General features: G+C 39.8%; 1 protein-coding gene across 1 annotated transcript; it reads left to right on the top strand.

Annotated features, from left to right (window-relative positions):
* Positions 1–96,254: 96,254 nt before the first annotated feature.
* MEF2A (myocyte enhancer factor 2A) lies at positions 96,255–283,180 on the top strand. Its single transcript, XM_068991072.1, has 12 exons — positions 96,255–96,370; positions 129,483–129,568; positions 187,635–187,826; positions 209,141–209,344; positions 232,022–232,153; positions 232,219–232,356; positions 234,460–234,679; positions 235,425–235,484; positions 252,952–253,139; positions 273,756–273,882; positions 277,703–277,829; positions 279,094–283,180. The coding sequence occupies exons 3-12, from the start codon at positions 187,773–187,775 to the stop codon at positions 279,458–279,460; spliced, it is 1,617 nt and encodes a 538-aa protein (XP_068847173.1). The 5' UTR covers positions 96,255–96,370; positions 129,483–129,568; positions 187,635–187,772; the 3' UTR covers positions 279,461–283,180.
* Positions 283,181–288,358: the final 5,178 nt, after the last annotated feature.

Here is a 288,358-nt window from a genome sequence, read left to right as displayed (position 1 = left end):
TGTGAGGGTTAATAATGTACCTAGTTCCTAGGACAGCAGTCCCCAACATTGTTGGCACCAGGGACCAGTTTTGTGGAAGATAATTTTTCCCAGGATGGGGGTGGGGGGGTTTTCAGGATGATTCTCATAAGGAGGATGTAGCCTTGATCCCTCAATGCCCAGTTCACAGTAGGGCCTGTGCTCCTCTGAGGATCTAATGCCGCTGCTGATCCCCAAGATAGTAAGTAGGTGGAGTTCAGGCAGGAATGGGAGTGATGGGGGGCAGCTGTAAACACAGATGAAGCTTTGCAGGCTCACCTGCTACTCACCTCCTGCCGTGAGGCCTGGTTCCTAACAGGCCACAGACCCTAACAGGCCACAGAACATTACCAGTCTGTGGCCTGGAGGCTGGGGACCCCTGACCTAGGCCATTTACCACCTGGGCCAGGATGAGGGAAAATGGGGGGATTTAAAGAGTGGGGGTCCTGTAGGAACAGGAACTAAACATTTGTTCATTCCATATAGTGTCTAACTAGTCAGAGAAAACTCAGCATCAGTTCAGTTCAGTTCACTTGCTCAGTCATGATGGACTTTTTGCAACCCAATGGACTGCAGGACACCAGGCCTCCCTGTCCATCACCAATTCCTGGAGCTTGCTCAAACTCACATTCAGAGTCAGTGATGCCATCCAACCATCTCATCCTCTGTCATTCCCTTCTCCTCCTGCCTTCAACCTTTCCCAGCATCAGGGTCTTTTCCAATGAGTCAGCTCTTCACATCATGTGGCCAAAATATTGGAACTTCAGTTTCAGCATCAGTCCTTCTAATGAATAATCAGGTTTGATTTCTTTTAGAATTGACTGGTTTGATCTCCTTGCAGTCCAAGGGACTCTCAAGAGTCTTCTCCAACACCACAGTTCAAAAGCATTAACTCTTTAGTGCTCAGCTTTCTTTAAGGCCCAACTCTTACATCATTACACGCTGCTGCTGCTGCTAAGTCACTTCAGTCATGTCCGACTCTACATGACCCCATAGACAGCAGCCCACCAGGCTCCTCTGTCCCTGGAATTTTCCAGGCAAGTACTGGGGTGGGTTGCCATTTCCTTCTCCAATCCATACATGACTACTGGAAAATATGCTGATGACACCACCCTAATGGCAGAAAGCGAAGAGGAACTAAAGAGCCTCTTGATGAAAGTGAAAGAAGAGAGTAAAAAAGCTGACTTAAAACTCAACATTCAAAAAAACTAAGATCATGGTATCTGGTCCCATCACCTCATGGCAAATAGATGGGGAAACAATGGAAACAGTGACAGACTTTATTTTCCTGGGCTCCAAAATCACTGCAGATGGTGACTGCAGCCATGAAGTTAAAAGACACTTGCTCCTTGGAAGAAAGGCTATGACCAACCTAGACAGCATATTAAAAAACAGAGACATTTGAGACATTACTTTGCTGAAACGTCTCTTTTTAAATATGCTGTCTAGGTTGGTCATAGCCTTTCTTCCAAGGAGCAAGTGTCTAGCTTAACTATCATTGTTAAGCCTTTGAAGTTTCTGTAAACACTGGAGAGCCTGTCTCTAAGTCCTGAGGAAATGAGCTACAGAAGGGCCAGACGGTGTCCCCCGACATGGGAGCACACAGGGTCATTACTGGGGGCAGGTCTCTGACCCCACCCCAGAGCTTGGAAGCAGCTTTCTGAATCTACAGTGCTCAGGACACTCACGGTCTGGGGCACGTATTTGAGCTCAGGAAAAGGAAAGAAACCACTTGTTATTTGACCTCAGTGTTTCAAGGGTGGGCCTGGAGGGCGCTCCTGTCTGGGAAGAATTACAAGATGAAGCTAATTAGAGTAGAAATGTTGGCTGGAATGCACACCCAGAGCCAGTGAGAGGGGGCCCTGGCTGTTCTAATGACATACTTTAATGGGGTGGAGATTCAAAAATACAGACAGACAAACAAAAGCAAAAATAAACACGCAAACAAAAGCAGCACTGAGGCAAGCCTGAGAGGCAGATGTCAGCCACCTCTTACTTCTGAACCTGGGAGGTGCTCTTAACCCCAACGCCCAGTCTGTCCACCCTCCCTTCTGTCCCACACCCCCTGGCCTGGGAACATCCCGCTGCAGCTCCTGGGGAAGCAGAGCATCCACTTGGCCTCTGTGGACACAGGAGCACATGGTGAGGATGTGCGGGGGGCGGCGGGGGGTGGACCTGCACTGTGGTGGGGGGAGGCCTGCATGGTGCACGGTGGGGTGAGTGCCAGCTGGGGGCACATACAGGGTGTGCAGGAAAAGGGGTGTTTTGGTTGAGGAAGTTCATCCCCCCTCCCTGGGGACACTGAGCCCAGATGCTTTTGAACTGCATCCCTTGTTTTCCTCTTTGAGAGATAAAAAGGCCATTGGTTCTGCCTGAAATTGATCCAAATGGGTGCCTGAATGCCTGTCGGGCCTCTCGTTTCTCCAGCTTTGCCAGCGGTTGCTTTGGGTGTGTTGCGGGTGAGAGAAGGTAGATTTAGATACACCTGCGCTGGAGGAGGGGGGAGACTCTTCTCAAGGAAAGACACAGGGGATGGGGAGGCCTCAGAATAACCCAGGAACTCACAGCTGGTGGAGGTGAGAGACATGGAGAGAGAACAGGCATGTTAGCTCCTCCAAAGCTCAGTCCCTGGAAGCACCCAGCCACCCTCTGCCAACGTGCTCTGTGGGCTAGTGCCCCAGTCTGGCCATGCACGCAGCCCACGTTCCCTAACCCTGACCACAGGAATGAACTGCTCTGAGGGTCCTATCGACCTCACCTTCCTCCTCTTTGCTCCTCTGTGTGTAATTCATGGCAGGGGAGACATGCCCTGTCCAAATATTTTTTCTGGAGCAGATTAAAGCAGGGTGAGGGGACGGGGGAGGGGTGGGCATTTGCAAGTGGGCTGGCCAGTCTGGGAAGCAAGCGGCTCGCCAGTGCAGCGTGCACCGCTGTGGTAGTGCTTGCAGCCTGAGTGTGTGGCACTCTGCCCAAGGGGGAGACCTGAACCAGCTTTCTCTGTGGAGCCCCTGCTCCTGCGGGCGGCCCCACCCAGCTCCAAGCCAGACAGCAGGGAAGCCAAGAGACATGCACTAACCTTGACCCACCTCAGCAAGAGGACGCAATCCCTTGGACCAGAGTTTTCATTCAGTTCAGTTCAGTCACTCAGTCATGTCCAACACTTTGTGACCCCATGTATCGCAGCTCGCCAGGCCTCCCTGTCCATCACCAACTCCCGGAGTTCACTCAAACTCATGTCCATCAAGTCAGTGATGCCATCCAGCCACCTCATCCTCTGTCGTCCCCTTTTCCTCCTGCCCCCAACCCCTCCCAGCATCAGAGTCTTTTCCAATGAGTCAGCTCTTTGCATGAGGTGGCCAAAGGACTGGAGTTTCAGTTTTAGCATCATTCCTTCCAAAGAATACCCACAGCTGATCTCCTTTAGAATGGACTGGTTGAATCTCCTTGCAGTCCAAGGGACTCTCAAGAGTCTTCCCCAACACCACAGTCCAAAAGCATCCATTCTTCAGTGAGTTTTTGTAGTGGGTGTAAAATTTAGGACTCATGTGCAAGAAATAACTTTCCTTACTTTCTACAGTAGAACTCAGTTTATTGAAGAGCTCCATTTCACCTCATGCCTTCAGGAGAGCATGGTCATAGTTTGTTAATACAATTCAGTCCAGTGAACTCAGGCTCTTTGGAGAGATGCTTAGTGTTTCCCAGTGGCACAGGGAGTGTGGGGATGCTCATGTACAATCTTGTCAAAGGGGGCTGGGCCCTCTGGTTGGCTTGGTACCCTCCTTCGGGTGGTGGGAAGCATGGAAGCTCCCTCACTCCTGTGATTCCTGCTGAGGGTTCCTGTGGTTCACTCCAGAAATGGAGGGGTGCAGAGACCACACACCCAAGCCTCAGCTCTCTTCCTCTCTCTCTCTTTCCAGACTCTTCCTCCAGCCCAAGAAAATGGGACACACTGCATTCCGGCACAGCAGAAAAATTTCCCATATGTTACATCCTGCTCCTTTCCCATTTCACAGCTTAAAAGCAGAACTCTTCCTTAATTTGAGGCTCCTAGAGGAGTCAGATTCACAGCGGTGGAAAGTAGGACGGTGGATGCCAGAGGGAGAGAGAATGACGCAGAGTTGCTTCATTGCTTTAGAGTTTCAGTTCTGGAAGATGAAGTTCTGGAGCTGGAGCTGGTGATGGCTGCACAACAATGTGCGTGTACTTACTGTTACTGACCTGAAAACAGCTAGGATGGTAAAAATGGGTAAGATGGTATATATTTTACCACAAGAAAAACTCCATGTTTAGTATGGAGATTCCTTAAAAAGTAAGAATAAATCTACCATATGACCCAGCCACCCCACTACTAGGCATATACCATGAGGGAACTATAATTGAAAAAGACAAATGTACCAAATGTTCCCCCAGTGTTCATTGCAGCACTCTTTATAATAGCTAGGACATGGAAGCAACCGAGCTGTCCATCAGCAGATGAATGGATGAAGAGGCTGTGGGGCATACACATAGTGGAATATTACTCAGCCATAAAAAAGAGCACACGTGAGTCGGTTCTAATGAGGTGGATAAACCTAGAGCCTATTATATAGAGTAAAGTAAGTCAGAAAGAGAAAAACAAAGATCGCATATATATGGAATCTAGAAAGCGGGTACGGATGAATCTATTTGTAGGGCAACAGTGGAAACACAGAGAGGACAGACTTGTGGACACAGGGAGTGGAACAAATGGAGAGAGCAGCGTGGACACATATATATCAGCGTGTGTAAAACAGATAGCCAGCGGGAATTTGCTGTATGACTCAGGAGGTCACACCAGTGCTGTGACGACCTAGAGGGATGGGTTGGGAGGTGGGAGGCAGGCTCAAGAGGCAGGGGACATACGTATACCCATGGATGATCCCTGTTGATGTGTGGCAGAAACCAACACAGGGATGTAAGGCAATTGTCCTTCAGTGAAAAATTAGTAAAAATTGTAAAGCTCCATGTTTAGTCTTTCTGGATTTAACTCTTCATATATAAGATGCTTTGGGAATTTAGAACAGTTTTTCTCTTTTTTTCTCTCAAGACCTATCTCTGATCACTGAAAGACTAAGTAAGAAATGGGATTCAAGAATCCATCCAAGATGTCAAACAGGGGCATAGTTTCTTTCTCTTTTTAATCCAACTATGAATAATCTTAATCCTCCCCTTGCTGTACCAGGAGACATTGTTAAGGAAGTATAAAAAGTTTTTAAATTCCTTAATTAATTCTACATATTATCTCCATTTTCATTAACTCTGTGTTAGATATACTGGTCCCCTTCATAGATCACAGGCTTGTCCTGGCAGAGGGGCTTGCATAATTCAATGAAGCTATGAGCCATGCTGTGCAGGCCCATCCAAGACAGACGGGGTCAAACCAAAAAGACCCTCAGTTGTGGATGTGTCTGGGGGTGAAAGTAAAGTCTGATGCTGTAAAGAACAATATTGCATTTGCGTAGGAACCTGGAATGTTAGGTCCGTGAATCAAGGTAAATTGGATGTGGTCAAGCAGGAGATGTCAGTGTTGACATCTAAGTCCAACATCAGTGGACTAAAATGGATGGGAATGGGCTAATTTAATTCATGACCATTATATATGCTACTGTGAGCAAGAATCTCTTAGAAGAAGTGGAGTAGCCATCATAGTCAATGAAAGGGTCCCAGATGCTGTACTTGGGTGCATTCTGCGCAAAAACGACAGAATGACTTTGGTTTGTTTCTGAGACAAACCACTCAGCATCATAGTAATTCAAGTCTATGCCCAACCACTAATGCAGAAGAAGTTGACTGATACTATGAAGACCTCAAGACCTTCTAGAACTAACACCAAAAAAAGAGATGTCCTTTTTATCATAGGAGACTGAAATGCAAAAGTAGGAAGCCAAAGGATACCTGGAAAGGCAGGCAAGTTTGACCTTGGAATACAAAATGAAGCAGGGCAAAGGCTAACAAAGTTTCGTCAAGAAACACATGGTCATAGCAAACATCTTCCAACAACATGAGAGATGACTCTACACATGGACATCACCATCTGGTCAATACCAAAATCAGATTGATTATATTCTTTGCAGCCAAAGATGGAGAAGCTCTATACAGTCAACAAAAACAAGACCTAGAGCTGACTGTGGCTCAGAGCATGAGCTCCTTGTTGCAAAATTCAGGCTTAATTGAAGAAAGCAGGGAAAACCATGGGGCTTCCCAGATGGCTCAGTAGTGAAGAATTTGCCTGCTGATGTAAGAGATGCAGGTCCAATTCCTGGGTTGGGAAGATCCCCTGGAGTAGGAAATGGCAACCCATTCCAATATTCTTGCCTGGAAAACTCCATAGACAGAGGAGCCTGGCAAGTACCAGTCCATGGGGTCATAAAGAGTCAAACATGACTGAGTACACACACACACACACACAGAGGAAAAACTATTGGGCCATTCAGGTATGACCTAAATCAAATCCCTTATGATTATACAGTGGAAGTGACTAATAGATTTAAAGGATTAGATCTGGTAGAAAAAGTTCCAGAAGAACTATGGATGGAGGTTCGTAACATTGTACGGGAAGTGGTGACCAACATCATCCCAAAGAAAAAGAAAGGCAAAAAGGCGAGGTGATTGTCTGAGGAGGACTTACAAATAGCTGAGAAAAGAACAGAAGTGAAAGGCAAGGGAGAAAGGGAACGATATATCCAAGTGAAAGAGGAATTCCAGAGAATAGCAAGGAGAGATAAGAAAGCCTTCTTAAGTGAACAATGCAAAGAAATAGAGGAAAAAATAGAATGGGAAAGACAGAGATCTCTTCAAGAGAACTGGAGATGTCCAGGGAACATTTTATAAAAGGATGGGCATGATAAAGGACAGAAACCATAGGGACCGGACAGAAGCAGAAGGATTAAGAGGAGGTGGCAAGAATACACAGAAAACTAAACAAAAAAAGTCTTAATGACCTGGATAACCATGACGATGTGGTCACTTACCTAGAGCTGGACATCCTGGAGTGTGAAGTCAAGTGGGCCTTGCGAAGCATTACTACAAACAAAGCTAGTGGGAATAATGGAATTCCAGCTGAAGTTATTTAAAATTCTAAAAGATGATGCTGTTAAAGCACTGCACTCAATATGTCAACAAATTTGGAAAACACACCAGTGGTCACAGGACTGGAAAAGGTCAGTTTTCATTTTCATCTCAAATAAGGGCAATGCCAAAGAATGTTCCAACTACTGTACAGCTGTGCTCATTTCAGGTGCTAGGAATGTTTTACTCAAAACCCTACAAGCTAGGCTTCAGCAGTATGTGAACCACGAACTTCTAGATGTACAAGCTGAGTTTAGAAAAGGCAGAGGAAGCAGGGACCAAATTGCCAATATTTGTTGGGTACTAGAGAACGCAAGAGAATTCCAGAAAAACATCTACTTCTGCTTCCTTGACTATACTAAAGCCTTTGACTTCATGGATTAAAACAAACTATAGCAAATGTTTAAAAATATGGGAATACCAGACCACCTTACCTATTTCCTGAGAAATCTGCATGCCTGTCAAGAATCAACAGTTAGACGTGAAACACCAGACTGGTTCAAAATTGGGAGAGGAGTACAATTGGGAGAGGAAACAAGGCTGTAAATTGTCACCCTGCTTATTTAACGTCTGTGCAGTGCACATCATGGGAAATGCCTGGCTGGATGAATCACAAGCTGGAATCAAGGTTTCTGAAAGAAATATCAACCACCTCAGACAAGCAGATGATACCAATCTAACAGCAGAAAGTGAAGAGGAACTAAGGAGCCTCTTGAGGAGGCTGAAAGAGGAGAGTGAAAAAGCTGACTTGAAACTCAACATTAAAAAAGCTAAGATCATGGCATCTAGTCCCATCATTTTATGGCAAACAGAAGGTGGAAAAATAGAAGCAGTGTCAGATTTCATTTTCCTGGGCTCCAAAATCACTGCAGATGGTGACTGCTGCCATGAAAAATCACTTGCTCCTTGGAAGAAAAGCTATATAAATATATATAATCATAAATAGACAAATATAGATAGCATGGTAAAAAGCAAGGACATCACTTTGCTGACGAAAGTCCATATAGTCAAAACTATGGTTTTTCCAGTATTCATGTAAGGGTGTGAGAGTTGGACCATAATGAAGACTGAACACCAAAGAATGGATGCTTTCAAATTGTGGTGCTGGAGAAGACCCTTGAGAGTCCCTTGAACTGCAAAAAGATCAAACCAGTCAATCCCAAAGGAAATCAACCCTGATCACTCTTTGGTAGGACTATTGCTGAAGCTGAAGCTTTAATACATTGGCGACCTGATGAGAAAAGCCAAATTGCTAGAAAAAGACCCCGAGGCTGGGAAAGATTGAGAGCAGGAGGAGAAGCGGGTAGCAGAGGATGAAATGGTTGAGAAGTATCACCAACTCAATGGACATGAATTTAAGCCGGCTCCAGGAGATGGTGAAGGCCAGGGAAGGCTGGCGTGCTGCAGTCCATGGGGTTACAAAGAAATGGACACAACTTAGTGACCGAACAACAAAAAGATGTACTGCACTGGTCAAGAGATTTGAATATAGTGTGTCTCTAAGGTGGGTTGAGGCATCAGAGAGTCTCACTGTGACGAGCTGAGGGTATCCCTGAGCTTTCAGAATGCAGAGCGAGGCAGAGGGTCTGATAGCCAAAGTGGCAGCTGATTTCTTTCTTTAGGTATCTAGAGCACCTCGCCCTTCTTTCATTCAGCACTCAGAAGATGCCATTCCACAGTCTACTGATTTCTACAATGTATTAGCTTCCTGTCCCTACTGTGACAAATTACTGCAAATTTGGTGGCTGAAAAGAGTACAAACGTATTATCTTACAGTTCTGGAGGTCAGAAGTCTGAAATGGGTCTCAAGAAGCTAAAATTAAGGTGTTGGTAGGGCTGTGTTCCTTCTGGAGACTCCAGATCTGTTTTCTTGCTTTTTCCACCTTTTCAAGGCTGCTCACATTCCTCAGCCTCAGCTCACATCACATCGCTGTGACCTCTGCCCCATCATCATATCTCCTTCTCTGACTTCCCGCCTCCATCTTTTAAGGACATTAGTGATTACATGGGGCTCACCTAGGTAATCCAGGCTGCTCATCTCAAAATGCTTAACTTAGTCACATCTGGGCTGTGCCTTTAGCCAAGTAAGGTAATGTACGCACTGATTTCAGGGATTAAAGCTTGGATGTGTTTTGGAGGCCATTATTCTGTCTGCCTCAATAGTTTCTCTTGAAAAGCCAGCTGTAATACAACTTATATTTACTCCCTTGCAGGTAATGACCCTTCTGCTAATAATTGCTTCCAAGATTTTATCTTTGTTTTTGGCTTTCAACAGTTTGACTGACATGACTAAGAGTGAGTTCCTTTGTATTTATCCTGCTTGGGTTTTGTTGAGACTTTTTTTTTTAAAGAGAGGGTTGTCGTGTGTTTTTTTTTTAACTGGTTTTGGAAAATTCTCAGACATTAGCTCCTCAAATACTGCTTCTGCCCACTGTTTCTCCTCTCCCTCCGGGCTTTTAACGCTGGCGTGTGAGGTGCCCTCAGGGCCCATGTATCTCACACTGGCCTGCTTCTCCCCTTCTCTCCTCTCTGTACTTTATTCCCTTCTTGGCCTCTCTTCGAGTTCATGCACTGAGCTTCCTATGTCTGAGTTTCCTATCAATACCAAGAGGTATTGATTTCGGATACCCTCTTTTCCAATTCTAGGATGTCCATTTAATTATTTTATAGAATCCAGTCTTCTGTTAGTCTCTTTTTATCCATTCTGTCCATCTCTCCCTCCACCTTATTTAATGTAATTACATTAAAGTCTTTAACTTCTACTCCAAAGTCCTTGGCCGCTTCTACGGCCTGTTTCTTACTTTTGGTCAACATTTCCTGGCACTCGAGTTTTTAACATGTGCTGGACGTTGTGTATAAAAAAAGGATGCAGAATACTCAACCCTTCCCTCCACTCAGTTGCTGGAGCTGACTACTAACTCCAGGAGGGACTGAGATGGGTTGGGGCCGGCCTGCAGATTTCACTAAGCTCCTTGTACAGCTGATTTAGTCCTGTTCCTCAGGTGAGACTCTCCCAGACATTTTCCTGAAAGCCTAGCAGGTCTGTGCCCATAGACTGGAAGAGGCCTTCCTTCTCTCGTATTCTAGGTTATTTGGTCTTCGTTGCACACAGCTCTTCAAGGTCTTTTCAAATATGATGGTGGCAATTTATTTGTTTTTTTCCTTTATTTGTTGCAACAGCAGTTTTGCCTGCTACTATCTACTCCATCTTTCCAGGAAGTGAAACTCCCTCTACGCTTCAAAACAGCAACAGGTGAAAATGCCTGGGGAATAATAAGATAATGAAGAAGACAAGTGAGGAAATGGATAGTGGTCTCTCCAGAGAATTCGAGGGGCTTCTATTTTGGGGTCATTGAGAGGATCCAATAAATACCACCCTTTTCGCCAACCCATGTTCTGAAATATTAAGCTGGGAAGATGGTTCCTCTGTGATGAGTCTGGAAGAATTGGAGAGATGATGTAGGTATGACAGAAGGACAGACATAAAGGAAAGAGGACAGGAGGACGGGGTGGGAAAGAGACGTGCAGCCTGGAGGAGCCCTTGGAGCGGAAGGCGGGGGTCCCAGGACCGTCAGCCCCTGGATGCAGCAGGAAGGGAGCTGGGAAGGCAGCCTTGGTGCTGGGAAAATAGGTCCAGAGTTTTCATTCCCACAGTCCTGATCCCCCATGGCTACAACCTCAGGAGATTCTTTGAAACTTAGATGTGACCAAGTCCAGTCAACAACCTTGGGCATTTCTTCATTATCTTCAAGGAGAAAGATAATCTCTTTGGCGTGCCTTTCCAGGCTAATCCAACTGGCTTTTCCAGCTTCATCCTCGTCACGCTCACCTTGTCCCCATTCCACATTTGGCCTCACAACAGGGCTCTCCTCCGAAACCCGATCCCAGGGCAGGGCAGGGTGGGGCAGACCAAGGCCGGCAGCTCTGGAAAGGCCGGGCCTGCCAAGGGAACCAGCAGGGGACGGTCCTGAGGGCCCGCCGGGCCATAGTCCAAGAACTATTCAGAAAGGAGGGTCAAGCTTTGAGCCCAGAGACCAAGATGGGGGGAGGGCCAAAGAGCATGGAAAGAGCAGGGTAAGGAGGGGCTGGGCGGGGACCCAGCTCCGGAAGGACTGCTGCAGAAGCCGGGTGCCAGCCACAGCACCCCTTCCAGCCGAGGCTGACCCAGCCAGCCCCGGACCGCAGCTGGGACACCCAGGGGCCTCCCGGCCCTCTGAGGTCACTGCCCTTGCACTCTGCCTGGGCCTCTCCTTCTCAGTGAGCTGGCTCATCCTTGCAGGCCCTGCTGGCCCCTGTTACCCCCACAGCACCTGTGGGTGCCTCCCAGGTGCCCTCCAGGTGAGTATGCTCTCCACTCTCTCAGAGAGCGTGCAAAGCAGACCTGCCGTCCCCTAGTCTGCGCCCGGGATGCTGAGAAATGGAATGATTTTATTAGACAGTGGAAAACACAGATGCACAGGGTGGACTGTAATAAGTTGTTTGCTACGTCAGATCATTAGCGTCTCCCGAACTCTCACGATCCCCCGGGCTTGTGGCCCGACCTGACCCCGCTGGCCCAGGTTGCCTCATCCTGCAGGTGGCCCACGATATCCTGCGTGGAGAGGTCCTCGGCTCCCAGGGGAGTCCTTTGTCTTCATCCCAGAGCTGCTGTGGGCCCTGCAGGGCCTCCCCATGCGCTGCGGGGTTGCTCCTCTTCAGTCCCTAGGTCGACGGCCTCAGGACCGCAGGCTGTGCCATCATGGGGGCTGACAGTCAGCACAGGCTGACTCCTTGGGAGCCTCTCTGCAGGTCAGCGGCCTGAACCAGCCCCGTGCAGGCGCTGGGCCCCTGGCCTGCTTCAGCCACGGCCAGGAAGGCCAGCTTCTTCTCAGGAGTGGGGCTTGCTGCCGCCGTCAGCAGAGAGGATTAGGGCAGGGGGCAGGCCCCTAACCAAGCACCCGGGATGCTCAGTGAGCAGCAGAAAGGCAAGACATTCTAAGGAGATGGGCTGGACCCCACACAGCCTCCACTCCCAGGAGGGGAGAGCCTGGCATGGAACCCAGCAAGAAGGGTGGCAAGACCTGGCCTCCAGGCTCATGGAGGCCCCAGGGGAGCTGGGCGGTGGGGACGGGGACGGGGATGGCCTGGGGATAAGGCCTGGCTCTGTGGACTTCCATCTGCCAGCCGGGGTGGGGAGTAACCTTTGAGTCTGACTGGCGCTGGGTCAGAACGTGAGCATCAGAAATGTCTAAAGTCAGATCTCTGAACCACGGAGACTTGGTTCCAACACTGATGTTGGAGACCTTTGTCCACGGGGGCTGGGGACACGCGTGCACTGATTCTGTGGAAAGGGCCACTGCCCTGGAGCCCGGGTACACAAGGAAACCTCCTTACGGACCCACAGGCCAAAGGCAGCAGAGCCGCCACGGTGCTTGGGGGAAGGGGGGCAGAGGGGACTCAGCCCGCTTTTGACAAAGTGACGGAGCCCATGGCTGCCTCCTGTGCAGAGAGGGTCAGGGTCCCGGGATTGCTGCAGAACTGCAGGGACAAGGAGACCGGTCTGCTCCTTCAAAACAAGGAGACGTGCATGTTTGTAACTGAGATGAGAGGGGAGCTGCATTATTTATGAAACAACTCAGCCCAGAGTTAACAAGGAAGAAGGAGGCCTTTAGAGGGGAAAGTGGTTTCCAAAGCATCCGTATTTTGCTGAAAACACACACACACAAACTATGATTTAGGGTGTGCTGAGGTTTAGAGCCGGAGATGACTCCAGAGCAGTTAGACCACGGGAGAAGGGGTGAGTGTGTGGGCAGAGAGCCGGGGTGGGGGCGGGGGCGTGATCCTGCGGGTGGGGGAGAGGGCATGTGCAGGGGACAGTCCTGGGCGTAAAGGAGAGTGTGCACACATGGAAGCCTGTTTGTGAAGGAGTGTGTGTGTGTGCCTGGATGTGTGTGAATACACTTGGAATGGGTCAAGGGACAGAGGGAAGGTTTGCTCCCAAAGATACAGAGCCTTCTGGACTTGCCTGATGATTCTGTTTGCCTGGCTAATCTACTGTAGTAACTTGGGCCAAGACTCTGAGAAAATGATAGTTTTCATCCTTTTTAAAAATTTAAGGTATAAAGTCTTCAGTTTGACAAGGTTTGATCATTGTATGTGCCCACGTGACAAACACCATGGTTGTTACAAACAAAATATAGAACCTACCCATTACATGGAAAGTGACTTCATGCCCCTGGACACTTTTTGACTTCTATCCACACAGACAGAAATTCACATACATGAATTCCAGGAATTCGTAGAACAGAGTTGTGCAGTATATACTCTTGTGTCTGGCTTCTTTCACTCAGCATGGTTTTGAAATTCATCCATGTTATGGGTTTAGCAGTAAGCACTCCTTTTTATTGCTCAGTAATATTCCATTAAGGGCTCCCCAGGTGTCTTAGTGGTGAAGAATCTGCCTGCCAGTACTGGAGATGCAGGAGACTCAGGTTCAATCCTTAGGTGGCAAAGATCCTCTGGAGGAAGCAACCCACTCCAGTGTCCTTGCCTGGAAATTTCCAGGGGCAGAGGAGCCTGAGGGCTGCAGTCTGTGGGGCCACAAAGAGTGAGACACGACTGAGCACACACACAATATTCCATTAGATGGGTATAACCTATTTTATCTGATTGATTCTTTTTTTTTTAATTTTTTTTAAAATTTATGTTAGATGTGGTGGGTCTTTGTTGCTATGTATGGGCTTCTCATCGCGTGGCTTCTCTTATTGCTGAGCACAGGCTCGGTTCTTGCATCGCTCAGGCTTAATTGGTTTGCAGCATGTGGAATCTTCCCGGAGCAGGGATCGAACCCACGTCCCCTGTGTTGGCAGGCAGACTCTTAACCACTGCGCCACCAGGGAAGTCCTATCTGATTGATTCATATGAATATGACCACTTTATGTACAAGACTGTGCAGACATAGGTTTCATTCCTTTTGGGTTGTCGTCTAGGAGTGGAATTGCTGGGACGTATGTGGACTCGTGTTTTCCACTGTGGGAAGCTGCAGAACAGGTCTCCACACACTGGATTCATTTCCAATTGCCCCAGGTACTTCCCACTACCCACCAGATTTTATTTTATTCCATCTCATGGATATGAAATGGTATCTCATTGTAGTTTTCATTTGTGTTTCCTAATAAAGACTGATGCTGTTGAGCACTTTTTCATGCGCTTATTGGCCATTCACATCTTCTTCATTAGATGTCTGTTGAACTTCTGTGCTCATTTAGAAAATTGGGTGGTTCATCTTTTTGTTGTTGATTTATAAGCATTCTTATTATATTCTTGACCCTCCTAGGTTTTAAAAAGTAAAACAGCAGCTGCTAGTCATGTGACCTCTCTTCCTTAGGCTACGTAATGCTACCCCTCCCTCCCACTTCATATCTTTTGGGTGGTGTACTGGGTTTAAAATGCACCCGCTGTGACCCTAGGCAGAAATGCTAAAGTCTATTTAATCAAACTCAACTGCCTCCAGAGGCCCTCTTCTACTGAAAGCAGAAAAAAAATGGACAAATAAAAGCAGCTAACCTTACCTCTCCATTTAAAGATTTAATCTCTTTTGTATAAATACACAGTTCAGGATCTAAGTTTAAAGTCCCTCTCGGATTTCTCTGGGGACAGGAAGACTTTGGAGAGGAGAGACGTTTCCTCAGGGCAGCAGAGGAAGCCTTCCTGGTCCACTCCCTGGGCTCTAGGCTCAAGTCAGCCCCTGTGCAGGCCTGTGGGGTCAGCCCTGGTCTCTGGAGGTCAGCTCCTCCCCTGGGCCCGCGCCGCTTGACCAGACCGTGACCTCCGGCTGCAAGGTCTTGTCTCCTCCCAGGCGACTGCCTTCCTCTCCCTCCAGCCTTTCAGCACTGCTGTTCCCACTCCCAACCTACCCAGAATGTTCTGGATCTCACTCAAGCCACACACCAGCCCCAGGGAACCTGGCCTATGGCATAGTCAGTCTTTCCTAGTTGCCACTTCAATGTGTGTGAAGGATTAATACCCGGACTAATGCTAATGGGCTTTCTTTTCCCACTCCTTCTTTGTGATTTTCCCTTCTTTCACCATGGTTTCCATCATGTTTATGAGTGGTAGCTGGGATGCAGGAGAGAGGAGAAACTGGCATTTCAGACTCTCTTTCCACCTAAACACGCCACCCTAGCATGTCCCTTCTACTGAAGCCACCCATGTGGGTGTAGGTAACTAGTAGGGTGGAATTCTAAACCAAAGCGGAGCACAAGCTTATGGATCCTTCCTCAGACCATCTGCTATCTCCTGCCTCGACAACAGTACCATCATCTAATTCTGCTGACCAAAAATGTCTCCGATCTCTGCCTCCCACATCTCAGCCCAAGAAAGGCTGCTCCTTTTCCTGTGAGGTTGGGAACCCCTCTGCCCATTCTCCCCTATTCTATGACTTGTAGTAAAAACTCCATGTTCATCCTCCATATTTAAAAGAAATCTATCTGAACTGAAGAAAACATTTCCTCTCTCAACTGCCTGATCTTGCCATTGAAAGCCTGACTTTCAAGCCAATTGTTTCAGAGCTTGTTTGGACACCTGAAGCTGAATGTCCTCTTTTCACACCAGTTTCTCCTCTCTACTGCTAGCACTCATGAACATGATGGAAACCAGGGTGAAAGAAGGGAAAATCACAAAGAAGGGATGGAAAAAGAAAGCACATTAGTATTATTCAATGTATTAATCCTTCATACACATTTAAGTGGCAACTAGGAAGGACTTATTGCCTCCTTTGAAAAAGTCGTGTATTCCTACACTCAGCTCCAGCTTTAGCTCCCACTCAGCCCTCCTGTGCGGGACAGGCTGCTAGACATTCCAAGGCTCTGGGCTTGCAAATCCCCTTCTTGGTTCCTGTTTGTGTTAACGCTGCACCCAGCATTGCTCCATCTCATGCAAGGATTTTCTTAGCATCTGGCTCCATGAGACCCATCCCTCCTGGGCAACAAAGGAGCAGGATATAGACCCTGAAGGAAGATACTCATTCCTTAATAATGAAATTATTAAGAGAGCCTCACTTCTGAATAACGCAGGTGAACCTAACTAAATTCTGATGGGGCGCACTGCGACACCCAGCCTACTACACAGCTCTACTGCAGCCCCCTTCCCTAAAGCATCCTGGTTTGTCTGTGTGACAGATAAGGCCTAGTGATGGTATATTGTTTCTAAATCTAGGTTTTAAAACATGAGGGCTTCTGCCCATCTCATTTGGGTCACTCACTCTGGGGAAGCCAGCCGCCATGTTGTAAGGTCACAGAGGTAGCCCCATGGAAAGTTCTACATGGCAAGACATGTGAGTGAGCCCTCTTGGAAGCAGGCCCAGAATCACAGCAGCAGCCTGGTGTGGTAGACAGGGTTTCTCCCTCCAGACCACAGCTCACAGAAGAGGAGGCAGAGGCTACACCTGGCTGGATGGCCCATCGATGTCACGTGTTCGGTCAATGCCCAAGCCACGCCTTGACTCACAGCCCCTTTTTAGAGAAAAGGGTTGATTTCATTCTTCGCTCTACAGCGTCTCTCAGACTTCACAGCTAACGCTCCCTGTGTCTTGACTTCTCCACGCCACAGAGCCTGGTCATCAGGAGAGCCCAAGGCATCCTGTGGTGGGAGGCAGGGACTGGTGGGAGGGTGCTGGGCACTCTAGGTTGAGGAGACGATGTGGCTAAAGGCAAAGTGATGAGAAAATGGGCAGTATTTTTGAAGAGGAGCAAGGTGCCCACTGCAATGGAAGGCTGGTGCCACATGAGAGGGTGCCTTGAATACAGTACAAAGGACAAAATACGGTTCCTTCCTGGAGCACGCTGGGGTTGCCCAGGGCCTGCATCGAGACCCAAGCCTCGAGTTCACAGTAGGAAGGGTGTCTTCCTTGAAAGGGCTTCCCCTGTGGCTCAGCTGGTAAAGAATCCGCCTACAATGCGGGAGAGCTGGGTTCAATCCCTGAGTTGGGAAGATCCCCTGGAGAAGGGAAAGGCTACCCACTCCAATATTCTGGCCTGGAGAATTCCATGGATGGTCCATGGGGTCTTAAAGAGTCGGACATGACCAAGCAAATTTCACTTTCACTTCCTGGAAAGTGGAGGGTGCCATGCAACAGACACCCTGGGAGGAAATGTATCCTCAGCCCAAGTATGGCGGGGCCCAAGGAAAATGCTATGGAAGCAAGAAGCAGAGAGAGGCAAACTGTCCCCTCATACTTGGTCAGAGGAGACATTTCTAGAACAACATGAGGCTGGAGGAAACAGAGGAAGGCCCTGAGACGGCAACTGGGGCTCAGGGCTAGCCCTAATGACCCAAGGATGTTGATCTTTTGGAAAAACTTCCTCAGCGGGCTCTCAACAACCTCTGGGTCTGAGCTTCCAAAAACCAGAGGCTGATTCAGCAAAGACAGATGGAAATGTATCGGTTCTTTTGGTTTTCTTTCACTTCATTTTCCTTCATTGCAACATTTTTTCTTCTCAGGATGGAAGATAATTTCCTGAAGAAGGGTCCTAGACATTCTAGATGACCTGCCTTATAGGCATTACCTTTCAAGGCCAATTTCAGTCAAGTGTTTCTTTCCAACGTGTGACTGCATCAAGTTCAGAAAGCTGGGAATTCTTCAAGAGGAAGATAGAGCTGAACTGGAGGAAGGACCATTCTCTATCTATGATCTCCACCCACCTTCAGATCCTAGCATGTACCAAAGCTAGGGTAAGCCCCAGGAGGTGTGAAGGGTATATATTTTGCAGACTTGTGCAGGCAAATAACTTACTTTATTTTTCTATTACCTAACTTGACTTAGCTCCCAAGCCCTTGCTGACATTCAGTCACTATCAGATTTTTCTTAGTGCCCTTTGGATAAAAATGGAATCAGTTAGGGATTTCCCATTCCTCTTTCCCTTCCTTCTCTGCAGGTGTTAAGTGGGAGAAGGTTGCTTTATGGGTGGGAGGCACTGTGTGGCTGTGACCAAGATTCCAGTGCCTACTGGCCACAGGACCTTGGCACCCACTCTTTTATACCTGTGTTGGTGCCCCCTTCACTATCCAGTTCCAGATCCACACAGGTCTCTCTGTGTCCTCTTTATCCCACCACCAAGACTCTGCAGCTAGCGCTCAGGCGCTGCACCCCTCTCTGGCACAGAAACATCGATTTCCCCACCCTGAGGCTCCGGACACCACCTGGGCCCATCTCCCCGGGTCTCTCTGTGCTCTGGCTGCTTCTGCTCTGGTGTCACAGTGCAGATGGTCTCCTCCACGAGGCTTGCTTCCCTTCTGTCTCGTCCCCTCCCCTTCCATTTATCTGTTGAGCAAAACCAAAACCTTGGCTTTTTTGAAAAGTATTGTCACTGTTAAAAAAAAAATCCATCAGAAATTCAAATGATTTTCCCCTCTCTTTCTTTGGGTAGAGACTGCAGGCCAACAGGAAAAACAGGATAAAGAAGGGAAATCTCAGTGAGAGCAGTGATGAGGTACTTGAATGAAGGTGAAGGGAAAATGGATGCTCTTCACAACAAAGTTCTTAGTAGTAAGCAACAGAAACAACTTCTGGCTAAATTATAAGAAAGGAAGTCTCCTGGGCAGCTGACAGAATTGTGTGGAAGGCCAGAGGGCAGGTTCACAGCTGATCTTTGAAGAACAAGTCAAACCGCACAGAACTGGGCTGACGGGGAAGCCCCAGCACCACCACTGAGCTCGCTGGAGCTGCGTTGGGCTCCTGCCGCCGCTGCGGCGGCCGCCGACTCTTTCCTCCCGAGTCACTGCACAGGTGCATTTGCCTGGCAGACAGGGGGCCCCGCTCTGAGCCCGAGTTGCAAGGCAGTCTGGGAGAAGAAGTAGCTGACCATTCCACTACCTAGTGGGGAGGTGGTTTTTCAGCTTACAGACTCAGACAATTGGCAATTCTCCAAATAAAAGATGTCAGGAAACCGAAACAAATGACCAGATTCTCTTTTCACATGAAAAACTCCTGAGAGGTGGGCTGAGAAAGTTCTCTTTCTGCCCAAGGACCAAAGCCAGCTGGCAGGTGGGAGGCTGAGAGGAAAAAGACATTGGACCTCAGAAGAAGAGCAGAGGCATGGCAAAGGTCAGGAGGCTGGGAGGGGATGGTACGAGATATGAGAACCACAGTGAAACTCTGTTGAGGAGCCTATCCTCTGAGGACCAAGCATGGGCTGGAAGACATGGCTAAACGAAAGGAAGGGACCCAGGAGTACTTGACTGGCCAAGAGCAAAGCTATTTCAAAGAGGGCTGCATAGCCCCTTCCTCCCATTAGGTGTGCGTGCAACCCTGAGATGAAACCGGATTCTGCTGGAATTAGGTCGGGGCCCTGCGTCGGGAAGATCCCCGGGAGGAGGGCAGGGCAACCTACTGTAGTATTCTTACCTGGAGAATCCCCGCGGACAGAGGAGCCTGGCAGGCTACAGTCCTTGGGGTGGCAAAGAGTCAGACACACCCTAGCACACACGCACGCAAGAGGGGAGACAGGAAGACCTCACCTTTTGGATGTGAATGTGAGAAACCGCCCCCCCTCCACCCGTGGGGGACAGGGAGGGGCCGAGGGCTCCAGGGAGGGTCACAGGCAGCTCCCATTTGTCAACACGGTGACTTTATGGCTGTGGCCTCTTGTCCATATGACTGTGTTTCCACTTAAAGGTCACCTCCCCCCAGGGAAGCAATCGTGACTATTTTGCGGCCTCCTGGGAAGGTCAGAGTTTTAGCCATCAGATGGCAGCGTTTCAGGGTGCTGCTCCGGCCGTGCCTCCCTGCAGCAGCTCATGGTCGACCTGGGAGGTGGCTCCCATCCCATCGTCTGGCTCCTGCAATCCTGAGCCTTCTTTCCTGTGGATGCCGCCGGCTGCCTTCGGTTAGAAACGAAACAGCTGCATCAGTTTGGGTTGTTGTTAGGAGCTTTTTAAAGAGAGGTTGGTTGCACTTAACACACAGTTGGGGCCAAAGTTAAGGCTCAGTAAGTGCCCGGGCTATTCAGCTGGAAATTACATCCTGCTCAGGAGCATAAATGTCATGCTTCCCGGGCCCCAACACAGGCAAACCGCCTCACAGCGCCGGTTCCCCAGGACTACAAATGTTCTGACCAACAGCCCTGCATTTGCTTCAGACACAACCTGTCTCGGTGAGGAAGGCCAAGCCAACAGGAAACATGGGAGCTCTATGATTGACCTCATCTTGCAAGACCTGGCCAAGACAAAATGTACCACTCCAGGAAACTACAAAGGACCTGATCTGTGGATCCTATCAAAGGTCATCTGAATAATTCAAACCAGCGGTACAACCAGGAAAAAAAATGCTCATCTAATGTGGTTGAAAGCCCCCACATGCAGGTGCTTACTGCTGGTGAAAATGCACACTGGCACATCTCCAGAGACTTAATTCCAGAGATAGAGCAGGGCTCATCCCTCTGTAGGCAAAAAACCCTGGGTCATCTTCTACTGAATGCAACTGCTCGATGGCAAATTGAGTTAGTGAGATTATAAATGCAGACAAGAGATTTACAGACAAATGAAGATGCTTCATTTGATTGCACAAGTAAATCAAAGCCAGAAATGCAGCAATCTGAGGAAAGACTCCCAGGCCTGAGGAAGACTGAGTATGGCCATTTCTTCTGAAGTGAAAGGAACCCCACTCAGCTCGTCCTTAGTATCCTCAACCGCCCCTCGCTGAGATTTTTCACATCTCGGTGTTCCCTTGGGCATCCCCTGATCCCACAGGGGCTCAGAGTTTGTTCTCAGAATCACTCACAATCAAGTGTGAGTGACTGATCTCAACCACACTGGGAACCAGAATCAAATGTGAAAGTCAAAGGAGGAAACCTCCAAGGAGACTCCAGCAATCCTCACTGGGAGATCTGGGGGCCTGCGTGGGGAAGGAGCGCTTCGTAGTCACTTTCCACGAAGGAGCAGATGAACAGACTCACTGGGTCTGAGCGGAAGCTCCAGCTCTGCACCTTCCTTGGGGAGACCCCTTGGGGTGGTTCTGAGCCTCCTTACTGCATCAAAAGAAAGGGGACACCAGCAGACTTCCCAGGCTGCGGATGAAGGGCGGCCGTATTTGTGAGGGTGTCTGGCGCAGCAGGGTGTTCGTAAGATGAAAGAACCTGTGCGGATACACCTGTTGCCTGGACACTGACTCCTCCAGGCCAGGACCGGAGCGGACCAACTTCCAGTGGAAAGCTTTGCTTAGGTCAACGGCCGCTCAGAGGTCGATTTTCTGGGTGGAAAGACGATATCTGGCAAGCGACTCCCACGCAGCCTCCAGGAGTCACAGGTGTCTCTCGCCCCTGCGGGTCCTGACCACTAGCTCTCCTAAGGGAGCATTTACTCACTGGCCTCCTGGAGCCTGGCCCTGGAGGCCTGGCCTCAGAATGAGTCAGGTGGTATGACACCAAGCTCTTTTGTTCAGAAGTGATACAGGACACGGAGTTCCCATGGAATTAGCTCAAAATTAATTTAGCCACAATGGCTTATTATTAGATTTAATTATAAATGAAATGATTCTCCAGGGACTTTTCACTTTGTAAACAAGCACCTCGGAGTCGAAAAGGGATTTTTTTTCTATTTTCTAGTCTCTCCACAGGTTTTCACAATATTTTGGCCAAGGAAAAAAGGGATTTGGATAAAGTTTGGATGAGAGGTCACTGCTGCAAGCCACCCTTGCACATACACTTGCTTTGAGGAGGAGGGCACTGCACCCACACAGCCTGCTGAGCACACACGGGTGCTCTCTGCTGCAGGTAATGTGTGTCCTACTCTTTGTGAATCCGTGGACTATAGCCCGCCAGCTTCCTCCGTCCATGGAATTTTCCAGGCAAGAATACTGGAGCAGGTTGCCTTTTCCTACTCCAGGGGATCTTCCTGACCCACGGATTAAACCCACATCCCCTGCATTGGCAGGCAGATTTTTTACCACTGAGCCACCTGGGTCGCCAGTTAATAATACATTGTCCAAAAACCACCCTGACTTGTTCCAGAAGCCCCAAGTGCTTCTGCAGAAACTCTGACTCTGTTGAAATTAAAAGAGTCCGAAGAACAAGTTCTAGGCAGTCTGGGCTTTGGTCTCCTCCCGTACCCCTGCTACCAATGCTTCTTAGAGCGTGATGCTCTGCTCTGCCACTGATGGAACGTGAAACGATTGTAGGCACACGCTTCTTATTTTAACAGTTATGTGTTCATTTTAAGGTGTATTAAAACAAAAATCACTCCTCAAAGCTGTGAATTCATGGTAACACCCAGATCTCGAAAATTGAAAAGGTAGGTAGGTCAGTTTGAAGAAAAGTATTAGCTAAATAATAAAAAAGATGACATGTCACCAAAAAATGAATCAAGTTTGCCAAATAACATGTTGAGCCTAGCTCCTCAGAACATGATCATCAGACAGTATCATCGGCTTGTTAGGTCTGTAGGACCTCAGTCCCACGACTTCGCCAGAATCTGCATTTTAACCAAGTCCCTAGGGGTTAGCATGCACTTCAGACTTTCAGAAGCACAGCCTGAGACAACTTTGGGCAGGGTCCCCGAGGGCTGGATGGATCAGACTGGATGGATCAAACACATCTAGTCAAACCCACTCTGGCAAAATTGGGTGAAGTTTTGCCCAGCAAAGACAATTTGAACATTTGCTGCCCTTCTCTCACTCTCACAGAAGATCTTCTATGTTGCCATTGTGTGCACGGCCCAGGGCCTCCTAGGATCTGCTGTTCCTAGAGACTGACTGAGCCCAGGGTGCTCTCATCTGCAGCTGAGCAAAAGAGCTCCTGGCAGAAGACAGTCTGGAATGGCCCAGGACGTGGCCTAAAGTGAATGCCTCAAAGACCTGTGGGGAGGTTGCCAGCTGCAGGGGCCAGAAGATAAGAGTGTTAATTTAGCTTGGCTGACATCCAGGAAGCTGAGCAAAGCTAGGGCTCTGAGCTAAGGGCATAAATAAATAAATAACATAAAAATAAGTTGGCAGATGTTTATGCTTCCCTTTGTAACGCTAGCTGCATGCATTCAGCATATCCTATGGCCAGGCACTATGCCAGAAATTCCTTCCCTCACTAAAACCCCGGAAGCTCAGCATTGTCTCACCACTGGGAGCACGGGTGGTGAAGCCCGCTTGGCTGCAGAGGCGTTGTCTTGCCTGTGGCCACCTAGCCCTTTGCTCTACTGCTTTCTTGCAGAGACCAGCCCCAGGCGAGAAAAAGTCAGCTGGTTGTTTTCAGGGCTGCAGCCTGACCAGGTTTGTCTAATGGATTCACGATTGGAAGAATTCTGGGAACCTAATAAGGTTTCAGAGCAGAGAAGAGTGTCTTCATCACGCCCAGCTTTGCGAACACATCTCATCCAGCCCTTCTACACTTTGACTCAGACGCAACCCCTGTTAGCCATGGGGCAATCTCGGAGGCATCTTAAAAGAGAGCCTAAGAAGTTGCCAAGATGCTGGGCTTGTGGCGAGTGCATCTGTGACAGAGAGCCTGCGAGCCTGCCACTTGCTGGGAGGCCAGGGCGAGGGGCGGGGGTGCTTTGGGAAAATGCACGCTGTGTGCCTGGTACACAGTAGGCGCTCAGTTCACTGGTGGTGCCTTCCCTCTCTCCCACTCCCTCTGAATCTGGCTGACATTTTAGATCATATGCCCCCTCACCACACACAGAACTAAGGAGACCACGTCGACCTCTGCTCAAAGCCAGATGGATTCTGCTGCTGGTGAGACTGTTGCAGAAGGTTCCCCTTCTAATGCTGTTGCTCAAATACTTTTAATCCATGCGCTGTTTTTGTGAAACGTGTACCCTTCTTCAATATTATTTGAAATTTTAAATGAAATTCAAAGCAAATCAAATGAATTACATAATTTAATATGCAAATGGCCTCCACCCTCTGAGATCCTGCTATGATCATCAATAAGGACACTCTGGCTGGTCTCTGCTGGGTTTTGATGGCTCAGACCATTGCCAGGTCATGATGGAAAGATGTGGACAGTACAGCAGACCTGTACTCTTCTCACCTGTCCAGCAGTGGGTAAAACGCTCTGCCACTCTCCCTCATAAGGTGGCCATAAGGCCAAAGCTTGAACCTATTGTACTGCGTCCCTGTCGTGGCTGCAGGAATTGTCCCGGGAGTGGCACATGACCTAACTCTCCCAGGACATTGGAAACTGGAGGGGTGGGGAGGGAGAGCAGGCAACAGGGAGGGACTGCAGAAGGGAGAAGAGCCCGAAGCCCAGGCGCTGCATCTCCTGCCTTGTGCAGGAGAGGTCTGACAGAGAAGTCCGCTCCCAAAACGAGCGAGCGGGAGCACCGGAGAGCTAGGCTCTCATCTGGGTCTTGGCTCCACTTGCCACCTTAGCAGATGCCCACCTGCCCTTCCCAGGGTGTGGTGGGTGGAGGCAGTATATTTCTCTTATTTAACTAAAAACAATTCATTTGAAGATCTCTCTGGAACTTCCCTGGTAGCCCAGTGGTTAAGAACCTGCCTGTCATTGCAGGGGACATGGGTTCGATTCTCAGTCTGGGAAGATTCCACATGCCTTGGGGCAACTACGTCCATGCACTGCAACTACTGGGCCCGCGTGCTCCAGAGGCCGCACTCCCCAGCGGGAGAAGCCCACACACCGCAATGAGGAGTAGCCCCCACTCACAGCAGTTAAAGAAAGCCCAAGCACAACAGTGAAGACAGAGCACAGCCAAAAATACATTAATAAAAACTAAAATAAATAAAGATCTCTCTGCACCCTCAGGCAAGAGTGGCCCAACTAACCCTCTAGAAAACAGGCATAGAAGGAACCTACCTCAACATTATAAAGCCCATATATGACAAACCCACAGAAAGCATTATTCTCAATGGTGAAAAACTGAAAGCCTTTCCTTTAGGATCAGGAATAAGACAAGATTGCCCACTGTTACTACTATTGTTCAATAAACTTTTGGAAGTCCTAGCTATGGCCATCTGGAGAAGGCAATGGCACCCCACTCCAGTACTCTTGCCTGGAGAATCCCATGGACGGAGGAGCCTGGTAGGCTACATACAGTCCGTGGGGTCGCTAAGAGTCGGACATGACTGAGTGACTTCACTTTCACTTTCCACTTTCATGCATTGGAGAAGGCAATGGCAACCCACTCCAGTGTTCTTGCCTGGAGAATCCCAGGGACGGCAGAGCCTGGTGGGCTGCCGTCTATGGGGTCGCACAGAGTCGGACACAACTGAAGCAACTTAGCAGCAGTAGCAGCAGCCACGGCAATCAGAAAAAAAAGAAATAAAAGGAATCCAAATTGGAAAAAAAGAAGTAAAACTCTTACTGTTTGCAGATGACATGGTACTATACACAGAAAGCCCTAAAGATGACCCCAGAAAATTACTAGAGCTAAAAAATTAATTTACTCCTTGGAAGAAAAGCGATGATAAACCTAGACAGCATATTAAAAAGCAGAGACATCACTTTACATACAAATGTCCAAATAGTCAGAGCTATAGCTTTTTCAGTAGTCATGTAAAGATGTTAAAGTTGGACCATAAAGAAGGCTGAGTGCTGAAGAGTTGATGCTTTCGAACTGTGAGCTGGAGAAGACTGTCATGTGTAAAATAGATGGCTAGTGGGAAGCTGCCATCGATAACACAGGGAACACAGCCTGGTGCTCTGTGACAACCTAAAGGGATGGTGTGGGAGTGGGGAGGAGGCTCTAGAGGGATGGGATATAAATGTAATGACGGCTGACTCACAATGTGGTACGGCAGAAACAAACACAACATTGTAAGGCAATTATCCTCCAGCTAAAAAATACATTAAAAAAAATAGTGGCCTGATTAAAGCGAGAGGTACACGAGAGAACTCAAGAATATCTCTGGACATTGAGACAGTTGTCTCTCAATGCCAGTTAATTTGCACTAACCCTTCCCTTTATCTCCGGTGGCTCAGACTGCAAAGAATCTGCCTGCGATGTGGGAGACCTGGGTTAGATCCCTGGGTTGGGAAGATCCCCTGGAAAAGGAAATGGCAACCCACTCCAGTATTCTTGCCTGAAGAATCCCCATGGACAGAGGAGCCTGGCAGGCTACAGTCCATGGGGTCGCAAAGAGTTGGACACGACTGAGCGACTAAGCACAGCATCCCTGTACACACATGGTTTTCTTCCTCTGCCTTCCCTCGTGTGTCTCTAGATCTCACAGTCCCTCTCCCACTTTCCATCCCCATACATCCCCTAATTCTCTTCCTTTTCACTGCATACTTTAATCCACCTAGGCCTCTGACTTGTAAGTACTTTTGACTGTTGGCTCACATTTCCTATAGTGATTTTTCACCCACATGCCCCTCCTCTCGGGGCTTCGTGAGTGCCCCCCAGCCCTGCCCTGTGGCCTGCCAGCTGTGCTGGACACTGCCTGTCTGCCAGAGCACATCCTCTGGCCCTTGTGGTGTGGGGGAGGGAGGGGAGGTGGTAAAGCCACAGCAGGTTTGACAGATGCACACAGGAAGCAGCCCCATTTCCTCCGAAGCTGCCCAACTTCTGTGATTCAGTTTTAGCATCTGGCCAGCCAAGCAAGTTGGGCCTGATACACTTATAAAATCATTTGTTGGAGCAATTATATTCTAGAATCCCATCTGTGATCTCTTGTTTTCTATTTGGTGTTACACATATTTGGGAAGAAGTCAGTAAAAACCATCATAACTTAATTTTAATTCACACAAAGGCAAGAGACACCAGCAAGTGACATGATATAAACCTGTAACAGTTTAGGTAGCAAATGCACACTCATATGAATGGCTGTAATACCCAGTCTGCAGGCAGGAACCCAGTTTCAAAGCCCGTTCAGCTATGGCGGCTCAGACAAGTTCCATAACGTCTTTGAACATCACTTTCCTCATAGGCCTGTGATACAAAAGACTGCTGTGTTATTCGAGGTGAGATAGTTCTCTGATTCCATTGCTATTACGGCCCTGGACAAGCTTATACCTTGTGCATTAAGGCTGAGGGACAGATCAGTGTTACAGAAACACAGCCAGATCCCAATTTGCAAATTGAAGTGGAGCTTGTTGGATTCAAAACTATGATTACTTGGGTTAAAATCTCAGTTAACCACATTGCATTTTATTACAAAATGCTTTTTAAAGTTTTGGGGGAACTTTATTTCAGCCTTAAAACAGTCACCACATTTGAGTTAGAGAATTAGAGAACTTTCTAAACCACTAGCCATCCAAGAAGAACTTCCCATTTGTGTGGGTACTTAAAAATTATGATTTCACTTGGACTCTGCATTTAAAAGGCATGAATTCATTTGGGCTCTGCATTGCATTTGGCAGTTTTTTGCATCTTAATAAGAATGAGTTTTAAAATTTTTCAGTTGTCTAAGTAGCTGGAAATTGAAAACAATTCCTTTTCCTTTCCAAAAAGTTTCTCCTAAGATAACTAAATAGTAAGACTAAATTTTTCATTATGGAGGAAGGGAGGGAAACCCTCCTTTTACTACCTCCCCTTTGTAAATTTTCTACTCATATTTCTAAGAGGCTATTTTCAAACCTCAAGGTTAGAGTTAGTGAATATACCCATTTTTTTTAAACAAAATATAATTTTGTGGTTGAAGTGACCAAATAGCATAGAGGGAGAAAAATAAGATCTTATGAAGAAAATACTAGACTTCTAATAACTTTTCTATAAGATCCATTCATATTGCTGACTTTTTATAAGTTAGATGCTGAATTCTAACCCACCTAAGTACACTCTGACTCTATAAATACACATACATCTAACATACTTTTAAAAGAAGTAAATGTGTGCTGGGAAAATACTGGAACAATGAAGTTCCTGAGAGAAGCTTGTTACAGGAAAAAAGACACAGCGGTGTATAACGGACTTTTGGACTCAGAGAGAGAGGGAGAGGGTGGGATGATTTGGGAGAATGGCATTCTATCATGTATACTATCATGTAAGAATTGAATCGCCAGTCTATGTCTGACGCAGGATACAGCATGCTTGGGGCTGGTGCATGGGGATGACCCACAGAGATGTTATGGGGAGGGAGGTGGGAGGGGGTTTCATGTTTGGGAACACATGTAAGAATTAAAGATTTTAAAATTAAAAAAATAAAAAAAATAAAAAAATTGAAAAAAAAAAATAAAAAAAAAAAAAATAAAAATAAAAGAAGGTGGCAAGCGTTCATGAGGATATGAAAAATTTAACGTCGTCTGAAGGAAACTCTTGAATATGGTTAACGTTGCTGCCAAAAATCTCAGCTATGTTATGTCAGAATGTTCAATTGCAAGCTAAACTTTAATGAATGGAAAGATGGGGTAAGAGCAGGAAGTTTCTGCAGCAACACATAGAAACCCTGAAAACCAAGTTCCCAGTGTTGAACTCAATCACTCAAGGGCTACACCATCAGCTTACAAGATCTACCATGAAACGATCGGGGGGCCAGGTGCCTACCAGTGGGGAACAGGAGAAGTGGGAGCAACCCGCCCCTTCCCACGTCCTCCTCCGCAACACTTAGGTGGAAACAGATCTCAATCTGCCGTTTCTGAAAAAGGGGGGACCCCAAGAAACACAGCTGTAGACTCAGAAAAGGTAACATGCTACCCTGCATTCAAAGCTTCATTCCCTCCTCCATGCAGCTTGCTCGCAGGGCTGATGTTGCTATTTTTATCAGCTCTCTTCAACCCAGCTGTTGCTTCATGTTAACATGGCGGCTGGCGTGAAAATCCCAGCAGAGGCTCATGAATCCCAGAGGACCTGTCTTCTGTCATTTCTAGAACAGATAAAATGTCACGAGCTTCAGTGGGGAATGGGTCAGGTTCGTTCATCAACAGAAGCAATGAGAACATTCCTGACGTTTAAGTGGCATGGAGTCAGGGACCAAACTCCCCCCGTCATCTGCTGCAACCAAAAGCAAGCAGGATGGTAAAGATACCTATGACCAATAAGGGACCATGCATCTGCATAGAAAAATTGGAAACAGGGATCTTTCCTTTTCAGGGGCAGGCCACGGCTGTCCCGGGCGCTGAATGTTGTGAGGTTAGGACAACTGCGCAGAGTCCAGCCTGGAGGCCTCCCAGAGAACCCACTTCCTTTTTCTGACTTAGACTGTGACTTGTCATTTTAAACCCGCTCTTTGTATTTCCTCTGTCAAAATAACAACATTTTGGCGAGACTGTGTACGTGGGGAGAGAGTGCCACATAAAACTTAGACTATTTAAAAATATGACTCTAATTGCTGGTTTGTTTTCCCATGGTTTGGCAAATTAGGGGGGCAAATTGGAGGGGCAGTTGGGACTTGTCTCAGGCACAGAAAGACTGCTTGGTTCCTCATCCAACGGTGTAGTCTTGAACTCCTTCAAAACCTCTGAAAATGGGATTTTAGGAGCTTCCTTCTTGAACAGTAACAACTTTCTACATGGGGGCCTTCTGTGTCTGAGAACTGCAGTTTAGAACGTGAGCGTCAAGGACTTGCGCTTCTCTGAGTTCTTTAACATTCTGAGAGAGAAAAAATCTAGCCCCAGAAGTTTTTACAAATAATGTAGAACTCTCCTCTTGGTGTTTCTAGAGGGTGGTCTCTGAGATCTCACCCAGCATACACCACAGAGAGTTTCCCCCAGATCCTATTCAGGCCTCCCCTCTCCACCCCACTGCTGGCCTTAATCTGTTCGGTGCTCCCTTCCCACCATGCAACCCCTCCGCTCTCTCCTTTTCCGTGCTCCCCTTAGTGATCTCCCCCTCAGGAGGTACCCACAACCTGCATCATCTGCCCACCTGAACTGCAGGTGGATGGGATTCCTTGACATTATAGTCCCTGTTCCTTCCTTGCCTCCCAGTCGAGGAAGCTCAGAAAGGTCCCAAGGTTGAGAAATGGAGTTTCTCTATTATTCCAATGGGTTTTCTCATGAGAAAATTTCTGTGGAGTAATGCTCTCTACATGACCATAACTTTACACTGGAAGAAAATACATTATCAAGTCAGGTCTTTTCCAAAGTAGATGGATAGAAATCTTAAAAAGGCAAGAGTATTCATCCACTTTTTTAAAATGAAAGATAGCTTCAAGATGGTTGAGGAGAAGGACGTATGCTCATCTCCTCCTGCAACTAGCTGTTGAACAACTATCAACAGGAGGATGCTCAGTTCAGTTCAGTTCAGTCGCTCAGTCGTGTCCGACTCTTTGCGACCCCATGAATCGCAGCACGCCAGGCCTCCCTGTCCATCACCAACTCCCAGAGTTTACTCAAACTCATGTCCATTGAGTCGGTGATGCCATCCAGCCATCTCATCCTCTGTCGTCCCCTTCTCCTGCTACCCCCAATCCCTCCCAGCATCACAGTCTTTTCCAATGAGTCAACTCTTCATAAGGTGGCCAAAGGTCTGGAGTTTCAGCTTTAGCATCATTCCTTCCAAAGAACACCCATGGCTGATCTCCTTCAGAATGGACTGGTTGGATCTCCTTGCAGTCCAAAGGACTCTCGAGTCTTCTCCAACACCACAGTTCAAAAGCATCAATTCTTCGGTGCTCAGCCTTCTTCACAGTCCAACTCTCACATCCATACATGACCACTGGAAAAATCATAGCCTTGACTAGACGGACCTTTGTTGTCAAAGTAATGTCTCTGCTTTTCAATATGCTATCTAGGTTGGTCATAACTTTCCTTCCAAGGAGTAAGTGTCTTTTAATTTCATGGCTGAAGTCACCATCTGCAGTGATTTTGGAGCCCCCAAAAATAAAGTCTGACACTGCTTCCACTGTTTCCCCATCTATTTCCCATGAAGTGATGGGACCAGATGCCATGGTCTTTGTTTTCTGAATGTTGAGCTTTAAGCCAACCTTTTCACTCTCCTCTTTCACTTTCATCAAGAGGTTCTTTAGCTCCTCTTCACTTTCTGCCCTAAGGGTGGTGTTATCTGCATATCTGAGGTGACTGATATTTCTCCCGGCAATCTTGATTCCAGCTTGTGCTTCTTCAGGCCCAGCGTTTTTCATGATGTACTCTGCATAGAAGTTAAAGAGGCAGGGTGACAATATACAGTCTTGATGTACTCCTTTTCCTATTTGGAACCAGTCTGTTGTTCCATGTCCAGTTCTAACTGTTGCTTCCTGACCTGCATATAGGTTTCTCAAGAGGCAGGTCAGGTGGTCTGGTATTCCCATCTCTTTCAGAATTTTCCACAGTTTGTGGTGATCGACACAGTGAAAGGCTTTGGCATAGTCAATAAAGCAGAAATAGATGTTTTTGTGGAACTCTCTTGCTTTTTCCATGATCCAGCAGATGTTGGCAGTTTGATCTCCGGTTCCTCTGCCTTTTCTAAAACCAGCTTGAACATCTGCAAGTTCACGGTTCATGAATAGCTGAAGCCTGGCTTGGAGAATTTTGAGCATTACTTTACTAGCATGTGAGATGAATGCAATTGTGCGGTAGTTTGAGCATTCTTTGGCATTACCTTTCTTTGGCGTTGGAATGAAAACTGACCTTTTCCAGTCCTGTGGCCACTGCTGAGTTTTCCAAATTTGCTGGCATGTCGAATGCAACACTTTCACAACATCATCTTTCAGGATTTGAAATCCACTAGCTTTGTTTGTAGTGATGCTTTCTAAGGCCCACTTGACTTCACATTCCAGGATGTCTGGCTCTAGGTGAGTGATACACCATCATGATTATCTGGGTCATAAAGATCTTTTTTGCACAGTTCTTCTGTGTATTCTTGCCACCTCTTCTGAATATTTTCTGCTTCTGTTCGGTCCATACCATTTCTGTCCTTTATTGAGCCCATCTTTGCATGAAGTGTTCCCTTGGTATCTCTAATTTTCTTGAAGAGATCTGTAGCCCACCAGAAAAAGATACCCAATGTCCAAAGACAAAAGAGAAGGTACAACAAGATGGTAGGAGGGGTACAATCACAGTAAAATAAAATCCCACTGTGGGATTTTAAAATAAAAGGCCCCCTGGGTAGGCAACCCATTAACTGGAAAACAATAATGCCAAAGAAGTTCTCCCACTGTTGTGATGGTTCTGAGCTCTCTGTCAGGCTTCCAAGCCTGGGGACCCAGCAAAGGGATTAGGAGCCCCCAGGATATCTGACTTTGAAGGCCAGTGGGGTTTGATTGCAGCACTTCCACAGGACTGGGAGAAACAGAGACTCCGTTCTTGGAGGGCACAAACAAAATCTTGTATGTACCATGACCCAGGGGAAAGAAAAGTGACCCCACAGTAGACTGAACCAGATCTACCTGGTAATGTTGGAGGGTTGGCAGTGGCTTGCTGTGGGGTTGGGGGCACTTAGCAGCAGTCCTGGGAGGTGCCCCTTGGCATGAGCCCTCTTGGAGCTCATCATTAACACTAGGATGGAGCCTGTAGACTCCAAGGCTCAGTCACCTCACACCAAATGACTAACAGAGAGGGAGCATAGCCCCACCCATCAGTAGACAATTGGATTAAAGTTTTACCAGCACCCACAGAGCAAGGCTCAGTTTTTCCCACTGCTAACCTTTCTCATCAGGCAGCTTACACAAGCCTTTTAACCTCATCCACCATGGGGCACACAGAAGTAAGAAGAACTACAGTCCCACAACTGCCAGAATGAAAACCACATCGCAGAAAGTTAATCAAAATGAAAAGGCAGAGGATTATGTCCCAGTTGAAGGGACAAGATAAAACCCCAGAAAAACAACCAAATGAAGTGGAGATAGGCAAACTTTCAGAAAAAGAATTCACAATAATGACAGTGGAGATGATCCGTGATCTTGGAAAAAGAATGGAGAATATGCAAGAACTGTTCACCAAAGAACTGGAAGAACTAAAGAACAGAGATGAATAATCCCCTAGAAGGAGTCAATAGTGGACTAACTGGGCAGAAGAACATGTAAGTGACCTGGAAGACAGAATGGTGGAAATCACTGCCACTAAATAGAATATAGAAAAGAGAATGGAAAAAGCAAACAAACAAAGACAGCCTAAGAGACCTCTCTTGTTGTTGTTGTTCAGTTGCTGAGGCATGTACAACTCTTTGTGACCCTGTGGACTGCAGCACGCCAGGCTTCCCTGTCTTTCACTATCTCCTGGAGCTTGCTCAAACTCATGTCCATTGAGTCTATGATGCCATCCAACCATCTCATCCTCTGTCATCCTCTTCTCCTCCTCCCTTCAATCTTCTCCAGCATCAGGGTCTTTTCCAATGAGTTGGCTCTTTGCATCAGGTAGCCAAAGTATTGGAGCTTCAGCTTCAGCATCAGTCCTTCTGATGAATATTCATTATAGATTTCTTTTAGGATTGATTATTTTCATTACCTTACTGTCCAAGGGACTCTCAAGAGCCTTCTCCAGCACCACAGTTTGAAAGCATCAATTCTTCAGTGCTCAGCCTTCTTTATGGTCCAACTTACATCCATACCTTACTACTGGAAAAACTATAACTTTGACTATATGGACCTCTGTTGACAAAATGATGTCTCTGCTTTTTAATACACTCTAGGTTTGTCATAGCTTTCCTTCTAAGGAGGAAGCATCTTTAAATGTCATAGTTGCAGTCACCATGAGCGGTGATTTTGGAGTCCAAGAAAATAAAATCTGTCACTGTTTCCACTTTTTCCCCATCTATTTGCCATGAAGTGATGGGACCAGATGCCATGGGATGGGTCATGGTAGAGAATTCTGACAAAACGTGGTCTACTGGAGAAGGGAATGGCAAACCACTTTAACATTCTTGCCTTGAGAACCCCATGAACAGTATGAAAAGGCACAAAGAGACTTCTGGGACAAATTAAATGCACCAACATTTGCATTATAGGGGTCCCAGAAGAAGAAGAAGAGAGAGAGAGAAATGTCTCAAGAAATATTTGAAGAAATGACATGAAAACTTCATTAACGTGGGAAAGGAAATAATCAGAAAAGTCCAGGAAGCACAGAGTGTCCTAGACAGGTTAATCCCAAGAAGGAACACACTGAGACACATAGTAATAAATTGACAAAATTAAAGATGAACATAAAATATTAAAAGCAACAAGGGACAAATGACAAATAATATACAAGGGAACTCCCATAATGTTATCAGCTGATTTCTCAACAGAAACTCTATAAGCCAGAAGGGAATGGCATGATGTATTTTAAATGATGAAAAAGAAGAAACTACAACCAGGAATACTCGACCCAGCAAGACCCTTGTTCAGATTTGGTGGAGAAATCAAAATATTTACAGACAAGCAAAAGTTAAGAGACTTCAGTACCACCAAACCAGCTTTACAACAAATGCTAAAGAAACTTCTCTTGGCAGGAAACACAAGAGAAGAAAAAAGACCTGCAGAATCTAAACCCAAAATAATTTTTTTAAATGGTGGTAGGATCATATTGATAATTGATAATTAGCTTACATATTGAGAATTACCTTAAAAGTAAGTGGATTAAATGCACCAACAAAAAGACATAGACTGGCTGGGTGGATGAAAATGTGCGTATATGCACTTCCACTTACCACATCACTGCTTGACCTTCCCAAACTGTATGTAATTATTTTCTATTGTTAGGTTAATCACGTTTCCATTATGGCTTACAATTGTAATTACTTTTTATTTTTTCTTTGGCTATTGAGTGTGAAAAATGGTAAACATCTTTTACTATTGTGACTGAGTGAGTGAAAGTCACTCAGTCGTGTTCGACTCTTTGTGACTCCATGGAATATATAGTCCATGGAATTCTCCAGGCCAGAATAATGGAGTGGGTAGCCTTTCCTTTCTCCAGAGGATCTTCCTGACCCAGGAATAGAACTGGGGTCTCCTACTTTGAAGGCAGATTCCTTACCAACTGAGCTATCAGGGAAACTATTGTGATTATAGAACTATTATTTGTTTTAATACCATTGTATCACGACTGGCCAACAGAAAATAATAGAATCCATATCACTAAAACTACCATTTAATAGGCTTTGCTTATGGCTCTGTGGTAAAGAATCTGCCTGCCAATGCAGGGGATGCAAGAGACGAGGATTAGATCTCTGGGTCAGGAAGATACCATGGAGTAGGAAATGGCAACTCAGTATTCTTGCCTGGAAAATTCCATGGACAGAGGAGTCTAGTGGGCTACAGTCCATGGGGTCAAAAGGGTCAGACACGACTGAGCAACTGAGCACAAGCATGTTGCTGTTCAGTTGCTCAGTCGTGTTCAACTCTTTGTGACTGCAGCACACCAGGCTTCCCTGTCCTTCACCATCTCCTGGAGCTTGCTCACTCATGTCCATTGAGTCAGTGATGCCATCCAACCATCTCATCTTCTGTCGTCCCCTTCTCCTCCAGTATGAGCATGAGCACCATTTAGTAGAAAAACCTGTAATCACTTTTTCAAATTCAGAGTCATAGCAGCATCATCTTGGAATTTTTTGAAAAATACAAGTGCCTAGCTATTTTTTCTTCAAATCTCCAGATTTGATGCTAATGATCAGCCATGTTTAAAAACAACTGGACAGTAATCTTTTATTTTATCTAGTCTATTTCACTTTTTCTATTTCATATTCAGTGCTCCCATTTCATTATTTTGTTTTCCAGTTACTCTGTCTCTGTTTTTGTTGTTCTTTATCGAGCCTCTATCAAGTGTAGTAGAAAAACTTTTAAATATATATTATACATACTATTAGTATGCATAATATATATAGTTTAGAAAACATGAATTTTTGCTTAGCTAAAAAATTGTGACATTTTGGTTCCACTTGTTTGACTAAGTATGAATAGAATGCTGTATTTCTAAGTAATATTCACTAAAAATTTTGATATAGTTTCATCTATTCTGGCATTTAGTTTTAGTGCTAAAAGTCTAGAAAGTTTATTATTTTAGTGTTATTTTGAAAAAATTTGACTGAGGCTTGAAACTCCTAACTTTTCTGAGGATATAAAGGAATATTATTTCATTTTAACAAAAACAGGAAATTAACATGTGATACAGTAATATTAACTAAAGTAGAGATATTTTTTTCAAATTTCACAAAATTTTATGCTGCTGCTGCTGCTGCTGCTGCTAAGTCGCTTCAGTTGTGTCCGACTCTGTGTGACCCCATTGATGGTAGCCTACCAGGCTCCTCTGTCCATGTGATTTTCCAGGCAAGAGTACTGGAGTGGGGTGCCATTACCTTCTCCGAAATTTTATGCTAGTGTCCATTATTTGCTTTCATATCTTATTGAAAGCTCCACATTGTATTTAGTTGCATTGAGCAATTTCAGCTGTATGCAACAAATTCTGATAAATTCTCTTTTCATTTTTTTTTGTTACAAATATTTTCCAATTTTCGTTGTTATGGCTTCTTAGATACACCCATCATTTAACAGTGGACATTTAATTTCCAAAAACATGGCGTTTTAAAGTACCTTTGGTATTAATTTCTCATTTAAATTCTTTCTTTTCCGTAATCACCCTCTGTGTTGTCTTTTAACTTTATTGAGGCTCTCACTGGCTAAGTCAAAGATCTCTGTTAGTCAATGTCAATTTGCACTTGAAAATATCTGAGTTATTTTCAAATATCTTTTGATATTGATTTCTAACATAATTTGACAGTGATAAGAGAACAGACTCTGTGTGATTTCAATACCTTTAGATCATGAAAATTTTGCACCTTGTTTTATGTCCCTGAATATGTTCTAGTGTCTCCTGGTTTATAGTCTGTGGGAACTTGAGTAGAATTTGTGTCCTGCTGCTGTGTGAAAATTGTATAAATCTTAATTACGTTGAATTCGTTCATGATGTTTTCCAGGTCTACTATATCCTTCTATTTTTCTGTCTATTCATTCTATTAATTTTTGAGAGTTTGATATTGAAACTCCAACTAAAAATATTAATTTACATACTTAAAAATAATTGTAATATATAGTGGAACTACATGTAATTTTGTTCTGTATTTTCCAGTTCAGTTCAGTTGCTCAGTCATGTCCAACTCTTTGCGACCCCATGGACTGCAGCATGCCAAACTTCCCTGTTCATCACCAACTCACGGAGCTTGTTCAAATTCATGTCTGTCAAGGTGGTGATGCCATCCAACCATCTCATCCTCTGTTGTCCCCTTCTCCTCCTGCCTTCAATCTTTCCCAGCATCAGGGTCTTTTCCAGTGAGTCAGTTCTTTGCATCAGGTGGCTAAAGTATTGGAGTTTCAGCTTCAGCATCAGTCCTTCCAGTGACTATTCAGCACTGATTTCCTTTAGGATGGACTTGTTTGATCTCCTTGCAGTCCAAGAGACTCTCAAGTGTCTTCTCCAACACCACAGTTCAAAAGCATTAGTTCTTCAGTGCTCAGCTTTCTTTACGGTCCAACTCTCACATCCATACATGACTCCTGGAAAAACCATAACTTTGACTAGGTGGACCTTTGTCAGCAAAGTAATGTCTCTGCTTTTTAATATGCTGTCTAGGTTTGTCATAGCTTTTCTTCCAAGGAGCAAGCGTCGTTTACTTTCATGGCTGCTGTCACCATATGTGGTGATTTTGGAGCCCAAGAAAGTAAAGTCTGTCATTGTTTCCATTGTTTCCCCACCTATTTGCCATGAAGTGATGGGACCAGATGGCATGATCTTAGTTTTCTGAATGTTGAGCTTTAAGCCAACTTTTTCACTCTCCTCTTTCACTTTCATCAAGAGGCTTTTTAGTTCCTCTTAACTTTCTGCCATAAGGGTGGTGTCATCTGCATATCTGAAGTTATTGATATTTCTCCTGGCAATCTTGAGTCCAGCCTGTGCTTCATCCAGTCCAGCATTTCACATGATGAACTCTGCATATAAGTTAAATAAACAGGGTGACAATATACAGCCTTGACACACTCCTTTCCCAATTTGTTCCATATCTGGCTCTAACTATTGCTTCTTGACCTGCATACAGATTTCTCAGGAGGCAGGTAAGGTGATGTGGTGTTCCCATCTCTTGAAGAATTTTCCACAGTTTGTTGTGATCCACACAGTCAAAAGCTTTGGTGTAGTCAATAAAGCAGAAGTAGATGTTTTTCTGGAACTCTCTTTCTTTTTCTATGATCACTCACAATGTTTTAGAAGGACCTCCTGACCTGGTTTCAAGACATTTCTTTCCAAAGTAACCGCCTTGCCCACCGTGCAGTTACTTCCCCCTTTCCTGCTCTACCAGTCTGTTCTCTGTTGCTACGTACTTAACTGTTCTGGATATTTCGTACAATGGAATCATACAATAGGTGTTGTTTTGTGTCTGGGTTCCCTCACTTAGTAGATTGATTTTAAGATTCCTCCACTTTGTTGCATATTTCAAAACATCATTCCTCTTTCAGGCTGAATAATATCCCACTGTATGTATATACCTCAATTTGTTCATCTACTTGTCAACTGAGGGGTATCTGCGGGCTTTTAAACTACCTTCTGGCCATGGTGAACAGTGTTCATGGACATTTATGAAAAAAGGAATTGTTTGAGTGACTCTTTTCCATTTGAGAATTATATACCTAGGAGTGGAATTGCTGGGGAATATGGTCATCCTATGCATAACTTTTCAGGGAATCACCATACTATATTCCACCATGGCTAAACTATTTTACAGTCTCATCAGCAAAGTTTAAGAACTCCAATTTCTCTATACCCCTTCCAAGACTTATTATCATTGTGTTTTTTACTGTGGCCATTCTCATGTGAAGTGGTATCTTATTAGTATTTTAGCTTGCATTTCCCTATTGACTAACAGTGTGTAGCATCTTCTTGTACGTTTATTGGCCATTTGTATATCTGCTTTGGAGATATCACCCATCTATTTTTGATCTGTAAAGCTGATGGCCTTTGGAACTAGACAAATTTGGGTTCAAATATGTTCAACTATTTAGAAGTGGTGTGACCTTGGACTGATTACTTCTCCAGGATTCATTTTCTTCCTCCATGAAGAGCACAGAATAACTTCACATGACTGCCTCCTTGATATCTTTCAGGTCCTGGCTTAAACTGATGGCTCAGAGAGACTTTCCTGATACTCTTCTTTAAGTTGAAGTGCTTTCTCTTTCATAGTATCCAGTTCTTTCCTTCATAGCCCTTGACACAGTTTGTAATTATACATTCACGTCTAAGTTTTTGTCACCCATCTGCTCTGATAGATCATTCACTCTGTGGTCAGGAACCATTGACTGTCTTGTTCACAACTGTACATCCACAGCATGGCAAAATATCTAACAGATAAAAGGATATGTATTATTTATTGAATTTGGAAAAATATTAAATTATTAATGACATCTATAGGGAATTATGTATAGGGCCTGGTACATCAGTTGTTCATCGTGGGAAATTTTGGAAAATTTTCAGGGGAAGGGAGAAAGTTTGTGGTCACCATAATAATTGAGCTGGCATTTAGAGGGCAGGGGCCAAGAATGCCTAGACAGTGTCTGTAGGGCAACCCTGTAAGGCAAAGAATTGTCCCAGATCTCTCACAACCTTAGGATATCCTATCAAGCATTGATACAGTGGGGGCCAACAAATGTTACTGTTTAGTTGCCAAGTTGTGTCCCTCTCTCTTGTGACCCCATGGACTGTAGCCCACCAGGCTCCTCTATCCACGGGGTTTCCCAGGCAAGAATACTGGCGTGGGTTGTCATTTCCTTCTCCAGGTCAACTTTCTGACCCAGGGAATCAAACCCAAGTCTCCTCCTTGGCAGGCTGATTCTTAACCACCGAGGCACCAGGGAAGCTGTCTGCAATTATCTGCATTTCTAATACTCTGTTTTACATATAAGCAGAAAGTAATATTTGCATATTTTAAGATGCACTAAATTTTCCAGGAATTCAGCTATCACATAAATTTAGAAAAGACTGTTGCATTTTGCTTGAAACTCCACCGAGAATTGTTCACCTTTTCAGAAAATCACATCCTCATTAGCAACACAGTTTGTGGTGTTTGGACCCTCAAAATAACACTCTAGGATTAGACTGTATCTGTAAGTGTGATTCTACATATTGGTGCAAAAAACTGATTAGTTCATTATATCTTCTAGTCTAGACATGTCTGAGTATCTACATATTGAAATGTGTATTATTTTAATATAAATATTCTCTGCTTCATATTTAAAACATATAAATTATTTTGAAATAATGTATTCAGGTACGTAATCTATGGCTTTTATTGCAGGATCATAAAGAAACAAAATCTTTGTTTTAAAGGAAAGCATTGATTCTAATAGGGCTTCCCAGGTGGCTCAGTAGTAAAGAATCTGCCTGCCAATGCAGGAGAAGTAGGTTCGATCCTTCACTCAGGAAAATTCCCTGCAGGAGGAAATTGCTACCCACTCCAGTATTCTTGCCTGGAAAATTCCCTGGACAGAGGAGCCTCATGGGCTGCAGTCCATGGGGTCACAAAGAGTCAGACACGACTGAGCACGCATGCAGACAGACACAGACGGGATTGAGTCCGAGAGAGATTAGAACTCTGCTACTAAATTCTTTTTTTCTAATAATGGAAATAGTTACATATTGGAACTTTATCTAATAATGGAATTTTACTGCTTTGTCTAAGATGAATGGCAAAAGAAATAAGACCTTTCATATTTTTATCCTAAGATCTTACTTGCTTATTCTTATTGCCAAAATACTCCTTTACATATGCCAAGGGACACTTTTAATATTTTGTGCACTCAAAGTATGGGTGCCTAAAAGAAAAAGGTGCATTACAAATTTGTGAGTAAAATTTCTACACATCAATGCAAAGTGAAGTTTGGAAGCTATACTTACACAAAGTCTGGCTGGAGTTTGAAAAGCATATGGTATAGGAAAGAGTTCTGGGGCATATGTGCTCTTCAGGCCTGGGTTTAAATCCTGGCTCCACTCCTTAGTAGTTGTATTATCTCAAACTAGATGATTAACCCTCTGAACCTCAGTTTCCTTGGCTGTAAAATGGAGTCAATAACAGTTGTCTCCAGGGTTTGGGTGTCAGGAAACATGATCATGTATACACAGGGCGCTGCACAATGAAGTCACTGATGTGGCAGGTTGTTGTTTAGTTGCTCAGTTGTGTCCGACTCTTTGCAACCCCATGGACTTCAGCACCCCAGTCTTCTCTGTCCTTCACCATCTCCTGGAGTTTGCTCAAACTCATGTCCATTGAGTCGGTGATACTTTCCAATCATCTTGTCCTCTGTCATCCCCTTCTCCTCCTGCCTTCAGTATTTCCCAGCATCGAGGTCTTTTCCAATGAGTCGGCTCTCCGCATCAGGTGGTCAAAGTATTGGAGCTTCCGCCTCAGCATCAGGTCCTCCAGTGAATATTCAGGACTGATCTCCTTTAGGATGGACTGGGTTTGATCTCCTCGCAGTCCAAGGGACTCTCAAAAATCTTCTCCAACACCACAGTTCAAAGGCATCAATTTTTTGGTGCTCAGCCTTCTTTATAGTCCAACTCACATCCATTCATGACTACTGGAAAAACCATAGCTTTGACTAGACAGACCTTTGTCAACAATGTAATGTCTCTGCTTTTTAATATGCTGTCTAGGTTGGTCATAGCTTTTCTTCCAAGGAGCAAGTGTCTTTTAATTTCATGGCTGCAGTCACCACCTGCAGTGAGTTTGAAGCCCCCCAAAATAAACTCACTCAACGTTTTCATTGTTTCCCCATCTATTTCCCATGAAGTGATGGGACCAGATGCCGTGATCTTAGTTTTTGAATGTTGAGTTTTAAGCCAGCTGTTTTACTCTCCTCTTTCACTTTTATCAAGAGGCTCTTTAGTTCCTCTTCACTTTCTGCCATAAGGGTGGTGTCATCTGCATATCTGAGGTTATTGATATTTCTCCCGGCAATCTTGATTCCAGCTTGTACTTCTTCCAACCTGACATTTTGGCTCAGATGGTAAAGCATCTGCCTACAATGTGGGAGACCCGGGTTCAATCCCTGGGTCGGGAAGATCCCCTGGAGAAGGATATGGCAGGCAACCCACTCCAGTACTCTTGCCTGGAAAATCCCATGGATGGAGGAGCGTTGTAGGCTACAGTCCATGGGGTTGCAAAGAGTCGGACACGACTGAGCGACTTCACTTCACTTCACTTCGCTCTGCAAAGTTACTTAGTGTTAATTTCTTTCTCCACCTCTAATCTCCCAAATTATTTAAATAATTGCCATCTAAAGAACACAGTTTCTATATAGCATCTCAGGACTATGAACTTATAAAATGATCATGCATCACATTCGTTATGGGTCTGAATTAAAGAAGTGTATTTTCACATTACGTTCTATGAATTCTACTTAATATACAACTCAGTCCAATTCTACTAAACCTGTAGTTTGCTAATGATCATTTTTCCATGAATTCTGCAGCTTTCCTCATTCTCAAGTTGATTGCAATCTCCAAAGGTTAGATATAGCCACCTTAGAGAAAATCGATTCATCAGTTTTGAGGTAATCATCAAATAGTCAAGTTATGTTTTACTTTACAGATACTTAAGTATGAAGGGCAACTTAATGTCAGTCAACCAAGATTCCTTCACTGTCTATTTATTGTGTTACTTGAAAAAAATATTCTCTGGTTAGAGGAACTGTTGACTAAGGGAGGGTCAGTGTGCTGTTACTCAGGCACGTCCATCTGTTTGCAACCCCATGGACTGTAGCCTGTCAGGCTCCTCTGTCCATGAGATTTTTTAGGCAAGAATACTGCTATTTCCTCCTACAGGGGATCTTCCTCACCCAGGAATCAAACCCACATCTCCTATGTATCTTGCATTGCAGGCAGGGTCTTTCTACTTTGAGCCCTCAGGGAAGTGCAACTAGAAGACAAAAGCTTCAGACAACTTCAGGATACTTAGAGCTAGATGTAGTTGAGAATGAAATGTCAAAGCTGAGGCCATTCAATAAAGAGGAGAACTTTTGCAGAAGAGATGAACTTGGAGGAAATGGAACACTGGTGATATACTTGTGGTGTGGTCATCGGATATGGATCTGGAACTCTCACACGTGTGAAGAAAAGTATTACAATGACCTCTTAATTGAGTCCAGCCATATGGTGTTGTGTTGTGTTCAATTCAGTCTTACTAGTAAAAACTTTAGTTGAAGTCAACCCATTGGTCTTGATGAAAAAATGCTTGCATTCATTCAACACATATGAATTGAACTTTTAGTATGTATCAAGCACAGAATAAGAAAGTGGAGACTCTTAGGTGACCCATCTGACATAGTCCCAGCCCCCATGGAACATACATTCCAAAGGGGCAGATAGACATTATCTCACTATAAATGTACAGCTGCCTCCTTGCATACAAGAAGGAACCAGGATCTATAGACACATATACTTGCATCAAATCTAATCTGAGACACACAGAAAGAATTCCTGATGTGGTGATGGTTCAGCTTAATTTTGAGGAATAAAATGAAGCTAGCTGGGGGGAGGGGAAATGAACATTCCTAACAGAAGGAACAGCATACGTTGAGGTCATGTTTTTACATTTTAGTATTTTTAAGTAAATCTAAAAAGGAGACTCAAGATGTCTCATCCAGATAATTCTATGTGTTAAATTACTCATATCATAATTCTGCAGTCTTTTATTTTTTTAATGTTTTCAGTCAATTTAGAAAATCTCCCCCCAAGATTTTAATACTATCCCAGGACCCCCCAAAAGACAATGACCTAGAGTCCATAAAAACTGTAGGAGAAGGGGTACCTGATGAAATGATGAAGTAATTGACTGGATCTTTATCCAAGATAGAGATTCAGGTAGGAGAGAAGCAGAGCGGTTAGTCCTAAGGCAAAAAGCGCAATGTCATCAAGAGTCAGTGATGCTGGTCTGCACAAGGACAGAAGCTGCTCTGCCTTTACTGAGTTGTAACTCATCAGAGGGGACTGAGAACCATAGAATTTTAGATTCAGAAATGATCTGATGTGATGTGAAGTTGCTCAGTTGTGTCCGACTGTTTGCGACCCCATGAACTATAGCCTACCACGCTCCTCCGTCCATGGGATTTTCCAAGCAAGAGTACTGGAGTGGGTTGCCATTTCCTTCTCCAGAGGATCTTCCTGACCCAGGGATCAAACCCGGGTCTCCTGCATTGTAGGCAGACGCTTTACCATCTGAGCCACCAGGGAAGAAATGATCTTAGAAATAATTTTTTTCCACTTCTCTTTTACTCTCAAATAACCAGACATCTGCTGTACCATGCCATCTGGCTAAGAACTCTTTGTTATAACTTTTTAAAAATGAAGAAAGTAATGCATTTATTTATTTTGAAAAATTGGAAATTATGAGAAACAATAACAAATCAGAAAAGCACTCATGGTCTTATTTTATTCCATTGTGTGGTTTACAGTTATTTAAGTAACCATGTTTCAGTTTTTTGTATTATCAGATTGCTTCTTTTTCTTTTTCCTTTTCTTTCTTCCTTTATTTCCGCCCTTTTTTTTCTGTTTTCTTTCTTTCTTCTTAAATAATGCTGCAACAAACATCTTTGTTCCTAAAATTCTGTTATATATATTCTTCTTCTTTATTATTCATTTCTAGAAATGATATTTGGACTCAGAGGAATTAAATATTCTTGAAGTTCTTGATATACCCTGCACTGACTGTCAATGGTTGCTGGTGTCACTAGAAGAAATAGTGATGGGAAACTTTATAAAAGATGAATCAGGCAGAAAAAACTACATACCCTAAGTAATCTTAACATCACTGAAAATGTGACAGTCAAACACTGTGTTCAGTCTTTGATTTGAAGCAATAGAAAGTACAGAACCCCATCTATTATATATTCTGAAATTAAAAACTGAAAATAATGCAAACCTATCAACCTTCTAGGATTTAATCCCAGTTTACAGGATGTACATGGGGTAGAGAAATAAGTTAAAGAATGCCACAAGGAAACAGTCAAATACAGAATCTGGAAAAGTATACTCCTCAAACAATTCAGTTGTTTCAACAAGTGGCATAAAACGAGAGAAGGAACTTCACAAAGAGACATAACCAGATTCAATCTGTGGACTTTTCATGGATCTTGATTCAAAAAAGCAACTGTAAGAAACCATATTTAAAACAACTAGAGACATTTGATTATGGACTGGGTCTTACAAAACATAAGAGTAATTTTGTTAGGAATGAAAATGGTATTACGGATATGTAAACAGTAGTTCTTACTGGTGAAAGTTTCATACCTAAGAATATACTGGTGAAATTAGATAATATCTAGGATTTTATTTTAAATATTCCAAAAAAAATACAAGTGTGTGTATATGTGTGTTGGTGGGGGGAATTAAATTGAATATCCTTGTCAAGATGTGACTAATGGATGACACTGGATGATGCATACATGAGGCTTTCATTTGTCAATGTTTAAATTTTTTTCATAATAAAAAGTAAAAATGAGTGTGTTAACTGGATAGTACTAAGAAAGTGAATTTTATTTTGAAATTTACAAATTGGAACCTATTTTAGTTGTAAGTAGTAGCATCCTCTACAAAATCATGTGTCTTTTGAAATTGAGATATTAGGAAGGCACTTTGCAGAGGTCTAGAACTGCGGTGGAGGTGCAGTGTTGGTCACCTCATGTCATGGACATCCCACGGTGAGAACCTGAAGGAGTTCCCTCTTTTAAGAGTGCTGCTGCTGCTGCTAAGTCGCTTCAGTCATGTCCAACTCTGTGTGACCCATAGATGGCAGCCCACCAGGCTCCCCAGTCCCTGGGATTCTCCAGGCAAGAACACTGGAGTGGGTTGCCCTTTCCTTCTCCAGTGTATGAAAGTGAAAAGTGAAAGTGGAGTTGCTCAGTTGTGTCAGACTCTTCGCGACCCCATGGACTGCAGCCTACCAGGCTCCTCCACCCATGGGATTTTCCAGGCAAGAGTACTGGAGTGGGGTGCCATCGCCTTCTCCACTTTTAAGAGTAAATTCCCAATTTTCATTACAATCTACAGGCTCAACGTATTAGAAAATTAGATTCTTAGGGGAAACTAAACTATTGAGAGAATACTAAGAACAGAAATTGTTTCCTAAACCCATACTTAGCTAGTCTTATGGATGCCCAACCCCCTGAAAACTTGTTCTTTGTCCTTAAATGTTTAAATAAGAAGGTCAAATGAAGTATCTTCAAAGAGAAGGGTGGCACATATTATGAAAAAGTGTATCTAGTCAATGTATTAGATAAGGAAAGTGATGACCGTGCTACCAGATTAGACTTGAGAACTATAGGCTGAATCTGGCAAAGGATATTTGACTTGGGCATTTATAAAAACAAAAGATCATACTTGAAAGAATTATGCTAAGTGAAATAATCCAAGCACAAAAGAACAAAATATTGTACAACGGCACTGGTGTGAGGTACCCAGAATAGACACATTCACAGAAAGTACAATAGAGGTTACCAGGGGCTGGGGAGACGAGGGGATGGGGAATCAGGGTATAATGGATGCAGAATTTCAGTCTGGGATGTTGAAAATTTTCTGGAAATGGATGGTGCTGATGACGGTATGACATTATAAATGCACTTAATTTCACTAAATTGTATACTTTAAATGGATTAAAATAGTAAATTTTATGTTTTGTAATATTTTACCACAATCAAAAACAAACACACAAACACACTCACAGAGGAGAAGAGGAGAAAAGGAGTGGGCACTGGAATGGTTTCCTGCCTTGGCTCATTTGCCCTGCAAATGATGTCCTTTGTGGTTGTGCCATGAATAAAACAGTATTTCTAGCTTTTGCCTATCAAACCGCAGTCTATTTTACAGCTCAGTGCTTCACAAACTTGACCAGGCCTCACATCACCTGCCTGGTTTGTGAAAACACATAGGGTTTCACACCTAGGGTTTCTGATTCCATAGGTCTGAGCTGAGGCCTGAGAATCTGCACCTCTACTAAGTTCCCAGGAGATGCTGATGTCCGGTCTGGGAACAGCTCTTTGAGAACCGTAATTATAGTCTGATATCGTCTTTCCATTGTTTAAAAAAAGTCCTGAAATGTTTCCCTAGTTGCCTGCCTAGAAAAATTAGGAGTTTTTCAGATGCAAACAAAAAAATTCAACCCAAACACTCTAAAGTAAAAATGGTATTTAATAGTATTTAATGGCTCCAACAATGCAGAAGTCAGTGGTAGGGCAGTGTTCAGGTACTGTGTGACTAACTGACTCACCAAATCCTCAGACAAATGGCTCCATTTTTGCTATGAGTTAAATTGTGTCTCCCCCTCAAAAACCTATGTTGAAGTCCTGGCCCCCAGGACCTCATCATGTGACCTTATTTGGAAATAGTGTCTCTACAGAGGTAACCAAGTTAAATTGAGGTGGTTGGAGTGGGCCGTAATCCAGTATGGCCTGTGTCCTTGTAAGAAGGGACAATTGGACACAGAGACAGACACGCACACAGAAAGTCTATCTACAAGCCAAGGAACTCCAAAGATGGCCGCCGACCACCAGAAGCTGAGGGAGAGGCCTGGACAGTCTCCTCACAGCCCTCAGAAGCAACCAACCTGCCAACACTTAGATCTCAGACTTCTAGCCTCCAGAACCAGGAGACAAACTTCGTAGTTTCAGTTACCCAGTTTCTGGGGTCTTGCTATGACAGCCCTATGAAACCAATAAAATTTTTTAAGGATTTTCTGTCTTGCCCTCTTCTGCATTTGGTTTCCTCCCAGGCCAGCTTCCACAGTAGTAGCAATGGTTTTAGCAAATTCCAGGACTCAGACCCCCACACATTCCCTCACATCTACCAACTAGAGGAACAGTCTGTTCTCAGAGGAGAAGAATGAAGCTCTTTCCCAGAATCCCCCAGGAAATATCTCCTGACTTTCATTTGTCCAGATCAGACCATGTGCCTATCCTGGAGCCAATCACAGTGGTCAGAGGAATATAAGATGCTAATTGACCCAAGCCCGTAAGGGTCCATTCTTGAAGAAGACTGATTAGAGGAAAAGTGTGCTTCCCCTGAGGAAAACCTGGGGGCAGCTAGTGGGAGAAGGGAAGCTGTGTAACCATGATTATATTGCCTGCTAGGCACCGGACAAGGGGATTAAAGTGCGGCAGTACCATGAGCTGAAACAAATTAAATACCACTTTCCTTTCCTTATTGAAGTATAATTTACACACAGTAAAATTCAACAATTTTAAGTATACAGTTTGATGAGCTTTGTCAAATTAACCACCATCACAATCTTGATGTACAACATTTCTATCACCACTAAGAATTTTGCTTGTACCACTTTGCAGCTAATTCTTCTCATTCCACCCACAACCCCAAGAAACCTCTGATCTGCTTTCTGTAGGATAGTATCACTAGATTGTAGTGATAGTGTACATTTTCCAGAATTGTCTTCGAGCGGAATCCTACAAGTCCTGGCTTCTTTTACTTAGTCATAATGCTTCTGAAATTAACCCTTTGTTCTAGATATTAGTAGCTTGTTACATTTTGACGTTGAGTCACAGTCTGTTGAACAATATACCAAGATTTGTCTGTTCGTTCATCAGCTTATGGACGTTTGGGCTGTTTTCACTTTGGGAGCTGTTATAAATAAAATTCAGTTCAGTTCAGTTCAGTCGCTCAGTCGTCTCCAACTCTTTGCGACCCCACGGACTGCAGCATGCCAAACTTCCCTGTCTATCATCAACTCCCAGAGCTTACTCAAACTCATGCCATCGAATTGGTGATGCCATTGAGTCAATGACACCATCCAACCGTCTCATCCTCTGTCATCCCCTTCTCCTCCTGCCTTCAATCTTTCCCAGCATCAGGGTCTTTTCCAGTGAGTCAGTTCTTTGCATCAGGTGGCCAAAGTATTGGAGTTTCAGCTTTAGCATCAGTCCTTCCAGTGACTATTTAGCACTGATTTCCTTTAGGATGGACTGGTTGGATCTCCTTGCAGTCCAAGGGACTCTCAAGAGTCTTCTCCAACACCACAGTTCAAAAGCATCAATTCTTCGGTGCTCAGCTTTCTTTATAGTCCAACTCTCACATCCATACATGCCTGCTGGAAAAACAATAGCGTTAACTAAGATGGACCTTTGTCAGCAAAATAATGTCTCTGCTTTTTTAATATGCTGTCTATGTTGGTCATAGCTTTTCTTCCAAGGAGCAAGCATCTTTTAATTTCATGGCTACAGTCACCATCTGCAGTGATTTTGGAGCCCCCCAAAATAAACTCTCTCACTGTTTCCATAGTTTCCCCATCTATTTTCCATGAAGGGATGGGACCAGATGCCATGATCTTAGTTTTTTGAATGTTGAGTTTTAAGCCAACTTTTTTACTCTCTTCTTTCAATTTCATCAACAGGCTCTTTAGTTCTTCGCTTTCTGTCATAAGGGTGGTTCATTTGTGTATAGATGTTGTTGGTATTTCTCCTGACAATCTCGATTCCAGCTTGTGCTTCACCAGCCTGGCATTTCACATGATGTACTCTGCATATAAGTTAAATAAAAAGGTGACAATATACAGCCTTGACATACTCCTTTCCCAATTGGAACCAGTCTGTTTTTCCATGTTCTGTTTTGTTGCTTCTTGACTTGCATACAGTTTCTCAGGATGCAGGTCAGGTGGTCTGGTATTCCCATCTCTTTCAGAATTTTCCAGTTTATTGTGATCCACACAGTCAAAGGCTTTGGCATAGTCAATAAAGCAGAAATAGATATTTTTCTGGAACTTTCTTGCTTTTTCGATGATTCAACAGATGTTGGCAATTTGATCTCTGATTCCTCTGCCTTTTCTAAATTCAGCTTAAATATCTGGAAGTTCATAGTTCACATACTATTGAAGCCTGGCTTGGAGAATTTTGAGCATTACTTTACTAGCGTATGATATGACTGTAATTTTGCAGTAGTTTGAACATTCTTTGGCATTGCCTTTCTTTGGGATTGGAATGAAAACTGACCTTTTCCAGTCCTGTGGCCACCTCTGAGTTTTCCAAATTTGCTGGCATATTGAGTGCAGCACTTTAACAGTATTATCTTTTGGGATTTGAAAGAGCTCAACTGGAATTTCATCACCTCCACTAGCTTTGTTGGTCATGATGCTTCCTAAGGCCCACTTGACTTTGCATTCCAGAATGCCTGGCTCTAGGTGACTGATCACACCATCGTGGTTATCTGAGTCATGAAGATCTTTTTTGTATAGTTCTTCTGTGTATTCTTGCCACCTCTTAATATCTTCTGCTTCTGTTAGGTCCACACCATATCTGTGCTTTATTGTGCCCATCTTTGCATGAAATGTTCCCTTGGTATCTCTAATTTTCTTGAAGAGATCTAGTCTTTCCCATTCTATTGTTTTCCTCTATTTCTTTGCATTGATCACTGAGGGAGCCTTTCTTATTTCTCCTTGTTATTCTTTGGAACTCTGCATTCAAATGAGTGTATCTTTCCTTTTTTTCTTTGCCTTTTGCTTCTCTTCTTTTCTCAACTACTTGTAAGGCCTCCTCAGACAATCATTTTGCCTTTTTGCACTTCTTTTTCTTGGGGATGGTCTTGATCACTACCTCCTGTATAGTGTCACAAACCTCCATCCACAGTTCTTCAGGCACTCTGTCTATCAGATCCACTCCCTTGAATCTATTTGTCACGTCCACTGTATAATCGTAAGGGATTTGATTTAGGTCATACCTGAATGGTCTAGTGGTTTTCCCTACTTTCTTCAATCTAAGTCTGAATTTGGCAATAAGAAGTTCTGATCTGAGCCACAGATCTGAGCCACAGTCAGCTCCTGGTCTTGTTTTTGCCGACTGTATGGAACTTCTCCATCTTTGGTTGCAAAGAATATAATCAGTTTAATTTCAATATTGACCATCTGGTGATGTCTGTGTGTAGAGTCTTCTCTTGTTATATTGGAAGGGGGTTTTTGCTGTGGCCAGTGTGTTCTCTTGGCAAAACTCTGTTAGCCTTTGCCCTGCTTCATTCTGTACTCCAAGGCCAAACTTGCCTGTTACTCCAGGTATCTCTTGTCTTCCTACTTTTGCATTCCAGTCCCCTGTGATGAAAAGGACATCTTTTTGGGGTTTTAGTTCTAGAAAGTCTTATAGACCTTCATAGAACTGTTCAGCTTCAGCTTCTTCAGCATTACTGGTTGGGGCATAGACTTGGATTACTGTGATATTGAATGGTTTGCCTTGGAAACAAACAGAGATCATTGTGTCATTTTTGAGATTGCACCCCAGTACTGCATTTCAGACTCTTGTTGACTATGGGGGCTACTCCATTTCTTCTAAGGGATTCTTGCCCACACTACTAGATGTAATGGTCATCTGAATTAAATGTGCCTGTTTCAGTCCATTTAGGTTCACTGATTTCTAAAATGTCATTGTTCATTCTTGCCATCTCCTGTTTAACCACTTCTAATTTACCTTGATTCATGGACCTAACATTCCAGTTTCTTATACAATGTTAATAAAACTAACATGCTATGAACATTTCAGTACACATCTTTACATAATAAAATAGTTTCATTTATGTTGTTTAAATATCCAGCATTGTTAGGTTTGTGTGCTTGTATGGCAAATGTGTGTTATCAATTTTTTAAAGCTACCAAACTGTTTGTTTTCCACAATATTTATTGCCTGTTGCACTTCTGCAAGCATGTATGAGAATTCCTGTTGCTCCAACTTGACATTGTCAAGTCTTTTCATTTTAGACATCCTAGTGGGTATGGAATAGAATCTCATTGTGGCTTTAATTTGTATTCACGTGATGCTATAATATTGAGCACCTACTTATGTACTTATTTACAATTTTCATATTTTCCCATGATCTATCTGTTCAAATACTTTGAACAGCTAAAATCATTTTTAACTAAATTATTCAACTCATCATTCAGTTGTCAGTGTTGTTTGCATAGTTTGGATACACATCCTTTATTAAATTTTTCACAAAAATTTTTTTTGCATGCATGCTAAGTCGCTTTAGTCATGTCTGACTGTTTGCTACCCTATAGACTGTAACCCACCAGGATCCTCTGTCCATGGGATTCTCTAGCAAGAATACTGTAGTGGGTTGCCATGCCCTTCTCCAGGGGATCTTCCCAACCCAGGGATTGAACTCATGTCTCTTATGTCTCCTGCACTGGCCGACGGGTTCTGAACAATATCTTTGAAAAGCAAAAGATTTGTACTTTGCTGAAGTTCAGCTTATCATTTTTTTTATTTGTGTTTTATGTTTGTCTTATTTAAGAAATCTGCCTAACCTATTGGCCCAAATATGCTTACATTTCCTTCTAGAAATTTTGTAAAGTAATTTTTTTACACAATGTAAATTTTTTTACTCCTTATGATATAAGGAGTCTAGGTTTGTTTTTTTTGTATATGAATATCCAGTTGTCCCCACAGTGCTTATTGAAAAGTCAGTCCTTTCCTTATTAAATTATGTGGCACCTTTGCTGAAATTCAATTGCCCATATATCTGTTGGTCAAACAAACCTAGACTCCTTATATCATATCATATCATATATATGTATATATAAGTATGTATATATATATGTATATATAAGTGTGTGTATATGTATATATAAGTGTGTGTATATGTATATATAAATGTGTGTGTGTGTGTATATATATATATATATATATATATATCAATGGAACAGAGAGAAAATGTGTGTATATATACACATACTGAGTTTTCAGTTTAGATGGTATAAAGCCTCAAACTTTGTTCTTTCTCAAATTTGTTTTGGCTATTGTAAGTCCTTTGAATTTCCATATAAATTTTAAAACCATCTTATCAGCCTCTATGCCATCTCCCTCCCCATACCCAGAAAAAAGCTCATTGGGATTTTAATTGGTACTGCATTGAATCTAAGATTAATTTGTAAATTGTTAACATTGTAACAGTGTTCCCATCCATGAACATGGTATATCTCTTCATTTATTCACACTTTTTAAAATTTCTCTTAGCAAAGATTTAAAGTTTTCGGGGTACATCTCTCACACATATTTTGTAAATATATTTCTATTTCCAATGTTTCATATATAATATATATTTCTAATGTATTATAATTGTACTATAATTTTAACTACCAACTTATAAAATATAAATGTAATTACCATTTTCATTAATTTTATATCTCATAACCTTGACAAATTTGCCTTTTTTTTAGATCTGTTCAGATTTTCTTGTATGTAGGTCTGTCTTCCATTAATCAAGAGAGTGTACTTTTTCTGCTTCTATAACTGTTAGCATAACTAATGCTATCTTCAGTTCAGTCGGTCAGTTGTGTCTGACTCTTTGCAACCCCATGGACTGCAGCACGCCAGGATTCCCTGTCCATCACCAGTTCCCGGAGCTTACTCAAACTCATGTCCAACAAGTCAGTGATGTCAATGCTATCTTTGGACAATTTCTTCTGTCCTCCGACTCACCCTAGGATTGTACTGTGCAGTAAACCACTTCTCTGTTGTCAAGGGCTTTGTAATTAATAGATATTGTTTAGTAATCTTTAGGATCTGGTGGCCTCTATGCTCTGTTGGTCCCCAAACAATGATGAAAGCCTTAGCTGACGTATTTCCAGCACCCACAAATCTAGTTATTCATTCATAAATCTTAACTTAGAAATGCATGCCCTGTGTTCAAGCACCTACTCCTATACCCTAGGTTAACAATAAAATTGTCCCAATGGCCCCTTGGTGGTGCAGAGTGCAGCTGCAAATGCTTCTAGATCACTGTTCAGCCAATCCCAATTCCCAAACCTGTGAGTAAATAACCTTATTGCAACCTGATCTATTGACTATATGGAGCTGCCAGCCTTATTTTTGGGTTTCAATATACCTTCTCAGTTCAGTGAGCACTTCCCTCCATCCTTCAACACTGTTCAAATCTATGTAACTTCCATTTTTTTCCCTCTTGTTTTATTGTATTGACCAGGATAATCAGTAGACTTTGAAAGGAAGTGATGAGAGTAGGTATCTTTACCTTGCTTCTCATTGCAATCACAAAACAGCTATTTTGAGCTGCTGCCTATGCATTTTGCAGCATGATAATCTTGCTCATACCCAGAGTTGAGATTAAGATTCCTACCACAAGCTCCCATTTTGCTTTTCCTGGGGCATCGTTTAAAATAACTACTTATTGTTGAGCCCTTGGAATTTTAGTGACCTCTACCCCAATCACCTTGTAAGCAACAAGTGCTTTCCACCTGCTCTCTCTCCCCTGTTGGATCATGACCTGGTATTGGGGACTGCCCTTTGCCTGGTTCATTGCACACTCCCACCCCATTTCTGGGATCTAAAATACGTTTTGTGACTTTACTTCTTATGTTAATATACTGAAACTATGCCTTTAATCAGAACTACCCCAGGATTTTCGCTTCTCTAAAGCCAAAGCTTGGATGCTGAAGGAGCCACTTGCCAACACTCTGGGTGCTGTGTGCCTCCTCAGTCAGCAGGTCATATTCTGCATGCTCTTAATTTAATACACCAGTTACAAACAGGCCTCTCAACAGACTGATTTTAAGCGTAAGACTCCATCCTTGCACTACTGAATGTATTAGCTATAGGGCTTTTGTAGGTACCCTTTATCTGGTTAACACGTTTGCCTTCTAATCCTAGTTCACTGAGAAGTTGTTTTTTTTAATCATAAATAGATGTTGAATTTTTAACAAATGCTTTTTCTGTATCTTTTGAAAAGATTTGATTTGAGCCATTTTTGTTTCAATCTGTATATGAGAAGGACTTTTCATTTGAGTGGTATTTTCAGTCTATGTATGTGGGGAATGACAAGGACAGCAGTCTTGGCGCCTTTTATATTAACTCTTTTCTGCACACATGGTGTATTGTTTCCCATCATTTCATTTTTAGCATATATTTGACTTCATATTTTAAAAGACTTTCTTGTAGACTGTATATACTTGGATCTTGCTTTTTGTCTAATTTGACAGTCTCTGGCTTTTCACAGAAGTGTTCACATCATTCATGTTTAGTGTTATTATTGATAAGATTGATTTAAATCTATCTTGCTATGTCTTTGTGGCTCAGCTGGTAAGGAATCCGTCTGCAATGTGGGAGACCTGGGCTCGATCCCCGGGTGGGGAAGATCCCCTGGAGAAAGGAAAGGCTATCCACTCCAGTATTCTTCCTTGAGAATTCCATGGACTGTATAATCCATGGGGCTGCAGAGAGCTGGACGTGACCGAGCGACTTTCACTTTCACTGTTCTGTCTTTACTATTAGTTCCATTTGGTATTTCCTTTTTCCTCCTCTTTTCCTGCTTTCTTTTGGATTGAGTATTTTTATGACCTGTAATGTCTTCACTATCAGCTTATCAACTATACTGCTTGCTTTTAGTTTTTCAGCAGTTGCAGTTTACAGTATATACATAAATACAGTTGACCCTTGATCAACAGGAACATTAGGGCACCAGCCTTCTGTGTGGTTGAAAATTCGCACGTATCTTTACAGTGAGCCCTCCCTACAAGCTGTTACACGTCCATGGATTCAAGCATCCTCTGATTGTGTACTACTATAGCATATATTTACTGAAAGAAATTTTTGTATAAGTGGACCTGCTGAGTTCAAACTCATAAAAGAATCAACTGTAGGTATGTGAAATTGTATTTGAGATAAGATTATGCATTTTGTTGTTCAGTCATTCAGTTGTGTCCAACTCTCTGCGATCCCCTGGACTGCAGCATGCCAGGCTTCCCTGTCCTTCACTGTCTCCTGGAGTTTGGTCAAACTCATGTCCTTTGACTCGATGATTTAATATATATACTAAATATTTAATATAATAATTTAGCATATATTTATTATAATGCAGTAATTTAATGTATTATAATAATTAATTTGTGTATATATCATATTTATTCAATTATTTTAGTCTTATTTCAAATAATATTATATAACTTCCATAGTACAGTAATCTTAAAATAGTATAGTTCCATTTACACCCTTAAGACTTTGTGCTATGGTACGTCTATGTATGTCCCATGGTACATTATTTTTATTTTACTCCAAATAGTCAAATATTTTAAAAGAGTTTAAAAACAAGAAATATTTCTTTTTGCTATGATAATTAGCTTGATTCAAAATTCTAGAAACTAAGATATTCATGTCTGAGAATAGCAAAAACCAAAACCATAATTCAGAAACTGGTAGCTATTTCAAGTTAATCCTAAGTAAATGCTGTATCATTTAATTGAACAACATCCATGATGAAAAGTGCCTGCTTGACAGTCATTATTTAATACATAGCACAACTCTCTTTAACTTCATTCACCAAATATTACAGAGATTTGCCAAGTGTCTAGCAAATCTAAACACTGGAGTGAGGGACTACATATGTATTTGTATAGTCTTTTTTCTTTCTTTTCTCAATTGTTTTTCATACTTTTATCCACCGATCTAGCACCATCATGCCCCTCAGATATTTTTACACCAGATTTTGATCCACATAATACAAATATTCAGCAATGAAAGCAGGTCCCTCATCTTTCACTGATTTCTCTGAGAATCCTCTACTTTCCATGCAAAAACTTAAATCGCTCAACTTCTTGTTTACTAACCACAGCAGCAGCTAGATTACTATAGCTTCCTCTAAACCATGCCAATTAGCTCTTTACATTAATTGAACTATCCTTTCAACATATTCATTGGCACCCTGTTACTATATTTTTCCCCATTTAGGGAAAGGTCATCAAAATGACAGCTCGTATTTCCTTTAATTGTTTAATTCCAGCTTTTTAATTTACACAGGAAACTGAAAGTTGTAGAGGAAGCTCTTTGCCCTCAAGGAATAGATAGAACAGAAACAAGACTTCTGCTCAGCAGTTCCTCTCTGCTTATTATGACACTGTTTTGTTGCTTTCCAAATTATAAGCTCACCTCCAAGAATGCAGAGAATTTAACGTGAAATAATTATTTTCTTTGCATAAATATGTTACTAATTTGATAGTGTTCATTAGCTTATGTTCAGTTTTAATGTTTGATTTTTTTTCATTTCTTTTCAATTAAATGTTGTATTTTGAACATATGAAACATTTACATAGATCAAAATTCAAAGCTATTAAAAAAGAGAAGGACATTGTGCCAGCCACAATCTCTTTACCACACTCCTGTCTCCCCACTCTCCCATCTTCCCATCCTGCCACCATCCCGGTGCCATTTTCATTAGCTTCTATGTTTCTATTTGTGGAAATAAGCACATAGGTAATGTGTGAATGCATGCATATATATTTTCTTATTCGCCCTTCTTTGACATGAAACATCGTATACTGTATACATAGTTCTGCATTTTGCTTTCTTCAATAGTGTTTTATCTTTGAGTTTCTTCATCCGTAAAATGGGAAGAACATTGTGTGAAGTAGACAGATGGAGGCATATGAGTCACTTACCACAGGGTCAGACACAGTGCAACTATCTCACCCTGTCCTTACAACCCACTCTTATTGCTCCACACAGCAGCAGATGGCTACAGACACTCCCATGACTTCCTGCTGGCACTGTAAATTGAAGCATTCTGGGGGAAGGCAGGCACACACAGTAGCTCTTCCAGTGTGAATGATTTGTAGCTTTCTATTTGCCTACAACTGAAGTACTGCACCTTTTCAGACTTTGAGGTAAGCCCTCAGAACCTAAAGTTTGCTCTGATAACCCCCCTGGTGGCACCCAGAAATGTACCACAGAGAGTCGTGAACCCATCCAACCTTCTGCAGGGGACGAATAGACGCATGGCCAGTCTGCAGTGCAAAGACCTTTCTGTTTGCTCACTTATTTACCACTTCCACACGCGCGAGTGCCTGCTCAGTCGCTTCAGTCACGTCTGACTCTGTAACACTGTGTACTGTAGCCATTCAGGCTCCTCTGTCCATGGGGTTCTCCAGGCAAGAATACTGGAGTGTGTTGCCACGCCCTCCTCCAGGGGATCTTCCTGACCCAGGGATCAAACCTGCGTCTCTTGCAGTGTCTCCTGCATTGCAGGTGGATCTTTCCTGCTGAGCCCCTGGGAAGCTCTCACCGCTTCTGCACAGCTCTCAGTTTGTGCAGGTGCACACTTGCCTCTGGTGTCTCTTTTCCTTTTTCAGAAAGAACTTTCTTTACCTTTCCTTGTGATACAGGTCAACTGAGAATAAATTTTCTTACTTTTTGTGTTCATTGTGGGGGAACAATTCAGACTAAAGTCACAGTTAGAGTTCCTTAAGGAAAATGTTTTACATTCTTCAGCGAGCAGAGAAGTAACACAGAAGCCTGGTATTCAAAGCCACTTAACAGTTATGTGATCTTGGGGATGCAACTTCTCTGAGTTTCATTTTCCTCATCTATACAATGTGTTTAACAACATTTACTTTGAAGAGTTTTCAGTGTTCTTGCCTGGAGAATCCCAGGGACGGGGAAACCGGGTGGGCTGCCGTCTATGGGGTCGCACAGAGTCGGATACGACTGAAGCGACTTAGCAGCAGCAGCAGCAGCAGCAGAGACTATATAAATACATACGTAGTCCCTCACTCCAAGTTGGCATTAGAGAAGATTCAATAAACAGAGAATATGGAGCTATTTTAAAAAGTTTAGGCTCTTCAGAGGAATTACTTTGATTTGCTAAAATTTTGTTAAGATTTTCATATCTATGTGCGTGAGGCATTTGAATCTGTAGTTTCTTTTCTTGTCCTATCTTTGTCTGATTTTGGTATCAGGGTATAATGCTGACCTCATAGCATGAGTTGAAAATATTCCTCCTTTTCAATTTTCTGGGACAGTTTTAAAATATGATATTATTTTTTTCCCTAAATACTTTGTATAATAACCAGTAGCGCCACCTGGGTGCTTAGGGGTGTGTGTGTGTGTGTGTGTGTGTGGTGTGCTTTGAAGATATTCATCCACTATTGTCTCATTTGCATTGTTTCAGATAAGAAATGTGCTACGTTCTTCACCTTTATTCCTCAGAAGATTAAGTCTTTTTTTCTTGGTTTTAAGATTTTTTCTTTATCACTGGCTTTAAAAATTTGATTACAATGTACCTTTGTTTTTTCCAAGTTTCTTCAGAAATTTGAAGCCTGAGTTTCATTGAGCTTTTTAAATTTAGAGTGTGGGTTTAAAGTTTTTAGTAATTTGTTGGGGGTCATTATTTATTCAAATATTTTTTCTGCCTTCTCCTCCTATGGAGATTCCATTTACACATATATTAGGCCACTTAAAGCTGTCCCATAGCTCACAGATTCTCTGTTACTGTTGATTAGTCTTTTTTTTTTCCCTTGGTGTTTCATTTTGGGTAGCTCCTATTGCTTTGTCTTCATGCTTACTGAACTTTTGCTCTACAGCATCATATCAGTCCTATCTTCTTTGGTATTAATACTATCTTGTGTATTTTTTCTTCTCAGACATGGTAGTTTTCATCTTTGAATTCTGATATACATTTAAACATTGTAAGTAGATACAAGGTAGTTATATATATATATGTATGTATGTATGTATGTATGTATGTATGCATGTATATTTATGCTGCATTAAGTCTTCAGATGGTGGGTTGGAAGAACGTGCATTCATCTTCTCCAGTGAGAACACCAAAATTGCAACTAGCTGCTGAACAACCACTGACAGCAGGATGTTGAAACAAAAGACTGATTCAAATCAGGAAAGAAGTATATCAAGGCTGTATATTGTCACCCTGCTTTATTTAACTGATACACAGAGTACATAATGCAAAATTCTGGGCTGGATGAATTACAAACTGGAATCAAGATTCCCAGGAGAAATATCAACAACCTCAGATATGCAGATGATACCACTCTAATGGCAGAAAGCAAAGAGGAATCAAAGAGCTTCTTGATGAAAGCGAAAGAGGAGAGTGGAACAGCTGGCTTAAAACTCAGCATTCAGAAAACCAAGATCATGGCATCTGGTCCCATCACTTTATGGCAAATAGATGGGGAAGAAATAAAAACAGTGACAGATTTTCTTTTCTTGGGCTCCAGAATCACTGCAAATGGTTACTACAGCCATGAAATTAAAAGATGCTTGCTACTTGGGGAAAAAAGCTATAACAAACCTACACAATGTATTTAAAAGCCGAGACATCACTTTGCCAGCAAAAGTCCGTATATGGTTTTTCCAATAATCATGTATGGATGTGAGAGTTGGACCATAAAGAAGGCTGAGTGCCAAAGAATTGATGCTTCTGAACTGTGGTGTTGGAGAAGACTCTTGAGAGTCCCTTAGACAGCAAGGAGATCAAACCAGTCAATCCTGAAAGAAGTCAACCCTGAATCAACTGGAAGGACTGATGCTGAAGCAGAAGCTCCAATACTTTGGCCATCTGATACAAAGAGCTAACTCATTGGAAAAGAACTGATGCTGGGAAAGATTGAGGGCAAGAGGGGAAGGGGTGACAGAGGATGAAATAGTTCAATGGCATCACTGACTCAATAGAGTTTGAGCAAACTCTGGGAGATAGCAAAGGACAGGGAAGTCTGGCATGCTGCAGTCCACGGGGTCGCAAAGAGTCAGACACAACTTAGCAACTGAACAACAAATACTTATGTTGTGTATGTAGATTATACTGCTGCTAAGTCGCTTTAGTCATGTCTGACTCTGTGCAACCCCATGGACGGCAGCACACCAGGTTCCCCCGTCCCTGGGATTCTCCAGGCAAGAAAACTGGAGTGGGTTGCCATCTCCTTCTCCAATGCATGAAAGTGAAATGTGAAAGTGAAGTTGCTCAGTCGTGTCGGACTCTTAGCGACCCCATGGACTGCAGACTACCAGGCTCTTTCATCCATGGGATTTTCCAGGCAAGAGTACTGGAGTAGGGTGCCATTGCCTTCTCTGGCAGATTATACTAGGTTGGTGCAAAAATAATTGTGGCTTTGCATTTGTTGAACTTTGCTGTTTGATGTTGGAATACATTCTTAAATAAGTGTAGCTATGTTATACATCATTTTAATGTGAATTTCTTGCTTTATTTTTTTCATAATGACATAATTTGGACTACAGAAATGACATTAGACAAAAAGCAAATTCCAGCAGTTATCTTATCTGAGTTCAAAATAGTGTAAAGCAGCAGAGATAACTTGCAACATCACCAATGCATTTTGGTCCAAGAATTGCTAACAAACCAAATACACAGTGCAGTGGTGGTTCAAAAAGTGTTGGAAAGGAGACAAGAGCCTTGAAGATGAGGAACAGAGGGGCCAGCCATTGGAAGTTGACAATGACCAATTGAGAGGATCATCGAAACTGATCCTCTTAGAACTACAGGAGAAGTTGCTGAAGAACTCAACATTGACTATTTTACAGTCATTTGGCGTTTGAAGCAAATTGGAAAGGTGAAAAAGCTCAATAAGTGGGTGCCTCTTGAGCTGACTGAAAGTCAAAAGAATAATCGTTTGAAGTGTGGTCTTCTTTTATTCTATGCAACAACAACAAACAATTTCTCGATCAGATTGTGATGTGCAATGGAAAGTGGATTCTATATGAAAACCAGAGATGATCAGCTCAGTAGTTGGACTGAGAAGAAGCTCCAAAGCACTTCCCAAAGCCAAACTTGCAGCAGGATAGGTCACGGTCACTGGTTTGTGGTCTGCTGCTGAGCTGATTCACTACAGCTTTTGGAATCCTGGTAAAACCATTACATCTGAGAAGTATGCTCAGCAAATCGATGAGATGCACTGAAAATGCACCATCTGCAGCCAGGATTGGTCAACAGAATGGGCCTAATTCTTCTCCACACACATCACACAACCAGTGCTTCAAAAGTTGAATGAATTGGGCTATGAAGTTTTGCCTCATCCGCCATATTCACTTGACCTCTTGCCAACTGACTACCACTTCTTCAAGCATCTCAACAACTTTTTGCAGAGAAAATACTTCCACAACCAGCAAGAGACAGAAAATACTTTCCAAGAGTCATCAAATCTTGACGCACAGATTTTTACACTACAGGAAACAAACTAATTTCTCATTGGCAAAGACGTGTTGATTGTAATGGCTCCTATTTTAATTAATAAAGGTGTGTTTGAGCCTAGTTATGCTGCTGCTGCTGCTGAGTCGCTTCAGTCGTGTCTGACTCTGTGCAACCCCATAGATGGCAGCCCACCAGGCTCCACTGTCCCTGGGATTCTCCAGGCAAGAACGCTGGAGTGGGTTGCCATTTCCTTCTCCGATGCATGAAAGTGAAAAGTGAAAGTGAAGTTGCTCGGTCGTGTCAGACTCTTCACAACCCCATGGACTGCAACCCACCAGGCTCTGCTGTCCCCAGGATTCTCCAGGCAAGAGTACTGGAGTGGGTTGCCATTGCCTTCTCTGGAGCCTAGTTATAGTAGTTTAAAATTCACAATCCAAAACTGCAATTACTTTTTAACCAAACGTAATACATACATAATCTTCATACATCTTCTTGAATGCATGAAAACAGTTACAATAACTGTCTTTGCTGGGTATTTATAACATTCATGTCATTTTGGGATCAGTTGCTATTGACTTTTTCTCATTATGGTTCATATTTTCCTGCTCTTTTGCATGCCAGGTGCTTTTTTAACTTGGATACAGGTGTTGTAAATTTTACCTTGTTAGATGCTAGGTACTTTTGTATTTCTATTCCTATTAATATTCTTGAGCTTTGTTCTGAAATTCAGGTAAGTTACTTGGGACTGGTTTGAATCTTTAAGATCTTATTTTTAAGCTTTGATAGGAGGAACCAGAGTAGTGTTTTGCAGTGTTTTGTTTAGGGCTAATTTCCCTCCACTATCGAGGCAAAACTAATACCCAATATCTTATGAGGCCCCTGCTCAGTGTGAGCTCCAGGAATTGTTCCCTCAGATTCTTGTGGAGGATTCTTTGCTCAGTCGTGGGTCATCTTCTCTCATAAACACACTGATCTGTCCTCAGATGAGTATTTGAGGGCATCTCCTACAGATCTCTAGAGTCCTTTCTCCTTGTAACTTTCTTCTCTAATGCTCTGCTCTGCAAATTCCAGCCATCTCTCAAGAGTCACTGTTTTTATTGCCAATGGCCAGTGTCTTGAATTGACATTCATATTGAATGTGGGTGAAAAAGAAAGTGCATATCGTTTATTGGAGAAATATTGAACAGCTTTTACACTGTGCACCTTCTGGCCATCTTGTGAAACCTATGGCTGTTTCTCAGAATAATGTTTCCAAATATACAAAGTAAAATATAGGGCTCCAAAGTAAACAGTTATAGTGTTTATAGTTATTAACAGATTTTTCTAACTGATTTGTGCTCTGTAGTAATAGATGTACTTCTTAATTAATGCCTTTGCTAACAAGATCTAGAGGCGGGTCTAAGTTCTGTAATTTTCAAGAAGTAATGAATATAAACAATATTCTGAGACATGTGCAACAATTGCAATGTGATTTGAATGTTTCCATACTCTCTCTTGGGAGTAATGTCAAGGCATCATTAATATAACTGTGGTTTGTTGCCAACATGCATTTGGAAGGAAATACTAAATTTCAGTCTGAGGCTAGAGAAATGAACAAGCAATGGTTCTCTCTCTCTCTCTCCTAAGTTGAAGGACCCCTGAATTCTATTTGTAGACCCCCTTCTACGATTCTAGGGTAAGAACCCTTGTTTTAATCAATGGAAACCAGAGGGCCTGGAAGGAGTGGATTTTACACAATTGGCTGAGCTTACAAAATGGCAATGATTTTATTTAAATCTACCATGATCATGGTGATGTGCCAAAATGGGTCTTCCTTTCTTCCAGTTCCCAGACCAAGGAAGTTTGCCCTAGTGCTAGGAAGCCCACCTGTCAAATGACTTCTTCCCACCTTTCATCCTGAATCTCAAGTCTTCGTCTCTCATAACTGACAAATTGGGCAGGTCTGCTGTTTATTTTTGCCTCTGGTCCTTTGGCCAGGCCACAGACTCCTGGACTTGTGAATACACAGTTCTGTTCCTATCCAGCGTGTCCCAACCAGAGAGTCACTGTAATTTTTGGTTTTGTTCCCATAATGCCTCCAAATGTCATTAGTCATATCCTCCTTCCCATTTCTGCCTTGAATAGGCAGTCATTATGATGAAGCCAGGCTTGTTTCAGAATTCCATGAGAACCACAGTGTCAGGCCGTCACAACTCTGGAGCTGGAAATGGAAAAGGCCATGCTCTGGGGCTGGCTGGCACAGTCCTTGTGAGTCATTATGGAAACACTGTCCCCGGATACTGCTGAGAGGGACTGGGTTACTGGTGAGTCCATCTGTCAGATGAGATCCTGACCCCCTGACATCTTAAAACGTTTCATAATGTGTGGGATGTTGGGCCTTCTGTCTGGTATCCTGGTTACATTAAAATTTGGGTTGTTTTATTCTATTTTTGGTTCTCTTCCAGTTTCCAATGTGTTAAAAAAATACATTTTTTCAGATTACAAGAATAATACATATTCATTGTACAGAAATTGAAAGAGGCAAAAAAACATTCAGAAAGAAATTCTACCACCCAGAGATATACATTTGATTTTTTTAATATGTTGGCATTTCCTTTAGATGTCTACTGTATATAGTGCTTTTATAAGCTGTGTGTGTGTGTTTAAACTATAACAGTATAACTCACACAGTCCCCATTTTTAAGAATATAAAATTATATCATTTTTGCCCTAAAGGAGATCTTACATAAGATAAGTCATCCAACACACTCTTTCTAAAAATGAGAAAACTGAAACCCCAAGAGGGTAAGTGATTTATTTGCCCAAGGCTCCCCAGCTCATGAGCCACAGACTCAGGACAGGAACCCTGGGTTTTTGTGTCGATTTCCTACTGCCTCATGACCTCCCTGTGTCCATATTCTGTCTGTACTCATCTTCAGGCATGACCTGAAAGGGCTCTGGCCTCTCTGTCCCTCGAGGAAATACATATGAGTTCTTTAATTACTAAGTAGGAAATTTGCCCCTGACTTAGATTTGAGTTAAGGTACTACCTAACTTCTTTAAATCCATTCTTTGTAGGAAAGTTTAAAATAGGAGGGGCAAAAGAACCCCTCTTTCCCATGCAAAAATTATTTTTGGTTATCATTTGGAAATAAAAACAGTCATAACCAGCAACTTAACAACTGAACTAATGTACCTGTCTTTAAACTCAGTAATGGTTATGTAATAACACTTAGGAAACTTTATGAAGCTTCCCTGGTGGCTCACTGGTAAAGAACTTGCCTGCCAATGCAGGAGACTCAGGTTCGATCCTGGGTCAAGAGGAGCCCTTGGAGAAGGCACTGGCAACCCACTCCAGTATTCTCGCCTGGGAAATCCCATGGACAGAGGAGCTTGGTGGGCTACAGTCCATGAAGTCACAAAGAGTCAGACACCAGTTAGCAATTAAACAGCAACAACATAAAACTTTATGGTATGTATATTTTTCAGAATTGCAAATTCACCCTCAGAAAGTAAGGAGGGTGCATAGTCTAGAGTATGCTACAGAGTAGTGTGATGTGGTATATAATATAGTTAATATTGTATAGAATAGAATAAAATGAACGTGGACTTCCGAAGTCAGGTGGTCTTAGATTCAGAGTCTGTTTCTGCACCTTCCTGGTTTGTAATCTTGGGAACTGAAGCTCTTTGAGCTTTATTTCATCATCTGTGAAATAAATATAATAATAGCAGTTATCCTAAGATCTATATCTATATACAATAAATAAAACTTCATTACCATTTTCTTTATAGAAGCAAGTGGAAAAAAAAGTGAGAGACGAATTTCTGAATTGGTGAAGATAATAACTAGAATATAAGGCTGCCTACATAGAAGAAGAACCTTACCCAAAAATAAAGAAAAAAAGAATAGGAATGACGTGAATATAAAAAATAAGCATAACATAAAATAAAGACAGAACTGAGGCCAAACGTGTCTGGCATGTCAATCAATGTAAAGCAGCTTGCTGCTAAGTCGCTTCAGTCGTGTCCGACTCTGTGCGACCCCATAGATGGCAGCCCACCAGGCTCCCCCGTCCATGGGATTCTCCAGGCAAGAACACTGGAGTGGGTTGCCATTTCCTTCTCCAATGCATGAAAGTGAAAAGTGAAAGTGAAGTCGCTCAGTCATGTCTGACTCTTTGCGACCCCGTGGACTGCAGCCTACCAGGCTCCTCCGTCCATGGGATTTTCCAGCCAAGAGTACTGGATTGGAGTGCCATTGCCTTCTCTGAAAGCAGCTGAAGTCACCCATTTAAGAGATTTTCAGATTGACTTATAAAACCAAACCTAACTCTATGCTGTACAGAGAAAAGTTGAAAACTAAAAATAAAAGCAGGACTTTTGCTTCTGATTCATGATGGAGTAGCAAGAACAGATTTGATCTCCCACTACAAACAGCTAGAAAACAGCAAAATACTGTAAACAGCTGGTTTCAGACATTGAACAACAGGGAGCACGGGACTGTGATCCCTCATAGAAGGGAAATAAGTAAGGTGAGTATTGCTCCATTCCCTGCCTGGAGACAATTTCTGGACCACTGGTATGGCGGAAAGACACAGGCAGACCCAGGCAGCCTTGCCGAGTCAAGGAGATGGAGTTACAGTTCAAGGATACTGTCAGGAAAACAGCCACTCATACATTTCCAATCTGAGTGTAAATTGGTAAAAACCTTGATGGGGGTCAATTTGGCAATATCTACAAACTTCAGCCCTGGGATTTCTTTGGAAGGAATGATGCTAAAGCTGAAACTCCAGACCTTTGGCCACCTCATGAGAAGAGTTGACTCATTGGAAAAGACCCTGATGCTGGGAAGGATTGGGGGCAGGAGGAGAAGGGGATGACAGAGGATGAGATGGCTGGATGGCATCACTGACTCGATGGACGTGAGTCTGAGTGAACTCCGGGAGTTGGTGATGGACAGGGAGGCCTGGCGTGCTGTGATTCGTGGGGTCGCAAAGAGTAGGACAGGACTGAGCGACTGAACTGAACTGAACTGAACAAACTTACTGTTTGAGCTGTCAGTCTCATGTTTGGGAATTTATTTTTTAGATATTCTTATCCAGCTGAAAATGACATAGATACACGGTTGTAGCAGCACTGAAGCATTGTTGATAACTAGAACAATATTGGGAAATGCTAATGTCCATTAATAGTGAGTGGACTAAGCAAAATATAATATGTTCATACAATGGAATACTGTGTATCAACAAGAAAAAAGCTAGTCTTTTTTTCTGAATACATACAAAAATTCTAAATAAAATATTAGCACAGCAAGTCCACTAATGAATTAAAAATAGTACATTTTTCCCAACTGAAGAGTAGAATTTGTCCTAATGAGGGAGAAAAAGCAAAGATACTCTTGAGAAGTATAGAAAAAGCAGCTGACAAAATTTAATGTTTATTCTTGCCAAAACTGCTTACCAAGCTAAAACAGAAGGAAATTTTCATTACCTTGATCAAAGGTATGTGGTTGTTATCACATACTGTTATCACATACTGTTCACTGATATTTCTGGTTTTTCTTCTTTCAAGCACAGTACATGGTTCTAGAAAGACAGGCAATCCATTGTGAAAAATTTAATTGAGCTCCTGTTTTGCACTATAAAATTAATTTTGCACTATAAAATTAATTTTAAATAGATTAAAGAGCAACACAAATCTCATAAATAATTAGAAAAAAAGTATAAAATGTTTAAAACTTTTAAGATTTTCTTAAACATGATCCATATAAAAATGATTAATAATTTGGCCATGTAAAAATGTGTTCTTTCTGTACCACAAAAGAAAGCATTCGAAAGTCAAAAATAGAAGGATGGGCTAAAGGAAAAATTTTCCACACCAATACAGAAAAAGGGTTATTACGTAGACCAGCACTGTCATAGAATGTCCTGCAATGAGGGAAATGTTCACACTCTGTGTTGCCCAAAGGGACAGCCACAGGCCACATGCAGCTATGCCTGCTTCAGATGTGACCAGTTTGAGGAACTGAAGCCTTAATTAAATTATTTTCAATTTAAATAGACAAATATGGCCGATGTGACTCATATTGCAAAGTGCAGCTCTAAAAAAGAAAATACTCCAATACATGGAAGATTTAAAAAAACAAACAAGAGACACACTAGTTTAGAATATGGACAGGCAAATCACAGAAGAGGAAATAAAAATGGCCAATAAACATGTAAAAATTCTTCAATCTGCCTCAAAAAAATAAAAACCCTGCAAATTTAAATACAATAAAATATCCTTTGGGGGTAAAAATTTTTTTAATATAAATATAAAATTTTATAATTTGTTAATATCTAGGATTGGAGAAAGTGAGGGGAAATGGCTACTCTTTTCCATTGTTGGTAGGACTATACATTACTCAGGCTTTTTGTGGGCAATTTAGCAGTATCTATCAAAATTTTTAAATGTGCATAACTTTAATGTAGCAATTATTAACATTTTTATGGAGCTTGATAAATTGGAGTAGAATAGAAAGAATATTCTAGGATAAATTCACCTAGAATAGAAAGTATATATGGATAAACAAAAAAAGAAGAAAAGAGAAAAACAACACAGAAGGAAATTCTTGCCCCACCAAATCTCTCTTTCCTGGAAAAATGCTAAGTGTGAGCACATATATTAGGTATTCATTAAAAAGAAAAAAAAAAAAAAGACATGGTACTTCAGTGGCAGTCCAGTGGTTAAAGCTTTGCCTTCCAGTGTAAGGGATGCAGGTTCCATCCCTGGTCAGGGAGCGAAAGTCCCCCATGCCTCGTGGCCAATAAAACAAAATGTAAAACAGGATCAACATTGTAACAAATTCAGTAAAGACTTTAAATATATCTACATAAAACAAGTCTTTAAAATACAGACATATTTTAGCTTTAATGATATTATAGGACAACTTGAACACTGCTGGAGACCACTGTGGAAACCCAATTGAAGTGTCTACAAAAGTTGAGCATTTAAGGATCTACTCAACAGAAATGCATACGAATGTATACCAAAAGACATACACAAGAGTATTCAGCACAGCACAAGTCATAGAGCCTCAGCTGAAAACTCCATACAGGTCCATCGGTGATTTCATGAGTGGATAAATTACAGCGTATTCCTACGATGAAAAACTCTGCTGCAACGGAAATGAATGAACTACCGGTATACACAGTTATGGAAATGAATCTCATAAATAAATGTTTAGTAAAGCAAGACATAAGAATGCACCCAAGTGCATCTGTTTACATAAGTGTCACAAGCAAGCAAAGTAATCAAAGGGCATATGTATAATCCATGTATACATTCAATGGCTATCTCTAAGGGAATGGAGCATGACTGGGAGACAGCCATCCCAAGAAGTCTGTCCCTTCACAGTGTCTGGCCACTTGTCTCGTCTACAAGTGGGATTGGTTTTCCAAAGGTTCATCTCCCACCAGGGTGCTACATCAGAGATGGAAGTTTGTTTCTTCCTGGCTTACTTACTCTTGAAGCCCATGCACCGAGAAATCGAAGTCTGATCTTTACTGGCTTGATGCTTGCCTGCTTAATTTCACTTAGTGAGTCCGAGTTGGAAACCCCAGTAATAAAACCGTTATTGTGTCAAATGATCGCAACCCCGGATGGAGGTTTGTGCTAGTGTCCAAGTGAGTTAATGAGCAGCATGTTTAGAACTGTGCTGGCACATACTAAGATCATATGTTTGTTTTTACTGTAATTACTATTATGCTTTCCATATGCAAACGTGATGTTTATGTCCCTTTTCTTATCTCCAAACAAAAGAATCATACATAGAGCTTTAAGAAATCCCAATACATACCTAAGTTTCATAAAGTCTATTTCCTTTCTACAGCCCATCATTAAAAAAAACAGCATTTATTTTGATTATAAACATTTCGAAGGTACAAGAAGTGCAGAAAATGATATTATACACATCCACAGAGCCTCCACCACCTAGATTTAACAGACGTTAATATTTGGCTGCATTTGCTTCAGATCTTTGTGTGTTTTTTTAAAAGTAAAAGAAGCATATATGGAATTTAGAAAGATGGTAATGATAACCCTATATGCAAGACAGCAAAAGAGACACAGATGTATGGAATAGTATTTTGGACTCTGGGGAGAAGGCAAGGGTGGGATGATTTGAGAGAATAGCACTGAAACATGTATATTATCATGTGAAACAGATCACCAGTCCAGATTCGATGCATGAGACAGGGTGCTCACGGCTGGTGCACTGGGATGACCCAGAGGGATGGAATGGGGAGGGAGTTGGGAGGGGGTTCAGGATGGGGAACACATGTACACCCATGGCTGATTCATGTCGATGTATGGCAAAACCACTACAATATTGTAAAGTAATTAGCCTCCAATTAAAATAAATAAATTTTGAAAAAAGAAAAAAAATAAAACAGAAAAAATAAATAAATAAAAGTAAAAGACACAGCTAAGCATCCCTCCCTTCAATGACTCCTCTCCTTTCCTTTAAATCCCAGAGGGTTTTACTCTCCTAAGGTTAGTATATGCTGTCCCCACTTTTACTCTAAATGCATTTATTTACAGAGTCCCAATTTAATATTTAAACTATTAATTGAAAGCTGAAATAATATACAGTCCTGATAATGACCTTTCTCAAAATGTCTTTAATAAACAAAGAAGAGGAACTCTTGAAACAAGGCGATGTCCATTGATGGAGGATTTGGTGAGATTCAGGGACACTTTACGTGCAGGGCAGTTTCTACTTTGCACAGAAGCTGCCTTTCTGTGTAAATAATGACTGGTAAGGCACCACAGCCCATCTAAGCTGGTCTCAGAATTTTAAGCACTAGTGTCATCGACCACAGTGGCCCATAACACATGCTTCACAGAATGTCCAACAGCTGAATCAAAGTGTCAGCTTCTGGACGCAGCAGTGACGGGGGCTCCTGCCTGCCTGCAGGAGACCGGGGACAGCTGTGACCTGCAGGTGAGGTCCCTGTGGTTGCCCACGCCCCTCAGGCCCTTCAGATGGCTGGCCCTGTGCTCTTCTCATGACCTGCCCAGGAATCTGTAGCAGCTATGCTGACTGGTGTTCTAGCACTTGTTGGGCTGAGGACTCAACTGTCACATGTCACCTTACATTAAGACATGATGAGCTGTCCCAGTCTTAAAGCTTCCCCTGTGATGAGTCCCACCTCCCTGGAGGGGGGTCCTTGGATACCGCGCCTGCCCCCAGCCCCTCTAGAGTCTCCCCTGGGGCTTGTGAATGCCCTGGCCACAGCACAACATCCATTCATTATGGAATTAAATTATTCATTATATTATCATTACATAGATTTTATTATCCACCCTAGACAAGCATTTCTGTGCGCAAGCCCTGCAGTGCTTGCTGTAGGGATGACATGGACCCTGCTGTCCAGGAGGAGAGAAACAACGGGAACAGGTGTCTCGAGCGTGCCAGAATGTGGACATGCTGAAGGAATTCAGGCAAGGAAAGACATACTGTCAGAGCCCTCACAATTCACCTTGGGAAGAGTCCCCTGATGAGCTTGTTCTGTAAAGAATCCTCCTGCAATGCAGGAGATGCAGGTTCAGTCCCTGGATCAGGAAGATCCCCTGGAGGAGGAAACGGCAACCCACTCCAGTATTTCTGCCTGGAAAATTCCGTGGACAGAGGAGTCTGATGGGCTATAGTCCAAGGGTCACAAAGAGTCAGACACAACTGAGTAAGTGAGCACACCACCCCTCATCAGTCTCAGCTGCCAAGAAGATGAAATACGGCTGCCCCAACATCTCTACAGGGCCCTTTGGAAAACTCACATTCACAGCCTGGCAAGTGGGCTCTCCCTCCTCCCACCTCTGCAGCTGCATTATCTATCAGGCTGCCTGGGGTGGGGAAGGGGGTCGGTCCATCCTAGTTCTTAGCTACCTCTGGGATTCTATATGCCTGGAATTTCCTGCTTCTTCTCACTATCCCATAAAAACTTACCTTTCCTGGATGCCTTCTTATTAAGGATTTACTGTTTCCTTTATTGGTACTTTTATTGGTTAACAGAATAGTTGATACAATAAAATGTGTTACTATAAGATAAGAATCTTAGAGCTAAAAGTGCCATTTAGTTCTAGAGTTATTAATCAAATTTCTTAGTGAATAGGCTTCTGGAGGCCCAGAAATTACCCAAAACTTAATGCAATGCACCTTTTTTCAGGGGGAAAGGCCTAAAGTTTTCATCAGGTCCTTAAATAATGGTAACAATAAATCAATAAGTGTTAAGAAGCATTGATCTATTGCACTACATTCATTGATCTATACTGCATTCAACCAGTGTAAATAGAATGCATCGGGCATCCACAACAGACAGTAACAAGGCAGACATAGGCCTACCCTCGAGTCACTAAGAATCTTATACGTTGGAGCAATAAAAGAGTATACACACACAACTAATTATAGATAGTAATGAGTGCTGTGAGGGAAACAGTGAAATGCTAGAGGATAATGGGACCTGCTCAGAAGGCTGGTGGGGTTAGTCTGGTCCACTGGGGCTTAATTGGAGACCTAAAGGATATTTAGGAGCCAGCTTTAAACAGATAGGAGGAAAGCATTCTAGTCAAAGAGAATGGCAAAAAGTGTGAAGGTTTTGCAGAAGGGAAGAGACATGGAGGTTTGAGGAGAGGGGGCATAGTGATGCTGGATGGAGTTGGAGAAGGGGGAGTTATGCAATGGGTGCCATGTAAGCACTGGTAACCAGACTGAGTTTTTACAAGGTGCAATGAAAGCCACTTTAGGGGGTTGGGCAGGTGAGTGACACGATAGCGCTCAGGTTTGAGGAACGCCCCATGGCTGCCTAGAAGAATAGGGTGTAAGAGAGGCAAGGGCTGGTAGACGATTTTGCAGATGAGAGAGAATGGTTGCTTGGCCTGGAGAGGTGGAGGAGGGTAGAATTAGGATATGTTTTAGAGGCAAGCTGATGAGATTTGATGATGGGTTGTAGTGCGGGAGGGGAGGAGTCAGGAGGATGGCCACTTATCTGGGTTGAGCCACTTGCTGGATAGTCGTTTCCCAAGATGGGGAAGCCTGGATCAGGTTTGGATGGAGGGGTCAATCAAGTCCAATTTTCAACATGCTAAGTCTCGGAAGAGGTTGAGGAGAACAAGCTTATGAAAGAAATGTAGTCAGGTTGCCACAAGTGTTGGGTACCTATCTGAGGTTTAAAATCATGAACTAAATATCAGGTTGTGTCTAGCCATGTTCATCTGTTTAGGTGTACTTCTTGTTTTTCAGTCACTAAGTTGTGTCTGACTCTTTGTAACCCCGTGGACTGCAGCACATCACACCTCCTTGTACTTCACCATCTCCTGAAGTTTGCTCAAGTTCATATCCACTGAATCGGTGATGCCATCCAAGCATGTTATCCTCTGTTGCCCTCTTCTGCCTTCAATCTTTCCCAGCATCAGGGTCTTTTCCAAAGAGTCAGCTCTTCAATCAGGTGGCCAAAGTACTGGAGTTTCAGCTTCAGCATCAGTCCTTCCAATGACTATTCAGAGCTGATTTCCTTTAGGATGGACTGGTTTGATCTCCTTGCAGTCCAAGGGACTCTCAAGAGTTTTGTCCAGCACCACAGTTCAAAAGCATCAATTCTTTGGCACTCTGCCTTCTTTATAGTCCAAATCTCACATCTGTACAGGACTACTGGAAAACTATAGCTTTGACTAGATGGACCTTTGCTGGCAATGTGATGTCTCTGGTTTTTAATATGCTGTCTAGTTTTGTCATAGCTTTCCTGCCAAGAAACGATCATCTTCTAATTTCATGGCTGCAGTCACCATCTGCAGTGATTTTAAAGCCCAAGAAGAGGAAATCTGTCACTATTTCCGCCTTTTCCCCATCTGTTAGGTGCAGTGAGCAAAAAGTCAGGTGATGGGAATTCCCTGATAGTCCAGTGGTTAGGGCTCTGCACTTTCACCGCTGAGAGTGCACATTTATCCCTGGTCAAGGAACTAGGATCCTGCAAGCCTAGTGGCATGGCCCAAAGTAAATAAATAAATAAAGCAGTTATAAACATTCATGTACAGGTTGTGTGAATATAAGTTTTTCTTTTAAAAAAAGGCAGGTGATGATTTAATCATAAGTTAGGGTGTGGCCAGCTAATTGTGAAAAATGCAGAGAAGGGCTAGAGAACTGAAGCTGTTTGCAGGAAGCAGCTGTAGTGACGCAGTAGAGACTACAGTGGTTCAAGATCCATTTTCTGCTTCTTCTCGGGAACATGGTTGGGCTACATTTCCCATATTCCCCTGAAGTTAGATGTGATTATATGAATAATTCCTGCCAATGCAATGAAAAGAGAAGATCTGAAGGCCACTTCTTAGCCTGCCCATCAAAACCTTCCTTATGTGTTTTTCCATGCTCTTGTCCCCATTCAGCTGACTGTTTTGGTGACTTCTAGAGGGACCTTGGAATCTACTGTGCCTGAGACCTGTAGAAAGCAGGACATCTCCCCACCACACACATGCACAGCTTACCCTGCTCATCTGGATTGTTACCTGAGAAAGAAGGTTTCTCATATGTTGAGCCATTACACATTTGGGTATATTTGTAACTAAAATTGTGGCAGCTCTAACTAGTGCAATAATAGGTCATGTCAAAGGAAGAAGATGGGATGGGAACTAATGGATCAGAGGGCCCTATTTCTAACTGAAACCTCAATGAACTGAGAGGATATCCTGGAGGAGCTAGGCAGTGGTTCTCCACCAAGGCTGCATATTCAAATCACCTAAAGACTACTAGAATCTTCAATGTCTGGGCTGCTTCCCAGACCAATTAAAATCAGATCTGGGAGGCAAGGTGACTGGGACTTCCCTGATGGCTCAGATGATAAAGAATCTGCCTGCAATGCAGATCTGGGCTCGATTGCTGGGTCAGGAAGATCCCCTGGAGAAGGGAATGGCAACCCCGTTCAGTATTCTTGCCTGGTAAATCCCATGGACAAGAGGAGCCTGGTGGGCTACAGTCCAGGTAGGTGGTCACAAAGAGTCGGACACAACTGAGTGACTAACACTTTGTGTGCAGAGAGAAGGGAAAGGGAAGAAAGGAGGAGCCCAGTCATTTTTTAAAACTTCTCAGTTGATTCCAGTGTGCAGCCAGTATGGAGAACCATAAAACAAGGATGAAATCTCAATGATCTGATTCACGGATCTCGGTCCTATAAGGGTTTTACATGCATTTTATGACCAATAGGTCACCTGGAGGAGCCTCACAGCTGGAAGAGGGGCATCTCCATCTCAGAAGACACCAACCAGAGTGGACTGCAGGTTCTTGAGGGATGCCAGCTGGTTACGGAGAATGGCCAAGAACGAGTATCTCCTTCTCCAGTCCAGTATATGGTCAATGTCAGAGAGAGAGAGGGGGCGGAGGGGACTCCTGAAATGGATGTGATTCAATATAAGAAATAACCTGTTTTGCCTCTATTTGGTTAAAATTTACATTATCTGCTATCAGAAGGAATTAAACAAATAATTATATTTAGACTTGGATTTCATAGTTTGGGAAATGTGTGCCTGCTTGAATGCATTTTAATCATGAGCATTTTATTTCAAATCGGCCTCTGTTGTCAAATCCGTTGTCAAGGACTCAGTGCAATGAAGGTGATCTCAGGTCCCAGTCCATCTGAGAGAGACCTTGCCATTGGTCCTCAAACCAGACTGGCCCAGTTGGTGGGCCTGATTCTTACTTAGGAGCTGCCTGAGTCCCTAACCCTGGCTAGTTCCTGGGCAGACACGATACAGTATAAATTCATCACTTTCACTGGCAGGTGACTCATGGGGTATACGTCTATATCCACACCTGAACCATCTTTACCTCCTTCACAGACTTAACTACAAAGCTCCTTGCTTAGACTCAGTTCAGTTCAGTCGCTCAGTCGTGTCCAAGTCTTTGCCAACCCCATGAACTGCAGCACGCCAGCCCTCCCTGTCCATCATCAACTCCCGGAGTTCACTCAAACTCATGTCCATCGAGTCAGTAATGCCATCCAGACATCGCATCCTCTATCGTCCGCTTCTCCTCCTGCCCCCAATCCCTCCCAGCATCAGAATCTTTTCCAGTCAGTCAACTCTTTGCATGAGGTGGCCAAAGGACTGGGATTTCAGCTTTAGCATCATTCCCTCCAAAGAAATCCCAGGGCTGATCTCCTTTAGAATAGACTGGTTGGATCTCCTTGCAGTCCAAGGGACTCTCAAGAGTCTTCTCCAACACCACAGTTTAAAAGCATCAATTCTTCGGCGCTCAGCCTTCTTCATAGTCCAACTCTCACATCCATACATGACCACAGGAAAAACCATAGCCTTGACTAGACGGACCTTTATTGTCAAAGTAATGTCTCTGCTTTTCAATATGCTATCTAGCTTGGTCATAACTTTCCTTCCAAGGAGTAAGTGTGTTTTAATTTCATGGCTGCAATCACCATCTGCAGTGATTTTGGAGCCCCAAAAATAAAGTCTGACACTGTTTCCATTGTTTTCCCATCTATTTCCCATGAAGTGATGGGATCAGATGCCATGATCTTAGTTTTTTGAATGTTGAGCTTTAAGCCAACCTTTTCACTCTCCTCTTTCACTTTCATCAAGAGGCTCTTTAGCTCCTCTTCACTTTCTGCCATAAGGGTGGTGTCATCTGCATATCTGAGGTGACTGATATTTCTCCCGGCAATCTTGATTCCAGCTTGTGTTTCTTCCAGCCCAGCATTTCTCATGATGTACTCTGCATAGAAGTTAAATAAGCAGGGTGACAATATATAGCCTTGATGTACTCTTTTTCCTATTTGGAACCAGTCTGCTGTTCCCTGTCCAGTTCTAACTGTTGCTTCCTGACCTGCCTACAGGTTTTTCAAGAGGCAGGTCAAGTGGTCTGATATTCCCATCTCTTGAAGAATTTTCCACAGTTTATTGAGATCTGCACAGTCAAAGGCTTTGGCATAGTCAATAAAGCAGAAATAGATGCTTTTCTGGAACTCTCTTGCTTTTTCAATGATCCAGCGGATGTTGGCAATTTGATCTCTGGTTCCTCTGCCTTTTCTAAAACCAGCTTGAACACCAGGGAGTTCACGGTTCACATATTGCTGAAGCCTGGCTTGGAGAATTTTGAGCATTACTTTACTAGCGTGTGACATGAGTGCAATTGTGTGGTAGTTTGAGCATTCTTTCGCATTGCCTTTCTTTGGGATTGGAATCAAAGCAGACCTTTTCCAGTCCTGTGGCCACTGCTGAGTTTTCTAAATTTGCTGGCATATTGAATGAAGCACTTCCACAGCATCATCTTTCAGTATTTGAAATAGCTCAACTGGAATTCCATGTTTGTAGTGATGCTTTCGAAGGCCCACTTGACTTCACATTCCAGGATGTTTGGCTCTAGGTGAGTGATAACATCATCGTGATTATCTTGATCCTGAAGATCTTTTTTTACAGTTCTTCTGTGTATTCTTGCCACCTCTTCTTAATATCTTCTGCTTCTGTTAGGTCCATACTATTTTTGTCCTTTATCGAGGCCATCTTTGCATGAAATGTTCCCTTGGTATCTCTAATTTTCTTGAAGAGATTCTAGTCTTACCCATTCTGTTCTTTTCCTCTATTTCTTTGCATTCATTGCTGAGGAAGGCTTTCTTATCTCTTCTTGCTACTCTTTGGAACTCTGCATTCAGATGCTATATCCTTCCTTTTCTCCTTTGCTTTTCACTTCTGTTCTTTTCACAGCTATTTGTAAGGCCTCCCCAGTCAGCCATTTTGCTTTTTTGCATTTCTTTTCCATGGGGATGGTCTTGATCCCTGTCTCCTGTACAATGTCACGAACCTCCATCCATAGTTCATCAGGCACTCTGTAGATCTAGGCCCTTAAATCTATTTCTCACTTCCACTGTATAATCATAAGGGATTTAATTTAGGTCATACCTCAATGGTCTAGTGGTTTTCCCAACTTTCTTCAATTTGAGTCTGAATTTGGTAATAAGGAGTTCATGATCCGAGCCACAGTCAGCTCCTGGGCTTGTTTTTGTTGACTGTATAGAGTTTCTCCATCTTTGGCTGCAAAGAATATAATCAATCTGATTTCAGTGTTGACCATCTGGTGATGTCCATGTGTAGAGTCTTCTCTTGTGTTGTTGGAAGAGGATGTTTGCTATGACCAGTGCATTCTCTTGGCAAAACTGTATTAGTCTTTGCCCTGCTTCATTCCGTATTCCAAGGCCAAATTTGCCTATTACTCCAGGTGTTTCTTGACTTCCTACTTTTGCATTCCAGTCCCCTATGATGAAAAGGACATCTTTTGTGGGTGTTAGTTCTAAAGGTCTTGTAGGTCTTCATAGAGCCATTCAACTTCAGCTTCTTCAGCGTTACTAGTTGGGGCATAGACTTGGATTACTGTGATATTGAATGGTTTGCCTTGGAAATGAACAGAGATCATTTTGTCATTTTTGAGATTACATCCAAGTACTGCATTTTGGACTCTTTTGTTGACTATGATGGCTACTTCATTTCTTCTAAGGGATTCCTGCACACAGTAGTAGACACTCAAAAATACTAATAGACCAAGGGGTAATAGTAACCATAACAATGAAAACAACAAGATGTTTTATTCAAATTTGTTCAATAGTATCACTCATATCTAAAGGCTCATATATCATTTTACTGTACATTGCTTTGACTTTATGTAATTTTAAAGAATAATTTAAATTATCTATTTAATTTGATCATCCCTTCCCTCTTTTAAATTTTGATATTTTATAAATTTTCTTTTATAATATTTGTATGTTGTGTGTATTTTTATAAGCAAATAGGAATACTAAAAGATTTTAAATGGTCCATGCCATCTTGATAACCTCTGTTGAAAAAATTACTTAAATGTTGCATGCGCATGGTTAGAACATTTAAACAGCATCTGAGAGTATGAAATGCCAAGAGCCCGCGACTCTCTGCATTCCCCTGCCCTCCGTCCCTTTCACCAAAGAAGTCACTGTTAAGAGTGTCATATTTTCTTTCCAGAAAGCAAAATATACATATGCCAATACAGAATTTTAAACATATTCTTTTTTATAATTTATACAGAATGAAGCCTATTATATATGCTGTTCTCTAACTTGCTTTTTTTTCCAATGATGTATCTTAAAGATCATACCATATGAATATGTGAGGCTCTACTTTAGTTTTTAACAGCAGAATATTCTGTAGAATGACTTTGATATAGTTCATATAACATTTTTCTCCCAGACACTTTTCTTATTTTCAGATTCAGACTTATAAACAATGCGTTAGTGAACATACTACTTTGGCAAACTTCTTTGAGTAAACTTTTATATGCCAAACTCAAAATGATGGTTAAAACATTTTAAGAGATAATTTACGATTTGAAATATAAAAACGGCACATTAAGGCCATTAGAGAAGCAGATCCCTGAGTTGACTCATTTTACTGATACATATGGGGAAGGGAAAGAGCATTTGCCTTTCTGCACCATCAAGGTCTCAAGTCAACATGAGCAGAGGCAAGCAAAAAGGAAAGTTACACTTTACTTTCAGCGTCAACACTTCAGCGATATTTCTATCCCTGGGTGACCAGAAATGGCCCAGGAACTTGTGAATACAAAGCACTTTTTCTCAGCCTCGAGCTCACTCGGGGTATCTGTCATTTGCTCAGAGCAAAGACGAGATCTGAAGCAAAAGAGGCGGAGAAAAGGCTCCCATCATGGCCTGTTGCTTTCTGATGCCCTGCCTGAGAAAGCATGAGAATGAACATTTTCTGCTTCGTACTGAGTACATTAGATGGAGTATATACACACCTATAAAATTTCCATTGGGACAAAAGTTTACATCTAGTCTTCTAGTTTCTCTTCTCAGAGGTAGCCGCTATTATTACCTAAGGAAGCTTCAGATTGTCTAGGAGAAGGGTTTCTCATCTTCAGCACTACTGACATTTTGTGCTAATTATGGTCATCGGAGAGGAGGAGCTGTTCTGTGTACTGCAGGATGTTTAGCAGCCTCTCTGGTCTCTACCCACTAGTTGCCCTGTCCAGTTGTCTCCAGATATGATCAGTGTTATTTCTGTTGAAAAGCGCTGGCCTTGGGAAACACAGACATACAGACACAGACACAAGCACACACACAGGCTACCTGTATGTATGTATACGTATATATATAATATATATGATTCTCAGGTGGTGTTAGTGGTAAGCAACCCACGTGCCAATGCAGAGATGCAAGTTTGATCACTGGGTCTGGAAGATCCCCTGGAGAAGGAAATGGCAGCCCGTTCTAGCATTCTTGCCTGGAGAATCTCATGGACAAGGCTACTCTCCAAAGGGTCATAAAGAGTTGGACATGACTGAAGTGAGTTAGCATGCATGCATACTGAACTGAACTGAATATATGATGGCTGAATAATATTTGCTTGTGTGGTTGTACCATAAATTGTTTACCCAATCTCACCTTGAGAAACCTGTATGCAGATTAAGAAGCAACAGTTAGAACCAGACATGGAACAACAGACAGGTTCAAAATTGGGAAAGGAGTGTCAAGGCTCTATATTGTTACCCTGTTTGTTTAATTTATAAGCAGAGTGCATCATGTGAAATGCTGGGCTGGATGAAGCATAAACTGAAATCAAGATTGCTGGAAGAAATATCAATAGCCTAAGACATGCAGATGACATCACCCTTAAGGCAGAAAGAAAAGAGAAACGAAAGAGCCTCTTGATGAAAGTGAAAGAGGACAGTGAAAAAGCTGGCTTAAAACTCAACATTTAAAAAACTGAGATCATGGCATCTGGTCCCATCACTTCATCCAAATAGATGGGGAAACAATGGAAACAGTGACAGACTTTGTTCTCTTGGGCTCCAAAATCACTATGGGCAGTGACTGCAGCCATGAAATTAAAAGACGCTTACTCCTTGGAAGAAACCTAGACAAACCTAGAGAGAATATTAAAAAGCAGAGACATTACTTTGCCAACAAAGGTCCATATAGTCAAAGCTTTCGTTTTTCCAGTAGTCATATATGGATATCAGAGTTGGACCATAAGGAAGGCTGAGCGCCAAAGAATTGATGCTTTTGAACTGTGGTGTTGGAGAAGACTTTTGAGAATCCCTTGGACTGCAAGGAGATCAAACCAGTCAACCCTAAAGGAAATTAACCCTGAATATTCACTGGAGGGATTGATGCTAAAGCTGAAGGTCCAATACTTTGACCACCTGATGCGAAGAGCTGACTCATTTGAAAAGACCCTGATGCTGGGAAAGATTGAAGTCAAGAAGAGAAGGGGATGACAGAGGATGAGATGATTGGATGGCATCACTGACTCAATGGACATGAGTTTGACCAAATTCCAGGAGATGCTGAAGGACAGGGAAACTGGTATGCTGCAGTCCATGGGATCAGAAGGAGTCAGACACAACTGAGTGACTGAACAACAACACCACTTTGATAGATATTTCTTTTTTAAAAAAATTATTTTGCTGCAGTAAACAATTCTGCAAATATATATATATATATATAAAGTATATCTGTGGGGTAAATTCTTAGATGTGAAATTGCTGAGCCAAAGGTATGTGTATGTGAAATTGTGATAAATACTAACCAAATTGCCTTCCAAAGAGACTGTACCAATTTTCACTCCCACTAGAGAGGTACAAGGGTGCCAGTTTCTATACACCCTTGCCAACTCAGTGTGTTAACACATCTTTTCATCTTTTTTAATCCAAAAGGTGAAAAAAGTCTTTCTATAACCTCAGCTCTGCCACTGTGTTCAGTTCTAGAACAGGTATTCTGAAGAGAAATTGCTCAAAAATGCACCCTTTTATAGATCCAAAGACCAGGACAGAGAATTCTGGTGAAGAATTTTGATGAAGCTCTTCAGCTTTTTTTTTTTTTTGCAGGCTGAATCTAATTTATCCAGGCTCTTGGAAATTGCAAGTGATTCTCATGGAGAGGCCCCAGCCCCTTGAGACTGTGTGCTTAGCTCACACAACATGCTGAAGCATGATTTCTGGAAAGGTGTTTTGCATTCCTGTAGATACATATATGATAAATATTTTGTTATCATCTTTCTCTGGTGCTGAGAGGTGCTATCTGTCTGCTTTAATCTATGTGCTGAATTACAGATATACATGATCAAATAAAGTCAAGACAAGAATCAGGCCTCATAAAAATCTTGCCTACAGCATGTACCGAAAGACGTCAGTCGTGCCAAGGAAAGCCAAGGGTTGTGCAATTACCCAGCAGAGGTTGAAATTTTTGACAAAAACAGGGACTTCATTGAAAATAGTACAAAAATGCAGCTTCATTTAAAAAAAAGTCATTTTGATACTTCGCTAATGTGAACATTGAAAACCATGGCTTCTGACCTCCAGTATTTCCTTCCTCTGTAAAGCCCAGGATAAAATAGATTTTCCATTCTCAGATTTTCTGGGTTGGTCACTTTGGCTCCAACTTAAACCGAGTTTTCAAGCGGTTGCATCAGACCAGAATGTTCCACACTTTGCCATTGCCTGATTGAAGACAAAGATCCATTCTTTCACCCAGGGACCAGTTATCGGAAGCCTACTATGTGTCAGGTCCTCAGCTAGACTCTGGCAAAGGCTCTGATGAGTAAGATACCACGCCTGCTGGCCAGACCTCGTATGAAAGAAGATCATGTGGGAACCAGGCGAGAGAGCCTGCGGTATGAAGAAGTGTGCCTGTGTGTGTGTGGAGGTCCCCAGGACACAACAGCAGAAGCTTTCAGGGTTCATCAGAGTCCAGAGAGCTCAGATTTACCGACAAGTGCAGATGGCTCTGATTGCTCTTAGAGAAGCTACTGAAGTCTGTGATCTGATCACCTCCTATTCACCTGCTTGGAGTAGGAGGGATCGCCTAAAAAACACAAGATGGCCAAACACGTGACACCCAGCCATGGACAGATGAGACTGGTGGTAGTTTATGATTCACATGAACTCACAGCCTGAGGGAGGAAGAGACTGGACTCCACACAGCGCCACTCTGGGCTTGCTCTCAGGAGCAGACGGAGCCAGCAAGAGCAGTGGGAGAAATGCTCTGTAGTAACAGGAGGGTGAGATGCCCACTGGTTCCTGCAGGACAATGTGATTTCCTTGTTTGAATAATTGTGTGGGTTGAATGAATGAAATGAAACCTATGAGGTTTATAACTTGGTGGGGTCTGGCTAATCTGGCTGATCTGGCTGACAGGGGCTGGGTAGGGGCCATGGATGTCTGGTGAGAACAAGGAACTCATGAGTAGGACTCTGCAGCCCTGTGAGGGTCAGATGTCAAGGCAGAACATCGAAGTTCAGGCTCTACAATACAATCGGTTAGGTTTCTTACTGGTATTTTTCCTTCTGTGTCTCTTTTCCATTAGGAGCCCAGGGTTAGCTTTGAGGGTAGGAACCAACTTTCTCCACTCATTGTCTAAATACAAGCAGACAATCAACCCTTGCCACTCATTTGTTGTGATGTCTGTAACTGAGCAGGACCCTATGGGCCCTTCCCGGAACAGACCCCCTCCCAGGTTCTCTACCTGCCTTTTTTGTCCATAGAAAGACTTGAGTTAAAGAATAAATTTAATCGGAGAAGTGAAAAAAATGTATGAATATCAAGCAAAACAAAATTACGATAGCTTAGCCATTAGATCAGAGTCAGGGACATTTGTTTCCTCCTCAATGGCTATGACACTATTCTGAGCTATATCTTTTGGGCTCATTTGCAGATACTGGTAGGCTGCAGTCCATGGGGTTGCTAAGAGTCAGACACAACTGAGCAACTTCACTTTCACTTTCATGCATTGGAGAAGGAAATGGCACCCCACTCCAGTGTTCTTGCCTGGAGAATCCCAGGGACAGGGGAGCCTGGCGGGCTGCCGTCTATGGGGTCACACAGAGTCAGACACGACTGAAGCGACTTAGCAGCAGCAGCAGATACTGAAACTCCCTCCAGGTAGAAGAAGTTAACTGCATGCTGTCCATAAGCAGACCCGAGACCAGTTGAAACCATAAGGTTGATGACGCTGACTCCCGACTGCCTCACCACCAATCAGTCAGGTGAATATCGTGAGCTGCTCCCACCCCCATAACTCTTCTCCCTCACCCTGTCTTTGGAAACCTTTCCCTGAAAGTGTTTGGGGAGTTCAAGCCCGTGAGCACTAGCTGCCTGGATAGCTTGCTTAGCGTCTGCAATACATGCTGCGCTTTCCTTCACCACATCCCAGTGTCAGTACGTGTCATAAACCCAGTGTCACAGGCTTTACTGCATCTGAGCAAGTGGACCCAAAGTTAGTTTGGTAAAAATATCTATTTTCTTTTTGTCTGTCTGGCACACAGGCCCCTTTCTTTGGATGAAAGCACCTCAACTTGGGGAGAACTACTGTCCCTGCTTTCAGTCCATGAGCTCTTGAGGTTTTGATGCATTTAATTCTCCTTCCAGGATATTCCACTGGCAGATAGTGACTCAGATGTGACCCATCAGAGCATTCTATCACCTGGTCACAGTGATTGGTTCACAAAGAGACATGTTAGCCAGGCCAGGCTTAACTCTGGGACTTTGATAAACAGAAATTTAAAGAACGCTCTTTCTCAAAGTCTTCATTTGGTTGGGCTGCTATAACAGAATGCCATAGACTGGATGCCTTATAAACAACAGAAATTTATTTCTCACAGTTCTACAGACTGGGCAGTCCAGGGTCAAGGTGCTGCCAGGTTAGGCGTGCTGTGAGAGCCTGCTTCCTGGTTCACAGATGGCCTTCTTGCTTTGTCCTCTAGTGGGAAGAGAAAGGGAGCTCTCTGGGTCTTTGTCATGATGGTGCTAACCCCATCCTGAGGCCTCTGCCCTCATGACCTAATCATCTCCCAAAGGCTCCACCTCCTCATACCGAACACTGGGGGTTATGTTTCAACATAAGAATTTGAGGGCACAGAACAAAATATATGGGGTAGTGGAGACAAAAGGAGAGGGAAAGAGAGCATGTGAGTGTTTTAGCTTCCAATCCAGCAACACTGGAATTAGAAATGGCCCTGAATTTTCAGTCAAACAAGTCAATAAATTCTCCCTTTAATTTTGGTTTAAGTTTGTTTGACTTGAGTTCCTGTCATTTGCAGCTAAAAAAGTGCTAATCGACAGATGCCTCACTTGCCCCTTGTGAATGAAAGTGAGGAATGTGTACTAACATGCTGATAATTTAATCTATTGCTCTTTCATTGTTTTCCCACTTAGATAACAATGCCACAACAACCCTCCAATAGCCTGCAACCATCCTGGGTTCCCCAATCTTGCTTCAGCCATACTTGCTCTCTTTCTGTTCTTTGAACAAAATAAGCTCAGTCCCACCTCAGGACACTGTCCTTCCCTTTGCCCGAGACACTACTTTGTCACCCAGTTTAAATGTCACTGCCTCAGAGAAGCCTGCTCGGAAGCCCCAGCTAGCGTTCCCTCTCGATGGCTCTCTCACGATCCTGTGTTTTTCTTTCATTATAGCCCATCACCATCTGACATCTTCTTGTTTACATATATTTTATTGTCTGTGTATATCCATGACTACAAACTTCCTGAGAACATTGATTTTCTCTGTATTCCCCATGCTTAGAACAGTGTCTGACACACAGTAAGGGCTCAGTATAAGTTTGTGAAATCAATCAATGAACAGCCAAACATGTAGCTACTATTTATGCACTTAGATTATGTAAGCACTTTGTAGGGGCTACTCAATCCTCGAAACAATCTTCAGGAAGAATTCCTATCATCTTATAGGTAGGAAGATAGAGGTTTGGAGAAGTTGAGCAACTCTCCCAAATTTATACACCTGGGAAATGGAGAGGTGTGATTTGTACAAAGGACATTGGACTAAAAAATTTGTAGTCTTACTTATTTTGGTGACTCCCAGATTTGTTTCAGCTTTTAACATCATACAGTCCTAACAGATAAAAATCTTTGCTAGATCATAAGTAGCAATTTGGGAATGATTTATGTAACACAGCCATCACAGAGAACACTGACCCTCTCTCTCTTTATGAGATCTTAGAGACACACAGGCCCAGAATAGGTCTAAATGGAGATCCTAATTAGACAAATAGAGCCTGGTAATGGCTGTGATGCATCTGGAAAGAAATTATTGAGGAGAAACTAGGACAGTTCTAGCTTTTAGAAGACATATTTGTGACAGTAAGAGGAGAGAGATCACAATCTCATGTGCAAGGGGTAGATGTGAGTGGGATGCTGGGAGAATATGTGAAGTGCAGCCCCTCTTTGAATGGAATCCAAAAAAGCGAAAAGAAAATAAACTCAAGGTTGGGAGTTACTGTAATTGACGCGTGAATGTATTGTTGCTTGTGGAGAGCATCACAAAGTCAGAATAAACTCTGTGCAGAGGGAACAAAATAAAATATAACAAAAATGCCAACATATCATAGAAATTGAAAGACTTATTTGAGGTTCAATTGTATAAAACATCTAGCTGTCAAAGATTCGATTTCTTATATTTTTGAAGTTTATTTAATCTTCGTGCAGATTTTGACATGCAAGATTATAAACTGAGTAAAGGAAACGTCTTTTATCCTCTTCTTTGAGTACCTGAATTCATCCTTTTCATCATAAGGTATTCAAGCATAAAAGCCCATGATATACTCAAATAAGAAAAGTGGAAACATTTTTAATGCTTGAAAGAGATGTAACAGGTAGCATTAGAAGTTACACGTGAGCGTCACTATCTGGTGTTTAGAAATAGCCGTAGACATCGCAGTCATGGACTCTAGTGTCGTGTACTAGACTCTGTTTCTTCTTCCCCATTCAGAATGTTGGCCACCTCAAAACATTCATACTTGAAAATATTTTGCAATAGTTCTAATATTGCTCAATTTGAAGCTGAACTTACGACTGTAACAATGCTTTAAGTTAAACTCCACATGAGGCTTATTATTGCAGAGTTGAATAAACTAGAGATTACTAAAATATTTTGTCACTTAAAAGTTTTTTTATCTTGAAATACTTTCAGACTTACCACAAGTGACAAACATAGTGTAAAGAATTCACCCAGCTTCCCTGAATGTAATCTTACATAGTTCAGTTCAGTTCAGTTGCTCAGTCATGTCTGACTCTTTGTGACCCTATGAATCGCAGCATGCCAGGCCTCCCTGTCCGTCACCAACTCCTGGAGTTCACTCAAACTCATGTGCATGGAGTCGGTGATGCCGTCCACCCATTGCACCCCCATCATCCCTTCTCCTCCTGCCCCCAATCCCTCCCAGCATCAGAGTCTTTTCCAATGAGTCAACTCTTCGCATGAGGTGGCCAAAGGACTGGAGTTTCAGCTTTAGCATCATTCCTGCCAAAGAAATCCCAGGGCTGATCTCCTTCAGAATGGACTGGTTGGATCTCCTTGCAGTCCAAGGGACTCTCAAGAGTCTTCTCCAACACCACAGTTCAAAAGCATCAATTCTTCGGCGTTCAGCTTTCTTCACAGTCCAACTCTCACATCCATACATGACCACAGGAAAAACTATAGCCTTGACTAGATGGCCTTTGTTGGCAAAGTAGTGTCTCTGCTTCTAAATATGCTATCTAGCTTGGTCATAACTTTTCTTCCAAGGAGTAAGTGTGTTTTAATTTCATGGCTGCAGTCACCATCTGCAGTGATTTTGGAGTCTAAAATATAAAGTCTGACACTGTTTCCACTGTTTCCCCATCTATTTGCCATAAAGTGATGGGACCAGATGCCATGATCTTCGTTTTCTGAATGTTGAGCTTTAAGCCAACTTTTTCACTCTCCTCTTTCACTTTCATCAAGAGGCTTTTTAGTTCCTCTTCACTTTCTGCCATAAGGGTGGTGTCATCTGCATATCTGAAGTTATTGATATTTCTCCTGGCAATCTTGATTCCAGCTTGTGCTTCTTCCAGCCCAGCATTTCTCATGATGTACTCTGCATAGAAGTTAAAAAAGCAGGGTGACAACATACAGCCTTGACGTACTCCTTTTCCTATTTGGAACCAGTCTGTTGTTCCATGTCGAGTTCTAACTGTTGCTGCCTGACCTGCATATAGGTTTCTCAAGAGGCAGATCAGGTGGTCTGGTATTCCCATCTGTTGAAGTATTTTCCACAGTATATTGTGATCCACAGAGTCAAAGGCTTTGGCAGAGTCAATAAAGCAGAAATAGATGCTTTTCTGGAACTCTCTTGCTTTTTCCATGATCCAGTGGATGTTGGCAATTTGATCTCTGGTTCCTCTGCCTTTTCTAAAACCAGCTTGAACATCTGGAAGTTCACGATTCACGTATTGCTGAAGCCTGGCTTGGAGAATTTTGAGCATTACTTTACTAGTGTGTGAAATGAGTGCAATTGTGTGGTAGTTTGAGCATTCTTTGGCATTGTCTTTCTTTGGGACTGGAATGAAAACTGAGCTTTTCCAGTCCTGTGGCCGCTGCTGAGTTTTCCAAATTTGCTGGCATATTGAATGCAGCACTTTCACAGCATCATCTTCCAGGATTTGAAATATCTTAACTGGAATTCCATCACCTCAACTAGCTTTGTTCATAGTGATGCTTTTTAAGGCCCACTTGACTTCACATTCCAAGATGTCTGGCTCTAGGTGAGTGATCCTACCATCGTGATTATCTTGGTCATGAAGATCTTTTTTTGTACAGTTCTTCTGTGTATTCTTGCCACCTCTTCTTAATATCTTCTGCTTCGTTTAGGTCCATACCATTTTGTCCTTTATTGAGCCCATCTTTGCATGAAATGTTCCCTTGGTATCTCTAATTTTCTTGAAGAGATCTCTAGTCTTTCCCATTTTTTTCCCATTCTGTTTCTAATAGAGGAAATTAGAGATTTCCTCTATTTCTTTGCATTGACTGCTGAGGAAGGCTTTCTTATCTCTTCTTGCTATTTGGAACTCTGCATTCAGATGCTTATATCCTTCCTTTTCTCCTTTGCTTTTCACTTCTCTTCTTTTCATAGCTATTTGTAAGGCCTCCCCAGACAGCCATTTTGCTTTTTTGCATGTCTTTTCCATGGAGATGGTCTTGATTCCTGTCTCCTGTGCCATGTCACGAACCTCCGTCCATAGTTCATCAAGCACTCTATCTATCAGATCTAGGTCCTTAAATCTACTTTTCACTTCCACTGTATAATCATAAGGGATTTGATTTAGGTCATACCTCAATGGTCTAGTGGTTTTCCCTACTTTCTTCAATTTAAGTCTGAATTTGGCAATAAGGAGTTCATGATCTGAGCCACAGTCAGCTCCTGGGCTTGTTTTTGCTGACTGTATAGAGCTTCTCCATCTTTGGTTGCAAAGAATACAATCAATCTGATTTTGGTGTTGACCATCTGGTGATGTCCATGTGTAGAGTCTTCTCTTGTGTTATTGGAAGAAGATGTTTGCTATGACCAGTGCGTTTCTTGGCAAAACTCTATTCGCCTTTGCCCTGCTTCATTCTGTATTCCAAGGCCAAATTTTGCCTGTTACTCCAGGTGTTTCTTGACTTCCTACTTTTACATTCCAGTCCCCTATCATGAAAAGGATATATTTTGGGGGAGTTAGTTCTAAAAGGTCTTGTAGGTCTTCATAGAGCCATTCAACTTCAGCTTCTTCAGCGTTACTGGTTGGGGCATAGACTTGGATTACTGTGATATTGAATGGTTTGCTTTGGAAATGAACAGAGATCATTCTGTCGTTTTTAAGATTGCATCCAAGTACTGCATTTTGGACTCTTTTGTTGACGATGATGGCTACTTCATTTCTTCTAAGGGATTCCTGCCTGCATAGCAGATATAATGGTCATCTGAGTTAAATTCACCCATTCCAGTCCATTTTAGTTCGCTGATTCCTAGAATGTCAATGTTCAATCTTGCCATCTCCTGTTTGAGCACTTCCAATTTGCCTTGATTCATGGACCTGACATTACAGGTTCCTATGCAATATTGCTCTTTACAGCATTGGACCTTGCTTCTATCACCAGTCACATCCACAACTGGGAATTGTTTTTGCTTTAGCCCCATCCCTTCATTTTTGCTGGAGTTATTTCTCCACTGATCTCCAGCAGCATATTGGGCACCTACTGACCTGGGGAGTTCCTCTTTCATTATCCTATCATTTTGCCTTTTCATACTGTTCATGGGGTTCTCAAGGCAAGTCTTTTGAGAAGTGGTTTGCCATTCCCTTCTCCAGTGGACCACAATCTGTCTGACCTCTCCACCATGACCTGCCCATCTTGGGTGGCCCCACAGGCATGGCTTATTTTCATTGAGTTAGACAAGGCTGTGGTCCTAGTGTGATCAGATTGACTAGTTTTCTGTGATTATGGTTTCAGTGTGCCTGCACTCTGATGCCATCTTGCAACACCTACCATCTTACTTGGCGTTCTCTTACCTTGGACGAGGGGTACCTCCTCACTGCCGCTCCTCCTGATCTTGAACTTGGAGCTCGCACAACCACCATTCCTTGGACGTGGGCTTGCTCCTCCTGGCCGCCGCCCCTGGCCTCGGACGTGAGGTAGCTCTTCTTGGCCGCCGCCCCTGACCTTGGACGTGGGGTAGCTCCTGGATACTATAATTATCAAAACCAGGAAACTAACCCTGACATAACAGTATTAGCTAAACTACAGATTTTACTTGAATTTCACCAATTTTCTCACTGACGTCCCTTTTCTGAACCAGGGTCCAACCCAGGATCCCATTTTGCATTGAGTTGTCAAGTCTCCTTGATCTGCAGTCTTTGACAGTTCCTCTGTGTTTGTCTTTCATGATCTGGACACTTTCGATGCACGTTGGCCAGCCGTCTGGGAGAATGTGCCTAGGTATGTATTTATCCGAGGTTCTCTATTAGATTCAGATCAGACATTTTGGGCAGGAATATGAGAGAAGGGACATGCCCTTCTCATCGCCTCACACAGACAGGTGCATACTGTGAATGGACTTTGTTGCTGGTGATTAGGATTTTGTTCACTCGGCTCAGGTGGTGTCTGCTGGGTTTCCCTATCATAAAGTTACTATTTTTCTCTCCATAGTTAGCAAATATCTTGCAGGCAACTACTTTGAGAATATATAAATGTCATGTTCTCATAATTCTTTTCCCCACTATTTTTTGCACCTACTGAACATTCTTTCTACAGACTGTTATTAATTGTGGTGTTTGCCTAATGGTGGTTTTCATTCTCATTCTTTCTACATTTTTTAAAAATGGGAATTCTTCTGTAAGTAAAATCTATACTTTCTGTCCTGTTTATTTACTCAGTCAGTTATGTATTCATATCAGTATGGTCTCATTTTATTCTATAGGTTGTGCTCTAATACCAGCATTAATTACATTGCTGCTCCAATTGGTCCAGCTTTGGCCATTGGCAGCTCTTTCAGATTGGCTCCTATGTCCCATTAACCTGCCCTATGGCTTTTTTTTTTTTTTTAAAGAAACTCCTTGCTTTCTGGCACCATAGGTTTATCTAGTTTTTTCTTTTTTTCCTTCTCCTGAAATCAGCCACTTCCCTAAGAATCCCTGGTTCCTTTTAGTGGAAAATGGCATTTAGATCTGGGTGTTGAGCACGTAACTAGCAATAGAAGAGGAATGCACAAAAGGTCTCTTTCTTTCACACATACATTCAAGATTTCAATGCTAAAGAACCTGAGGTGTACACTTTAGTACAAACTGGATTATGTCTTTTGCTTTAGGCTTAAAATGTGGCATTTTGATTTTTTGAAATATTTACAAGTCATTAGATCTTATGTTAGATTTATAAGTAAAATTTACTAGTAGAACTTTATAAGCAAGATGTTTCTCTTAAATGTGATATATCTCAACAAGACAGACATCCTTACACAAAGTTAAATTTGCTAATATGAAACACATTTAAAACCTTCAAGACATCATGAAAAATATTTATTAAGACACTTTTCCTGGTTCACCCAATAATTAATAAATATCAACTTTGTGTAAGAGTGGAGGACACAAGATTGAATATGGCATGGCCCCTATCTTCAAGTAGCTCACAAGTTGAAATCCTTTGGGGGCTCTTTGTATTTTCCCTGTTTCAAATAAATTTGCTTTTTCCTCCCTATAAATCTTTTTTGTTCTGTTTTTCACTATCCATTTCTCTTATTGTTATTCTTCTGATCCACAGTTATGTCTCTTTTTTCCTCCAGCCCATATACCTCAGTTTCAAAACTCTGCTTAAGTTTCTCCTCCTCCAGGAAGCCCTCCCTATATTGTCCTATCTCATCTAGCTGAATCTTTTTCCAGCCCCACAAGGCTAAGGATAATTTGTCCCACAGGCATGTCAATTCAACATGAGGAGACTGGAACTCATCATACTCCCCTCATCCAGCCCCCTCAACCTCACCTTCCTCGAGTGTCTTCCACTTAAACGATGCTGCAGTTATCCACTCAGGAGCCTAAGCCAGAAACCTGGAGGCAGCTGAGTCTCCTCTGCTTTCCCTGATCCCAGATTCAGTGGTCAACAAGCAGTCAATTCTCCTTCTAGCTCCACGTTTTGCTTCTGCCCTCTCCTTACCATCAGGCAACCGACTTCAGACAGGTCCTCTTTCTTTCTTATCTCATTTCCGATTTGTCTTCAATGGGTCTTTTGAAAAGTAGATCCCAAACCAAGAATTTTGGTGCATGTGGTTTATTTGGGAGGTGATGCCGGGAAGGGCTGTGGGGGAGCTGGAAAATGAGATGTGGGAAGTGAGGGGAGACATTAAAAAGTGTGCTAATGAGTGGATCACTATTGAGGACAACTGGGGCCCAATCCACTGGGACCCCTGAGAGAAACTTTGAGGTATATGCCTCAAAATTGTCTTCACAAGGTACGAGGAAGCTGGTGTGTATATCTACTGGCCCAAGCAAGCCCTCTCCTGGGGCTAGAGCCTCAGCAGAGAAACAGGAAGCCATTAGCATGTGTGGGGACAGTCTGTGGAGATATCTGGGGTTGGAAGGACAGAGGTTCTGACAGCATTGGCTAAACCACCAGGGCCTCCTAACTGGTTGTCCTGCCTCCAGTCTTGCTCCCTCCCATCCAACCCCACTACTGCCCTCAGCAAACCTTCTAAAACGCCAAATAGATCTTGCTATTCACCTGCTTGAAATCTGTCAGGGCTTCCCTTTGCTTTCAGAAAGAAATCCAAATGGCCTGACTTGATGGGCTAAGGCTCTGCCCTGTCTCACTCCTGACTGCTCTTCCAGGTTTGTCTCTCACCACTCCTCAGGGCTTGATCAGACCCCAGGCTCCAGGCACATTGCTCTAGCTGTGATTTCTCTCGAGCCAAACTCACAGGGTCCTTGAACACAGCACTTCCCTTGCCTATAGGCTGCTCATAAATATTTAACAAACATTTGACTGTCTACTACATGCCAGGCACTGTGCTAGATACAACAGGTCAATTAAGGAATAAATCACATTTCTTGTTTTCACGGGGCTTACTCATCAGAAGGAAGGAAACATACATACAGAAATATTTACACTTCAACTAGGCACGGTATTAGAGAAGGGCTGTTAGAGAAAATGATGCCTAATGGAGACCTGATGGATGAAAAGGGGTTGACCTTGGAGACACAGGAAATAGCCTGGTGTGTGATTCATATTTCTGAATAGGGATGGTGAGGTATGTGGCAGGAAAGGCTGAGGGTAAGGCTGACCAGTGGTCTGAGATCTCTCCCTCCTGGGGAGCTTGGGCTTTATTCTTCAGATCAAGACATAATGAGAGGACCCCTTTTCATCCTTCTTGGAGGCTTTTCGATTCACTTTGGGGTTGTCTCCTCTAGACCTCCCTAATTCTCTTTCCCTTTTAGATATTCATCTTCCGTGCTCTTCTAGTCTCCTTGGAAACCCGCCTCTCTGGTGGTTATCAAGCTGGCTTGTGTTTTAAGGTGTACCTCCCCCATGGCCTGCCAGCCTCTTTAAAGGAAGGGCTGCTCCTTCTCACCTCTGTATCACACTGCCTCACACAATGTATCACACTGCCTCACACAATGTATCACACAATGTGGAGCCCCTTCAGTTGAGACACATTTGGACACCTAAGTGCTTTAAGGACAGAAAAAGTTGGAGGACTAAGAGGTGCTGCTCTTCGGAAGTTCCTCTGAAGCCACGGGCACATGGTCTATGCCCAGCTGAGTGCAGCAAATTGTTGGAGACACTGGACTTCAGACACATGTTTCTGAGACCATAAAGGCTGTGATAATTTCCTAAGATTGGTTACTTTAGTTACAAATAAGTGATTATGGTTTGCTAATGGATTTTACAATAGCTGTGCTCTAGAATTCTTAAACTTTTCCCCCTCCTTCCTTCAATTTTTAGGCCTGGGCTTTGATTTGCAAGGTTGGGGGGGGGGCAGTTAGGGAAAGAGGTGCTCTTATGCAACACAAACACTTTTCATTTCTGCTTTGGCTAGACTCAAAGCCAAGTTCTCTACCTGACTTTCTGGAATGACCAATAGCACTAAATGGGTAGGAGGTAGGCAGTCTGAACTGAGTCTTCTGTACCTCCAAGAAGGTCAGCTTCTGCCAAGGGTGGTAGATGGGAAGGAACAATGAGAGTATGAAAAACTCTTTCAGAAAAATTTGTTCTCATTGTCCCTCTTCTCTTTCCAGGATGAAGAGTAGGTGAATGGGGAAGCCATTGCTTGTGGGCCCTCCACTGCACCATTTTCTGAAGGAAAACTGTTCAACTCTTCTGTTTTCTTGCAGCAGAGAAGACAAATCCAGCTGGGTCTGCAGCTTCTGGCAGGTTAAAAAGTGTGCATTTCCACATGGTTTGCAGGGTCACACCAAATTCTAACACTTTTTTTTTCTTTAAACCTTCCTGCTGCTGATTCCTCTGAACACATTGTGGAACTCTGAACAGAACTCCAGGTTAGTCTGCCTGTGTCTGGCGTTTGTGTGTCACTTTTGTGTTGGGCTCTCCCCAGTAGGTTGCCTTGTCCTTGAGGGAGGAAGCCTGCTAGTCTCCAGCTTCCTTTGAAACTTCCCAGTTCCTCTACCTATAGCCTCTGCGAATCTGCTCACTCACCCCAACCACTTTGTTTTCAAGTGCCTGGGGAATGAATTTTTCATCTTCAAACGAATATAATTATTTGGCTCTGTGTCCACTGCATAGGTGCAGAGATAGGCAGCGTGGCTGTAGAAACGCCAGGCGAACAGCCTTCACGATGCAAAGACCACAACGGCTCACCTCCTAATGACCACCCTCGACAAAAACCAACAGCTCCCTAAACACATCTCCTTCGCACCTCTCTCAGAAAAGGCAGTACGCAGGGTGGTCAGGAGTTCAAGTGCCCAGTGCCCTCCTCTTCAGCTGTAACCTCAGAAGGTCACTTCAGCACTCGAGCTTCCTTTTCTTCCTATGTAAAATGGGAATAGAAACTGAATCTACGTCATAGGGATGTTGTAAGGATGACGAGCTATCAAATGCAAACTATTCACACCGTTCAGCACTCAAGGTATACCAGCTGCGCCTACTAGCAACTATTACTAGTAAAGGCTAGTAGGTTGAGTCTCTCTTGGGACGCAGGGAGCCTGGCTGACCACCCAGAAAGGCGTCGCCCACCTTCCACGCCCCTTCAAGTCCCGCCGTCTGGGGGGGGGTCGGGGCCCGACCTGCCTCGGCGTGCCAGGGGCCTGGGTCCCACCGCACTCGCTCAGGGCAGGTGGGCTGGCGGCAGCCCCGGCAAAACCACAGGTGCGGTACAGGCCGCACCGAGGCCGTGGGCGGGGCGAGCGGAGGTCGGGGGGCGCCGAGTGCGCCCCGCGGGGGGGTCCGGTGGCGGCTCCAGAAGTCCGGCGGGCGAGATCCGGGCCCTCCGGAGCGACGCCGCCTGGCACCGGACTCGCGGCCACGCCGGGCGCGCGCCCCGCCCCCGGGAGCCCCGCCCCTCGGCACCCCGGGCTGGCCGGAGCGAGCGGCCGCGCTAGGCGACCCGCCACGCGCCTCGTCACTGGAGCTGCTCCCGGCTGGGCCTCGGCGGCTGGTCGGGGAGGCCGCCGCGGGGGAGGCGGGGGCTGCGGGGCGCGACGCCGCCGGGCCGCCCCGCCCTGGGAGGCGCCCGAGTCCTCATCAAGTGACCAATATCCCTTCCAGGAGAACACGGTCCTTCTGAGGGAAGCGGGCTCCGGCGCGCTGCCCCGGCGCCAAACCGCCGTCATCTCCTTCCTGTGCCGGGTGATTCGTCTCCTCACCCACCCGAAAAAACATAGTCCGGCCCGCGCGCCTTTGTGGGGCAGTGCTCTTCCTCACACGGTGTGGCTCTCCCGGCCCGTAACCTTTGTCTTTCCCACTCTAAGTGCTCTGGGCCCCATCAGGAGGATAACTCAGCCCTGAGAGAGAACCTGAAGGGAGACGCTAAACAGGGAGCAAGGGGAAGGCAGGGAGAGGCGAGCCTGGCGGAGGAACACAGAGTGCCGTGAGGGGCAGTGCGCACGCGCGCCGACTGAACGAGTTCCGGTCTGGCCGGGGCCTGGCTCCTAAAAATAGCCCCGGTGTGGGGATCCGTGCGCGGATGTCCCGGCGAGTCCGGGGCTGAAGGAGGCGGCTCCGGGCGGCGCGGAGCGCGGGTGGCGGGCCCTGTCTGCGGCGTGTGCGCGCCCGCCCGCATTCGCCGGAGACCGGGTGAGGGTCGCGGGCGACAGGGCTCGGTTGGTGGGGTCGGTGGGGCCCGAGGGGGCTGCGTCTCGGCGAGAGGACCGGGTGAGGGCTGGGGGGCGCCGGGGCGGGGGGCGGCGCCGCTCGGGAGGGGCGCCCGCGGGGCCCCCGGGACGGCGGCGCGGCGCCGCGTCCCGCTGGCAGGGGCCGGGGCGGAGGCGCGCTGCGGCGGGTCGGGTGGGGTGCGGGGAGGCGGCGAGCAGTGGTCGCGTCGGGGTCGGCGCCTCCTGTGGAGGTGGGGGCGGGGTGCCCCGAGGGCGGGCCCGCGGGCTGAGGGGCGTCGCGGGCCGGCTGCGGGAGGCGCGGCGGCGCGGGCTGGGCGCTCGGAGCCTCCCGGGGCGCACGTCGCGTCTGGGGCTGGGGGGCGGTGGCGGACGTCGCCTCCTTGAAAGTTGAGGGAGTTCCCTGGGGGTCCGAAGGCTCTCTGAGGGGAAACGCCCGAGGGCCCTTTGCTTAACCTTGCCGTGCGAGGCAGGGGTCTCCCCGAAGCGACTGACCCCTGCTGAGGAGGCGTTTTGCGCTCTTGTTGGAAGAAGTTCCTCACTTCTGTTTTGGAAGAAGGTTGGTCTAACGGAGCGGAACTCTCGGGGTGTGTGTGTGTGTGTCACTGGCCGGTTCGGTACTTGGGGCCAGAAGGTGGCCTGGGCCGGGGGCACCTGCGGGTGCGGACTCCCGACGGTGCGGGGAGACGTCGCGGGGGAGAAGGGGCTGCGTAGGGAACCGCTCGCTGCCCCCCGGACGTCCATCCAAAATAGATCCCGGCTCGCAGGGAAGGTTTTCTGTGATGGAAACTTTGTCCTTCAGTTCGATCCCGTCTGTCTTTGATCCATGAGGATCCCTTAGTAGGTGAGATAGTGTAACAAGTTGGGAAATGGTGAGCGTTTCTACATTAGAAAAAACAAGTTGTTGTGTTCTCCTCCCCCCCCCCCCCCCCTTAAAGTGTCACTGTAAAAATGTCCTCAGACCTGATGACTTGATTCCTGAGATAAGAAGCGAGCATCCTGTCAGGATCCGGTAGGGATCCATGTGCGGATTGAAGAGTCATAGCACAATGTTAACCTGCATTTTAGTTTATAGTGAGATTGTGATTCTAATAAGTGTGCTTTTAAAAAGGCCTGCTGTGGTGTGTTAAGTTACGTGTATTTTTTAAAAAAATATTGTCTGAAAATTGTCAAGTTTTAGTGCAGTATGTTTTCCATGTGTATTTTTTTTTTTAGTAAATAGAGAGAAGGTTCCCTAAAGCTGTAATTAGGTGTACATTACACAAGAGCACTTTTCCTTTAAGAATCCAGCTGTGTTGTTTTGGCAACTGCCAAGTACTCCAGTTGTCAGTTTTAAAATCTGTGTTACCTTGGCAGTACTTGTACAGTCTGTGGCAAAGGTAAACAAAATAGCTTAAAGATTTTTTTCCTGCAAACACAGAAATGGCATTTATTTTAGCATGAATTTAAGAAATGAGGATAAAGTAACCCTTGTTTATTATGACTTTTGTATGTACATCTTTTGGTTTGGTTCATTTTTGAAGTTATAAGTCTTTACTCATGTCTTTTCCTGTGAATGGCAGCTTTTGTTTTAGGAAAAAAGTCAAAAATGTCTTCACTAAAGTGGATGACAAATTTAGTTAGACTTTATATCAAACAATGAACACATGTTATGTGTCTAGTTCTATATGATGATGCACTAACCGATTCTGAAATCATTTTTAATTCTCACTGAGCAGTGTAGTAAAGTGTAAAAAGTTGTGGTAATGGTGTTGCAGTGAAAATACCGAAGAATTAAAACTAGTGATTTAAGTACTTTGTAGACACAGTCTTTAATAATTCTGTTGAAAGAGTGCCTCCAGTGAAAGTTTATTTACTAAAGCCATTGTGAGGTAGTAGTGATCTCTCTAAACACAATTATTTAATTCACATTATTGTTATATATAATGGTTTTATTCATCTTGGAGAAAGGATGATAAAATTATGTTTAACTCCTTAAATTACTTCCCAGGAAGTTTTTTTTTTCTCCCCCCTAAATTGTTTAGAGTAATGAGTGATTGAGTGGTGGAGGGTGTTCAGTAGAAGGAAAGTAGCTTTTTGGGGTTTAGAAGTAATAATTGTTAATATCACTGTTGAATTAAAGCTTGAGAATGATCTATATTGTTAAGAGTTTTTAATGCTTCCCTAATGGGAGTACTTGTGACAAAGACCTTTGCTTTGGTAAATGGAACTAGAAATAATCTTTTCAAGATGAGTTATTTTGAATGGTGAGGCTTTATTTTTCAGGGCAGTTGCATTATTGCTTTGCATTTTACTTTTAGGATGCATAGCAGTTTAATTTTATTAATATTCAAGCAGCAGTGTCATCACTCATTGGTTATCAAGAGAGAAATATAGAAGTGTATTCTGAGAGTAGTTAAGTAATTATGAAAATATTTATTAGAATATGATTTTGAAGTTGAAATATTTCAATGAAAATTTATTTTAATAGATGTGTTTTCTGATCTAGGAGGGAGAAACCATAAATTTGTTACTGGGAAATAGCATGCTTATCAGTCAGGTTTTGGAAAGCCATCTTTTTTTCTCTCCTTTTGCTGCTTTTATAAAGTCTAGCGAGAGGGATTTGTTGTAACATACAATGATGATGGTCCTCGATTTTCTGTGGGCATTTTAAATTTTATATATTCTGTCTTGTAATCAGACCATGCATGTATCTTTTTGCTTTGAAAGATATACACTTGGCACATATGAATGTTAAAAAGTCTAGCTGAAATTTTTCTTGTATTAGTGATGGAGCAATGAAAAACAATGTTTTGTGGATTGAACATGTTTAGCATTGCCTGTTTTTCTAGATTAGAAAGAAAATTTCTGAATATTCTTACTAAATTGAGGAGTAATAAGACAACTATAAATATGGAAACTAAAGTCTATATTCTAGTTAGATAACTTCCTGCAAAAAACACTTTAACACATTGTGCTGATTTGCAAGTAAAGGAAGGCTGCTTGAGTTTGTCGTCAGATCTTGGTTCTGATCCCAGCTCTACCACTGACAAAGTTATGAGACATCTTCTGTAAAATGGGAAGGAATTTTACCACCTGCCCCATAGAATTGTTAAAATTAAGTGAAACAATGGTGTAATAGGTCCTAAGGGTTGCTTGAAGCTTAATGTACAAAATGTGTACAAAATGTGTATTGCCTCATCTCCCTTCATCCCTTCCTTCCTATGATGATTGTATAGGTGATCTGCCTCTTACATGTATCTTTGTGTTTGTTAACAAAAAGGAGTTCATATAATGCATAAATACAGGAGAATGCTCATATATTTGTTTGGGATAAAATATCCCAACATCTTAAATTCATTGTCATATTATACATTAAATGTTTATTTGGCTTATCTGGAGTCATTGTTGGATTCTAACTTCCATGATCTCTCTGCATATTAGAAAAAATAAAAGTCAAATGTGAGTATATTTCCTAACTTTCAATGAAACATATCTCTTAGTGATTATTTGTGAGAGGCATCTTTAAAATACGGTATTTAAAATTTGAAATTAGAAAAAATATTTTTATAACATACCTGGTTTAGTCACTAAGTCACATCCGACTCTTGCATCCTATGGGCTATATGTAGCCCATCAGGCTCCTCTGTCTGTAGGATTTTCCAGGCAAGAATACTGGAGTGGGGTGCCATTTGCTTCTCCAGGGGATCTTTCCCATCTAGGGATCGAACCTGGGTCTCCTGCCTTGCAGGAAGATTCTTTACTGACTGAGCCACTAGGGAAGCCTGGTGTATATATATCTGAAAAATAGCTTTTCTCTAGTGGGTAACTATAATTTTTTATTCATTTTATTTGTTTGGTGGAACTAAATTATTTTTGTATGCTTTATCTGTGTACTCTATGATAAATGGATGACTCCAGTTTATTATAATTGAGAGTGTAAGCCCATTTGTTAATAAGTCTCATGCATGGCACAGGATATGTGTTAACACATAATTAATAAATACTACATTATATAGATGTTTGTCATTTGCTGATTTTAATAATTATTATTGGAATTGATACTTACTGAAGTTAGTAGTTTATTTAACATTGAATCATCTTAGTAATCACTCGAAATCATAAAAAAAATTAGCTGGTTTATGAGGCTAATGGTGTTATTTGAACAGTGGTGTAGGACAGCAGATAATTTACTACTTCATCAGTTTAATGATTGATGATGTTGAAAGCTAGAGGAATTGTTAACAAGGGTGCAAAAACATACTAGCTGATCTGATTTCTAATAACTATCAACCGAGGCATATCTTTTTATGGTTGTCTTGAATCCCTACTCATTTTATTTTCCTCAGAAACTTTAATTTATGAACTTAAATTCAGCAATCAATAAAGTTACATTGTTACATGTTTTGAGAAATGTTTTGGTAGTGGGTGGTAAATTTATACTGCATGAGCTGGACCTTTTTCAGCAGCTTATTTTTGTTGCCAGCAGCATGTATGTGGAGGTTGACTTGGATTACTTTGAGGTATGATTTGTCAACCTTGGAACAAAAGGATACTCTTCATGTAACCTAGTAAGATAACTAATAACTGTTGGCTTATTAAAACAAGGTCTTTTGCATTGACTAATACTGTGTTTACTTGTCTTATTTTTTATCCCCACCCCTAGCAATCTTTTATATAAAGACTAGAATTATACTTCTAAAATTCAGATCTAAATGTTATACTTCTTTTAAGAAAAACTTAAAAGGCATATAAAATCAGTAAAGAGTTAGTAATGTAAGAGATAAGAGGTTGATCTCTAAAATCTGACTGCCTAAGTTTTAGAATACCCACTCTAGCACTTTTTGTTCTTTGGCAAGTTCTCAATCTTCTTGAAGCTCAGTGTATAAAACAGTGATTATAATATTATCTACTTTGCAGAGTTGTTGAGAGGATTGAATGAGATGTATATTATCAGGCTTTTAGCACAGTGCTTGGTACCTTAAAATGTAGTTTTTTTTTTTTCTCTTACTGTTACTATCATTACTACTACTGCTGTTGCCATTATTAGTCATGGTTCACTTCATAATATATTCCATCCTATCTTTTCAGGCTCATTGTCAGCAACAACCCTTCAGTTTCTATGACCTAGTTAAGGCCAGCTGTTTGCTTTTCCCTGAAAAGGCTATTATTTTTATGCTGATGTCTCCCACTTTTATTTTTCTAGCCCAGAATTTTCCTGATTTTGATACCCACTTGGAAATCTAGTTGGGATTTCAAACATAATGTTAGCTACATGACTAAAATATAGCTATTTATTCCTCTCTGCTAACCTTCTTCCTCCCTCTTATGTTCAAACCCTGATGTCTCTGCTGGCCTTCCCAATCTTAGTAAGTGGCAGTACTCAAGCCAGAAACCTAAGATAACATTTTGGATTCCTTTCTTTTCTCTCAGATGCAGTCCATCCACACGTTCTGTTGTACCTTCGGAGTTTATCTTGTGCCAATCCACTGGTCTTAGCCGTCATTGTGAAGTGAAAGTCACTCAGTTGTGTCCGACTCTTTGCAATCCCATGGACTATGCAGTCCATGGAATTCTCCAGGCCAGAATACTGGAGTAGATAGGCGTTCCCTTCTCCAGGGGATCTTCCCAACCCAGGAGTCGAACCCAGGTCTCCCACATTGCAGGTGAATTCTTTACCAGCTGAGCCACCAGGGAAGCCCTTCATTGCTGCCTGTTTATTTCACGGCATCATGATCTCTTACATGAATTATTGCAGTGGCCTCCTGACTGGGCATCTTGTTTCTTTTCCTGTTCCTCACAAGTTCTTTATTCACACCGCAATCCTAGGGACCATTTTAAGAGCCTCAATCTTGTCATTTTTCCTTAAACTCTTCCAGTGACTTCCCATTCTGATCTTTCTTGTTCTCATTGTCTTTTTCTTCATTGGAGGCCAGCTACTTGGACCTCTCAAGAGTTTTTTAAACTCTTTACTTCCATTTTAGGGTCTTCTGCACTTTTTGTACCACCTCCTTGAGATGTTTTTCATAAGGCTGACCTGACCAGACTCTTTGGAACTTGGCCCAAATCTCACTTCTTTACTCAGACCATCCTGTTTAATGTTGCAGTCCAGTAGTTACTCTAACCCATATTTTATTTCCTTTAAGAATACTTAGTATATTTGTACGTATCTTGTTTGATTATTGCATAAGTATGGTCTTTATCTCTGTTATCTGAATGTAGTATTTCTGTAGCTTATTTATGTTTTTGCCAGGGATTGGAATGCTCCATTGTTCATATACCTACTGAAAGTTATCCTTTAAGTTATACCCCAAATGTTATCTTGATACTGATTTTAATCTTTTTAGACAAAGTTTACCTCCCTTGCTCTCAATGCAAACAATATTTGTAGAGTAAAATGTGTTATTGAACATTTCAGTTCAGTTCAGTTCAGTTGCTCAGTCATGTCCAGCTCTTTGCGACCCCATGGACTGCAGCATGCCAGGCCTCCCTGTCCATCGCCAACTCCCAGAGTTTACTCAAACTCATATCCATTGAGTCAGTGATACCATCCAACCATCTCATCATCTGTTGTCCCCTTCTCTTCTGCCTTCAATCTTTCCCAGCATCAGGGTCTTTTCCAATGAGTCAGTTCTTCACCTCAGGTGGCCAAAGTATTGGAGTTTCAGCATCAGCATCAGTCCTTCCAATGAATATTCAGGACTGATTTCCTTCAGGATGGACTGATTGGATCTTCTTGCAGTCCAAAGGACTCTCAAGAGTCTTTTCCAACACAATAGTTCAAAAGCATCAATTCTTCAGTGCTCAGCTTTCTCTATAGTACAACTCTCACATCCATACATGACTACTGGAAAAACCGTAGCCTTGACTAGACAGACCTTTGTTGACAAAGTAATGTCTCTGCTTTTTAATATGCTATCTAGGTTGGTCATAACTTTTCTTCCAAGGAGCAAGTGTCTTAATTTCATAGCTGTGGTCACCATCTGCAGTGATTTTGGAGCTCAGAAAAATAAAGTCTGTCACTGTTTCCCCATCTATTTGCCATGAAATGATGGGACCAGATGCCATGATCTTAGTTTTCTGAATGTTGAGTTTTAAGCCAACTTTTTAACTGTCCTCTTTCACTTTCATTGAACATTTAAAGTATTGTAATTGACGTCAGTCTCTTCTGCTAGGCTGAGTTCCTATGTCAGAGATACTGCCTTGGTCTTTTAGTATGCTCAATACAAACCTGTCTTGCCACATAGTGAATGCTCAGTAAATGTTGAATTGAGTGAAAGTTGTCTGAACAACTGAGATGACCAACCCAAATCAAGTTTTCCAAATGAGACTTTAAAAATGATAAAAGTGCTTTCCAGATTATAAAATACTAGTTTGTGCATTTTTTGTACATATTGACATGCATTCTGGGTCAAGGTTGGAATCCCAGACTATTGAGCATATCCTGAGATTCTATCTTGTGAGAGTTTTTGTGGCCAGCATTAGGAACCGAATCACTGTTTGTAATGGTGAAGATCATTCTACATTCTAAACATCTGACTTACAAATGAGATTTTGAAATGTGACTTATTTGCATGTTGGGGACTACTTTGTCAAATGTTTATTTTGGTGATGAAAACTTTTAATAGAGTTAAGGTGACATGGATCATGAAGAAAAAGGAGAAAAGAATCTGGGAATCAAAAGATTTTATTTTTCAGAAATGACTCAGTTTACCCAAAGTAATGTTTTGGTGTTGGCAGAAGGTTGTTGTTGTTTTAATGTTTTGTTTTGGGAAAACTTTAGATATAAGACTAATACAGTGAGCTCATATAATTGTCACCTAGATTCATCAATTGTTAATATTTAGCATATTTGCCTTATGGTTCTCTGTATTTGCAGAGTGATTTCAAAGTCTGGAAACTGATATTATTTTATCTATAATTTGAAGCTCCTTGATTACATCTATAGAGGATACCAAAGATTCAAGTATTTTCAGTTAAAGTCAGAGGCATATCTTTTAAGGCAGAACATTACAGACGCATACAAGGGATAGAAATGCTGCATTCATGTACATTGCTGACAAGGAAACCACATATTAAACATACAACATACCATATATTACAGTGTAATAGCAGAAATCCACTCTCTAGATCTTCTTTTTCCTACTCTACCCTCCTCCTCTTCCTGTCATAATATTGTTATTGTTGAGCCATTTGAGAGTGGGTCTCATACATCGTGATCCTTTACCCCTAAATGCTTCAGCAATATTGCCTAAGAACAAAGAGATATTCTTACATAACCACAGTATGATGGATTCAAGAAATTTAATATTGATACAGTAGTTTATTATACAGTTCATGTTGGAGTCTCTTCAGTAGTGCCAGTAAGATTCTTTAATAGTTTTTTTTTAATTCCTTTTTAATTTTATTTTAGTTGTCATATATCCTTTAACCTGAGACAGTCCTTGAACCTTTTTCCCCATGAAATCGTTAGTTTTAGGAGTACAGTCCTTTGTTTTGTAGGATGTCCATTACTTTGGGTTTGTTGTGTTGCTTCTTCGCTGGTAGATTCAAGTTCTGCGTTTTTGGCAGGAATACCACATAAGCTTTGATATGTCTTTCCTTCAGTGCATCACTGTCAGGAGGCAATATCATGTCTGTTTTTGATCCCTTGTTGTTGATGTTTACTTGTATCACTAGTTAAGGTTTGCCTACCAATTTTTTCTCCATATAAAAATTTTCATTTTCCTCCTTCTTGTTATGGAATAATCTTTGGGAAGCTGCTTTGAGGCTGTGTTTTTGTTTTCCCTAAAATGTTCACATAATGGTTTTAACATTCATTAATGATTTTTGCCTGAATCAGTTATTGTACAGTGGTTCCGAAGTGGTGTTTTTTTTTTTTTTTTTTTTTTTACTGTTTCTTCTACATTTGCTAGTTGGCTTTCTATTAAGTTGTAAATTACAACTTTTCCTTCTCATTTGTTTATTTAATATCAATAGAAATTCAGAGATTCTTTTTTTTAAATTAAGTAGGTTATTCTCTCATTACTTGTCAGTATTCACTTTGATGTTCCAAATAAACTCAGATTTGGTCAGTGGGAGCTCCTTCAAGTTAACTCATTGATTGACACATTCCTATCATTTTTGGAGCACTTCATTCCTTTTGAGACAAAAGATACTTCAGGTTCATTGTCTGCTTTTTCTGCTGTCCTAGAATCAGCCATTTCTTCAAGGAGTCCTGGTTTCTTTCATTGGGTCATAGTATTTAGAAATCAAGAACTGGACAGCAGGTAAGGTTGTTGACACTGGAATATCATTGTTTTGAGCCCTTTCAGCTGACTAAGCTAAGAAATTTTGAGTTTATGCTGATTGCTCAGGCAGTGGATTGTAATTTTTCTTACATTCCTGAAACATCTTGCAACAGAATCACTTCTTTTGAAACTGTTAACCATTTAAGTGACTAATTTGTCCTGTAATTTTTCTGTTTAATTTTGTAATGGTTGGGTCTCATTTTCCAAAACTTACTTTAAACTTTGTGGAGATAGGAATTCTGTTTTGTGTCTTTGTTTGCTCAGTGAGTATGTTTCACAGTGCCTTGAGCATGATTGGTACCCATGTGTTGTTTATATTATAAATATAATAATGACTCAGTATTATTTTTATTAGTGTTATACCATAGTTAAATAATCTTGTGTTTTGTTAAAAGTTTTATGGAAACTTCTAAGTGAATTCATGATTCATTTGTTTTGTTAATAGTTCTGCTAACCTTGAAGTAAAAAGTTTTTCAGCTTTAAAATTTTAAAAACCTTATTCCTGAGACTAAAGTATGTAATTAAAGAACATCAAAATGACTAATCCTGGCATTGCTGTTTTGTACTGTTTTTTAGCCCTTTCTGGGCTTCACTTTAATTATAAAATGAGATGATATCTAGATCCTTTTTAACTCTAGGTTATATGCTTTATATCTAATTAACATTGATTTGTTTATGAAAATAAAATTAAGTGCTGCAAAGTATAATGGAAAGAATATTGTGTTCCTGAGCCAGAAGTCATTGGGTTCTAATTCTTTGTAAGCATTGTGTTACTTTGGTAATTTATTTCACGGTTTGGTTTTCATTATCTTATTCAATCCATAGGGCTAGGTGATGAGGAGTAAGAATGAACACTTGCTGTGTGCTTGATGTGTGGAGTGCTGCAGGAGCACATAGAAGGCACAGTTCACCCAGTTTCAGGGAGATCCAACCAGTCCATCCTAAAGGAAGTCAGTCCTGAATATTCATTGGAAGGACTGTTGCTGAAGCTGAAGCGCCAATACTTTGGCCACCTGATGCAAAGAACTGACTCATTTGAAAAGACCCTGATGCTGGGAAAGATTGAGGGCAGGAGGAGAAAGGGACCACAGAGGATGAGATGGTTGGATGGCATCACCGACTGGATGGATATGAGTTTGAGCAAACTCCAGGAGTTGGTGATGACCAGGGAGGCCTGGCATGCTGCAGTCCATGAGGTCACAAAGCATTAGACACAACTGAGCAACTAAACTGAGGAAAATTTATTCCAGTGACTTCTTCAACTTAGGTTGAAGTCTAAAGGGTGAATAGGACTTAGCTTTGTGAAGAGAACGGGTAGAGTGTACCAGATCTGTAATAAAGACAAGAGATATGCTTAGGGAGCTTAGATTGCTTGGAGAAACTCAAAGAGTACCTATGGATGAATCAGGCAGTGCCAGAGAGATGACACTGGAGAGGTAAGTAGGGACCAGATTTGAAGAGCCCTTTAAGCTATGTTAAGGAATTTGTGGGGCTTTCCTGGTAGCTCAGACGGTAAAGCATCTACCTAAAATGCGGGAGACCCGGGTTCGATCCCTGGGTCGGAAAGATCCCCTAGAGAAGGAAATGGCAACCCACTCCAGTATTCTTGCCTGGAAAATCCCATGGATCGAGGAGCCTGGTAGTCTACAGTCCATGGGGTCACAGAGAGTCGGACACAACTAAGCGAATTTGTATTGTGTTTTAGGGAAAATCTCAGCATCTTAAGCCTGGCAGGAAATTAAAAGGTAATACTGATTGGTCTGTGTCAGCTTCTTTAGAGAGAGTTAAAATTGGTAGGTAGGGAGAGTAATTGAGGAGGATATTACAAAAAACTAGTTAAGGGCTAAGGTGGCTGGACTATGGTAGTGGAATGAGGATTGGAGAAATAGTTGAATTTGAGAAGATACATAGTGGGGGCTTGTGGAAGGAGAAAGAGAAAGAGTTTAGGGTGATGATTAGATTTATGGCTTGGGCAGTTGACAGAATGAATGAGTTTACTGAAATAGGAAACACAGGGGAGGATTAGGCTCTGGAGGAAGATGATGAATTTACTTGTGATAGACTGCTTAGGTGGATTAAGAGGGTATAGTCAGAGAGTGGGATGAATAATGTACTTTTAGAAGTGGAACAGTTCCTGTAATGACAATGTCTAAGGAGTTGGCCATGGAATGGGTATTTGAAGAGGAGTGGAAGTGAAGATATGTAATGGGCAGGGAAAGAGGAGGAATTGTCTATTTAAAAAAGCCTGTGTGTGTGCTTGCCCTAAGGCAGAGTAACTCTGTTTTGATTATCTCAAGATTTTCAGTGTTTGACCTTGGAAAATAAAAGTGAAATCTTTCAAATACTGTGTTCTCAATTGATGTTGTTTGTCAGTTGTGTCCAACTCTTTTTGACCCCATGGACTGCAGCACGCGAGCTTTCCTGTCCTTCACCGTCTCCCTGAGTTTGCTCAAACTCATGTCCATTGTGGAGAAGGCAGTGGCAACCCACTTCAGTACTCTTGCCTGGCAAATCCCATGGACGGAGGAGCGTGGTAGGCTGCGGTTCTTGGGGTCATGAAGAGTCGGACAAGACTGAGCGACTTCACTTTCACTTTTCACTTTCATGCATTGGAGAAGGAAATGGCAACCCACTCCAGTGTTCTTGCCTGGAGAATCTCAGGGACGGCAGAGCCTGGTGGGCTGCCATCTATGGGGTTTCACAGAGTCGGACACGACTGACTCAACTTAGCAGCAGCAGCAGCATATCCATTGAGCCAGTGATGCCATCCAGCCATCTCATCTTCTATCTCCCCCTTCTTCTCCTGCCCTCAGTCTTTCCTAGCATCGGGGTCTTTCCCAGTGAGTCGACTGTGCATCAGGTGGCCAAAGTATTGGAGCTTTCAGCTTCCTCATCAGTCCTTCCAGTGAATATTCAGGGTTGATTTGTTTTAGAATTGACTGGTTTGATTTCCTTGGTGTTCAAGGGACTCTCGAGCCTTCTCCAGCACCACAATTCAAAAGCATCAGTTCTTTGGCATGCAGCCTTCTTTATGGTTCAGCTCTCACATCTGTACATGGCTACTGCAAAGACCATAGCTTTGACTATATGAACTTCTGTTGACAAAAGTGATGTCTCTGCTTTTTAGTACACTGTCTTGGTTTGTCATAGCTTTTCTTCCAAGGAGCAAGCGTCTTTTAATTTCGTGGTTGCAGTTAAGATTTTCTTAAGTTAAGCAAAAAAAAGAAAAAAAACTCACAACAAATAAACACATTTTTCTTAACAAAGCAGGAGGCTGTTTAATTGCTCCAGGCTCATCTTGTATTTTACCTTTTCCAGTCCTGGAATCACCCTCTTTTCTGAAGAGCCTTGGCTCCTTTTATTGGAAGATGGCATTTAGAAACCAAGATCTGGGTGCTAGGTGTGCTAATTGCCCCTGAGGTATCATTGTTTCTATGCCTTCTCAGCAGAGCTAAGAAATATGTGTATACTAACCCATACATTCACATCTACAGTTGGTTCCACTAAAACGTAGCGTGTGTGTTCCTAAAAATCACTGTGCTGTGCAGAGTTGTGTAGTAAAGATCATGGGGTTTGGGGCATCCGTGGATCTAGGAGAATATACTCAGACTTTGTCAGTGACACATTAAAGGCTTCCCCTGTGGCTCAGTGGTAAAGAATCTGCCTGCAGTGCAGGAGGTGTGGGTTCAATCCCTGGTTTGTGAAGATCCCTTGAAGGAGGAAATGGCAACCCGCTCTAGTATTCTTGCCTGGAAAATCCCATGGACAGAGGAGCCTGGCAGTCTACAGTCCTTGGGATCTCAAAGAGTCAGACATACTAAAGCAACTGAAGACACACACACAGGAACCTAATAAACCTATTTAATAGCAGCCATGATTTTAACTGTGGTTAAGTACAGTTTTAACTGTATTAAATGGTTTAAGTAATCATAAAGAGTAAATATGCCTTTCTAGTATGGGAAACACATGAAGTTTGCTAATGTAGATGAATTTTGGAAGGGTTGTGGCTTGTGAATTATTATGAAGTCGTAGATAGTTAACCTGAAATCAGATGAAACAACACTAGATGTGGATGGATGTGGCTCATAACAGATGCTGTTATATTACGGACTGTGGTAGATCATTTTCATTTGAGAGAATTCTTCCTTGGGTGCCTTGCAATTTATTCTTCATTTCTGTAAATTTTTTTCTAATTTTTTAAATTCAGTTACTTTTAACTTTCTTGTTTTTGTTTTTAGTTTGATTGCTGAGTCAAAGTGGTTTTCATATCCTCAAATGCTTGTTTGAATATATTAATCCAATTATTAATATAATAATAGTTCTTAATTACTAGGGATACTATATTAATAGAATATATTTAATTCTGTTTGGAATACTGACTTACAGATTTTTTTCCTGCTTTGAGGTTATTTTTGGTAGGGTTTTCCCCTCACATGATATGTCAAATTCTGTTCCCTGATTTTCTGGATTGCACTTTTCTTTTGTTCATTTTTATGGTAGTGGGTTTTTTTACGGTATTCCTAGTTTAATGGTGCCCTCTTCTGTCAGTATAGAATAGTCCTGTTACTTCAGTAGTTTTTATTTGTCTGTTTTAATGATTGAAGAGATGGATTGTGAGTCTTCATTTCTATGATTCTTTTTGATCTAGCAAGTCCTTAAAATTTTCCCTTTTTCTTTTTCCTTTTACCATCCAGTTGCCGAAGGACACTCCTCCTTTTTTTCTGTCTTCTCCCAGAGCGTTGTGCTTCAAGGTTGTACCACTTTACATGGTGGATCACGCTTTAAATGATACCTTAAATCACCAGAAGTTTGAACTTCCTTGCCTATATTCTGTGGTCTGCTCTGCCCATTTCTCCAGTATTTTCCCAGATTTAGAGTGGATTTAATATTTTTGGTGGTCTTTGCAAATGACCCTAAGGCCTGTTTGCTGGCACCAAGCCTTGTGGTTTAGTGGGGGTGGAGTGACAGTCTTAGAGGTCAGGCATTGAGATTTGGTAGTTTTTCTGTTCCTAGTCATAGTTGTTTTGTTGTTGTTGTTTTTGGTTTTCAGGCTGTGCTGAAAGCTTGGCTTTGAGTAGAATTTCCTTTTCCTCATTTTTTTCATATGGTTTGTGTTGTCCTTAGTTGCTCAGTTGTGTCCAACTCTTTGTGACCCCATGGTCTGCAGCCCACTAGGCTCCTCTGTCTATAGGGATTCTCCAGGCAAGAATACTGGAGTGGGTTGCCATGCCTTCCTCCATGGGATTTTCCCAACCTAGGGATTGAACCCAGTCTGCCACATAGCAGGTGAATTCTTTACCATCTGAGCCACCAGAGAATAGGGGGAATATTTTTAGTTGCTTAGATAATGCTACCACCAGCATCCTCACTAAAATGTCTACTTTTGGGGGAGAGAGAGCAGGAATCTATTACTTACACTACTGGTGCTACAAAGCTTTTAGTTATGAAAAGGAATAAGTAAGTCAACTTCCATTGCTGAGCTGGAGCCTTTAGAAAGTACCTTGTAGGAAAAATAAGCTAGTTTAAATATTTTTACTTCACTCTGCTGGCATACAAATGCAGGTTCTAGGTTATTACAGGAGTCTTAAGTACTTTTTTCTGTCAAGTTATTAATTCAAAGATTTATTTCAATAATGTATATTAGAAATACCTTGGTTTTATTATAATATGAATGAGTTATAGACCTATCTTCAACCTAAGACTTGGTACTTATTTATTCTAGTGACAGTATAATATAATACCTTTTTGAAAAAGATAATTTATAAACTTGGAAATTGATCTGATGTTGACTTCTTTGAAAGTCAAACTACTTGTATCTCTTCTCATTGTTTTTCTACTCCTTTTCAGCCTTCTCAGTTTTATGATTTGAACTGTTGTCCTTTGATTACAATAAACTGTAGGTATTGTGTTATTTCTTGGTTGTATACTTTTTATTGTGTTTAATAGGTTAGCACTATGTTTATTGTAGCTAAAGTTGATTAGTTCTCTCTTATATACTTTATATCTCTGTCTTTTTAACATGAGAAGTTTAACCTAAAGTTGGAAGTTATTTATGCTTGGTTTCTAGAATTTAGTTGCTTAAAATATTTATTACATTTAAACATTTCTTTCCATAGAATTAGCAAGTTTTTGATCAGTGTTTTATGTTGTTGGAGTAGAAATTGACATGTTCTACTAGTCATCATACATTTATTTTTAAAAATATAGGCCAGAATTAAAAGGCGTGTTGACTTTAAACATCAGAAATCTTCCATAATATAAATCAAAACCTTTTATTATTAATGATGTGTTTTTGGAATTTTCCTCCGGCCTTTTTCATGGTGTTTAAAGGCAGTCAGTACTTATGCCCAGCTGCCTGTCTTTTGTATCTCATATATGAGCTTTCATTTCTTTTTTCATAGCTTCTATAAGTCATAAATAATGACTTGACAGGCATTTTATACAATTTCTTTTCATTGCTCTACCCCTTTTCTTCCTGGTAAATATGTTAGCCCGGAAGCAATCTCCATGGCTCTGTTCCCTTGCGCCTTCCTTTTGTATTTTTTTCATTTTCCATTGTCACTACTTTAACTATTGTTTCTGTATCGTTGATGCAGAAACATAAGCACATATAAGATATAGCTCTTTGCTTCTAGTTGGTGATTGTGTAGAAAGGGTAAAACCCCATTTATTACTGTGCTACATTAATTACCGTGTGATGTGTAAATTTAGACACAATGTATAGAATAAGGAGTTCAGGGAAGGAAGAGTTTAGAAGTGACCAGGGGATGCTTCATGGGAGAATTGATATTTGAACTGGATGTCAAGCTTTATTGTCAGAAATGTAGAAAATATATTCCACATGTATTGAACCCAGTTTGGCTCAGAAGTTCAGTTCAGTTGCTCAGACCTGTCCAACTCTTTCGTGACCCTACGGACTACAGCACGCCAGGCTTCCCTGTCCATCAGCAACTCCTGGAGCTTGCTCACACTCATGTCTATCGAGTCAGTGATGCCATCCAACCATCTCATCCTCTGTCATCTCCTTCTCCTCCTGCCCTCAATCTTTCCCAGCATCAGGGTCTTATCCGGTGAGTCAGTTCTTCATATCAGGTGGCCAAAGTATTGGAGCTTCAGCTTCATCATCGGCCCTTCCAGTGAGTATTCAGCACTGATTTCCTTCAGGATTGACTGGTTGAATCTCTTTGCAGTCCAAGGGACTCTAAAGAGTCTTCTCAAACACCATAGTTCAAAAGCATCAATTCTTCAGTGCTCAGCCTTCTTTATAGTCCAGCTCTCACATCTATACCTGACTATTGGAAAAACCATAGCTTTAACTAGATGGATCTTTGTTGGCAAAATGATGTCTCTGCCTTTTAATATGCTGTCTAGGTTGGCCATAACTTTTCTTCCAAGGAGCAAGGGTCTTTAATTTCATGGCTGCACTCACCATCTGCAGTGATTTTGAAGCCCCCCGAAATAAAGTCTGTTTCTGTTTCCAGTGTTTCCTTATTTTTTGCCATGAAGTGATGGGACTGGATGCCAAGAACTTTGTTTTTTGAATGTTGTTTTACGCCAAACTTTTCATTCTCTTCTTTCACTTTTGTCAAGAGGCTCTTTAGTTCTTCTTCGCTTTCTGCCATAAGGGTGGTGTCATCTGCATATCTGAGGTTATTAATATTTCTCCCGGCAATCTTGATTCCAGCTTGTGCTTCCATCCAGCCCAGCATTTCTCATGATGTACTCTGCATATAAATCAAATAAGCAAGGTGACAATATACAGCCTTGATGTACTCCTACCAAATTTGGGACCAGTCTGTTGTTCCATGTTCGGTTCTAACTGTTGCTTCTTGACCTGCATACAGATTTCTCAGGAGGCAGGTCAGGTGGTCTTGGTATTTCCATCTCTTGAAAAATTTTCCACAGTTTGTTGTCATCCACAAGTCAAAGGCTTTGACATAGTCAATAAAACGGAAGTAGGTTTTTTTCTGGAACTCTCTTTTTCGATGATCCAGTGGATGTTGGCAGTTTGATCTCTGGTTCCTCTGCCTTTTCTAAATCCAGCTTGAACATCTAGAAGTTCACAGTTCATGTACTATTGAAGCCTGGCTTGGAGAATTTTGAGCGTTAATTTCCTAGCCTGTGAGATGTGAGTGCAGTTGTGTGGTAGTTTGGACATTCTTTGGCATTGCCTTCCTGTGGCTACTTCTGAGTTTTCCAAATTTGCTGATAAATTGAGTGCAGCACCTTTACAGCATCATCTTTTAGGATTTAAGATAGCTCAACTGGAATTTCATCCCCTCCACTAGCTTTGTTCATAGTGATGCTTCCTAAGGTCCACTTGACTTCACATTCCAGGATGCCTGACTCTAGGTGAGTGATCACACCGTCGTGATTATCCGGTTCATGAAGATCTTTTTTTGTATAGTTCTTCTGTGTACTATTCCCTTGTGGCTCAGCTGATAAAGAATCTGCCTGCAATGCGGGAGACCTGGGTTCAATCCTTGGGTTGGGAAGATCCCCTGGAGAAGGGAAAAGCTACCCACTCCGGTATTTTGGCCTGGAGAATTGCATGGACTATATAGTCTATGGGGTCGCAAAGAGTCAGACACAACTGAGCAACTTTCGCTTTGGCATTCTGTGTAGTCTTTTGCCACCTCTTCTTACTATCTTCTGCTTCTCTTAGGTCCATACAATTTCTCTCCGTTATTGTGCCCATCTTTGTATGAAATGTTCCCTTGGTATGTCTAATTTTTTTAAAAAGATCTCTAGTCTTTCTCATTCTGTTGTTTTCCTCTATTTCTTTGCACTGATCATTGAGGAAGGCTTTCTTATCTCTTCTGGCTATTCTTTGGAACTCTGCATTCAGATGGATATATCTTTCCTTTTCTCCTTTGCTTTTCGCTTCTTTTCTTTTCTCAGCGATTTATAATGCCTCCTCAGACAACCATTTTGCCTTTTTGCATTTCTCTTTTTGGGGGATGGTCTTGATCCCTGCCTCCCCTACAGTGTCATGAACCTCCATCCATAGGTCTTCAGGCATTCTGTCTGTCAGATCTAATCCCTTGAATATATATTTCACTTTCACTTTCATTATATTTCATTATACACTTTCACTGTACAGTCATCAGGGATTTGATTTAGGTCATACCTGAATGGTCTAGTGGTTTTCCCTATTTTCTTCAATTTAAGTCTGAATTTGGCAATAATGAATTCATGATCTGAGCCACAGTCAGCTCCCCGTCTTGTTTTTGCTGACTTTGTAGAGCTTCTCCATCTTTGGCTGCAAAGAATATAATCAGTCTGATTTCGGTGTTGACCATCTGGTGATGTCCATGTGTAGAGTCTTCTCTTGTGTTGTTGGAAGTGGGTGTTTGCTATGACCAGTGCATTCTCTTGGCAAAACTCAGCCTTTGCTCTGCTTCATTCTGTACTCCAACGCCAATTTTGCCTGCTACTCCAGGTATCTCTTGACTTCCTACTTTAGCATTCCAGTCCCCTGTGATGAACAGGACATCTTTTTTTGGTATTACTTCTAGAAGGTCCTGTAGATCTTCATAGAACTGTTCAACTGCAGCTTCTTCAGCATTACTGGTTGGGGCATAGACTTGGATTACTGTGATATTGAATGGTTTGCCTTGGAAACAGAGAGATCACTGTGTTGTTTGGCTCAGAAGTAGAAGGCGGTAAACGGGAGAGAGCATGAAACCAGGCTGCAGAGCACTCTGGATGTGGAGCAGGCTCAGCTTGGCTCTTCAGCTGAGTAAGAGCTAGTGAAAAGTCTTTCAAACTTGGAATTGACCAGGGCCTTCTTTAATACTAATATACCAATGTAACGAGATAGGGAAGATGATATGTCTAATAAAAGCTTGGTTCCTTAAAGAATAATACTTAGCAACACCTGTTTAAAAAGGACAGTTCTAGCCTCATTCTTTGATTGTTTGAAATAAATTCGTGGGAATATATGCCTTCAAGTAGAAGATATGTATAAAGATAGACATTCTTTTCTCCCTCTTCTCTGAATCTCACTTCTTGATTGTCTTTCCATGTCAGGGCAAATGTTGTGTTCTCCATAAAGAACTCATTCCTTCCAATTAGGAGGCTTTTCTTTTGAAATCCTCCATTAAACTTTGTATCTGTCCTTTTGTACCTACCATGTTTGATGTTATAATAAAGGCAGTAGATGTATACATACTGCATTGAAGGTTTTATGCTTGTGTCTTATTCTTGCATTTTCATGTTGATTTTTAGTGAATATATAGTGATCTATTAAATTTCTGTCTTTAAAATGAGCCTAGATTTTACCCTAGGATTTGGGCTGAACTGAGGTTTTGGACTGAACTGCTGCTGCTGGTCTGGATCAGTAATTCTGAACATTTTTTTCTGCTAGGAGATACGGTAGATGAAATTTTGACACATGCACTTCCATGGATCTGCTTAGCAGGGAAGTAAACTGTTGCAGTCGTTTATAATTGCCACAGCTCTTCTAGGATACGTTGTCAGTGTAACAAGCAGTAGATGCTGTACAGTTCTTAAGGCAGTAGCTGTAAGTCTTCCTAATTGTGTGCCACTTAGAAAAGTTACACCAGAATGCAAGCAGAGGTAATACTGTCGGGATAATCTAAAGACCCCCACCTCTCTATTTTAAGGCTCAAAGCGGCCCTTAAACAATATCAAATTATTTGTAATGAAAATCCCAAGTTATAGTATTCATCTTTAAGAATAACTTTAGAGTGGTTTGGGTTTTTTCTTTTCCATTAGTGCAGATATTTTTGTTGTTACTATTAGTTTTAAATAGATCGAACCCTTTTTTGATGTGGATTAGACTGGTAGTCTGAATTTTACGCCTGGATTCCATTTCATTTCATAAGTTTTAGAGCTTGTCTTCCTAAAAAGACCTCTGAGGCATATTCCAATTCAAACTGTAGGAAATAAAGTGTTCAAATTTTTTCTAGATTCTGGCCAACATCCTTATTAATATGGACATCTGTTTGACACACTTTGGCAGCTTACCAGACTTTTTAACCAAAGTGATGTATATTTGGTCATTCATCATGTTAAGTGCCTAATGTGAAATTTTAAAGTGTGTTTATTAAAAATTTTTTTTTTCTGGACAAAGTATACTTTTTGTTATTACGGTTTGAGTGGTTGAGGACTGTAAAAAATGATAAATTCCAGTAACTATATGCCTGACAAGGAATACTAGGAGTGTTAGCCCTTAAAGTTGGGCTGAAGCATAGAACAGACAGAGCTTCAGCATTTGAGATGTAACATCCTCTACTTGGTGAAATATAGCAGTATCAGAACATGTAATAAATGTTGATATTAAATATTAATATGAATGCTGCCAGTATGGTTGCTGATTATAGATTTGAGGGTGATAAATTATTTGGAGAATAAAATAGGAACTAGTAATTTATGTAAAATGCTTAGTCATTTGTGGCTTAACTTCAGATATGTGTATCATTATGGGGAAGATGTTAGATGCCATAACGAAGCAAGAGTATAGAAGATAAAATGCAGAGATATTGTATTATAACAGTAGAAATGAACACATATATCCACACAAAAACTCATATATCATTGCTCATAGCAGCATTATTTATAATAGGTGAAAAGTGGAAACAATTCAAATGTCCGTCAACTGATGAGTGAGTAAATAAAATGTGGTGGGTTGGAGTACTGATGCATGCTATAACGAATGGATCTTGAAAACAGTTAAGTGAAATAAGCTAGTCATGGAAGACCATACTATGGTTCAATTTATAGGAAATGTTCAGAATAGGCAATTCTAGAGAGACAAAAAGTTGGTGCCTAACTGTAGGGCTTGGGGTGTGGGTTGGGAATAGGGAGTGGAGAGTGACTGCTGAGAGATAAAGTTTCTTTTAAGGGTGATGAAAATGTTCTAGAATTACTGGTGAAGGTTGCATATTCTTGTGAATATAAAAAACATCCAGGTGTATATACTTGAAATGTATGAATTCTATGGCGTGTGAATTATATCTCAAAGCTATTTCCTTTTTTATTTTTATTTTTAAATAGAGGCTGTGTGAAGAGATGTTTTGGAGTAAATGGGTACTTTTGGGGAAGCAGATGGAAGTGGAAGGGCATGGAGGAAGATGGGCATTTCTTGGCATCAGTATACTATCACATTTTAACGCAAATGATGCTTTCTCCATTTGCTGGCTAAGGATGTAACAGATTGTGTTTTAGTGGGCATTGTATAAGAACCTAGCTTTTTAACATTATAGTGATGCTGAAATTGTGCATTATTCCACTCGGCAGGATTAGTCTTGCCTTTGTCTTATTTTTGTATTTTTTGTAGTATTAGGTTGAAATGCTTTCCTGTTTTCAAAGTGGTGCAAAATTGTGTTCTGCCCATCCATCCATTCTACACCCTGCTTTGCTATTTTTGTTCACACTTGCTCTCATTTGTGTCATCTTTCTTACCTCCTGTATTTTGAAAGTCCCTAGTTGCCTGTGTACTTGAAATCACTTTCTTCCTTCAATGTTTGCTTCTGTGAAATAAACAAAAATGTATTGTTTCTTGTGGCTTAGTATCTTTTTATGTGTTTATAAATCTATCCTTTTAAGGCCTTAGTAGTATTTTTTTTTTTCAATTCTAGCGTTATATTAAATGATTCCAAATATATTCCAAAATGTCTCATTTGGCCTTTGCTGTGTACAGTGTTTGGGCATCCCAGGTGGCGCTAGTGGTAAAGAACCCACCTGCTAATGCAGGAGGCATAAGAGAGGAGGTTTTGATCCCTGGGCCAGGAAGGTCCCCTGGAGGAGGGTATGGCAACCCACTCCAGTATTTTTTTTTACCCCAGGTTTTTTTTTTTTTAATTAATTTAATTGGAGTATAATTACTTTACAATATTGTGGTGGTTTTTGCCATACATCGACATGAATCACCCACAGGTATACATGTGTCCCCCCCATCCTTAATCCCCCTTCCACCTCCCTCTCCACCCCATCCCTCTGGGTTGTCCCAGAGCACCGGCTTTGAGCGCCCTGCTTCAAGCGCCCTGCTTCATGCATTGAACTTGGCACTGGTCATCTATTTTACATATGGTAATATACATGTTTCAGTGCTATTCTCTCAAATCATCCCACCCTCCCCTTCTCCCACATAGTCCAAACATCTGTTCTTTACATCTGTGTCTCTTTTGCTGCCTTGTGTATAGGATCATCATTACTGTCTTTCTAAATTCCACATATATGCATTAATATACTGTACTGGTATTTCTCTTTCTAACTTACGTCACTCTAATAGGCTCTAGTTTTGTCCACCTCATTAGAACTGACTCAAATGTGTTCTTTTTTATAGCTGATATGCACCACAACTTCCTTATCCATTCATCTGCCAATGGTCATCTGGGTTGCTTCCATGTCCTAGCTATTGTAAACAGTGCTGTGATGAACATTGGGGTACATGTGTCTCTTTCAGTTCTGCTTTCCTTGGTGTGTATGCCCAGCAGTGGGATTGCTGGGTCATATGACAGTTCTGTTTCCAGTTTTTTAAGGAATCTCTACACTTATCTATTGTGGCTGTACCAGTTTGCATTCCCACCAGCAGTGTAAGAGGGTTCCCTTTTCTCCACACCTTCTCCAGAATTTATTGTTTGTAGACTTTTTGATGATGGCCATTCTGACTGGTGTGAGCTGGCACCTCATTATGGTTTTGATTTGCATTTCTCTGATAATGAGTGATGTTGAGCATCTTTTCATGTGTGTGTTAGCCATCTGTATGTCTTCTTTGGAGAAATGTCTGTTTAATTCTTTGGCCCACTTTTTGATTGGGTTGTTCGTTTTTCTGGTGTTGAGCTGCATGAGCTGCTTGTATGTTTTGGAGATTAATTTTTTGTCAGTTACTTCATTTGCTATTATTTTCTCCCATTCTGAAGGCTGCCTTTTCACCTTGCTTATAGTTTCCTTTGTTGTGCAAAAGCTTAATTAGGTCCCAATTGTTTATTTTTGCTTATATTTCCATTACTCTGGGGAATGGGTCATAGAGGATCTTGCTGTGATTTGTGTCTCTTACGTTTTTGTGATTTATGTTTTTGTGGTTTCCTCTGTATGTATGCTTACGTTTTTGTGATTTATGTGATTTATATTTTCCTCTACAAGTTTTGTAGTTTCTGGTCTTACATTTATCTTTAATCCATTTTGAGTTTAGTTTTGTGTATGGTGTTAGAAAATGTTCTAGTTTCATTCTTTTACAGGTGGTTGACAAGTTTTTGCAGCACCACTTGTTAAAGAGATTGTCTTTTTGATCCTTTGTCACAGATGAGGTGTCCATAGGTGTGTGGATTTATCTCTGGGCTTTCTGTTTTGTCCCATTGATCTACATTTCTGTCTTTCACCCCAGTATTCATGCCTGGAGAATTCCCATGGACAAAGAAGCCTGACAGACTACAGTCCATAGGGTCAAAAAGAGCTGGACACTCAGCACACACGCATGCATGTATACAGTTTCTGATTTCTGATTTCTTCAATAAAGTGATCATTTTTAATAGGAATATTGCTGACCAGTTGACTTCCAGTGGCATTCTCCATCTCTTCTATTGCCTCCTTTTCTGGGTTATTTCTTTACAAAGCTAGTGCTTACTGAACTTGTACTGTATGTCAGGCAATATGCTAGGTATATATGCTTATTTAATTCTCATAACTAAATTTATGAAGTGTATGAACTATTACTGTAGTGTTTTATAGATGAGAAAACTAAGACTCAAAAGATAATGCTGATTGTTCTTGGTCTTAACTACATATGTTTAGCTTTTTGGTGTTGTATATATGTTTTCATAATGCGTGACCTTTGTATGTATTTGATGGTTGCTCAGAATTTTGCAAATGTATTCCTGAATTGAATCATACAATATGTATTCTGTATCTGGATTTTTTCCCTCACCAAAATGTTTTTTGCAGTTAATCCATGTTTATGTCTATCAGTATTTTGTTCCAGTTTACTGTTGCCTAGTGTTCCTTTATATGTTTATATCACAATTTTTTCATTCACCTTTGATGAACATTTTGGTTTCCAATTTGGAAATAAAATTTCTCCCCTTCATTTTTGTGCTATTTTCATCATCTGTTTTATGCTGCATGTTGTTATTTTTTTTATATTATTTCTACTTTTGCTTTACAAACTTGTATCTTTTTGAAAATAAAAAGAAAATAAACTCATACATCATTTCTATTGGTCTTCCTTTGTGTAGAAATAAGTTTTTATCTGCTGTTTCTTAGAGCAGATTTATCGGAGAAGGCAATGGCACCCCACTCCAGTACTCTTGCTTGGAAAATCCCATGGATGGAGGAGCCTGGAAAGCTGTAGTCCATGGTCTCGCTGAGGTTCAGACTTGACTGAGTGACTTCACTTTCACGCATTGGAGAAGGAAATGGCAACCCACTCCAGTGTTCTTGCCTGGAGAATCCCAGGGACAGGGGAGCCTGGTGGGCTGCCGTCTCTGGGGTCTCACAGGGTCGGACACAAGTGAAGCGACTTAGCAGCAGCAGAGCAGATTTATAGAAAAATTGAACAGGAAGTACACAATTCTCATATATTAATACTTGTCTCTCTCTCATTCTTTATCTGTCTCCTTTTCCTATTATTAACATGTTGCATTGGTGTGATACCTTTGTTACAGTTGATATTGATGCATTATTATTAACTAATCCATAGTTTACATTCACTTGGTTGTACAGTTCTACTGTTCTTCCTGAAGAACTTCTTTCAGTGTTCCTTGTAGAACAAGGTGACAGACTGGTGACAGGTTTTGAGCTTTGGTATATCTGGAAGTGTCTTTATTTGTCCTTCATCTGTGAAGGGTATTTTTGCTTTATGTCGATTTTAAGTAACAGGTTTTTTCCCCTAGCACGTTAAAGGCGTTATTCCTTTGTTTAAACTTGTTAAAACAAGTTTTCCCTTACTTTGGTTGCTTTTAAGATTTTTTTTTTTTAATATTACTGGATTTTAGCAGTTCAGTTGTTAATTATGTGCTTTAGTATGGTTTCTTTGTGCTTGTTTTTTGTTCAGTGAGTTTCTTGAATATACAGGTTTAGTTTTTCTCAAATTTGGAAATTCTTTTGCCTTTATTTCTTCAGATGTTTTTTCTGACTCCCTATCCTTCTGGGACTACAATTACACCACTTTTAGACTGCCCTTGATATTCTTGCAGGTACTTGATGCTCTGTTCTTCATTTCTTTTTTTGCTTTCTATTTTCACATCGTCAATTTAGGAATCTTTTTTCCCTGCACTGTTGAATCTGTTGCCAAGTATATCCAGTTTTTTTATTTGAGATGCTGTATTTTCCATCTTTAGAGATTAATTTGATTCTTTTCAAAGTAATTATCTTTTTTCTAGTTTTCATTAAATCCTGTAATATACTTGCAGCATTTTAAAGTTTATATCTTTGAGAATATCATCTTTTTCTTGTTTCTGGGTCTGTTTTCTTTTCTCAAATTTTTTCCCCTTGATACGTTAACACATTTTCCCATTTTCTTATGTTTAGTAAGTTTTGATTGACTCTTGGACATTCATCATGCTGTTGTGTGGATTTTGTTGGTTTCTTCTCAACAGATTTTAATTTGTTTTGGTGGTATATTCAATTTCTTATGGAAAAGTAGGTTAGCATTACTATTAAGAGAGTCATTCTGCTTTGGTTTCTACTGATTGCCCCAGGTTTCAGTGAGATCCTTCTCCCTTCTGGTTGAAACTTGAACATTTCCAAATCTTATGTAACCTCTGGTAGCTTTTGAAATTTGAAATGTATTTGAAATTCATATCTCAGCAAATAATCACCTTGTATTGTGTTTATAGACAGTTACTTTATGTTTTGGGTTTTTTTGGTCTGTTTTATTTTTGTCTTAATCTGGATTGACTTTTCAAACTGTTTTTACATAGACAACTCTTTTGTTTGACAGTGTGTTATGCTTAAATTTTATGCTCAAAATATGCAGAAATTTTGATAATTTCCAAACATAAAGACAGTAATTTCCTTCATAATTTTATCAATAATTTTAGTCAAAATTTGAGGAGATACTTCTTAGGCCTTCAAGATTTGAGACTAGGAATGCCAGTGTCATGTTAGCAGCACTTTGGTTTCACTTTGCTTTCTAGTTTATTTACATTCACTGATTAGACACTTAAATAACAAGCTAATATGGCAAGAGAAAGGAGGTAAGGAACAGATCACTCAATTTAGGTCATTCAGGTCTTCAGTAACAACAGTTGTACTGGATTTTGTCTGTTTGCTTGGTAAAGCATATTTGGGACATTTGAAGAAAGGTTTTGAACCTTGGTCGTTTTGTTTAACCCTTTTTGTTGATACAGAAAACTGGAAGATGACAATAACTTGTGCTACAGTATAAAATATGAATTTCAACATTTAATTATCATTGAAATGATAATGCCTTCAAAGGACTTACTTATTTTAGGGTACCCTTTTAAAAAGTTTTTTTAATGATCTCCATGTGATTTTTGTGATACTGTTTGTGTAATTTTTAGTTAGGATAATTGTAATATAGAAACTTAAAAATGTATTTTTAAGGTTGTAGAGAAATGATCAGTGCTTATCATTTTTTGTTCGTATCAAGCACTGACCTGTTATTTGTCAGGATGTCTTCATGGATATTGATATATGCATTGTATTTCTGAAGCTGCTCAAATGTATTAGCCCTCTGAGACTGATATACATTGCTGTCTTTTGAGTATATTGCTGTATTATACATTCATTTATTTCATTTACTGAATTTATTCAGCACAAGCATTAACTGAACTGTGGTTATACATAGCTGTTAAAAGCATTCCTGGGTTCTAATCCTGGCTTTACTGCTTTATTGATTTAGCTGTATGACTTTGGCTAGTTGCTTCTTAGTATTTGTTTCCTCCTGAGGCTAATAATGAGAGGTTATGGTTAGCTTTACATCACTTTATATGTGTAAAGCAGTTAGGATACTGATTCAGTTCAGTTCAGTCGCTCAGTCGTGTCTGACTCTTTGCGACCCCATGAATTGCAGCACACCAGGCCTCCCTGTCCATCTGGTAAATACTCAAATGTTATTGTTGCTATTTAGTTATTATTAGTATCATTGTTATGTTAGGCCTTTGGTGGATACCTTTTCTCAAATTTTAATCCCCTCCCTATGATAGTACTTCTTTTCTGCTGTTTTTTTCTCATTGAAAAAACTTCATACTAACCTGCTGTGTATATTATATATCCTGTATTCACTATGTGTTGCACATCACTTCCACTAGAATGTAAGTTCCCTTAAGTCAGGAATAGATATAGAAGTTTATTCCTAGCACCTAGAAAAGTGTCGGGTATAGATTGGATGCTTAGTAAATGTTTTCTGAATGCATGCTGAAGTGTGTGCCAGATATTGACTAGATATTGGGGATACAGAAATGAATAAAGTACAAAAAAGTTCCTTCTGTTAAATAAGCATATAGTATGATAGACTCATACCTATAAAACTGTACTTAGTTTGCCCCCCTGTAAGTGATGGTAATGGTAAAGGATACCTGAGGATGCCTTCACAGAAGGTGTCATTGAACTGGACATTTGGTCTACCTAAGAGACAAGGGGGAAAGCTGTTTCCAGTCAGAGGTCAAAACTTGAACAAAACTTAACAAGTCATTGTTACCTGGACTATGATAGCTTGTAGGCCAGGTTAACAACAGTGGTAACAGTTGAGGGAGAAGAAAATAGAGGGTGCTAGGAAATTGGTGGGGACCAGGTTTGGGAAAGCTGGCTCTTAGAGGTACCAGCTGTCTAGCTGTTGCCTGGACAGAGTAATGGGATTTTGGATATTCAGTATGTGAAACTTAATGATAACTGACTGAACCACTAACGTTTTAGTTTTGGTTTTATTTTTTGAGGGTGAGGGTATATTTCTCACTATAGGAACTTGGTTTTTAGAATATTGCCTTTTAGCAACTATTTTAGAACTGCATATAAAACAAACTTGCCAATAACAGTTAACTTATAGAATTGAGGAATTAATATTTTTGATATAAGAATATGTACTATGTCTGTAATTATCAAATTTGTATTTAATGAGTTATTTACCAAGGGTCAGATTGCTAAACTTTTAATTCCTTCTGTGACACTGACACAAATCTAGTGTCAAAGTACATTTAAAATAATTAGTTTTGTTTAGGCTGAGAACACATGAAAAATAGTTTTGTTTTGAATTATTAGATTTTAGAAGTTAGTACTGTAACTGTATTTGAGGACCTTTTTCTGAGTTCTTCATTTCAGTATAATTAGATTGAAAGCAGAAATCAGGCTTCTAGCTCCTTTTAACTTCACAAAAAACAAAAGGCTTAGTTGTTTGTGTATGTGTGTGTTTTAACGTTCAAGTTTTTAATACTTGTTTATATAAAATGAATGTTTGGCATATTATGGCTCTCCCCCTGCCTCTAAAAGGGGTGTACATTCAGTTAGAAACAAAACTGCAGTACCACAATAATTAATACTACTGAATAAGATTAAAAATGTTGGTGTTTGTGTGGAGAAATTACCATTTTCATTTGATGAAGCAGATTTACTTGGAGATTGCCATAATTACTGAGTCATGCAATTCTAAATTGCTATTAGGTTGGTACAAAAGTAATTGACGGTTTCAGACCTTGAATTTTAAATCGTTATAACTAGGCTCAAACACATCTTTATTAATAGAGGTAGGAACCATTATAATCAACACTTTCTTGCCAATGAGAAATAAGTTTGTTTATTCCTGCAGCATAAAAGTCCATGCTTAGGAAACTGTTGGAACTCTTTCCTGCGCCCTGCTGGTTGTTGAAGCATTTTCCCTCCAAAAAGTTGTCGAGATGCTTGAAAAAGTGGCAGCTGGTCAGCAAGCAGTCAAGTGAATGTGGTGGATGAGGCAAAACTTTGTAGCCTGGATTGTGTGACGAGCAGTTGGGTGTTGTCATGGAGAAGAATTGGGCCCATTCTTTTGACCAGTGCTGGCTGCAGGCATTGCAATTTTCTGTGCATCTCATTGATTGTTGCATACTTCTCATATGTAATGGTTTCACCAGGATTCAGAAAGCTGTAGTGGATCAGACGGGCAGCAAACCACCAAACAGTGACATGACCTTTTTTGGGTGCAAGTCTGACTTTAGAAAGTGATTTGGAGCTGCTTCTTGGTCCATCCACTGAGCTAGTTGTTGCCGATTGTTGTATAAAATCCACTTCTCGTTGCGTGTCACCATCCACGCTAGAAATGGCTCATGGTTGTTGTGTAGAATAAGAGAAGGTGACACTTCAAAACGATGTTCTTTTTTGATTTTTGGTCAGCTCAGGAAGCACCCACTGATTGAGCTTTTTCACCTTTCCAGTTTGCTTCACATGCTGAATGACCATAGAATGGTCAACATTGAATTCTTTGGCAACTTCTCCTTTAGTTGTAAGAGGATTAGCTTTGATGATCCTCTGAGTTGGTCACTGTCAACTTCTGATGGCTGGCCACTGTGCTCCTCATCTTCAAGGCCCTTGTCTTCTTAGCAAAACTTCTTGAACCACCACCGCACTGTACGCTCATTAGCAGTTCCTGGGCCAAATGCGTTGTTAACATTACGATTTTTCTCTGCTGCTTTACTACCCATTTTGAACTCGAATAAAAAATATCAGTTGAATTTGCTTTTGATCTAACATCATTTTCTTAGTCTAAAATAAATATAAAATACACAGCAAGGTATCTTTTGCCCTTTCATACTGTTCATGGGGTTCTCAAGGCAAGAATGCCGAAGTGGTTTGCCATTCCCTTCTCCAGTGGATGTTTTGTCAGAACTCTCCACCATGTTGACACATCTGTATTGAGTGGCCATACACAGTATGGCTCATAGATTCATTGAGTTAAACAAGGCTGCGATCCATGTGATCAGTTTGGTTAGTTTTCAGTGATTGTGGTTTCCATTCTGTCTGCTCTCTGATGGATGAGGATAAGAGGCTTATGGAAGCTTCCTGATGGGAGGGACTGGCTGTGGGTAAAACTGAGTCTTGCTCTGGTGGGCAGGGCCATGCTCAGTGAATCTTCTAGTTCTGCTTCATTGACTTACCATCTACTTTGACATAAATAAACATTGACATAAACATCTACTTCATTGACATTAACATCTACTTCTGCATTGACTATGCTAAAGCCTGTGATACTGTGGATCACAGCAAACTGTGGGAAATTCTTCAAGAGATGGGAATACCAGACCACCTTCCCTATCTCCTGTGAAAACCTATATGCAGGTCAAGAGGTAACACAGAACAATGGACTGGTTCCAAATTGGGAAAGGAGTATGCCAGGGCAGCATATTGTCCCCTGCTTATTTAACTTACATGCAGAGTACATCATGCGAAACGCTGGATTGGATGACGTGCAAGCTGAAATCAAGATTGCCACGAGAAATACCAATAACCTCAGATATGCAGATGACACCACCCTTATGGCAGAAAGCGAAGAGGAACTAAAGAGCCTCTTGATGAGTGTGAAACAGGGGAGTGAAAGAAACTGGCTTAAAATTCAACATTTAGAAAACTAAGATCATGGCATCTCGTCCTGATACTTCATGGCAAATAGATAGAGAACAGTGGAAACAGTGATAGACTTTATTTTCTAGGGCTCCAAAATCGCTGTGGACCATGACTGCAGCCATGAAATTAGATGATTGCTTCTTGAAAGGAAAGTCCCTTGGATTGCGAGGAGATCAAACTAGTGAATCCTAAAGGAAATCAATCCTGAATGTTCATTAGAAGGACTGAAGCTGAAACTCCAATACTTCGGCCACCTGATGTGAAGAGCTGAGTCATTGGAAAAGACCCTGATGCTGGGAAAGATTGAGAGCAGGAGAAGGGAATAACGGAGTACCAGATGGTTGCATGGCATCACTGGCTCAATGGACATGAGTTTGGGCAGGCTCAGGGAGATGGTGGAGTACAGGGAGGCCTGGTGTGTTGTGGTCCATGGGTTGGAAAGAGTTGGACACCACTGAGTGACTGAACAACAACAACACAGCAAGTAATAAGTCATTAAAAGTGAAGTCACTCAGTCGTGTCCGACTCTTTGCGACCCCATGGACTGTAGCATACTATGCTCCTCTATCCATGGGATTTTCCAGGCAAGAGTACTGGAGTGGGTTGCCATTTCCTTCTCCAGAGGATTTTCCTGACCCAGGGATTGAACCCAGGTCTCCTGCACTGTAGGCAGACGCTTTACCGTCTGAGACACCAGGGAAGTCCCTAATAAGTCATTAGCCAAAAAAAAAAAGAAAAAAAGTGAGAAATGCATATTAAAATGATGTATAACTTTACCCACATTTATTTAAAAATGTATTGCAATATTAAACAGCAAAGTTCAACAGTGCAAAATTGCAGTTACTTTTTGCATCAATTGAATAGATTAGCATTATAATTTACCTGGCCAACCAGGGTGAGAAGAGGCTTACATCTTACTCTTTCCACTGAAGTGTCTTGCTACTGGAGCTTCCCTCATAGCTCAGTTGGTAAAGAAGCCACCTGCAATGCCAGAGACCTCGGTCTTGCTTCTATTTCCAAGCAGAAGTGTAACAAGACTGGATCATTCTTTATGCACTGCACCATTGGTTAGCATTCACTAGTGTTCCTTTGTTAATGTGAATAATAGACATTATTCAGTTTCATACTTGTTTTTGGCTTTTTATAAAAGTTCATTTTTGTTCCCTTTAAAAGAATGAAAACTTAAATATATGCAATTGCATTGCTGCTGCTGCTGCTAAGTTGCTTCAGTCATGTCCGACTCTGCGCGGACCCCATAGACAGCAGCCCGCAAGGCTCCCCCATCCCGGGGATTCTCCAGGCAAGAATACTAGAGTGGGTTGCCATTTCCTTCTCCAATGCATGAAAGTGAAAAGTGAAAGTGAAGTCGCTCAGTCATGTCCGACTCTTAGCGACCCCATGGACTGTAGCCTACCAGGCTCCTCCGTCCATGGGATTTTCCAGGCAAGAGTACTGGAGTGGGGTGCCATTGCCTTCTCCAGCAATTGCATTGACTACATACATATTTTATGGCAGTATAAGACACTGACCCTTTGACAGATTTTTCCCTAAGTGAGAATGTAATACAGTGAATATTTTCAACTATTTTATGAAAACGTAAGTTCAGTAGGCTCTGTGTACCATGTAAGTGTAAAGTATATCTTGGGATACAGAGGATAGGAAAATGAGACCTGGGACACCAATTTGTGGATCTTGGCATGGCTAGAATATTACTAAACATTTAAGAAAACTTGAAAAATTGGATTAGTGACATTAGAAATGCCCAGTTGGCTAACATTATGTTTTTATTAGCCAGATAAAACAACTGAGTTGTAAAGATGTATTTTCTATGGTGCTGATGAACCTTTTGCTGGGCGGGAATAGACACACGTATGAGAATGGACTTGGTGGACACAGTAGTGGGGAGGAGAGTGGGATGGATTGAGAAAGTAGCATTGAAACATACACGATGCTGCATGTGAAACAGATGGCTGCGGGAAGTTACTGCATAACACAGCTCAGCCTGGTGCTCTGTGATGATCTCAGAGTTGGAATGGCCAGAGGGAGGGGACATATGTATACTTACTGCTGATTCACATTGTTGTATGGCAGAAACCAACAACACTGTAAAGCAGTTATCCTCCAGTTAAAAATTAAAAATTTAAACATTATTTTTCTATTCAGTAAGTATTTGCAGAACTATCTGCCAGGGGTAGTGTTGAGTGTTGAAATTTGTAGTGATGAAATTATGTTTAATTTTGTTTTAGAATTAAGAATAATAATCCACTGAATATAAATATTTTTTTAATTAAGGAATTGGACTTGGTGAAAAAGGAACAAAGAAGAGTTTGCTGCAAGGATCACATCTAAGTGCACTTTTTGCTGATACATCACTTCTAGTAAGACATTTTTTTCATTTTTCTGTGTTATGAAGTACATAAATACAGTGGGAATCTTTTTGAAAAAAAAATCGACTGTCTCGTGAGCTTGAATAACAGTCATTTTGGAGTTTACTTTGGGGATTAATGTAGATTAATTAAGGAAATGTGTAAAATCCAGTCTGATATTCACATACACACAATATATGTAATATTGTATGATGACAGTTTCTTGAATAGTGACACTGCTGAGATAATTCCAGACGTTTACATCTTTTCCACTTTCATCTTCCATGACAATTACACATATTTGAAAATAAAGAAAATCTATAGTCCATACTTACTGAGACAATAAGTTGGCAGAACAGAGGGATTTTCAAATGAAAGACAAAAATGGACAGGTCTAGCCATATTTCTTGAAAGGTAGAAGGATTGAAGGAAAAACTTAAGCAAATTTAAGAAATCTTTTAAACGTGAACTTTTTTTGTGACTTATTTTTTGCCTTAACTCACATGCCCATATTTGCAGAGTTCTGGAGTAGGCTGTTTTGATTTAAAAACTTACATTGGCCTAGCTTAATTATTTCACTATGCTAGTAAGATGTGTAGTTCTCAAAAAGCTTTCATAAGTGAAACTTCACCTGAATTCTGTTTTCTGTTCAAAATGGAAGAGAAGTGAGTTATAGTAATATTAGAATGTTGCAAAATAATGTAATTTCACAAAACATTAGGGGATGGTTTTTGGTGTGTCATATGTTCACATTGACATTCTATTAGATATAATTGATCAAGCCTGATGGTTATGTCAGTAAATCTTGTGAAAGGTACTTAAAATATTTTCTGTTGTTACTATTCTTTTCATTTTAAGAATAGTTTTGCTACTTAATGTAAGGTTTAAATTTTTCCTTCAGTGGTAGAAAGAACTTTTATGAACTTACAAAATGAGTTTTTTCTTACAATACTTTATTCTGATATCAAGCTTCCTATGGGTATACATTTTTCTTGTTAAATCTTGACTGCAGAACAACCCATTTTATGATATTCTTCAGGTTAGGGAGCTAGGGGAAAAGGTATTTTTTTAATTGAAAAGTATCCTTTAGTTGAAAACTTGTATATACACAGGAAGAATGGGGAAAATGAAGTTTAATTCACATTTTAAAATATAAATCTTGTTTAATTCAAACTTTATAAGTCTTGTTTAGTTTTCTAGAAATCGTTCAGTGTTTGATTTTTTTCTTTTCTCATCTCATATGTATATATTTTGTTTACTAATAGCTCAACACTGAGTGATTTGAATTAAAGCACTGCAGGAATTTAGCCACTTCCATTCCAGAGAATTTTCCCTATAATTTCCCTGTATTTCTGTATCTTCCCCTGAACCTCTGGTGGCTATGACCATAGCTTTAGCTGTTGTATTTGCTTCAGGGAATCGTCTATGATAACTTCTTTTACTCAGTTCTAAAGATTATTCTTTATATAGCAGGCTTTGCATGGTTCTGAGAGATGTGATTGAATTAAGAACTACGTGGCTTGGAGTTACTGAGTACTTAGAGGGAAATGCTCTTTCCTTTTGAGTAGTTTCAAATGTTGACTTAAGAACCTCAGATTTGTTTTTCTTAATGATTATTCTGCCCTAATTTGAAGTAGAAATTGGAGGAATTGGCACAGATATTGGGCAATATTTTCCCTACCTTTTTTCTTTTTCTTCAAGTCTTGAAACTGCTTTAGGCTCTTACATTTTAAGTCTTTGATCTCATTTGAGTTAATTTTAATGTATGGTATTACATAAGAGATGAGATTTATTTCTTTGCCTATGAAAGTCAAATTGTTCAAGAAGCATTATTGAAAAGGTTGTTATTTTTCCCTACTGAACTACCTTGGCAACTTTGTTGAAAATCAGTTGACATTATATGTGGGCCTATTTCAGAACCCTATTATATCTATTGATCTATGTATCTATCCTTATGACGTTACTGTCCTGATTATCATAGCTTTATGTAAGTCCTAAAATCAGGGAGTGTAAACCCTCCACCTTTGCTCTTTTGTTTCAAGGTTGTTTTCTAGCCTAAGTTTTTTCCATTTCTCTGTATTTTAGAATTACCTTGTCATTTTCTGCAGAGAAGCCTTAACAAGATTTTGATTATGAATGCTGTTATCATGGAGGTTAATTGGGAGCGAATTGATTTCTTAAGGATGTTGAGTCTTCTGTTGCATGAACTTGGTATCTTTCCCCATTTAAGTTGTCTTTAGTTTCTCAGCAATATTTTGTAGTTTTCACTGTAAAGATATTGCGTATATCTTGTTGGTCTCTGTTTCCTATTTTTATGTTATTGTAAATGGTTATGTAATATCAGTTCCAACTGTTTGGTTTTAGTATACAGCAATATAATAGATTTTGGCATAAAACCTTGTAATTTATGATTCTGCTAAACTCACTAGTTCTGGTGGCAGTTTTGTGTATTCTTTCAGATGTTCTGGGCAGACCCTCATCTTGTCTGTAAATAGACTGTTTTACTTCTACCTTTTCAATTTTTATACCTTTTATTTCTTTTGTTGCTTTATTGCACTGCCTAGTAGTCTCAGTGCAATGTTAAATAGAAGTGATGAGCTGACATTGTTGCCTTACTCCTGATCTTAGGTCTTTTACCATTAAGTACATTGCACAACAGTGTATATATGTTGTATATAAATTGTTGTAAAAATTCAGATTTGTGTTAATGAGAGATGCTTTCATATATGTTGATGGTATACATGGGTTTGTAGTTTTCTAAAAAAATTTTAATTGCAGGGTATCTGCTTTAGAATGTTGGGTTGGTTCCTGCTGTACAGCAGCATGAATCAGCTGCAGATATGACCGTGTGGGTCGCAGTAAGCTGTGGAAGATTCTGAGAGAGATGGGAACACCAGACCCCCTGACCTGCCTCTTAAGAAATCTGTATGCAGGTCAGGAAGCAACAGTTAGAACTGGACGTGGAACAACAGACTGGATCCAGATAGGAAAAGGAGTACATCAAGGCTGTATATTGTCACGCTGCTTCTTTAACTTCTATGCAGAGTACATCATGAGAAACGCTGGGCTGGAAGCAGCACAAGCTGGACTCAAGATTGTTGGGAGAAATATCAATAACCTCAAATATGCAGATGACACCACCCTTATGGCAGAAAGGAAAAGGAACTAAAGAGCCTCTGGTGAAAGTGAAAGAAGAGAATGAAAAGTTTGGCTTAAAACAGCATTGAAAAATGAAGTTCATGGCATCCAGTCCCATCACTTCATGGCAAAAAGATGTGAAAAAATTGGAAACAGTGACTGATTTCATTTTCTTGGGCTCCAAAATCACTGCAGATGGTGACTGCAGCCATGAAATTAAAAGACCCTTGCTCCTTGGAAGAAAAGTTATGACCAACCTAGACAGCATATTAAAAGGCAGAGACATTACTTTGCCAACAAAGGTCCATCTAGTCAAGGCTATGATTTTGCCAGTAGTCACGTATGGATGTGAGAGTTCGGCTATAAAGAAAGGGGAGCATTGAAGAACTGATGCTTTTGAACTGTAGTGTTCACAGTTCAAAGGAAGAGAAGACCCTTGGGAGTCCCTTGGACTGCAAGGCGATCCAACCAGTCCATCCTAAAAGAGACCAGTCCTGAGTGTTCATTGGAAGGACTGACGTTGAAGCTGAAACTCCAATACTTTGGCCACCTGATATGAAGAGCTGACTGCTTGGAAAAGACCCTGATGCTGGGAAAGATTGAAGGCAGGAGAAGAAGGGGATGACAGAGGATGAGATGGCTGGATGGCATCACCAACTCGATGGACATGAGTTTGAGTGAACTCCGGGAGTTGGTGATGGACAGGGAGGCCTGGCGTGCTGCAGTTCATGGGGTCGCAAAGAGTCGGACACGAATGAGCGACTGAACTGTGCTGAATACATATATCCTCTCTCTTGAGCCCCTCTCCCACTCCTCACATCCCACCCATCTACGTCATCACAGAGCATCAAGCTGAGCTCCCTGTATTACACAGCAGCTTCCCACTAGCTTAACTGTTTTGCACATGGTAGTGTGTATATGTCAGTGCTGCTCTCTCAGTTCGTCCCACCTTCTTCCGCTCCTGTGTCCATAAGTGTGTTTATATCTGCATCTCTATTTCTGCCCTGCAGATAGGTTCGTCAGTACTACTTTTCTAGATTCCATGTATATGCAGTAATTCATTCTGTATGGCAGACTCTATGTTTATGCACCTCATTACAGCTGACTCAGTTTTGTTCCTTTTTATGGATGAGCAATATTCTATTCTATATATGTACCACAACTTCTTTATCCATTCATCTGTTGATGGACATCTAGGTTGCTTCCATGTCCTGGTTATTGTAAATAGTGCTACAGTGAACACTGGGGTACTTATGTCTTTTTGAATTATGGTTTTCTTAGGGTGTATGCTCAATAGTGGAGTCTGGGTCATATGGTAGATTTATTCCTAGCTTTTAAAAGAATCTCCATATTGTCCTCCACAGTGGCTGTATCAATTTACATTCCCACCAGCAGTGCCAGAGGGTTCCCTCTTCTCCACATCCTCTCCAGCATTAATTGTTTGTACATTTTGTGATGATGGCCATTCTGACCACTGTGAGGTGATATTTTATTGTGGTTTTAATTTGTGTTTCTCTGATGGTGAGTGATGTTGAACATCTTTTCATGTGATTGTTGGCCATCTGTATGTCTTCTTTGGAGAAATGTCTGCTTAGGTTTTTGGCCCATTTTTTGATTGAGTTGTTTATTTTTTTTGAGCTGCATGAGCTGCTTGTGTATTTTGGAGATTAATCCTTTATCCATTGCTTCATTTGTGATGATTTTCTCCCAGTCTGAGGGTTGTCTTCTCATCTTGTTTATAGTTTTGTTTGCTGTCAAAAGCTTTTATGTTTAATTAGGTCTTATTTGTTTATTTTTGTTTTTATTTCCATTACTCTAGGAGCTAGATCAAAGAGGATCTTGCTTTAATTTATGTAAAAGAGTGTTCTGCCTATGCTTTCCTTTAAGAGTTTCACAGTGTCTGACCTTGCATTTAGGTCTTTAATCCATTTTGAGTTTATTTTTGTGTATGACAATAGGAAGTGTTCTAATTTCATTCTTATTATGTGCAGCTGTGCAGTTTTCCCAGCATCATTAATTGAAGAGACTGTCTTCTCCATTGTATATTCTTGCCTCCTCTTTCAAAGATAAGGTGCCCTTAGGTGTGTGGGTTTATCTCTAGGCTTTCTATCTTGTTCTTTTGGTCTTTATTTCTGTTTTTGAGCCAGTGCCATACTGTCTTGATGACTATAGCTTTGTAGTATAGTCTAAAGTCAGGAAGGTTGATCCTTCTAGCCCTGTTTTTCTTTCTCAAGATTGGTATGTAGTTTTTTAAAATAATGTCTTTGTCTGGTTTTTATATCAGGATAATAGAATGAGTTAGAAAGATTTTCTTCTCAAAAAGTTTTTATATAGTTGTTGTTCTTCTTTAAGTGTTTGGTGGTAGTGTTCAGTCACCACTCGTATCCACTCTTTGCAACCCCATGGACTGCAATGTGCCAGGCCTCCCTGTCCCTCACCATCTCCTGAAGTTTGCCCAAGTTCATGTCCATTGCTTTGGTGATGCCATCCAGCCATCTCATCCTCTTATGCCCTTTTCTCCTGCTCTCAATCTTTCCCAGCATCAGGGACTTTTCCAGTGAGTCAGCTCTTGGCCTCAGATGACCAAAATACTGGACTTCTAGCTTCAGCATTAGTCCCTCCAGCAAGTACTCAGAGCTGATCTCCCTCAAGATTGACTGGTTTGATCTTGCTGTCCAAGGGACTCTCAAAGAGTCTTCTCCAGCACCACGGTTCGAAGGCATCAGTTCTTTGTTACTCTGCCTTCTTTACAGTCCAGCTCTCACAACCATATGTGACCACTGGGAAGACCATAGTCTTGACTATACACACCTTTGTCGGCAGAGTGATGTCTCTGCTTTTCAACATACTGTCTAGGTTTGTCATAACATTCCTGCTAAGAAGCAGACATCTTCTGATCTCATGGCTGCAGTCACCATCTGCAGTGATTTTAGAGCCCAGGAAGAGGGAATCTGTCACTACTCCTTTTCCCCTTCTGTTTGCCATGAAGTAATGGGGATAGATGTCATGATCTTATTTTTTTTTAATATTTAGGTTTTAAGCCAGCTCTTTCACTCTTCTCCTTCACCCTCATTAAGAAGCTCTTTAGTTCCTCTTTGATTTCAGCCATTAGAGTGGTATCATCTGCATATCTGAGGTTGCTGGTGTTTCTCTTGCCTATCTTGATTCCAGGTTGTAACTCATTCAGCCTGACATTTCTCATGATGTGCTCAGCATATAGATGAAACAAATAAGGTGACAGAAGACAACCCTGTCGTACTACTTTCTCAAGCTTGACCCAGTCAGTTTTTCCTTTGTTACTTCCTGACCCACGTACAGGTTTCTCAGGAGACAGGTAAGATGGTTTGGTATTCCCATCTCCTTTAAGACTTGAATTACCATGATGTTGAATGGCTTGCCTTGGAAACAACTGAGATCATTCTCTCATTTTTGAGGCTGCACCCAAGTACTGCATTTTGGGCTCTCTTGTTGATTATGAGGGCTATTCCATTTCTTCTGTGGGATTCTTGCCCACAGTAGTAGATGATAATGGTCATCTCAATTAAATTCACCCATTCCTGTCCATTTTAGTTCACTGATTCCTAAGATATCGATGTTTATTCTTACCATCTCCGGCTTGACCACCTCCAATTTGCTTTGATTCGTGGACCTAACATTCCAGGTTCCTATCAGTAATGTTCTTTGCAGCATTGGATTTTACTTTGATCACCAGACATCCACTACTGAGCATTGTTTCTGCTTTTCCCAACTGCATCATTCTTTCTGGGGCTATTAGTAGCTCTCCACTCTTCCCCAGTAGCATATTGGACACCTTCAGATCTGGGGGACTCTTCTTTCGGTGTCATATCTTTTTGTCCATTTATACAGTTCATGAGGTTCTCATAGCAATTATACTGGGGTGATTTGCTGCCCCAGTGTTTGGTAAAATTCACCAAAGTAGATCTCTGGCCTTGGAGTTTCTTTGTGGGAAGATTTTAAATTGTGGATCTGATTTATTTGGTTGAATAAATTGATATTGGCCTATGCAGATATATATTAATTTTTTTAAATAGCTTTAGTTTATGTGTCTTAAGGAATTTGTTTTTACATAGGTTGTCTAATTTATTGGCATGAAGTTTCATATTTCTTTATTCTTTTAATGTTTGAAGGATCTATAGTGATATCCTGTCTTTCTAGTATTTGAGACCACCATTTTCTAAAGGAGCACTTACTATTTAAAATCTTTTCTCTGTCTGCATCATACAGAGTATCTTTACATGTGTTTGTACACATGAAGTTAAAAGAATTCTTAAGCTCCTTTGTGATTTTTTTCTTGGACCTATATAATTTCCAAATAGTTCCTTAATTTTCTAGTTTTCTCTAATAGTTTTTTAATTTAATTCTGTTGTGGTTCAGTAACATACTTCCTATGTTTATTATAGAGTGCAGAATGTTGTCTGTAAACAAATGTTTTGTGTATGCTTAATAAGAATGTGTATTCTGTGTTGTTGAGTGAAGCTTTCTAAAAATATTAGTCAGATTGATTGGTAGTGTTCTTCAAGATTTGTCCCTTCTGATTTTCCATTTGTTGCAGTAATTGCTGAGAGAAGGGTTTGGAAATCTTCAGCTTTAATTGTGAATTTGTCTTTTTCTCCCTTCACTTACTGATTCATGTATTTTGAAGCTCTATTAATAGGTACATGCATTTTAAAATATATTTTTGATGAATTGAGCCTTCTGACTTGAAATAGCCCTCTTTATCTCTGGTAATATGTTGTGAAGTTATTTCTGAAATAAGTTGTATAGTTCTTGATAGGAAGTCTGTTATTTTTTGTTGCCTCATATGTAAACTTTCTATTTTGTTTGATTGCTCTTCAGCTTTACAGCTTTTTCAGTGATTGTGATTATGATGTCATTTGATTATAATTTTTTTATCAATTATATGCCTTCATATGGTTTTCTTTGAGAAAATGATGTTTTAGTGTTTTTGAGTGTTTTTTGGTAACCAAATTTAGAAACATTGGCCACTATTTCTTCCCAGTATCCATTAATCCTAGGCAGTATTTTGGAGGGAGGGAATTTCAGTTAAACAGTTGAGATTGGGTCTTTTGGCCCTTGACTCCCCATCCCCTTTCATTATTTGAATAGTTAATGTCATGTTTCTAGGTTCACTGATTTTTTGTTTTTTCAATGTATACTCTGTTCTTACTGTATCCACTGTGTTTTTTTATTTCTCATGATTATTTTTTAATTATGAGTTTTAGATGATTTTTCCTCTCTCTTCAACCTATTTATGTTTTGCCATATTAATGATTTAACCTGAAACATTAAAAACAAATTCATAATGAGAAGTGATATTTTGGTGTTACGATTTTAGAAAGGACACAGTATTTAGTATCTCAGTTGCCTTAACTTTTCTAAAAGGTAGTCTTTTGGATGTGGTATAGCCAGGCCACAGCTAGCCCTTGCAGAGTTAGATAAAAGCTCTTTTCTCAGTTTTAGATGGATGATGCTCTCTGCCAGGGTTCAGGGTTTAGAGAGTGGAGAACAAACTGGATTCAGTCCCCGCTTTCCTTCACTCGGCCATATGTCCATGTGGAGAGTACAGCCTCCATCTTTATTCATGTTGCTTTGAGATCTTACGATTTTCTTGCCTTTCTTATGATACAGTTATAGCATTAGAAATGTTTTCTCAGGCCAGAATATCTGTCACAATATCCACAAGTTTGTTAGGCAGTCTCTTTTGTAGTTAGTGTGGGATTATTTTCTCAATGCTTTCTGTACTTTGTACCATTATTGATCTTATTTCTTGAATCGTATGTTAATGTTTTTGAATCTTACCTAAAATTTATAGCAGTATAAGTCAGAGCTTCATAAAATTAAGTGTAATTGTTTGTAGGGCATGTTTTGCCTTTACATAAGTTATATAGCAAAACTGCATTTTCAAATAATAGCTATAAGTGTATAACCTTTATATTCAAAGTAAAATTTGTTTTCCTTGTTGAATCATGTCATTAAATACTGACTAGTAGCCATCACTATGTTCACAACATATCTTTGTATTTTTAAAATGTGTAATTAGGATTCAGTATGTGCAATTTTGGATGAAATGGAATGCTTTGCTCATTTTCCATAAAACAATAGTTAAGTGATAGTCTTAATTTAGAATTTGAATTTCTGCCTGGATTTAATTGTTTGTAAACAATAATTAAAACATTCTATTTTAGAGGAAGAAAAATGTTCTTATATTAAAATTAACTGAAAGATAATTCTGTAGGAGCAGGGAATCTCTAATTGCATTGAAACTTACAGTAAAATAGTCTCCCTCAAGTTCCTGTGACTATGAGAATGAGTGGTTATTTTGTTTATATAGTTTATAAGGAAATGCAAGACATCATTTGTGCATGTGTGTGAATGTGCAGTTGCATTGCCCACTGAAAATTGGGATGAAAACTGGCACTGCTTGATTTTTTTGAATATTTTTTATTAAAGTGGATGACTACTAGAGTTTCTTGCTTGTTTAGATCAGTTTTTTCCCCTTGTGTGCTGTGATCCTGTATTAAGTTGCTTCAGTTGTATCTGACTCTTTGTGACCCTATGCACTGTAGCCTGCCAGGCTCCTCTGTCCATGGGATTCTCCAATCAAGAACACTGGAGTGGATTGCCATGCCCTTCTCCAGGGGATATCAACCCAGGGATTTGAAAGCCCTTTTCTGTTTGTAGTAGATAAAAATTAAAGGACCTATGACATTCATGTTTAAATGCAATAAAAAAATAACATGCTACTAAAAAACCAGTGGGTCAACAGTGAGATCAAAGAAATCAGTTAATACCTCGAGACAAATGACAATGAAAATAGAGTCTTACAGAATCCATGGGATGCCCAGAAGTAATTTGATGAGACGTAGTGATATAGTTCATAGTGATATAGACTTTCCTCAAGAAACAAGAAAAATCTCAATGAATAATCCAAGCTACCACCTAAAAGAATTAGAAAAAGAAGAAACAAAACCCAAAGTCAGCAGAAGGAAGGAAATTAATATGAGTGGAAACAAATAAAATAGAGATCAACAAGTAATAAAAAAGATCAATAAAACCAAGAGCTGGTTTTGTGAAAGGATATACAAATTCGACAGGCCTCTGGCTAGGCTCACCAAAAAGAAAAGAAAGAAAACCCAAAGAAATAAGATATGAAAGAAGAAAAATAACAACTTATACTATAGAAATGCAAAAAACTATAAGATAATATTATGAACAATTATATACCAGCAAACTGTACAGTCTAGAAAAAATGAACAAGTTCTAGAAGCATATAGCCTACTAAAACTTAATCAAAAAGAAGTAGATAATTTGAATAGACGAAACACTAGATGTGAAATAGAATCTGTAATTAAAAAAAAAACAAACTTGCAAACAAAAGTTCAAGACCAGATGGCTTCACTGGGAAATTCTACTAAACATACAAAGAACTTATACCAATCTTTCTTAAAGCCTTCCAAAAGATTAAATAGGAGGGAACACTCCCAAAGTCATCCTGTGATGCCACCATCACCCTGATACCAAAACCAGAGAAAGACACAACCAAAAAAGAAAATTACAGGCCAGTATCTTTGATGAATATAGATACAAAAATTCTGAACAAAATATTAGCAACCCAAATCCAGCAACACATAAAAATACACTACAAAACAGATTGGATTTATCCCAGGGTATGTGAACAAGGATGGTTCACATACACAAATCAATCAGTGTGACACTCTACATTAAGAAAAGAAGAGACAAAATCCACATGATCATCTTAATAAGTGCAGAAAAAAAATCAACATCCATTCGTGATAAAAACTCACACCAAAGTGGGTATCAGTTCAGTTCAGTTGCTCAGTTGTGTCCGACTCTTTGCGACCCCATGAATCGCAGCACGCCAGGCCTCCCTGTCCATCACCAACTCCCGGAGTTCACTCAGACTCGCATTCATTGAGTCAGTGATGCCATCCAGCCATCTCATCCTTGGTTGTCCCCTTCTTCTCCTGCCCCCAGTCCCTCCCAGCATCAGTCTTTTCCAATGAGTCAGCTCTTTGCATGAGGTGGCCAAAGTACTGGAGTTTCAGCTTCAGCATCATTCCTTCCAAAGAAATCCCAGGGTTGATCTCCTTGAGAATGGACTGGTTGGATCTCCTTGCAGTCCAAGGGACCCTCAAGAGTCTTCTCCAACACCAAAAGTGGGTATAGTGGGAACATATCTGAACATAATAAAAGCCATTTATGACAAGTTCATAGCCAACATAATACTCTGGTGAAAAGCTGAAAGCCTTCCTGCTAGTTTATGAGCAAGCCAAGGGCTCCCACTCTCACACTTCTTTTCAACATAATATTGGAAGTCCTAGTCACAGTAGTCAGACAAGAAAAAGAAAAAGTATGCACATTGGAAGGGAAGGGGTAAAATTGTCCTTATTTATAGATAACATAATACTCTATATTATTATTGTTGTTGATCAGTGGCTCGGTTGTGTCTGACACTTTGTGACCTCATGGACTATAGTACACCAGGCTTCTCTGTCCTTAACCATCTCCCAGAGCTTGCTAAAACTCATGTCCATCAAGTTGGTGATGCCATCCAACATCCTCTGTTGTCCTCCTGCCTTCAGTCTTTCTTAGCTTCAGGGTCTTTTTCTAATGAGTCAGCTCTTCACATCAGGTTGCCAGAGTATTAGCATCATTAGTATTCAGCTTCAGCATCAATCCTTCCAGTGAATATTCAGGATTGATTTCCTTTAGGATTGACTGGTTAGATCTCCTTGCAGTCCAAGGGACTCTCAAGAGTCTTCTCCAACTCCAAAGTTCAAAAGCATCGGTCTTTCGGTGCTCAGCCTTTCTTTATGGTCCAACTCTCATATCCATACATGACTACTGGAAAAATCATAGCTTTGACTAGATGGATCTTTGTTTGCAAAGTAATGTCTCTTCTTTCTAATGTGCTGTCTAGGTTTGTCAGCTTTTCTTCCAAGCATCAAGCGTTTTTAAATTTCATGACTGCAGTCACCATCTGCCAAAAACCCTAAAGACTCTACACAAAAATTAATACGTGAAATCAGCAAGGTAGCAGGATATAAGATTAATATACAGAAATGTGTTGCATTTCTTTACAGTAACAATGAAATATCAGAAAGATAAAATTAAAAAAAATCCCATTTAGAATCACATCAAAGAAATACCTAGGAATAAATCTAACTGAAGAGGTGAAAGACCTGTAAGCTAAAACTATAAGACATTGATAAAGGAAATTGAAGGTGATTCAGAGAAATAGAAATATATCCTATACTGTTGGATTGAAAGAGTGAATATTATTAAAATGGCCATACCTCAAAGTAATCTAGTGATTTATTGCAATCCCTATAAAAATACCGATGACATTTTTTTTCACAGAAATATATCAAATACTAAAATTTGTATGAAACCATAGAAGACCCCGAACTACCAAAACAGTCGAGGCAAAAGAAGAAAGCTGGAGACAAAACCCTCCCAGACTTTAGAGACTACCACAAAGCTACAGTAATCAAAATAGTATGGTATTGGCACAAAAAATAGACATAATAGATCAATGGAACAGAATAGAGGGCCCAGGAATAAGCCTATGCACCTTCAGTCAGTCTTAGAGGAGGCAAGAATGTACAGTGGAGAAAAAAATGGTCTCATTGATCAGTGGTGTTGGGAAAGCTGGGCAGCTGCATGTGAAGTTAGAACACACCCTCACACTGTGCACAAAAATAAACTCAAAATGCTTTAGAAATATAAGACATATCACTATAGAACTCCTAGAATAGGACATAGGTAAAACAGTCTCTGACATAATCATAGCAATATTTATGTATATCAGTCTTCCAAGGTGAAAGAAATAATAGCAAAAATAAGCAAATGGGAGCTAATCAAACTTAAAAGTTTTTGCACAGCAAAGGAAACGATCAACAAAACAGAAAAACAACCTATGGAATGGGGGAAGATACTTGCAAATGACCAGCAGGGACTTAATTTCCAAAATATGCAAGCAGTTCATAAAATTCAGTATAAGAGAACAATCTAATCAGGAAATGGGCGGAAGAACTAAGTAGATGTTTCACCAAAGGAGATACACAGATGGTCAGTAGGTACATGAAAAGATGCTCAGTTTTGCTAATTATTAGAGAAGTGTGAATCAAAACTACAGTAACATATCACCTCATGCCGGTCAGAATGGCCATCATCAAAAAGTCTACAGATAATAAATGCTGGAGAGACTGTGGAGAATAGGAAACCTTCTACACTGTTGATGGCAATGTAAATTGGTGTTGCCACTATAAAAAACAGTTTGGAGGTTCCCTGGAGGTTCTTAAAAACCAAAAATGGAATTATTAATGCTATATTCAGCAGCCTTACCCGGAGTTTGTATCTGGAAAAGACAAAAACTCTTAATTCAGAAAGACAGACACATGCACCCCAGTGTTTATAGCAGCACCATTCACAATAGCCAAGACATGGAACCAACTTGTGTCCATTGGATAAAGAATAGACGAGGAAGATTGAAGAGAGAGAGAGAGAGAGAGAGAGAGAGAGAGAGAGTGTGTGTGTGTGTGTGTATAGTATGTATAGCTATCACGCAAAGTAGTAGAGAATATCACGCAGAGCGAGGTTTGTCTAAGACAATTATCATATGGTATCGCATGTGGAATCTGAAAAATAATACAAGTGAATCTATTTATAAAACAGACTGACACACATAGAAAACAGTCTTACAGTTACAAAGGGGAAAAGGGATGAGGAGAGGTAAATTAGGAATCTGAGATTAACAGATACTTGCTGCTATATATAAAATCAGTTCAGTTCAGTCTCTCGGTCATGTCTGACTCTTTGTGACCCCATGAACTGCAGCACGCCAAGCTTTCCTGTCCGTTGCCAACTCCTGGAGCCTACTCAGACTCATGTCTATCTAGTTGGTGATGCCATCCAACCATTTCATCCTCTGTAGGCAGGCAATAAGGATTTACTTCATAGCACAGGAAACTATATTCAGTATCTTAAAATAACCTATAATGGAAAATAATATGAAAATTATATGTTTATTATGTGTATGTGTGTATATAACTGAACCACTTTTCTGTACACCTGAAACTAACAGTATTGTAAATCAACTACCTTCAATAAAAAATAAATGCAGTAAGCTTCTAATTACTTTTTAAAATGTTATTCTGTATTTTTGAAGTCACGAATCATGTAGAATGATAGTGAAATCCATAAATGAAATTAAGGAACAGTTTTATTTATAATAGTATCAAAAGAATAGAATACTTAGGAATAAATTTAACAAAGAAGTACATTTCCTCTACTCTGAAAACTAGAAAACATTGTTGAAAAAATGTAAAGTCAACCTAAGTAAATGGAAAGGCATACCATGTTTATGAATTGGAAAACTTAGTAAGATTGCAGTACACCCCAAACAGATTCAGTGCAATCCGTGTCAGAATCTTAGCTGGCTATTTTTGAAGAAATTGACAAGCTGATCTTAGAATTCACATAGAAATTCAGGATACCTTGAATAACCAAAGAATGATCTTTAAAAATAATAAAAGTTGGAGGATTCCCATTACCTGATCTTAGAACTTACTACAAAGCTATAGTAATCAAGACATTGTGCTTGCTACTCATGTAGGGATATACATATAGAATAGTGGAGTAGAATTGAGAGTCTCTAGTAGTAAAACCATTCATTTATGGTGAATTGATTTTTGACAAGGGTGCCAAGACTATTCACTGGGGAAGCGATAGCCTTTTTAAAAGATTTAATAGGTAATTTCTTTACAGTATTGTGTTGGTTTCTGCCAAACATCAACATTAATCAGCCATAGATATACATGTGTCCCCTCCTTCTTAAACCTCCCTTCCACCTCCCTCCCCATCCACACCCCTGTAGGTTGGTACAGAGTCCCCATTTGAGTTCCCTGAGTCATACAACAAATTCCCATTGACTCTTTATTTTGCTTATGGTAATGTATGTTTCCACCTTACTCTCCTCTTACCTTCCATCCTCTCTTCCGCCCCCACTAGTGTTCATCAGTCTGTTCTCTGTCTGTGTCTCCATTCTGCCCTACAGATAATTTCATCAGTATCCTCTTTCTAGATTCCATATATATGTGTTAAAATACAATATTTGTTTTTCTCTTTCTGACTTACTTCACTCTGTATAATAGGCTCTAGGTTCATCTGCCTCATTAGAACTGACCAAATGCATTCCTTTTTATGGCTGAGTAATAGTCCATTGTGTGTATGTACCACAGCTTCTTTATTCATTCATCTGTCGACGTACATGTAAGTTGCTTCCATATTCTAGCTATTGTAAATAATGCTACAGTGAACATTGGGGTACATATGTCTTTTTCAGTTTTGGTTTCCTCAGAGTATATGCATAGTGGTGGGATTGCTGGGTCATATGGACAGGGAAGCCTGGCATGCTGCAGTCCATGGGGTCGCAGAGTGAGACACGACTGAGCGACTGAACTGATGGTGGTTTTATTCCTAGTTTTTAAAGGAATCTCTGTACTGTCTTCTGTAGTGCTTGTATTAGTTTACATTCCCACCAACCGTGTAAGAGGATTCCCTTTTCTCCACACCGTCTCCAGCATTTATTGTTGGTGGACTTTTTCATAAAACAATGCTAGGACACCTAGATATCCACATGTAAATGAACAGAGTGGGTTCCTTGCTTTATATGCTGTTCTGTCTTCAGTTACTCAGTGGTGTCTGATTTCTTACGACCCCATGGACTGTAACCCACCCACCAGCTCCTCTGCTTATGGGATTTCAAGGCAAGAATACTGGAGTGAGTTGCCATTTCCTACTCTTGGGGATTTTCCTGACCCAGGCGTTGCACCCGTTTCTTGCGTCTCCTACATTGGCACACAGAATCTTTACACTGTGCCACTTGGGAAGCCCCTGATAAGCGTCTAATATCCAAAATATATGAAGAACTCTTACAAGTTAACAATAAAAAGGCAAATAACCCAGTTTATGAAAGGATTTGAAATACATATTTCTTCAAAGAAGATATACAAATGACCAATAGATTCACGAAAAGATACAGTCTGTCAGGGATCCCCAACCCCCAGGCCTTGGACAGATAGTGGTCCGTGGCCTGTTAAGATCTGGGCCGCACAGCAGGAAATGAATGATGGGCTAACGAGTGAAGCTTCATCTGCTGCTCCCCATCATTCGTATTACCGCCTGAAACATCTATCCCACCTACCCCCACTCCCGCTCCAGTCTGTGGAAAAATAGCCTTCCACGAGACCTGTTCCTGGTGCCAAAAAGATTGGGGACCGCTGCTTTGTATCATGAGTCATTAGAGCAACAAGTGAAAACTACACTGAAATACCACTTTACATCCATTAGGATAGTTGTCACAAAAATAAAAGACAATAGCAAGTGTTGATGAGGATGTGTAGAAATTGGAACCCTTGTATATTGCTGCTAGGAAGGCAAAATGGTTCATACCCCTTGGAGAACAGCCTGGCAGTTCCTCAGAAAGTTAAACATAAAGTTAGTATATGACCCAGCTATTTTCCTCCTAGACATACACCCAAGAAAATTAAAAACATTTACACACAAAAATCTGGGCATCACTGTTCATAGCAGTGGAAATAACCCAAATGTTCATCACCGTTGAATGAAGAAATAAAATGTGGTATCCATAGAATACAATATTATTCAGCCAAAAAAGGAATGAGGTCCTGATAATACTTAACACAAATGAGCTTTGAAAACTGAAAGAAACCAGACACAAAGGGCTACCTATTGTCTGACTCTGTTTTATGACTTACCTCAAATAGGTAAATCCAGAGAGTCAGAAAGTAAATAAGTAGTTTTTAGGAGTTGGGGAGAGGAAGGAATGGAGAATAATAGCTAATGGGCATTGGACTTCTTTTTAGGATGATAAAAATGTTCTGGAATTAGATAGTAGGGATGGTTGCACAACTCTGACTACTGTTTAAAAAAAGCAAAATTGTACACTCACAATTGTACACTTTTAAAAAGATGATCTTAATGGCATATATGAATTATAAACTGGTTAAAAGGCATATAGAAATGAAAACATTGGCCTACTTCGGATATAATTTTTCTTCAAACCAGGATATTTTTGAGAGTGAGGGGTCTCACTTAATAATTACTCCCATACAATAAAAATAAAGTTGCATGTCCCAGGTACACCAGAATGTGTGTTCTCCCTGCTTCTTTGTATCTTTAAGCTGTTTCTCCTCACAGAAGACATATAAGGATTACAAAATTCTTCTTGTCTTCTTTATCAAATATGGGAAAAAGACTAAGACAGCCCCATAATTCCTGTAAAATAAATGGGAGAGAAGGTACTTCTTTGTGGAAATGAATATAAATATGTGTATGAGGTGCAGTGTGTAGCTGTGATAGAATTAGATCTTTATTGATTTATGTGATTTTGTCACTTAACTGTCACACATAGCCAACCAGTGTTTGAATGAAAAAGAAGTTTAGTGCTGTAACATAATAAAGCAGTTGCTCTGAGCCAGGGATGTGCATCGTAATAGGTGCATAACAGTATGTGGAACCTTTAAAAATTACTCTTGCTTTGACATTAGTCTCAATTATGATTTGATAGATTTTTGTGGGGCCAGGGTAAGTTCATGCATGCAAAATAGATGTTTTAGCTCCTCAGTTGAATTTAATATCCATTTAAGTTGAGAGTCACTGCATTAAATTGAGGAATTTTATTGATTTATTTATTGAAATATATAGTTACTACTGTTTGGTGCATAAACAGTAAACAGCTGTAGTAAGTGAGAGAACCTCAGTCTAAAGTATACCCTCCTCACCCCCAACCCCCCTGGCCACCCTCTGTCACCTGAGCTAGCCATTGGTAATCCAGAAATTGTGATTCCTCTGATCCTCCAAGAACAGAGATTGGGAAGAATATTGATGTATTGATTTTTTTGATTTTTTAAAAAATTTTGGCTACATTGAGGCCGGAGTAGTAATGGGAAGTAGGCAGAAGCTCAGGTTCCTCTGCAAATGCTTGAAACTATATCCTTGGCAGATACAGGAAGGGTGTCATCTCTGCAGAATAAGAGGGGTTGGGAGATGGAGACCTTGTAGGAGGTCAGAACTCTCAGTTAACTGATAACTGCTCATGGCCTTTGTATTTTGGCAGCCCATTATAGCTCCGGATAAATTGCCCTCTGACATTGGAACTAAGGCGCTAGTTCAGTGGACATAGAAAGGAAGGATGTAGTGCAGCGTTGCGGTTTCTCTTGCACAGCCACACACAATTTAGAAGAGATTATCTTAATGCTAGACTCACGAAATTGGAGTTGTGTCACACCCTGAAGATTTTGTAGTTCAGTTTATTTAGTGATGGATCATTCCCATCCAGACATGTCCCCCTGACATTTTTAATTGGTAGCCTTTCTTCAGCCACCGCTTAAATTGTCCTACTGGTGGTACTATGCTGTTGTCCCCCTCCCTGTGCTATAGAGTGGGTTCTTATTATTTTGTCTCTTTTGTACATAGCTGTGTATATTAGTTGATCCCAGTCTCTGAATTTATCCCCCAGTCCCCCCCAACCCATGATGCTTTATTGTTGTACTGTACATGGCATTATTGCCCAAATTTTACCTTTACCTCCTTGGTGTAACTTTGGATGATGACTAGCCATTTTGTCCTCAGTTGCTTCACCCTGGAAATGGAGCAAATGCTGACTACCTCACAAGGTTATTGTGACTACTAAATGAGATAGCACACATTAATTTTTGACACAGCTATTGGTACATGTAGAATTGGATAAATGTTAGTGACCTGTAGTTCAGTGAAAAACAACTGACTTCTTTCAAAAGGTTGACTTTAGAGAATTTTCACAGCCTGAGGCCTGAAATCTTTCTTATACTTTGATTTATTGCCTCCATTCGTTAGCTAAGTGACTGTTTATTGAACATCTATTTTGGGCAGGGTACTTTGGTAGCTTTTGGGGTTTTAGGAAAGGCAGAGGAAGCAGAGATCAAATTGGCAACATCCGTAGGGTCATCAAAAAAGCAAGAGTTCCAGAATAACATCTGCTTTATTGACTGTGCCAAAGCCTTTGACTTGTGGATCACAACAAACTGGAAAATTTTTAAAGAGATGGGACTACCAGACCACCTGACCTGCCTTCTGAGAAATATGTATGCAGGTCAAGAAGCAACAGTTAGAACTGGATGTGGAACAACAGACTGGTTCCAAATTGGGAAAGGAGTATGTCAAGGCTGTATGTTGTCTCTCTGCTTATTTTATGCAGAGTACATCATGCAGAATGCCAGGCTGGAGGAAGCACAAACTGGAATCAAGATTGCCAGGAGAAATATCAATAACCTCAGATATGCAGATGACACCACCCTTATGGCAGAAAGTGAAGAACTAAAGAGCCTCTTGATGAAAGTGAAAGAGGAGAGTGAAAAACTTGGCTTAAAACTCAGCATTCAGAAAACTAAGATCATGGCATCTGGTCCCATCATTTCATGGCAAATAAATGGGGAAACAATGGAAACAGTGAGAGACTTAATTTTGGGGGGGGGGGCTCCAAAATCACTGCAGGTGGTGACTGCAGCCATGAAATTAAAAAACACCTGCTCCTTGGATGAAAAGCTATTCCAACCTATACAGTATTCAAAAGCAGAGACATTATTTTTCCAACAAAGGTCCATCTAGTCAAAGCTATGGTTTTTCCAGTAGTCATGTATAGATGTGAGAGTTGGACTATAAAGAAAGCTGAGTGCTGAAGAACTGATGCTTTTGAACTGTGTTGTTGGAGGAGACTCTTGAGAGTCCCTTGGACTGCAAGGAGATTCAACTAGTCCATCTTAAAGGAAATCAGTCCTGAATATTCATTGGAAGGACTGATGCTAAAGCTGAAACTTCAGTACTTTGGCCGCCTGATATGAAGAACTGACTCATTTGAAAAGAGACAGATGCTGGGAAACTTTGAAGGCAGGAAGAGAAGGGGATGATTGAGGATGAGATGGTTGGATGGCATCACCGACTTGATGGACATGAGTTTGAGTAAGCTGGGGGAATTGGTGATGGACGGGGAATCCTGGCATGCTGCAGTCCATGGTGTCACAAAGAGTTGGACATGACTAAGCAACTGAACTGATTATCTAAATCTACAAGTTTACTGTTCCACTTTGCTGCTTTATCTTTGTTACAGTCATTTGTTAATCTGCTTTTTAATTTGCGTATGATTATTGTCAGGTAGAATAGAAAAAGGAGTCCAAGATGGCAGAATCAGGCTGAAGGTAAAAATTAACAACAGCACAAAAGTCAGTGAAAGGGGAGGTTAAGGAACAGAGTGGGAGTCTTCATTAAAAAAATATGCCCCAAACACACCCCCTTCTCTCTGATTGGTCCTGCGTATAACCAATCAGGTGAACGCTGGTACAGTTTCCCTATTTGCTTAGGATGTAAACAGACCCAGGGACAGAACAATTATCGTGCTTGCATAGGACTGTCTAGTCAAGTCTATGGTTTTTCCAATGGTCACGTATGGATGTGAGAGTTGGACTGTGAAGAAGGCTGAGCACCGAAGAATTGATGCTTTTGAACTGTGGTGTTGGAGAAGACTCTTGAGAGTCCCTTGGACTGCAAGGAGATCCAACCAGTCCATTCTGAAGGAGATCAGCCCTGGGATTTCTTTGGAAGGAATGATGCTAAAGCTGAAACTCCAGCCCTTTCGCCACCTGATGCAAAGAGTTGACTCATTGGAAAAGACTGATGCTGGGAGGGATTGGGGGCAGGAGAAGAAGGAGATGACGGAGGATGAGATGGCTGGATGGCATCACTGACTCGATGGACGTGAGTCTGGGTGAACTCTGGGAGTTGGTGATGGACAGGGAGGCCTGGCGTGCTGCGATTTATGGGGTCGCCGAGAGTCGGACACGACTGAGCGACTGAACTGAACTGAACCAATTAGGCTTCAGGGGGAGGAGACAAAGTATACAATGGGAAGCTAGATGGGATGGGACTCCCTCCTGGATGGATCTGCCCTTGCCTCTGGGAAGTGAACTGCCTGCTTCCTGCTCGAGTTGTAACAAAGCTGTAACTAGTTTGTCCTATGAATGCTGCCTGCTTAATAAAATCCTGCCTGTTTAAGAGATTCGTCGTTAAAAAGTGATCCGCTCCGCTACAGTGAGACAAGAACCAATGATGACTAAATGAACCAGACATTATGAAAATCAGTTACAGGAACTGATTGCTCATCTTTGAATTTTGCCTTCTGTCACCCAATACTGCTGTTGGTTAGCAGTGTTTCATTGTGTGCTCAGCTCACACAACATTTCTTGTAAAGACTGCTGTGTTGTGTTGTTAAGTCGATAAGTTATGTCCCACTCTTTGCGGCCCCAGGTACTGAAGCATACCAGGCTTCCCTGTCCTTCACCATCTTCCGGAACTTTCTCTTATTCATGTCCATTGAGTCAGTTATGCTATCTATCCATCTCACGCACTGCATCCCTCTTCTCCTTTTGCCTTCAGTCTTTCCCATCATAAGGTCTTTTCCAAGGAGTCGGCTCTTTTCATCAGGTGGCCAAAGTATTGGAGTTTCAGCATCAGTCCTTCCAGAGACTGTTCAGGGTTGATTTCTGGTAGGATCGACTGGTTTGGTCTTACAGGCCAAGGGACTCGAGTCTTCTCCAGCATCACAGTTTGAAAGCATTAATTCATCTGCTCTCCACCTTCTTTATGGTCCCACTCTCACATCTGTATGGTTCAACTCTCACATCCGTACTTGACTACTGGAAAAACTGTACCTTTGACTACATGGGCCTGTGTCAGCAAAGTGATGTCTTTGCTTTTTAACATGCTGTCTAGGTTTGTCATAGCTTTCCTTCCAAGGAGCAAGTGTCTTCTAATTTAATGGCTGCAGTCACTGCCCACAGTTATTTTTAGTCAAAGAAAAAAAAATCTGTCACTGTTCCCACTTTTTCTCCATTTGCCATGAAGTGATGGGGCCAGATGTCATGACCTTAGCTTTCTGAGTGTTGAATTTTTAAGACAGCTTTTTCACTCTCCTGTTTCACACTCATCAAGAGGCTCTTTAGTTCCTTTTCACTTGCTGCCGTTGGAGTGGCATCATCTGCATATCTGAGGTTGGTGTTTCTCCTGGCAATCTTGATTCCAGTTTGTTATTAATCCAGCATGGCATTTTGCATGATGGACTGTGCATATAAGTTAATAAGCAGAGTGACAATATACAGCCTTGTCGTACTACTTTTGCAATTTTGAACCAGTCCATTGTTCCCTGTCATGTTCTAATTGTTGTTTCTTGACCTGCATCCAGGTTTCTTAGGAGGCAGGTAAGGTGGTCTAGTATTCCACCTCTGGTATTCCATGTCTTTAAGAATTTTAAATTTGTTGTGATCCACACAGGCAGAAGCTTTTACATAGTCAGTGAAGCAGAATGGATGTTTTTATGGAATTTCCTTGATTTCTCTTTGATCCAACAATTTTGGCAAAATTTGACCTCTGGTTCCTCTGCCTTTTCTAAACCCAGCTTGTACATCTGGAACTTCTTGGTTCACATACTGCTGAAGCCTAGCTTGAAAGATACTGAGCATAACCATAGTAGCATGAGAAATGAGTGCAGTTGTCCGGTAGTTTGAACATTCTTTGGCACTACCTTTCTTTGATCCCAAAGAAAGAAAACCGACCATTTCCAGTCTTGTGATCACTGCTAAGTTTTCACAGTTGCTGACATATTGAGTGCAGCACTTTAACAACATATTTTAGGATTTGAAATAGTTCAGCTGGAATACCATCACCTCCACTAGCTTTGTTCTTGATACTGCTTCCTAAGGCCCACTTGACTTCATACCTGTATGTCTGGCTCTAGGAGAGTGATCACATCATTGTGGTTATCTGGGTCATTAAGATCTTTTTTTTTTTTAATACAGTTCTTCTGTGTATTCTTGCCACTTCTTAATATTTTCTGCTTCTATTAGGTCCATGTGATTTCTGTCCTTTATTGTGCCTGCCTTTGCATGAAATGTTCCCTTGATATTTCTAATTTTCTTAAAGAGAAATAGTTTTTCCTATTCTGTTTTCCTCTATTTCTTTGCATTGTTCACTTAGGAAGGATTTCGTACATCCTCTTGCTGTTCTTTGCTTCTTTGCATTCAGATAGGTATTTCCTTCCTTTTCTCCTTTGCTTTTTGCTTCTCTTCTTTTCTCAGCTACTTTTAAGGCCTCCTCAGACAACCATTTTGCCGTTTTGCATTTCTTTTTCTCGTGGATGGTTTTGATCATTGCCTCTTGTATAAAGTTACAAACATCTGTCCATAGTTCTTCAGGCACTCTATCAGATCTAATCCCTTGAATCTATTTGTCACTTTCACTGTATAATTGTAAGGGATTTGATTTAGGTCATACCTAAATGGCCTAGTGGTTTCCCCTACTTTCTTCAACTTAAAGTCTGAATTTTGCCATAAGGAGTTTGTGATCTGAGCCACAGTCAGCTCCTGGTCTTATTTTTGCTGATTGTATAGGACTTTTTTATCTTCAGCTGCAAAGAATATAGTCGATCTGATTTTGGTATTCACCTTCTGGTGATAGTCATGTGTAGAGTTGTCTCTTGTGTTGTCACAAGAGGGTGTTTGTTATGATCATTGCATTCTCTTGGCAAAACTCTGCTAGCCTTTGCCCTGCTTTACTTTGTACTCCAAGGCCAAACTTGCCTTTTACTCCACGCCTCTTTGACTTCCTACTTTTACTTTCCTGTGCCTTAGTATGAAAAGGACATCTTTTTTTGGTGTTAACTTCTGGAAGGTCTTGTAGGTCTTCGTATAGCTGTTCAACTTCAGCTTCTTCAGCATTAGTGTTTGGGGCATAGACTTGGATTACTGTGATACTGAATGATTTGCTTTGGAAACAAACTGAGAGTATTGTGTCGTTTTCAAGATTTTACCCAAGAACTGCACTTCGGAATCAGTGTTTAAGGAAACATTAGTGTCATCTGATTTTTTTCCTACCAGCTTCTGTAGCAGCGTATTTCTCCCATGTTCTGCCAAAGGTGAATTAGTTCTTGTGTCCTGTCTCCTCAGAGAGGCTTGTCATCCTTTATAATTTACATGGTTGTCTTGCAACCTCAGCTTCTTGATAGGTTCAAGAAAATTATGCTTTTGTTAGGATAGGAGCCTCTAATGTTTTTAACATCCTTATGCTAACTCACTTCAGTCATGTCCAACTCTTTAAGACCCTATGGACTGTAGTCCACCGGGCTCCTATGTCCATGGGATTCTATAGGCAAGAATACTGGAGTGGGTTGCTATGCCCCCTTACATGGGATCCTCCTGATCCAGGGATTGAACCTGCTTCTCCTGCAAGGCAGATTCTTTGCCACTGAGCCACCAGGGAAGCCTTAACATCATTATCTGAAGTGAGTGTTTTTTTTTTTTTTTAATAGATAAAGTCCTTTCTTTTATAAAGTTTAGAGTGTTGCAAAAAATGTTAATATCAATTAGATAATTAATGTGTATATTTTCTTGAAATATATGTTTTAGGGGTTTTGGCTGTATGTTAGTTCTTTGGAAGTATACACTCAAATTAGTTGAAATTGAATGAATCATATCTTGGGATGATAGAAATGTAATGAAAATATGTCAAAATTTTTGGGATGCATTTTTTTGTTGTTAATTACACAAAATCTTTTCTGCCCTAAAAATAATCAGTTGTTGTCTTGAATTCCCTTAGAAGTGAAAGGTTGGACTCTGTTAAGAGTCTTCCTTCTATTTGTAATGGCCAGAGTAAAATGAAGTAAACTGTAGCAGGTTAAAGATTTTTGTTCTCTGTTTAGGTTCTGTCTGTAGAAGAAAACAATGATGCTAAATTAGAATGCCACATAGAGCTAGAATATTCATGTGAGAATGTTCAAGTCTCTTTTTGCATTTGTGCTTTTTATACCTTTATTATTTCTTACACTTAACTAAACATTGAAACACTTGAAGATTTTTCCTTACCTTTGGCTGTTCTGAAAATATGTTGTTTTTAATGGTTATCAATAAATAACCTTATCAGTTAAACTGGGCAAATTTCACTGAGTTCAAAGTATTACTTTCCTTCTGGTCTTGTTTGTCTTGCTATCTGGAAATCTAATTATCTTGAAAACAATGCAAAGTTTTTACCTTCCCAGAAGTGTCCTTCCTTCTAATGATAATGTTGAAAATGCGATCCTTGCCTTGCATAAATGTCATGTAAAAATGTGCAACCCCATAGATGGCAGCCCACCAGGCTCCCCCATCCCTGGGATTCTCCAGGCAAGAACACTGGAGTGGGTTGCCATTTCCTTCTCCAGTGCATGAAAGTGAAAAGTGAACATGAAGTCGCTCAGTCGTGTCCAACTCAGCGACCCCATGGACTGCAACCTGTCAGGTTCCTCCGTCCACGGGATTTTCCAGGCAAGAGTACTGGAGTGGGTTGCCATTGCCTTGGATGCCTTTATTGGTCTCACTTCTTTTCGTGACCAACTTTGGGATTGAGGAGACTTCTTTTTGCTTCTGGACACAGTTTACTTATGTAATAGGAAGATATTGGGATTCATGTCTCTTTCTAACTGCTGCTTGCTGCTGCTGCTAAGTCACTTCAGTCGTGTCTGACTCTGCGACCCTATAGACGGCAGCCCACCAGGTTCCCCCGTCCCTGGGATTCTCCAAGCAAGAACACTGGAGTGGGTTGCCATTTCCTTCTCCAATGCATGAAAGTGAAAAGAGAAAGTGAAATCGCCTAGTCGTCTCCGATTCTTTAGTGACCCCAGGGACTGCAGCCCACCAGGCTCCTCTGTCCATGGGATTCTCCAGGCAAGAGTACTGGAGTGGGGTGCCATTGCCTTCTCCACTCTTTCTAACTATTGGGCATTAATCATTTTAAAGTAATAATAAGTCTTAGGGAAAAGTGTTTAATGTAGATGCATGTTAATAAGAACTGTTATGAGTGATTTTCTGAGAATCCAGTCAAAGATGGGAAGGTTTCCTTCATACTCTTGAGATGTCACTGGAAAGCAGTAATGATTCTTTCCTGGCTCTTGACTTTCAGTTGACTTTTTTATCATACATTATAGCTACAAAATATGTATATATAATTGATTTTTTAAAATTAACCAACACAAACTTTTGGAATGACAGAGTAATGGTACTTCTGGGCGCCTGTGGAATTCTTACTATGTGGATAGGCCAGACAGATCCCTCCCTTCAGTTTCAAAAGATTTACCATGATTATTGTAAGAATGACAACTGAGACTCATAGTAGCGCTTTCACATTTCATTTGAGAGGATTTGGGTAGATTGATGTAGCATTTTTTTCTTTGTTTGCAGCATTTTGTGGTTTTCCTAAAAGTACAGAAACACAGTAGAAAATAGTGTCTTATCTGACCAGGGAAGTCAGTTTGGAGAAATACAATAGTTTTTCCCACTCCCATAGTGACATCTTTAGGGCTTCCTGGTGACTCAGACAGTTAAAGAATATTCCTACAATGCAGGGTTCAATCCCTAGGTTTGATCCCTAGGTCAGGGTTCGATTCCTAGGTCAGGAAGATCCTGTGGAGAAGGGAATGGCTACTCACTCCAGTATTCTTCCCTAGAGAATTCCATGGACTGACGAGCCTGGCGGGCTGCAGTCCACAGGGTTGCAAAGAGTTGGACACTACTCAGTGACTAACACTTTCACTTCACTTGCAGTGAAATCTTTAATAATTTTTTGGATGTCCTTGAAATTTATACACTGATGGTTTATGTTGTCTGCATAGTATTCACAAAGGTAAAAATCTCTTTGTTCAGCAGAGATGATAATCTTCAAATGATTTTGTATGTTTCATTTTAGAAATATGTAAATATTAATTAGAATTGTGGAATGTTAGAGCTGAAGTCCTGGCTAGCATTAACAAAACACTTTATATATGCTTGGCACTCTAAGGAGAATTTTATGCAAATTTCACTTATTCTTTAGAATGTCCATGTGATACATATATATGTTATTATTATCCATAGTTTATAGTTTTGCATAGAGAAGTCAGGTGATATTTCCAAGGTCACACAAAGCCAGATAGAAATATCAGTGGTTTCACATTCCATTTAGGATAAAGTTCATATCTCCTGCTTACATCTCCTAATCGTCTTTTTTCATTATCCTACCTGTGGCACAACCATTTCAGCTCCTTATAGTTTTGTTAAAGTTTCTCATTGTCTTTCATACCATGTACTCTCTATCCCAGTAAATATGTTAATAAACTTGAAATCAAACAAACCAATTAAATGAAACAGTTGCTCCCTCCTCTTGTCGTTGTTCAGTCACTAATTCGTGTCCAACTCCTTGCGACCCTGTGAACTGTAGCGCACCAGACTCCTCTGTTCTCCACTAGCTTACAGAGTTTGCTAAGTTCATGCCCATTGAGTCGGTGATGCTATCCAACCATCTCATTCTCTCCTGCCCCCTTCTCCTTTTGGCTTCAATCTTTCCGATTATCAGGTTTTTTCCAGTGAGTTGACTCTTGGCACTAGGTGGTCAAGATATTGGAGCTTCAGCTTTAGCATTGGTCCTTCTAGTGAATCTTCAAAAGCACCACAGTTCAAAAGCATCAATTGGAAAAACCATAACATTGACAATACAGATCTTTGTTGGCAAAGTGATGTCTCTGCTTTTCAATACACTGTCTAGGTTTGTCATAGCTTTTCTTTCAAGGAGCAAGTGTCTTTTAATTTCACGGCTGCAGTCACCATCTGCAGTGATTTTGGAACCCAAGTAAATAAATCTATCACTGCTTCCACTTTCCCCACTTCTGTTTTCTCCCTTTTACTGTGTTTGTAAATTATATACATTTATGTTTGTTTTGGAACGTAGCACTATATTGATATTTATTCCCATGGCTCTCTTAAAGACAGAAAGTTTTTTTAGTTTTTATTTTAAACATTCATATTTGGTTTCTTAGTGTTTAGCCTGGTGCCTAATACTCAATATTTGCTGGTTGTATGATATGTTACACTGAACTTTGTAACTTTGAGACTGTTACTTCTAAAAATTAGTTTCTCTTGTCCATGAAATGAATAGGATTAACATGTCTGTTCTTCTTTTCTCCTTTAAAATTCAATCTTGTAAGCTTTATTATGTTGATTTTATTTATCAAGCTTTTGGTATTAAGCCTGCTTTCCTCATATTATGTTAATAAATAGTTACATTATAATGAAATTTAGTGAGGAAAATGAAGATGATCTCTATGAATTGATACAATAAGTGAAAAAGAAGATACAATAAGTGAGAAAAGTAAAGTTGCAAAAGAGCAGGCACGTAGAATTACTTTCATGTTTGAAAGAAGATACATATCTGTATAACTTAACCTGTATTATCTTAGTTTTATAGAGAAGAAACACAGAAAAGATAAACTAGTAAATGTTGAAATTGGTTACCTATAAGAGGAGGGAAGGGGAAAGAGGTAGGGAAAAGTGGACACTTGCTTTGATTCTAGGTTTCAACATAGTTTTGATGTGTATAAATTTGTTAATATTCTGCATATTAAAAAAATTAAAAGGATAAGAGTGAAAAAAATCCTAGAACTGAACGTGCATAGAAATGAACTTATTTGTGTATATGGTAAGTGAATAGCTACCATCACTCGGAATAGGGGAAGCAACTGATCCAAATAATTTTTGAACATAGTACTTGACGATATCTCCTTATTCTATGTAAAGAAGAACATATGGAGCTCTTTCAGTGATTTGGGGTTGGGGGATGGCTGTTAATACTATATGTGAGTTGGTCTTCCCAGGTGGCGCCAGTGGTAAAAAGTCTGCCTGCCAGTGTAGGAGACACAAGAAATGTGGGTTTGATCCCTGGCTTGGGAAGATCCCGTGGAGTAGGAAATGGCAACCCACTCCAGTATTCTTGGAAAATTCCATAGACAGGAGCCTGGCTGACTACAGTCCACTACAGTCCATGGGGATGCAAAGAGTTGGGCATGGCTGAGCACACACATGCACACACAGAGTTTAAGTGGGACCGTTCTAAAACTGCTTTGTGTGTATGGTAGGCAGTGCTTCTGTGCCAGGGGCTTCTGACCCCTTGAGGAAGACAACTTTGGATATATTTTATTTTTTATTATTTAGTTTTATTAGAATATAGTCATTTTCCAGGACTGTGTCAGTTTCTGCTGTGCAGCAGAGGGAATCATCAGTACATATACATATGCTCCCTCCCTTTTGGATTTCCTTCCTGTTTGGGTCACCAGAGAGCACTGAGTAGAGTTCCCTGGGTTGTAGAAGAGGTTCTTAGTAGTTATCTATTTTATATGTGAAAGTGAAAGTCACTCTGTTGTATCTGACTCTTTGTGACTCCATGGATTATACAGTCCATGGAATTCTCCAGGCCAGAGTACTGGAGTGGGTAGCCTTTGCCTTCTCCAGGGGATCTTCCTAACCCAGGATTGAACCCAGGTCTCCCACGTTACAGGCGGGTTCTTTACCAGCTGCGCCACAAGGGAGGCCCATTTTATGCATAGTAGTGTATATGTCATTCCTAATCTCTCAGTTCATCCCATATCCCCCTCGCCCTTCTCCTTCGTATTGATACATTTGTTCTGTATGTCTGTGCCTATTTCTGCTTTGCATATAAGATCATCTGTACCATTTTTCCAGATTCCACTTACATCAGTTAATATATGATAATTAATTTTTTCTCTTTTTCTGTCTAACTTTACTCTGTATAACAGTCTCTAGGTTCATCCATGATTATTTCATTCTTTTAATGACTGATAGTATTCCATTGTGTATATATGTACGGCATCTTTATCCATTCATCTGTTGATGGACATTTAGGTTGCTTCCGTGTCATGTCTATTGTAAATAGTCCTGCAGTGAACATTGGGGCGCATGTATCATTTTAAATTATGGTTTCTCCAAGTATATGCCCAGGAGTGGGATTTTTGGGTCATATAGTAGTTCTGTTTTAGGTTTTTGAGGAACTTTCATACTGTTCTCTATAGTGGCTGTATCAATTTACATTCCACCAACAGTGTAAGTGGGTTCCCATCTCTCTGTACCTTCTTTAGCATTTATTATTTGTAGATGTTTTTAATGGTGGCCATTCTGACTGGTGTGAGGTCACACCTCATTTTAGTTTTGATCTTCATTTCTCTGATAATTAGTTATGTTAAGCATCGTTTTGTGTGCTTATTGGCCATCTGCTGTATCTTCTTTGGAGAAATGTCTGTTTACGTCTTCTGTCCATTTTTTGAGTGGTTTGTTTGTTTGTTTCTTGATACTGAGCTGCATGAGCTGTTTGTATATTTTGGGGATTAATCTTTTGTCTGTTGTTTCACTTGGAAATATTTTCTCCCATTCTGAGGGTTGTCTTTTTTGTCTTGTTTATGGTTTCCTTTGCCTTACAAAAACTTTTAGGTTTAATTAGGTCCCATTTGTTTATTTTTGTTTTTATATTCATTGCTCCAGGAGATTGCTCAAAAAAGATCTGGCTGCATTTTATGTCAAAGAGTGTCCTGCCTCCAAGAGTTTTGTAGTGTCTGAATTACCTTTAGGCCTTTAATCCATTTTGAGTTTTATTTTTGTGTATGTTGTTAGGGAATGCTCTAATTTCATTCTTTTCCATGTAGCTGTCCAGTTTTTGCAGCACCACTTATTGAAGAGACTATCTTGTCCATTGTATATTCTTGTCTCTTTTGTCATAGGTTAGATGATCGTAGGTGTGTTGGTTCATCTCTGGGCTTTCTGTCCTGTCCCATTGATCTGGATCTGTGTGTGTGTGTGTATGCGTGTGTGTGTATGTATGCGTGCGTGTGCGCCAGTACCACACTGTCTTGATTTTTGTAGCTTTGTAGTATAATCTGAAGTCATGGAGCCTGATTCCTCCAGCTCTGTTTTTCTTTCTCGGGATTGCTTTGACTGTTTGGAATCTTTTGGGTTTTGATACAAACTGTAAAATTTTTTGTTCTGTTTTTTAGAAAAATGCCATTGGTAATTTGATAGGAATTGCACTGAATCTGGAGATTGCTTTGGATAGTATAGTCATTTTCACAATATTGATTCTTCCAATTATGAATATGGTATATCTCTCCAGCTGTTTGTGTCATCTTTGATTTCTTTTCATCAGTATCTTGTAGTTTTCTGTACCAGTCATTTGACTCCTTAGATAGGTTTGTTCCTATGTAATTTATTATTTTGGTTGTAGTGGTAAATGTAGAGAAGGCAATGGCACCCCACTCCAGAACTCTTGCCTGGAAAATCCCATGGACGGAGGAGCCTGGTAGGCTGCAGTCTGTGGGGTCGCTAAGAGTCAGGCATGACCGAGTGGCTTCACTTTCACTTTTCACTTTCATGCGTTGGAGAAGGAAATGGCAACCCACTCCAGTGTTCTTGCCTGGAGAATCCCAGGGACGGGGGAGCCTGGTGGGCTGCCGTCTCTAGGGTCGCACAGAGTTGGACACGACTGAGGCAACTTAGCAGCAGCAGCAGCAGTGGTAGATGAGATTATTTCCTGAATTTTTCTTTCTGATCTTTAATTGTTAGTAGATAGTAATGCAAGAGATTTCCATGTATTGAATTTTTATCCTTCAGCTTTACTGAATTCATTGGTTGGCTCTAATAGTTTCTGGTGGCAACTTTAGGATTTTTTTTTTTTTTTTTTTAGGATTTTCATTGTATCATACCATGTCATCTACAGACAGTGACAGTTTTCCTTCTTTTCCAGTGTGGATCCCTTTAATTTCTTTTTCTTTGATGCTGTGGCTAGGACTTCCAAAACTATGTTAAATAATAGTGGTGAGTGGGCACTGTTGTTTTTTTCCTTTCAAAGAGAAAAAACTTTCAGTTTTTCACCATTGAGCATAGTGTTTGCTTTGGGTTTGTCACGTTGTTGTTCAGTTGTTAAGTCATGTCCGACTCTGTGGCTTTCATTATGTTGAGTTATGTTCCCTTTGTGCCCACTTTCTGGAGAGTTTTTTTTTTAATCGTAAATGGATATTGAATTTTGTCAAAAGCTTTTTCTGCATCTGTTGAGATGATCATATGGTTTTTATTCTTCAGTTTTTTAATAGGGTGTATTACATTGGTTGATTTGTATATATTAAAGAATCCTTGCATCCCTGGGATAAATACCACTTGATCATGGTGTATAATCCTTTTAAGGTGGTGTTGGATTCATTCTGCTCGTATTTTGTTGAGGATGTTGTGTCTTTGTTTACCAGCGATGCTGACCTGTTAGAGGATGGTGGCCTCATAGAATGAGCTTGGAGGGTTGCTCCCTCTGTAATTTTTTTTTCTGTAGAAGGATTTGAGAAAAATAGGTCTTAGCTCTTCTGTAAATTGATAGAATTCAGCCATGAAGCCACCTGGTCCTGGACTTCCGTTTGTTGGAAGATTTTAAATCATAGTTTCAATTTTATTACCTGTGACTGAGCTGTTTATATTTTCTATTTCTTTTAGGTTCAGTCTTGAAGATTGTGTTTTTCTAAGAATTTGTACATTTCTTCCAGGTTGTCCATTTTATTGGCATATAGTTGCTTGTAGTAGAACGTTTGTATTTATGCAGTGTCAGTTGTAACTTCTTTTTCATTTCTAACTTTATTGATTTGGGTCCTCTCCCCTTTTTTTCCTTGTTGAGTCTGACTAAGGGCTTAGCAATTTTGTTTATCCTCTCAAAACACCAACTATTACTTCCTTCATTTCTATTTCATTTATTTCTGCTCTAATTTTATGATTTCTTTCCTTCTACCATCTTTGGCTTTTGTTTTTCTCTCTCTAGTTGCTTAGGGTATAAGATTTGATGTTCATTTGAGATTTTTCTTGTTTCCTGAGGTAGGACTTGATTGCTATAAACTTCTCTCTTAGAAGTACTTCTGTGGCTTTCTACAGGTTTTAGGTCATTGTGTTTTCATTGTCATTTGTTTCTAGGTTTAAAAAAAAAATTTCCTCTTTGATTTCTTCATTGATCTCTTGGTTATTTAGTAGCATGTTGTCTAGCCTCCATGTGTTTGGTTTTTTATTTTTTTGGCAGTTTTTTTTTTTTCATGTAATTGATTTCTGGTCTCATAGTGTTGTTTTCAGAAAAGATGCTTGATATTATTTCATTTCTTAAATTTTCCAAGGCTTGATTTATGACCCAAGATGTGATCTTTCATGGAAAATGTTCCGTATGCACTTGAGAAGAAAATGTATTTTGCTGCTTTGAAATGCAGTATTCTAAGTATTAGTTAAGTGTGTGTGGAATAATTGTCAGTTAAGGCTTGTATTTCCTTATTAATTTTCTGTCTGTATGATCTGTCCTTTGGTGTAAGTGGAGTGTTGATGTCCCCCACAATTTTTGTGTTGCAGTCAGTCTCACCTTTTATAGCTGTTAGCATTTGTCTTTTGTATTGAGGTGGCTCCTGTGTTGGATGCATAAATATTTACATTTATGTCTTCTTGAATTTATCCCTTGATCATTATATACTGTCCTTACGTGTCTCTTGTAGTACCCTTTATTTAAAGTCTATTTTGTCTAATATGAGTATTGCTACTTTAGCGTTTTTTTTTTTTTTTGATTACCATTTGCATAGGTTATCTGTTTCCATCCCCTCACTTTCAATTTGTATGTGTCCCTAGGTCTGAAGTGGGTCTCTTGTAGATGGCATGTATATAAGGTCTTGTTTTTGTATCCATTCAGCCAGTCTGTATCTTTTGGTTGAAGCAATTACTGCATTACATTTAAGGTAAGTGTCAATATGTGTGTTCCTATTACCATTTTCGAAATGCTTTCAGTTTGTTTTGGTAGGTCTTTTTCTACCCTTGTGTTTCTTTTTTAGAGTAGTTCCTTTTACATTTGTTGTAAATCTGGTTTGGTGGTAATGAGTTCTCTTAGCTTTTTCTTGTCTGTAAAGTTTTTGATTTCTTCACTGAACTTGAATGAGATCCTTGCTGCATAGAGTATTGGTGGTAGCTCTTTCGTTTTCATTAGTTTAAATGTATCCTTCCACTCCCTTATGGCCTGCAGAGTTTCCACTGAAAAATCAGCTTATAACCTTATGGGAATTCCCTTGTATGTTATTTGTTGCTTTTCTGTTGCTGCTTTCAGTTTTTTTTCCTTTATATGTCCTTCTTGTTAGTTTGATTAATAGGTGTCTTGGTGTGTTTCTCCTTGGGTTTATCCTGTATGGGACTCTGAGCTTCCTAGATTTAGGTGACATTTTCCTTTCCCATATTAGGGAAGTTTTTGAGTATAGTCTCTTCAAATATTTTCTCAGGCTGTTTCTCTTTCTCTTTAATGTTGGTGCATTTAATGTTGTCCCAGACGTCTGTGAGAATATCCTCATTTCTCTTCATTCTTTTTTCTTTATCCTGCTCCATGGCAGTTATCGCTGCCATTCTGAAGTCTTTCAGCTCCCTTATCTATTCTTCTGCTTCATTTATTCTGCTGTTGGTTCCTTCCAGTGTTTTTCACCTCATTTATTTTGTTGTTCATCATTGGTTGGTTGGTCTTTAGTTCTTCTAAGTCCTTGTTAAAGATTTCTTGTACCTTTTCTATCCATGCCTCCATTCTGCTGTTGAGATCTTTGATCATCTTTACTCTCTTTATGCTTAATTCTTTTTGCCTAACTTCTCTTAATTTATTTGATCTTGTGTGTTTTTACCTTGCTCCTTCGTCTGCAACCTACTTCTGTATTGTCTCATTTTGTCTAACTTACTGGTTTTGTGGTCTGTCCTTTTCACAGGGGCTTCAGGGCCACAGTTCCTCCTGCTTCTGTTGTTCTGCTCCCTGGTCAGTGAGGTTTGTCCAGGAGCTTGTGGAGGCTTCCTTGTGAAAGGGACTGGTGGATGGAGCTGTGTCTTTCCCCTCTGATGAACAGAGCTGCGTCAGGTTGTGTGTTTTGGGATGTCTCTGAGTTTAGCACCACTTGAAGCAGCCTTCCTGCTAACGGATGGGGCTTTGTTCCTGCCTTGTTTGGCATGAGGTGTCCAGCACTGTCACCTCTAGGCAGCTAGGTGGAGACATGTCTTGGAGTCAAGATGGATACCTATGGGAGAGCTCATGCTGATTAACATTTCATGTACCTGGGAATTCTCTGGCAGTCCACTATCCTGGACTTGGTGCTCCCACTCTGGAGGTCCAGGCCCAACCTCTGACTTGCGAATTAAGAACCCACAAGCCATGCAACACAGCCAGAGAAAAAAGAAAATAAAGGAAAAGAACACAGACAAGGAAAACCCAAGAATGATAACAAAGCAAACAGAAACAAATAAGCACAACACTAAAAAAGAAAACAAACAGACCAAACCCAACAGAAATGATGAAAAAAAAAACAAACCAGAAACAGGAAACAGACAAAAAACAAAACAAAAAGCCCCCAACAAACAAAATAACTTAAAAATGAGACTAGTCAATATATACTAAACTAACAAAAATAAAGAATAAAAAATAACACAAAAACAGAAGTAAGCTAAAAGTGAAGAAAACAGCAAACATAGAGATTAAAAAAAGAGACAAAAAAGGAAAGCACAAAGTGAGAAAAAATTAAAAATATAAAAGAAAAAATATACTAGAAGAAATAATAAACACAACAGCTGAACAAACAATAATGAATAATAGCAATTAGAATCCATTTCCAGGGGCCTCTGCTATCAGTGTACTTGCTCTGACAGTGAACCACAGTCTACGCTGGAGGCCATCCAGTAACTCTGTGTAGGTCTCTGGACCTGCTGTGGGCACTCACTGTGATCTTGTTTAACTCCCACATGTACTTGCTCCCAAGCTTACTGCCGCCAAAGTTAGACTGGTCTGAGTTGTGGGAACACTCGTTGTTGCCTATTCAGATATTTCACAGAGGCAGGACACAAGGATTTAATCTGCAGCTTGTGTAGCCACATGGGGAGAGTTCCTTTCCTTTTCATTAGTCTTGTGGTCTTTGGGGCTTAGCTTTGGTTTTGGCCCCACCTCTGCATGTGCAGCACTCTCAGGCATCTGATCCCTGTCCATGCAAGAAAGAACGAAAGCAGTAGCTGATTAGGGCTGACTCACTTAGGCTGGGAGAGGTATAGCAACCATCACTGGTGTGTGTGTGAAGTTTCTACAGAGTGGGGTGCTCTTGGTCTGTTGGGAGTCCTTCCCAGTGCCCACAGAGGCAGGGGCTGGGACTGTGGAGTCAGTGGTGGTCCTGCCTTTTGTGTGTCACTGAGCAAGAGTCCATGGTTTCCTGGGCAGACCACATTTCCTCCAGTGGCGTTCCTGGCCACGGAATGCCTCAGTCCTGTTCCTCCGGTTGTATCTGTATAGCCAACTATCGCCCTTCCCTGGATTCTCTCTTCAGCATTCACACTTTAGCACTCAGCCCCACCAGCACTGATGGATTCCCATCTCAGGCAGGGGCACCAGGGCTGACTTCTAGAGGCGACTTTGCCCTGGGCGGCTCTCATGATCCTAGAGTCTGTGTGGGCGAAGGAGGCCTTGGCTTGAGGGATGGGTAAGCCTGCCCAGATGGGTGACCCTCCCAGTGCCTTAGGAGGCAGAACCCCATAGGTGAAGAACCGGGTTGCAATGACGACCCAACCCCTTGTGTGCCACTCAGTACCAGTGTGTTGCTTCTGTGGTGTCCTGGGCTGCTTCTCCAAACTTTCCTGGTTGTGGAACTTGCTACTTTTGTCCTTTCTGGCTGTCTTTTCACAGCAGGCAACGGTACTCCCTGGGTCTGCGCTCTAAGCCCCGCTTTCCAGCACCCAGCACCACTGCCATGCCCCCTGCACCCCTCTCCTCTGAGGCAGCAGGAGACAGGTGGCTCAGGCTGTGTTGTGGCACAGACCGTGCATGCAGTTCCAGGCAAGAGTATTGGAGTGGGGTGCCATTGCCTTCTCCAAAGGAAGTGCTCTAAGACTATATAAATAAGTCACAGGACCCAGTTTGAAGGGGGAGGGTCTCACTGGTCAAATTGAGCATAATTTGATCATCAAAATGAGTAATGAGGGTAATGGATTTTAACCCTCTCAATAAAAGAGGAACATACAAATCCATACTGATAATAAATATATAAATAATATAGAGCAGAGAGGCAGACTCTTCTTTATGGCTGATAAATGTGGAGGGTGTAGTGGGATCCAAAGACTGTCACTTTATAATTGTCATGGTATAGATTGGTTCAGGTAAGAATCATCAAAGGGTTCTCAATCCAGGGAGTAAGTTTGATAGGAATAGAATATTTACATAGTTTTATCTTCCCACAGATTGCTTGTTATGTGCAAGAGGGAAATAGGTCTATACAGCAGAGAAATTGGATGATGCTTTGATCAGGTGATCAAAATGAATATCAGTAAGTGAGTAGATGGACATCAAATGCCTCTGCATATGATGATCCTAAGAAGGATGCAGAACCACTTATATAGCATTTTGGCTGGGAATTTAAATGTGAGGAAACATAAGACACATATAAATTGTGGAATATTCTGTAGAATAACTGGTTCATATTCTTCAAAATGTCAATGTCATGATAGGCAAAGGCCAAGAAACCTTAGATTAAAGGAGACTGAAAATATGGACAGCCAAATATGACATGTGAATCTGTAAAGATGTTGTACTGGAGAATGGGAAATAAACCTCTAAAGAACATTATTGGGATAATTGACAAAAATGGAATATGGCCTGTACTTTATTGTATAAATGATATGTTTTCTGAATTTGATAGCTGTACTTTGCTTATATAAGAAAATATTCTTCATTCTATGAGGGGAGAGGAAGAGAGAATGAGAAACTGTGAGAAAATGTTAAAAGTTTAAAAATAAAAATTTCTCTAAATGGTTGCAGACATTAGTATGCCTGCTGAAGACACTCTTTTTACTTTCTTTTAAGGCCCATGTGAATTTTAAATTGTGCAAGAGTAGTATAGTAGGTCAAGGAAGATCTATATCCCATAGTGTGGGCAAGCAGAAGAGAGCAGCTGCAGCTTAAAGGATTGTGGTGTCCCTGGCGTGGCCATTAAAGATGGAAGGGGAGAAGAGGAGGGAAGGAACTGGAAGTGGTGGTGAGGTTTCTGTATCTAGCTGGGATTCATAGTCCCTGGCTTTTTCTTCTTTGCCACGGTGCTCCTTTGCCAACAGTGAGGTAAGTGTTTCTCTGCTAAGGCTGGGCTAGTAGCGAGACTGTTGACCTGGGATTTCTGAACCCAGGGTCCCTTCCTGGTCAAGGCTGGTCCTCGGCCCCTGAGACTAGCTGCTGTGGGAAAACAAAGGGTGGGCTTTAGCTTCGAGTCTACAGCAGCAGGATACAACTGTAAACGTGTACGGAGTCACATGGACTTGGATTGAGTCTTGGCTCCAATTTGAGAAGATTGTGTATGAATCTGATTGAGAAGATAATATGTGAATGAGTGAAAAAAAAACAACTGCTGTGTTATAGTAGAAAAGTTCCTGGCTGTTGGAACTGAGATTTTGGAGGGCCCACTCTTATCCTTGGACATCAGTCTCTTCGCTGAAGGGGGTAGGGTTTATAATACAAGATGATTTCTAAGGAAACGTGAAAATTACAGTATTCTACTCTTTTTCTTTTTAAATTTTTCTTTTTACTTTATTTTACTTTACAATACTGTATTGGTTTTGCCATACATTGACATGAATCCACCACGGGTGTACATGCGCTCCCAAACATGAACCCCCCTCCCACCCCCCTCCCCATAACATCTCTCTGGGTCATCCCCGTGCACCAGCCCCAAGCATGCTGTGTCCTGCATCGGACCTAGACTGGCGATTCGTTTCTTACATGATAGTATACATGTTTCAATGCCATTCTCCCAAATCATCCCACCCTCTCCCTCTCCCTCTGAGTCCAAAAGTCCTCTCTACACATCTGTGTCTCTTTTTAAGCAGCTTGATTAAATTTTGGTGAAAAATTAGGTTTAGATTAAAACAGGTCCTGGAGTAGTATTGACTCAGCACTCTTTCTTCCTCTTCTGTTCATTGATAAAATATTAATAGAAAAAGTAAGAAATCAAGTGAGAGTATCTACTGAACCTAAGGAGAAAATTTCAAGCTATATATACATAAATGTATATGTGTGTGTGTGTGTATACACCCTATATAAAATTAGACACTATATTACTATGTATTGTAACATGTTACTAGTATATATTTCATGTTTATTTGCTTTTTATAAGGTATAACCTTAGATACCAATTTGACATTCAGTTATCGAAAATTATTAATACCTACTGTTTTTCATCCAATTTTTTCTCTTGATTTCTGCTGTATATGCAGTAAAAGTATAAATACATTTCAAGGGACATAAATACGTGAAATAGCAGACACAGTAAATTACTCATTTCTGATCATAAATATTATGTATAACATGTTATACCATGCTTAGAGATATATTTGTCAGAAGTAATAGTAAGTCATTTTCCTCAAATATTTGCAAATATATAGTATTCTAGCCTTGTGTGGTACATATGGCATATATAATTTCAACTTTTTGGTTATAAAAAGTTACTTTTACTTAGAAATTGTCATGTACCAAAGGTTGCATAGCTAGTTTAGTGACACTTGGGTCTAAGACCCGTGTTTTCTCACTTCACTTGTAATAGACCGACTTCTCAGTCAAATAACGCCTCGAAATTCCAAGCAAGTTATGAACAAAGAACAACTGGAAATTGTACAAGATGCTAAAGTAGAAGGAACATTTCAGTAATGTTTAAAGTTCATGCTTGCTATCTTTCAGACTCTTAATTTTCTTTTAATTTTAAAAGTGGCCATTCGTTTTTGTTGTAATTTTTTTCTTTATCACAATAATGTTTATTTTGTAAAAAAATGAAAATAATCTTTAAAAAGTGTCAACAGGTTATTTATTAGTTTCCTTACCATGAGTATACAATGCCTCTTTTATACCATACCTACAGAATTTAAAAGAAATGATACTAGAATTATATACTTTCTGCCCACAGCAGTATATTGTGGACATTTGCTGTAAAATGTTCAACCTTTTTAATGGCTGTGGTATTTTATTATATAAACAGGTCATTCCTGTATGCTTGCATATATCTTCCCTCCACGTTTTCACTACTTTGGTTGCATTGGGATGAATATCCATATATGTAAATATTTTTTGTCTTTGTCTTACTGTTTCCTTAGAATAAATTCTTAAAAGTAGAATGGTTTTTTCAAGGGAGGCTGAAAGTCTGATTTCTTTTTGAAAATTTTTTTTTAATGTTGGCCAACTTGTTTAAAGCCTTATGTCTTGAGGATCATTTTGGACTATTCATTTGCAACAATAATAATAAATCTTCCTTGGGGCTTTCACTCTCCCTGTTCATTTTACATTTTATCCTTAGGTGAGCACATTGTTTCCCACATGACTCCCTAAACATTTTTTGCTCTAAGGTCTGAGTCTTATATCTAGCTTCCTTTTTGACATTTTCAATATATGATGCATGACTGTCTCAAGTTTATTATATCCAAAATTGAATTTTTACATTCCCTTCTTTTTAACAAAGTTATGAGTCATTCGAGATTTTCTCTTGATAGATACCTGTTTATTTAAAATGTTCAGTTGTTGATGTACATAGTGACTTTTATTACAAAGTTTATTTTAGTAACTTCTGGAAAAAATAAATAATTGATTTACCAGAATCACCAAAATGGGATGTTACGATGAAGTCAAACGTTGGTATCAAGAAAGGCCAGGTTTAAAAAGTAAAGATTACCTTCTGTTTCAAGTCCATGCTCTTAAAATATTTATTTACTTAAGCAACAGATTTCTTTAAAATAGTAAATTGATTTTAAAAGACTGGACATGTATAATCAGTGTTAGTATGAATTGGTCTGAATCTGAGTGCCAGAGTCCATGATATCTCTTAAATTAGGATGGCACAGCCCATACTGGGAATTAAAAAAAAATCTTTAAAAACATTGTTACTGAGGTTTATTTGATTTAAAGTATTATATAATTAAAAAAAATAAAAGTAAATTATTATATAGTTTAAACAAATAAAGTATTATATAATTTTCATGTGTACAGTACAATGATTCACAGTTTTTAAAGATTATATTCCAAGTTACCTATGGGGAATCTTTTTAAGACTGTAGTTCCTCATTTTAACAAAAATGACTTAGGCTGGCATAAATCCTTTTGAAGGAGGTCACCATTACTCTTACCATAGTTTGGCCTCAGGCTAAACTACAGGGAGGTAGCATAGCCCCACCCATCAACAGAAAATTGGATTAAAGATTTACTGAGCATGGCCGTGCCCAGCAGAGCAAGTCCCAGTTTCTCCCACAGCCAGTCCCTCCCATCAGGAAGTTTACACAAGCCTCTTATCCTCAGAGGGCAGACAGAATGAAAACCACAATCACAGAAAACTAACCAGATTGATCACTAGCTTTGTGTAACTCAGTGAAATATGAGCCATACCGTGTAGGGTCACCGAAGATGGTCGGGTCATGGTAAAGAGTTCTGACCAAATGTGGTGCATTGGAGGATGGAATCACAACAACTTCAGCGTTCTTGCCTTGAGAACCCCATGAGCAGTATAAAAAGCCAAAAGGATACAACGATATTGAACGATGAACCCCCCTGTGTTGGTAGGTGTCCAATATGGTACTGGAGAAGAGTGGCGAAGTAGCTCCAGAAGGAACGAAGAGGCTGAGCCAAAGCAAAAATAGTGCCCAGTTGTGGATGTGACTGGTGGTGGAAGTAAATTCCAGTGCTGTAAAGAACAGTATTGCATAGGAACCTATAATGTTAGATTTGTGGCTAAAGTTAAATTGGAAGTGGACAGACAGGAGATGGCAAGAGTGAACGTAACACAGTATTTACCATTTTAACTATTCATAAGTTTTCAGTCCAGTGGCATTGCTAAGCAGTGATCACCACAGGCCATCTCCAGAATTCTGTCATCATCCGGTACTGACACTGTATCTATTAAACACTAACACCTCATTCGTTCTTCTGTTCCTTATCCCTTCCATCTCTGGCAACTACCATTTTATTTTCTGTCTCTGAATTTGACTACTCTGGGAATATCATATAAGTGGAATTACACAGTATTTGTCTGTCTGCAGCTGGCTTATTTCACTTAGCGTAATATTTTCAAGGTTCATCCTTGTAGTATGTGATAGGATTTACTTTTTTAAGGCCGAAAAGGATTCCCTTTGTGTGTGTGTGTGTGTGTGTGTGTATACAGACACCACGTTAAGCTGCTTTGTTCATCTTCCAGTGGACATTTTGGTTGTTTCTATCTTTTGACTATTGAGAATAATGTTCCTGTGAACATTGGTGTACAGATATGTTATTCAAGTCCTTGCTTTCAATTTTGTTGTGTATCTACCTCAAAGTAGGATTGCTGGATCAGTAGTGATTCTATATTAAATTTTTTAGTAAGAGCCATTCAGTTTTTCACAGCAACTGTACCATGTCAGATTCCCCAAAACAGTTTTTCCACATCTACCTTAACACTGGTTTTTTGTTTGTGTGATAAAATAGCTATCCAAATGGGTGTGAAGTGTTATCTCATGATGTACATTTGCCAAAAGATCAGTGATGTTGAGCATCTTTTCATGTGCTTATTGGCCATTTGTGTATCTTTTTTAAACAACTGTCTACTCAAGTCCTTTTCTTGTTTTTAAAATGGGCTCTTTTTTGTGTGGAGTTTTAAGGATTCTTTATATATTCTAGATATTAATCTCATATCAGATATGTAATATAAAATTATTTCCTCCCATTCTGTGGGTTGCTGTTTTTATTCTGTTGATAGCATCCGCTGACACTTTCTGACATTTGACCATGCATGCATGGATTTTTTTATGGGTTTTTTGTTTCTTTGGTCTGTATGTCCTTATGCCAGTACTGTACTGTCTTGATTATTGTAGCTTTGTGGAAAATTTGATGTTAGCCAGTATGACTTCCAGTTTCTTCCTTTTCGTATTGTTTTGGCTGTTTCTTGATATTACATACGAATTTTTGGAATGTTTTTCCTATTTCTGCAAAAAAAATCATTGGGGTTTTGATAGAGGTTGCGTTGAATTTGTAGATCACTTTGGGTATTATTGGTGTGTTAACACAATTAAGTCTTTCATTCTGTGAATGTGGTTTTTTAAAATTGTGTCTGTTTTCTTTGTTTTATCAGTCTTTTTTAGTTTTCAGTGTGTACTTCCTTGACTAAGTTTATTCCTGAATATTTTATTCTTTTTGATGCTATTGTGCATGGAATGATTTTTATTTCAAACTGTTTAGTGTTAGTGTATAGAAATGCAGCTGATTTTTGTGTCTTGATTTTATTCTACTTTTTTGATGAATTTATTGAGCAAGGTTTTTTGTGTAATCTTTTGGGAACTCTACATATATGGTCATGTCATCTTCAAACAGATAATTAGGCTTTTTCCTTTCCAGTTTGGATGCTTTTTATTTGTTTTTCTTGATGTTTTGCTCTGGCTGGAACTTCTACTACATTATTGAATAGAAGTAGCAAAATTCGTTATCTTTGTCCTCTTCCTGAACTTAGAGGAAAAGCTTTCAGCCCTACACCATTGAGTATGGTGTAAGCTGTTGGAGCTTTCTTACATATTTTTATTATGTTGAGGTAGTTTCTTTCTATTCCTGGTAGGAATTTTTTTTTATCATAAAATGATAGTGTGTTTTGTCAAATCCTTTTTCTGCATCAATTGAGATAATTATGTGATTTTTCCTCTTCATTTTTTTAATGTGGCATATCACATTGATTAATTTTAGTATGTTGAACTATTCTTGAGTTTGAGCAATAGATCCCACTTCATCTTGGTGTTTAATCCTTTTACTGTGCTGCTGAATTTAGTTGGCTGGCATTTTGTTCAGGGTTTTTGCATCAGTGTTCATAGGGATATGGATCTATACTTTCCTTTAGTGTCTTTGGTTTATTATCAGGCAAAGCTGACCTTAGGAAATGTTTCTTCCTCTTCCATTTTCAGGAAGAGTCTAAGAAGGATTGGTGTTGGTTCTTCTTTAAATCTTTGGTAGAACCCACCAGTGAAGCCATCAGGTTGAGTACTTTTCTTTATTAGGAGATTTTTGATTACTTATTTGGCCTTCTTACTAGTTGTAGGTCTATTCACCTTTTCTTTCCGTCTTCTATTTAGGTTTTGTGTTTCTAGGAATTTGTGGATTTTATCTAGTTTATTCCATTTGTTGGCATACTTTTGTTATAGTAGTCTGCTACTATCATATTTATTTCTGGTAAGTAATATTGTCTCTTTCATTTCTGATATTTTATTTGAGTCTTCTTTCAAAACCCATATAGCTAAAGGTTTGTCCCTTTTTGTAACCTTTTTTCAAAACCAATTTTTGGTTTTATTGATTTTTTTTTTTTTTTTTTTTACTCTTTTTCTATTCACTGTTCTGATGTTTACTTTTTCTTTTCTTCTTTTAGCCTTGAGTTTTCTTTTCAGAACAGTTTGGAGGCACACTACCTTAATTACTTTAGCTTTATAATAAGCCTGGTGAATCAGTGGTCCCTGACCTTCTTGATACCACAGACTGGTTTTGTGGAAGACAGTTTTTCCACAGACCAGGGGGTGGGAGTTGGTTTTGGGATTATTCAGTTTCATTGCATTTACTGTGTACTTTATTTCTTTTATCATTACATTTTGATATGTAATGAAGTAATTATACAAATCACCATAATGCAGAAGCAGTGGGAGCCCTGAGCTTGGTTTCTTGCAACTAGACAGTCCTTTCTTGGGGTGATGGTATATTCAGTCTCCATAATCTCGTTTTGGTTGCTGTCACTGCAGAAAACCCCACTTCACGAAGAGAGGCTTTTCAGTACTTTTGTGGCAATCTCCGGATATGCTGCCTTGACTTTAATCCCGAACATATGGAGATCTGAAGTTGTCTCAAACATACTTTAAAGGCCACCATCATTTGCTGCATCAAGCAGTTGATACTCTTCTAGCATAGACAAAGTAGATTCATCTGGCTTATTCACAAATGGGTCTTGGATCCGTTCCTTCCCAGTTCAGAGAAGTAATGAATGCTCTGACTCTTAAAAGCTGACACAGGTGATCATGCACTAGCTAGGAGAAAGAAGACCCTGACTCAGTCTCTTTCAAAATCTCTGCTAATATTTGAAATATGTCAAAAACCCCAATGTTCACTCATTGATCCGTAATGCCAGTTTGACTTCGAACACAGCCATTTTTTCTGCTGACTTGAACAGTCCTCTTTCTCCCCTGAAGTGACAGATTGAGTTCATTGAGCAGGTTTAATATGTCACACGAGTAAGCAAGGTTTGCCACCCATTCTGTATCACTGAAATGTGTTGCTAGTGGTGACTATTTTTCCAAAAGAAATCTCTAGAGCAGCTCTCATAACTCTAGAACTCTAGCCAGTAACCTGCCTTTAGAAAGCTATCTGTGTATAAGAGAAGACATATGTGTTCTGTATTCATCTCACACAGTTACGTGAACAGATGTAAGTTAAGGCCTGTACTTTAATGTGATTGATAATTTTAATCACATCATACAAAACACTGTTAAGTTCAGGTGGCATTTTTTGGCTAGCCAGCATTTCTCTAGGGATGACATAGTGTGTAGACTCACATTTGAAAGCAACCTCTTTGACCTGACTAGTGAAACCATAAAGCCATCCAGTCATGGCAGCTGCTCCATCCATATAAATACCGATAAAAATGACCAGTTCTGTTTTCCTGATATGTACTCAAAGACTTGCACCTGTGGTGTTGGTTGGCAACAAAAGTGCACATAATATATCCCCATGCACATCCTCCTGAACAATGCATTGCATGAAAACAAGCATTATTGTCTTGCTGTCAACACTAGAAGATTTGTCAACCTCAGTTGAGTACCACGTGACTGATTAACCCTCCCTGACAACTGTGCCTCAGTATTCTTTGCCGTTTCATCAGTTTGTCTAGTTTTGGTGCTAGTCAAAAAAAAGAACACATTTCACCTTTTGTACTGCAGCCTCTGCTGAAAGTTCACAATGGATGTCCTTATCAGCAGGCAGGATCAACTCTTCACCAACAGTAAGGGGCTTCTTAGCTTTAGCAATGAGATTAAACCATTAAGAATGATGCTTTTAATGCAGACACATTTGAAGAAGTGGTGGCCTTCGATGATTGTTCCTGTTCTTTGTGTTCACAGCTTTTTCTTTTGAAAAATTCTAAAGACTTGTCTTAATGCAGGGTGCTTGGTTTCCAGGAGGCAGAGCAATTTGGAGTGTTTCATGGCTTTGTTATGTAGCTAGTTGCCACATACTATGCAAAGCAGGCTTGGAGAATGTGAATCACCTGTTGCAATGAAACCATAATTTAAATAGGACTCTTGGTATTTCCTTTTAAATGCAGTTTTCATTTTGTTAACAGTCAGTCTTAGAATCTTCTGCTGTCTCATCACTGGATCTTTCCCCCTTTGCAAAGAGCCTTTCCAGTGATTTTTTTTTTTTAAACTCATTTTAGCTAGGATTAGCTTGTGGGCTTACCAAAACTATGACTGAGACAAGTGTGCAGTGCAGGAAAGAGATGCAGATGGAAGAGGTAAATCAAATAATGGGTAGGCCACGCGCAGAGTAAAATAATATCGGATTCTGCCTTAAAGCCTGGCCCCAGATGCAGCTGTACAAAGGAAGTGCATCAACTCACTTGCCACGATATAGCCTGCCACCAGGTGCAGCTTGATTGTCACTTGTCACTCACTGATTGGGTTTTGATATGAATCTGCAAGAAGTTGATTTATTAGGACTCTGCAGTCAAACCTCTCTGCTAATAATCTGTATTTGCAGTCCCTCCGCAGTGCCTCAGCTCCACCTCAGATCATCAGGCTTTAGATTCTCATAAGGAGTGCACAGCCTAAATCCCTTGTATGCACAGTTCACAGTAGGGTTTGCTCTCCTATGAGAAGCTAATGCTGCTTCCTATCTGACAGGAGGCAGAGCTCAGGTGGTAATGTGAGCAGTAAAGAGTCGCCATGAATACAGCTTCATCTGAAGCTTCACGGGCTTCCTGTCCACTCACCACCTGTTGTGTGGCCCAGTTCTTAACAGGCCACAGACTAGTAGCAGTCTGTGACCCGGGGGTTGGGGACCACTGTGGAGCTTTATCCTTCAAGGTAGCCTTCACTATTCTTGTAACTTTGTATTTCCAAGTGAATTTTAGATTAATATTGTCAGTTTCTGCATATGGTAAAAGAAACCTGATGGTATTTTGACTGGGATTGCATGGAGTCTTAATTTGGGGGAGAATTGACATCTTTACAGAATTGGAACTTCTGACAATCAGCAAACATTAATTTATCATTTAATGTATTTTAAATGTTTCTCAGGATCAAGATTTTTTGTTTGTTTTCTGTGTTTTGTTTTAGGTAAGTGAAATAATAGCATCTTTTATTTTTTTGCCGGTGGGAACTCTTCAGTATGGAAGAAAAAAATGACATTGAAGGAAAGAAAAGAAGAATTGTTTGAGCCAAGATTTTAAAAAGAAGGAAGGCAGAGTATATGAGATAGATTCTGGTGGGTTGATAGTTGTGATAGCAGGAATTTGAAGAGCTGCTCTTCTGATTGTGCTTTTTTTTGTTGTTGTTGCTGTCAGTAGAATAGGTAGCAAAGCCATCACCTGAAAGTGAAGGTTAAGGATGAGTGTTGTAGATGTGAGGGGATATAATATGGTATTAAATAATCAGCTAGGAAATTGGGATATAGAAGATTGGTAGGCAGTATGAAGGGAATATTTAAGGTTTGAGGTTCATGATCATGAATTTAGTCAGAGTAATTATAATTAGCATGGTTGGTTGTTTTTCAGCCATATTCAGCTACATGGGAGTAAGCCATCCTTGGCAGGGGTGGGTTTTTCCCCAGGAAAAATGGGCATAGGAGGGATAGTCGGAGCCAAAGGAGTAAGAATGTATGAAAATTAAACTGGGTAAGGAGCTATATCCACATAAAGTGGGTGAGGGACAGTGAAATGTGCTAAGCTTAATAAATTGTAGGACCAAGTGGGATCGAAAGATTGTTGGAATTAGGTTATTTGAGTGTGTGAGCTGGACATAACAGCAGGTAGTGTTAGAATTATACATGCCAATTTAATTTCATGCTAATACATAATTTACTGTACTGTCACATTTTTATTGTTTGTATCAATCTTCATGTGATAAATGTATGTAGGGGACAGTCTATGTTTCTTTGTGTAAGACTTCTGGGACCAGATAGGTTTTGGATTGCTTCCTTTTTTCCTATATTACTCTTTTCAGAAGTTTATCAATTATTACTAGTTTTTCAAATAACGAACTTTTGGCTTTGTTGCTCTCTGTTGTATGTTTATTTTCTGTTTTGTTACTTTTTGCTCTTATCTTTCAGTTCAGTTCAGTTCAGTTCAGTCACTCAGTCGGGTCCGACTCTTGGTGACCCCATGAATCGTAGCACGCCAGGCCTCCCTGTCCATCACCAAATCCCGGAGTTTACCCAAACTCATGTCCATCAAGTCGGTGATGCCATCCAGCCATCTCATCCTCTGTCATCCCCTCTCCTCCTGCCCCCAATCCCTCCCAGCATCAGGGTCTTTTCCAATGAGTCAGCTCTTTGCATGAGGTAGCCAAAGTATTGGAGTTACAGCTTCAGCATCAGTCCTTCCAGTGAACACCCAGGACTGGTCTCCTTTAGAATGGACTGGTTGGATCTCCTTGCAGTCCAAGGGACTCTCAAGAGTCTTCTCTGATACCACAGTTCAAAAGCATGAATTCTTTGGTGCTCAGCTTTCTTCACAGTCCAACTGTCACATCCATACATGACCACTGAAAAAACCATAGCCTTGACTAGACGGACCTTTGTTGGCAACATAATGTCTCTGCTTTTGAATATGCTATCTAGGTTGGTCATAACTTTCCTTCCAAGGAGTGAGCGTCTTTTAATTTCATGGCTGCAGTCACCATCTGCAGTGATTTTGGAGCCCAGAAAAATAAAGTGTGACACTGTTTCCACTGTTTTCCCCACCATGAAGTGATGGGACCAGATGATTTAAGCCAACTTTTTCACTCTCCTCTTTCACTTTCATCAACGGGCTGTTTAGTTCCTCTTCACTTTCTGCCATAAGGGTGGTGTCATCTGCATATCTGAGGTTATTGATATTTCTCCCAGCAATCTTGATTCCGGCTTGTGCTTCTTCCAGCCCAGCGTTTCTCATGATGTACTCTTCATAGAAGTTAAATAAGCAGGGTGACAGTATACAGCCTTGACGTACTCCTTTTCCTATTTGGAACCAGTCTGTTCCTCCATGTCCAGTTCTAACTGTTGCTTCCTGACCTGCATACAGGTTTCTCAAGAGGCAGGTCAGGTGGTCTGGTATTCCCATCTCTTTGAGAATTTTCCACAGTTTATTTTGATCCACACAGTCAAAGGCTTTGGCATAGTCAATAAAGCAGAAGTAGATGTTTTTCTGGAACTCTCTTGCTTTTTTGATGATCCAACTCTTACCTTTACTTTATCATTTATTCCGTTTTGGAGTTCAGGTTTTTTTTTTTTTTGGTACCTCTTTCAGATTGTTACTTAGAACAGTGGTTTTTGGCCTTTCTACTGAATATGTATTTTAAAGCTAAAATTTTTCTTCTTAAGAACAGTTTCAGCTGTGTCCCTACACATTTTGATAGTAAGTGTTTTAAAAACATTCCATTAAAAATTTGCTTTAGCTCTCCCTATGATTTTTCCTTTTACTCATGGGCTGTTCAGAGGTTTATTGTTTAATGTTCACGTATATAAGGATTTTCTTATATTGTTATTAATTCACGTCTTAATTTGTCTGAGATTACAGACATGCCTATCCTTTGAAATTTGTTAACACCTAGTTTTGCTCCAGTTTGTGGTCACTTTTGGTAAATGTTTTTTATGCATTTACCAAGAATGTTATTTTCTGCACTTGTTGGGTATAGTTTCTAAACGTCAGGTTGTTTGTGGTAAAGTGCAAGTCTTTTCCTGTGTCTTCTGGTCTGCTTGTTCTTGTTTTGGCATGCTTGTTCCTTTAATTACTGAGAAAGCTGTGTTAAAATGCACTTGTTAGAATTGTGGACTTTGCGTAGTTCTATTCATGTTGACTTTATATAACATATCCTTGTTTATTAGTTTATTTAGGAAAAAATGGTTTTTACATCTATAAAATTTAATGCAATATTTTAACAAATAAGTCTATGAGGAAGGTCACAAATTACCCTCCAAATGAAATTTCTTAAATAGTAGAAGCACTTGTAGACATTTTGAAGCATCTGCTGAGTGTCACCAAAAGGAGAAGGGGATGACAGGATGAGATGGTTGGATAGCATCACCAAGTCAATGGACATGAGTTTGAGCCAACTCTGGGAGATAGTGAAGGATAGGGAAGCCTGGTGAGCTGCGGTCCATGGGGTCACAGAATCAGATACGACTTAGCAACTGAACAACAAAACAAAAGGATTGTGCGTCTCTAATATTGCTGGAGAGATGGGAATACCAGACCACCTGACCTGCCTCTTGAGAAATCTGTATGCAGGTCAGGAAGCAGCAGTTAGAACTGGACATGGAGGAACAGACTGGTTCCAAATAGGAAAAGGAGTACGTCAGGCTGTATATTGTCACCCTGCTTATTTAACTTCGATGCAGAGTACATCATGAGAAACGCTGGGCTGGAAGAAGCACAAGCCGGAATCAAGATTGCTGGGAGAAATATCAAGAACCTCAGATATGCAGATGTTACCACCCTTATGGCAGAAAGTGAAGAGGAACTAAAAAGCCTCTTGATGAAAGTGAAAGAGGAGAGTAAAAAAGTTGGCTGCATTGCACGCAGATGCTTTACCATTTGAGCTACTAGGGAAGCCCAAAAGATTTGCAGTTTAAATGAGAAGTGATTGGGGAGTATTAATTAATAAGTTGTATGATTTTTCATGTTTAAAGTGGAAAAAACAAACTTATGATAAGGATTTTGCAAAAAATAGCTCCGTTTCAGGAAAAGATACCTGACTTTTGGTGTTACTGAAAGTGAAAGTGAAGTCGCTCAGTTATGTCCGACTCTTTGCGACCCCATGGACTGTGGCCTACTTAGGCTCCTCTGTCCATGGGATTTTCCAGCCAATAGTACTGGAGTGGATTGCCATTTCCTTCTCCAGGGGATCTTCCCGACCCAGGGATCGAACCTGGGTCTCCCGCATTGTAGACAGACGCTTTACCATCTGAGCCACCAGGGAAGTTTGGTGTTACTAGGTAAATTCAAATTTGGAATTGTGGTGCCTTCCTGGTAAATTGAACAATTATTATAATGAAGTATTCCACTATATTTTTACCCATGTATCTATATATATCTTTCTCATGCATTTAAGTTTTCTGTGATAAAGTATAGCCCTACAAGCTTTTTTATGGTTTGTGTCATACAAAATATATCTTTATTTATGCTTATTCTTTCCATAATCCCATATTTTAGATATCTTTTTTATAATCACCTTATAATTAGGTGTTTTAAAACCTAATCTGGATTATTTATTGATCTTTTTCCCCCTCTGTTATTAATAGCTTTATTAGCTATACAGTTAGTCCTTCATATACATGGACTTTGTAACTGTAGATTCAATCAACTATGGATTGAAAATATCCCAGAAGAAATTCCAGAAAAATCCTCAGAGCAAAACTTGAATTTACCACATGCAAGAAACTATTTAGTAGCATTTATACATTTATGTGGTATTATAAGTAAAATAAGAATGACTTAAAGTATATGAGAGAATGTGTGGTTTTTATATGCCGATGCTATGCCATTGAAGTCACTCAGTCGTGTCCAGCACTTTGTGACCCCATGGACTTAACCTACCAGGCTCCTCAGTCCATGGGATTTTCCAGGCAAGAATTCTGGAGTGGGTTGCCATTTCCTTCTCCAGGGGATCTTCCTGACCCGGGGATCGAACCCGGGATAAGGGACTTTAGCATCCTCAAATAAAATGGGCTGGAAGGGTGAATTTAACTCAGATGACCATTATATCTACTACTGTGGGCAGAAATCCCTTAGAAGAAATGGACTAGCCATCATGGTCAACCAAAGAGTCCAAAATGCAATACTTGGATGCAATCTCAGAAATGACAAAATGATTTCTGTTCCTTTCCAAGGCAAACCATTCAGTATCACAGTAATCCAAGCCTATGCCCCAACCAGTAATGCTGAAGAAGCTGAAGTTGAACGGTTCTATGCAGACCTACAAGACCTTTTAGAATTAACACCCAAAAGAGATGTCCTTTTCATTATAGGGGACTGGAATGTAAAAGTAGGAAGTCAAGAAACACCTGGGGTGACGGGCAAATTTGGCCTTGGAATACGGAATGAAGCAGGGCAAAGGATAATAGAGTTTGCCAAGAGAACACACTGGTCATAGCAAACACCCTCTTCCAACAACACAAGAGAAGACTCTACACATGGATATCACCAGATGGTCAACACCGAAATCAAACTGATTATATTCTTTGCAGCCAAAGATGGAGAAGCTCTGTACAGTCAGCAAAAACAAGACCAGGAGCTGACTGTGATTCAGATCATGAACTCCTTATTGCCAAATTCAGACTTAAATTGAAGAAAGTGGGGAAAACCACTAGACCATTCAGGTATGACCTAAATCAAATCCCTTATGATTATACAGTGGAAATGAGAAAAAGATTTAAGGGACTAGATCTGATAGACAGAGTGCCTGGTGAACTGTGGAATGAGGTTCCTGACATTGTACAGGAGAGCAAGACCATCCCCATGGAAAAGAAATACAAAAAAGCAAAATGGCTGTCTGAGGAGTCCTTACAAATAGCTGTGAAAAGAAGAGAAGCAAAAAGCAAAGGAGAAAGAAATGATATAAGCATCTGAATGCAGAGTTCCAAAGAATAGCAAGAAGAGATAAGAAAGCCTTCCTCAGCGATCAATGCAAAGAAATAGAGGAAAAGGACAGAATGGGAAAGACTAGAGATCTCTTCAAGAAAATTAGAGATACCAAGGGAACATTTCATGCAAAGATGGGCTTGATAAGGGACGGAAATGGTATGGACTGAACAGAAGCAGAAGATATTAAGAAGAGGTGGTAAGAATACACAGAAGAACTATACAGAAAAGATCTTCACGACCAAGATAATCACGATGGTGTGATCACTTCCTAGAGCCAGACATCCTGGAATGTGAAGTCAAGTGGGCCTTAGAAAGCATCGCTATGAACAAAGCTAGTGGAGGTGATGGAATTCCAGTTGAGCTATTTCAGATCCTGAAAGATGATGCTGTGAAAGTGCTGCACTCAATATGCCAGCAAATTTGGAAAACTCAGCAGTGGCCACAGAACTGGAAAAGGTCAGTTTTTATTCCAATCCCAAAGAAAGGCAATGCCAAAGAATGCTCAAACTACCGCACACTTGCACTCATCTCACATGCTAGTAAAGTAATGCTCAAAATTCTCCAATCCAGGCTTCAGCAATACGTGAACCATGAACTTCCAGATGTTCAAGCTGGTTTTAGGAAAGGCAGGGGAACCAGAGATCAAATTGCCAACATCCACTGGATCATGGAAAAAAGCCAGAGAGTTCCAGAAAAACATCTATTTCTGCTTTATTGACTATGCCAAAGCCTTTGACTGTGTGGATCACAATAAACTGTGGAAAATTCTGAAAGAGATGGGTATACCAGAGCACCTGACCTGCCTCTTGAGAAACCTGTATGCAGGTCAGGCAGCAACAGTTAGAAGTGAACATGGAACAAGAGACTGGTTCCAAATAGGAAAAGGAGTACGTCAAGGCTTTATATTGTCACCCTGCTTCTTTGCAGAGTACATCATGAGAAACGCTGGGCTGGAAGAAGCACAAGCTGGAATCAAGATTGCTGGGAGAAATATCAAGAACCTCAGATATGCAGATGATACCACCCTTATGGCAGAAAGTGAAGAGGAACTAAAAAGCCTCTTGATGAAAGTGAAAGAGGAGAGTGAAAAAGTTGGCTTAAAGCTCAACATTCAGAAAACTAAGATCATGGCATCTGGTCCCATCACTTCATGGGAAATAGATGGGGAACAGTGGAAACAGTGTCAGACTTCATTTTGGAGGGTTCCAGAATCACTGCAGATGATGATTGCAGCCATGAAATTAAAAGGCACTTACTCCTTGGAAGAAAAGTTAAGATCAACCTAGATAGCATATTCAATAGCAGAGACATTATGTTGCCAACAAAGGTCTGTCTAGTCAAGACTGGTTTTTCCAGTGGTCATGTATGGATGTGAGAGTTGGTCTTTGAAGAAAGCTGAGCACCGAAGAATTGATGCTTTTGAACTGTGGTGTTGGAGAATACTCTTGAGAGTGCCTTGGACTGCAAGGAGATCCAACCAGTCCATCCTAAAGATCAGCCCTGGGTGTTCTTTGGAAGGAATGATGCTAAAGCTGAAACTCCAGTCCTTTGGCCACCTCATGCGAAGAGTTGACTCATTGGAAAAGACTCTGATGTTGGGAGGGATTGGGAGCAGGAGCAAAAGAGGACAACAGAGGATGAGATGGCCGGATAGCAACACTGACTCAATGGACAGGAGTTTGAGTGAACTCTGGGAGTTGGTGATGGACAGGACGGCCTGGCGTGCTGTGGTTCATGGGGTCACAAAGTGTCAGACACGAGTGAGTGACTGAACTGAGGTTCCTGAAACAGTTACCAAGGAACAACTATATATAGTCTAATTGACCTCCCTGTCGTTATCCCAGCGATTACCATATACATTTTTCATGTACTGAAATTTGAAGTAAATTAGAACTTTTTCCATTTCCTAGTCATTGAAAGGTTTTAGAACACTTCACCTATCAGTACTACCCCTCCAAATTATGTACTGTTATTGTTGTCCATTGTAATATTTTAGATTGCACAAAATGCTGTCATTATTCTGTTTAGTCAGTATTCATTTAGAGTTACAGATTTACCCTGTTCAATGTATTTCATATTTTGGTGTATATCCAAGCTGCATCTGGAAGCCCTCTTTTCTTCCTACCTGAAGAATTCTCTTTAGTGCTTCCTGGTGACAGATTCTCTGATTCTGTTTGACTAAACATGTCTTTATTTTGTCTTCATTTCTGAAGGGTATTTTTTCACATACAGAAATCTGTTTTGACATTTCCCCCTTTCCCAGCACTTTGAGGATATCCTTTTGTTGTCCTCTGGCTTCCATTATTTATTCAAAGCCAGCTATATCTTACTGTTACTCTTAGAGTTAATATTCTTTAATTTATTCTGGCTGCTTTTTAGATCTGTTGCGGCTGTTTCTGTCTCTTTGTTTCTGTCCATCCCTCCACCTTCCCCCTTTACTTTGATTTGCCTAAGTGTGGTTTTCTTTCTATTTGTTATGCTTGGAAGTTTAGATCTTGAATTTGGCTTGATGTCATTGTTCAGTTTTGTTTTGTTTTTTGAAGTTTTAAACTATCAGGCCCTTAAGTATTTTTTCTTGCTCGTATGTGGTTACCTTCTTTCTGGATTCTAGTTACATATTTTGGACCTTTTCTTCATGTGTCATATTTTTTCATACTTTTCTGTATTTCCCATTTTTGTGTCTTTTTGGGCCTCAGGGTGTGTTCTTCTTTTCTGTTTTCTGGATCATTCTTTCTCCAGTTGTACCTAACCTAATGTTAAAGTCATCCATCAGTTTCTTAATTTCTGTTTTTAAAATTGTATTTTTCAATTTTCTGTTTTCCATGTTTTTAGCATTGTTTAAAATTGTTAAAAAAAAAACTCCTTTTAACACATTAAAGTAGCTTAGTTTATGACATTATTAACTGAGGGTTTTTTGCAGAAACTAACCCCCCTGGTTGGTGATTTGTTTCATATGAATATTGCAACTTCTCCAGTCAGTAGCATCCAGGTGACAAAAGATGTGTTAATATGTCTCTGGTCAATAGTGTATTAAAACTTTTTTCTGCTAGCGCCATTTTCTGGATCTACTATGGGTCTGTTTCTAGTGCTATTTTAAAACCTTGGTGTTCAGTCAGATCTTGATTGGGTTTTTTTCTGTAGACTTTTATATAAATAATGATAAGATAATTTAAATTTGGGGTCTTTTTGCTGATAAGATTTACTTTTGCCAAAACCTTTTGGAAAGATTTTATTGGTATGCAGCTAGGCTAATGATACTAGGTGTAGCCTATATTACCTTAATTAATATGGTCAGGTTGAAAAGATTTGAAGCTATACTTCTTAAGTCTGGTCCCACCTGTTTCATCTAGGTCTCGGAAGAATTTCTGTGCAAATTCTCACTGTCTTGAAAGTTCTTTCGTTTTTTTTTTTTTCTTTCAATTCTTCGGTTTTAAACAGACTACTTTTTGCTCTGCTTTTCTAGTGATTCTCAGGGACATACTGGTTTAAAGCAACCTACTGTACCATTGTCAAAAGCAAAATGCTCAGATATGTTTAGAATTTTACAGATCACACAGGATAATAGTGCATATACCTTATAGAATTTAACATATTATCTCAGTGGTGAAATGTGTGAATATTTGTCTTGCTGGCTACAGTGCAAGTTTTCATAATGGGAATTGGGTGCACTGTCATCTGTTAGGGAACATGATTTGGAATAAGCCAACTTCTATGGTTTATATTACAGTCTGTTAATAAACAGATATTCTACAGCACAGCTACTTGTTTGATTGATTCGTACAAGTGACTAACCATCCTTCAGTTCCTCTTATATTTCTTGCTCTTTCTTAGCACAGAGTTTTTGCACATACTATTCTCTGTCTGGTATAAACTCCTGCATACTCAGGTTTGAGTATGTAGCAGTTCTCAGTGAAGCCTGCCCTGACCATGAATTTAGGTCAGATAAATGAGTTTTTATATGTACTCATTTGTATGATGGTTTGACTAATGTCTGTTTTGCCTTACTAGACTCTGAACTGTGAGGTTAGAAATTTTGCCTTTTTTCCTTGAAAATTTTATCATAGGTACCTCGTTCAGTATTTCAAAGTACCTGTTTTGCATAGGTTATTAGTTATTAATAATCAATTAATACATGTATAAAATAACAGAATGAATAAGGGAAGAAATGTAAGAAATGCTGAGATAATAATGAATAAAAATTGAAGGCTCACCGCTTTTGAGCAAAAGCCAAATTTAATCAAACACTGGATTTGCATGGTACAGTTAAAGTTCTTTAGAGTTACATGTACAGTGTTAAAAAATACTTCAAAAGATTCCCCTGAAAATTTATTACTGTGTTTTAAGATTTGTCCCCCATCCCTCTGTAAATATTTTATTACTTAAGTTTTAATAGTATTGTGTTTTGGATGAAACTATTGTTCAGAGCATGACAAACTATATCATTGCCAGTCATTCTACAATAGAGATAAGTGGGGGGAAAAATTGTTATTCTTGAAAGATTCACAGTCTGAGAGGTAAATGATTTTGGAACTTACATACAAAATAAGATGCTGTGGTTTATTCTGCCAAGGGCTATTGGCCTTTTATTTATCCAGGGTGATGATATTTGAACTGGATCTTGATTGATGAGGAAGAGTTAATTAAATGGCTAAAGGAATAGTTTAATTTAGGTATGTATTATTATGAAAACATATAATGTCTTTGTGGATTGACAGATAGTAATTTTGTTAGTGGCTAGGGCAGTTTGCAGGAACAATTTGTAAAAGCAGATTGGGGCTACACATGTAGATTTATGAGTTCATCCTTTGACATGGGAGCCATCAAAAGCCATTAAGGATATTTGCTGTTATATGCATTGAGGAAAAACTTAAAGGTTATAATTGTTACATTGTTTTAGCCAGAATTAAGGGCATGAAAAAGTTCAGGAGCTATTTTAGTGGTAAAATTAACAAGATTTCAACTTGTTTACTGATTTTATGTAGTGAAAAATTTCAACTAATAATATAGTCAAAGACAGGTTTAAAATTTGTATAACATTTGCATGATGTGCTACAGAACGTAAATTTTCTAATTTGTGTTTTCTTTCAGATCTTACAGAAAATTGTGGCTGTAGCCCTCAAACTAGAAGCTGAAATAATAGAAGCTGTGTACCATGCATTAGGGTATTAAAGAAAATCAATTTTTGATTCAGATATTTGGACTACAAGGAAGGAAAGGTGACTGAAAATGGGGCGGAAGAAAATACAAATCACACGCATAATGGATGAAAGGAATCGACAGGTAAATGAAAATTTTAACTTATCTATTTTAATAGATGTAAATTTAAAAAAAAGTACAGAATAGAATGGTGTTTTAATTAAAGTCTAAATATTTTTATTTCTAGACTACGTTAAAAAATTTAGTTACCAAAATTTCTGACTTTCCATCATATGCTTTAAAGTAACTTTTTTATTGTTATTATAGAAATCGTTTTGTTAATTATAGAAACATAGATAAGCAACATAGGAAAGTAAAATGACTGCAATTCCACTGGTACCATCCATTGTGTAGGTTTCAGTTCAGTTGCTTATTCGTGTACGACTCTTCACAACCCCGTGGACTGCAGCACACTAGGCTTCCCTGTCCTGGAAATGAACAGAGATCATTCTGTTGTTTTTGAGATTGCACCCAAGTACTGCATTTTGGACTCTTTTGTTGACTGTTAAGGCTACTCTATTTCTTCTAAGGGATTCTTGCCCACAGTAGTAGATAAAAGGGTCATCTGATTTAAATTCACCTTTTCTGGTCCATTTTAGTTCACTGATTCCTAAAATGTTGGTGGTCACTCTTACCATCTCCTGTTTGACCATTTCCAATTTACCTTGATTTGTGAACCTAACATTCCAGGTTCCTATGCAGTATTGTTCTTAACAGCATCAGAGTTTACCTCCATCACCAGTCACATCCTCAGCTGGGCATTGTTTTTGCTTTGGCTTAGTCTCTTCATTCTTTCTGGAGTTATTTCTCCCCTCTTCTGCAGTAGCATATTGGACACCTACTGGCCTGGGGAGTTCATTTCTCAGTATATCTTTTTGCCCTTTGATTCTGTGCTACATACAGTAGTCACATCCTTATGTGACTGCTGGAAAAACCATGATTTTGACTATATGGACCTTTGTAGGCAAAGTAATGTCTCTGCTTTTTAATAGTGTCTAGGTTTGTTACTGCTTTTCTTCCACGGATCAAGAGTTTTGAGTTAATAGAGTTTTTGAGCTCATAAATATCACACTTCATATCATTGGAACAGCATGCATTCTTTGTGCAGCATTATGTTCGTGAAATTCTTCACTGTTATTGTTGCATGGAGATACACTTAGTAAATTTTCATTGGTAGATAATATTCCATTGTGTGGATAGAACACAGTCTATGTGTGTGTATATACATATATATATATATGTATATATACACATTTTTCTCTTATAAATAGGCTTTTGGGTTTTAGATCTACTGTTCATTTGGATCTTGGTTTTTATGTGGTTTGAGGTGTAGGGGTCAAAATTTGCCACTTTTCAGATCGATACTCTTTTGGCCCTGTGCGTTTTATTGCAAAAATCATCCTAGGAAAGCACAAAAAAACACAAGCTATTCATAAAAAAATTCAACAACAGGCATAATTAATCTGTGGTGCTAGAGGCCAGGTGTCTGACTTTACTTGAGACAAGGTGATAATGACTGGGAGACAGGACAAAGAGAGTTTTTGGGTTATGCTAAATGTTCTTTTTTTTTTTCCCCAAAAAAATTCAGTGAGCCACACACTTAATGGTTTGTGGGTTTTCATTTATGTTATATTTTAATATGAAGTTTACTTTTTTAAAAGAAGTATTAGAAGGACAAGAAGGACAAACACAGTTTTACCAGGAGCTTCTAACTGGAAGTGAAGTCTTTCATCCCTCTAGAGTTTTGGCATCTTCAGTCCTTCGTGCTTCAGCAGCTTTCTGATGTCTTAGAACAGGTATTCGGTGTATTTCACTGTTTTTTGTAGTTGATCTCAGTGGGTTCTTTGTTCTTCCACCAGTCACTCCATTTAGAGGCAGACATCCTCTTATACTTTTTAAAAAAATGAGTTGAAAAATTATTTTAAGGCAGAATACAGAGAACAATACCTCAAACACTGTTACTTTTCCAGAAGTAATGTAGGTCGATTCTGACATATTTGCTGCAGATACCTTCCCTTGTAAAAGAAGAAAATTAGAAATGTACTTCCTTTGTAATTTTTGGAAGTCTCATTCTTCTTTTCTTCCCCAAAGGAACCTTGCATAATGGATTTAATTTCTAATTTCTTTATTAATTAAGCATACTATCATTATTTCAGCACAATTTAAAAATCTTACATAATTAGCATTCTCATCTGCACTTGCTGTTTCACTCAATGTAGTGTTTCCGACATTTCTCTATGTAACTCATTCTTGTAGTACAGGTAGTTTGCAGGAAAGAATGTACGTCAATTCATTTATCAATGCTTCTATCAGAACATTTAGGTTGTTTCCAATTTTTTAGAAATTTTGCTGCATGTTATGTTAGAAATGATGCCCAGGCTACATCTGTGAACATGTCTCTGTGATTCTAGAGGAGTTGCTGGGTTGAGTATATCCTTCATAACTTTATACTGTGAGGTTTTCAAGTTGCTCTGCCAAGTGGTTGTACCAGATATACTATAGTAAATTATGAAAATTTCTTCTTCCTGTACACTTTACCTTTCTTCTTCCTTTCTTTCTCACTTTATGGTTTTTCATTTTATTTTGCATATTTTTTGGCCGAATGAAGGTAAAATGTTACCTGTTTGTGGTTTTGTGGTTTTGCTGGGTTGTTGATTTTTTTCTTAGAATTCCTTCATATATTCCAGATATTAATTCTGTGTGTAGTTAATCTGTTTCAGATAGTGTATTTCAGTCTTTACCAAAACACTTTATAAACACTTTTATGACAGGACTTATTTCAGTGTTTCTTAGTAGTTTATTTAACCTTTATCAGTAGATTATGAACACTTGAGGCTGACAGAACAGCCTCTACCTCAGACACTGTTGGTCTAATGAAGCAACACCGTTTTAAATTCTGCCCACATTTCATTAGCCAGAGAAAGAAACTTGGGCACTCTTGATTCTTTTTTTTTAATTTTTTTTTTTTTTATTCTTACATGTGGTCCCAAACATGAACCCCCCTCCCACCTCCCTCCCCATAACATCTCTGTGGGTCATCCCCATGCACCAGCACTCTTGATTCTGAGAGGACAAGGAATATATAATCTTGCCAGAAGAGGCTCCATCAATTTCATGATCAAGCCAGATCTCAGTGAGACAGGAGAGTATGCTTCCCCCTCAGGAAGGTGGAACAAATACAATCAGCTACAGTAACTAATTGTTCAAACTTTATAAAACACAGAGAAGATAAAGAATCTGTTTTCTTGTTAGCCATATTGATCAAATTTTGTATAACTTTACAGTTCAATATCTGTAACTGGTTTACTCTAGTTTGTTACGACAGTTGAAAACAGGGAGCCATATGTCTCTTTGGCACTTTTTTTTGTTGTTGCTTAGAGTTTTTATTTGTATAGAAAGATTGTTCAGTGTATTATTCTGTTTTTCTTTAAATAAACTTGAATGTTCTAGGCTAAAAAAAATTAAAAAAATAAAAATAAAATAAAATGATTTAAATCTTGCTTCATTTTCTAAATCATAATCAGCTTGTAAATGTTCCAGTTGAACTCTAGATAAATGTGTATTCTTTTGATTGTGGCATACAGGATTCTGCATGTCTATTAGTTCAGTCTTATTTTGTGTTCAGATTATCTGTATCTGTATTTTATTTATGTATTTGGTTTTGGCTCAGTGAGACATGTCAATAATTACACTTACCACAATATGGATTTGTCAATTTCTGTATATATTTTACTAGTTTAACACATATTGTGTTAGATATTTGGGGAATATTTCATTAGGCTCATACGTATTTAGAATTGTTATGTGTTCTTGGTGAATTTTTAAAATACTTACTGACTTTTTCTGTCCTCAGTAAGGCATGCTGTTTTAAATTACTTAAATCTACTGTCTCACATTACTATAGCTACTACATATCTCTTTTGGCTAATATTTTCTTGATAGGTCTAATTCTCTACATTTACATTCAACCTATCTATATCTTTATACTTTAGGTATATTTCTGTAAATAGTATATGGCTGGATTTTTAAAAATCTATTTTGATAATATATCTTGACTCCCCAGTTTTCTTGGACCTTACTCTTTATCATCCTTTGTATATATATTTGGACTGTTTTATATCATCTTAGTTGATTATTTTGATTTACTGTGAGAATCTGATAGAGGTCCTACAGGTAAAACTCACATAAGTGTAGGTGTACCCTCCAAAACTGGGTCCCCCTAGAGTTGTTAATCTTTATACTTGTCCAAAATTAGCCTCCAGCAATTCACTAATTACAGTTCAGATTTTCCTACCCTTGTACTGATTCCTGTGGCAGTTTTTGTTTATGGCTCTGGTGATTTATGGTTCTTAGTATCTGTCTCTGTCTGTCTCCAGTTTGGCAGGTGGGGCAGAAGTTGCCCTGGGACCTCAGCTCTTTGAGGAATTGAAGAAGAGTTGTTAATTTTCATTTTGTTCTGTTTTATTACTTAAGTGGCAACTTCCACTGGAGTTGGAAGGGCTAGAACAGACACTTGAAGTCTCTCCTGGACTTTTAAATTCAACAGTGAAATAAAGATATGTCCAAATGTATATGGTGTAAAAATTTTGCAGGTCCTTGGGATTTAAAATATAAAAGATCTTTTGGAGATGATATAATCTAACCTTCTTGAATTCAAAGAATTGTATTAGTTTAATTTGACACAAAATCAGGAAAGCTGGTTAGATTAAAATAAAATCTACCTCAGTTTATACTGGCACTGAATTTTGTAGGCTAGCCTTTAGTCCTGTTCTTTTTCTTTATAGTGACTATAATACTGGAATAAAATTAAAATTTAAAAATAAAATTAATTTATTTTGACTAATACTGAAATGGCTTTATTAATACTGATTTCTTATATTTAAATTTTATAACATTTAAAATGAAATGCTAAATATATCTCAAGTAGAAAAATAAACCTGTTGCAAAATAAAGATTCAGATTTATAGGTGGAATTCTTGGTAATCAGAGTAATGGTGGCTGAATAAATCCTGACTCTTCCAACATAATTTTTCCAAAAATGTAGAAAAACAGGAACATAAAACCTACAACCTTGGCACAACTAGAAGGCAAAGAATGTCTAAATTCACATTACCTCCAGGTAGAAAATTATTTCCAAGTCACTGTGTGCTGTTTCTTGACATCTATTGCAAATCTTTGTGGTGACCCAAGCATACATCTTTAGTCTTTCCCATTCTATTGTTTTCCTCTATTTCTTTGCATTGATCGCTGAGGAAGGCTTTCTTAACTCTCCTTGCTATTCTTTGGAAATCTACATTAAATGGATGTATCTTTCCTTTTCTTCTTTGCTTTTCACTTCCCTTCTTTTCACAGCTATTTGTAAGGCCTCCTCAGACAGCCATTTTGCCTTTTTGCATTTCTTCTTCTTGAGGATGGTCTTGATTCCTGTCTCCTGTACGGTATCACAAACCTTCATCCATGGTTCATCAGGCACTCTTATCTATCAGATCTAGTCCCTTAAATCTATCTCTCACTTCTGCTGTATAGTCATAAAGCGTTTGATGTAGGTCATACCCAAATGGTCTAGTGGTCTTCTCCACTTTCTTCAGTTCCAGTCTGAATTTGTCAATTAGCAGTTCATGATCTGAGCCACAGTCAGCTCCCGGTCTTGTTTTTGCTGACTGTATAGAGCTTTCTCCATCTTTGGCTGCAAGGCATATAACCAGTCTGATTTCGGTGTCAACCATCTGGTGATGGTTGTAGAGTCTTCTCTTGTGTTGTTGGAAGAGGGTGTCTGTTATGACCAGTGCGTTCTCTTGCCAGACAGTTAGCCTTTGCCCTGCTTCATTCTGTATTCCAAGGCCAAATTTGCCTGTTACTCTAGGTGTTTCTTGAATTTCTGCTTTTACATTCCAGTCCCCTATAATGAAAAGGACATCTTTTTGGAGTGTTAGTTCTAGAAGGTCTTATAGGTCTTCATAGAACTGTTCAACTTCAGCTTCCTTGACGTTACTGGTTGGAGTATAGACTCGGATTACTGTGATATTGAATGACGTGCCTTGGAAACAAACAGAGATGTTGTTTTTGAGATTGCATCCAAGTACTGCATTTTGACTCTTTATTGACAATGATGGCGACTCTATTTCTTTTAAGGGATTTCTGCCCACATTAGTAGATATAATGATCATCTGAGTTAAATTCATCCATTCCAGTCCATCTTAGTTCACTGATTCCTAGAATGTTGATGTTCATTCTTGCCATCTTCTGTTTGACCACTTCCAATTTGCCTTGATTCATGGACCTGACATTCCCGGTTCCTATGCAGTATTGCTCTTTACAGCATCAAACCTTGCTTTTATCACTAGTCCCATCCACAAGTGGGTCTTGTTTTTGCTTTGGCTCCATCCCTTCATTCTTTCTGCAGTTATTTCTCCACTGGTCTCCAGTAGCATATTGGGCACCTACCAACCTGGGGAGTTCATCTTCCAGTGTCCTATCTTTTTGCCTTTTCAGCTATTCATGGGGTTCTCAAGACAAGAATACTGAAGTGGTTTGCCATTCCCTTCTCCAGTGGACCACATTCTGTCAGACCTCTCAACCATGACCCGGCCGTCTTGGGTGACCCCGCATGGCATGGATTTGTTTCATTGAGTTAGACATTTCATGCAAAGATGGGTACAATAAAGGACAGAAATGGTAGGGACCTAACAGAAGCAGAAGATATTAAGAAGAGGTGGCAAGAATACACAGAAGAACTGTACATAAAAGATCTTCACAACCCACATAATCACGATGGTGTGATCACTCACCTGGAGCCAAACATCCTGGAATGTGAAGTCAAGTGAGCCTTAGGAAGCATCATTACGAACAAAGCTAGTGGAGATGATGGAATACCAGTTGAGCTGTTTCAGATCCTGAAAGATGATGCTGTGAAAGTGCTGCACTCAATATGCCCGCAAATTTGGAAAACTCAGCAGTGGCCACAGGACTGGAAAAGGTCTGCTTTGATTCCAATCCCAAAGAAAGGCAATGCCAAAGAATGCTCAAACTACCGCACACTTGCACTCATCTCACATGCTAGTAAAGTAATGCTTAAAATTCTCCAAGCCAGGCTTCAGCAATACGTGAATCATGAACTTCCAGATGTTCAAGCTGGTTTTAGAAAAGGCAGAGGAACCAGAGATCAAATTGCCAACATCCTCTAGATCATGAAAAAGCAAGAGAGTTCCAGAAAAACATTTATTTTTGCTTCATTGACTAAGTTAAACTCTTTGACTGTTGGGATCTCAATAAGCTGTGGAAAATTCTGAAAGAGATGGGAATGCCAGACCACCTGACCTGCCCTTGAGAAACCAGTATGTAGGTCAAGAAGCAACAGTTAGAACTGGACATGGAACAACAGACTGGTTCCATAAAGGAAAAGGAGTACGTCAAGGCTCTATATTGTTATCCTGCTTATTTAACTTATATGTAGAGTGCATCATGAGAAAGCTGGGCTGTAGGAAGCACAAGCTGAAATCAAGATTGCTGGGAGAAATCAATAACCTCAGATATGCAGATGACACCACCCTTATGGCAAAAGGGAAGAAGAATAAAGAGCCTGTTGATGAAAGTGAAAGAGGAGAGTGAAAAAATTGACCTAAAGGTCAGCATTCAGAAGACGAAGATCATGGCATCTGGTCCCATCACTTCATGGCACATAGATGGGGAGACAGTGGCTGACTTTTGTTTTTTGGGCTTCAAAAGCACTGCAGATGGTGACTGCAGCCATGAAATTAAAAGATGCTTACTCCTTGGAAGGATAGTTTTGATCAACCTAGACAGCATATTAAAAAGCAGAGACAGTACTTTGTCAACAAAGGTCCGTCCAGTCAAGGCTATGGTTTTTCCAGTGGTCATGTATGGATGTGAGAGTTGGACTATAAAGAAAGCTGAGCACCAAAGAATTGATGCTTTTGAACTGTGGTGTTGGAGAACACTCTTGAGAGTCCCTTGGACTGCAAGGAGATCCAACTAGTCCATCCTAAAGGAGATCAGTCCTGGGTGTTCATTGGAAGGACTGATGTTGAAGCTGAAACTCCAATACTTTGGCCACCTCATGCGAAGAGCTGACTCATTAGAAAAGACCCTGATGCTGGGGAAAATTGAGGGTAGGAGGAGAAGGGGACGACAGAGGATGAGATGGCTGGATGGCATCACCGACTCAATGGATGTGGATGTGGGTGAACTCCGGGAATTGGTGATGGACAGAAAGTCCTGGCATGCTGCTGTTCATGGAGTCGCCAAGAGTTGGACACGACTGAGCGACTGAACTGAACTGAAGCATACATTAGGAAAAAGTATGTGGGAAAAGAGAAGAGGAGACCTTGTAGCTATCTTAAGACTGATTTGAAATCACTACCAAAAAGAGGAATTCTAACTAAGTCCAAAAATTCTGGAAAATACTCCTTGTAGATCAGAATTGACCATAGGTAAAGAAAGGACTAAAAGTATATGTCCAAGCAAGTCTGTAGTCTTCAAAAAGCAGCTGTTTCAGGGAAAAGAGGGCCAAAAGGAAGGCAGAGGTACTTTTCGGAAGATGTTAGATAAATGGAAATGAAAGAAGATACACACACACACAGAGACAGACAGACACACACACATCCTTCAAGATAAAAGTATATGCAAAAGTATTTTAATTAAAGGACACAAAACTCTTTTCCCCACTGCCAGCACTCCCCCCAAAAGCCTTTCATTAAAAAAACCATACTTAACTGCTTTAAAAGGAGAGGTGCTCTTGAACTAAGAATATTTTCAATCACTACCCACTAAGTGCTGCTAATTCTTTCTGTAGAAATTCATTGATGCAGGCAATCTTCTGTATCAGTTCAGTTCAGTTCAGTCACTCAGTCGTGTCCAACTCTTTGTGACCCCATGGACTGCAGCATGCCAGGCTTCCCTGTCCATCACCAACTCCCGGATCCTTCTCAAATTCATGTCCATCCAGTTGGTGATGCCATCCAACCATCTCATCTTCTGTCATCCCCTTCTCCTCCCACCTTCAATCTTTCCCAGCATCAAGGTCTTTTCCAATGAGTCAGTTCTTTGGATCAGGTGGCCAAAGTATTGGAGTTTCAGCATCAGTCTTTCCAATGAATATTCAGGACTGATTTCCTTTATGATGGACTGATTGGATCTCCTTGCAGTCCAGAGAACTCTCAAGTCTTCTCCAGCACCACAATTCAAAAGCATCATTTCTTCAGCACTCAGCTTTCTTTATAGTCCAACTCTCACATCCATATATGACTATTGGAAAACCCATAGCTTTAACTAGATGGACCTTTGTTGACAAAGTAATGTCTCTGCTTTTTAATATGCCGTCTAGGTTGGTCATAGCTTTTCTTCTAAAGAGCAAGCGTCTTTTAATTTCATTGCTGCAGTCATCATTTGCAGTGATTTTGGAGCCCCCCAAAATAAAGTCTCTCACTGTGATTCCCCATCTATTTGCCATGAAGTGATGGGACCAGATGCCATGATCTTAGTTTTCTGAATGTTGAGTTTTAAACCCAACTTTTTCACTCTCATCTTTTACTTTCATCTCCTATAAACTGTTACAAAGAAAAGAACATGATATTTATAGCTATTCATGTGACAAGATTGTTCCTCAAATAGTGAAGCAGTGGGGGAAAAAAACTGCTGATGACTATCCATGCTGAAATGAATTTCCTTAAACAAGTAGTTAGCAGTATTACAGACGAAAATCAAGATTCAGAATTTTGAATACTAAGAATGGAAATGAATTTTTTTAAGAAATCATGGATGAAACAAAGTGATTAAGCTGATTAAGTCAATTGAAAGAAAGAAAAAAGAGATAAAATAATATTAAAACAAAGGCTAAATTACAAAGTGCCCAAGGAATATATACTCAAATAAATCTTTAATATTAATTGAAGGCAGGCAGGAACAGCTAAATGAATGAAAATAAGTAATGTCAAAGGGTTTGAGAGAAAATGGTTGAAAGGGAGATAAAGAAGATCCAACTTATGTATAAAAGAAAAAGAAACCATAGAACTGATACATAATTGAAGTTTTCATAAATAAGATTCCAAGGATTAGGTTGGAGAAGGCAATGGCTCCCTACTCCAGTACTCCTGCCTGGAAAATCCCATGGATGGAGGAGCCTGGTAGGCTGCAGTCCATGGGGTCATAAGAGTCAGACACGACTGAGCGACTTTACGTTCACTTTTCACTTTCATGCATTGGAGAAGGAAATGGCAACCCACTCCAGTGTTCTTGCCTGGAGAATCCCAGGAACGAGGGAGCCTGGTGGGCTGCCGTCTATGGGGTCGCACAGAGTCGGACACGACTGAAGTGACTTAACAGTAGCAGCAAGGATTAGGTGGACCTGTGGAGGTCAACTTTGATACATATCCTAGTGATAATAGGATTTTTTATTGGTAGTTGAATGAGCTTTATTTTTCATTCTGCTACTGACTTTATCTTTGTAAAATTGATCTGATTACGAAAGATTCATTAGTTTTCTTTTTTTTAGTTCCAGGAATTTATTTGTAGCGATTTTTTACATGGACAATCATGTCATCTATGAATAAGGACAATTTTATTTCCTTCTAATTTGTTTACATTTCCTTTCTATCCTCCTTTTTTTCTCTTATTTTTTTATTGGAGTGTCATTGCTTTCTTTTTTTTTTTCAATTTTTATTATTATTTTTTTTAATTTTTATTTTTACTTTATTTTACTTTACAATACTGTATTGGTTTTGCCATACATTTACATGAATCCACCACGGGTGTACATGCGTTCCCAAACATGAACCCCCCTCCCACCTCCCTCCCCAGAACATCTCTCTGGGTCATCACCGTGCACCAGCCCCAAGCATGCTGTATCCTGCATCAGACATAGACTGGTGATTCGATTCTTACATGATAGTATACATGTTACAATGCCATTCTCCCAAATCATCCCACCCTCTCCCTCTCCCTCTGAGTCCAAAAGTCCGTTATACACAGCTGTGTCTTTTTTGCTGTCTTGCATACAGGGTCGTCATTGCCATCTTTCTAAATTCCATATATATGTGTTAGTATACTGTATTGGTGTTTTTCTTTCTGGCTTCCTTCACTCTGTATAATCGGCTCCAGTTTCATCCATCTCATCAGAATTGATTCAAATGTATTCTTTTTAACGGCTGAGTAATACTCCATTGTGTATATGTACCACAGCTTTCTTATCCATTCATCTGCTGATGGACATCTAGGTTGTTTCCATGTCCTGGCTATTATAAACAGTGCTGCGATGAACATTGGGGTACACGTGTCTCTTTCAGTTCTGGTTTCCTCGGTGTGTATGCCCAGCAGTGGGATTGCTGGGTCATAAGGTAGTTCTATTTGCAATTTTTTAAGGAATCTCCACACTGTTCTCCACAGTGGCTGTACTAGTTTGCATTCCCACCAACAGTGTAAGAGGGTTCCCTTTTCTCCACACCCTCTCCAGCATTTATTGCTTGCAGATTTTTGGATCGCAGCCATTCTGATTGGTGTGAAGTGGTACCTCATTGTGGTTTTGATTTGCATTTCTCTAATAATGAGTGATGTTGAGCATCTTTTCATGTGTATGTTAGCCATCCGTATGTCTTCTTTGGAGAAATGTCTATTTAGTTCTTTAGCCCATTTTTTGATTGGGTCATTATTTTTCTGGAATTGAGCTGCATAAGTTGCTTGTATATGTTTGAGATTAGTTGTTTGTCAGTTGCTTCATTTGCTATTATTTTCTCCCATTCAGAAGGCTGTCTTTTCACCTTGCTTATATTTTCCTTTGTTGTGCAGAAGCTTTTAATTTTAATTAGATCCCATTTTTTTATTTTTACTTTGTAATTGCTTTCAAATGTTGTGTTAATATCCTTTGTATAACAAAGTGAATTAGCTATATGTTTACATAGATCTACTCCCTTTTGAAACTCCCTCCCAGCCCCGCCCCATCCCACCTCTCTGGGTCATCACAGAGCACCAAGCTGAGCTCCCTGTTGTATATAGCAACTTCCAACTGCTTCCCTGTTTTACAGATGGTAGTGTATATATGTCAGTGCTACTCTCCCCATTTCATCCCACCCTTCCCTACATATCCATTCTCTTCTTTACATCTCCATAGATTTTAAGATAAAGAAAAAAATCATCAGAGCTTCTGGTATAAAACAAATGCAAATTTGTAAGTACAGAGAATTAGACTGGCATCAAATTTTGCAAAATCAAGATACAAAGGAAGACAATAGAGCAGCATTTTCAGTAAATGCAGGGGAAAGTATCTGAAGGTAGGATTTCATTTGCAGTTAAGCTGTCTTCAAATACAAAGATGTTTCAGGTTAATCCTACTAGAGCTCAGGTAATTCTGTACTCAAGAGCTATTATTATGTATCTAGTTATGACCAACCTAGATAGTATATTCAAAAGCAGAGACATTACTTTGCTGACTAAGGTCCGTCTAGTCAAGGCTATGGTTTTTCCTGTGGTCATGTATGGATGTGAGAGTTGGACTGTGAAGAAGGCTGAGCGCCAAAGAATTGATGCTTTTGAACTGTGGTGTTGGAGAAGACTCTTGAGATCCCTTGGACTGCAAGGAGAGCCAACCAGTTCATTCTGAAGGAGATCAACCCTGGGATTTCTTTGGAAGGAATGATGCTAAAGCTGAAACTCCAGTCCTTTGGCCACCTCATGCGAAGAGTTGACTGATTGGAAAAGACTCCGATGCTGGGAGGGATTGGGGGTAGGAGGAGAAGGGGACGACAGAGGATGAGATGGCTGGATGGCATCACTGACTTGGACGTGAATCTGAGTGAACTCTGGGAGTTGGTGATGGACAGGGAGGCCTGGTGTGCTGCGATTCATGGGGTCGCCAAGAGTCGGACACGACTGAGCAACTGAACTGAACTGAGTAGAAGATAAGCTCCATACAGCTGAGAGATGCTTGAGGAAATAAGGAAAAAGATCCTTGACCAACATTTAATATACTTAACTATAGATATAAGCCTAAAGCAACAATGGGGGCAAGAGTGGAAGAATAATGTGTTCTATATTAATTATATATTACTTTGGTTTGAACAAAACAAATAATGCAGCCGAGACATGGTAAGAAAGAAAAGGGAAACGGGAAAGTAGAACAAGCGTACTGATAATTATTTACGAAGTAGGTGGGAGTTAAAAAATTTCACTAAGATTTGACATAGCAAATAGTATTAAACATGAAAACAGAGACTAAGGGCATTTACAAAAGTTGTTACTACAAAGATAACCACTAGAACAAAAATGCTAATCCTCATTGAATTTTTCTCAAAGAAGCAAAGAAAACATCATTTAGAGGAAAATAACAGGAAATATACATAATGCATATAAATATTAATATTAAAGCACTAAAATATCAATGAAATCTCTATTATCAGTCACATCAATAAATGTGAATGGGCCTGTTTATTTAAAGGAAAAACACTTCCATTTAGTTCACAAGGTCCAAATATAGGCAGGAAACACAATGGAATCTTTCTTCTTTTTTTGTTTTTGATAAATGTTCTTTATGTATTTAAATTGATTTTCAAATGTTAATCCAACCTTTTTTTATTGGTATCCCCCCTTTTTAATATAAATTTATTTATTTTAATTGGAGGCTAATTACTGTCACATGAGTGTATGCTCGTCGGTTTTGTCTCGTCCACAACAAAGATTTGGAGGGATGGACATTAAAGCCCTCAGCGTGTCACAGCTCTTGGGTCTTGGACAAACCATGTTATAGCTCTTAGACAAATCAGTGTTACAGCTCTATTTTATTTAGAAGATAGCAGGAGAATCCATCCTGGAAGCGTGAGGGCATGCCAACCCAAAGATGTGAAGAAAAGAGTGGAGGAGGGTGCCAGCTACAGGGAAGGGAGGGGGAGAGAGAGAGAGGGAGAAAGAGTACATGCACGTGGTGGGGCGGGGGCCGGGGGGGGGCGGTGGGAGAGAGAGAGAAAGAGCGCACGCGTGGGGTATGGGGGTGGGAGAGAGAGAAAGGGCGCATGCCCATGGAGGGGAGAGAGAGAAAGAACACAGGCACATGGAAGGGGAGAGGGAGAGAAAACACTTTGGCTCCTCCTGTTGTATGTTTTCTCCTCCCCCTGGGCCTGCCCTGTGCAAACTGGGCTTAGTCAGGAGTGCTGTTTGTTCTACCTGAGGTCTTCACTCAGGTCCTCGGAACTTCCTTTGTTCTATTTTCGCGGGCTTTTCCCTTCCTTGTCTTTTAGCCACTGCCATTTTGAAATCCTTTTCCCTGCTCTGACTAGCTAATATTACTTTATAATATACAATATTGTATTGGTTTTGCCATACATTGACATGAATCTGCCATGGGTGTACATGTGTTCCCCATCCTGAACCCCCATCCCACCTCTCTCCCCATCCTATCCCTCTGGGTCATCCCAGTGCACCAGCTCCAAGCACACTGTATCCTGCATCGAACCTGGACTGGTGATTCGTTTCACGTATGATAATATATATGTTTCAATGCCATTCTCCCAAACCATCCCACCCTCACCCTCTCCCACAGAGTCCAAAAGACTGTTCTATACATCTGTGTCTCTTGCTGTCTCGCATATAGGGTTATTGTTACCATCTTTCTAAATTCCATATATATGTGTTATTACACTGTATTGGTGTTTTTCTTTCTGGGTTACTTCACTCTGTATAATAGCCTCCAGTTTCATCCACCCCAAATAACAGAAAGAAAGAGATGAGAAAAGGTATACCAGACAAAAGTATATGTAGAGCATTCACCAAATTGATTAAAAATTACCTACCCAACCAAAGAAACAACAGTAAATTCAATAAAGGAGAATATTAAAAACATATACTGATTACCAGGTAGTAAATCTAAAAATTGTGTTGTTGGTTCTCTTTTTTTTTTGACATCTGAGCATGGGCTTTCTCTAGTTATAGTGAGTGGGAGCTACAGTTGTGGTGTGCAGAAAAAGAAATAAGATTTTTATTTTGTACTTTGTAAGAGTAGTAACATTTATATGAAAAAATTATGAAATTATTCAGAAGAACTATACTGTTTGACTTACACATTTGTGAGGTGTGGCTTGATGAGGAAAACAAAAAGTATTGGATCAGTTCAGTTCAGTCACTCAGTTGTGTCTGATTCTTTGCAACCCTATGGACTGCAGCACGCCAGGCTTCCCTGTCCATCACCAATTCCCAGAGCTTGCTTACCTCCATCGAGTCAGTGATACCATCCAACCATCTCATCCTCTGTCATCCCCTTCTCCTCCTGCCTTCAGTCTTTCCCAGCATCAGGGTCTTTTCTAAGGAGTCAGTTCTTCACATCAGGCGGCCAAAGTAGTGGAGCTTCACCTTCAGCATTAGTCCTTCCAATAAGTATTCAGGACTGATTTCCTTTAGGATTGACTGGTTGGGTCTCCTTGCAGTCCAAGGGACTCTCAAGAGTCTTCTCCAATACCACTGTTCAAAACAATGTCAAAGAGTATTGATAAGAGTCCCAGTTTCATAAAATGCTGACAAGATCCCTTATATGTATATATATCTAAATGTATATATGATTATATGATCTTGTACAGAAATTTGAGATGAAAAATACCAAGTTGAAAACATGCGTTAAAAGGAGGCAGGCAAAACACATATATACATTTATATAAAGTCATATATTTGTGTATTTGTATTTTAAGGACTTTTTAAAAAGGTTAAATAATGATAAGAGATTTTTCTTTATTTTTTTTTTAAAGGAGAGAGAAGGAAATAGATGTGATGTGAAGAGTGTTTCGCAGAGGGGAAATAGCCAAGTTCCTAAGATAGGGAGTAGTAGCTGGTGGTTAAGAAAAACCCACACACTGTACACACCAGTGCAGCATAATGTGTGTGTGAGAGAGAGAGAGATGAAATAAGGTCACATAGTTTGAAGCCAGATCGTTTATTTTGTTTCCTTAATGAGTTTGACTATTACTTTCAGTGCAGTGAGAAACTCTATAAACTCCTACTTATACATTTTGATTTATGATTCAAATATATCAGTCTGTCAGGTATGTGGCCAATAAACTGTAGGGTGCAATAGGTAAAGCAGGAACTCTAATAAGGTGATTCTAGAAATACTTCACATGAGATACCATGTTACGTAACCTAGGGTGGTATAGTGGTGTAGATAGAAGTGGATCGAAAAAAAAAAAAAGTGGATTGATTTGGGATATGTTTTAGAGGTGGAGCTAACACAGTTTACTGAAGGACTAGGTAGAGTCCTTTGTGATTGGAGAGATGAAGGATAACTCTTAGATATTTGCTTTTGCTTGAATGGATGACAGTGCCATTTGCTGAACTGGAGGAGACTGTAGAAAGAGCATGTTTGTTACTTTTAAAATTATGAAGCTGGATAGCTGGATGCAATTACCTGGAAGGACTGTGAGGGTAAAGAGAAGGGATCTTTGATCTAAAGCTCACAGGCACTTCAGTGTGTAAAGGTTGAGCAGAGGAAGACGGTATAGCTCTAAAGGCTGAGAGGAAGAAGTCAGTCAGGTAAGAGGAAAACCAGGACAGTGTGGTGCCATAAACAATTGGAAAAGAAAATGAAGATTGAGAACATGGTCAGATTTGTCAAATGAGATATATGGTAAGATAAGAAAGAAAAGTGATCATTGACTTCAGTCACGTAAATTGAAGGTCAGTGTCATGATATTGGCAAGTCTTAGCAGAATATGAGGACGGGAAGTCTGATTGCAGTAGGATGGGGAGAGAATAGATGGTGAGAAATTAGAGGTGATAACTATAGACATTTCTTTCAAATATTTTTATTCTGAAGTAGAGCAGAAAGAAGGGCAAGAAGAAGGGGTGGTGACTGGAAAGGCAGTGTAAAGTCAAAGAATATGCTCGAGCATAAGTTTATGGCCTTTGATCTGACAGAGAGCAAGGAAACCATGATGAAGAAGGAGAGTGCAGCATCTGGAAAAGACTAGAAACAGAGATGTCACTAATACCAGCAGAGAAGGAAGAGTGTGGAAGACGAAGCGGTTGGACAGATAGATTCAGTGATGGGAAGTGAGACAGTTGCTACTTGCTTCTGTTTTCTCAGTGGTTTGAAGCAGGGTGGCTCAGATGATAAAGCATCTGCCTACAGTGCGGGAGACCCAGGTTTGATCGCTGGGTTGGGAAGATCCCCTGGAGAAGGCAATGGCACCCCACCCCAGTACTCTTGCCTAGAGAATCCCATGGATGGAGGAGTCTGGTGGGCTACAGTCCATGGGGTCGCAAAGAGTCGGACACGACTGAGTGACTTCACTTCACTTATCAGTGGAGAGTGGATTTGAGGGAGAGAAGATAGGAAGTATCTCCACCTGGAGAATGGGCTTTGTTGTCATTCAGTCTCTCAGTCCTGTCCCACTCTTCCTGACTCCATGATCTGCAACATGCCAGGCTTCCCTGTCCTTCACCATCTCCCAGAGCTTGCTCAAAGTCATGTCCATTGAGTGGATGATGCCATCCAACCATCTCATCCTCTGTCATCTCTTCTCCTCCTGCCCACACTCTTTCCCAGCATCAGGGTCTTTTCTAATGAGTCAGATTTTCACATCAGGTGGCCAAAGTATTGTAGTTTCAGCTTCAGCATCAGTCCTTCCAATGAACACTGGGAACTGATCTCCTTTAGGATGGACTGTTTGTATCTCCTTGCAGTCCAAGGGACTCACAGGAGTCTTCTCCAACACCACAGTTCAAAAGCATCAATTCTTCGGCACTCAGCTTTATGGTCCAGTTCTCACACCCATACATGACCACTGGAAAAACCATAGCTTTGACTAGATGGACCTTTGTTGGTAAAGTAATTTCTGTTTTTTAATATGCTGTCTAGGTTGGTCATAGCTTTTCTTCCAAGTGTTGCAGGAAGAGGGACCCCTTCCAGAGCCTGAAACTGGGCTCTTGTCTAACACTCGGAAATGAATTGTCCGAAGAGACACATGTGCTGACAAAACAAGAGATTTTATTGGGAAAGGGCACCTGGGTGGAGAGCAGTAGGGTAAAGGAACCCAGGAGAACTACTCTGCCGCGGGGCTTGCAGTCTCGGGTTTTATGGTGATGGGATTAGTTTCCGGGTGGTCTTTGACCAATCATTCTAATTCAGAGTCTTTCCTGGTGGCGCACACATTGCTCAGTGAAGATGGATGCTAGCGAGAGGGGTTCTGGGAAGTGGACGGACACGCAGTGTCTCCTTTAGACCTTTCCCAAACTCTTCCGGTTGGTGGTGGCTTATTAGTTCCATATTCCTTATCAGGATCTCTTGTCATAAAACAACTCATGCAAATGGTTACTATGGTGCCTGGCCAGGGTGGGCAGTTTCAATCAGTGTGCTTCCCCTAACACAAGGAGCATGCGTCTTTTAATTTCATGGCTGCAGTCACCATCTGCAGTAATTTTGGAGCCTAAGAAAATAAAGACTGCTACTGTTTCCATTGTTTCCCCATCTATTTGCCATGAAGTGATGGAACTGGATGCCATGATCTTAGTTTTCTGAATGTTGAGTTTTAAGCCGACTTTTTCACTCTCCTCTTTCAGTTTCATCAGGAGGCTCTTTTGTTCCTCTTTGCTTTCTATAAGGGAGCTGTTATCTGCATATCTGAGGTTATTGATATTTCTCCACGTGTAGAGTACATCATGTGCAGTGCTGGGCTGGATGAAGCACAAGTCGGAATCAAGATTGTCGGGAATAAGGAGTTCATGATCTGAGCCCCCGTGAGCTCCCAGTCTTGTTTTTGCTAACTGTGTAGAGCTTCTCCATCTTTGGCTGCAAAGAATATAATCAATCTGATTTCGTTATTGACCATCTGGTGATGTCCATGTGTAGAGTCTTCTCTTGTGTTGTTGGATGAGGGTGTTCACTATGACCAGTGCTTTCTCTTGATAAATTGTTAGCCTTTGCCCTGCTTTGTTTTGTACTCCAACCCCAAATTTGCCTGTTACTCCAGGTTTCTCTTGACTTCCTGCTTTTGCATTCCAGTCCCCTGTGATGAAAAGGACATCTTTTGGGGGTGTTAGTTCTAGATGGTCTTGTAGGTCATCATAGAGCCATTCAACTTCAGCTTCTTCAGTATTAGTGGTTGGGGCATAGACCTGGATTGCTGTGATATTGAATGGTTTTCCTTGGAAACAGACATCATTCTGTCATTTTTGAGATTTCACCCAAGTACTGCATTTTGGACTCTTTTGTTGACTATGATGGCTACTCTGTTTCTTCTAAGGGATTCTTGCCTGTAGTAGTAGATATAATGATCGTCTGAATTAAATTCACCCATTCTGGTCCATAAAGTTCACTGATTCCTAAAATGTTGATACTCACTTTTACCATCTCCTGTTTGACCACTTCCAATTTACCTTGATTCGTGGACCTAATATTCCAGGTTCCTGTGCAATGTGCTTTACAACATTGAACTTTACTTTTACCACCAGACACATCCACAACTGGGTGTTGTCTCCACTTTGACTCAGACTCTATTCCTTCTGGAACCATTTCTTTGCTCTTCTCCAGTAGCATATTGGTCACCTGTCAATGTGGGTGGTTCGTCTTTCAGTGTTATATCTTTTTGACTTTTCATACTGTTCTTGGGGTTCTCAAGGCAAGAATGCTGTAGTGGTTTGCCATCCCCTTCTCCAGTGGACCACATTTTGGCAGAGCTCTTCACTCTTAGCCATGTGTCTTGGGTGGCCTTATACTGCATGCCTCATACTTTCATTGAGTTAGACAAGACTGTGATCCATGTGATCAGTTTGATTAGTTTTCTGTGATTCATTCTATGTGCTGCGAGGTCAGGTGCACTCTGTATAACAGTTCTGGTTGCCAGTGACATGCTGGCATAAGTCCTTTTGAAGGAGGTGGACATTATGCCATTATCCCTACCATAGTTTGGCCTGAGGCCAAACTACAGGGAGGGAACACAGCCCCACTCATCAGCAGAAAATTGGATTAAAGATTTACTCAACATGGCCCCGCCCATCAGAGCAAGATCCAGTTTGCACAATAGCCAGTACCTCCCATCAGGAAGCTTCCACAAGCCTCTTATCCTTATGTATCAGAATGGGCTACTGGGACAAATAAGCTAAGTTATAATGTCAGGCAATGTTAAGTGTTAGTTCAGATGTATGGTCATCAGTTTAGAAAAACAAGGGGGATGTGGATTTGAGTGTGCATGCACATTTATGTTCCCAGTAATTGTCAGCCACTTGCATAAAGATAAAGGAATAAATGGGCAAAGAGTTGGACACCACTGAGAGACTTTGACTCGCTCACTCAGAAAGAGATAGGACACTTATCAGTGCATGGGGATGAATGACTTCGAGGTCCCCAGAAGGAGAGTTTGAAAAGTGAAAGTCTCTCAGTTGTGTCCGACTTTTGCGACCCCATGGACTATACAGTCCATGAAATTCTCTAGGCCAGAACACTGGAGTGGGTAGCCTCTCCCTTTTCCGGGAATCTTCCCAACCCAGGGGTTAAACCCAGGTCTCCATCACTGCAAATAGATTGAGCTTCAAAACATTGGGGGTTTTTAGAGAAGAAAGGAAAATGGAGGAGAGAATGGGAAGCAAAAGAGGACATATCTTCCAGACCCTTGAGTACAGGACATGTAGTGTTTGAAAAGAAACAAATTAGTCTCTATTTGAGAGGGCTTCAGGTGAGAGGTTTCAGTTAGAGAAATATTCAAGGAAGACTTTGAGGACATTGAGGAATTTGCTGATCTAGACTGTGAATTTTCATGGGTGAAACAGAAGGGATTGGAAAGGAGAGGAAGGATAATTTAGATTAGTGGATGTATTTTGTTGTTTAGGGATTAAAGTCTGAGTAATGACCGATTCCCTGATGGCTCAGCGGGTAAATAATCCAGTGCAATGCTGGAGATACAGGAGATGCGGTTCGATTCCTGGGTTGGGAAGATCCTCAGGAGAAAGGGAATGGAGCCACTCCAATATTCTTGCCTAAAAAATCCCTAGACAGAGGTGCCTGGCAGGCTACAGTCCATGGGGTCGCAAACAGTTGGACAGGAGCAACTCAGCACACACACACACAATGGACTACTTGAGGCAGGACTTGGACTTTCTAATGCCTTTTGAAGCTGGGTGGTAAGAGGCCACTAGTTAGCTGTTTCCTTCTCTGGTTCTTTGCCCAGAGTCGCAACCAAGGATAAAGGAAGCCTCCTCAGGAGACTACTCTGTCAAGCCCTTGGAGGTGCAGAATATATGTAGAATTGTAGTCCTTTGGCAAACTGGGGAAAGAAACTCATGTGGAGTATGAAGCTGGGAAGTTTTTTCACCTTTGAAGTCAGACTCATTATTAAAAGAGAACTCATCTTCAGGTAGCCTATATTCCAGTACTACTAATAACTTTTAATAAAAATACATGTTTTTTAATTTTCTAGGTCACTTTTACAAAGAGAAAGTTTGGATTAATGAAGAAAGCCTATGAACTTAGTGTGCTCTGTGACTGTGAAATAGCACTCATCATTTTCAACAGCTCTAACAAACTGTTTCAGTATGCCAGCACTGATATGGACAAGGTTCTTCTCAAGTATACGGAATATAATGAACCTCATGAAAGCAGAACCAACTCGGATATTGTTGAGGTAACAAATACATCTAGTGATGCCTGAATTGCAGATAGTAGTTAAATTAGATCACTTTTTATAGCCAAAACATACATCTATTATATTTTTTCTCTGAATTGTTTCTTAGAAGGATCTAATTACTATGTGATGACCCATTTATAAGCATATCCTAATCACCAAGAAAAAATAAACAAGGCTGATATAGTATGTACATCCGTATAATCTAACATTTCATCTGTGATTACTTTTTATATGCGTTTTAGAATTAATCTTATAAGAAACTATATCACTTTGGACAGTATGAAGTTTTAGTTTTTTTATGTCTTAATTATTTCATTACCTCAGTGACTAACCACAATTTTAAACACTAATGAAATGGAAGAAGTTATTCTGTTTTGTTTATAGTCCTTTAGTTCTGGGAGGAGGATGGTCCCTTTTTTTTTTTTTTTAATTTCTTTTCCTTCGATATCTCATAGTTCTACCAACCTGTTTAGTGAGAATAAAAGTTGTTTCGAATGATTTTAGTCTATTCAGAAAGTATTTTAGGACAAAACCTTAAAAAGGAGAATCAATATGCTTTTCCCTTTAATTCTTTCCTGTTATAAAAATCTTCTTAGATAAGTTTTTGTGTATATGTCTATAGCATTTTATACTAGTTTCATATTTACTTTTATCTTTTTATTTATACTTAGAAGTTTTGTTTTATTTTTGTTCAAAACAGGTTTTTTCCCCACTGCATAAAAAGATGTCTTTAATTTTATAATATTAGAAAACTATTTCAGTAAATTAGAGATTTCCTTGGTTAAAATACTGAAATCATGGGAAATGAAGCAGAGATAACCATAAGAGAAGAAATGCAGTCCCAACGTAGGTTTTATTTCAGAAATTGAAATTAAGATACTTTATTGTGTAGGGATCTAATTTATTTGCCTCCACACATTGTTATAGTTCTGAAAATGCATTTTAAATATCGCCCATGTTTTTCTGCCTTAACCATTCCTTTTGGACAGTAATTGATTCATTCTAACTGCCAAAAAAAAATCCGCTACTTTTATTAGAAAAAATCCTTATTTTTTAAATAATCAATTGCTTAAAATGGAAAGTAATAGTCTGACTACAGTTACAGTTCATCTGTTGCTTGATGTGCCCACTGTTTTATTTGTGTCACTGTTTTATTAAGTGTCTGTGAAGCTTTTGATCTTGCTTTTGCTGATCACTTAAACTACACGGTTGCATCTTTAACTGGACTCCTTAGCACAGTTATGTTTTTATCAGTTGTAAATTATTTTATATCATTTAGCTTTTATGGTAAATCTTATTACTTATGTGCAATATAAACTAGTAGACTTGTTACATATCAGAATGCATTTTGAATAAAATTTTATAAATTAGGGGATCTTGATTTGAATAAACTTTATAAGAGACTTTGTAACTGGATTTCGTTGAAACAGAAGGTATCCCTGGTGTTTAGTTTAAAATGACATCTTTATTTTAAAAACTCTCTGTCTTACCAAAAGCTCCACTACCTTAAATCAAAGAAAAAGAATTGACCTTAATAAACAAATAGATATTCAGACTAATTTCATTATGGAAGGCAACCACCTTCCTTGACCGTAACTACTTTGCTCTTTCACTGCAGCAGTTTTTGTTCTTGGGCCCTGGAAGTTGAGGGTACTTTGCACAGACTAAAGCGTATTTTACTTCCTTGGAGAATATGAAGAATATAGGGTGATTTAATCCTCACAGAATTTTCAAATTACCTGAGTCTTCATCTCTGTTGTGGTCAGCAGTGAGTGTCAGAGAGTCAATCCCAGTCATTTTTTAGCACTCCTCCTATAGTATAGTTTGCTTCGGTATGAAAGAAAATATTTGCAGCTCAATTATCAGTTGGCATTTTGATCATTTACTTTTTAATTGAATTTCTTAGACATAAGCAAACATGGATTTTACCAGTAGCTCTTTTTGAAGCTCTGAATTATATAAATACAAGACACATATGAATAAAAGACAGAAGACACATTGAATTATAAGGGATTTAATTTGTTGTGATAGGATAAAATTATAAAACTTAATGCACCTTTCTTGTATGTCAGTGTCTTTCTTACTGAGTTAATCTTCATAAAACTGGATGATTATCATTATAAGACAGTCTTTCTTCCACATGTAAAGGTGATATGCAACTATATCCTCACTAGTAGTGCATACAAACTTGAGTTCTTTTTATTGGTTGTAGTGATGGCTTTATACTAATGGAGCTACCAAGATTGTTGTGAACCAGACTAAGTTAATAGGATAAGAGTAATGACAAATACTTATACAGAGCTTCCTATGGGCCACTTTCTAAGTGCTTTACAAATATCTTAAGTATATTTTTAGAATATCATTTTAAGTATATTTTCCTTTTACATATAGTTTTGTTTCAAACAGTTATAGTAATTGGAAGCAAACATTTAGACTTGTGTTTGTTTATTTAACAAACATTTTTGAGGGACTTCTGTGTGCCAGGGACTCCACAAAGTGATTTTTAGATTTCAAAATCAAGCCACAATACTGTTTTTTTGTCCTACTTATGGTTCTGTAAACCACTGAAATATACTTTTACCAACTGAAGATTTTTTATTAAACTTCTGACAAGTTGGTTCTTGACTCTTTGGCTATCTCATGTGGCTGAGTACACCAGCAATAAATAGAGTCATGAACAGCTACAAGTGATCTACTTTAGACTGTTTCCTTATGTATTGTGAACAACAGTGAAACTGACTGAAAACTTCATGAACAACTTTCATAAGGCCTCTAACCTGAATTCACCCATTTCCTGTTGCATATGATAGTTTTTAAAACTAGCAGGATTTTACTTTCCCCCTTGTTACTAAAATATTCTCTGACAGAATCTTGAATATGTTAAAATGGAGTCTTATGTGGATGTATTTCTATTCTATTGGATTCAACACACAGGCCCTTTTGGCATGTACTGTGTAGAATTGAGGGATGCGTGCCCTGTACTGTTGATCACATCTACATAGTCTACGAAATAAGGACACACATGAAATTAAATCTAATATGTTTTCTGGGAGCACTGTAGAATAAATACAATAAAGTAGAAGTAGTTGGTATTTGAATATTGTGATGATAAACGTAGGAGGACATAATACATTCATTTACCTTTCAATTTTTAACCACAGGTATTAGGAACACATATATAGAATGGTGTTTGTATCTTTGCTTTCCTTATTTCATATTAATTACATTTTAAAAACTAGTCTCAAAATTTTAATCAGTTTTAACATTTTAATCATAGTTGATAAGAATTGTTTTCTTTATAGCTTATTAAAAGTCAACAGCATTTATGTATTTTAAGTTGCATTTAGGTATTTTAAATTAAGGTTTGCAGTGTTGGATATATATATCACCTATGATGTGGTACATTCTTTATTAAAAAATGAGTTTTACTACTTTAATACGTATAGTTCATTAGAAAACATCAAGATATACATTATCTTTTTATGTAAGTACACAAAAAAAGATGGCAGATTTTGTTTGGTCCTATCAAAGATAGTAATTTAACCGAAGGTACAAAGAAAATGTTATAACCCCCAAATCTTCTTTTCAGGATATTGATTTAAAAATTTGTGAACTTTATTATGCAATTTTATAAGAATATTAGATATATCCTAGAGTATTAGAAACTAGAAATAAATATCACCAGTATAATTAGTTGCCATTATTCATTCACATGTGTGTATAAATTGAATTTAAACTCAATAAAAGCTTAGACCATAGAATGGTTCTGCATCAAAATAAAAATTATGCTAAAGGAATGAAGTGAAGTAGCAGCTGCTACTCAATAAATGCCCAAGATGACTTTGTAATGACATATCTTTCACTTTGCAGTTTTGCAATAATATTTGGAATATTAGGTATTTCTCCATGTAATATATTTAAGATGACTTGGTGGCATTGAACATTCAGTAAATAGTTAATGTGGTGATTCAGATCATCGTGCTGCCATTTAAGCATGTAAATACAGAAGCCATGACCATTTGTCTTTCTTATTAATATCTTGTGAACCGTTCCCAAATAGCGGTACTTTATTCATCACAGAATACTATAGTATTAAAAAATTTTTTTTCACTTGATTAGATATTATTTGATCTTCATATCCAAGGTAAGCTTTTTCAGAAGCAGAAGTTGAGACCAGAGTTAAATGACTTGCCTAGAGTCATGTAGCAGTTTAATGGGCGAAGTGGGGTTAGAACCTGGGTTTTTAACATTAACTCCTCCCTTTGTTCCCCAGTTTACCAGATCCATCGGAGCTCTGCAGCATTTCACCATAAACAGATAAGATTTTATACATATACTAGTAATGTATTAACATGTGACAAACATGAGTAAGTTTTCCTCAATAATGAACAGAAAATTAGTGAGGTAATTGCAATAAGAATAATATAAAACATTTATCAACGTACTCATTATGACCTGGTACTCTTCTAAGGGCTTTTATTGATATTATTATCTTATTGATGAGATGGTTAGATAGCATCACCAACACAATGGACATAAATTTGAGCAAACTCCGGGAGATAGTGGAAGACAAAGGAGCTGGCACACTGCAGTCTATGGGGTCACAAAGAGTCAGACACAACTTAGTGACTTAACGACAACAACAAAATTATTTTATCGAATCCGTCTAATTGTCCCCATTTCACAGGTGAGAAAATTGAGGCACAGTGATGAATGAAGTAAAATGATGATAATTTGCATTCTGAAGGAAGAGAAAAGCTACTTTTTGAGTCTTAATAGTTCTTCCCTGCTTTAAAATTACAACAGAATTTGGAAGTAATATAGAAAGGAGGATAGGGCATCAATATAAGATGCGTTTATGAATTATTAAATAAAAACAGCTGGTAGCAAAAGTAATCATACCAGTGATTCATGCCATTTAAAATCAGTGGTTCTTAAAGTGTGATACCTTGACCAGAAGCATCAAGATTACCAGAGAACTTGTTAGAAAGTTTTGAGGTTCCAACTCAGACCTATTGCATCAGAGACTTTTGAAATGAGACCTGAGCATCCTGGTATTTATTAACTTGAATCAACTTGTCCTAAACATGCAGTCTCTCGGCAGTGGTTATCCAGCTTTTAAAATATATTTATCTCTAAGACTTCCTCTGAAATAATTTCGAGTTGTGAGCAAGCATAAGTCATATTTTTTAAGACCTTCTAAAGAATAGTTCAAGATAGTATGCTGATATTGGTGTGAATTGCAAACTGTTTTTAATGGGTGACATTTTGATTTAATTCTATATGATTATCAAGTGCTTCTTTGAATGTATTTAGGGGATCTGGTGGGGATATGTGGGGAGATGGACTCCAGTTCCTCAGTTGAGCAAAAAAGATAGATGACTTTTTTCTCCTGAGATCACCTAGCTACAGAACTGGAGGTGCAATTATGTTTAGGATTTCTGACAGTATTATTATATCCTCAAAAAGTCTTTTTGAGCCCATCAGTTTTTTTCTCCGCATATTACAGATGAGGAATGGAACAGACAGGGAGTGTTTAAGAGGCTTGCCTAATGTTTTACAGGGCTGCAGTGGAGCGGCAGGGAAAGGGAAAAAATAATGAAACATCTGAAGACAAGACAAAGCTTTCCTCCACCTCCAGCCCCCTGCCCTGCTCTTTTATTCTAACAGAGCCTGAAGCAGCAGGATGGTGATGCCCAGGGTGAGGCCCCCAATCCTCACGGCCCTCCTCTTCCGCCCACATGTCCTGCGCCATCGCCTCATGCAGCAGTCACTGTAGCTCCTGCAGTTTTGGTTTTACTGTTTTCATTTTGCTATGTATTTGAATATTATTATTTATCATACAATTATTGGTTTTCATTTACATGCTTTTTATAAGGAATTGTGCATTTCTGTGTGTGATTTTTATTTTCTTGAAGTCAGGTTTTTCTCCCATCAGAGATTGATGTTACTGAAAAATAAACAGGAGTTCATGTCATGGGTGGAAAGGGTTGTGATATATATATACATATATATCACTTCATAATACAGCTCATATTTCTGTAATGTATTTCTTGTGATTATTGATAAATATCTTTGTATCCTTTTTATATCCCTGTGTGTCATGGGTTGAGTGTTTCAGTACTTATGATGAGATAAATTGTTCTTTTTTCTCGGGAAGTTCTTCAATACATTGACCAGATTTTTGACCAAAGAGGGAAGGAGGATACAGAGAATTGGGAGAAGAGTGGTCAGAAAAAGCTCCCTCTAGAGGCGACACCATCACCTGAGTCCTTTAAAGGGTAGGATTGGAGAGAGAAACGGGGTTAGAATCAGAAGAAAGGTAGATGGGGTGGGATAGCTTATGTGAAAAGTAGGAAATGAAGCATAGCATGCTTATTTTACAAAGTTAAAAATCAGCTAAGAATAGCTATAGTGTAGTGTGAAGAGTTTGGAGAAGGAAGTGGCAACCCACTCCAGTGTTCTTGTCTGGAGAATCCCAGGGACAGAGGAGCCTGGTGGGCTGCCGTCTATGGGGTCGCACAGAGTCAGACACGACTGAAGCGACTCAGCAGCGGCAGCAGTGTGAAGAGTGGAGATAGCTAAAACGCGAGAAGTAAACCAGATCCCAAACAGATGTATAATAAATACCCTTGACTTCCTTCTGAAGATATGGGTACCTGTTGAAAGAGCCTAATAAAGCTACCTGAGTTTTACTGAGTCTTGCATTTCCCAAGCTGTAAATTGTTAGAATTGCTTTATAATTTTTTTGTAAGGCGTTGAAGAGAAGTGAAAAGGGTAAAAGTATTGGATGTACTGCATTATTTCTTCATTTTTTAATTTATCAAACTGATGTTTATCATACTGTATATGAGACATTGTACTGGACACTAGGAATATGGTGATAACTGGACATGTTTCTCTGTTTCCCTAATAGGATTATGTGTGGCTATTTTATTATCTTACCTCAGAAGTCCCTTTGTTGGATACATTTCAGTATGGATTCAAGGCACTTAGAATTCTAAGATACTGATGTTTACGACCAAATATTAACCATTCAGCATATAAACATTATATTACTATTAGAGCTGGAAGCCTATTTAGAGCAAAAGATGTAGAGTGCTTACCATATTCAACAATGATATGGGTATGCCTGAAAAGCAAGATATATCTATAGTCTTAAGTGATATTTCAGTTCTTTTATATAAAGATAGCTAATACATTCAATTAAAAAAAACTGGCCATTCAATTCATTTAAAATTAAGAGGATAACTATATTTATTGGTGCACAAGTAACTGTGGTTTTGTCATGTTGAAATTTGCCATTTGATATTGGAATACATTCTTAAATGTGGTTTTGTTATATATCATTTTAATACACATTTCTTACTTTATATGTATTTTTTACTAATGACTTATTTCCTGTGTATTTTGGATTAGGGAAATGATGTTAGAAAAAAAGCAAATTGAAAGAATTTTCTTATTTTGAGTTCAAAATGGGTCATAAAGCACTGGAGACCACTCACAACATCAACAATGCATTTGGCCTAGAAACTGCTAATGAACATACAGTGCAGTGATGGTTCAAGAAGTTTTGCAAAAGAGACAGTAGCTTTAAAGATGAGGAGCATAGTGGCCAGCTATTGAAAGTTGGCAGTGACTGCTTGAGAGGATCATGGGAGAAGTTACCTAAGACCTCGACCATTTTACCATCGTTTGGCATTTGAAACAAATTCGAAAGGTGAAAAAGCTCAATAAGTGGGTACCTCATGAGCTGACTGAAAATTTTAAAAAATGGTCGTTTTGAAATGTCATCTTATTCTGTGCAACAACAGTGAACCATTTCTCAATTGGATTGTGAGGTGCGATGGAAAGTGATGACTAGTTCAGTGGTTGGACTGAGAAGAAGCTCCAAAACACTTCCCAGAGCCAGAGTTGCACCAGAAAAGGTCATGGTCACTGTTGGGTGGTCTGCTGCCCATGTGATCCACTGCACCTTTCTGAATCCCAGCAAAACCATTACATCTGAGAAGTACGCTCAGCAGATCAGGGGGATCCACAGAAAACTGCAACACCTCAGCTGGCATTGGCTAACAGAAACGGCGCAGTTCTCCACAGCAGCGCTCCACCACGCATTGCACAACCAGCACTGCAGAAGTCGAATGAATAGGACTGCGAAGTCTTACCTCATCGACCATAGTCACCTGACTTCTTGCCAGCTGACTACCACTTCTTCAAGCATCTTGACAACTTTTTGTAGGGAAAACACTTCCACGACCAGCAGGAGGCAGAAGATGCTTTCTAAGAGTTCATTGAATCCCAAAGCACAGATTTTTATGTTACAGGAATAAGCAAACTTAATTCTCATTGGCAAAAATGTATTGATTATAATGGTACCTATTTTGATTAATAAAGGTATATTTGAGGCTAGTTATAATGATTTAAAATTCACAGTTCAAACCACAATTACGTTTGCACCAACCTAATATTTTGAAGTTATTTTTGTAGCTCAGTCCTGAGAGGAACTCAGTTTTGGAATCTATAGTCTAAAGAAAGCGAGATGTTTTCTTGGCATAGATAGTCATAACTGTACTTTTTAATTTACAGTTGTGCTATCAGTGTTGTACCTATAAACAATTCCAATGGTAGTGTAAACTGCTTATATAAACAATTTTGAATGATAGTATGCACATACATTATAGTTATCTAGGTTTTTGTTTGAAGGGTTGATTCATACCTTTAATGTATGCTTTAATCCTTATGTATCCTAAGGCTGTTCTAGCACACTGGTATGTGATTATTATATTTATTTATTCAAATAATATTTCTAGTAGTTCTTATTTTAGTTCATTAGCACTAAAGTACCAGAAAGTAAACTTTTAGTACTGTTTTGAAAATGTTAGTGAATAATGTTGGTAAATAAGCTATATGCTTGAGTCTTTGTGAATGTATGAATGCTTGATTATTCATATTGGGATTTACCTCTTATAATTCAACAGAGAATCTTTTTCTGAAAGATTTTGCTACTGTACAAATTTTCTTGCATATAACTGGTTAGTTATTTTGTGGCAATTCCTGGACTTGACTTATTTCTAGAATCTGTCTTAACCTCAAAAATATTTATGTTCTATGAAGAAAACTTAGAAATATCAACTAGTATTTGTACAGGAATTTAAAATTTTTGCTTGCTTCTTTATGCCACCAGTGTTCATACAGAATTATCTCATAGTATTAAGTAATTAGAATATTGTTATTGCTGTTTTCCACATTTGTATAGCTCATTAAGTTTTTAAAAATTGCTCTGTTACTTTGAAGAGTAAAACCTACCAGTTATGTTCCGTAGGACAGTAGAAAGTAAGATTTTAGGTGGATATTTAGCTGTTTTGTGAGAAGTGATATTAGAATTCTCAAATCCTATCATTTGATATTTTCTTAATAACAATTCAAATATAATTAGTATTATAACTAGCATTTCTTGGGTTATATTAGTTACTGAATGATTTTGGGTATGCACATAGAAAAAAATCAATATCTGTTTCACATCATACACAGAATTTCTGTTGAATAGAGAGTTTGTGTAGAGGAGTAATAAAATAAAGGAAAAACAAATTGGGTATAGTTGATGGAACATCTTGTATTCCAGGCTGTGACATTTGACATTTGTCCTGTGATCATTGGACAGCTGTTAAAGGTATTTAAAAGTCCAAGTGGTCAAATAATTGTAAGAATGATAAGCTGGAAACAGATAATTAACTTTTAAAAAGAAGTTTATAGAAATAGACTGTTACCTCATCTCTTAATTATGATAGATTTTTAGCTATGTTGAGATTTATATGATGCTATTCCACTTGGTTTGAAAGGGGAAGTAGGATTAAATTGGGGATTTAGGCTGTCTTCTAATTCATACATTGTAAGTTGGATTTATCCCAGGAATGCAGGGTTGACTTAACAGAGTATCCTATTATGAACGAAAGTTTTAATATGTCCATGCTACATGAATAATCCATATAGAGTCAAGCAAATGCCAGTCAAGATCCCAACGAATTAATTTTTTCAAGAATTCAAAAACTGATCCTTAAATATTAGGGAAATTAAGGGGATAAGAAGATACTCTGAAGAATAGCAAGATGAGAAGCTTTGTATTACAATATATTGAGACTAATGTTATAGCTATAGTAACGTGACATTGGCACAAATACTAAATAAATCAATGAAATAATAGCTCAGAAACAGAATCATGCACATAATGTGGTGTTGCACGTCAAAGGGGGAAAGAACCAACTCTTTAAGCAGTGATGCTGGGACATTGGATACATGTATATGGGGGAACTGTGAGATTGAACCTACCTTGTATCTTATACAAAATTGACATCCTGAAATATTATCCACCTAAATGTGAAAGGCAAAATTGTAACACTTCTGGGATATAATGTAGGAGAATATCTTCATGATTTTGAGGTAGGGAAGGAATTCTTGTACAAGACATAAACGTTACTACCATAAAGGATAATTGTAAAGGAAAAATGAATAAATTTAATTTTGTTAAGAACCTGTATTCATCCAACGACAAGTGTTAAACATGTCACAGAATAGGAAAGGATTTTTTTCAACAGTACATAAAAGTGGCAAAGAACTTATGTTGATTACAAGTAAAAGAATGACTGTAAAGCGATAAGAAAAAGACAACTCAATAGGAAATTGGCGAAGTCCTGGAACACTTGGCACCTCACAAAAAAGAAAATGCAAATGGCTAGTAATTTTGAAATGTGCTTCATTTTCTTGGTAATGAAGGGAAAGCAAGTTAAATCTTCATTGCAGGTAGAATACATTGATACAACTACTTTAAAAAATTGTTCAGCATTATCTAGTGTGACGATATCATTTTATGAACTAACAATTCTGCTCTTAAGAATATACCCTGGAGAAGTGTGTGCAGATACACAGTAAACTATGTCTGCAAAAATGTGCATAGCTCCATTTTCATAATAGCTCATAGGTTGAAGCACCTTCAATGTCTATCTGTAATAGAATGGATAACAAGTTTTCTCCCACATAATATAGTACAGTATTCAATAAAAATGTTCAAGCTGTAACTACCTGCAACCCCAAACGTCCAGTGTATTGAAGGAGAACAGACAAAATAATACAGTGCATATATTCCATTCACAAAATATTTAGAAATATGTGCATGCTCAGTCACTTAAGTCATGTCTGACTGTTTGCAACCCCATGGACTGTAGCCCACCAGGCTCCTCTGTCCATGGGATTCTCCAGGCAAGAATACTGGAGTGGAGTGCCATTCCCTTCTCCAGTGGATCTTCCTGACCCAGGGGTTCAGTCCATGTCTCCTGCATTGCAGACAGCTTCTTCACCAGTGAGCCACTGGAGAAGCCAGTTATAGTTTGAGGGATATATATCGTAAACCTATGATAAAAGTACAGGAAGTTGACACCACAGACTTAGGATGGTATACTATGGAGGAGAGAGGGGAGGCTTATGTGATTGAAGGAGATACACATGGTTCTGGTTCTAGTGTATTTTTTGACCTGATTAGAATTACTGTTGTTCACTTTGTAATTGTTGAATTTTATATAAATTTTGATGCACCTTCTGTTGGTGGTGGTTTAGTCACCAAGTCATGTCCGACTCTTGGCAACTCCATGTTCTATAGCCTGCCAACCTCCTCTCTCCATGGGATTCTCCAGGCAAGAATACTGGAGTGGGTTGCCATTTCCTTCTCCAGGGGATCTTCCTGACCCAGGAATCGAGCCCAGGTCTCCTGCACTGTAGGCAGATTCTTTTACCAACTAAACTACGACGGAAGCCCTTTTATGTATTAAGTCCAGTTTTTAAAAAACGTTTTTGTTTTCAAAGTGTCTGGAAAGAATAAGTATCTTTCAGAATTGGAAACAATTATTAAAAATGGAAGAAAGGAGAACCTTTCACATTAAAAATGTTCTAAAATCTAGTTTAAGTTCCTTGGGACTTAAGACATCATTCCATAATTTTAAGCACTACTATATTCTTTATGCTAGAGGTGACAAATTATCCATTCAGCCAGTGTTTATGGAGTTGCTTAGTTTCACTGAAATGTGATTTAAGCTGGTTGATAATATTGTGGATTGGTATAATTGATGAGCTCATCGTGCATTTTAAAACTATGTGTATATACCTTTTGAGTACTTTTAATTCCCTGGTTTCACTTCTAGGTGCTATGATTATTACTACTTTGGAATGGAATTTGATAGTTATCATTATAAAATTGAGCGTGTGTCAAAGAATATTTTTAATTCTTGGTTGACGGTAGTCTTATTTGACATGGGCTCTGTTAAACAGGCAGTACAGACTCCTGAATCCAAAATTCATTATCATCTAAAAATTCCAGAAAATACCAGTCCTCTGGGATTTTTATCAGTTTTTATTTCAGACTCCACATGATTCAAATGTTTATTTAAATATATTTACAATGAACAATATCCTGAGTCCTAAATTTCTTCATTCTGTGAACAAACACCAAAGGTTATAGTGTGTGTGTATATATATATATATTAAGGCATATATATTTTATATATATCTACATTGTATATATAATTTCCATGGAGAATAAATGTTATTTTTATTATGTTTGAAATTTTAAATGTTATTTTTTTGCTGATGAAAGAATATAAGCAAAAGGAAATCTGTTTAAAATTAGCTGCCTCTGCCTAATTTATAATCCTTTTTGAAATATGTTTCTGTTTATTGTTTTTTTAAAAAAAACCTGAGATATCCAGAAAAAAGTCTAAAACAGCATTGTTCTTGCCTCCTCAGGTTTCTTTTTCCTGGTTTCTATCTCCTTTTTACTCTTCCCTTATTCTTGCTGTCTTCAGTGGGCTTCCTTGGTGGCTCAGAGGTTAAAGCGTCTGCCTCCAATGTGGGAGACCTGGGTTTGATCCCTGGGTAGGGAAGATCCCCTGGAGAAGGAAATGGTAACCCACTCCAGTATTCTTGCCTGGAGAATCTCATGGGCAGAGGAACCTGGCAGGCTACAGTCCATGGGGTCGCAAAGAATTGGACACGACTGAGCGACTTCACTTGACTTCAGTTTCACCAACAGATTTAGTAATGTAAACCAGAAAGTGACAAGCAAGTGTTCAGGGCCAGCCAAACAGTGTTTTATATACCCAGAATTCTAAAACTGTTTCTTTGAACTTGAAAGATGAGGTTGTGAATACTTTATAAGTAGAACAGTAGAATATGTGACTTTAAAGATCTTTGTTGGTGTATATACCATACCATAATTTGAGTCAGCTTTTCCAAGTTTGGGATCTTTTCTGCTGTCAGTTATGGAGGCATTAGCCAGGCTTGCTTAGGAGACTTAGATGACTTAGGTTAGGAGACTATTAACTAATGACTCAAAGAATTGTGACAGTTTTTTTTCATAAAGGTTCTTTGATTATAAAGAATAGGAATTCATTTGAAGTGACTCTAACTAAAGAAGAATTTATTGGAAAAATATAGGCAGATGGCATCCAAGTCTGAAGGGAATGCCTGGCTTCCTTAAGGCCTGAAGAGGAACTCTGTCTCAAAGTTTCCATAGTCCCTCATCTCTGCCACCATGGCTAGTGTGCAAGATGACTCTCCTGAAGGCACAACTGATGGTCTTCATGTAAAACTAATTGATATTCTAGGTTCTTATACAATTAGCCATTTTTGTAACCAGAACATAATTCCCAAATTTTAAAGAAACTTAAGTTATGATACTGTCTTGCTGATGCTTTCTCAGTAGTATAAAAGATTTAGTGAACTGTGGACCTTTGTCTCAGTGCTAGCACAATTTTTTTAACAGGGTTGATCCTCTGTACATGACATGGAGTTTCTCTTATTTAAGAAAAGTATGACTTTTGATTTTTAGACCTCTTGGTTTATTCTTCAGCCGTCTTTGTTCAACATAAGTTCTTATTTTGGAACTTGATTATAGCTAAATGTACACTTAAAATGAGAGGTCTTCTTGCACTATCAGTTCTAATCTTTCGTATCCAAAAGCCCACTGGAGAGTATCCCAGAAGCTTTCAGAGTCTAGATTGTTTAGTTGAACTTGCATACGAAATTATAGTTATAAAATTGTATTTTTGTGATTCAAATGCAGTCAGCTGTCAACAATTTCTGTGGATCGACCTAGTACAAATTAATGTCTCTGAATTGCCTTATATTATTGCTTAAATATAACAAATTCATAACTTTATGTTTTAGAAAACATCTGAAGTAACATCACATCATCCTGGTCTCTACTTTGCTATGTGTTTTTTTTTTATTGTGCAGGTATTAATAAATACATATTTCATATGTGTGCGGCACCTTGTTTGTCTAGACTCTGAAAATGTAAAGCAGTCTATACTTCAGTCTGAAAGTTCATACATTAGTTGAAGAATACAGGAAAAAAAAGCAAGAGAGTTCCTGAAAAACATCTATTTCTTCTTTATTGACTATGCCAAAGCCTTTGACTGTGTGGATCACAATAAACTGTGGAAAATTCTTCAAGAGATGGGAATACCAGACCACCTAACCTGCCTCTTGAGAAATCTGTATGCAGGCCAGGAAACAGAACTGGACATGGAACAACAGACTGGTTCCAAATAGGAAAAGGAGTACGTCAAGGCTGTATATTGTCACCCTGCTTATTTAACTTCTATGCAGAGTACATCATGAGAAACACTGGACTGGAAGAAGCACAAGCTGGAATCAAGATTGTTGGGAGAAATATCAATAACCTCAGATATGCAGATGACACCACCCTTATGGCAGAAAGTGAAGAGGAACTAAAAAGCCTCTTGATGAAAGTGAAAGAGGAGAATAAAAAAGTTGGCTTAAAGTTCAGCATTCAGAAAACGAAGATCATGGCATCCGGTCCCATCACTTCATGGGAAATAGATGGGGAAACAGTGGAAACAGTGTCAGACTTTATTTTGGGGGGCTTCAAAATCACTGCAGATGGTGATTGCAGCCATGAAACTAAAAGACGCTTACTCCTTGGAAGAAAAGTTATGACCAACCTAGATAGTATATTCAAAAGCAGAGACATTACTTTGCTGACTAAGGTCTGCCTAGTCAAGGCTATGGTTTTTCCTGTGGTCATGTATGGATGTGAGAGTTGGACTTTGAAGAAAGCTGAGTGCCAAAGAATTGATGCTTTTGAACTGTGGTGTTGGAGAAGACTCTTGAGAGTCCCTTGGACTGCAAGGAGATCCAACCAGTCCATTCTGAAGGAGATCAACCCTGGGTGTTCTTTGGAAGGAATGATGCTAAAGCTGAAACTCCAGTCCTTTGGCCACCTCATGTGAAGAGTTGACTCATTGGAAAAGACTCTGATGCTGGGAGGGATTGGGGGCAGGAGAAGAAGGGGACGACCGAGGATGAGATGGCTGGATGGCATCACGGACTCGATGGACGTGAGTCTGAGTGAACTCTGGGAGATGGTGATGGACAGGGAGGCCTGGCGTGCTGTGATTCATGGGGTCGCAAAGAGTCGGACACGACTGATCGACTGGACTGAACTGAAGTAAATACAATGTTGCATATGTTACATGAATGCTCTAAAGAGTAAGTGCTCTTACAATTTCAGCATATGAAGCAGTGGGGAAAGAAGGTTTCATGGGAAAATGCAGTTCAAACTAGGCCACAGTGAGCTATAAGATAGTCACACAGGTAAGAGAGAAGACAGGGTTTCAAGCAAGTGGGGTAACATCAGTGAGGGATTTTTATGACTGTAAGGAGGACAATAATTTTGACTACTCTGGCTGGGTCAGAAGTTTCAGGGAGCATAAAAATGGGAAAGGAAAAAAAGGCTTTTAGGTAACTTGCAGTCAGGCTAAGGAATTTTGATTTTGTACTCCACATTTGTTATTTCAGGAGGGATGTAAGATGTATAAAACTACTGCGGTTCAGGGAGAAAATAATAGAAATTCTATTTTATCCCAAGATTTGTTTGTTACTGTTTTAGAAGATTGACAGTCATTCATGCTTATAATTTTTTCAGTGTATGCATATATTGGGGGCTGTGCATGAAATATGTTTACAGGTGGGGTGGGATAATCTAAAAAGTTGAGAGAGTACTGCTTTTAGATCACTGAGAGCCATCAAATATTTAAAACAAGGGTGACAAATACAAAGTGATATGGAAGAGAACTGAATCTGCAACAATTTATGGGACAAATTAGAAGAAAGAGAAGTGAAGGAAGGCATAGTAAGAGTCCAGGTATAAAGCAGCACAGGCCTGCATGAGTATGGAGGCAGTAGAAATGGAATAATATATCTACAAAATTTGGAATTTCATGTTAATGTGGGGAGGGAGCAAAGTGAACAGCAAGATTGCTTGCTGTGTTGACTAGACATAGCTAAGTCCAAAGAGGAGATCTACTGATACTTGATAAAAGATAAGAAATTCCATCTTGATTAAATTGAAGTAGTGATATTAGCCGAATATCCAAATGAAAATGTACATTTGTCACTTGGGTGTGTAGTTTTTCAAAGTTTCAGAATAGATTAGGAAGGAGGTATAAAATCATTACTCTCATGCAACTATAAAGTGAGCTTCAAGTTACTCTTCATTTCAACAAAACTGAATTAATACCAAAACTGAGAAGAAAACATCCTTTTACTTGTAAGTTTGATTTAGGTATATCCTGTTTGGAAAGTTTAGATACATTATAGGGATTCCTTCTCCCTGGAAATGCTTACAGTCAAAACACTACCTACTCTTTCCCCAGTAGCTTAAATTTTACTTTGGCCCTCGTAAGCTTCAGATGGAGAAGGAACCCTGTTTTGAGAGAGTCTGTGGTTTGCACTTTTAGATGATTACACTCTTAATACTGTAGTATGAATAATTCATTTATGAATTGTCACAAAAATTAAGGATTATTCTCCTTAATTTCTTGAATAAGAGGACTGAAATCTGATAATCCTCTGATCATAATTATCTTAATTGTTGATACCATAATAAATTAATACAGGTCATTAATTAGGTAATCAAATGTTTAAAAAATTTTTAATAGCACATTGTTCTTTCTTTTAAAAATCAATACTCAGTCCAGTACTAAGTTCTAAAAAGAGCAGACTCTTTCCCCTGCATTTGGATCTGCTGTGAATCATGAGTCAAGGGTGATTTCACTCTTACAACTGTTAAACAGGTGGTTTTGTTTTTTCTCCAGAAAAAGGTAAAATGACTCTCAGCTATATAATGAACATGTCAAGAGTTTAACTTACTGATTTCTGAGGGAGCACAAAAAATGTTGCAGCTGGTTAAAGGTAAATCCAAAAGTAAAGCCAAAGACAAGTGCATAAGCCCATCTAGAAGCTTTTCTGTTGATTCAGACAGTGAAGAATCTGCCTGCAATGCAGGGGACCCAGATTCAGTCGCTGGGCTGGGAAGATCCCCTGGAGAAGGGAATGGCTACCCACTCCAGTATTCTTGCCTGGAGAATTCCAGTGGAGAGAGGAGTCTGGCCGGCTGCAGTCCATGGGGTCTCAGAGTTGAACGTGACTGTCACTCATCAAGAAGGCAAAATGAATTTTCTTCATAGATGCAAAACTGACCTCTTCCTCGTTGAGGAAAGAGGTCAGTTGAGACCACCTGCAGACAGCATCTATTTGTATGTCTATAAACGGTAATTATTTGTATTACTCTCAGCTTTCTACAAATAAACTTCTGTTTCTGCAGAGTTGTAAAAGAGCTCAAAGACCAGCACAAACCTCAATGAATCAGATAACCTGGAAGGATGTGTCCTAATGGATGCATTGCTTTAAATTAAGGACACTTAGCAATTATTTTTTCATCCCTTTAAGAAATTTTTACAATCTGTCTTTATGTAATGATATTGAAGGTAAATGTTATCTAAGGGTATTCATTATTTAAAACCTATGTAAAATTTCTCAACATCACAAAAAGAAAAGCTATTAAAGAGTTTAACTTTGTTGTGACAAGTAGAAAGTTTGTGTTTTTAAAAGTGTTTTAACTGACACTCCAAAAATAAAATGTCTGTCTTCTGTAGAAATAGATTGATAAAATTTGTAGGTACACTAATTTTACAATTTCATGTAAATAATGTTTCTAGTTAGACCCTTTAGATATATTTGGAACACTGATATAAAGAACAGAACAGATTGTATCAAGACAGCATAAATTGATTAATAATTTAATTTTTCATCACCCATTGATCCCTTTAGCAATTCATAATCTATACTTCAGAATACAGTCATTTAAGAAAAGCAAATAGAATACATTAACTTAAGTGATGTATGCCCCTGAAAATATCAAATTATTCTGGCACTATAGAATCTTCCCCTTAAGTTTTGCTATAATGGTCTGAAAAACTGTCAATCACATGTACAAGAATGAAATACTTTTAAGATCTTGCTTACTTAAGAATGTGGAACATTATCATCAGTAATAACTATAAAGAGTACACAGTGCTAATATTCTTGAATGTTCCCACTTAAAAGCAGACTCTCCCCTTAATGGTGACCTTTCAGGTTGTATTTTCCAAGTGTTTTCATTGAGGCTAGCTTGCCGTATTTAAGAAAGCTGAGGCTAGCCTGTTTCTTATATGCCTCGCCTGGCCTTGTTAATAGATACCAGCATTCCACTTGTTAGTACCAGTGACACAGGAGAAACTTTTAATATTATGCTGTGGTGTATTGATAAAGAAGACAGAAAAAGTCTTTTTATGGTAGTTGGATCCTCAAAACAACTCTTCATGTTCTAGTGATAAAACCCAAGTTGGATATCCAGCAGAGGTACATGAGCTTATCTGTAGAGCTGATACAGCCTCTTGAATTCTCTCACCATGACAGGAACCCCATCTAAAGTGAAGGCTTGCAGAACTGGAGATACCAGAACACTTTTCTTCCTCATTAGTACAAGTAGGGTTAACCCTACTCCTCTAGGATAAAAGTGTGTGATTATTAAACAAAGGCCATATTCTTTTTCTTCTGTAATTTGAAAATGTTCAGAGAGACACACTTGGGTGATTGTTGTTACTAGAAGAGCAAGACTGTGAATTACCTAGTCTTAAGGTATAGGAACAGGAGGGGGAAATATCTGGAGATTTCAGGATAGAATAAATCAACTTCATGATAAAATCTGTATATAGGCATCTGCTGTATTTGTTGTTTCTGTAGCTGTGTTGGTTATGAGAGTTCATTGTGTTCCAGTATTCTCAGTGTTAACATCTTCATTGCTGATAGCAAGTTGCAGAGCTTTGGCAGGCAGAACTTGCTACCATGAATGGGGCAGAATTTATCTTCACCCTTTAGTTATAAACAACAGGACTTTTTATGACTAAGTATACATAAAAGTTCAGTGATTACTTAGACCCACATATATAACTTAGAGCCTTGAGGCTAATTTTGGAGAAATAGGTGCGGTGTATGCTGCCTCACACACTAGTAAAGCAATGCTCAAAATTCTCCAAGCCAGGCTTCAGCAATATGTGAACCGTGAACTTCCAGATGTTCAAGCTGGTTTTAGAAAAGGCAGAGGAACCAGAGATCAAATTGCCAACATCTGCTGGATCATTGAAAAAGCAAGAGAGTTCCAGAAAAACATCTATTTCTGCTTCATTGACTATGCCAAAGCCTTTGACTCTGTGGATCACAGTAAACTGTAGAAAATTCTGAAAGAGATGGGAATACCAGACCACCTGATCTGCCTCTTGAGAAACGTATATGCAGGTCAGGAAGCAACAGTTAGAAGTGGACATGGAACAACAGACTGCTTCCAAATAGGAAAAGGAGTACGTCAAGGCTGTATATTGTCACCCTGCTTATTTAACCTCTGTGCAGAGTACATCATGAGAAACGCTGGGCTGGAAGAAGCACAAGCTGGAATCAAGATTGCTGGGAGAAATATCAATAACCTCAGATATGCAGATGACACCACCCTTATGGCAGAAAGTGAAGAGGAGCTAAAAAGCCTCTTGATGAAAGTAAAAGAGGAGAATAAAAAAGTTGGCTTAAAGCTCAACATTCAGAAAACGAAGATCATGGCAACTGGTCCCATTACTTCATGGGAAACGGATGGGGAAACAGTGGAAACAGTGTCAGACTTTAGTTTTGGGGTCTCTAAAATCACTGCAGATGGTGATTGCAGCCATGAAATTAAAACATGCTTACTCCTTGGAAGAAAAGTTATGACCAACCTAGATAGCATATTCAAAAGCAGAGACATTACTTTGCCAACAAAGGTCCATCTAGTCAAGGCTATGGTTTTTCCAGTGATCATGTATAGGTGTGAGAGTTGGACTGTGAAGAAAGCTGAGCACCGAAGAATTGATGCTTTTGAACTGTGGTGTTGGAGAAGACTCTTGAGAGTCCCTTGGACTGCAAGGAGATCCAACCAGTCCATTCTAAAGGAGATCAGTCCTGGGTGTTCTTTGTTAGGACGGATGCTAAAGCTGAAGCTCCAGTCCTTTGGCCACCTCATGCAAAGAGTTGACTGATTGGAAAAGACTCTGATTCTGGGAGAGATTGGGGGCAGGAGGAGAAGGGGACGAGGATGAGGGGAAGAGGATGAAAAGGCTGGATGGCATCACTGACTCGATGGACAAGAATTTGAGTGAACTCCGGGAGTCAGTGATGGACAGAGAGGCCTGGCATGCTGCAGTTCATGGGTCGCAGAGTCGGACATGACTGAGCAATTGAACTGAACTGAACTGATGCTGTCTGCTCATGTTTAGTGATGTGTTGTGGTGGAAGTTTGAGGCATTATGGTGGGATTCCCAGTGCATGCCAAGAAATTTGAGCAGTTAACTTAGACATCCCAATGATTACTTCTGATTCTTTAAGCATCATATTGAACAAAGTGAAATTTAAAAATAGACCAGATAAATTTTTAAAAAATTCTCATATCTTAATGTATTGTGTGTTTATATTTTACTACTTTCAAGAAAAGAAGAATTTAAATAGCATTCACAGTTATTATAAATCATGTTTGAAAGGATACCAAGATCCATTATTATGAATTAATTTAAAATATACCTTAAGTTAACATAAATAATCATTTGCAGTATAGATGCATTCATCTAGTGTTAGTCTATTGTTCAAACATTTCTTAGGCTAAGTTGGTATGCCTACTTGGAAAATTTTAACATCTGAAAATTTCTCTGTGGTTGGCTTGAAAATCAGCAAATCTAAAAGCTGTCTAAGTTGTTGAGCTTAAAAATCTACTTTAAAAAAAATTCTACTTTATAATAAGACCGATGAGGATTTTGTTTTTAATTTAGACATTCTGGAAGTTAATTAATATTCTATAGGTTAGTAAGCCCTAGTCTTTTAACTAAACAAGTCATTTTGTGGTGATTTTAATTAGAAAAATGCAATATGAAAAAAAAAAAACTTCACTATATTTTTATCCTTAAGTAAGAAAACAGAAAAATAATCAATATGGTCCAGGACATTCAAGAAAATTCTCCAGAAAGTCAATTCAGTGGATTAAATTAATCCATGAGGGAGCTCTATAGAAAGAGGTAGCAAAGGGTGGGAAAGATCATGCTGAATTAGTTTTTATCACAAAATTTAAAGATTTGTGAAGTCAGTAATATGTACATTCTGTGTAAGAAAGAGTCATTGCTGTCATACATAAATAGGTATTTGAGTTTTTAATGCTTCAGAGTTATGTAGGAAAATCAATGTGTGTGCACGCTAAGTTGCTTCAGTCGTGTCCAATTCTTTGTGACCACATGGACTGTAGAACTCCAGGTTCCTCTGTCCATGGATCTTCCAGGGAAGAATACGTGAAAGTGAAAGTCACTCAGTCCTGTTCGACTCTTTGCGACCCCATGGACTGTGTAGTCCATAGAATTCTCCAGGCCAGAGTACTGAAGCCTTTCCCTTCTCCAGGGGATCTTCCCAACCCAGGGATTGAATCCACGTCTCCTGCATTGCAGGCGGATTCTTTACCAGCTGAGCCACCAGGGAAGCCCAAGAAGGGAAGCCCACTGGAGTGGGTAGCCTATCCTTTCTCCAGTGGATCTTCCTGACCCAGGAATTGAACCAGGGTCTCCTGCATTGCAGGCAGATTCTTTACCAACGGGGCTATAAGGGAAGCCCTAGAGTGTGTTGCTATTTCCTCATCCAGGGGAGTCTTCCTAACCCAGGGATTGAACCCACATCTCTTACATCTCCTGCATTGGCAGGAAAATCATAGCATTTAAGAACAAATTAGGGATGAAATTATTGGGATATCGTGCATATTCTTTCTGGTGAATGGGATAAACTCTCAGGCCAAAAGGAATGTCAGTAGATGAAGTTGCTGAAATGTTCATTTCATAAAGATGCTGCAATAACTTCTCAAAGTATCCTCTTGATATATTTGGGGATCTCATACTCATTGATCCTGTCAGACATGTTGATTAGGCTGTAATCAGATTTAGATTGTAATTATCAGAACAGTGAGTAATTTCATATTCTCTAGGAACTTTGGAAAGGAAGAATCCAAATATGGAAATACTCCTTTTCTCTTAATGTACAATGGGAACATAATTTTGCTTATGATAAGGATTACCTTATTTGAAGAATTACAGTACACTTGTGATCATTTAAAACTATTTCAGTGGCTCTTGTATTACTCAGTTCATTCAGTCTGTGCTCTCTTACTTTTTACAAAAAAGACTCATGGCAAGTTAGTATCATTTGTGTGTGAATTTTCCAATTGTATTTCAGACTTTAAGAAAAAAAGGCCTTAATGGTTGTGAGAGCCCTGATGCTGACGATTACTTTGAGCACAGTCCACTCTCGGAGGACAGATTCAGCAAACTAAATGAAGATAGTGATTTTATTTTCAAACGAGGCCCTGTAAGTACTTTTACTTTACCTCTCCTTTTTATTTGTTGATCCTTTTTGTTAACTTCATTATTTAGGCTCTGAACAAGAAGGAACACAGAGGGTGCGACAGCCCAGACCCTGATACTTCCTATGTGCTAACTCCACATACAGAAGAAAAATATAAAAAAATTAATGAGGAATTTGATAATATGATGCGGAATCATAAAATCGCAGTGAGTACTAAAGTATGGTTTGTGCTTTTATCTTGTGCATGAAGAGACTGACCACACCTCTTGTTGTTTGTTTTCACAGTGGGTGATGACAGCAGTAAGTAGAAGGAGGGAGGGGGGAGGTACAAATTTCTTTTGAATTTATAGAACTTCAAGATAAAATTGCGGAAATCTTAACAGTAGTACATCTTCAGTGTCTTAAATGTAGAAATGAAGAGAAAACATCCTAATCTGGGCTCTGCTACTATCTCCTTACTTTTGAATAGGGCATCTAAACATCCTAGATTCCAATTTCCTCATCTGTAAAGTGAATGAATTGGCTCACATAAATTTTTTAAGGTCCCTTCCAGCTTTAAATTCCCATGATTTTAAATATAAGGATGCATTTGAGAATTCCCTCTCCCTCTCACGACTTTTAAAATATTATATGGACTTTAGATTTTGAGACTATAAAATATAAAATAGCTAGATTTTATTACATAATTTGGTGCTTCAAAATTGTTTCTAATTATTTTATATAGTTGCTATAATAGTAGCTTACTTTCTGACTCTTTGTAAGTGTCCTAAAACAACTTGGCGACAGTACCTCCAAATTCCTATTCTTTTCTTGCACTGTCAGTGTTAAGGAAGAGCGCCTTGACTTGATTTTAATTTAAGGAAACAGTGTTCTTAAACTGGTTGCAAAACAAATAGTTATACTTAAAAAATTTTCCATGCTCACACATCTAATGGTAAAACAGTGCTCTTTTGATAGTTCAAAGAGTTCTCACTGAAGCTCCATTGGCAAGAGTTGCTTAAGACAGTTATTCTTGATCTAATTTTTCTAACACTATGTGTATGTGTTGTAGTCTTCCTGAATAAATTGGTGCCACTGCTATTTATTTCACTACCAGAGTTAATTCTCTTAAAACTATGCCCTGAAGTATGTATTATGGATTATTTCTTCAAAATAGTATGATGCTATAAGAAGCCCATGGACAACAGATTTAAGGAGATATTTTTGTGGTAATATCCTTCTTAGGAAACATAACAACAGAAAAAATAAAGTAAAATTCCTTTTGACCTCATATGGATGTTGGAGACCTTGCAGATAACGTTAAGCTGCAAAAACTTTATATAAATAAAATTGCTTTACCTTTAAAAAATTTTTATCATGTATCTATTGTTTTATATCTTTTAATGAGTTATAATTTTCTCCCTGAAATAAACTATATCGAATAAAGTACTTAGTTATTTATACTCTTTCAACTTTGAATTAGTATTACCTTAATTTGGAAATCACTGTTTTAAAATGTAGGGAGAGGAAAGTTTTTTATTTTCTCTCAAATTATAAAGAGGATTGTTATATTTATCATGGTTAACAAGTATAAGTGGCCTATGGAGGAAATGAAAGAGGAAAATAGAAAATACTGTTTTTAAGGGACCGTGGTATATTTTGGAGGAAAATAACATAACTTTGTAATTTAATCTTTATACATTTAAAGATAACTTGTCAGTAGTTAATTTTGCTAAAGTTTTTTTTTTGCATTTTTATTACACTTGTTGCATTGTGTTATATATACATATATAAAATTTGGCTTTTTTTTTTTTAGTTTTGTCCATGAAGGTTAGTGAATTAAATCAGACCAGGGCAGATTTGATGTATGAAGTTTATAATACGTGTACATCCTTTCTCTCTTTTGTTATATTTGGAATCTCCCAACTGAAGTGTAATGTTACTAAACTGATTTGCATGTATATAAGTGCTAATTTATGCTTTCTTGGTAACAATGATGTATTTATAATGTTTTAAGTTGGACAGCACATCTTTAATATCAGGTTCTGGCCTTTCATGTTCATCTCTATGAATATTTGAAATATATAATGTACATATTATATTAGAGTATATGTATTACTGTATAAAAATTGAAGTTGAAAATGTTCATGGTAAACATTCTCATATAATTGTAAAGAAAGTTAAACCTGCAAATTTATTTTAAGAACTTACCTCCATCCTCTACTTTTAGTAACTAGTGTTACCTTACCAAATTAAAGTGCATAAGTTATTAAATTTAATTAGATGAAAATGAAACTAACAGTCTTCTCTTCCTTGTTCTTTATTTACAGCCCGGTCTGCCACCTCAGAATTTCTCAATGTCTGTCACAGTCCCTGTGACCAGCCCCAGTGCTTTGTCTTACACTAACCCAGGGAGTTCGCTTGTGTCCCCGTCTTTGGCAGCCAGCTCCGCATTAGCAGATACAAGCATGCTCTCTCCACCCCAAGCCACATTACATAGAAATGTATCCCCTGGAGCTCCTCAGAGACCACCAAGTACTGGCAGTGCAGGTATGTACTGACACTTACTCTTCTGATTCTTTAGCTAAAAGAATGAAAACACTAATTGCTGATATGAACAGTTTCTTATTCTGCTACTCTTAATGTTCTTGCTTTGATGAGCAAGTCACTACTACATAATTGCCCCCATTGTAAAGTGTTTTTTTTTGAAAGTCTGTGGCTCTAGCATTGTACAGGTATTGTGGAACAAATAGAGAACCTGCCTATTTTGGAAAATAAGCTTTCCATATCATGGGGACACTATACCTAGACAGGCAGACAATTTATTTAGGATATCATAAAGATTAAAAATTGATTGTGAGCCAGTTGTGTTAAAAAATAAATGGAGAAGTAGACTCACTTAGAATTAGAGCATTTTCTGCATCCCCTTCCTCCTGATTTGTTCATTAACTCAGAAATTTGATGTGCATTTACTGCATCTCTGTGTATAATGCAATTATCTCCTGTCCCATTATTCCTAGATTTTATAGCACTCATTAGCACTGCCCTATTCTTGTCAATATGTACTTCTTTGGTATTGAGTCACAAGACGGCAGACATGTCCAGAGCTTGATAGATGAGTGCCTGTATGTTTTGACTACATCATAATGCCTAGTTCAGACCGGGCTAGTTTTTATTTTTGTGTGTTTTAGGAATGAAGTGAGGGTTACCTCTGGTCAGTTCATCCTCATTCAGATAAGGAGAGTCAGCCCACATTCACTTCTTGCCCTCTCTCCTCTCTCTGCAATGTTGTTAGGTGGGATGTTGAGCACTTCAGACCTCACAGTGCCAAATGGAGCTGGAAGCAGCCCAGTGGGTGAGTGAATTCCTACTGCCTCACTTTGTTGGCATCTGTCTTATCTGGGATATAAGGAATACTGTCCCTCGAACAAGGGTTTCTACCAAGTAAAGAGGAAAATATGGGGATAAATGACTAGAGTAGACCATGCACTTTATGATTTGTTTAGTTATTGCTTACTTAAGAGTTTTTGATACCCCTGTGTTATTCCTCATACCTTGGCCTTACATTCACTTATTCATTCAGTAAATATTTATTGAATGCCTCCTTTATAGCAGACGTTGTTCTTTTCTAAAGACTAAATTGCCTTAATACAATTTTTACATTAAGACAGTTTCTTAAAGAGAAGCTTTCTGTGTCTGTCCCTACCAAGGTCAGACTGTTAGCAGACTGCTGTATTTTACAATTATGTGAAATGTTTTCAGGGAGATTGCCATAGGAAGAAATAGTGGGCCTCGTTAAGAAGACTGTCTCCAGAGGATCAGTTTTGATGGTCACATGTGGAGCATTTACGTGTTGTCATGGTTGCTGCCAGATTGGCTCTTTTGCTTTGGAGCCCCTCCCAAGATGACTCACAGTTTAAAAATTCGTAACTGTGTCTGCCCAGCCCCGAAATCCTGGTAAAGATACATTATGATCTTAACATTACAGAAACATCGCATATATGCCATAGAGTCACAGGAATAACTATTATTTTAGGTTACCATCAGATTTAGTTGTGTTGGTCTCTTCATGTATGATAATCCCAGTTACCTTCATTTTTATCTGAAAGCAAGGGAAGGAATTCCTTTCTGTTTTTAGATATTGTGTGATCAAAGAGACATCTGAAAACAGATCACTTATAGAAAAATTCCCTATTACATATGTTCAACCCACTTATTCCAAAAATGTGAGGAGCTGCTTCCCTTGTGACTCAGCTGGTAAAGAATCCGCCTGCAATGTGGAAGACCCAGGTTCCATCCCTGGGTTGGAAAGATCCCCTGGAGAACAGAAAGGCTACCCACTTCAGTATTCTGTCCTGGAGAATTCCATGGACTGTATAGTCCATGAGGTCGCAAAGAGTCGGACATGACTGAGAAACTTCTACTTTTCAGCCTTAATAAAATTTTGATGATTGAATAACGTAATTTAAAATGATGAGAAAGAAAGAAACACATTATTTAATGAGAGTTACAAAACATATAATGACCTAAAGTAGGAATAAATGCCTAATTGTTTCTGCCTCTGTAGTAATCTGTTTTAATGGACTCAATAGATAGGACCTGTTATATGATCTTTTTAACAGATAATTAAATGTGAAGAAATTCATAAAGGTCTTACCAATTATACATTAGGACTGCTATCCTTGTAACTGTATTTCCTAATATTTATAGTTTATTTCTTTTCAACTCTATTTTAGTTGTTTACATGCCCATATACTCTTTTTATTGGAAAAGGCAATGGCACCCCACTCCAGTACTCTTGCCTGGCAAATCCCATGGACAGAGGAGCCTGGTAGGCTGCGGTCCACGGGGTTGCGAAGAGTCAGACACGACTGAACGACTTCACTTTCACTTTTCACTTTCATGCACTGGGAAAGGAAGTGGCAACCCACTCCAGTGTTCTTGCCTGGAGAATCCCAGGGGCGGGCGAGCCTGGTGGGCTGACGTCAGTGGGGTCACACAGAGTCGGACACGACTGAAGTGACTTAGCAGCAGCATACTCTTTTTGTGTTGCATTTTCCTATATGCTTTTATTCTCCCAACACTGTGCATCTTGCTCTCCTCTCTACTTTCCAGCCTGCTTAAGGCCAGAATCAATAATTTCTATTTTGTTTAATATTAATTTTGATTAGTTCTTAGTTTCAGTTCCAAAATTATTTTTATTTCATAACTATTTGAAGATTTCTAATGTGTTTTCCCTTTGCCTTTGTTTTTTCTTCTCATCCTTTTGGCTTGATAAACATGATTCTCCTTCCTATCAAACAAGTCTTTTAATTCTCTTCTTGCTTTATTTTTGGTTTTTGTACTGTCCATACTTCCCTAAAGCTTTTTCTCTATTGTTTCTTATTTGCCGTGCAACTATAAATCTAGACTTTGTTGCTGAGTTTTCTGTGTTCCATTTGATGATTTCAGACTCAGATTTTGTCATCGTCTTAATTTGACCTTTTACATATTATCTAATCCTGTTACTTTTATTTCTTTCTTAAATTCATGTTTCTTTTGTAAGCTTCCTCCGCTTGTTTCTAGACCCTCAGGTTTGGAGGGTCACATTAGTCACACTGTTGAAATCATGGCACGTCATCTCAGCATCTCTCAGTATGCTATTCACTTACCCTTTACACTTCTTCTCCACTCCCGTCCCCTTTCTCCTCCCCCACCCCCAGTCCCCAGTCATAGGCAACTGTTTTAATATGTTTAGTGCTAATAGTGTTAATTAATCATGTTAATGATCATAATTAGTGAACATGAATTTTTTTTTAAATTTAAGTATTAAGATATTTTAACTGCTTAGTGAGTTACTTGAAAGTCTATTTGTTACTACACAATAATACAGTATAACCTCAGTCTTATGACACATCAAGATTGAATGTCTTGATTCCTCACTGGTTCATACTCTTATATGCCTATTTTACCTGTGCTAGGTATATTTCTACTTTTTCTACTTGTTTGCTTTATATCCTAAATGATGTTTTTGTTGTAACTGCTTTTTGACATGTACCACCTTAGAATTCAGATTCAACTAAGTAGACACATTGCATCACTTAATTCAGATACCAAATGGAAGTTATTATTTTTGTGTGGTACTTATAGCATACTTGTTTCTTACTGTAAATTACCCCTCGCCCCAATAAATGGTCTCTCATAGGTATTGTAGAAGTATTGTTAGTTTTTGTGAAGAAGAGTCAGAAAATGTATTTTAGCCTATAATGATGCCGTTTTGGTTTAGTAGTTTGGAAAAATAGTTTAAACTCAGTTTTATCCCTGAAACCTTTTTTAATGTAAAGATTAAACATTTTAAATTCCCAGAGAAATTAAGAAGAAAATATATTAAAAATTGTGGATATGATTTCTCATCTACATTTTTCAAAGTATGTTTCTTGGAACTACATGAAAAGAATTACTTACCTATATGAGTGGCAAACCTTGTACCAAGTAAAACTAAACAGGTTTCTTTACTGTAGGACATGTCAGAGCCTTTACAATGCTAACCTGTTTAGCATTTTTACTAATGCTTTAAACTGTGGTTATTCAAAGTGATATTACAGTAGAACCCCCCCTTTTTTTTTCTCCTAATGAAAAATCATCTTGCAGGATTCAGTTCAGTTCAGTCACTCAGTTGTGTCCAACTCTTTGCAGCCTGAGGGACTGCAGCACGCCAGGCTTCCCTGTCCATCACCAACTCCCAGAGCCTACTCAAACTGATATCCATCCAGTTGGTGATGCCATCCAACCGTCTCATCCTGTGTCATCTCCTCCTCCTGCCTTCAGTCTTTCCCAGCATCAGGGTCTTTTCCTATGAGTCACTGATTCCTATGAGTCACTTCTTCAAATCAGGTGGTCAAAGTATTGGAGTTTCAGCTTCAGCATCAGTCCTTCCAATGAATATTCAGGACTGATTTCCTTTAGGATGGACTGGCTGGATCTCCTTGCAGTCTAAGGGACTCTCAAGAGTCTTTTCCAACACCACAGTTCAAAAGCATCAATTCTTCAGCATTCAGCTTTCTTTATATTCCAACTTAGACAGCTATACATGACTATTGGAAAAACCATAGCTTTGAGACCGACCTTTGTTGGCAAAGTAACGTCTCTGCTTTTTAATATGTTGTCTAGGTTGGTCATAGCTTTTCTTCCAAGGAGCAAGCGTCTTTTAATTTCATGGCCACAGTCACCATCTGCAGTGATTTTGGAGCCCCCCAAAACAAAGTCAGCCACTGTTTCCACTGTTTCCCCATCTGTTTCCTGTGAAGTGATGGGACCGGATGCCATGACCTTAGTTTTCTGAATGTTGAGCATTAAGCCAACTTTTTCACTCTCCTCTTTCACTTTCATCAAGAGGCTCTTTAGTTCTTCACTTTCTGCCATAAGGGTGGTGTCATCTGCATATCTGAGGTTATTGATATTTCTCCCGGGAATCTTGATTCCAACTTGTGCTTCAACCAGCCCACCGTTTCTCATGATGTACTCTGCATATAAGTTAAATAAGCAGGGTGACAATATACAGCCTTGCTGCTGCTGCTGCTGCTGCTAAGTCGCTTTAATCGTATCCAACTCTGTGTGACCCCATAGACGGCAGCCCACCAGGCTCCCCTGTCCCTGGGATGCTCCAGGCAAGAACACTGGAGTGGATTGCCATTTCCTTCTCCAAGGCATGAAAGTGAAAAGTGAAAGTGAAGTCGCTCAGTCGTGTCCGACTTGTAGCAACCCCACGGACTGCAGCCTACTAGGCTCCTCCATCCATGGGATTTTCTAGGCAAGAGTACTGGAGTGGCTTGCCATTGCCTTCTCCAACACAACTTTGACGTACTTCTTTTCCTATTTGGAACCAGTCTGTTGTTCCATGTCCAGTTCTAACTGTTGCTTCTTGACTTGCGTACAGATTCTTCAAGAGGCAGGTCAGGTGGTCTGGTATTCCCATCTCTTCAGGAATATTACTGTTGTCATCCACACAGTCAAAGTCTTTTGTGTAGTCAATGAAGCAGAAGTAGATTTTTTTGTTTGGAGTTTCCTTGCTTTTTCTATGATCCAGAGGATGTTAGCAATTTGATCTCTGGTTCCTCTGCCTTTTCTAAACTCAGCTTACACATCTGGAAGTCTCTGTTCAGGTACTGTTGAAGCCTAGCTTGAATTTTGAGCATAATCTCGCTGGCAGTTGAAATGAGTGCAATTATACGGTAATTTGAATATTCTTTGGCATTGCCTTTCTTTGGGATTGGAATGAAAGCTGACATTTTCCAGTCCTGTGGAATTGCTGAGTTTTCCACATTTGCTGGCATACTGAGTGCAGCACTTCAACAGCATCATCTTTTAGGATTTGAAATAGCTCAACTGGAATTCCATCACCTCCACCAGCTTTGTTTGTAGTAATGCTTCCTAAGGCCCACTTGACTTCACACTCCAGGATGTCCTGCTCTAGGTGAGTGATCATGCCATTGTGGTTACCTTAGTCATTAAGAGCTTTTCTGTATCATTATTCTGTGTATTTTTGCCACCTCTTGTTAATCCCTTCTGTTAGGTCCTTGTTGTTTTTGTCCTTTATTGTGCCTGTCTTGCATGACATATTCCTTGGTATCTCCGATTTTCTTAAAAGAGATCTAGTCTTTTCAGTTCTACTGTTTTCCTCTATTTCTTTGCATTGTTCACTTAAGAAGGCTTTCTTGTTTCTTCTTGCTATTCTCTGGAACTCTGCATTCAGTTGGGTATCTTTCCATTTCTCCATTGTCTTTTGCTGCTCTTCTTTTCTTAGCTCCCAGACAACCACGTTGCCGTCTTGTATTTCTTTTTCTTGGGGGTGGTTTTGGTCATGACCTCCTGTACAGTGTTAACAGACCTCTGTCAATAGTTCTTCAGGCACTCTGTGTACCAGATCTAGTCCCTTGAATCTGTTCATCACCTCCACTGTATAACGGATTTGATTTAAGTCATACCTGAGTGGGCTAGTTGTTTTTCCTACTTTCTTCAGCTGGAGCCTGAATTTTCCAATAAGGAGCTGATGATCCTGAGCCAGAGTCAGCTCCAGGTTTTGTTTTTGCTGACTGTATAGAGCTTCTCCATCTTCTGTAAAGAATATAATCAATCTGATATTTCTATTGACCATCTGGTAATGTCCATGTGTAGAGTCATCTCTTGTGTTTTGGAAGAGGGTGTTTGCTATGACCAGTGTGTTCTCCTGGCAAGACTCTGTTAGCTTTTGCTCGGCTTCATCTTGTACTCCAAGGTCAAATTTGCCTGTTATTCCAGGTATCAAGGTCCCCTATGATGAAAAGGACATTTTTGTTGTGTTTGTTGTTAATTCTAGGAGGTCTTGTGGGTCTTTATAGAATTGTTCAACTTCATCTTCGACATTAGTGATTGGGGCATAGACTTGGATTACTGTGATATTGAGTGGTTTGCCTTGGAAACGAACTGAGATCATTCTGTCATTTTGGGTACCTGTAGAATAATAATAAAAAGAATAAAACACCCTTCCAGACCTTATTATTTCTGTTTGACATACCAGCAAATTACTAACTAAAAGTGAATTAGGAACAATACAAAATAAATGAAAGCCTGCATTAAAAATGGACAATAGAACCAACTTCTTAGAAATTCCAGGGTTTGGGATTATTAGGCACAAACTTTGACTTTAACATAGCAATGTTTATTATGTCAAGGAAATAAAAAGTAGATTAAGAATTTTGTCCAGAGAACTGGCATCTTTAAAAAGGAACATTTGGAACTAAAAAATGTAATAATGTTTAAAACTTATTAAGTGGGTTTTGTAAGAGATTTAGTCAAAGCAAAAGGGAAAATTGGTGAATTAAAAGATAAGACAGGAACAGTATTCAGAATTTTTGATATTAAAGGATGGATAATTCAAAAGAAGATTAAGACCTACAAGGTACAGTGAGAAGTTGTAACATAGTTAAAATTGGAATCCCAGTAGGCAAAAAGAGAGAAAATTGGCCAGAAGGAGTATTTGAACAGATAATCACTGAGAGTTTTCTAAACCTGACAAACACATCAAGCCACAGATTCCAGCGACTGAACTGAACAGATTCCAGAAGGCTTATAAAACCCATGTGGGATGTAGGTAAAGTTGTGCTTTAAGAGAAATCTGTCTTTTAAAATGGAAGGCTGGAAAACCCTGAGCTAAATAATTAAATAAGCCTGTATCTCTGTAGGAACAAAAAAGTTAAAGAAAATTAGAAGTAAGTTATAAAGATAAGAGCAGAAGTTATTGAAATGTTATATTTGTATCAATGTTCAATTCAAAATATATTCTAATTTCCATTCTCTAATTTCCATTATAACCTCTGTTTTGATCTATAGTTATTTAGAAGTCAGTTTCCTAATTCCAAATGCATGGCGTTTTGTAGTTATCTTCGGGTATTGTTTTCTAGCTGAACTGTTTTGTTACCAGAGTACTTACCTCCGTATGATTAAATTCTCTGAAATTTGTATACTTGTGTGTGTGGCTCAGCATGTGGTCAGATTTGGTTCTTTGCACACAAAATGACAGTTTTTGTTTTTATACAAAAAGAATGTAAACATTGGAAAGAATGTTTATTCTATACTGTAAGCAGAGATTGTCCATTCTACTTGTTTTAACCAAATGTTTTATACTTAAAATATGTGATAACTTATTGTATTCATCCACATTTAGAGACTTATGATAGACCAGTTCCAGGTAGTTTCACTTTATCTTTAAACTGCCATCAGTTTTACTGATCCTGTCATTTTCAAATGCATAATACATTTATAGGTGAACCCCCCATTTGCCTTAATCTTATTTTAACTTTTTTGGAGTCTTCTATCTGTTTCTAAAAGCTGGAAGGCTTCAGGCCCATGTCCTATTGAAAGCAGAAGCATCCTTGAACTTTTTAAGTGTTGAATAAACTCTGAATATTCATTGAAAGGACTGATGCTGAAGCTCCAATACTTTGGCCACCTGATGGCGAAGAGCCAATTCATTGAAAAAGACCCTGATGCTGGAAAAGATTGAGGGCAAGAGGAGAAGCAGGTGGCAGAGGAATGAGATGGTTGGATGGCATCACCAACTCAATAGACATGAGTTTGAGCAAACTCCAGGAGATAATGAAGGACAGGAAAGCCTGGCGTACTGCAGTCCATGGAGTCACTAAGAGTGGGATATCACTTAGCAACTGAACAACAACAAAACTCAGGATAAAAAGAGACTTGCTAAATAGGAAACCAGAGAAAGCCTAACTGTAAAGGAAAGATTGATCAGCTTGCCTGTGTTAAAATTTGGAACCTTTGTTCATCAAGATACCATAAAGAGAATGAAAAGGCAACATAGAGTCAGAGAATATATGTGGCGTACATATAAAACAGGTCTTTTTATGAAGAACACATACAAATTATAAAGAAAAGGAAAATTTAGTTTTTAAAAATGTGCATGAAAACAGACATTTCAAAAAAAAAAACTATCCAAGTGTCTAATAAACATGTGAAAAGAAGCTTGTGATTCACTAATCAAGGAAACGCAAAATTAAAACCACAGGATAGCATTGGGTACCTACCAAAGCCACTAAAGCAAACTAGATAATACCAAGTGTTAACAAGAATATGGAAAAGTCCAAACTCTTATATACTGACGATGGTAGTGCAAATTGGTGTGATCATTTTGACATTATCTACTCAGTTGCAAATATGTGTATTCCATGACCCAGCATTTTCACTCATCTTTACATACTAGAGAAGTGCATATTTGCATCATGAGCACCAAGAGATATGTAAAAGAAATGTGCATGTCATTATTCGTTACAGCCAGCATCTAGAAAGAATCCAGATTTCTGTCCACAATAGAGTAGATGAGTATATGATAGTATCTTTACACAAAGTAACGCTATACTTCAATGAATATGAAGGAACTGTCAGTTCAGTTCAGTCGCTCAGTCGTGTCTGACTCTTTGTGACCCCATGAATTGCAGCATGCCAGGCCTCCCTGTCCATCACCAACTCGCGGATTTCACTCAGATTCATGTCCATCGAGTCAGTGATGCCATCCAGCCATCTCATCCTCGGTCGTCCCCTTCTCCTCCTGTCCCCAATCCCTCCCTGCATCAGGGTCTTTTCCAATGAGTCAACTCTTTGCATGAGGTGGCCAAAGTACTGGAGTTTCAGCTTTAGCATCATTCCTTCCAAAGAAATCCCAGGGCTGATCTCCTTCAGAATGGACTGGTTGGGTCTCCTTGCAGTCCAAGGGACTCTCAAGAGTCTTCTCCAACACCACAGTTCAAAAGCATCAATTCTTTGGTGCTCAGCTTTCTTCACAGTCCAACTCTCACATCCATACATGACTGACTACTGGAAAAACCATAGCCTTGACTAGACGGACCTTAGTCGGCAAAGTAATGTCTCTGCTTTTGAATATGCTATCTAGGTTGGTCATAACTTTTTTTCCAAGGAGTAAGCGTCTTTTAATTTCATGGGTGCAGTCACCATCTGCAGTGATTTTGGAGCCCAGAGAAATAATGTCTGATACTGTTTCTACTGTTTCCCCATCTATTTCCCATGAAGTGATGGGACCAGATGCCATGATCTTTGTTTTCTGAATATTGAGCTTTAAGCCAACTTTTTTACTCTCCTCTTTCTCTTTCATCAAGAGGCTTTTTAGTTCCTCTTCACTTTCTGCCATAAGGGTGGTGTCATCTGCATATCTGAGGTTATTGATATTTCTCCCAACAATCTTGATTCCAGCTTGTGCTTCTTCCAGCCCAGCGTTTCTCATGATGTACTCTGCATAGAAGTTAAAGAAGCAGGGTGACAATATACAGCCTTGACGTACTCCTTTTCCTATTTGGAACCAGTCTGTTGTTCCATGTCCAGTTCTAACTGTTACTTCCTGACCTGCATACAGATTTCTCAAGAGGCAGGTCAGGTGGTCTGGTATTCCCATCTCTCTCAGAATTTTCCACAGTTTATTGTGATCCACACAGGCAGGTCAGGTGGTCTGGTATTCCCATCTCTCTCAGAATTTTCCACAGTTTATTGTGATCCACACAGTCAAAGGCTTTAGCATAGTCAATGAAGCAAAAATAAATGTTTTTCTGGAACTCTCTTGCTTTTTCCATGATCCAGTGGATGTTGGCAATTTGATCTCTGGTTCCTCTGCCTTTTCTAAAACCAGCTTGAACATCAGGAAGTTCACAGTTCGAGTATTGCTGAAGCCTGGCTTGGAGAATTTTGAGCATTACTTTACTAGCATGTGAGATGAGTGCAGTTGTGCGGTAGTTTGAGCATTCTTTGGCATTGCCTTTCTTTGAGATTGGAATGAAAACTGAGCTTTTCCAGTCCTGTGGCCACTGCTGAGTTTTCCAAATTTGCTGGCATATTGAGTGCAGCACTTTCACAGCATCATCTTTCAAGGTTTGAAATAGCTCAACTGGAATTCCATCACCTCCACTAGCTTTGTTCGTAGCGATGCTTTCTAAGGCCCGCTTGACTTCACATTCCAGGATGTCTGGCTCTAGATGAGTGATCACACCATCGTAATTATCCAGGTTGTGAAGATCTTTTTTATACAGTTCTTCTGTGTATACTTGTCACCTCTTCTTAATATCTTCTGCTTCTGTTAGGTCCAGACCATTTCTGTCCTTTATCGAGCCCATCTTTGCATGAAATGTTCCCTTGGTATCTCTAATTTTCTTGAAGAGATCTCTAGTCTTTCCCATTCTGTTGTTTTGCTCTATTTCTTTGCACTGATTGCTGAAGAAGGCTTTCTTATCTCTCCTTGCTATTCTTTGGAACTCTGCATTCGGATGCTTATATCTTTCCTTTTCTCCTTTGCTTTTCGCTTCTGTTCTTTTCACAGCTATTTGTAAGGCCTCCCCAGACAGCCATTTTGCTTTTTTGCATTTCTTTTCCATGGGGATGGTCTTGATCCCTGTCTCCTGTGCAATGTCACAAACCTCATTCCATAGTTCATCAGGCACTCTATCTATCAGATCTAGGTCCTTAAATCTGTTTCTCACTTCCACTGTATAATCATAAGGGATTTGATTTAGGTTCCTACTTTCTTCAATTTAAGTCTGAATTTGGCAATGAGGATCTCATGATCTGAGCCACAGTCAGCTCCTGGTCCTGTTTTTGTTGACTGTAATCAAACTGGCAGTATTCTTTGGGGTTCTAGCAGTGTTCTTTTTCTTGGTCTGCTGATGGTTTCAGGGTTCATATGGTAAATCCTTGCTCCTCTAACTTTTCGTTTTGTACAATTTTCTGTATACGTATTAAAAGTTTTAGAAATACACTTTGCTGTTAAAAATAATTATAATCGCATATGTTGAGATACTTAAAACTATAGGAGAATGTAATTGTATAGTAGTATACTATACAAATAGTAGTTATACTATTAATTGTATTATATACTATTAATTGTATTATATAATAGTTATACTATTAATTCTGAAATTTAGAGAGAAAAAAAGTTCACACATTCACACTCACAAAGATTTGGTGGCCTTTTGAGTCTGAGCTTTACTGTCTGCATGTAGCAGCTGATAGGCAGCTTAATCTTAAAATCATGAAGTGAGTCGGTATAAAGACAAGCCAACAACAGCCAAGGTCGGCAAAGTGCAAAGCTGTAAAGACTGTGGGTCCTCTATGTTCAACTCTGCAGGCACTGAGCCTGCAGCCACTTTCCCAAGCCATCTTATGTGAAAGAATAGATTTTTTTCATTCTTAAGAGAAATAGGAAATAGAGACACAGGCATAGAGAACAAATGTGTGGATACCAAGGGGGAATAGGTTTGGCATGGGATTAACACATACACACTGTTGCTACTGTGTATAAAATGGAACAGTAATGAGAACATACTCTACAGCACAGGAACTCTACTTAATTAATGTACTGTGGTGACCTGTAGGGCAAGGAAATCTAAAAAGGAGGGAATTGTATGTATAGCTGATTCATTTTGCTCTACAGTAGAAACTAACACATTGTAAAGCAACTAAAGTCCAGTAAAAATGTAAAAGAGAAGAAGATAAAGTACAAGCTGTATCTAATATTTGATAAATGGATAAACATTTAATGTCCTTAAATGTGCAGTGCAGAAAAGAAACCTAACTAGTATTTTTAAAATTGAAAAGGATGTTCATTGTTGATCATAATCATAAATTCAAATAAAAATGAAACCAAAAATCCCCACCTAGTAATTGCCAACTATTGCCACTTTTTATTGTGACATGGAAAGCTGATGAAGGTGGTTAAAGCTGATGATCTGTTATTTGTTTGTAGTATTGCAAATTAGTAACAGTCGTTTTGGAAAGTTATTGACAGGATATTTCAGTAGTCATAAAAACACCCATTTTCCTCTAAGATATGTAAGAAATATGTAAGTTATCACATTTCTAAGAATCTCTCCTAAAGAAATCAATCAGATTATGCAAAGGTTCCTTGCAACATTATTTCTAGTAGGGAAAAACAGGAAAATATCAACATATTCAACATACGAAAATTAAGTAAATTAAAAATTTCAGCTTAATTCCTTTTTAGTTGTGATTTAAAACTATGCCAAAAATATATACATGGAAAGGAGAAGAAACCTGAAATGATTATAATAGTTAGAATAGTGGGAATGTCTGTGTTCCCTCCTTTTTTTCTAGTTTTTGAACTTTGTTGTTCTTGTTGAGTCTCTGAGTCCTGTCCAACTCTTTGCAACCCCATGAACTGCAGCACACCACCCTTTCTTGTCTTTCACTATCTACCGGAGTTTGCTCAAACCCATGTCCATTGAGTCAGTGCTGCCATCCAACCATCTCATCATCTGTCATCCTCTTCTCCTGTTGCCCTCAATCTTTCCCAGCATCAGGGTCTTTTCCAATGAGTCGGGTCTTTTCCAATGAGTCAGCTCTTTGCATCAGATAGCCAAAGTATTGGAGTTTCAGTATCAGCAACAGTCCTTCCAATCACTGTTCAGTGTTGATTTCCTTTAGGATTGACTGGTTTGATCTCCTTGCAGTCCAAGGGAGGACTCACAAGAGTCTTCTCCAACACCACAATTCAGAAGCATCTATTCCTTGGCACTCGGCCTTCTTTATGGTCCACCTGTACATGACTACTGGAAAAACCATAGCTTTAACTGTATGGACCTTTGTCAGCAAAGTGATGTCTCTGCATTTTAATATGCTGTTGTCTAGGTTTGTGATAGCTTTTCTTCAAAGGAACAAGCGTCTGTTAATTTTGTGACTGCAGTTACCATCCACAGTGATTTTGGAGCCCAAGAAAATAAAATTTTGTCATATCTATTTGCCATGAAGTGATGGGACCGGATGCCATCTTAGTTTAATGAATGTTGAGTTTTAAGCCAACTTTTTCACTAGGCTCTTGAGTTCCTCTTCAGTTTCTGCCTTTAAAGTGGTATCTGCCTATCTGAGGTTGTTGATATTTCTCCCAGCAATCTTGATTCCAGCTTGTGAGTCTTCCAGCCCAGCATTTCACATGATGTACTCTTCATATAAGTTAAATAAGCAGGGTGACAAAATGCAGCCTTGACAGTATGGTACCTCTTCAGTCATAAAATTATTATAGTAAATTGGAGCATTCATTTGTCTTTTTCTTATAAAATGATTTTGTAAGTATGTTATAAATGTTGTTATCCAAATAAAACCTGCTAGTTTTGCACATATTATAAATTGTATACATTTATCATGGAGGCAATCTGCTTATTGAATATGGTTTACTAAGTAAATTTCTCTAGAGAGAATTTTCATTTAATACTCAGGTAATGCTGTAGTTGAGATGATTTGGGGAACTCCTTAACCTTGGGCCTATGTTCAAAGATCAAGCAAAGTAAAATCACCAAAATCCAGCAATTTCACTTTTCTAAAACATTTAGAGAAAGAGAAATATACTGGAGTAGAATGAGCTCAGTGAGATCTTGGAGTTGATTAGGGTTGAGTGAAGGTAATAAGGATTTGCGTTACAGCAGAGGCAGTGACACTTAAAAAGAAGAGATAGGTATGGAGAAAGGGATTATCAAGAAAGACTAGCAAAGCTTGATAGCTCTATGAAAGTGAGAATGGGCAGGATGGAGGAAACAGTAGAACAGTCATTTAAAACAGGTTGAGTATGAAATGACAGCAGCATATCTGGGAGAAACTTCCCACCACATGGTTGTGTGTAGCCTGGAAATTAGGAGACACAAAGCAGAAATACAGATTTAAGAGTCATTGAGGCAGAGGTTGAAGCCATGGGGATGCATGAAGTCTCTAAAAGAGCAGGAGAATGTAGCCTTTCAGGGACTGTGCACTCAGAAGAGGTTTAGAGGGAATACAGAAGAACCTGAATCTCATGATTTTCTGTTTTCGATCCTAAGTGTTTAATGGACAAAATCCATGTTCATCATATAGGAATTTTCATTGAATCAAGTAAATAAGTCATCAGTGATTTTAAAACCCATGATCTTTTTAAATTTTAGAAACTTAATTTCTTTATACAAATGACATAATTTCTATAGACTTTAAATATATTTTCATTTATTTACTTTTTTATTGAGTAATCTGCTGAAAGTTTGATTTTATGATAAACTTGTCAACTATGACAGAGTTAATTATTAACCTTGCTTTGGATGAATTTTTCAGAATCTTTGGAGATTTTCAAAATCCTTTCCATGTCAGTTCAACCTCTCGGGTAGATTCATAGTAATAAGCCTTAGAAGAGTAGAATTAAGAACATGGGAGTGCTTCTTTCCAGCCACGTCAGTGCAATATTTCAGCCGATAAGATATTCTGAAATAAGAGCCAGATTGATACAATTGAATGACTTACCTTAGAGCTATAGGACCATAATTAAGATTAGCTTTGTCAACTTTCTAGAGGTATTAGTATGCAATGCTAAGCATTGTTGTCACAGTGGTATCAAGGCATAAGTTTTCATAAAGCCTGAAAACACATTTTAATAAAAGTCACATTATATTGGGTTTATTCATTTAGAGTCAGTACTTTATTCCTAAATTTGTAGGCTGGGACAAGATGAGTTATATACTTAAAAGTATATACTTCAAAAGTTTGTCCCAACAATATCTTCTTTTTGGTCATAAAAAAATGAACTGGAAGTAAGATGGCATACATTAGGTAGTATATCACTATACTCCACAAAATAATGAATGGTACATCTGTTTCAGTCTGGCAAGTTACCAAATGCTTTTTACATCATCTTGTAATCATCCGCTGCAGACTCTGACTTCACACTCAGAAATATCATGCTTTTAGGTCCCCTTTCATTCTTGTAATTTGATTATCATGGGTTACTCTGGTACATAGATTCCACATGGAAAAAGTTAGTATTTCTTAATAATGCATTTTTCTAAATTATACCTTTGCATCATTTTATAATGTATTTGAGAGGAAATACCGCTTTATCCTTCAGGTTTGAGTGCAAATCAAGTAAATAAGAGTCTTCTATATATTATCAGAGAAATTAAGAACACAGATTCATGCCTTTTTCTTAAGAGAAATAGTTTTAATCTTATTTATTTGATGAGCATTTTATATCCAATTGACTTGCTTAGCAGTTCAGTTCAGTCAGTGAGCTGTGTCCAACTCTTTGTGACCCCATGGACTGCAGCACGCCAAGGTTCCCTGTCCATCACCAACTCCCAGAGCTTGCTCAAACTCATGTCCATCAAGTCATTGATGGCCATCCAACCATCTCATCCTCTGTTGTCCCCTTCTCTTCCCTGCCTTCAGTCTTTCCCAGCATCAGGGTCTTTTCCAATGAGTCAGTTCTTCGCATCAGGGGGCCAAAGTATTGGAGTTTCAACTTCAGCATCCGTCCTTCTAATGAATATTCAGGACTGATTTCCTCTAGGATTGATCTCCTTTCAGTCCAAGGGACTCTCAAGGGTCTTCTCCAACACCACAGTTCAAAAGTGTCAATTCTTCAGCTCTCAGCTTTCTTAATGGTCCAACTCTCACATCCATCCATACATGACTAATGGAAAAACCATAGCTTTGACTAGATGGAACTTTGTAGGCAAAATAACATGTCTTGATTTTTAATATGCTGTCTAGGTTGGTCATAGCTTTTCTTCCAAGGAGAAAGCGTCTTAATTTCATGGCTGCAGTAACCATCTGCAGTGTTTTTGAAGTCTCTCACTGTTTCCATTGTTTCCCCATCTGTTTACCATGAAGTGATGGGACCAGATGCCATAATCTTAGTTTTCTGAATGTTGAGTGTTAAGCCAGCTTTTTCACTCTCCTCTTTCACTTTCATCAAGAGGCTCTTTAATTCTTCTTCACTTTCTGCCGTAAGTGTGCTGTCACATGCATATCTGAGGTTATTGATAATTTTCCCAGAAATCTTGATCTCAGCTTGAGCTTCATCGAGCCCGGCATTTCGCATGATATACTCGGCATATAAGTTAAATAAGCAGGGTGACAATATGCAGCCTTGTTGTACTCCTTTCCTGATTTGGAACCAGTCTGTTATTCCATGTCCAGTTCTAACTGTTGCTTCTTGATCTGCGTACAGATTTCTCAGGAGGCAGATAAGGTGATGTGGTATTCCCATCTCTTAAAGAATTTTCCAGTTTGTCACAATCCACAGTCAAAGGCTTTTGCATAGTCAGTAAAGCAGAAGTAAATTTTTTTTTGGAACTCTCTTGCTTTTTCGTTTACCCAGCGGATGTTGTCAATTTGATCTCTGGTTCCTCTGCCGTTTCTAAATCCAGCTTGAACATCTGGAAGTTCACAGTTAATGTACTGTTGAAGCCTACTTGGAGAATTTTGAGCATTACTTTGCTAGCATGTGAGAGGAGTGCAATTGTGCAGTAGTTTGAGCATTCTTTGGCATTGCCTTTCTTTGGGATTGGAATGAAAACTAACCTTTTCCAGTCCTATAGCCACTGCTGAGTTTTCCAAATTTGCTGGCATATTGAGTGTCGAAGTTTAACAGCATCATCTTTTCAGATTTGAAATAGCTCAACTGGAATTCCATCACCGCTGCTAGCTTTGTTCATAGTAATGCTTCCTAAGGCCCGCTTGACTTCACATTCTAGGATGTCTGGCTCTAGGTGAGTGATCACACCATCATGGTTATCTGGGACATGAAGATCTTTTGTGTACAGTTCTTCTATGTATTCTTGCCACGTCTTCTTAATATCTTCTGCTTCTGTTCAGTCCATACTGTTTCTGTCCTTTATCGAGCCCATCTTTGCATGAAATGTTCCCTTGATATTTGATTTTCTTGAAGAGATCTCTAGTCTTTCCCATTCTGTTGTTTTCCTCTATTTTTCTAATTCTTAAGGAAAGTTAAAAAGTAGGAGTTAGATGATTAAAGTTATAGAAATCACAAATACTTAATGAAGACCTGAGTGGCAGCTAAAGAAATAGAACAGCTCTAGGTAGAGCTGTAAAGAAGAAGTACTCAGTGAAAATAAGGCTTTAGAGCTGAGTGCTAAATAAGCTTCAGTTAACGAGATGCCCTGAACTTAGTAGGAATGTCCTGTTTTCTTGTGAGAATGAATGAATAGGTTGATCTCAGGCATCTTCTTATATCCCCCATCATCTCTGTCCCTCAGTCAGAGAGACCCCTTTAGGAAGATCTTGTGTTTCAAGTTTCTCTGAGCAGGTCCAAGTAGTAAGGCTGGGAACAAGTGGTGTTAGTCTTAATGTATTTCAGACTAGGTTGACATTTTTATTTTTATTTTTTGCTTATTCAAAGATAACATGGTTATGAGTATTATTATAAGATTCACTTGAAACCTGGGGCTGAGGAAAACATATTTGTACCAAAGTATTTTAATAACTTGTTTCATATAATGAATGAATTCTCTTTTTTCCAGGGAATGGATTTGTAAACTCAAGAGCTTCTCCAAATTTGATCGGAACTACTGGTGCAAATAGTTTAGGCAAAGTTATGCCTACAAAGTCTCCCCCTCCTCCAGGTGGTGGCAGTCTTGGAATGAACAGTCGAAAACCCGATCTTCGAGTTGTCATCCCCCCTTCCAGCAAGGGCATGATGCCTCCACTGGTACGTTAAATTTTTCATTCTTTAAAACATGCATTATATACATAGTATATGTTTTCCTTTGGAATTTTCTGTACTTCCATGGGATCTAGACCTTTTCCTAATGAGTATTTCTATTGGAAATTAGTATTTGAAGAGACAAGTCTGTTTTAACTACACAAAAACAGATTATGAAAAAACTGGAGATAAACCTACTTAATGGTTATTTAAATTAAAGCTAAATATGAAGAAGTTATTATGTTAATTTTCATTTACTGGACTGGAATCTTTACTTAGAGATCTCATCCTCAATTTGATAAATTAAACTTGACTTAAGTAGTTCTCTGTGCTTTTGCATAGTTTCAGTAGCTTTAGCATATTCCTTTCTGTAATAAAAACTCGATTTGTTAGAAAGTTCTACGTACAAAGAGAACTATTATAGAATAGGAAAGAATGCATAAAAACTTCTGCTAATAAGTTTTTTTGTTTACTCCTTCTCAAATAACCTTCCCATTTAACTCTATAAAGAATATAGGTCTTCCCACTCTAGCCCTTAACAATGTTCCAGCCTTGTTTGCTTTTGAATCCTGGGTCTATGAAGAAGGGGAGAATGTTTATCAACTTAGCTTTCTACACAAAAAGTTATATATGCAAGTTTTATCTGTCTGACTTCAAACAATCAGTGTGATATACCAGGTGGTCTTTCTACTATGCAGCTGCTGAACTTGCCATTTGATTGATTTTTAAGTAAAAGCAGTGCTATCAGGGTTTAGATAATTATTCTACACTGTATAATACTTTATGGATTCCCAGACGTCTCTATGTGCATTGTATCATTGGAAGCTCAAACTGTGATCTTTGCTAGGTAAGATAAGGAGACCAAGGGAAAGGTCAGTACTGGTCCAACATAGTGCAAAAGAGAGCCAGAACTGAAACTCATTAAGTCAAAAAGCAAAGTGCTTTTTCATTCAGATATATAGAAAACTGAAAACTTGCTCCCAGCCTTACACTAAACAAAATATTGGACAAGCAAGTTCATAGTTTTTCTTGAACACATTGTAGTATTGAGATTTCAGGGGACCAGCTGGCCCAGACTCTAGGAAGGGACAGATACTACAGGGAGAGAACATTGGAGCACGGACTTATCTGGGCAAGACACAGATAATGAGTTAAGCTAGGGTGATTGGTGAATTGCTGGAGGCCAAGTGTTCACAGGAAGAGCTCTGTGAAACCTCTGGGATAGCGATATCAGTTCAGTTCAATCGCTCAGTCTTGTCCGACTCTTTGCGACCCCATGAATCGCAGCACCCTGGGCCTCCCTGTACATCACCAACTCCCAGAGTCCACTCAAACTCACGTCCATCGAGTCAGTGATGCCATCCAGCCATCTCATCCTCGGTTGTCCCCTTCTCCTCCTGCCCCAAATCCCTCCCAGCATCAGAGTCTTTTCCAATGAGTCAACTCTTCACATGAGGTGGCCAAAGGACTGGAGTTTCAGCTTTAGCATCATTCCTTCCAAAGAAATCCCCGGGCTGATCTCCTTCAGAATGGACTGGTTGGGTCTCCTTGCAGTCCAAGGGACTCTCAAGAGTCTTCTCCAACACCACAGTTCAAAAGCATCAATTCTTCGGCACTCAGCTTTCTTCAAAGTCCAACTCTCACATCCATACATGACCACAGGAAAAACCATAGCCTTGTCTAGATGAACCTTTGTTGGTAAACGAATGTCTTCGCTTCTAAATATGCTACCTAGGTTGGTCATAACTTTTCTTCCAAGGAGTAAGTGTCTTTTAATTTCATGGCTGTAGTCACCATCTGCAGTGATTTTGGAGCCCAGAAAAATAAAGTCTGACACTGTTTCTACTGTTTGCCCATCTGTTTCCCATGAAGTGATGGGACCAGATGCCATGATCTTCGTTTTCTGAATGTTGAGATTTAAGCCAAATTTTTCACTCTCCTCTTTCACTTTCATCAAGAGGCTTTTTAGTTCCTCTTCACTTTCTGCCATAAGGGTGGTATCATCTGCATATCTGAGGTTATTGATATTTCTCCCGGCAATCTTGATTCCAGCTTGTGTTTCTTCCAGCCCATGATGTACTCTGCATAGAAGTTAAAGAAGCAGGGTGACAATATAAAGCCTTAACGTACTCCTTTTCCTATTTGGAACCAGTCTCTTGTTCCCTGTCCAGTTCTAACTGTTACTTCCTGACCTGCATACAGATTTCTCAAGAGGCAGGTCAGGTGGTCTGATATTCCCATCTCTCTCAGAATTTTCCACAGTTTATTGTGATCCACACAGTCAAAGGCTTTGACATAGTCAATAAAGCAGAAATAGATGTTTTTCTAGGACTCTCTTGCTTTTTCGATGATCCAGCGGATGTTAGCAATTTGATCTCTGGTTCCTCTGCCTTTTCTAAAACCAGCTTGAACATCTGGAAGTTCACAGTTCGAGTATTGCTGAAGCCTGGCTTGGAGAATTTTGAGCCTTACTTTACTAGTGAGTGACATGAGTGCAGTTGTGCGGTAGTTTGAGCATTCTTTGGCATTGCCTTTCTTTGGGATTGGAATGAAAACTGACCATTTCCAGTCCTGTGGTCACTGCTGAGTTTTCCAGATTTGCTGGCATATTGAGTGCAGCACTTTCACAGCATCATCTTTCAAGATTTGAAATAGCTCAACTGGAATTCCATCACCTCCACTAGCTTTGTTCATAGCGATGCTTTCTAAGGCCCGCTTGACTTCCCATTCCAGGATGTCTGGCTCTAGGTTAGTGATCACAGCATCATGATCATCTTGGTCCTGAAGCTCTTTCTTATACAGTTCTTCTGTGTAATCTTGCTACCTCTTAATATCTTCTGATTACGTTAGGTCCATACCATTTCTGTCTTTAATGAGCCCATCTTTGCGTGAAATATTCCTTTGGTATCTCTGATTTTCTTGAAGAGATCTCCAGTCTTTCCCATTCTGTTGTTTTCCTCTATTTCTTTGCATTGATCGCTGAGGAAGGCTTTCTTGTCTCTTGCTATTCTTTGGAACTCTGCATTCAGATGCTTATATCTTTCCTTTTCTCCTTTGCTTTTCGCTTCTGTTTTTTTCACAGCTATTTGTAAGGCCTCCCCAGACAGCCATTTTGCTTTTTTGCATTTCTTTTCCATGGGAATGGTCTTGATATCTGTCTCCTGTGCAATGTTACGAACCTCCGTCCATAGTTCATCAGGCACTCTATCTATCAGATCTAGGTCCTTAAATCTATTTCTCACTTCCACTGTATAATCATAAGGGATTTGATTTAGGTTCCTACTTTCTTCAATTTAAGTCTGAATTTGGCAATGAGGATCTCATGATCTGAGCCACAGTCAGCTCCTGGCTAGTCAAGTCTTAGGCTCTCTTGCAGAAAAAATTGGGAATGTTCTGAAAAAAAATCTCCTTTTTGGTATAGCGCTGGGATAGAGGAAGAGCCACCACTACAGAATGGGCAAAAAGTTTTCTCTGGGTACTTCTATTTCACTCCTGTGGAATAGGAGTCTTAATCTGTGTGGAGATGAGCAACACAAATGGTCACCCTTAGGGGACTGGTGAATTCCCACTGTACTGGGGCAATGGGGCAGGGAAACTCTTTCAGCCTGTGGTGAAGGAGAAGGAACAGTGCCATATCATGCCAGAATTTCTGAGAAGGCTGCAACCTGATGCATAACACAAAGGAGAAGCCTTAAAACTGAGAATGTAGCAGTTTTCTTTGGGAAAAAACAAGCAAAAATACCTCTAGCAAACCAGTCTTCCACTGCCCCCAGAGGCATTTGAGGCCTGTGGTAACTATACTGAGGGTAACAATACCAACAACGAAACACAAACTCAGCCTAGTTCTTAATTAAATTAACCCAAACTCTGCACTAAAGGCCTGGTAGGAGGAAGACCTATAGGTCTACTGTAAGTAAAAATCATCCAGACTGAAATATAAACAGAAGTTGTTGCTGTTCTCAGTCATGTCTGACTCTTTTCCACCCCATGGACTGCAGCATACCAGGGTTTCCTGTCCTTCACCATCTCCTGGAGTTTGCACAGACTCATGTCCATTGAGCTGGTGATGCCATCCAGCCATCTCATCCTGTCTCCCACTTTTCCTCCTGTCCTCAATCTTTCCCACCATCAGGGTTTTTTCTAATGAGTCAGGTCTTTGCATCAGGTGGCCAAAGTATTGGAGCTTCAGCATCAGTCCTTGGAGTGACTATTCAGGGTTAATTTCCTTTAGGATTGACTGGTTTGATCTTTTTGCTGTTCATGGGACTCTCAAGAGTCTTTTCCAGCACCACAGTTCAAAAGCATCAATTTCTTGGTGCTCAGCCTTCTTTATGGTCCAACTCTCACACCCATGCATGACTACAGGAAAAACCATAGCTTTGACTAGACCAACTTTGTCAGCAAAGTGATATCTCTGCTTTTTAATATGCTGTCTAGGTTTGTCATGACTTTTCTTTGAGGAATAAGTGTATTTTAATTTCATGGCTGCAGTCACTGTCCACAGTGATTTTGGAGCCCAAGAAAATAAAATCTGTCGCTGTTTGCATTTTCCCCCATCTATTTGCTATGAAGTGATGGGACTGGATGCCATCATCTTTGTTTTTTGAATGGTGAGTTTGAAGCCAACTTTTTCACTCTCCTCTTTCACCTTCATTGAGAAGCTCTTTAGTTCCTCTTCACTTCTGCCATTAGGGTTGTATCATCTGCATATCTGAGGATATTTATTTCTCCCAGCAATCTTGATTCCAACTTGAGCTTCATCCAGCCTGTCATTTCACATGATGTACTCTGTGTGTAAATTAAATAAGCAGGGTGCCAATATACAGCCTTGACGTACTCCTTTCCCAATTTGGAACCAGTCTGTTGTACCATGTCCAATTCTAACTGTTGCTTCCTGACCTGCATACAGATTTCTCAGGAGGCAGATAAGGTGGTGGGGTATTTGCATCTCTTCAGGAATTTTCCAGTTTGTTGTGATCCACAGAGTCAAAGGCTTTAGAGTAGTCAAGGAAGCAGAAGTAGTCGTTTCCCTGGAATTCCTTTGCTTTCTCTATGATCCAACAGATGTTGGCAGTTTGATCTCTGATTCCTCTGCCTTTTCTAAATCCAGTTTGTACATCTGAGGGTTTTCTCGATTGACGAGAAGCCTAGCTTAAAGGATTTTGAGCACTACTGTGCTAGCATGTGAAATGGGTGCAATTGTGCAGTAGTTTGAACAGTCTTTGGCATTGCCTTTCTTTGGGATTGGAATGAAAGCTGACCTTTTCCAGTCCTGTGGCCGCTGCTGAGTTTTCCAAATTTGCTGGCATATTGAATGAAGCACTTTAACAGCATCATCTTTTCAGATTTGAAATAGTTCATTTGACATTCTATCATCTCCTTTAGCTTTGTTCATAGTAATGATTCCCTGATGCCTATGTAACTTTGCATTCCAGGATGTCTTACTCTGGGTGAGAGATCATAGCATTGCGGTCATCCAGGTCACTGAGACCTTTTTGTACAGTTCTTCTGTGTATTGTTGCCACCTCTTTTTAATCTCTTCTGATTTTGTTAGGTCCATACTGTTTCTGTCCCTTAATGTACCCATCTTGCATGAAATATTCCTTGGTATCTCTTAATTTTCTTGAAGAGATCTCTAGTCTTTTCCATTCTGTTGTTTTCCTCTATTTCTTTGCATTGTTCACTTAAGGCTTTCTTATCTCTCCTTGCTATTCTTTGGAACTCTGCATTTAGATGGATGTATCTTTCCTTTTCTCCTTTGCCTTTTGCTTCTCTTCTTTCCTCAGCTATATGTAAGGCCTCTTCAGACAACCATTTTGCTTTGTAAATATTTCTTTTTCTTGGGGATGGTTTTAGTCACTGCCTCCTGTACAGTGTTATAAAAATCTGTCCATAGAATGAACAGAAAATGAAATGTAAAGAGAAGAGTCAAAAGAAAACAAAACACAAAGCAATACCTCCTCTTAACCTAGAATTTTGTACCCAGCAAAAATATCTTTCAAGATATGAAAAAGAAATAAAAACTTTCTCAAACAAAAACGTGGGAATTTATTGCCAAGAGACATATATACTCTACAGAAAAAATTAAAGGATGGCCTTTGGAAGAAGGAATATGCTACTAGAAAATTCTTGGGTCTGTACAGTAAATAAAGAACAATGGAAATGGAATAAATGAAGATAAAAATAAAGTTAATTTTGTCTTCTATTTTATAAATTTCAATTTTAAAACAGTTTTAAATTCATATAAAGATAGCAAAGATAGTACAGAAAGTTCCCATATGCTTCACAGTCAGTTTCTCCTGTTACTAACAGATTAGTATTACAGCTAATGAGTGAATGTTGATAAACTGTTATAAAGTCCATTTATACATTGTTTTAAAGTCCAGAGTATTCAAATACTCTTAGTTTTTAGCCTTATGTCTTTTTCTGTTCTGGAATCCAGTCCAGCATACCATATCGAATAGTAGTTTATCTAGTAGTAGTAGACATAGTAGTCATGTCTTTTTAGGCTCTTCTTGTCTTTTGGTATTTATCTAAGACTTTACTTACTTTAGTGACCTTGACAGTTCTGAGGAGTACCGGTCAGGTATGCTATAGAATGTTCCTCAGTTGGAGTGTTTCTGATGTTTCCCTCATGGTTAGGCTGGTTTTACACATTTGAGGGAGGAAGGTCATGGAACTAGTGTGCCCTTTTCATCACATTATATCAGGGGTACATACTATGTCCATGACTATTGATTACTTTGACCACTGCTGGTGTAGTATTTCACTTGCTGCTATTTTTCCCCTTCCCATACTGCCCTCTTTGGAAGAAACTTACTGTGTGAGGCCCACATATAAGGAATGGAGGTTATATTCCACCTTTTTTACTGCAGATTATAGATTATTTGGAGTTCTTCTGCACAGGTTACTTATTGTTCTCTCTCATTTAATCATTTGTTTATATTAATATGAACTCATGCACATTGATTTTATACTTTAGGTTATAGTAGTACTAAATTCTGTTAATATATGATTCTACCAGTGCTGGTTTATTCTGTTGCTCAGATTGTTCCAGCTTTAGCTATTGAGGACTATTCACTTGGTTCCTGTCCCCTTTTATATACCCTTGTTGTTGTGGGTTTTTTTTAGCAGGGGAAAAGGTAGGGGAGTTACTGTTTTATTTTCTGGTTACTTTGGAATGCTTCAGGATCATCTTGTGTGTTTTTTGCTCCAGTTCTACAATCAGGCATTTCTCTGAGGAACCTTGGCCTGTTTTTGGAGAATGTTATTAGAAACCAAGATCTGGCGGTTTTCCCTCTTCTTACTTGCTTCAGAAGATAGTTGACTCTAAAGCAAGAGTAGTGGCAGTGACTTTTGTGTTTACAGCACATGTAGAAATAAAATATATTAATATTAAGTTGGTAAAAAAGTAATTGTGGTTTTGGATCATGAATTTTACATCATTATAATTAAGCTCAAATATATCTTTATTAATCAAAAGAGGAATCATTATAATCAACACATTTTTCCCAACAAGAAATAAGTTTATTTATTCCTGTAGCATAAAAATCCATGTTTTGGGATTCAGCGAACTCTTGGAAAGCATTTTCTGCCTCTTCCTGGTTGTGGAAGCATTTTCTCTGCAAGAAATTGTCAAGATGCTTAAAGAAGTGGTAGTCGGTTGGCAAGAGGTCAGGTGAATATGGTGGATGAGGCAAAACTTTGTAGCCCTATTCATTCAACTTTTGAAGTGTTGATTGTGCAATGTGTGGTTGGACATTGTCATGGAAAAGAACTGGGCCCATTCTGTTGACCAGTTTCAGCTGTAGGCATGCCAGTTTTTGATGCATCTCATAGATTTGCTGAACATACTTCTCACATGTAATGGTTTCATCGGGATTCAGAAAACCACAGTAGATAAGACAGGCAGCAAACCACCAGTGACTGTGATCTTTTTTTGATACAAGTTTGGCTTTGCGAAGTGCTTTGGAGCTTCTTCTCAGTCTGACCACTGAATTGGTCATTGCTGGCTGTCGTACAAAATCCACTTTTTGTCATACATCACAATCCCATCAGGCAATGATTCATCATTGTTGTATAGAATAAAAGAGGATGACACTTCAAAATGACAGTTTCTTTTATTTTTCAGTCAGCTCCTGTGGTACCCACTTATCGAGCTTTTACACCTTTCCAGTTTGCTTTAAATGCCAACCGACTGTAGAATGGTCAGTGTTGAATTCTTTGGCAACTTCTGGTGTAGTTGTAAGAGGATCAGCTTCAGTGATCCTCTCACTTGGTCATTGTCAGTTTCTGATGGCTAGCCACTGTGCTCCTCGTCTTCAAGGCTTTCTCTCCTTTGCAAAACTTCTGCAACTACCGCTGCCCTGTACATTTGTTAACAGTTCCTGGGCCAGATGTGTTGTTGATACTGCAAGTTGTCTCTGCTGCTTTACGATCCATTTTAAACTTGAATAAGAAAATTGCTCGAATTTGCTTTTTGTCTAACATCATTTCTCTAGTCTAAAATAAATATAAACAGCAAGTAGTAAGTTATTATGGAGGAGGAAATGGCAACCCAGTCCAGTATTCTTGCCTGGAGAATTCCATGGACAGAGGAGCCTGGCAGGCTCCATGAGGTCACAGAGAGTCGAACACGACTGTGATTAACATACACACAAAGTAAGTCATTAGCAAAAAAATAAAGTGAGAATTGTACATTAAAATGATGTATGACATACCCACATTTATTTAAGAATGTATTCCAGTATCAAACAGCAAAGTTCAACAGTGCGAAACCACAGTTGCTTTTGTACCAACCTAATATGATGACAGAGCGGAGAATTAGAAATACACTTTTATAGGTCTTTACACAGGATGAGGTATACATTTGAAGTTTAACTCAAATTAACTGAAAGTAGATATTGTAAACCCTAGTAAAACTACAGGAAATAAAAAGAGGTATAAATGATAAGGCAATAGAGATAAAATGGAAATACAAAATATGCTCCAATATCCCAAGAAATGGGAGAAAGGGCAAAAAATAAAGAACAGATGGAGCAAATGAAATATAGCTAGCAAGATTGTAGATTTTAATCCAACTATACAAGTAAACAGGAGAAGGCAATGGCACCCCACTCCAGTACTCTTGCCTGGAAAATCCCATGGACGGAGGAGCCTGGTAGGCTGCAGGCCATGGGGTTGCTAAGAGTCAGACATGACTGAGCAACTTTACTTTCACTTTTCACTTTTATGCATTGGAGAGGGAAATGGCAACCCACTCCAGTGTCCTTGCCTGGAGAATCCCAGGGACGGGGGAGCCTGGTGGGCTGCCATCTGTGGGGTCGCACAGAGTCAGACATGACTGAAGTGACTTAGCAACAGCAGCAGCATACAAGTAAACATGGTAATAAACATCAGTTAAAAGACAAAATGTCAGATTGGTTTTTTAAAATAAATAAAAAGGTCATACTATACAATGTCTGTAAGGACCCCACTTTAAATGTAAAGATATAGGTAAAAAGATGGAGAAAAATATACTATGCAAACATTAGCCAAAAGAAAGCTAGTACAGCCATATTAAGTTCAAACAATGTAGACTTCACAATAAGAAATATTATCAAGAATAAAGAATATTTGCTGACAAATATTTGCCAACAAAGGTCTCTCTAGCCAAAGCTATCGTTTTTCTAGTAGTCATGTATCGATGTGCAAGTTGGGCCTTAAAGAAAGCTGAGCACTGAAGAGTTGGTGCTTTTGAACTGTGGTGTTGGAGAAGGCTCTTGAGAGTCCCTTGGACTCGTATTGGACTGCAAAGAGATCAAACCAGTCAATCCTAAAGGAAATCAGTCCTGAATATTCATTGGAAGGACTGATGCTGAAGCTGAAACTCCAGTACTTTGGCCACCTGATGCAAAGAACTGACTCATTGGAATAGACCCTGATGCTGGGAAAGACTGAAGGCAGGAGGAGAAGGAGATGACAGAGATTGAGATGGTTGGATGGCATCACTGACTTGATGGCCATGAGTTTGAGCAAGCTCTGGGAGTTTGTGATGGACAGGGAAGCCTGGCGTGCTGCAATCTATGGGGTCACAAAGAGTTGGACATGCCTGAGCAACTGAACTGAACTGAATTGAACTGAACTGAAAGAAGACTATTACATATTCCAAGAAATATCTTTAATGTGTATGCACCTAACAGTAAACATTCAAAATACAGAAAACAAAGATGATACAACTAAAAAGTAGAAGAGAAAAATCCAGAATTATAGTTGGAATATTCAACACTCTTCTCTCAGTAGTTGATAGAACAAGTAGGCAGAAAATTCAGTTAAGGATCTGGGTGACTGAGAAATATTTAACCAACCTGATGTAAGAGACATTTATAGAACCCTTCACTTTGCATAGCAGAACATACGTTTCTTCTTTAGGGCACTTGCAACATGCCTTGGGTATCCAGTGTCATAAAACCTCAGCAAATTTCAAAGAATTGAAATCATACAGATTACAGTCTCTGACCATAATAAAATCAATAACAGAAAGACAACAGGGAAACCTCCACATATAGAAATTAAAGAATATGTTTTTAAATAGCTCCTGGGTCAAAGAGGAACTCTCAAGAGAAATTTTGAAATCTATAGCATATCAGAATTTTTGAGACCAACTAGGAGGAGTTTTGAGAGGGGAAATTCATAGCATTTATAATAGAAACGAGAAAGGTCTCAAATCAGTATGCTTTTACTTTAGGAGAGAAAAAAGAGCAAACTTAACCAAAAGGAGCCAGAAGAAAAGGAAAAAATGAGCGGAAATTAATGAAACTTAAAACAGACAGTAGAGAAAAGGAGTCAGACCAAAGGCTAATTCACTGTAATTTACCATGTTAAAAGAATTCCACTTTTATTCATAATAAAAATAACTTTCCCAAACCAGGAAAAGAAAGGAACTTTTTTAACCTCACGAAGACTGTTTTCAGAAATTCTGCAACTAATATACTTAATAAGGGGAAACTTCAGTCTTTTAGTAAAATAATAGTAGAAACTAGATAGTGATGTTTTATTCTCACCACTCACATTCAACATTATACTGGAAGTCCTGGATGAGGCAGTAAGGCAAAAAAATTAAATGCAAACATACTGGGAAGGAAGAAATTAAACATTATTCATAGAAGATATAATATGTAGAAAAGCATAAAGAACCTACCAAAAAATCTTCCAGTGGAAGTTTCATATTGGAATATGAAATTTTAAAATATCATGTAAACATTACTCAAAAGATACCTACAAATCTAACCATATGATTTTCATGCTAAAACTATGAAAGATTGTTGAAAGAAACCAAAGAGCCAAATACGTTGTTTTCAGTTGCTAAGTTGTGTCTAACTCTTTTATGACCCCATGGACTATAGCCAACCAGGCTTCTCTGTCCATGTGATTTTCTAGGCAAGAATACCAAGGTTGGTTGCCATTTCCTATCCAAGGGATCTTCCCAACCTAAAAGGATCAAACCTACATCTTCTGCATTGAAGGCAGATTCTTTACCACTGAGCCACCAGGGAAAGCTACGTCAAGATGTTATTCCTTCCTAAATTGGTTGGAAGACTAAACACAACCCTGGTTTACATCACAGCACAGATTTTTATAGGTATCAGCAAGCCAGTTCTAAAATATGTGTGGAAAGGCAAAGGAACTACAATAGCCGGTACAATTTTGAAAGAGAACAAGATGGACTAACACTTCCTGGTTTTAAGACCTAGTGTAAAGCTACAGTAGTGAATGTATGGGGGACTTCTCTGGTGGTCTGGTGGCTAAGACTCTATGCTTCCAATGCAGGGAGCCTGGGTTCAATCCCTGGTCAGGAAACTAGATCCTATGTGCTGCAACAAAGACCTGGCATAGCCAAATAAATATTCTTTAAAAGACTGTGTGGTACTGGCAAAAAGATGAGCACCGTAGGTCAAAGAGAGCCCAGAGAATATATTCAATTGGTTTTTTACAAAGGTAGTAAGGCAGTTCAATGGAGTAAGGATAGTCAGTACAACTAGTGGTGCTGTAGCAATTTGGCATCAGTATGCAAAAACAGAACCTCAGTGTAATTCATACCTTATACAAAAGTTAACTCAAAATGTATTATAGATCCAAATGTAAAACACAGAACTGTGACACTTTAGAAGAAAACATTAGAGAATTACACCAAAAGCATAGTCCATAAAAAATGAATATATTGCTATTTATCAAAGTTTAAGATTCACTCCATGAAAAGGCCCTGTTCAGAGAATAAAAAATCAGTCTACAGATTAGGAGAGAATATTTACAAAATCAGCGATCTAGTAGAAGACTTGTATCCAGAAAGATACAACTGCGTACCTGTTAGAGATCTAGTAGAAGACTTGTATCCAGAAAGATACAACTGCGTACCTGTTTACAAAAACAAAACAAAAAAAAAACAAGAAGTGCCAAGTTCTGGCAAGGATGCAGAGCAACAGGAATTCTCATGTATTCCTACTAAGAATGCAAAATAGTAGGCCTGCTTCAGAAAGCAGTTTGGCAACTTCTTATAAAGTTAAATATGTATTTGTCATACAACCGAACAGTCTTGCTTCTAGAGAATTTACTCAAGTGAATTGAAAACCATACTTACACAGAAACTGTATTTTTCACTAATTTCCCCCCAAAGAAAACAACTGAAATAACCTTCCAGCAGCTGAATGCATATACACACTCTGGTACATCTGCAGAAAGGAATATTGCTCAGCAATTAGAAAAAAAAGGGATGAATTTAATTCACGACAATATAAATGAATCTTAAATGAATTTTGCTAATTGAAAGAAGCCAGATCCAAAAGACATGATTACATTTATATTTCATTCTGGAAAGTGGCGAACAGGTAAGTAGTTGCCAGGGGTAGGGAGAGAAGCCGACTACAAAAGCAGTAGTATAGGGAGTGTTTGAGGGGATGTGATGCTGGAGTGTTGGGTACATGAATCTATGCTTTTGATAAAACCTACAAAACTATACAATACAGAGTGATTTTTTTTTTAACTGTATGCAGTTAAAAAAATCAACCAGGATTCCAGGGGAAGCCAAGATGAAATACATGAATAATTATTAAAAATGAGTAGATAGGAAGGGGATGAACTGGTCTAAATAACTTTGGAAACTATTGCTCAAGATGGTAAATTTGTTACACACACACAGACACACACACACCCTTAAATAAGTGAATATTATACATTGTAGATAAAGCCAGGTTTTTTGAGAAATAAATTTTCAGTTAAGCAAGGTGAATGGGAAGATTATAATGAGCCCTATTTTTCTGGATTGTAGTTGGAGGTTTCAGTATAAATGTATTTTTTTAACATATATACAGATAGATACAAAAGTATAGATGTGTGTACACATGAATTCGAATACATCTGATATTTCCTCACTCTGACTGCTGAGTCTTAAATCAGTGACACTTGGAAACCAAGCACACCTAGCCCTCAGGTCCTAGTTTCTAAACACCATTCTCCAATGAAAGGAATCAAGCCTCCTTGCAGAAGTGATTGATTGTAGAGCTAGGGCCAGAAAAATGCACATTGATCCGGAGGTGCCAGCAGATAAGGAAATACATGTCAAGTCACAGGAGCCAACCTTTCAGAGGAGCGCCCAATGGCGAGATCTAGAATAATTTAAACAGCAAAATAAATAATAATATTATTGGATTATAACAAAGAAAAAAAAAGTGAGACTGTTACTCATTGACTGAATAAATAAATGGAGAAGGGGCAGCTCTTCCTTAGAGAGGAATTGTAATCAGTGCATGTAGAAAGTCTTGCTTACAAGAAATGGGGGACAGAAAGACCTCTGTGCCTGGGAGCCCCACAGGGCCCTACTCAGTTTCAGACTCTTCACAAAAATTAACTCAAAATGGATTGCAGACCAAAATTGTTAAATGCAAAACGCTTAATATTCTTAGACAATAATAAGTGAGAAAACCTAAATGACCTCGGGTATGGTGATGCATTTTTGGATATAACACTATAGGCAAGATCCACACAAGAAATAATTGCAAAAGACGTCAAGAGAATGAGAAGACCAGCCAAAGACTGGGAGAAAATACTTACAAATGACACTTCCAATAAAGGACTTCTACCCAAAATATACAAAGAACTCTTTAAGACTCAACAATAGGAAAACAACTCAATTATAAAATGGGCCAAAGACCTTAACAGACAGCTCACCAAAGAAGATATATAGGTGAAAAATAAACATATGAAAAGACATTCCACATCGTATGTTATTAGGGAAATGCAAAATAAACAACAGTGATATACTCCTACATGCGTGTTAGAATGGCCAAAATCTGGAACACTGAGAACACTAAATGCTGGCGAGTTTGTAGAACAATAGGAACTGTCACAAATTGCTGGTGGAAATGCCAGATGGTAAGCCACTTTGGAAGACAGGTGACGTCTTAACAAAACTGCTGCTGCTGCTGCTAAATCACTTCAGTTGTGTCCAACTCTGTGCGACCCCACAGATGGCAGCCCACCAGGCTCCTCTGTACCTGGGATTCTTTAGGCAATAATATTGGAGTGAGTTGCCATTTCCTTCTCCACTTAAAAAACTAAGCATACTTTTACCATATGATCCAGCAGTCACATTTACCTGCATAAAAACTTGCACATGGATGTTTATAGTAGCTTTATTCATAATTATCAAAACTTGGAAGCAACCAAGATGTTTCAGTGGGTAATTGAATAAACTGTGGTACATCCAGACAATGGAGCACTTTTCAGTGCTAAAAGAAATAAGTGATTGAGCCATAAAAAGAAATGGAGGAAAATTAAATACATGTTACTAAGTGAAAGAAGCCAATCTGAAAAGGCTACCTACTGCATGATTCCAACTATATATGACGTTCTGGAAAAGGCACACTTTTTCTTTTTTTTAGTAAAAAGATCAGGGGTTGAAAAAGGGAGGGATGAATAGGCAAAGCATGGAGCATTTTAGTGCAGTGAAATTCTCTGATATTATAATGGTTGATACATTTGAACAAACCCATAGAATTATGCAACACCAAGAATGAACCCTAATGTAAACTAGGGATGTTGGGTGATAATGGTAACAAATGTACCACTTTGGTAATGGGGAAAGCTATATATATGTGAGTTTATGGAAAATCTCTGTGTATGCCCCTCAATTTTGCTGTCAGCCTAAACTGCTCAAAAAATAAAGATTTAAAGAAAGAAAAATATTATTGGATTATAACACAAAGAATTACAAAATAGTGAGACTGTTACTTAGTGATTGAATGAATAAATGTAGAAGGGACAGCTCTTTGTTAGAGAAGAATTCTAATCAATGCATGTAGAAAGAATGAGCGAAATGGCAAATCACCATCATAATACGACAGTGCAGACCTTGAAGGCAAGGTCAATGGATGAGTACTAAAGTTAGCAAAAATTTAAGGAGAAACAGGATATTTAATAAATCTCAGAATGTCACTCCCCGAATAATAGTTGATTATAAAAAGAAAAAAAGTGATTTTTATAGTAGAGAATCCTAGTCATTTGATTTGTCTTTCAGGAACTGGATGTGGAATACTGCCACTATTAGAAATAAACACTATAGGAAGTTTCATTTAAGGCATAGAAATATGTTTATAAGAATTGTAATAAACTGCAAAATTGATGGACAAACTACAAGTTTGACATTTAGCAACTTGTCAGTTATCTTGGTCTTTTTTAAGAGTTCATGAAGCATCTCTGTGGAATTCTAAAATCTGCCGCAGAAGCTATCAGTATTTACACTGTTATCCCTGTAAGTTAAAGTGAAAACTGAATACACACACACCTATAGTATTTTGTTGTGTCTTAACAGTTGGAGATGGGTGAAGATATCTATAACAGAACAGTTGAAGAGGATTTTGCCATGTTTGAAACAGCAGTTTATAGGCCAGGTAGTTATTTTTCAGAGTCAGTAATGAGCCTCACTCCTCTTTCACACTGTTGTCTGCAGATAAACCTGCTTTCAGATTGGGACTTCGTGCATCACTGATGCTTATAAAGATGCCTTTCGCAGATTGACAGAGAAGCTTGACTTAAGTAAAATAATTTTTAAAAACTAGTTGGATTATTCTAGCATATTAATATTTTTATATGTGTAGAAAGAAAAGGAACAATGTTTCATTCATCTCTTTTCTGTATGATTTAACAGTTCATTTCTCCTCTCATTTTCTTTATGTGGCTTTTCTCCATTGAAATTATTTTACTCATTTGAAAATTATATTTGTAAATGATAAATATATAAATTTGTAAAACTATTATACTTAGTAACAAATATTTGAGTTCTTATTGTTTCATAATACTGTGTTAGTTACTGTGGGAAAAAAGAAAACATAATTTCTGCCCACCACAGAATTTAATTAAGATAAATGTACATGTGTAACCAGGTAGGGTAGGGATGGGAGGATTTAGATGTAAGTATTGGGCAAATTCCAGGAGATGGTGAAGGACAGGGAAGCCTGACATGCTGCAGTTCATGGGGTCACAAAGAGTTAGACACAATTTAGTGTCTGAACAAACAAAAACAAAAAATAGCGTTGGCATTCTCCAGATTCCAAACAGAAACTAGTTTCACAATTAGGAAATCCTTTTATATGTTATCACAGCATGGCATAAGAACAGAACAAACTGGGGTAGGAGGGTCTTTAAATACTGGCCCTAGAGAATTTAAAAGAATCTTTCCTGTCTTTTGAAGTCAGCTACAGGTACAGAGACAATAAGTAATGTATATTTGTACTCACTGCCTATGTAATCATCTCTTTAGATTTCCAAACAACTCATAGTGTTCAGATAACAAGCTTTTCTAAAGAAGTATTTTATATTCAACTACCAACAGTCTTAGTAACTCTCTTATTCCTCTTATGTGCTGAGTGCAGTCGGAGGAAGAGGAATTGGAGTTGGTGAGTGTGGGTTTCTACTTGAATGGAATTGAAAAAAATATGGAAAGTACTAATTCTTTTCAGTGTTTTTATCTGAGTAATGTTCCCTTTATAACACAGATTTTTTTTTTTCTTGCTGTTAAATACTGTCCAAACATTTTGAATAACTGAACGAAGCACTGGTACTGCAGAATGTGGTTTTTCTACTCATAATTATGTATCTTGACCTGTTTTATTTGTTCTGGAAACTTTGGAATAGAGCCTTTATAAACAATAGCTGTCCATGATCACAAGACATGTTAAAGAATTTTTTAGGAAGATATAAAATACCTTATATAGTTCCCCAAATTATTAATATATTTTTAGAAAATGACTTCACCCTCACAGTTCCTCAGATTGTAACACACTGTCTTGTGTTGTTTCTCTTTCTTTCAAAAAGATTACATCATTTTTGGTGAGGTCACCTTTTTCACAGAGTTAGAATTATTTCATCCTGCATGAGACAATCTGAACCACAAGGGGGTTCCCTGTTTATTAAAACGAATGTCTTTAATTGAACATACACAAACTTCCTTTTTTTCTATCAGAAGATATTCTGTCCTTAATAGTAGCTGTTACTTTTTTTCAAAAACAAATGATTTCTATTGGCTTTTCTTCTAGAAAATAAATTTGACTAAAAATAACTTTCAGTTGCTCTTTGGGAACTAAAACTCAAACCTCAGAGAACTGATCTTCTGATTTCAAAGTCAGCTGCTAATTAGGTGACTTTAAGGGAACTAAAGACACGAAAATGTTTAGTTTTTAGCATGGACAGGGGTTTAGATTGCATGAAAGCATGGGGGAAAGGCATCTGTTCGTTTTACATTTTATTATTACATATATATGCATGCTGGTGTGTTTTGCACAGTTTGTTTCTTTTCAAATAAGGTTGTCTGTGCTCTGTCCTTAAAATTAGAGATTCTTCTTTAACTTTGTGATCACTCTCACAGTTTTGGATGTGGTTTCACATTGGGTAACTGAAATACACTGAAAGTGATGAAAGTGAAAGTCGCTCAGTCGTGTCTGACTCTTTGCGACCCCAAGGACTATACAGTCCATGGAAATCTCTTGGCCATGGAATTCTTGTGGTGTTGGATTATATCATGTGCAGATTTTAAGTATCTTTTGGGGAAATACTTTACTTACTGATACAATAATGATTAGCAAATGATAGTTTAAATAATTTGTCTTAGATTAAATCTCACTATTTATACCCTTAAGAATTTAATCATAAATGCTTCCTTGTGAATTTATGAATTATCTAGCAGTATGTTGCCCTCTAGTGGCTGTTGAAATCAATGCCATTGAGATTATGAGCCTTGATGGGTAGAACCAATATATTGGAGTGTCACCGTTTTACAGACACACACACCACCACCGCCACCCCGTCTTGAGGTCACATTAGGAGACTTCCATGGAGGTGAGAGTAGGGCATGGATAGAACCAGGCTAGACCATGTCATACTGTGTTTTTCACCTAGTATTTGACTCTTGAAGTTTCAGTGACAAAATTTGTGAGAACAGATCTCTGTTCTCTCAAAGTAGATCTCTGTGTCAAAAATTCACTAAAATTTTTAACTTGATGCTGAGACAAAAATGTATATTTAGTTGTTATATGTTGACTTTTACATTCCTTAAAGTATACCCTCAATTACAAAATCTCAAAGGTAAATTTCTAAGTATTTGAAGATTATAAAATCTAGCACATAAAAATACTTTTGATTAAGAAACAAATATTTAACCAAAAACTGTAAATAGTCATTGATATTCTCTAAAACTTAAGCTAATTCAAATTCTAAAACTTAATTAAAATGCAGAGCTCTGTGTGTAGAACCAAATCACAATCAGAGACACAATCTGTTAGAATCTAGAAAGTTGTTCAAATTGGCTTGAGCTCTAGAATAGAATCATGAGTGGCTCTGACCCAGAGTGAGTGCCCTGACACCTACACTAAAGGCCCGTTTAGAGCCAGGCTATAAAGATGCCTTTAAAAGTCTTTCAATTCTAGAACAACTCTCCTTTCTGACAGCTCCAAGGGAATAGCTATGGATCAGAAGGAATAACTATATTTACCTTAAAAAAAAAAAAAAAGCCAGTTATGTAGAAATCTTGGGCCAGAGAGTATCTTAGAACAATTTTAGGATATATCTTACATTTCTGAAGTACTTAGTATATCAAAGCACTTCTTACTGTTGCCTTACTAGATTCTCACAGTAGCACTACCGAGCAGCAGTGCAGCGATCACCGTCTTCTCTGCTTTGGAGAGGGTCAAGGATTTTTCCAGTGCTCAGGAATTAGTGAATCTGGGGCAAGAATCAGGCCAGTGTAGCCTGAGTGGTCTTTCTAATATCCTCTAAGTTAAGATTGGATAGAAAATACAAACTAAAAAGAAATAAAATGAGATATGAAATATCTAGATCTAACCAAAGGTCTTCAATCTGATTACCATTTGAAATGGTAATAGAGAAGACTGAATGACATCCTACTTTCTGTAATCTCAGGGGCACTGAGTTATACTTTGATATGGCTTAGGTCCCCTAAATGTCAGTTACCAGGCTGTAACTTCTTCATTTAGAAAAAAATAAGCCTGGAGTTATGCTTTAGCCTTCTTGTGTTCTAACCACATGGAACTTGGAGTCTCTGTTTCACTGATTCTCAGTTTTAGGACGTGTTTGCTTGAGGCAGCGTTGTGAGAAACTGCTCTTTCATATCCATACCCTTACAGAATGGTGACTGTCTTAAACTGACTTGATTCTTCTGTAGTTCATTTTGTTTCACTCCCACTGTAGATGGGATGCTATGTAGATGCAGTCGGTCAGCAAGCATTTACCGCTGGTCATCCGCAGCCCTATCAGAAGTATTATATTTTATTTAAAAACTCTCTACTCAAAGCTTCTCCATTCATAAGCGTCCGGAGAAGGGATACATGGCTGAGTCTGCCATTAAAAAACAGTCAATGGCGGATGATGGGAGAGGGTCTGCATGTATAGGGTCAGGGAGTATATGGCAAATCTCTGTACCTTTTCATCAGTTTTTCTGTGAACCTAAAACTGTTCTTTAAAAAAATCTTAATAAAAATTTATATCTAAATACATACACATATACATATTTGTGTGTTTACTGCAGGATCTCAGGGAAGGAAATATGAATACAAGCTGCAGTTTAGTAAGCTATGACTTAAAACCCTGTTAACTTGTAAATCCAGCAAATAGAAGTAGTTTTGAACTCTCTTGGACTCTCATGGACTTATAATCTTTATATACACAGATAACCTTGTTATCCTCAGGTATTTAAAATCTACACATATCTTACTTAGGTAGGGTAGCCTGGCAGTCTTTATAAGTTGGGGCCTCAAGTCCTCATTTATGTTAGCATATAAATGTTATCAGCTCCAATGCAAGTTTCTATTTTAAGGATGTATCTCTGACATCAATAAACTCTCTGAAAAAGGCACTAGGGGAAAATGAATGATTAATGCAAAATACATCCCTTAAAATTAAATATTTAGTTATTCTCATTAGTATTTTTAAAGTTTTCACATGATCACTTGCTTCAGGGAATGATGTTCACATCATAAAACTGTGAAAAATGTCACTTTTAAATTGAACATTCTATTTTAAATATTAAGCTTAAATATAAATACTCATAGAATAACACTTTTTTCTACTCTCTCACAGAATACCCAAAGGATAAGCAGTTCTCAAGCCACTCAACCCCTAGCTACCCCAGTGGTGTCTGTGACAACTCCAAGCCTGCCTCCACAGGGCCTGGTGTACTCAGCAATGCCGACCGCCTACAACACAGGTGAGCCTGCCCTGTTGCCTTTTGTGGGGTTTTTTCCTTTGTTTTGTTTCAGTGTGTGCTTTTGTGATTAAAAAAAATATATATTTATTGAAATAAATTATTTCAAGTTTCTTAGATTCACAGTTGGATATGTTAATGAAATACATGCTAGTCTTGAAAAAATTACACAGTACACATTGATTATAGAAAGATTCCCCAGCATGAACTTCTGCTTACCCCTGAGAGACAACTAGCTGTTATCAAATTATGACGCACAGCAAACGGAGCAAAACAGTTGGTGTTTTCTATGTAGTTCTTGTTACATAGCATCTCACTCTTCCAAGCTTTTGAAATAAGATGTTTTTCTGTATGCTGTGTCAACCTACCTCGGGAAAGGCTGCATCCCTTGGGACCTCAGGACTCAGGGCGGTGGATCTAGGTAGCTGTGTCAACAGGTCACATTTTCCTCCATGTGATAGCCCATTTGGTTTATACTGTTTGTGCCTCGGGGGCAAGACCAGCAGCTTTCTTACTTCTCTTCAAAACCAGTCACTCCTCACCTCTGAGGTGAGCTTTTCACTCATTCATGTAATTTAGACTTTTCATCCACACATACCCTATTTAGAGAGTATATTAGGTAAGTTTAAAAATACTGCAATGATTGGAGGGGTGCTTTCACTGTGTGGAGAGCCCAGTGTATGACGGTTTCTCTAGATGTGCCATTTAGGGATTGGCAGAGGACACGTAGGGGAGCTTCCCTTTCTCAGTAGCTGAGCCAAACACCTGATGCCTCAAAAGGTGGAGGAGAGAGGGAAAGAGTTAAAAATACCTTGCCAGTTTTTCAGAGACCACAGGGCAGGGCATTTATTCTTTTGTGATTCTGATAAATAGATGAATAAAGATCATCTAATTTCAGACTTCAGGGTAAATGCTGTAGCACAGTCTTTCACCCTGATCTGTGGAGCTCCCTGAGGGGTGCAGAGCCATTGGTACATTTGATTGCTGCTTTAATTCCAAGTAGTTCTTTTAAAACAAAAACAACTTTAAATGGTTTTGTTGAAAAGAAAGCTTCTTAGGAAATGTCTACTACCTTTTCCAACAGTCAATATTAAAAAAAATATCCAAATCCATCAACTAAATCTAGAGTAAACCCAGGGATTATATGTTCATAGAAATTCTGTTTCATTGCCCTGGTCACCAGCTATATGAGCAACACTAGTCTAGGGACATACATTTTCTCCCACGTTTATTCTGGAAAAGGAGACATACCCAAGCTGGTAACCTATGGAGGGGAAGTCCTGAGTTGTTGAGGTTACCAGTTTATACTGTGATCTTGAGAAGGTGAGGAAAGTAGAAAATTTGTGAGCTAGAATGTTCAGAGGAGCGTTGGCCAAGGAGATGGTTCTTGAGCTGGGTGTCACCATTACATTACAGTTTACCGAGCATTTCATGACAGGTTTTTCCAATAGAAAACTTAGATACCCCACTATATTTGTTTTTAGAAATGACATTGGCTTTAAAGAATATTTTTTCCAAAGTCCAGAAGGAATTACCAAAACACAGAAATGGAGTCACATTCTCTTGAAACCATCCCTTATCAGTCTCACTCCTGTAACTACTTACTTCTCTCTCAGAGCACCTGTTCTGTTTAATGTTACCACATTATCTTTAATGTATTTATCTTTTTAAAACATGCATCTATAATTTGTCTTTCATTAGTATATCAACTACCTTTCTGTACATAGTTAAGAATCAAACAAGTGCCAGTCAGTCAGTACAGGGATGAATAAGTGAGCAACATTTCAAAAAGTACAGTAGTTCTGTGAAGAGGAATCATATAGACACTTCCTCATGCCCATCTGTAAGATCACTCCCAGCTTCTCAACTTATTCATGGATCCATTCAGCACAGATATAGAGTGTGTTCTGTGTGACAAGCACTGTGCCAAGCACTGGAAATACACAGGAGCACACAGTTACCAATGGAACGTAGGGTCTCTCAGAGGAGAAAGACACAAGACAAATAGCTCTAGGAGTAATTTATCACCTTCGTGTTAAGGGCCGTACTGAAGCTTTGACCTGAAGAGGCTTCGACCTGCCTCAGCCAGGCAGAGTAGGGAGAGTGCTCCAGAAATGGGGAGCACTGTGTGCAGAGACAGCAGGAGCATGGCTGATGGGTCTGGATGGCTGTAGAGTTGAAACCACAGAGGCAGGTTGGGATGCCTACACCTTGCTGAGGACTTTTGGACATGATCTTGAGAGCATTGGGAAGCCATAAAAAGGTTTTAAGCAGAGCGGTATCATGACTATATTTGTTTTGTATGATCACTTAACTACAGCACTCATGGGGCCACCACACAAGAGCCTACTATGATAGTCCAACTAATGAGTGCTAATGGTGTGAACTAGGCTGGTGGCAGTAGAGACGGTGAGATGTGGGCAGGCTTGAGAGACAGTAGCTAGAATTGAGTAGACTTGATTGTTGGTGGAGAAAGTAAGTATCAAGGGTAACACCCACAGATTTCTGGCATGAACAGTTACAGGAGAGTTGGTGCCATTTACTACAGAGAGGCAGGTTTGGAGGAAATTATGAGTTCAGTGGGGTCATGTCAGACTTGATGTGTCTGGAGAGACATCATGACAAGTAGACATGTCAAGTGGGTAGTTGGAAGGATTTGGAGGCACTGTAGAAGGTGCAGTGTGATGGACCCCCCGACTCAGCTTCTGTGGGGAGGGGCAAGGCAGTGTTAGAGAACAGTGACTGAGAAAAGATCCCAAGCCACAGCTATGCTGTTTAAATTCAGTTTCTTTTTTAAAATGCTCATTCACTAGGGAGACTAATTTCTTTAAATACTTCTCTCAAGACATAGAAAAGAAGTTAAAAGTAGAAGAGCTTTTGCCACCTCTCTTTAGAACTAAATGGAAAAAAACAAATGTTAATGTTGAACTGAAATAACTCTACATATGAATGATAACTAACATACTATGTCTTGGCCAAAATGATTATGACTGAAGCGTTTATGTCTTGTAACACAAAGTTTTTCATGAACTTTGATTTTGCATGCAATCAGGGATCTTTGACAGTTCCTGTACTTCGAAGAAATGCAATTAGTTAATTGTATGATAATGAATATACTTTCTATGTCACTAAGCTTGACAGCCTGGGGAAAGGGGTCCTGAATCTTTTCTGCTTCCCCTGTACTTCAGAATGAGACATGCTGAACTAGTTGTAGTCAGGATGAACTGGAGTGTTTTCTCTTTGTTCATGAGGGTAGTGGTGGGCATATATATTTTAAAATGGCAATTGTATAGTAATATCTTTCAGTGACAGCATTTTTGTTAATTCTGTTTACAATCCCAGAATAAGTATCTCAACTTTTTGTGAAATAATAAGCTATAAATATTTAGTACAAAATTGAAACCTCTTTTACTGAAATAATCCCAGACAACTGAATATAGCTAGGTGCTAGAAACCTCCCAAAAGAAAATGTTTTGTCAGTTGTAGACCATAAGCGTGTTTTTAGCTTTCCTGGTGGCTCAGTCAGTCAGTAGAGCATCCGCCTGCAATGCAGGAGACCCGAGTTCTATCCCTGGCTTGGGCAGATCCCCTGGAGGGGAGGGCATTGCAACCCACTCCAGTATTCTTGCTGGAGAATCCCCATGGATAGAGGAGCCTGGCGGGCTCGGACATGACTGAGTGACTAAGCACAAAGGGAGTTCTCTGATGTTACGAAGTACCTGGCTTCTTTCAGACTAAGAAAAGTTTGGGCACAACTGTTTGAAAAGCAGGTGTTGTATGGTCCTTTTATTACACACACAAGGAACATTTTCTTCTTTTTTAGACTACTCACTGACTAGTGCAGATCTGTCAGCCCTGCAGGGCTTCAACTCGCCAGGAATGCTGTCTCTGGGACAGGTGTCCGCCTGGCAGCAGCACCATTTAGGACAAGCAGCCCTCAACTCTCTCGTGTGAGTAACTGACTAGATGTTTTCATCAAACCTCTACCTATGCTTCCCAACCTGTGTCTCATTCCACTGGTAGAAGAAAGGTAACCTGAAGGTGTTCAGGCCTACCTGCCACCCTTCTCTTTCCTTGTTTTGGTTAACATCAACAGACAGAATAAGAAAATCCATTAATACCAACCAAAACATCAACATTAAGCTGTACCCGTTGCTTTATCCCTGGATCGTAGGGAAGGGTGGTAGGGGCTGGGTTTCTTATGTATGGGTCAGACTACGGGGGATTCATGTGGTTGACCCCAGTCCACTGCACACATTGTACCTCTCCAGGAAGGGTTCGCAAAAATGTTCCTTACAGACAGCATGGAAAGGGATTACAGTGGTGCTCAGGTAGGACAGGCATCACTAGCAGGAGGAGAAGGAATGGTGTTTTGGTAAAACTAGAATAGTCAGCCCAACGAGAAGCTGGAGGAGAACAATCCAGAAGAGGGGACAGCATAACAGGTTAGCTGTGTTGCTCCTGTCAGGACACGTGGGACTCCCAGCCTCTTGGCCTAAAAGTCCCCAGAGAGGCTCCCTGCATCCTGGTAGCTCCACAGTACACACTGTCGTTGGTCATCAACTTGGGAACTATGTCATGGAGAAATGGCCAGGGTATCTGAAGGAAATCTCTTTGCTTACACAGGGGTTTGGCCCTAGGGCGTGTGCAGAGCATCCTAAATGAGTACACTAAAAATAGCCGTGCAAAGGCAGGCGCAAAAGGCTTGGTACTCAGACTGAGGAAAAGGCATGTGCACACTTTACTGTGTCCTCCTCTGAGCCACTCACTTAGCCTTTCTGAGACTCATCTGGAGAGTGGGGTGACGTGGCTGCCTTCTGAGAGCTGCTGTGAGCGTAGGTGGCAGGTGCTGTCACAGAGGCAGAGCAGAGGGGAGAGGGAGTTGGGATCGGGGTGCCACTGTCCCTCTGCTGCTTTGGTCCCCGCGCGTCAGTCACTGACACTGTTTTGGAAATTTCAGCCACAGAAGTACCAAGATTTGGGTAACAGAACCAGCCACTAGACATCTTGACTGTACTCATTTCTGTTTTTATCAGGGATATGTTATTTTTTCTGTGTGAAGCACTGCAGGAAACACCAAAACTGGTCTTGGGGAGTTCTGGCAGTGTTTCAGACCCTGGGCTCTTTGTCAGTCAGGTGGTATCTGTAGTAGCCCATTCATGCAGATGCACTCACAAACCAGCTGTCTAACAGATCTTTGTTTTTTTCCTTCAGTGCTGGAGGGCAGTTATCTCAGGGTTCAAATTTATCCATTAATACCAACCAAAACATCAACATTAAGTCAGAACCAATTTCACCTCCCCGGGATCGAATGACCCCATCAGGCTTCCAGCAGCAGCAGCAGCCACAGCCGCCGCCGCCGCCGCCGCCGCCGCAGGCCCCACAGCCGCAGCCCCGGCAGGAAGTGGGCCGCTCCCCTGTGGACAGTCTGAGCAGCTCCAGCAGCTCCTACGACGGCAGTGACCGGGAGGATCCGCGGGGCGACTTCCACTCTCCCGTTGTGCTCGGCCGGCCCCCAAACTCTGAGGACAGAGAAAGCCCTTCCGTAAAGCGGATGCGGATGGATGCGTGGGTGACCTAAGGCTTCCAGGCAGGTGTTTGTACTTTGTGTTACTGCAGTGAACTGCTCTACATATCTAAACTGGTAAATAAGGACATGAGTTAAATATATTTATATGTACATACATACATATATATCCCTTTACATATATATGTATGTGGGTGTGAGTGTGTGTATGTGTGGGTGTGTGTTGCGTACACAGAATCAGGCACTTACCTGCTAACTCTTGTAGATCTGCAGGTGTGTGTACCACGGCAAACAGAGCACCCTGTAGGCAGAGTCTAGTCTGGCACTTCCTTGGACTACTTGTTTCATAAGATAACCAGTTTTTGCAGAGAAACATGTACCCTATATATAATTCTCCCACACTAGCTTGCAGAAACCTAGAGGGCCCCTACTTGTTTTATTTAACTGTGCAGTGACTGTAGTTACTTAAGAAAAATGCTTTGTAGAACAGAGCAGTAGAAAAGCAGGAACCAAGAAAGCAATACTGTACATAAAATGTCATTTATATTAATTACCCAACCTGGCATGGGTCTCTATTGCAAAGAGGTGCATGGGAAAGGGCTGTTGATATTAAAAAACATAACAAAAAAGCCCCACACATAACTGTTTTGCACGTGCAAAAATGTATTGGGTCAAAGAAGTGATCTTTAGCTAATAAAAAAGAGAGAGAATAGAAAACACGCATGAGATATTCAGAAAATATTAGCCTAGAGATATAGAGCATTAACAGTAAATTAATATATTAAGTTATAATTGGAATATGTCAGAAGTTTCTTTTTACATTCATATCATAAAATTAAAGAAACTGATTTTAGCTCATGTATATTTTATATAAAAGAAAACACCCTTATAAATTGATGACTATATATAAAATTATATTCACTACTTTTGAACACATTCTGCTATGAATTATTTATATAAGCCAAAGCTGTATGTTGTAACTTGTTTTTTTTTTTTTTTTTAGAGAATAGCTTTATCTTGTTTTAACTTTTTAGTTTTATTTTGAGAGGGGGAAAAAAACAAACAAAAATATCTTGCAAGCAGAACCTTGGAAAAAAAAAGCCATGAACACTTATTATTCTATATGTAAATTAAAAGTTGAGCCAAACTCTTTGTGTATATAGCATCTTAAATATATTATCACCTTTGATGTAAGTACCTATGTATTGTATGGTCACCAGATTAAAAAGTATATTTTTGTGGATTGCCGCCAATTTAGGGGGAAAAGGCGAGATCCTTATTAAGTAGAGTATTCACTGTTTAATATTTACTATTTTGTTAAATATACTGTACTTTGGATTTTAATTATTGGCCCAGTCTTTTCAGAGGATTGTATAAAGGGGTTTCTCCCCTCACTGGTGGTGAATGTGTGATGTTACATTGTAATCTTTGTGCCGTATGGGTTGAGCATTATTATATATTTTATATGTGTATATAAATAGCAAAGTGGCAAAAAAAATTGATGTTAAGTTCATCCTGCATAAATGTAAAATGTGTTGTAACAGATTTTATAAGGCATTATTTAAAACTTGCCTTTTGTGAGGAAAAAAATATAGTAGAGAAACTGACCTAATTTAATTAATATTAGAGAAAATGGCAAAATAGTAGATGAGCACAAAGGTTTTATAAGTGGTAAATGATTAGGTAAGAATATTTGTGGGGGAAGGGATCTTTGTTTCTTGACCCTCTAAAATAGATTGATGCAGCTGGTTACAAGATAACTATCATTCTGGACACTCTGTGCATTGAATGACACTTCAGTGTGGGGAGAAGTCCTCTCATGGTGCAGATCCTTGGCATGACTCTTGCCATCCTGATGCCCTCAACTGAGATGCTGACCAAGGCCTTACTCTCTCAGGAAGACAGCTAAGTGGTGACAGCAAGTTCGGCAGTTCCCTGGGCTTGTGCCATGACAAAATTCAAAGTCCTGTATATCTTTCATCGTCGATTTTTAAATACTCGTTTTCTTGAGAAACTCAAAATAAGGGTTGAAAATTACTGCTATTTTATATTTTAAACTTAATATTAAGCAGCTACCTACAATTTTTACTTACGTTTTTGCTTTTTCCCCCTAAATTGCGTTCCTTGTGACATTTTCCTCATATGCTGTTCGTGACAAATCATCAGCCAGATTTCCTGGCTGACACATAGGTAGTTAGGTACAGGATAAACTTGTGGCATTCACAGCTGCAAAGTGGAATTCTGTTTTTAATGACATTTTGGGTAGTAAATTTTGATAGAGGCCAAAAGAGGGAGGGTGATACACTCTCTCCTCTCATCAGTTTAGACATTTGGCTTTTATTCAGAATGGATTTGTTTTGTTTTGTTTTAAATATACTTATTTTACTAAACAACTTACAGGCACATTTCTTCATGAGGTCACACCTAGTTGAAACAACGCAGTTTCCCAACACTGAATTTCCAAGATAATCCTTACCACTTTGTAAACCATTTATAGCTTTGAAAGTGTTCAGTGCTTCTTTGGTTGTTATTTATGCATGTTCATGAACTTCTGCTGTACATGGGATAGGAGTTAACACATTCACATTTACTGTCTATTTTCTTGTGTGCCTTACGAGATGGCTTTTCTGACTGTATCTCAATAGTCTTTCTTTCTATGCAGGTTTATAATCAGTACAACTACTGTTTTCTAAAATAATATTACCAAGGCTCGGAGTTTGTATTTCAATTACACTGACCAAGTAACAATGTATTCCATTTTCAGGAACTGAGTATTTGACTGTTAACCCTTTTCTCATATGCCCAGTGTGACTTAGAGCATATGGACTTGACAGAGGCATCCTCGCCCAGACCCCATGTACGAACACATTATACACATGCATCTCCTGGTGGGAACCAGCTCAGAGTGGGGAAGACACGAACCACATTACTTTAGAACCTACTTTTCTTACCCTTTTTGGACTCCTGTGTTTTGTATGACACCATTGCAAGAAATTTTATCCCTGCAGATGAAGTATTTTATTACTAAAAGACAAAAACAAAAAAAGCTAGAGTAAATTGCACTGGTTCAAGTACGGTTTCCAGCAGCTGTACTTCCTTCAGCAGTCTACCTGGTACTACATTGAAAGGGAAAGTCACCATTGTATGTCTACAGATGGTCCCAATCAAAACTCCATCTTTTGAGCCCTAATTATGTCCATTGTGTTAAGAGACTAAATCAGGGGTTTGTTCTAAAAGAACAATATATGTTTTACCATTTCCTTTTACTGTAAGGACAGCTAATAAAGCATTAACATATTTTCTGTATTAACCATCATGCGCACAAGAAATACATAGTAAATAAGGAACCAGAAAACTCCTGGCATCGGATCATAAGAAGCTAGATGATTAGAATGTGAAAAAGATTTTACAAATGTAAAACTTTTATTTCTCTGTAGAAACTTTCTTCACTTTGCTGTGCAAGAAGACACTGCTTTGCTATATTTAAAATGGCTTTTTTAAAAGAGATTTATGTATTTGGTAAATGTTTGTAGTCAACAGTTCACACAAGAAGCTGTACACGGTTTGAACATGTAAAACCGTTTGGCGGCACAAGCTGGACTTTGTTGCCATCCTTGAGATGAACCTTTTAAGAAAAAATAAGTTAATCTCAATTTTTTCCCTGAATGTGTTGTTTTTTTCCTTCATTATACAATAAATATTATAGTGAACTTTTTATCAAATGGTAAGAAAATGTTAGAGGTTGTTGTAAACTATTTGTATCCTGCACTCACTACAGTAAAGACGGACTGGCTTTTCCTGTGTACTCCAGACTCTGTCATATTTGCCACCAGTCGCCCTCTTTTCCATTCCCTTCTCTTTCCCAAACCTCTTCCGCCTGCAGGTCCCTTTTACTTCCTTTGAGATGTGGTCGAGGAAATTGTTACAGCCCACCCCCCCGTATTGGCTCCTGAGGCCTCTCTTCCTGGGCAGCCCTGGACCCTTCAGGAAGCAGCCAGCAGTCTAGTGCCGGCATCAGCCAGCCCGGCTGTTCTGTGCCTGTTGGTGTGGCTACATTAAAGCCATTCAGGCTCTGATAACAGCTTCCTGCAGGATATGCTACTGGAGTGCGGGGATGGATGTGGGGAATTTGTTAGAACTTAACTGTCATCAGTTTATTTTCCTTTCAAGTTTAGGTGGCGAGATGATTTGTTTTACCCAAAATGCATACATAATACTGAGCTGGAGTGGCAGAAACAGATTTACTAAATAAATTTTTATTTTCAAAAGTGACAGATGTGAAAAATTATCTTACACTTGCAGTGAAAAGTTTTTTTCCTCTGATTTGCCTTCCGAGCCATCTCCCAGCTAAGCAGATTCTTGCTGTCAGTTAAATTAAAAGCTAAATTTTTGTGCTGCCTTTACTTGCTAGCTACTGTGAAACTCTGATTAGCCGGTTTTGAAAGCTGGTTGAAGCCTGTGGCTAAAAATAATCACAGCTGCAGCTACTTGAAATCAATTCACTGCGACTTCCTAGTTAGCTCCCATGCATCCTGCCTTCCTCTAGGCTCTGTCTTGTTTTTAAGGTCTGACTGGTACCAGCCAAGAAAATGGTTTTTCAGTGATGGTCTTCTGCCAGCAGGCTGGCTCCTGCCACCTCCCATCTGCCTGTCCAGTCTCTCACAAGGAGTCAAAGTACCCCTTGGTTGTAGAACTGAGGAGACAGCTGTATTCCTTCCAGCTGACACAAGGGTTGGGAGGTTCCACATGGGCACCTGAAGCACTCCAGGGAGGGGCTGGCAGGGGCTGAGTGGACATGTGCCCCTGGACAGTGAGAGCTGGGCCCCAGCCCAGGACTGCACATTCCCAGAGTGAATTCGCACCTCCACTTCAGTGTCTGCTTCCAGAGGACCCAGCTTCGAGAACGTGTCGTAGACCCCACAGGCGGGCTGCTCTGTGAATACCAAAGTGTCCGAACGTAGCTGGGGAAAGAAAAAAGTCAGTTATACTAACTGGTTTCACCATATTATCCTCTCCTACCTTTCTTCTTAGACTTTAGTTTTGAATTAATTTTTAACTTACAGAAAAGTTGAAAAAATAGTAGGTTCATATGTCCCTCTCTCAGCTTTCCCTAATGTTAATATTTACATAACCGCAGTACCACTATCTCGAAGAGTCAGACACCACTGAGCAACTAAGCACAGCACGGTACCACTATCAGAACCAAGAACTTAACACCGATAGAGCACTCGTAACTAAACACCTTACTTGAATTTCACCACTTTATCCACTATTTCTGTTCTAGGATCCAACCCAGGATCCCACATTGTATTTTGTTGTTATGTCTCTGTAATAGTTCCCCAGTCTTGTCTTGTCTTTAAAAAGACAAGGTGCTTTTGAAGACTACTGACCAGTTATCCTGAATAATATTCCCTTGATGTGGATTTGTCTGATGTTTTCTTACGATTATAATGAGCATGCATTTTGGCAGGAATACCACAGAAGTGTGCCCATAATGCATCATGCATTTCATGATGTCATATGTTTGCACAGGTGATGTTGACCACGACTACTTGGTTAAGTGGTTTCTTTTGGGTTTCTCCACTGTGAAGTTACTATCTTTTCCTTGTTGATAAGTATCTTGGGGAGATACTTTGAAACTATATAGATTTCTCAAACATACCTATTAATTTTAGCTTCTTGGTCACAATAATTATTTCTAAAGTATTTGCCTGATTTCTTCTACATTTATTAATTGGGAGCTGTCCCTCTCCCCACTGATTTATTTGATTATATTATAATGGATTCATGATTTTTTTTTTTTTCCTTTGGGTTATAATCTAGTACTATCACTCTGTTCCTGAAGTTATTCCAGCTTTGGTCATTAAGAGCTTCAGGTAGATGCTGATGTTTCTTGGAAAAGCTCCTTTCCATTTTTTAAGCATTTCTTTACTTTCTGGCAAGATGTTAAACACTGACACTCATTCCAGGTACTGGAATAACCACCTCTCTAAGATTCCTAGATCCATGTATTGGAGAATGGCATTTAGAAACCAAGGTGTTTGCTCATTGCTACTAGAATATTACTGCTCTTTGGCCCTCTCTGCAGCCAAAGCTAGGAAATAAGTGTAGGTATGTTCACTCACAGGCTTCCCAGGTGGCTCAGTGGTAAAGAATCTGCCTGCAAATGCAGGCGATGTGGGTTCCATCCCTGGATGGGGAAGATCCCCTGGAAGAGGAAATGGCAACCCAGTCCAGTATTCTTGCCAGGATAATCACATGGACAGAGGAGCCTGGCAGGCTACAGTCCATGGGGTTGCACAGAGGTGGACACGATTAGCACTCATGCATGCTCTTGAAAACAGACATAAATTCATATTTTGCAGCTAGTTATCTAAACATGTATGTGGAAAAACACAAGTTTTGTAGTAATACTTTTATATTTCAATTCGACTTCACAGGATTCCTTTCAGCCTCTCCTTTCCTTATTTGTGAATTTTCTCCTGAGGTAAGAACCTGACTTTACTATCTGCAGTCTGTTTTACTTACTTCTTCAGTTTTAGTGTACACATTAGTTTTAGAACTGCCCGTCCAGGGACTTAGTTGGTCCAGTGTTAGGACTCTGTTTCCACTGCAGGGAGCACTGGTTTGATCCCTGGTCTAGGAACTAAGATCCTGCCTGACTTGGAGCCAAAAAAAAATTGCCAGTCCATACCTAAGTGAGAAACATTTATTGACCAGATTAGAGCATTTGAATAGTTCCTTTCCCATCTGGCCTTAAATTTATCTGTTGAGGGCAGTGTTTTCCATCGTTTTAGTTCCCAACCACTTTCCATGTTGTTATTCAATATAGTTAGGATCATCTGTTGATGTTTTTACTTCAGGTACCCTCCCTTCATGGGCTTCCCAGGTGGCTAGCTCATTGGTAAAGAATCCACTTGCCAATGCTGGAGATGCAGGTTCAATCCCTGGGTCAGGTAGATCCCCTGGAGGAGGAAATGGCAACCTATTCCAGTATTCTTGCCAGGATAATCCATGGAAAGAGGAGTCTGGCAGGTCACAGTCCATGGGTTTGCAGAGTTAGACAACTGAGCGCACATGCACTCCCTCTCATGCTAGTTGGTTTTTATTGGAGGGGAGATGAATGAATGGTATCTGAAGCATTGCTGCTGCTGCTGCTGCTAAGTCACTTCAGTCATGTCCGACTGCGACCCCATAGACGGCAGCCTACCAGGCTACTCCGTCCCTGGGATTCTCCAGGCAAGAGTACTGGAGTGGCTGCCATTTCCTTCTCCAATGCATGAAAATGAAAAGTGAAAGTGAAGTCGCTCAGTTGTGTCCGACTCTTAGCGACCCCATGGACTGCAGCCCACCAGGCTCCTCCATCCATGGGGTTTTCCAGGCAAGAGTACTGGAGTGAGGTGCCATTGCCTTCACTATGTTGGAAGAATCAGAGCTATCAAAAGATAACTCAAGAGTATTGTCACTCTTTTCTCACCCCTGCTACCCAATTCCTCTCTGAATTCTGCCAGCCCTCTACTGATAACTAATCTCTAGCTTCTGGTTTAATCCTTCCAGTGTATCTGGTATAAACAGGATATAAACTACACACTCCTGAACAACTAATGGGTCAAAAAAAAAAAAAAGGAATATCCTGAAACAAATGCAGGTGGAGACAAAACATACCAAAACTAATGGGATGCCGCAAAAGTGATTCATAAAGAGAAATTTATAGTGATAAATGCATATATAAAGTGAAGTGAAAGTCGCTCAGTCAAGTCTGACTCTCTCTGACCCCATGAACTATACAGTCCATGGAATTCTCCAGGCCAAAATACTAGAGTGGGTAGCTATTCCCTTCTCCAGGGGATCTTCCCAACCCAGGGATTGAACCCAGGTCTCCTGCATTGCAGTGGATTCTTTACCAACTAAGCTATGAGGGAAGCCCAGAAATACATATATAAAAAAGAAAGATCCCAAATAAAAAACCTAACTACATCTCAAGAAACTTAGAAAAAGAACTAACTAAGCCAAGGTAAGCAGAGAGAAGGAAACAACAGACCAGAGGGGAAATGAAATAGATCATAGAAAAAAATGTAAAAGATTCAAAACAAAGAGCTGATTTTGAAAAAAAAAATTGGCAAACTTTTAGCTGGACTAATTAAGAATAGAAGAGAATGCAATGAGAAATGAAAAAGGCTATATTACAACTGATAATACAGAAATACATAGGATCATAAGACTTTATGAACACTTAACATACCAGCAAATTGAACAACATAGAAGAAATGGATAAATTCCTAGAAACATACAACCTACCAGGACTGAATCTGGAAGAAACAGAAAATCTGACTAGACCAATAACAGATTAAATCAGTAATCAAAAACCTCCCAACACATAAAAAACCCAGGGTCAGATGTTTTGCTGGTGAATCCTACTGGTTAAAGAATTGCCAGTCCTCAAACTATTCCAAAAAAATTGAATGGGAGGGAACACTCCCAGACTCATTTTATGAGGCCAGGACTTACTGATACCAAAGCCAGATAAGGACAATGTAAGGAAAATTACAAGACAGTATCCCTGATGAACAGAGATGCAAAAATTCTCAACAAAATATTAGCAAAACACATTAGAAGGATATATGATCAAGTGAGATTTATCCCTAGGATATAAGGGTGGTTCAACATATACAAATGAAACCATGTGATAAATCACATTAATGAATGAAAGATGAAAACCGTATGATCATTTCAATAGATGCAGAAAAAGGGTTTGACAAAACATCCTTTCATGATAAAAATGCTCAGTGAAGTGAGTGTAGAAGGGGCAAACCTCAACATGACAAACCCACAACCATCCAACCCCAGTCATGCAACAGTGAAAGGTTGAAAGCTTTTCAACATCAGGAACAGACAAGGACACCCACTCTCCACTCTTGGTCAACGTACTTGCAGTCCTAGCCAGAGCAATTG

The sequence above is a fragment of the Capricornis sumatraensis genome, chromosome 19 (assembly GCF_032405125.1).
Source record: "Capricornis sumatraensis isolate serow.1 chromosome 19, serow.2, whole genome shotgun sequence".
In the NCBI taxonomy this organism is placed as follows: Eukaryota; Metazoa; Chordata; class Mammalia; order Artiodactyla; family Bovidae; genus Capricornis; species Capricornis sumatraensis.
This window is presented reverse-complemented; position numbering and strand designations above follow the sequence as displayed.

Bases quoted from the DNA above. Each gene is read 5' to 3' on its own strand.
- MEF2A (XM_068991072.1), top strand. From the start codon at position 187,773: ATGGGGCGGAAGAAAATACAAATCACACGCATAATGGATGAAAGGAAT. The intron at 234,680-235,424 runs GTATGTACTGAC...CAATGTTGTTAG, and splicing joins ACCAAGTACTGGCAGTGCAG to GTGGGATGTTGAGCACTTCA. The intron at 235,485-252,951 runs GTGAGTGAATTC...TCTTTTTTCCAG, and splicing joins AGCTGGAAGCAGCCCAGTGG to GGAATGGATTTGTAAACTCA.